Source organism: Malaclemys terrapin, chromosome 11 (assembly GCF_027887155.1).
Source record: "Malaclemys terrapin pileata isolate rMalTer1 chromosome 11, rMalTer1.hap1, whole genome shotgun sequence".
Lineage (NCBI taxonomy): Eukaryota > Metazoa > Chordata > Testudines > Emydidae > Malaclemys > Malaclemys terrapin.
The window spans coordinates 18,465,603-18,707,858 of record NC_071515.1 but is presented as its reverse complement, the minus strand read 5'-3'; the positions used below and the strand labels follow the sequence as shown (position 1 = coordinate 18,707,858).

Below are 242,256 nucleotides of genomic sequence, written 5' to 3'. Positions count from 1 at the left end.
TTCCTGACCCAGACTATCTGACTATCAGATCCCAAGCATGTGAGCAAAAACCAACTAGCCAAGCACCTTAGAGAGAGAATGCTCAGTGCCACCTTAGAGCCCTGGCTTAAGGGTTTTGATGAATCCGGGCCTAATTTGTTAGTGAACCAATGGCCCAGTATCATGAGAGGAGGCACAATTGGAGGTGCTGTCGATGAAATAGAAAACAAAGTATTGACCATGTGGTCATCAAAGGTTCCATTATACTTCTGTAAATGTAGAGGTGCAAACCCTGTATCCTAATTCTGACTTGGGTAATGATATCTGCATACGATATTTGTAAGATATTCAAGGTGGGGACCACCTCTTTACTATGTGCTTGTACTTTGTAGCTAACTCAGTGGGTCCTGATCCTGGTTGGGGCCTTTGGTTTCACAATAGTACAGATAATCATAGCCTTTTAGTTTCAGCTGGATACCGTAGAATTCTTCAGTATCTGTCCCAACTGTTATGGAGAGCTTCTGTATGCTGCTAAACAGCTGTTTCTCTCCTCCACTCCCAGATGTCAAACTTATTTTATGTATATTAATTAAAGTGTCGAGGGGTCCAGTGGTGTGGGGGGGACGAGAAAGTATCCATATAATGTCACTATTATAGAGGCCAGGTGATTTTAAAGCTGTTTCAGTCTTTGTCATTGCATTCCCTTCTGAAGGTGCAGAAAAATGTAATCTGGTCTCCCCTAATTTCCCCCAGAAATAATAAAGGTGTAGTTGATAGTATCATGTGTTACAGCTGGTTAGTTTTCATACTTGCTGTTTCATTTCCATTTAAGAATTAGCACGGGTTGCAATTTAAGATGTTGGGTTTAACCTGTTTGACTAGCATTGGGGCAATAATATTGTACAAATATATTACAGGACCAAATCATGTCCTGGTCAGCTCATCAAGGGGAGCAGAGATGCTGCTTTATCCTCTAGGCCATACACACTAGCAGGTAGTGAGAGCCATACTTGCTCCTGAGCGCACAAACTACAGCCTTGTGGATGTGATACAAAAGCAGGACCCACTTCTTAACACACTCTTGTGTTGTGATGAGGAGAGGCTCTCTGCTTATTTTCTTCACTCTGTAACCTTGGTACCAGTGCAACAGAAGGCAGGAGTTAGCGCATAGGATAGTTAGAGAATCTGTTGACTTAAACAGATTTTGGCTGAACTTTTACTAAGAAGTGTCCGCAAAAAGAACAGGAGTACTTGTGGCACCTTAGAGACTAACAAATTTATTAGAGCATAAGCTTTCGTGGACTACAGCCCACTTCTTCGGAGTCTCTAAGGTGCCACAAGTACTCCTGTTCTTCTTTTTGCGGATACAGACTAACACGGCTGCTACTCTAAGAAGTGTCCAACATCCAAATAAATCCCCATGGTAACCTTTCTGCTCTAGGTCATTTCAACTTCAGCTCTTTCGTGCTCCCAGTGTGTTATTTTACATAACTAAATGTAAATATTAATAATTTTTACTGTCCATGTCATCCTTTCAGCCCCTGCTATGAGAGAAAACTAGCTATTCTGAGGGGCTGTGTCACATTTCTCTGGTTCAGAGTTAAAGATAAAAGTATTAAAGCAATATCTTGCCATCAACAGACTTTGCGGAACATTTAAAGCACTGTAGTTAGAATTTTGCCCTGACTAATCAAGACTAAGTAGTTGCATGCTCCACTGGTGGTGGAAGCCCTTGTTTAAGAGATTAGAATCTAATATCCTAAGTTATGGACACAATTGAACATAGACTTACAAATTTTCTATGACAGATGTTTATGGCTTTTAGATTCACCAGTGTGTCTCCTTTACACCATCATATTTTTCAGTTTGTTCTAGAAAACTGTCATTTTTGAGTTGTTGCAACATACTGTACCTGTTTTATTGAGTGTGAGGTCAGGATAATGTTGCAGCCAAAGTCAGCATATTTTCATACCTTCCATAATGAGTTAATGTTCATACAGTGCTTTGTGGATGTAAAGAATTCTGTAAGTGGTAAGTATGGTTATCAAGAATTATTTTAACATTTCATCTGTTTAACACTCTCAGTTTAGACTTTATTATTCAATGTGCATCACTTATGAAATGCCATAGCAGAAATCCTACTCTCATATACTGCACATCTTTACAAGTGCGGCACATTATTTATCTTGGAGATTCCAAAAGGACAGTATCATGAAGCTCAAAGTTTTTAAATGTATTTATTTATCTGTTTATTTTTGTACTCTCCATTTTTAAAGCCGCCTTAAAAGCTTGAAAAAGATCTCCATTCTTCTTTTTCTATTTAGCATATTCTGCCTTGCAATTTCCCCCTAGTACCTCTCCATTTTTAAATAGAAATTAGCACCTGATGCAAAGGTCAGGTCCAAAATTTCAGGATGAAGGGGTGTCATTTGGATTTACAATTTTGGTTCAGCCCAAGGAGGTATGTAATTTTACATCTATACGTATAGAGTCTATAAGACTGTCCTCTATCAATGTCACCTTTGAGAATAAAGGCCCCACTATCGTGTTTGCAAGGGGCACTCCCTGTCTGTCTAAGATAACTGCTATGTTACAGAGAGAGTCATGCATGCTCTGCTCTTTTGTGAAGGTTACTGTGACCAGGGATCCAGGGGACCACACTGAAGTTAATCTGGGTGAACTGCAAAGAATGGGGCAGACAGTCCCCAAAGCTGGTGGATATTCCAGTACTTAGATTTACTAAGCCAGCACAAAACAGCTTCTATAATATCTTACTGATCACCCAGAAGCCAATGACACAGTTCCCTTAAAGCAACCCAGCCTTAGGCCTCCACCCAAACACCCAAGTCAAATATGATGAGGATTACTGAAAATCTTATTCATCATATAGGAAAGTTCTACCAGTCCCAAAGGATCAGACATATTACCTCCCAGGTTAATGAATATTCCAGATCTTACCCAAATACACGCTTACAGCCAGTTCTTATTAACGAAACTAAAATTTATTAAAAAAGGAAAAGATATAGAGCATTGATTAAAAGATCAGTATACATACAGACATGAGTACAGTTCTTGAGATTCAGATTCATAGTATAGATGGTGAGCTTTGTAGTTCCGAAGAGTTCTTTCAGAATTAGTTAATAGGTTATAGTCCAATGTTTATATTCAGGGTGATTCCAGGTTAGCATTGGAGATCTCAGCCTTATGATTTATGACCAGCATCAAGCAGGTCTGAGATGAAAAGGATCAGGACCCCAGACATTCTTATACAGTTCCAGGTCTTGTTTGACAGCTTGGAGTCCTTGGCGAACAATAGGCAATTATAGGGACTTTGAAATAGACCTATTTCCTAAGCATCACCGGTAATTAGCTATATGGATTAACATAAATCAATTGCCTCTTTTCCACCATTCTCAGGTGATTTGCTATACATTTCAAAGAGAGATGACTACAGTGATATTACTATGTTTACAGTTCATTTAAATGTTAATATTTCCTTTTGATCTCTGAATCAATAGGTATAGTGACAAATAGGAACTGTTTGTTTACATGGCTAACATCTAACACAATACAATTAGTATCACTTCCAATTCTCTAACAATACAGGTTTGCATTTCCGAGTTCTAGCCTATCTAGCATGGAGTGGTCCTAATTACCATTCACATACTTTTCTGATATGTCTCTAATGGTTGACTCCGGGTCATTTATCCTGCAGGATGCTTAACCATTTCTGGCCATGCATCACACTCTGCTCACTCATGAAGGTTTCAGAAGATTGTGAAGCTTCCATACCATCATGTGTGTTGCTGTAATCCCAGGATGTCTTCTTGATAGCTGCCCAGCCCCTTTGCAACTCCACAATGTGGGCAGTGGCTCAAAGCCACTGGTTTCCTTTGTCAAACTGTTTATCCATTTGCTTAAATGTAGAGCTGGTTGGGAAATAGCTTGTTTTTTTTTTAATCCATGGAAAATTTTGATGGAAAAACAGAACACAAATTTTCTCAAAATTTTCCATGGACAAGTTTGATTTTTTTTTTTTTTTTTTTGGTGAAAAAAAACAACCCTGAAATATTTTGGCTGAAAACTGAAATATTTTGCTTTGGAAACGCTACTGTAGTTCTTCATGGGAACTCTTCTATAGGCCAGGCTTCATGGCCAGCCTATATCTCCCATGATGCACCACGACTTCCCCTCATGGTAAGGGGAGGGGATATCATTATGGGAAGCCCATGGCCTTGATGTATCAGGGGAGATGTAGTCCATTTGGGGAGCTTGGCCCACAGGCGAATGGGGACATGACAAACTACAGCTGACATGAGTTACCATTGCAGGATAGCCAAACTGAGAGAGCTGGTTTTCAGGCATTTGGCTTTTGATGAAAAATCAACATTTCTGTATAAAGCAGACACTTGTTCCTGAGCTCCAGAAAACAGAGTTGTAACAACAGCTGTCCTTAATGGTTATCTTATCACTTTAGAACAGACTTTCTGTTTTGGGATGTTCGCCTACAATTAACACAGACCTTGTAAACTGACAGGCATGTTTCAGTTAGCACAGACTCAGCAGGCTGGCTGAGAGACATAGTTCTTTCTAATGGTCAGGCCAAATCCGGGGTCTGTTCTGGAATCGTTCTTTCTCACGTTTTCCCATAACAGAAATTTATTAATTATTAATTATTACTTTAATCCAACAATGCCACTTTTATTAAAGCGCTGGAATTAAACCGCTGTTGCGTGTCCACATTGTGCTCCTTGTGACAGTGGAGCGCATCCACGTTAGCAGCTCTTGCAACAGCAAAGACAGCAGTGCATTGTGGTAGCCATCCCACTGTGCAACTGGCCGCAGGGTGCTTTGGGAAGGGTTTGCAATGCCTCATGGGGCAGGCACAGCGTCATGTGATGCAGGTTTCCCAATCCCATTGTTCCATTGGCATCCTATTACATTGCCAGCTGCTTTTCAACTGAAGTGGAGGTGGGGAGAGTGTGACAGGGAGTGTGTGTGTGTATGGAGGGGGGGAGAGAGTGTGTGTGTTTTGGGGGACAGAGAGTGTGTCAGCATGCTGTCTTGTAAGTTCAGACAGTGGCAGGAAGCAACCAACACACACACACACCCCTCCGCTTCTGCGTTCAACAGCACGAGCATTCCACATTAATGATTTGCTTTATGTCCTGGAGCAGATCAGCATAGCATGCCAGGGCTGTCGGAAACAGAGCTTTGAAAGGGGAGGGGCGCATGTCTCCAGGGCAACTAGCCTAATTCAAAACAATGAGCAGAGCAGTCACTTGAGGGATTATGGGACATTTCCAGAGGCCAATTGATGGCTTTCTGTGCTGTAATGTGTTTACACTGCCAATACAGCGCTGGAGCCTCTGCGCTGTAAGGCTTACAACTCTCATTGAGGTGGGCTTTTTGCAACGCTGCACCTGAGGAGTTTCCATGCACAAAGTTGCTTGGCAGTGTGTACACCGTGGGAGTTACACCGCAGAAAGCTGCTTTACTGCGCAGAAACTTGGCAGTGTAGACAAGGCCAAAGTGTTCATTTGCTGACAGTTGCCTGCTCTAGGGTAGTAAACTGCTGTTGTACCAGGGCTTTGGCTGCGTTACCTTTGTGGGTTTTTTAGACAATTTTGACTTGCCTCATTGCTTGAAATATCTAATTTGCTACAAGCTATAATATATCTATATAGATACACCTTTCTCTTTCTCGGGAGAAGATGGGAGAACAAACAATATTTGACAGATATGTAATTATGTTGGTTAATGCACAACTAGAGGGGCTCATATACTACCCAGATGAGAGTAGTATGAAAACCGATACTGAATACTTTGTAAAATATCTAACATTTCCAGTAATGCTGGACAGGTTAGTTTAGCAAGCTTTCTGTTGCCATGATGATAATTTTTCCAGTTTTCTTCTGCTATATGTCAAAGCTTGATAAATTAATATTTAGAGAAGCTGAAACTGCATGTAATCCTCATTTTTGTTTTACTTATCTGCCCTGATTATCTCTCAGGTGCCATTTTGTTCTCATTTCTTTCCTACCTGAGCTCTGCCGCATGTCTGTATTGTGAGTACAAGTCCTGCCTCTTAGTTTGACAGAGGTAGGATGAAAGTCTGACACTTTCTTCTTTGTAATTACATTAATTTTTCTGAAGTTAGATACAGAAAAGGGCATGTCTACACTTACAGCAGAGCAATCGATCCACTGGAGGTCGATTTATCGCGTCTAGTGAAGACACGATAAATCGACCGCCGAGCGCTCTCCCGTCGACTCCAGTACTCTACCGGAGCGAGAAGCGTAGGCAAAGTCAATGGAGTGGGAGCAGTTGACCTACCGCAGTGAAGACACCGCAGTAAGTAGCTCTAAGAATGTCGACTTCAGCTATGCTATTTTCGTAGCTGAAGTTGCGTAACTTAGACTGACTTAGCTCCTTCCCCCCCTCACAGTGTAGACCAGGCCTAAGAGATAACATTTTCAAAGGTGCCCAATGACCATGGAGTGTAAGCCCCATTGTCTCTGTAACAAGGTGGCTTATCCCTTTAGGAGCCTGGAAGCCTGGGCTAGTGAGCCCTGTTCAGTTAGTCCCACCCTGCCACACCTGTTGTAGCTGTAGGACTTAAAAAGGGAGGAAGCCCAGCAGAGGGGGACCTGAGGGAAAGCTACAGGAGTGGAGCCAGCATCTGTAATGGGTCCTGGAACAAAGGCTAGGCTCCAGGGATGGAGATGAAGAACAGGCAACTGAGAGACAGGACGAAGTGATGGCTGATTTTTCCCAGTCCAGGGGAGACAGGGGAATTGTAACCTGGCTCTGGAATAAGGAAGGCTCTCAGTGGAGGAAAAGGCCTGAGAGCCAGCACGCAGGTAAATGGTAAGAAAGACTAGTTTAAGTAGAGTGTGATTGAAGACCAGGAGGGGCAGAAGACCTTTTTATTATGTTAGCTTGGGACTGTTGTCAAAGATGGTGTTTATTTTGGAGTTGGAGTAGCCTGAAAGGGGATTGAACTCTGAAAGTGATCCAGCTGCAGGGCTGAGCCACGGAGGCCCCCGGGAGAGGGGAAACTGAGGCAGATGTGCTGCAGGGTCACTTGATGCCATGAGGGGGTGACCCCATAATAGTCACCTTTGTACTTAAGCCACCCGTGAAAATGGGCCTTAGGCACCTAAATCACTTAGGCTCATTTGAAAGTTTTACCCAAAATGTCTAATAATTAAGGCTACGTTTTAATCACAGGTATTTTTAGTACAAGTCATGGACAGGTCACAGGCAATAAACAAAAAGCACAATCCCATGACCTGTCCATGACTTGTACTATAAATACTTCTGACTGAACCTTAGGTGCTCTGGGGGCCTCCAGGGTGCTGTTGCTGCTCGGGGGGGGGGGGCGCACTGCTGATCCAGGAGGAGTGGGCAGCCTGGCTGCTCCAGGGGAAGGGGGGGCTGACCGAGGCGCTGCAGCTGCTCTGGGGGGAGGGGGCCGCCCGGTATAGTATTGCCACCCTTACTTCTGCACTTCTGCTGGGGGGTGCTGCCTTCAGAGATGGGTGCCTGGCCAACATCCTTACTCCAGCGCAGAAGTAAGGATGGCAACATTGTGACCTCCCCTAAAATAACCTTGTGACCCCCCCCCCCCACAACTCCCTTTTGGGTCAGGACCCCCAATTTCAGAAACACTGGTCTCCCCTCTGCTTGGCACCCTTTAGAAGAGGCCCACCTAAACACTGAAGATGCAAAGAAAACAACAAGAGAAGGAGACAGTGTTGCCAACCCTAGGCATTCAACAATGTGAATTTTTTAAAAAGAACATAACATAAGAATGGCCGTACCGGGTCAGACCAAAGGTCCATCTAGCCCAGTGTCCTGTCTACTGACAGTGGCCAATGCCAGGTGCCCCAGAGGGAGTGAACCTAACAGGCAATGATCAAGTGATCTCTCTTCTGCCATCCATCTCCATCCTCTGACAAACAGAGGCTAGGGACACCATTCCTTACCCATCCTGGCTAATAGCCATTAATGGACTTAACCACCATGAATTTATCCAGTTCTCTTTTAAACACTGTTATAGTCCTAGCCTTCACAACCTCCTCAGGTAAGGAGTTCCACAAGTTGACTGTGCGCTGTGTGAAGAAGAACTTCTTTTTATTTGTTTTAAACCTGCTGCCTATTAATTTCATTTGGTGACCCCTAGTTCTTGTATTATGGGAATAAGTAAATAACTTTTCCTTATCCACTTTCTCCACATCACTCATGATTTTATATACCTCTATCATATCCCCCTTAGTCTCCTCTTTCCCAAGCTGAAGAGTCCTAGCCCCTTTAATCTCTCCTCATATGGGACCCGTTCCAAACCCCTAATCATTTTAGTTGCCCTTTTCTGAACCTTTTCTAGTGCCAGTGTATCTTTTTTGAGATGAGGAGACCACATCTGTACGCAGTATTCGAGATGTGGGCATACCACTGATTTATATAAGGGCAATAATATATTCTCAGTCTTATTCTCTATCCCCTTTTTAATGATTTCTAACATCCTGTTTGCTTTTTTGACCGCCTTTGCACACTGCGTGGACATCTTCAGAGAACTATCCACGATGACTCTAAGATCTTTTTCCTGACTCGTTGTAGCTAAATTAGCTCCCATCATATTGTATGCATAGTTGGGGTTATTTTTTCCAATGTGCATTACTTTACATTTATCCACATTTAATTTCATTTGCCATTTTGTTGCCCAATCACTTAGTTTTGTGAGATCTTTTTGAAGTTCTTCACAGTCTGCTTTGGTCTTAACTATCTTGAGCAGTTTAGTATCATCTGCAAACTTTGCCACCTCACTGTTTACCCCTTTCTCCAGATCATTTATGAATAAGTTGAATAGGATTGGTCCGAGGACTGACCCTTGGGAAACACCACTAGTTACCCCTCTCCATTTTGAGAATTTACCATTAATTCCTACCCTTTTTTTCTGTCTTTTAACCAGTTCTCAATCCATGAAAGGACCTTCCCTTTTATCCCATGACAGCTTAATTTACGTAAGAGCCTTTAGTGAGGGACCTTGTCAAAGGCTTTCTGGAAATCTAAGTACACTATGTCCACTGGATCCCCCTTGTCCTCATGTTTGTTGACCCCTTCAAAGAAATCTAATAGATTAGTAAGACATGATTTCCCTTTACAGAAACCATGTTGACTATCGCTCAACAGTTTGTTTTTCTATGTGTCTGACAATTTTATTCTTAACTATTGTTTCGATTAATTTGCCTGGTACCAACGTTAGACTTACCGGTCTGTAATTGCCAGGATCACCTCTAGAGCCCTTTTTAAATATTGGTGTTACACTAGCTAACTTCCAGTCATTGGGTACAGAAGCCGATTTAAAGGACAGGTTACAAACCTTAGTTAATAGTTCCGCAACTTCACATTTGAGTTCTTTCAGAACTCTTGGGTGAATGCCATCTGGTCCCGGTGACTTATTAATGTTGAGTTTATCAATTAATTCCGAAACCTCCTCTAGTGACACTTCAATCTGTGACAGTTCCTCAGATTTGTCACCTGCAAAAGCTGGCTCAGGTTTGGGAATCTCCCTAACATCCTCAGCCGTGAAGACTGAAGCAAAGAATCCATTTAGTTTCTCCGCAATGACTTTATCGTCTTTAAGGCTCCTTTTGTATCTCGATCATCAAGGGGCCCCACTGGTTGTTTAGCAGGCTTCCTGCTCCTGATGTACTTCAAAAACATTTTGTTATTACCTTTGGAGTTTTTGGCTAGCCGTTCTTCAAACTCCTCTTTGGCTTTTCTTATTACATTCTTGCACTTAATTTGGCAGTGTTTATGCTCCTTTCTATTTGCCTCACTAGGATTTGACTTCCACTTTTTAAAGGAAGTCTTTTTATCTCTCACTGCTTCTTTTACATGGTTGTTAAGCCATGGTGGCTCTTTTTTAGTTCTTTTACTGTGTTTCTTAATTTGGGGTATACATTGAAGTTGGGCCTCTATTATGGTGTCTTTAAAAAGCGCCCATGCAGCTTGCAGGGATTTCACTTTAGTCACTGTACCTTTTAAGGAATAAATTTAGACTTTCTTTTATTTGCTTTCTGGTTTGTGAGCCGTTAGGATGCACTGCGTTCATGTTTTCAAGCTTTTCTCCTCAACCAGCAGGGCTAGAAACGTGCCTTTTTAAAATGAAAGCTGAGTTTCTTGTACATTTTCTTGATTTCAGGAGGCTGGGGCTTTAGAATAAAAAGACCAAATATCGCAAGACTTCCAGTAAAATCTCAAGAGTTGGCAACACTGATCTCTCACTGTAAGAAGAATATTAGGAAGAAAAGGCAGACTGTTGGATACATTCAATTCATTATCTCTCTAAATTTTCTGGAACAAAATCTAAAACAGATTTAGCTGAACATTAGAATACCTATTGCAGGGTTAGCTAATTTACTAAATATTGCAGGTGCCACCAACCATCAGCTCACGGGTCGCACATATATTCTCCCCCCCCCTCTCGCCCCCAACAAGTTGCAAAATACTGGAACAATACATACAAAGGTCAGTCCATATTTCTGAATGTAAATATCTGCCCTTCTCCAAAACTCTGTATCCTGGAATTAGTTCAGAAATTACATCTTCCAGCAAACACCAAGAAATGGATATGGATGCATCTATGTGAAAATCTAACATACCGCCAGTGTATTCAGGATTGGTGATTAAGTGGTAAAACACAGTTCTGAGGGAGGAAATAACTCTGTCACCTCCAGAATGGCAAAAAATTACATTCAAATGTGGTGTCCCATAGATGCATTGATGCTATTGTGACAGTAAAGCAACAACTATTAGATTATGGCCCCAATCCTGCAATTCATTGTGTGCATGTGAACTGTTGTTTTTGCATGGAGACCCACTGAAGTCAATGGGGCTGTCCAAGAACTCAGCAGTCTTTTCACATGCAATGCATTGCAGGATTAGAGTCTGCATTTGTAACTAGTACACTCAGAATTAATGGTCATGGACAAGACCTTTCCTGTGTCCAGATTAAAGAAAAAGAGGGTGTGTGTGGAGGGGGCAGAAGGGAAATCCCAGAAACAAAAGTGATAAAGCAAAAGACTATTCTTGCAGTCCTTCATCCTCAGATCAGTAATATGTTCATTACATTAATTTAAAGATCTTGCTTTCTGCCTTGGTTTTGTTTGTTCTTTGCATTCTCTTGAAAAATGAGTAACGAATGTAAAAATAGAGAAGAGGAAACATTTTAGATGGACATGAAAGGCTGAACAATGGTGAAAGGGGGGCTTCTAGTAATCTTACAGCAACATGCATTGGACCTAATCCAAAGCTCATTGGAGTCAATGGAAAGATGATTTCAATGGGCTTTGCATCAGACTCAATGATTTTGGAAACCCATGCATCCAGTCTTTGGTAGGGGTGAAGATAAGCCAGTTTGCAACAGCTCATTGAGTGGTACCTTATTTTAAACTACAATCTTGTGCCCCAGAATCCAAGATTTAATTTAAAAAGTTGTCTCTAAGCTTTTATGAATGCAAAGAGTTAACATTGTGAACTGAGCGTAAACTGGTATAATGATGCCTGAGTCTGCAGACGGCCTGAAACAATACCTAAGAGGTGTGTGCCGCTTCTTTAATTCTGAAACAGTTATCATACATAAATGTTGACCATGTTAACTCTTTCAGCACTGAAACAAAGGGATAGCTCTTACAAAGAGCCGTACAATACTCTGCTAAGTGCCATCTTGTAGCATCTCAGATGGATGGAGATCGGTTTGAGGGCAGAGTGCAGGAGAGCTCTCTTTTATTTCCGTCTAGTTCAACCTAGTTGGTTTGATCCAAAGTCAGCTGAAGTCACTGGCAAGACTCCCATTGATTTCAATGGGCTCTGGCTCAGATCCTAAAACAGGATATGGTATGGTATGCTACAGAGGCACTATTTTTACATGTTTCTCTGGTTCTTTAATATGTTAATTACTTTGATAGGCAGTTATTATGGGTATGGAAATGCTGCACATAAACATAAAATATGCCCATTTATATATACATAGACCTATCTATCTATTTCCTACTAAAACATCCCCAAAAGCCAGTTGCACTCAAGAGCTCCACGGCCATTGCCTCCAATGTAGACATTCTGTATTTTCTGTAATTTGAGTGCAGTTTTGTTATGGCTTGCATAACTGGTAGCATAAAATCAAAGGTCACTTCCTCTCTCTCTCTGCTCCGAGCTGGCTTATTAATTCTTTCTATATTCTTAACTGCTGTTTTGACAGCCTTTGTCACAAGACAGATGACCACATCAGATGTGCTGTCAGAGCGCCTACTCATTCCAACCGCAGTGCTGCTTCAAGCAAGCTAACGATAGCCGTGTTTTTGTGATCCATATTTAAAGACCATCTCTTCGTAAACCATATTAGAAAAATTATAGTAGTAGGAAGTGTTCTCTATCAAACATTTCTACAAGCTACCCGGAACTCCAAATTTCCATATTTATAGATTTAATTTTAGAAGTAGTTTGTCTAATGAAATAAGGATATGAAAGCCTATTAAATAATGCATTAAAGATTGAAATATCTTAAAATTATACGGGATGGATTACAGCAGACATAAAACACAATTTTGGTTTTATTTACATATTTTCCCCCCAGGGTTAAGAATGAGGAATATAAGGATACACTAATCAGGTAAAAGAATATACATATTACTACTAATTGGCACTGAAATAATACTTTACTTTTTTTAAATGTTTCCAAACATTTTTAATTAATCCTCAGAACATTTCTGCATTGTAGTTATGGTGGCGAAACTGAGGTTGGGAGGTTAAGGCCAACATTTTCAAAAGTGCCCAGTAATTGTGTGTGCCCCAATGTTTGGCTTTCCAACTCAAGACAGGTAGGCCCTGGTTTTTGGATGGGCTCAGCATCCAGGACTCCATTGAAAGTCAATGGGAGCTCCAAGTGGTCAGCACCTCTGAAAATCAGGCTGTCGGGGCCCCAGTGTTAGTACCCAAATGCATTAGTAGTGGGCATGTTTGAAAATTTGGTCAATAGTGACTTGCCAAGGGCCACAGAGGAGTCAGTGTTAGAGTGTCAGGGAGCATCAGTGATAGAGCTCAGGCATCATGACTCGTTCCTGTGTTCAGATCACTAGCTAACGGCAATCACACCTGATTTCTCCCCTGCCTCCAGCCAGACTTGCACCTGTGTCACCAAATGCAGTTTGGGCCCTAGTTATGTAGAGCCAGATTTCACCCCCCTTGCTCACAAAGAGTAAAAATTAATTCTGTGAGTAGCCCCATTGAAATCAATGGGCCTACTCTGCAAGTAAGGAACTACTCAGCATGAGCAAGGGGTGGCATGGGGCTTATGTATGCACTGTGCTAATGATTTTGAAAATGTTTTCTTTAATAACTAAGAGTCCTGTCTCTCTCATGAATTCTCTCTAACTAAGCGATCTCTTTAAATATAAATGACTCTGTACCACATTTAGTACTATCAGATTATTTTGTTAAATTATTTACCCCTTTTTATCCTCAGCCGGAGAACTTTTATAGAAATGGGAACAGGATCTTACTCCTGGTTATTTTTAACAGGTGCCAGTGTAAAATCTTATCCCTGTGACAGGGCTCGTGAAGCCTCGCAAAGCTGTTGCGCTATGGATTTTAATAGAATCACAGAAATTGGAAATGAGGAAAAAAGTTCTGTGAAGCCTCCAGCTCCACCCACTCTTGGTCCCCGCAGTGTATTTTTGCACGTTACTATTGAAGTCAGTGGAAGTTGAGGGCACTCAGCACCTCTTGATAGGTCCTAATCAGATTGCTGGATCCAGTCCTTAGTCTGTGAACTTTAAACAAGGGGAAAACTGACATTTAGGAAGGTTTAATTTAGCCTCATGCATTTTTTGCTTTGAAGTAAGGCAAACAGGCAACATGTCTTATTATTTGCATTAGGAGCCCCAGTCCAGGATCAGGGCCCCAATTAGTTAGGCACTATGTGCAGATGAAGAATAAGGATGACTGTTCTTACCCTGGATAGCTCATAATTAGAGGTGGTTAGAATTCCTCCAGTGGAACATTTTTATGTTGAGCATGCCAATTTGTCTAAATCAAGAAGTTCCGTGGAGATGTTTCAATTTTGATGAAAATCTGACGGAAAGCAGGCAGGGTAATGATGGAAGCCTGCCTGCCCAGCAGGTTTCTGCTGGAAACCTGCCTGGTTTCCTGCCAGCTCACTTGCCTAACTCCTTAGCAGCCAACCTGGCGGGGTGAGGGAGAGGCAGGAGCCTGTAAACCATGGGAGGGTCAAGCTGCCAGTCTCACAGTTCTAGAGTCCTGAGGCAGCCAGCCAGGTGCACTGCCTCAGAGTTGGGTTCCTCAGGTCTTCCAGCGTTCACAGCTTTGGGGCAGCGTCACAAGGTTCACTCACTATTGGGGCATCTCCCTTTGGCTGCTCTAGGAATTAGCTCTTTCCAGGTCTGACACCCTCTTCTTCCGCTCATCCACACTCCCTGCCGCCTCTCTCTCTCTCTCTCTCTCTCTCTGATTCAAGGGGTTCTCTCTTTGTGACTTAGCCCTCTGGCCAGGTCACTATACAGTCCTCCCCTTCCAGGGTACCAGAGTCCCACTGGATCAGCTGTTTCAGGCAGTTTTCCCTTCTTCCCAGTCTGTGCCACTTCCCCAGTGGCTGATATGGGAAGCTGGGCCCATCCACTTCTTCGGGTTCATAAGGGTTCCTTATGTCCATCAATGGTCTGATTGCTCCCAGACTCTGTTGCTGTTTCCTTAGACTTCTTCCTGCTTCTCTGCTCTTATCTCCTGGCTTCTCCCATCTCTGGGCTTATCAGCCCAAATTCCATCCCCCCAGGGAGTGCCTGCAGACTACCTAACACTGTAGCCCCTTTCTGCTGCCACCTTCCTGGCTTTATACCAGTCCCACCTATTCCTTATCAGCTGGGTTCTATCTTCAGTCAGCCTTTCCATCCCAGTCTCTTCCCCAGTTGCCGCCTATCAGGTTAATTGATCTCACCTAACCTGCTCTGCCTCGTGTGGAGTGGATGCCTCATCACAGGCAGCTAGCAGGCTGACTGCCTCCAAATCTATGGCTGTGGGGCAGCCAGCCAGTGTGACGGTCCGGAAGTCTTGGGGACCCCAAGGCTTCCATGGTCTGCAGCTTTAGGGCAGCTCAGGGGCTGCCCCGGAGTCAGAGCTCCATCCTCTTTTATGGAGAATTTTGAAATTTTTGGTTTTTGTTGCAAATCGGAATGACACTAAATTTTGAAACATCAATCTTCCATGAAACTGAATTTTCTCTGTGGAACTCTAATCACAATCTACATGACGGATAGGACACAACAAAGAGACAAAACAGACAAATAGTGTGGGGAAGGCTTCGATAACACTGCTCTACAGCCAAAATGCTTCTGAAATAAATGTAGTCAAACTTTACTAATTCTGGGTCACTGAGAATGAAAATGATGCTAAAATTGTTGCTTGGCTCTAGTTTTCAAGATATGCTATTGGGTCAGTATATACGACCCTTGACTTGGGAATGGCGGAGGATAAGTGAGTTATAAAGGGAAAGGATCTCAATTTAAACCAGAAATGACTAAAATACATCTTTGACTGGATCTATGAATAAATCTATGACTGGGTTTGGACAGTACTTGCTTTTTAGGCAAAACAATGAATGATGCAATCTGAAGCTGGTGTTGCATCATACATGATATGAATTGCATCATGTTATTCCTAGAAGTCATGGATGATGCAATCATAACGAAGCTTACATCACTCTGCTGAACAAATTGCCCTATATCAGCTCTAGAAATCATACAGTGCCGTGCTCTCTTATTTGTCAGTGTTTGATTTTGCAAAGGGACACATTTCTGTTTAGCCAAAGTGAGCAGAGATGCCTCGTACTTGTGTGAACACTGCAGATAACTTCTGCTATGTTTGTGGTGAAGTGACTTTTGCATCACAAAAGCGCAGTATAACTACTATGGTTAAGAAAGCCTATCACCTTTATTTTGGCTGCAAAATTGGAGCTCAGGACAAGAGGTGGGCCCCACACATATGCTGCAACACTTGTGCAACAAATCTTTGCCAGTGGTTGAACAGGAAAAGGAAATCTATGCCTTTTGCAGTGCCAATGATTTGGAGAGAGCCAACAGATCATACCAGCAATTGTTACTTCTGCATGGTGCCTCCAGTTGGGAAAGGTGTGTCAAAGAAGAAAAAGTGGACTGTGCGTTATCCAAACATTCCATCAGCTATACGCCCAGTACCCCACGGAGAAGGACTGCCAGTTCCTGATGCACCAGAATCATTCTCACTTGAGTCAGACTAGGAAGAGGAAGAGGATGAAACTTCTGGTCCTGAACCATCAATGTCACAGGACCCACATTTTCTCCAATCCTCCTCCTCTGAACCACACCTCATAGCACAAGGTGAACTGAATGACCTTGTTAGGGATTTGGAACTACCCAAGAGTAAGGCAGAGCTGTTGGGCTCCAGACTACAGCAGTGGACTCTCCTGGCAGGTGATATTAGGGTTTCCATGTTCCGTGACCGTCAAAAGGATCTTGTCCCATTCTTCTTCATGGAAGGTGATCTTGTAGCCTGCAACAACATCGATGGTGTGATGGCAGCCCTCAACATCGTTCACGATCCAGATGAGTGGAGACTGTTCATTGATTCATCGAAGATGAGTCTTAAAGCTGTTTTACTGCATAATGGCAATGTTTTGCCATCAATTCCAGTTGGTCATGCAATCCATATGAAGGAAACCTATGACAACATGAAACAACTTTTGAGGTGCATAAACTATGACCAACATCAGTGGCAGCTTTGTGGCGATTTGTAGGTTGTTGCTCTCTTGCTTGGTCTGCAGACTGGATACACAAAGTACTGCTGTTTTCTCTGCGAATGGGATAGTCGTGCAAGAGATTCCCACTACATCAAGAAAGATTGGCCACTCCAACAGTCATTGGAGCCTGGGAGGAAAAGTGTTCAGCATCCACCACTCGTTGAATCAAGGAAGATTTTGTTACCACCCTTACATATCAAGCTGGGTCTGATGAAGAACTTTGTCAAGGCCATTGACAAAACACAAGCAGCTTTCAAGTATCTCCATGGAAAATTTTCAAGGTTAAGTGAAGCTAAGATAAAGGAAGGTGTCTTTGTTGGTCCTCAGATTCGAGATGATGGTCCTTCTTCGAGATGATGCACTTGACCATGCACTGCATGGCAAGGAAAAGACGGCATGGAAAGCCTTCCAGTTAGTGGCAATAAATTTTCTCGGAAACAACAAGGCAGACAAGTACAGGTTGTTGGTGGAAAACCTCCTCAAGGCATACAAAAGCCTTGGTTGCAACATGTCACTAAAGATACATTTTTTGTACTCTCATCTAGTTTTTTTTCTACCGAACTGCGGAGCAGTGAGTGACGAGCACGGCGAGCGATTTCACCAGGACATTGCAACAATGGAGAAACTCTATCAGGGCAAATGGAGCCCATCAATGCTTGCAGACTATTACTGGACAGTGACAAAAGATGCTCCATTTAATGAATACAAGAGACAAGCCAAGAAGCGCCGAGTAGACGCTGAATAGGACTAAACTATGTACATAATAGTTTTTTGCCTTTTGTTTCATAATAAATTTTATTTATATAACCTTTTTGCTGATTTTTAAAGTGTTACATAAACAGGACAGGTGAAATATTATCATGTAAAGCAACCATAAACACATGAAAAGACCTAGCTTTACAATTTATGATTAAAACTACTATCTACACAATATACATAGACATAAAATGTAAAAACTTAAATATCTTAGAAACAGTAGCCAATCAGTTGTTTTAATTGTCATATTTGAATTCAGCACATCAAAATACATAATAAATAGCACATTTTATCTCTGAAGCAGACGACTTCTCAAAAATTGTAGACCAGTGTAACAAAAGGAAGTGAGTTGAGAGGACATGAGCACTTCTCTCTCTCCTGGTGCCCAGCTCTTTTCTCTATCCCACTCTGAAATAGCCATCTGAATTTATTATACAATCCAACTCCTCTTGTCAAGCCAGGCAAGGACTGGATGATTAAGTACATAATTATTCAATCAGCATACGGGGCTGTCATTAAGGTGACATTTGGGATCTTTCATAACTTAAATAACAGTATAATTTTTGTTCCTCTTCTGGGCTCAATATGGCTGAAATTAAAAATTACGTTGTAGTGAAAAATCCCTCTCTCTGTATCTCGTTCTGCTGTGGTATATTTCAACTTCTCCATTTGGTGCTAATCAGAACTGACATTTTTTTTCCTATGGAAAACTAAGATTCACTGGAATGTATCTCTGGATTAAATTAACAGTTTTATGTTGGAAATGCCCATTTTGTAGTTGGTACAGTAGGGTGACTACAACTACTCTTCTAACCTTTTCAGGTTTTACAGGTATATAGAGTGTGTCCATAGGGTGGCAGAGGAGGGGTTAACCTCTTGCCCTAGCTAGAGGAAGAATTACAGCTGCCTGCCTTGAGTGCAGGGATTTGTAGGGCAGAGCCATCTTGGAGAACTATGCCCCACCATGCAATGGATCTGACACAACTGCTATTGAAGTCACTGGAAAGACTCACATTAACTTCAGTGGGAGCTGGATCAGGCCCTAAAGGCAGGCAGAGTCAGAAAAGAAAGATCTCTGGGGAGGATGGAGGGCTGGAGTGGAGTGAAAGTGACTTTTCCCTCTTCTCTGGTACATGGCTGAAATGACCCACACATTACTGATTGTTTGGACTTGGCTGAAGCAAGCCAGTTCATATAACTTTAAATTTTGGCCAATGGCAAGACCTATTATATTTCTGCTTGGCTGTTCAAGGAAAAGGACATCCTTTATATTCATTTTTCAGTTTTATGCTAAAGCACACCACAGAGGTGTGTACATTCTACATAGGCATGTTGTCCATATAACATGTTCTAAGAGTTTTTGGACCTGCTGCTTCTGAAATTAAACAGCAGTAAAGCCCAACCACCATAGCGAGGTTATTCCCAAGGTTGGGGGTAAAAACACAAGAGATTGTAGTTTTATACAGGAGATAAAACTTAATTTCTGCAGTTTACAAGCCATAGAAAAATGTTTTACCACAGACCAGGGTAGTCAATTATTTTTTGTCAAGGTACAAATTTCTTAGTCAAGGTATAGTCAAGGTCCAGACCTCAGAGAAAATAATAATAATAATAATAATAATAAAAAATAATAAATAAATGAAAAGATTTTGGGGTCCATTCAAAAGCATCTGGCGGTCTGGATTTTGCTCACAGTCCACCTACTGACTACCCCTGCCACAGACCATAGTTATATACCCTCACAACCAGCCTTCATTATAAATGTTTCTAGAAGGCAAGGTAATGGACGGTATGTGTGAGGGATTATAAACCAGTGATAGGATTAAATTGGTTGTTTACTGATATTGGAAGACAGAGCGCACTAGCTTATATAATAGCCCAGAGGCTTGGCGCTCTATAATACTGAAGAGTATTTGTAATAAAGCTGACAGTAGAACTCTAGAAATGTATCCACCTCTCTCTCCAAACAGTTTTTCTGAGAGCTCCTAAAAGGTTCAGAAACCTAAATAGCTCTAGTGACATGAGGGCGTCCAAATGCATAACTTGTCCAGAGGAGGCAGAGCTCAGGTGATTCATCCATGGTTGTGGTCCAGAAGGCAAGGCAATCTGGGAGTTCCACTGGTTCAACAGTGGAAATGTTTTAAAGCCTAAACAACAGTTTAATATAGTGGTCCTGAAGCGCTGTTCATTCAGGAGCTGAGATGGTCCAGGAACCAGACATTTCAATGGCAGAAGGTGGAGCTGGAGTCCAAGAGGTTATCAGGAAGCTTCTTCCATCAAGGTCAGGAATACAAATGTGGACAGCATTTTTGGAATGTGGACGATGATTTGTCTCATCCTGTTTTTATGCTGGAGCCATCTGATGCCTGTGAAGGAGAATGGCAAGAGGTTAAGTGAATCAGCATTCTAACATTGGTGTTGCCACATTCTATTGGAATTCCACTGAAATCAAAATGGAAAGTAATGAAATAGCTGGCATGGCACCTATAGAACTGCTTCTTGCCTGATAAATGTGACCTCACTATATGACTGAGTCAAGTGAAAGTAATCAAGAGAATTCAAGTCCTTCCAGAGCTGTTACAAAGAGGAGGGGAACTACAGTTAAGAAGAACCACACCACCCTGGAAATATGGTATTTAAACCACCTTACCCAGAATTGCCTTCAATGTTGGGGAAACATAATTTGGAAGAGAAAAGGGAACTATGTAATTTAAGACACTCTAATGGAGAGACTAGACACTCTCTGGAATAAAGTGACAAACCATCCCAACATTTAGGGTAATCTGGCTACAATAAATATTGTTACTTGTCTTATCAGGATTATATGGAATGATCTGGATGCTTAGGTGATGTCCCTATGATCTGTCTCTCTGTAGCTCACTGAAAAATCCAATCTGGATCTTGGAGGAGCACCCTGAAATCTGTGTAATATTCCCTGATAGAGGAATACAGTTCTTGGGGTATTGTTATGGATGTGCTCCTCTGCAAAAACCATTGACTTTTCCTGAGGGAGGAGTATTGTTCATGAGACTAATGTTAAGATATTGACTGTGATCTCATGTTTGTAATCTTCAAACAGACATAAACTCTCTGTGGGCATGCTCATATCATTACGTAGTCTAACTTAGGAGTTAATTGAACCTCAAATACCTCTATAAAAGACAATGTTCCATATCCCATGATTATAGTACAGAACAGTGGTTCTCAACCTATTTACCATTGTGGGCCGCATCCAATACTACCTGTATGGCCCTGAGGATGTCACATGGGTCTCAACTCTGTGCTGATTGGACTGCAAGCGGCCCGCGGGCCACAGGTTGAGAACCACTGATATAGAAAGATGGCCACATCATTTTTGATACTAAAATGAACGTAAATATGTGAGGGTGATCTTGCTGTGACACAAATCAATACTTCAGTTACTGGAGTTATATTAACTGATCCAGCAGTTTAGATTGTTCCCTATACATATGCATCACACTGAAAGCTGTGAACTGGATCTTGGAGAACAACATTCCCCAAAAGAGGAGTACTGTACTTGGGGTATTCTTCTGGCTGCATTCCCCTGCTAGAACCATGGACTTTCCCTGAAGTAGGAGTATCATCCATGATTCATTTATGGGAGAGCAATGATTAAATCTACATCTCACTTCCCATGAATGTGGTCAGGTCTTTACACAATCTAAATGAGGTCAATTGAACGGCACATATACGTACAACCGCAATACTTCATATGTCTTTATCACATAAAATGCATCTTAGCATTTTAAATTCCAACTTACCATTCTTTGGAGATGTTCTTCTGACAAGGCACTCTTCATGGAGAAGGATATTGGATCAGGAAATGGAGTGCTCCTGAAAAGCCTGAGTCCAGTAATGCACCTAACTTATAGTATGATTTTTATACATTATTTCAGTGTGTGATCGAGTTGCAAGGACTATTGCCTTCCAGGACTATACTGACTGATCTGGCTGGCTTAGTGATGTCCTTATAACCTTTCCATGTGCATCAATTATAAAGCTGCAGGCTAAATAATACAGGATGTCATTCCCTGACAGAGACGTTCTTGTGGTAGTGTTATGGATGCGCTCCCCTGCTACAACTATTGACTTTCCCTTAAACAAGAGTATTATCCATTAGATTAATGTTAGGGTATTAACTCTGATCACATTTTTGTAATGTTCAAACAAATCCAAATTCTCTGTGGACATGGTCATTTTGTTACACGGTCCCAATTAGAAAATAATTAGGCCTCAAATACCTGTATAAACACAAATTTCTACATCTCAGAATTGCACTACAAAAATGTGGTCTTATATTTTAAAATGATGTGAAAATGAATTTTAAAATGTGTGGGAGATCTGGCTGTGACACATCACCGCTTGTGTCACCAGTGCTAAGCTGACTGATCTGTCAGGTTAGGCGGTGGCCCCCTCACCTTTCATCTCATCAGCTGAGAGTTACCCCACTAGTATGCAATATATAATGAGTCTCCTCTGTCTGCCTAACAAACTATTCAGAGAATGAACAGAAAGAGCCTTCCGTGCTTATCACTAACTGTATGTACTATTATTTCCACTAGTCATTGAAATTCATAGGAATTGTAAAACCAGTAAAATGACATACCAGCTAGAAAAAAAATCTATCAAGAAGGGAAGAGAAACATTCATCCAAACTTCTGAACTGTTGAAATTACTTTGTCACCTGTGATCCATCACATCTGTGATATTATGTTCCCATGTGTTAAATCCCCTTCACTTCTGCTTCTCCCACACATCATCCAAACTCAGCTAATGGGAAACTAACAGAGAGGCTCTCAAGACATCCCCTGTTCCTGTGGTTCACAGAGTCTGGGATGTTTTGCTGCTGCTAGACAGCAGCGATTAGCAAAAGTCAATGATATCAGCAGAACTGTTGCATCAACAGGATGGTGATTAACACCGTAGCAAACCTCACAAACAATACAGTTAAGGTTGCCTTTCCACTTGGCTGATATTTTACTTGTGCATCCAAACAGAATCACCCCTTGTGTTAGCTCAGCTTTGCACTATTCTATTTGTGCAAAGCTGCCCTAAATCTGCCTTACCCACCCAAAAAAAGGTAAGGGAGATCCTTGGGTAGCACCAACCTCATGTGGCTGGCCCCCTTCCTCCCTGCTGTCAGGGCAGAGGCTGTGGCTGGGGATTTGTTATTTTTATTTTTGTAAATTTTTCTGCAGAGCACCCTATTTTCTGACCAGCTCTAATAAAAGTACATGGCTTGTATGTAAGTGATAAATACCCTTCACCACTTTCTCTCTTATGTTCTAACCTAAAACCCATTGGAGTCAATGGGAATCTTTCTGACTTCAGTTACTTTAGCATTAGGCCTTTCATCTCTATTCAAACACCAGTCAAGTCAAAGGGATGGCTCATAGCAAACATCCCAAGGTGCAACCTGCTCCTCTGATTTCCCAGGTCTGCAATGTTGCATTGCTGCTAGGCAGTCTCGATTGGTGGAAGCCAATGGCATTAGCGAGTCTGTGACATCAGCAACAGTAGCAATGTGCTCACTACCTAGCTGACATTTAATTGGTGTATGAAGGCCCTCTATCTGAAGAATCCCTGCCCAACAGGACGGACGGCCTTTCCTGGCCCCAGAGGTCTGAGGGAAGAGACCCCACCAGAGGGGAGAGACTGAACCTGGTGGCTGGTCTGTTGCCACCATGCATGGATGGGCTACGAGAGACTGAGAAGCTCTCCTACCCCTCCTCCCATCAGGGAGGCTGGGAGGAATCCTGCTCTAGCAGGGTGTGGACAGTAAACCCAGGGGTATGGGGAAAATCCTGAAGGAAAAGAGGAATATCCCAGCCCATCGCTAAACGGAAGTGCGGGACCCACAGAGGTGGAGAGGAAGCTCTGTCACATGTGGATAAGCAACTGTGCTCCTGTGTTAATACTTCTAGTTTGTTCTGACTGAAAAATATCCTTCTTCATATTCAGATCTCGGCGTATCTAGTTTTGAGGGATTCAAGCCAAAGGAATATCAATTGATACATTTATTTAAAGAAGTTTTTTCTCCCTCAGTCATTTTACATTTTAACTTACATAGATGCAAGACATAAACTGTCAAATAGCAGGCTTGATTCCCCAGCTACAGTTCGAAGGTTTTGCTTACTAGAAGGGCAGCACATTTTCTGCAGCCAGCCTGTGTTTACTTGCTAAGCATAGCCATGATAGACAAAGGCCTGGTCTACACTACGACTTTAATTCGGATTTATCAGCTTTAATTCGAATTAACCCTGTAACCGTCCACACAACGACGCCATTTAATTCGATGTAAAGGGCCCTTTAAATCGATTTCTGTACTCCACCCCAACGAGCGGAGTAGCGCCAAAATCGATTTTAGCAATTCGATGGTATTGGCCTCCGGGAGCTATCCCACAGTGCATCATTGTGACCGCTCTGGACAGCAATCCGAACTCGGATGCACTGGCCAGGTAGACAGGAAAAGCCCCGCGAACATTTGAACTTCATTTCCTGTTTGCCCAGCGTGGAGAGCACAGGTGACCACAGATACCTCATCAGCACAGGTAACCATGCAGGCTGATAATCGAAAAAGAGCACCAGCATGGACCGTGAGGGAGGTACTGGATCTGATCGCTGTATGGGGAGAGGATTCAGTGCTTGCAGAACTTCGTTCTAAAAGACGAAATGCAAAAACTTTTGAAAAAATTTCCAAGGGCATGATGGAGAGAGGCCACAATAGGGACTCTGAGCAGTGCCGCGTGAAGGTCAAGGAGCTCAGACAAGCCTATCAAAAAACAAAGGAGGCAAACGGTCGCTCCGGGTCAGAGCCGCGGACATGCCGCTACTACGCCGAGCTGCATGCAATTCTAGGGGGGGCTGCCACCACTACCCCACCTTTGTTCGTGGATTCTGGGTCGGGCATAGTCTCGACGCCTGAGGATTCTGCCGATGGGGTAGAGGAGGAGGAGGAGGAGGATGAGCTTGCAGAGAGCACACAGCACTCCATTCTCCCCAACAGCCAGGATCTTTTTCTCACCCTGACTGAAGTACCCTCCCAAGCCTCCCAAGCCAGTACCCAAGACTCTGACCCCATGGAAGGGACCTCAGGTGAATTTACCTTTTAAAATATAAAACTTGTTTTAAAAGCAAACGGTTTTTAATGATTACTTTGCCTGACTTTGCATTCGCGGTCAGTTCAGCTACTGGAAAAGTCTGTAGCTACTGGAAAAGTCTGTTAACGTGTCTGGGGATGGAGCGGAAATCCTCCAGGGACATCTCCATGAAGCTCTCCTGGAGGTACTCCGAAAGCCTTGCCAGAAGGTTTCTGGGCAGTGCATCCTTATTCCCTCCTCCATGGTAGGACACTTGACCACGCCATGCTTGCAGCAAGTAATCTGGTATCATTGCCTGACAAAGCCTAGCAGCGTATGGTCCCGGTGTTTGCTGGCATTCAAGCAACATCCGTTCTTTATCTTGTTGTGTAATCCTCAGGAGAGTGATATCACTCCTGGTAACCTGGTTGAAATACGGGAACTTAATTAAGGGGACAGAGGTGGCCGTTCCTACTGGGCTGTTTGCCTGTGGCGGAAAATAAATCCTTCCCTGCAGTTAGCCAAGCGCAGATGGGAAATTGGCCCTGAAGTTTTCCGCGTTTGGCTAGCAGGGTTCTTCCCTGTTACCAGCCACGCGGTGGGGGGAGGGTACCGTGATCATCCCAGAGAATTCATGGCGAGGGGGGGGGGTCGGCGGCGGGGGGGGGGGTAGTTTGGTGCCTGCAGGGATCTTCCCTGATACCAGCCATGCGGTGGGGGGAGGGGTACCGTGATCATCCCAGAGAATTCATGGCGGGGGGGGGGGTTAGTTTGTTTTCTGGTGCTGCTGAATGTTAACAGAAAAACCGCAGCACTCTACTTGCCTGAAGGGGCCCAGACAAGCCCCCCCCACACTGCCCCCCCCCCCAACTGGCTGAGATTGGCCAGGCTTCTGCAGCACTCTACAGGCTATGCTTGGTATGTGGGAAAGGAGGGTGCAGAAGCTGTAAAACAATGGCTTACCATGGCCGCATGCAAGCCGAATTCTGTTGCCCAGACCTGTGATCTCTAGCAGCAAAGCCACAAGCACTCAGCATTAAGAGGCAAAATGCGACCTTGCACAGAAATCACATGTGCTATGTAATGTGAACAGTGTTGGTCACCGTGAAAGAGTATAAGCATTGTTCTGCAAAATGTAGCTTTTAAAACAATTCTCTCTTTTTTCCCCTCCCTACAGCAGCTGCAAATTCCTCAAGCCTCCCTCCTCCATCCCGAAGGTTATCACAGATAAGGCGTCGTAAGAAGAAGACGCGGGAGGACATGTTTTCTGAAATTATGCAATCCAGCAGGAGTGACAGAGCTCATCTGAATGAGTGGAAGGAAACAGTTTCAAAGTATAGGAAAGAAGTCAGTGAACGTGAGGAGAGGAGGGACCAACGTGAGGAGAGGAGGGACCAACGTGAGGAGAGGAGAGACGATCGAGATGAGAGATGGCGGCAGGAAGACCAGAGGATGAAGGATGCAACGCTGGGGCTGCTCCGGCGTCTGGTGGAGGTTCAGGAACGGCTGCTGGAAAATAGACTGCCGCTTCAGCCCCTGTTCCACCCTCCCCCCTCCCCATGTTCCGTATCCTCCTCACCCAGACGTGTAAGAACGCGGGGGGGGAGGCTCCGTACACCTTCCCATTCCACCCCAGTAGACAGCCCAAGCAAAAGGCTGTCATTTTTTTAACCTTTTCTTTGTGGCTTTTTCCTTCCCAGCAATCCTCCTCCCAAATACCACCCGGGTTCCCTCCCTCTTTTTCTAATCTATTAATAAAGAATAAATGATTTTTAAATGATAGTGACTTTATTTGGTTTGAAAGAAAGCTGGGGGAAGGGGCAGGGTGGGTTCCTTACAGAAAATCAGTCAGTAAAGGGGGAGGGTTTTCATGAAGGAGAAACAAACAGATATTTCACACGGTAGCCTGGCCAGCCATGAAACTGGTTTTCAAAGCTTCTCTGATGCACAGCGCTTCATGGTGTGATCTTCTAATCGCCCTGGTGTCTGGCTGCGCGTAATCAGCAGCCAGGCGATTTGCCTCAGCCTCCCACCCCGCCATAAAGGTTTCCCCCTTACTTTCACAGAGATTGTGGAGCACACAGCAAGCAGAAATAACAATGGGGAGATTTCTTTGGCTGAGGTCAGAGCGAGTCAATAATGAACGCCAGCGACCTTTTAAACGGCCAAATGCACATTCTACCACCATTCTGCACTTGCTTAGCCTGTAGTTAAACAGCTCCTGACTCCTGTCCAGGCTGCCTGTGTATGGCTTCATAAGCCATGGCATTAAGGGGTAGGCTGGGTCCCCAAGAATAACTATGGGCATTTCAACATCCCCAACGGTTATTTTCTGGTCCGGAAAGTAAGTCCCTTGCTGCAGCCCTTTAAACAGAGTAGTGTTCCTGAAGACGCGAGCGTCATGAACCCTTCCCGCCCAGCCCGCGTTGATGTTGGTGAAACGTCCCTTGTGATCCACAAGTGCTTGCAGCACCATTGAAAAGTACCCCTTGCGGTTTATGTACTCGGTGGCTTGGTGCTCCGGTGCCAAGATAGGGATATGGGTTCCGTCTATTGCCCCACCACAGTTAGGGAATCCCATTGCAGCAAAACCATCCACTATAGCCTGCACATTTCCCAGAGTCACTAACTTTCGTAGCAGCACCTGAGTGATTGCTTTGGCTACTTGCATCACAGCAGCCCCCACCGTAGATTTGCCCACTCCAAATTGATTCCCGACTGACCGGTAGCTGTCTGGCGTTGCAAGCTTCCACAGGGCTATCGCCACGCGCTTCTCAACTGTGAGGGCTGCTCTCATCTTGGTATTCTGGCATTTCAGGGCAGGGGAAAGCAAGTCACAAAGTTCCATGAAAGTGCCCTTACGCATGCGAAAGTTCCGCAGCCACTGGGAATCGTCCCAGACCTGCAACACTATGCGGTCCCACCAGTCTGTGCTTGTTTCCCTTGCCCAGAATCGGCGTTCCATGGATAGAATCTGCCCCATTAACAACATGATCTCCAAAGCACTGGGGCCTGTGGTTTCACTGAATTCTGTGTCCGTGTCCGTGTCCATGTCCTCATCATGCTTGTCGCTGCGCTGCCACCGCCGCTGCCTCCTCGCCTCGTTTTTCTGGTCCTGGCTGAGCATAAACTCCACAAGAACGCGCGAGGTGTTTGCAATATTCATGAGTGCTGTCTTGACCTCAGCGGGCTCCATGCTTGCCGTGGTATGGAGTCTGCAGTGTTCACCCACCCAGGAAAAAAGGCGCGAAAATGGTTGTCTGCCGTCCGTTGCTTTCATGCAGGGAGGGAGGGAGGGAGGGAGTGAGGCTGTACCCAGAACCACCTGCGACGATGTTTTTTGTCCCATCAGGCACTGGGATCTTAACCCACAATCCCAATGGGCGCAGGAGACTGCGGGAACTATGGGATAGCTATGGAATTGCTACCCACAGTGCAACGGTGCAGAAATCGACGCTAGCCCCGGTACTTGGACGCACACCACCGAATTACTGTGCTAGTGTGGCCGCACTCATTTCGACTTTATACAACCTGTTTCTCAAATCCGAATTATCTAAATTCGGATTAATCCCGTAGTGTAGACATACCCAAAGTGACAAAAGTGTTCCAGATAGCCCAGCTGAGCAGCCTGTTCCTGCTTCTGTTGTACATCTTGTTAGCAAATGACAATCTGGCGAATAATTGGAGTATTTGGAGTCAGTAATATGGTATTTCTGCTCTTGAAGGCATAAATACTTAATGCCTGGCTGTATTTTTTGTTTTACACAATGGGCAACATACAGTAATTTAAAATATTGCTAAAGAATTTTAAAAGCCAATTTATAAAATCCTCTGGCTGTGAATGGTCCATTACTTGCCCATGCCTAATAGAATGCTTTATTCATTACACATGAGTAGGCAGTGAGTTTATTCTGAAATTACAGCCTACCGTGATTTATTTAAAATACCACTTTCTTGGTATCAGAGATGTCTTAGTGATGCTATTTCACCTGGATAGTAATTTCAGTGCAATTAAAAAAAAACTCTGACCTGTTTTCTGTTGGTAGCAGAGATGGTTTCTCCCCCTGCTGAATATTGGTGAGCTCTGCTATTTTTCTCAACCTGCTTAATTCACCCACTCTTCCCCACCAAGATTTCACTGAATCAAGAAAATTTAGATGACTCCTAATTAGTCCACATATTCTGAGCCATAATTTGGGATTATATGACACTCATGAACGGGTTAATTTGTATAAGGCTACCGTTTCCACAGACAGCTAGCAATAATGTCATGCTCTTGGTGTGTGGTTAGAGCTTCTGTTTTTCTGTGTTTATTTAATTCCATTTTCTGGAGCTTATTTTTAGCAATTTTTGAGGTTTATGTAGATGTTCAAAATCTGGAGTTGGGGGGGGGGTTCTCTCTGTATATACAGTAATTAGTGATGTATACCATATACAATAAAAAAGCTAGGAGTAGGCATCATGGTGCTGGTGTATTTTGCAAAGATTTGTTAAAGTTTAAATTATTCATGCTAATACTTCATAGAATACTCTAAATGTTCCACAATATATTTTATGAAAGTAATTAAACTTCAGTAATGTGAAATCTCAGTTCTGCCCTGTATCTGCTGTTAAATCTTTGCAGAGAACAGGGAAAGGCTACTGTTTTTGGATACAAATTATGGTTTGTGTGGGTTAGGTAAATGTCAGCTGGTGAGGTTCTACTGTAGTTTGACATCCTTTCTGGAATTACTGCTTTACAAGCCAGTAGCATGGCTAATCTTCTTCCCTAGAAGTATTACTTGTGTTCTCTTAGGACAGCATTACATGAATTACTTTTAATGGTTATTTTAGATTGGTTGGTGTACTCAATAGTCAACACTTCAATCTTTCATGACCGCAGTCCAGTCCTTCCTGCACTATGACACCATCTGCTGATGTAACATCTTGAATCTTGCTCCCACTTGATTACTGTAGGGCTGTGTTTAGCAATTGTTACTAGTATTTTGACGATTGTTAGAAATGCCTGTTGTCTTGTATTGCACTATCCCACTTAGTGCTGCAATGCCAGTTTTACATTGTCAACTGATATGTCTTCAATTACCACTCCTTAGTGGCCTTTATTACTGAAGTATTGTTGTATGCCCCTTGTGGCAGACAACAAACATTGGAATTGAATATTTAGTGCTTTGCTTTCTTCATTCACAATAAGCAATGATGGTGATCACCATTAGTTTTATATTTGGAATTTGAACAGATTTTTCTTGAACAGCCCTGTTGCCTGATAGATACCAGAATAAAGCAGATAATTCAGTATCTGAACATGTCTCATTTACATTCTATTTGCAGCAGAAGAATTTGTTCCTTCCATCTACCTTCTATGTGATTGACAATGTAGGAAAAAGCTGTCTTGTTTTCTATAAGATGTAATTCTCTGGCTGCCTGGGAAGAAGTATTGGGTGCTTAAATGAAGACTATTTAACCTTTATTGGAAGACAGAGATTTCCCCCTAAAATTCCTATAGGACCCACTCCCGAAGTTCTCACTTAGGCAAAACTCTCATTGAGATCAATGGGTGTGTTGCCTAAGTGAGAACCAAGGACATATAGGAATGGGACAGTTAGGACAATAAGGCCATCGCGGAGAAACTAAAAGAACTCTTTGCATTGGTCTTCATGACTGAGGATGTGAGGGAGAGTCCCAAACGTGAGCCATTCGTTTTAGGTGACAAATCTGAGGAACTGTCCCACATTGAGGTGTCATTAGAGGAGGTTTTGGAACAAATTGATAAACTAAACAGTAATAAGTCACCAGGACCAGATGGTATTCACCCAAGAGTTCTGAAGGAACTCAAATGTGAAATGCAGAACTACTAACTGTAGTCTGTAACCTATCATTTAAATCAGCTTCTGTACCAAATGACTGGAGGATAGCTAATGTGATGCCAATTTTTAAAAAGGGCTCCAGAGGTGATCCCGGCAATTACAGGCCGGTAAGCCTGACTTCAGTACCGAGCAAACTGGTTGAAACAATAGTAAAGAACAAAATTGTCAGACACATAGATGAACATAATTTGTTTGGGATGAGTCAACATGCCTCACCAATCTACTAGAATTCTTTGAGGGGGTCAACAAGCATGTGGACAAGGGGGATCCAGTTGATATAGGGTACTTAGATTTTCAGAAAGCCTTTGACAAGTTCCCTCACCAAAGGTTCTTAAGCAAAGTAAGCTGTCATGGGATAAGAGGGAAGGTCCTCTCATGGATCGGTAACCAGTTAAAAGATAGGAAACAAAGGGTAGGAATAAATGGTTAGTTTTCAGAATGGAGAAAGGTAAATAGTGATGTCCTCCAAGGGTCTGTACTGGGACCAGTCCTATTCAACATATTCATAAATGATCTGGAAAAAGGGGTAAACAGTGAGGTGGCAAAATTTGCAGATGATACAAAACTTCTCAAGATAGTTAAGTCCCAGGTAGATTGTGAAGAGCTACAAAAGGATCTCACAAAACTGGGTGACTGGGCAACAAAATAGCAGATGAAATTCAATGTTGATAAATGCAAAGTAATGCACATTGGAAAACATAATCCCAACTATACATATAAAATGATGGGTTCTAAATTAGCTATTACCACTCAAAGAGATCTTGGAGTCAATGAGGATAGTTCTCTGAAAACATCCACTCAATGTGCAGCGGCAGTCAAAAAAGCAAACAGAATCATTAAGAAAGGGATAGATAATAAGACAGAAAATATCATATTGTCTCTACATAAATCCATGGTACGCCCACAACTTGAATACTGGTGCACTCCACAATATGTGGTCACTCCATCTCAAAAAATATATATTGGAATTGGAAAAGATTCAGAAAAGGGCAACAAAAATGATTAGGAGTATGGAACGGCTTCCTTATGAGGAGAGATTAATAAGACTGGGACTTTTCAGCTTGGAAAAGAGACAACTAAGGGGGGGATGTGATTGAGGTCTATAAAATCATGACTGGTGTGGAGAAAATAAATAAGGAAGTGTTATTTACTCTTTCTCATAACACGAGAACTAGGGGTCACCAAATGAAATTAATAGGCAGCAGGTTTAAAACAAGCAAAAGAAAGTATTTTTTAACACAACGCACAGTCAACATGTGGGACTCTTTACCAGAGGATGTTGTGAAGGCCAAGACTATAACAGGGTTCAAAAAAGAACTAGATAAATTCATGGAGGATAGGTCCATCAATGGCTATTAGCCAGGATGGGCAGGGATGGTGCTCCTAGCCTCTGTTTGCCAGAAGCTGGGAACGGGCAACAGGGGATGAATCACTTGATGATTTCCTGTTCTGTTCATTCCCTCTGGGACACCTGGCATTGGTGACTATTGGAAGACAGGATACTGGGATAGATGGACCTTTGGTCTGATCCAGTATGGTTGTTCTTATGCAGTCTAGAATCTTTCAGGTCAAGTCAGGTAATACATTCACAACATTTTCTTCATCAGATGTTGAAAAATAATTTGATTGTGTTGAATGATTGGATCTTTTCTCTACTATTGAATTTATAGAATAGGACTACCATTTCCTGACTGGGTAAGGTTGGCACCCATAGCCAAGATTCTTATCAATAGTTTTGAGTCTATATGCTTTGATTTCAACCATAGAATGCAGCCATGTCTAGAGCTCTCTCTCACTATGGAGAAATAACTGGAAGAAAAGGTGAGGATTATATCTATCACCCTCATTGAAGATGGGTGTCTGCCTTTTGTAACTTGAGTTTGCTTTCTGAGGTCCAGGAATGTCCCTAGCTAGTGCTGGAGAATCAGATATCTGCAGCATCCAGGGCTGCTTCTATTCATTTGCAACTGCTTGGGAGGCTGCCAATACTTCTGTTGGATGCAGATGTGGCTACCATGATCCATGCCTTTGTTAGCTCAAGATTAGACTATTTCAATGGGTTCTAGTAGGGGCTACACCTAAAAATTGTTCATAGACTGAAGTTGGTACAGAATGCAGCTGCCATCTTGTTAATTGGGGTATCTCACCTCAAGCTCATTATAGAGGGTTGACAACTATCTACTCACACGAAACCGAACACCCCTACCCCTCCTCTGTGGCCCTGCCTCTTCTCTGAGGCCCTACCCCCATTCACTCAATTCCCCCTCCCTCTGTCACTCACTCTTCCCACCCTCACTTGCTCATTTTCACCAGCTGGCTCAGGGGGTTAGGATGCGGGAGGGGGTGAGGGCTCCAGCTGGGGGTGCGGGCTCTGGGGTGGGGCCAGGGATGAGGAGTTTGGGGTGCAGGAGGGGGAGCAGGGCTGGGACCGAGGGGTTTGGAGGGCAGGAGGGGGATCAGGGCAGGGGATTGGGACACGGGGGGGGTGAGGGCTCCAGCTGGGGGTGTGCGCTCTGTGGTGGGGCTGGGGATGAGGGGTTAGGGGTGCAGGAGGGTTCTCCAGGCTGGGACCGAGGGGTTTGGAGGGCAGGAGGGGGATCAGGGCTGGGGCAGGAGGTTGGGGTGCGGGAGGGGGTCAGGGGTGCTGGCTCTGGGTGGCGTTTATCTCAGGCAGCTCCGGAAGCATGTCCCCCCTCTGGCTCCTACGTGTTCGCAGACACTGCCCCAGCCAATGGGAGCTGCGGAGCTGGCACTTGGAGCGGGGGCAGTGTGTGGAGCCCCTTGGTTGTCCCTATGCCTAGGAACTGGAGGGGGAACATGCTGCTGCTTCCGAGAACTGTGCGGAGCCACGGCAGGCAAAGAGCCTGCGTTAGCCCTGCTGGGCCATCGACCGGACTTTTAACGGCCCAGTCAGTGGTGCTGACCAGAGCCGCCAGGGTCCCTTTTTGACTAGGTGTTCCCATCGAAAACCGCTTTTTGAAATGCAGGTTTTGAGCTATACAGTCATAAGTGGCTTAGGACCTGCCTGCTTGAGAAACTACTTCTCTCTGCATAATACAAGTACTGTTGAGATCAGTGGGAGCACTTTTGTGGCACACATCAGGAGCTCAAAAGACCCTTGAGATGCTCGTTTTTCCCCTTGGTCTTAAATAGCCCGAGTCTATTGACCTTTAGGACATGCTGCAAAGCCTATTTTTTTCCTATTTACTCTTAATACACAAAAACCCATAACACACTATACATAACATTTGCTACCTAACCTACTTGTAACATTTGATTTATATTTTAACCATTTATATTATATATAATCAATTATTTGTTTTATACAGTTTACAAACAAACAAAATGTGTTTATAAAAATCAAATTAGTTAAAAAAATTATTCTGCTTTATCCTTATTTTATGTACAGAGAAATTGGGGTGGGCGGGAAAGAAATTAGAATATGATAAAGAACAGAAGCAAACTTCAGAGGAGGGGAAAACAGAAGAGGAGGGAAGGAAGTAGGCAGAGAAGAGGCAGAGGCAAGGGTAGGCCCCTACATTTAATAGGATCATTCAGATACTTCCTGGAAAGCATCCCATATCTCTGAGAATTTTTCTTGGGTATTTCTGTTATGGTATATAAATCTTTCCATGGTGGCCAAGCTTATGATGTCTAGTCTCCAATCTCTAATTGTTGGTTGCTTTTTGGTTTTCTATGTTTATAGCACTAGTTTTTCAGCAATTATTAGTGCTCTGGTGAGCCAGTTTTTCATATTTATCCAGGTTCCAATTAACATCCATTAGGTTTAAAATTACATATTTATCTTATAACAATTTTTTCCTGTAAAATAAAATTGTAACTCTATAATCAAGTTCTTCCCAAAACATATGCGTGTAGGAGCATTCTCGTGGCAGATGGGTTAAATTAGTGCCTACCAAATCACAGTGCCAACATTTGTCTGACTTAATGGCACCTTGTAGCAGGGTGGTTACCCTGCTCCTGCCCTGAAGGGCTTAAAACAGCCGGGGAGAGGGCTGTGGCAGGGAAAAGCTAGGCTGATTGGGGAAGTAGCCACAGCTGGGCTATGCCCCAATCAGGCCCAGCTGGTGCCTATAAAAGGCTGTGAGCCAGAGGCCCAGAGGAGAGTCTCTCTCTGCATTCAGAGAGAGAAGGGCCTGGCTGCAGGGAGCTAGAGACAGGGTACCTGAGTGGAGCAGGGCTGGGGAAAGGCAAAGGAGCCGGGGAGCTCCAGCCTGGAAAGCCCCAGGCTGTGGCCTAGCAGAAGGCCAAGGAGTACTGGGGGTTGCAGAGGGCAGCTCAGGGGTAGGCCAAGGCAGCAGGTCCAAACCCAACCTTGCCAGTGATGACTAGGCTGATACTGCAGTCTGCCCCAGGGTGTGGGGCTAGATGATGACTGGCAGTAGCCTTATACTGAAGCGAGGTGGGAATAGTGGGTTGGGGTTCCCAGGGGAGAGGAGACCCTAAGATTGAGTGGTTACTGCCAGGGGGCAGCACCCCAGGTAAAAGGGCCCTGGGGTCCAGGGCGGGACACGGGGGCCAGAGGACAGGTGGACCACCGGCCTGCAGAGGGCGCTCCGGAGCTGGAACGAGCTAATTCCCAGAAGTCACCAGCAGGAGGTGCCGCCGCGTGAGTCCGCACTCCTCTACACACCTGTTTTGAACAATCAGCAGGGAGGTCTAATGCATCCTCCATATGATTTTCTGATGCATTAACCTTAACTGGTGGGCCAAGAAGCAGTTCAGAACACTGGCCAAAATTTGTTTCCATTGGTTAGCAGAGAATAATTGGCTCAGTTCCTCCTCCATTTCTTTATTAAGAAATCCATGTTTCATTCAAATTTGCTGGCCTTGGGTGCAGGTCTTGGTAATCTGGGTAATATTTGAAGAAATGAAATATGGATTGGTCGGGATAACGCATGTATCGGGGTAAACTCATGAGAGACGGCATGTGTAAATTGGATATATTGCCATTCCTTCTTAGTTTCTAGATTGAACCTTTCTTTTAATACTGTAAAAAGGAAGAAGATATCATTTTCAGTAAATTGGCTGATGGTCAAAATCTCTTTCTTAATTCAGTCCAGCCAAATGATGGAGTTGCCTGCTGTACAGTGTTTGAATTACTGCAGCTAGAGGCTTTGATATGTAGAAGGGGGTGATTTTTAAATTTACTAGACATAGTATGCCAAGTATTTCTGGCTGCCACACTAATTGGTAATTGCTCTTCAGGGAATTGGTAGTAGTCCGGATGCAGCACATTGGGAAGGGGTAAAGAAGCAACCCACTCTGCTTTCATCTGGAGCCAGTCCAGGGCTCTACAGCACAAGGAAATGAGCCGTTGTGCAGCTTGGCTAAGAATTATTGCCTGATGTTGAAGTTTGCAGTTGGTAAATCTGAAACTACCTGCTTTGATGGGAAGCTGTAATCTGTGCGAGGAGATTCTGGGCTTGTTATTGAAGATGCCTGTCTTTATCCTCCTGGCTTTTTTGGAGGATGGGATGTATAAGAATTGACAGTTGTATAGGGGGAGGTATTTCCAGCATTCACCATTGGTTGGCGGGTATATTTTTATTATATATGATGGAAATTAGATTCTAGACTTTTTTTTAATGTATCTACATTGACATAAACACATTGGAGGACCAGATAATAGGACTAATGTGAGCTGACAATCTGGCATAAGGATTCTAGGAGTGCTTGATGGCAAGGAACTGCTTGGCCAAGTGGATTTTGGAGGAAATATTTTGGTAAAATGAATGTCAAGGAAGACCCTATTTATACAGAAAACTATTATAGATTTCACTGTAGACCTAGATAAGGGAGAAATCCCAAGAGCGGGACATTACCTCTGATGCTTTCAGATTTCCTGTCATCCCACCTGGTGTTTTTTTTCTTTTCCACCCGCTGTGTATCGTCATATGCTTAGATTGTGAGCTCTTTAGAGCAGGGACCTTCTGCCTAGCATGATGGGGCACTTTTTGGGGATTCCATGTGCGAAAGCAAGTAAATAATAACACTACTGCTACTACTCAACAATTTGTGTAGTAATGATTTGTAAAATTGCTTATCTTTTCTAAATAAACAGTTATAAGAAAATAACTCCTGGGACAGGGAAAGAGTATTAAGGAAGATGAGAACAAAGGTGAGAAAATCCATATATTCTTGGAACTACATGCAACACACAGACTCAGGCTAGGAGGAGGGAACTAGAAATAAAGAAGGAAGATCAAAAAGAAAAGCAAAAACATCTTTATTATTACCAAAGGAGCAAGTCATTCACCAAAATAAAATATGCCTATTTTGGGATGTTAAAGACTGTTGGGTGAAATATGTGCTGAGAACTTGAAAGCAAAACTTCTCTCTGATATAAACTTAGCTTGAAGGTTTTCTGACTCCTGGAGTCATAGAACAAGTACAAAGAAACAGGTTAATTTTGTGCTACCCCTTTGAAGCTATATTTATCTTAGCAAATGTTCATCATATTGGTAGTTTATTCTGGGAATGCTGGACAGCAGTAGGAGGGGTTAGAAGCACTTAAACTGTAGGTTCCATACGGTTCCTTTTATGGCCAGATCCTCAGCTGCTGTCTTCAGTGAAGCTATGCTAATTTACAACCGTTGAGATCTGGCTCTGTGTCTTCTTAATATATTAAATGTGTCCTATAGATTTATTGCACAATATATTATCCTTTTCTTCCTTTTATACATACTGTTTTTATATCCTTTGTTGCCCCCTCTCCCGCCCCGAACAACCAATCTGTAAAGGGAATGAAATTATGATTTATAGAAGGGTGGAGATAGACATACCTCTTACTCTCAGTGTAGTCAAACACTGCGGGATTTGGATAAATGGCACCATCTGCTATTGTGTATGACACAGTCTACTGCATTATGAGCGTTATTTAAATGACAATCCATTCAAGGAATAGGTTTATGTGACCTTTTTTTTTTTTAATGAACTGTTTGCTCTCAGAAGTATTGGGAGCATAAGCTTTCGTGGGTAAGAACCTCACTTCTTCAGATGCAAGTAATGGAAATCTCCAGACATTTCTGGAGATTTCCATTACTTGCATCTGAAGAAGTGAGGTTCTTACCCACGAAAGCTTATGCTCCCAATACTTCTGTTAGTCTCAAAGGTGCCACAGGACCCTCTGTTGCTTTTTACAGATTCAGACTAACACGGCTACCCCTCTGATGTTTGCTCTCAGTTTGGCTTTTCTGAAAAATGAAATGCAATCCAGCTATCTGATTGGAAAGAGGGAAATGGCACTTGTGACATTTTGGGGATCACCCAGACCAGTAAGATTCTGTCACCACGTGCCTTGTAACGCTGGGTGTCTTAATTCTATGATACTATGGCTCAGAGCTCTGACACTAGTAGTCAGCCTACAAACATAAAGGTCTCAACTCCAACTTCCACCAGCCTAGTTACTCCTTTCAGGGTGACCTCAACAACCTCCTCTGATCCCAAGTTCCCCCAAATCCATCTCCCCAAGCTCTTAACTACCAGACACTTGGACTGTCCCCCTCTGGTTTGTTACCCCTTAAAAAAGGGAAAGGATTTGAAGTGAAAGCTATCCAGAAAATGAAGACCAGCATCAGAGTATGTCTACACAACAATTAAACAGTCCTGCAGCCCAAGTCAGCTAGCATAGGCCAGCTGCATGTTTTCAATTGCAGTGTAGACCTACCCTGTGATGCTGGCCCTCAGTTTCTGGATAGCCTTCACTTCAAACCCTCTTCCTTTTTTAACAATGTTTACAAGTCTCTTGCCCCCTTCCCCCTTAAACTGTGGTAATTCATGGTTACACTAGGGCAAACTCCCTCCTTCCTTAGTTTTCCAAGACTGGGCTTTTCTTTTCAGTTCTAATGTCTTTCTATTAATTTAATGGTCCACCATTGTCTTTCCCTAGGTTGTACAATGCTAGGTGCTTGCAGTTAGTTTTGTGTAAAATGGGAGATGACCCTCCCTGCCTGATTACTTCACTGCATGTTGTGAGGTGATGCTGCTGTTGCATGCTAGTTACAATTACAGTTTTATACATATATAGATATACATGCATACATCTGTAACCATAACCTGTATATATGTCTCCTAATGAGCAAGTTCAAAACATTACAAGCTTTCATAAAAGACCTTACTTGACATAGAGGGTCCTGTGCACCTTTAAGACTAACAGATGTATTGGAGCATAAGCTTTCGTGGGTGAATGCATGCGTCTGATGAAGTCTGTTGCTTTTTACAGATCCAGACTAACACGGCTACCCCTCTGATACTTACTTGACATATATTTCTACACAATAACATTGCATGCAACCATTTGATTCAATTGCTTATTCTCTGGGGCTCAGACCCTGCTCTCTCCTTGGGGTGGTTGGCCCCTGATTATCACAGCAGTTTTCTTTTAGATTCAGCTTCCAAGCACTGCGGAGTCTGGCTGGGTCAACTACAAGGACGAAACAGGGGTCAGTTGAAAACTACCTACCCAATGTGACTGTTTGTCCTTTCAGCAGCACTGTGTGGTCCTCTTCTAACTCTCCATTTCATTTTAGAACAGAAAGTGAGAGATGAATTGATGAACAGTGGGCCACAACTGTTGCTGGGGGCAGCTGGGCACCGAGGGAATAGAACAGGGGAAGAGAGCTATGAAGAGTCCAGGAAATCTAAGAAAAAGTTGAACCCACCAAGTATACTGGCAGGTCCAATAGCAGTATGCTAAATGAAACATACCATATAGTCATCCCGGGTAACGTTGTTTTGTTGCTGATCAGTTAGGGAACATGCTCGTTTAAAGTTGTGCAATGCTCCCTTATAATGTTGTTTGGCAGCCGCCTGCTTTGTCCACTGCTTGCAGGAAGAGCAGCCCGTTGCAGCTAGCTGGTGGGGGCTTGGAACCAGGGTGGACCGGCAGCCTCCCTATCAGCTCCCCGCTCCCCTAAGTTCCCTGTGCGGCAGCCGCCCATCAGGCTATCAATTTCCGGCAGTTCAGCTGTCCCTCCCCCCACTGCCATGTGCTGCTCCTGCCCTCTGCCTTGGATCTGCTCCCAGGAGCCTCCTGCTTGCTGTGGGGGGAGGGGGTTAATGTCAAGGTGTCCCCTTCCCCCCGCTCTTGCCCCCCTTCTCCATACAGGGGGGGGGGACACACAACAGGGCTCAGAATGAAGAGAGCTTGTTGGCTGCAGCTGCTGTCTCAACTTCCTGATCTAATTAAAAAGGCAATGTACTTAGAGTGGTGTCAACGTACTTAAATGGGCAATGCACATCTCTCTCTCTCCCCCACACACAGGGTGTTTGTCTCTGTCTGCCATGCTGTCTCCCCTCCCTCCATTTGTGCTGCCTTGTAGAGTGTGAGGCTACATTAACAACGTGTTAACCCTTTAGGGCTCAGCCAAATGCTAGTTCATAATTTAGCAGTAAGGCATTCCCTGGGAACTAGCCCACCCTCTTCCACCCTCTAACTTTACCACCTCAACCAAGCTTCACAATCATCATTGTTGTGTACAGTATTAAATTGTTTGTTTAAAACTTATACTGTGTGTGTGTGTGTAAGTTTTTTGTCTGGTGAAAAAAATGTCCCTGTAACCTAACCCCCTCATTTACATTAATTCTTATGGGGCAATTGGATTCACTTAACATCGTTTCGCTTAAAGTCGCATTTTTCAGGAACATAACTACAACGTTAAGCAAAGAATTACTGTGCCATAGTTAAGTATCAGAGGGGTAGCCGTGTTAGTCTGAATCTGTAAAAAGCAACAGAGGGTCCTGTGGCACCTTTGAGACTAACAGAAGTACTGGGAGCATAAGCTTTCGTGGGTAAGAACCTCACTTCTTCAGATGCAAGTAATGGAAATCTCCAGAGGCAGGTATATATCAGTATGGAGATAACGAGGTTAGTTCAATCAGGGAGGGTGAGGTGCTCTGCTAGCAGTTGATGTACCATAGTTAGGAAGTTAAGTACAAGAACAAATTACCTAGGGAGGTTGTGGAATCTCCATCATTGGAGGTTTTAAAGAACAGGTTATATAAACACCTGTCCGAGATGATTTAGATAATACTTAGTCCCAGGGCCGGCTCTGGCTTTTTTGCCACCCCAGGCAAAAAAGCCTCCCACCGCTCCCCCCCCCACTGGTGGGGAGCGTGGCAGGGGAGGGCGCCCAGCCCAGCTGCGGGCCCCAATCTCCCTGACCAGCGAGAGTGCCGGGAGGAGGGCAGCGAGCCCGGCTGCGGGCCCACTCTCCCCGGCCGGCTGGAGCGCTGGGAGGAGGGAGGAGAGCCTGGCTGCTGCCCCGCTCTCCCCGGCCGGCCGGAGTGCCGGGAGGAGGGAGGAGAGCCCGGCCAGGGCCCCGCTCTCCTCGACCGGCCGGAGCGCCGGGGGGAGGGCAGCGAGCCCGGTCACGGCCCCGCTCTCAGGCCGGAGCACCGCCCCCCTTCAGGTGCCGCCCCAAGCACATGCTTGGTAGGCTGGTGCCTGGAGCCGGCCCTGCTTAGTCCTGTCTCAGTGCAGAGGATTGGTCTAGATGACCTATCAAGGTCCCTTCCAGTCCTCTAGAATTTCTATGACATCAGACCTTCCAAGAACACTGTTATGCCCTATGGACTACAGATACTAAGGCAGAATCTGAATATTTCCTTTATACACTTGGCCTTTTTGGTGTAAAAAGGATTCTCGGGCAGGCTGGGGAGGTGTCAGAGCAGATGGCGCAAAGGACAGAGCATAAGTTACTCCAGAAATCCAGGCCAGCAGAATACTTGTTGGGGAGCTATTACCCACCAGTGCAAGTTAGAACAGCTCTGAGGCTGCTCTATCTTGCACTAGAACCAGCTCAGAATCTGGCAGTCTCCAAGGTTGGAAGATAGAAAAGTGGTGGGAAAAACTCCCATCATTCTCAGTTGCACCACGTGTTGCTCTGGTGCATCTTGGGGCCTTGCCCAATAATTATAAATTATCTCCACTCTACATGGTCAAATACCTTCTACATAAAGAATAAACGCCCAGCATCAGGGATCTAGCATATGCCAAAAACCGAATAAGTTACAAATATGATATTGTCAATAGTATGTCATCTCAATAGAAACTTGATCTGATCTAAATACATTAATTCAGTTCCCAAAAACTTACTTAAGGTTGACCAGTAGTGCCATGTCTGCTTCCAGAAAGTTGAATGCACCTATATTTAAACCTCTGAAAAACTGCAAGTACAGTGAAGGTACTCACTAGTCCTTCCCTGCAACATTAATTCTGCTCCCTGGAGCTGGCAAGAGAGCTGGGCACCTCACAGGAAGCACAAGAATTCTTCTTTAGGTCACCTCATTGTCACCAGCTCTGCCCTCTTCCTGGCCCCTCCCTATTCCCTGTAGGGCTGGAGGGACCATAAGGAGGGGAAGGAAGGTGATAATCCATGTGCATCCGAAGAAGTGGGCTGTAGTCCACGAAAGCTTATGCTCTAATAAATTTGTTAGTCTCTAAGGTGCCACAAGTACTCCTATTCTTTTTGCGGATACAGACTAACACGGCTGCTGCTCTGAATCCATGTGCTGTGAGGAACACATCTACCATTTGGAGGCAGCAAGGGGGAATGGAGGGAAGCCCTAAACTCCACACTCCACTTCTGCACTAATGAAAGAGGGAACAGGCTTTGCTCAACCCTCTGCAGCACAGAGGGATTTCAGAGGTGTGAAGTGTGGCTTGTTCATTTTAATGAAATGTTCTCAGACGACGACTCAGAATATCCCTGGAGATGAATACATTCTGACACAATAGCTCTGAGAGGGTGAACTGACTCATTCATCTCAATGGGCGTTTTCTTCCTCCCTTTCCTTAAATCCATCCCAGCTCCTGTGGTGGAATACCAATTTTAAGACAATCTTGCTATGCACATGGTTTTTAGAGCAACTTGAATACAGATGCTCCCCGGGTTACACAAACCCGACTTACGGAAAAAGTTCTGTAAGTTCCATAAGCTTTTTTGTTTTGTTTTTTGCGTAATTGTTGGGTATACGTTCCCAACTTATGCAAAATGTGACTTCCGCAAGGCATTCTGGAACGGAACGCTTGCGTAAGTCGGGGAGCATCTGTACTAAAATCAGCTTCTTATTCAGGGGGCCATATCTGAGGAATTCATTGTCCAAGTTACTCCAAATTGACAGCAAGAAGTGTACCCCACTACTGTTGTGGCATATACTACCGAAGATATTCTCACTATGTATGCAGATGTTAGAGCGATTTGAAAGTTTTTAAAAATCATAATGTGGGGGTGGCTGTATATCAGGAACCCCTTCACCAAATGCCCCAAAATTTGTATTACAAACACTATCCCATCCCCTGTCATGACATGCCATTTTTCAAGACAATCTCTTTTGTTGATGTGGATTTTAGATAATTTTTTAAGTTAAAAGAAGCTTATAACATGGGGGCGGAGGAGTTGTATATCAGTAAGTCCTTAACCAAATAATCTCAGATGTTCACTGCAGACTCTACTCTAGCCCCTTTTGTGGCATACCAATTTTCAAAATATGCATGTAGTTGTCTGAGCACTTTGATTATTCACATCAGCTCCTTTATTGGAGGACTGTATCTGTGGAAGCCCTTGAGCAAATTATCCCAATTTTCACCACTAACTCTACCCAGGACCCTAATGTGACACAGCAATATTATGGTGAGGTGGTAGTGCCACCACAGTTAAGCTTGCATCAGGATTTCCATTTTAAAAGGAGTGAAAAAGGTGTACGGAACTTCTGTCTTTTCAGCTGTTGTATAATTTTTAATTGTTTTTTTGTAGTTCACTTTTTCATTGTTTTATAACAGCTTGTGTGGGAGAGAGGGAGAATATCATTTGAGGTTTGCTATGACTGTTCTAAAAAGGGCTGTATGACTAAAAGTTTCTAATAATAATAATAATACTTAGCTTGTAAATAGATCTCAATGCACTTTACAGAGGATGAGGAAGTAAAATTGATTTGGATTCGTGATGTGAAAAGTCATGACAGAAAGACACTATGTAAAAATATCTAAACTTGTATACATTTTAATTTCATAAATGATTTATTTTCTTTCTGTCTGGGAAATAAATCCTTCAGGGTTTCATCATTTTAAGCTCCATTGAATGATGGGCAGAGCTGAGTTTTTTTGGGGGGGGAGGGCAGGAGAGGGGGTGTTGTATGCTGCAAGATGTTAATGGCTGCCATCAAGTGGGTCTTTGCTTTATAGACCATATCAGACCTGGTTAAAACTGATGGTTGTGCTAAACACCGTTTTTCAGACTAAATGGAAACAGCAATTAAGTTCCTTTTGCATAGTTGTGGCTGGAAACAATAGATGCCACTGATCAGAAGCCAAACTGTGTGGTTTGAGGGACTCCATCATTGTACATGCAGGGGCTAGCAGATTGTTTTTAGCTCTCTGTGTGTGTGTGAGATATCATGTATTTAGCTGTGACACTCTGAGTAAGTTTTCCAGACCTGAAGAAGAGCCTGTAAGCTCAAAAGCTGGTCCTCTCTCACCAACAGAAGTTGGTCTAATAAAAGGTATTACCTCACCCACCTTGTCTCTGAGTGTGGAAGAGGCAGAAAGCCAAAAGAGCAAGCAGGGAGTGAGAGAGGCAGTTATTGAGTGTGGCCTTGAGAAAGAGCAGTGTGACAGCTCTTTGGGGGAATGGAACTTGCATGATACTTGGGAACAGTGAACAAAGCTGCCTGCTGTTGGTTGTTCCTGCTGTGTTCAGGGAAACAGGACTTTGTGTATATTCTTTGTAAATAAACAGGATTGCACCAAAATGTATACCTGACTTGTATTATTAATGTCTCCTCTTAAGAGAAACAAGGCCACAACTTTTGGCCTACTGGTTCAGCCAAAGGGGCAACAGCAGTCACTTGATTTTTGAGTGTCTGATGAATCCTTCAGACCTCTTTTTCCAAGGAACTACAGTACTTTGTGGGGTGAACTTGGATTGGTGTGAACTCTTGGTTTATGTAGATTGGATGAATTATTGTAAAAAGTTGAAATTGGTTTTCAATGTTTATTTTTCATGATAATCATAAGTTAGTTTTGACTGGTGACAATATCGTGGAATTACTTTACTCCACCTTATGCCATTTCTTAAAATAGGGCTATCATGGATGCATTTCCTGATGCTCAGAGGAAACAGAATCATTCATAAATACCACACAGGCAATCCAGAAATTTCAGCCCACACATAAGAAACCATTTCTCAATAAACCATTCTGTCCTAATAATTACCTTAAAATATAAAGCATAGAGCAAACTCTCTGCTATTTGCCACAGCTTCTAAGGACTACCACAAAACAAAACAAAAAAGAAAACATTTCTTCAAAAACTGAAAACTTACTTGCACGTTTAGAAAAAGAACTTGTAAGAATTATAACCATACCAATAATAGTTGTTATATAATGTTTTCACAAAATAGCTCTCAAAGTGCTTTACAAAGGAAGGCAAGTGTCATTAGCCCCTTTATACAGATGGGGAAACTGAGGCAGAGAGGTAAAGTTACTTGCTCAAGGTCACATAGCAGGTCAGTGGCAGAACCAGGACTAGAGCCTAGATCTCCTGATCTCAGTCCAGTGCATTATCCACTGAACAAAAGTGCCTCCCTTAAATTTTTGAAGCTATTATATTTTGGAGAAAAACCACTGTCCCATACTGATTTCACCACTAGAATAAACTATTTTAGTTAGCTGAATTAAAAAAAAATATTCCCAATTCATCAGTCCTGCCTGACAAGCTTCATTTTTTCCTCCTAATGCAACTAAAATTTTCATTAGTATCAGGATTAATCTATATCTTCTCTGTTGATCTCAACTTTGGGAATATGATCTGTCTTTTTAAAAACAAACCAAACAAACAACCTTTACCCATTTCTGCTTGATCAGGTGAAAGTTGTGAAATATAAAGGGATTTATAAAAAATTCTTAAAGCATGCTTTTTGTAAAAAGTAAATATATCATGTTAGGTTCCCCTCCAAAGATATTTTGTCACCCCTCTTTGAGTGTCATGTTATGTCCATTAATTTCAGTGTACTGTATAAAGATGAACACTTGACTATTGATCAAATTATGTTCCATCTTCAATGATTTAATTTAACTAATCATTGGCCACATTTTATATATATATATATATATATATATATATATATGTATGTACAGGCTATTTGCTATACTTTGGGTCTAGTCCTGCAGTCCTTTCTCAGCCATGATGCCCATTGATGTTCATGAGTATTTTGACTGGGTAAGGACTGCAGTACCAGGACCTTTATCTGTATTCCAGGACACTGGACGCTTTTCATTCCTAACCAGTTGCTGCATATGTGGCTTTCTTGTCTTCAGTCTTTTCTTGTCTTCAGACAGTATATAATTTTCAAAAAAAGATTAATATATTTCTGCCATGTTCATCCACTGCCAGCTGAAGATATTTTATGCTCTTCTTCTTCTTCCATCCTTCCAGTGTCTGAGTATTTTTAAGGGAAATATTAAACATTCTGTTTCTCCCACTGACTAGCTAGGTAGTCTTATGCAAATTACTTAACTGTCCTGTGCCTCGGTTTCCCGTTCTATAAAATGGAGATGATGATGCTTACTCACTTTTGGAAAGTGCTTTCAGATCCTTGGAGAAAAAATGTTGTTATATTTATTATTCTTCATTAAATTATCCAACCTTTTTAAAGTACATTGCACAAAGCTCTGCAGTCATTGCTCAGACAGTACTTCCACAGACGTATCTTTCTTTGGCTCTGAACTTTCAAGTTGTGCTGCATGTACCTTTGCAATGGCCCAGAGATCCATTGAAGTCAATTAGCTGGGTACATGGGTGCAGTAAACAACTTGATTTGAGGCCTTTCCTGGTATATTTTTTGTGACTGAAGACTAGAGCTGGTCTGAGATGCCAATTCAAAGAAGTGATATGTTTTGCTACTTCTAGTCAATATCCACAGCTCTGCATCAGGACTTAGGGAGCCCAGGAAGCCTGGAAGCCCTCTAGGCTCCCTGGCCCCGGGTAAGCCCCATGGTGGCCATACCCTGAAACTGCAGATCCTGGGAACCCCAGCAGTGGCTCAGTGAAACTGATAGTCTTGTCTTGTCACCACTGCTTATCACAGACAAGAATGTCAATTTCATATTTTGTTTTTGGAAAGGGCATGATCCAGTGTTTCTGCAGATAAAATGTTCAATTCGCCAAGAATTTTTAGCAAATTTGGTTTCATTGCAACGAGGAAAGAACCCAGGTCATGCAAATCTGAAAGTCTGAAACACGAGTTGGCTTGGCTCATGGATTCCCAGGGCAGAAGGGACCATTGTGATCCTCCAGCCTGACCACCTACATAGCATAGGCCAGACAACTTCTCCCTAATAATTCCTAAGTGGTTAGAAGGAACATTTCTGTTTACACCGCAGGATAAGATGGCCCATCGCATTTCATTTAATAAGTAGGAGTTGGAGTCCAATTTGATTCTTAGTCCAGCGTTCAGCCTTTCGCAAAGCAACCAGTAAATCCCTGCTGGGAGCCACTGGCAAGAGGCAGGCGGGCAGAGCTCTGCGGAGCCGAGGCAGAGATGCCCGTTCCTGGGGGAGTGGGGGGGGGGGGGACTGCCCGCCCGTGCAGCAGGGACCGGGGTCGGGGGGATTTGAGGGGCAGGGGCTCGGCGCCCTCTGCGGCGGGGCTGCTGCATCACTCCGCCGCTGCTGCATTTGCACGGAAGAAGCACGCGCCCCGCCCGCCTCGTCAGCCAGCACCAGGGACCACTGTCTCTCTCGCGCGCGCTCTTCCCCATCTCTGCGCCTGAGACCCTCTCGCCTCTTCCCGGTGCGCGCGCGCGCAGCGACAGTTGCAAGCCCGTGGGGAGGGGAGCGGGGCTGGGGCTCGCGCCGCAACACCGCCAGGCGAACGAGTAATTGGGCAGGAAGAGGGGGGGAGGCGCGGGCGCGCGCCGGCGATGGGGAAGAGCGGGGAGGAGCAGGCGCCGTGCGCGCGCTAGCGATGGATGGGTGGGTGGGTGGATAGAGGGGGACGGAGTCGCGCGCGCCCAGTCAGCAGCAGCAGCAGCAGCCCTTAGCAGCCAAGCGGCGAGCAGGGAGCCAGACGAGCTGGTGCCGCGGTGGAAGCTGCAGCTGGGACCTGTGGGGAGGGGGTGCCGCGCCCCCTCCGGACAGCGCCAGAGACACTCCCCCCGGGGCAGTATGAGGGCGGCGGTGCGGCTGTGATCCCCGCCGCAGAGGGGCAGCCCCGTCCCCGGCTCCTTCGCTGCGGCCGCCCCCAGCCCCCGTTAGAGCGGTGCCCCGGGAGCTATGAGCCATGAAGCCTCCTGGCAGCAGCGCCCTGCGGCAGCCCCTCTCCGGCCGCAGCCTCCCCGAAGCCGCCTCCTGCCTGAGGCTCCGGCCGCCCAGCCGCCTCCAACTGCTGCTGGGGCTGCTGCTCCTCTCCGGCCCCGCCTGGCCCCAGCCCTGGGGGGCTGCTGCAGCCACCGGTGGGTAGAGAGCTGCCCTTGGCGCTGGCAGCGCGCCGCCCCCGGCACAGGGGACACGGGGGTGGTTTTGTGTGTGTGTGTGTGTGTGTGTGTGTGTGTAAGAGTTCTGGGTGTGAGAGATCTGTCCATCTGTGTGTGTGTGTGTGTGTGACAGAGACAGGTGTGTGGGTGTGCAAGAGAGATCTGTCCAGCCATCCATTTCACCCACCCCAAGAATCTTCCATGCCAGTCTGTTTTCTGCATTTAATAGTAATTGTCATATCTCCGCATATGACATTGTCATATCGCCAAATATGGGGCGTGTATCTATATTTGTGCATTTTAAAAATACCAAGCAGTAATGGGTTAAACCCCTCTTTAAATCCTGTATTCAGTTCGGGGGGAGGATATGTATAAAATGCTTTGATGAAGCAGAAACAAATAATGTTTGGGAGGGTATTTTGTGATGTTTGTGGGAAGAACATATCTGAAAATACAATATGTTTTTGAAGGTTTGATTTCCTTTGAGCTGCATTTAAATGGAATGCTGGATGCAATTGTTTTCAATATGCCATTATTATTATTACTGCTATTATATTGCTTACCAGATTGATTGATACCAGATACCTTGAAAATGAACAGAAGGGAAATGGGGGTTTGAGCAGGAAAACCCTGGAATGCTGCCTGCTAGAAGTGCTCTTGGCATTCTCAAAGTTACAAGAATAGGGAAAATTGGCCATTATGTAAAGGGAATTGATTAACATTCAGTGCACATAAACTCGGGACTCAAGTTGTCTTAGGAATGTGGGGAGTGTTCCCAGCAGTTTCACAGATGTATGCATGGTCACTACAGCACAGTGTGCCTGTGTGCAGCCAGCGCAGAGAAGTGTAAGGGAGGGCTGCATGTCCATTAAGAGATTTCCCCCAAGATGAAAGGCTTTAAAATACTCAACATCCGAGATTGCATGTGAAAATATACATGAATTTAAATAATACATAATAGCAGAAAAACGTTTAAAGTGTAAAAATGAATCAAACATACTGCATTAATGAGCAGTCTGTTATTTCTGTTTAAGCAAATAATACACTGGAATACAGCAAAACATATCTCTAGCTTCATTTTATGGAAAGAGACACATTCTGCACTTTAGTTTATGGCAGGCTATTTTTCTTCCTCAGCTCTGCATTGGAATGAAACTGCAGGAGTAATAGCAGGAGCACTGGCAGATAAAGAGAATACATTTCTACAGAGTAACAGCAGTAGCAGTAAGAATAACAACCAGAGCAATGAAATCCAGAAAGAAATCACACTGCCTTCAAGACTGGTCTATTATATCAACAGAGACTCTGAAAGCCCTTACCATATCCTGGACACTAGAGCAAGACACCAGCAGAAACACAACAAGGTAGGGACAAAAGAGACAATGTACAGTAGTTTAAAAGTAATAGTATCTGTTGTGGAACTGTATTACTTTAGAATATTTATTTAGCAGGACACCAAGACTTCAGAGGTCATTGCACCACTTTTAGAAGTGAAAGAAAAAACTCACAATTAATCTAGAATATGTTTCCACTTTTAAAAAAAAAATATTGTGGAAATTTAAAGATAGGCCTGAATTGAAATTCTAGATTAATATCACTAATCCTGGTATTCTAGGGAAGTTGTGGCATTGGATCACAATTCAACAATTTTTTGGCCTATAATTCCCATATAGATCACATTGGTTTGACTTAATCTGAATTGTGATACTGTAAGCAGCAAAATACTCTTTAAAATTGTGCTAGACTACTCAAGTGTTTGTGGCCTTTGCCTTGTTTTTAAACATGAGACCATTTAACTCAAAGTGTTGCTAAATGAACTAAATTCTGGTTTCCTGCTAATGCATGCACAGTAACAATAGTAAAAGTTGCCAGTTTTCAAAATCTTTAGTCAGAAACTGAACACTTTTATAATTAAAAACTGAAAAAAAAATGTTACTTTAATATTTACCTTGGGCTGATACAGATTTATAAACCTGAGCTGGTCAGTAGAAATGTGCCTGAATTGATGTGTGATTTAGGAATATGGAATTGGTTTTGTGTAATGATCAGGTCTAGAAGTAAATATCCTCAAAATATCTCTTTCAAACCATTTTATATTACTTGAAAAATGCTTTTCCATTGAAAAAGGATGAAGGAATTTTACTCCTGCCCATGGATTCTGCATTAAAAAGATAACATTTTGGAAGGTGAAGAGGATTTGTGCAAGAAGAGATCAATGTCTTGGTTCTTATCATGAAAAGTTGGATCTGTGTATAGAATACTGCTATGAGACTCTGATGCATTGGTGTTCCTATTGAATTAGATTAGATTTCTACTAAGATCAAACAAATTCACTATGCTTGATGTTATTTAAATAAATGACTATAAATTTGTTAATATTTTGACATGCATTGTATAACATTTTATAAGCTTGTGGTAATTTTGAGCTAATTATAAATAATATCATTTGGGCCTCCTCATTTAAAATTATTCGGAGTCTCTAATTACGGTTTAATGAGGAGGGAGGTGCTTACTAGGTAATTCAGCACAGAAATACAAGATCCTGGCAGGTGCTGATGGATACTCATACGATTTCTAGGAATATTCTAGGGTACTATAGAAAAGTGAGTCCATTGCTGGAATTCTGTTTAGTTAGCCTCATTTTCCTACTATGCTACTTGCAGAAATGACATCACAGTATCTCACAGGACTGAAATGTCACTTTCCAAAGTGTGGACTCATGTGGTTGTGATGTATGGGTGTGTGTGTGGGAGGTTATTGAGAGTGGAGGTAGAGGGAGAGGAAGTTTGAAGTATTTCACAGAATGATAAATGATAGGGAACAATATGGCATGTTTCCCAAAAGGAGTGGTAGCACTAGCACATAGAAAAATATTTCATCTACACATTTCTTTGATGCTGGATTCTGAACAATTTCCAGAGGTATCTACATTTATCCATTTGTCCAGCTCCTCTTTAAGAAAATTATTATATAAACACAATTTAGTAAAGCTCTTTGTATTGTAATTGTTGCCTATCTTTGACTTCATGAACTGCTTTTCTAGATTTCTATGGAAATATATTTCCTTTGTGTAGTTGCTCATTAGAAATTCTTTATTCTCTCTCCTTAATATCTCCCAAATTTACTGATAAGGATGGTCTTGCTCTTTTCTCTTCTGACTTCTTGCAGAAAGGGAAAACTTAAGGAGGAAATTCAGGGTGGTGCAGTGTGGGGAATCAAGTGTTTGCAGGCCTCCAGAAAGATTTGGGGATGTAGGTCTGGGAATAATGTAGATGATCTGAGATTTGTGGGGAAATTTTGCAGGTCTTGGGGCACATCCAGCCGCTTTACCAGTCTCTCCTTGTATTACTTCTCCATGTATTATTATTATTATTTTTTTTAAGGAGTTTCCCTACCTTCCTGTGCCCTAGTCTCCACCTCAGGTTTGTGTAGAACAGTGGTTCTCAAACTGTGGGTCAGGACCCCAAAGTGGGTTGTGACCCCATTTTAATGGGGTCACCAGGGCTGGCATTAGACTTGCTGGGGCCCGGGGCAGAAACTGAAGTCCAAGCCCCACTTCCTTGGGTTGAAGCCAAAGCCCGAGGGCTTCAGTCCTGGGCAGCTGGGCTCAGGCTTTGGCTTCAGCTCTGAGTGGTGGGGCTCAGGTTACAGGCCCCTCACCTGGTGCTAAAGCCTTGGGCTTTGCCCCTCCACCTTGGGTGGTAGGGCTTGGGTGGGCTCAGGCTTCAGTCCCCCCCTCCTGGGGTCATGTAGTAAGTTTTGTTGTCAGAAGGGGGTCATGATGCAATGAAGTTTGAGAATCCCGGGTGTAGAAACTGTTGATGGAGCAGAACTCTGCAGGAGTTAATGCTGATCTTGTTACCATTAATTTCAATGGGTATGCTCAGGGCTGAGTACTGTGTAGAACTCTTGTTTCCACTCAGCTGTGCCCCCTTGACCTGACTAGCCCCACTATGCAATATTCTTATAGAGGAGTCTCTGTAAGCTTGAAGGTCAAGCAGAACATGTCTTGTTGGCTCTCTTCCTTGAGGGTTTTTGCCCTTTTGGAGCTGAACTTCCACTGCTTTGATCCCTTTCACATAGCAAAGGGATTGACTGTGCTTTCACTGGATTCTCCCTTGTGCATTGCATTATGTTTAAATTGCTCAACTGTTCTTCCAAAGTACTGACAGTTCCAGCTGAGCTTATATTTTGGACCTTGTCCCATATCTATCCTCTTCATTTACTCCACCAACAATTCCTCCCTCAACATTTTGTTTCCTCCTCCTGCGTATTTGTATCATGGAGGACAGCATAAAAATGCATAATCTCCCAATCACAGTTTGCCAAGATACTATTCTTATCACATGAAATGAGTGGGTTTTTTTTATCCTTTCCCAAATATTATAATGACAAATAAGCAAGTTATAGGCACTTTTGGATTTCCCACTGCATTCTGTTTTTTATATGTCTGTCTTGTTTTGGAAGGCCTTCTGGTCATGAATTATTGGTAAAGAGGTGATCACATTGTAAGTGATAAACAAATTAATAATTTTCAAAATCAGTCAACAAGAGGTCTATTTTTAGGGTTGATAATTTAGGTGTAAATAACGAGGGGGCAAACATGACATCCTTTTTAAAATGTGCTAGTTAGTTAAGGAAAGAAATGTTTGATATTTTTATGCATTTTAATGAGATGTATGACCCCAAATCTTGTTTTGTGAGCATTGTTTTATTGCATCTTTTATATGTAATTGGTACTGAAATGCCTAGAAATAAAGGGCCTAATCCTGTAAACCCTCTGTGCAGCTGCCATTGAGGTTAATGGGCATGGGAGCTCCCCATATGGTTGGCTGTGGGATTGGGCCTGAATGCCTCCTAAATGCTGAATCACTATGCAAAGCTTATGGAATGTATGAGTGTGTAAAATGAGAGAGGTGTATGTCGGAGGCGAAATAGAGCAATGCAGAAAGGTTTTTAAAATAGCATTTTTTTCTTTTAAACATCTCTTCCTGATGGTAAAGTGTTTACAAGATGATTATTTTGGAAAATATATATGAATTAAAGAGATAGTGTCAAGATAAAAATAATGGGTTGTATTCTCTTCCCAATTATACTGGTGTAACCCAGTTGCAATAATTGGGATCACGTTGGTGTAACTAAGAGGAGAGTTTGGTCCAATATATTTTTGAAGTCCTTACTGGTAACTCTTGTGACAGTACTGATTATTTAAAAACTCTTTCTGCTGTTTTGACTTATATGTCTAGTCAATTTTCATTTTCCAGTTCTTTTCTGTAGTGCTTGGGTTGCGAATGCTGCGGGGGAATGTCTAACAAAAAAGAAAGCTATATAACTGAAATTCAAAGTATTTCATTAAAACATTTCCTATAGATATTAAATTGCGGGGACTTAAATTATCTTTGGGGTCTAAATCATTTGTCAACATCCATTTATATGAAAAACTGTGTTTCATAAATACAAATGTCTTATGAACAACAAAATATACTACAGTATACTAAACATTTATGAATGGATGATTACATAAAACATAGTGAGGGATTGAGTGGCTCATGAAGATTAGTAATGGGATATAGTACAGAGCTTTTAATCTTTATGTCATCAGTACAAATAAGGCCCAGGACATGGTGGCTGTCATTACCTTCTGACACCTGTGCAGTTGTTTTATGTGTAATGAGCTGGTGGTTTCTTTTCATTCTTGTATTTTTGTGTGGTGGATGCATGACCACTGTTATCATGTCATCTGTTACCATTGTAACCTAGTCCCTGATCCAAAGAGTTTACAATCTATTTTAAATGTTTTTACAGTAAATGCACAATCAAGACCTGATCCTGCCTTGGGCCCTTACGTGCTACTGTAATACAAGTAATTAAACAGACAAACAAAAGAAACAACCTGATACATCAAGTCATGACTGAGGCACAGCCACAGTGCAGTATGGAGAATCGTGCACTTCCACTGTGTATGCTGTACATATTCTGTGGCTAGAGGACTTTAGTCTCCACTGCTGCAACCCTGGTTGTGTACGGAAGTGCTATAGCCATTTAAAAATATTTTTAAAAATTGAAAACTTTCCACACTTATTTTTTTTTAAAGTAGCCTTTAGCAGAGCTGATTGTCTTCTCAGGTAAACAAACTATTTGTGTATCTTTTAAATCTGTTTGCCATCTACTGTATATGTTTGCACAAGCATCTTACACTACTTAGGCTTTGTACCCCCCAGTGATTTTTCTGTTTATCATCTCTTCATTGAAAGGCCACCATAATTAGGTCTAAATAGTCTAAATTATCAGTAAGGCCTCCCAATCTTTTTTATCTTCTGATCTTCCACATTTTCCCACTGTCACTATCTTTTTGGCTAGATGAAAGCTTGAATTTCTAAGTTATAGATAGTGCAGCGCTGAATGTTGAATGTATTTTTCCTTCAGCAACAAGTAGAATATTTTAAAACATTTTGGTACCTGAATTCTTTTTTGGCTCCATGGCTGAGAAGCTCACCAGGCTAGCAACCTATTTTATGTTGAAAACTTACCAAATATATAATAGAAGATGTTTTTGGTTGGGATAATAGCACACCTGTACTGCATTATAATGTATTTAGATTCACCTTCACCTTCTGATATTATCCCAGAAAGATGCATGCAAGTGTAATATTTTATAGACATTAAAATATTCCTATTTTATTTGTAAGAAAATAAAATTTTCCTGGGGAGGGAGTATTTAGAATAGGGGTTTAAGAGTCAGTACTTTGGCTTCTATTCCTCCCATGCCACTGACTGACCTTGGGATGCTACATCCTTCAATTTTTTTATCTATAAGTTGAGCATAATTCCTTCTTTACAGGGGTATTATGAAGTTTATTAATGTGGAGTGCTTTGAGATCATAGGGTGAAAGGCAGCATATAAGTTGTTATTTTTGCCCTTATCCTCCTTTTCCCTCCACTGTTATTAATTTATTTGTTGCATCATCTTAAGTGAGGGCAACATAGAGAACCCTTTACTCATTATAGTGAGAAGTCACTCACATGAATAGTTCAGTTGAAGTCAGTAGGATTACTTCTGTATAAGGAGGCGTTTACCATCTGGGTCTTAAATTTATAACTCATTGGGCAGGGATTGTATGTTTGTATAGAACGTGGCATCCTGGGGGCCCTGACTCTAATTAAGTCTTTGGGCACCTTGTCAATACAGATGAACACTAATTCCCCATGCATCACTATTTAAAAATTACAATTAGTAAGAAGATGGTGGGTACAGAAGATAAACTTTTATGTGAAAAGTAAGCAGGAGCAGATGAAACCCTAAGGAAGCAAGTCTTCATGCAAATAAAATGAGTCCCAGTTGAAATAACTCCTCAGAAATCCTCTGGAAGACTGTGATCCTCAGAAGAGGCTGTGTAGTATCTTACGGTGAGACGATACTATGTCTCTGTTTTTACTTACGTAGTCAGGCCTGCTGCTCTTCAGTCCTGATATGTCAATGAAATCTTTCCCTAATTTACCTGCCATTGGATTGAAAATGATCTCGTATATTGTAAACATTATTCAAAACAAAACAAACAAACAAGATTAGGTTGCAGTGGCTTTCAAGAATATGAGGTATGTGTTTTTAAAAAAATATTTTCCAAACAAACCAAAATCCTCAAATATTAGAATTAAGGTTGCCCTTCTCAAACACAGCACCTATCCTGAGTTTTAAAACAGAGTTTTATAACTTGTTTCATACATACGTTACTGCACTAATGAAGGCGCTTTGGATTTTTTTTTAAAATATAAGTGCTCTAATTAATTTCATGATCTATCATGTAAAGTTTGTTTGTACACATGTAAGTTTGTAAGGTTTACATGTATGGCACTTGGCCTGGTTTACATTACAAACTTGTGTCATTATAGCTACGTTGTTCAGGGTTGTGGAAAATCCACACCCCTGAGCGAAGCAGCTATACTGACCGAACTCCTGGTGTTTTGGGCCCCACCCTACAAGAAGGATGTGGAAAAATTGGAAAGAGTCCAGCGGAGGGCAACAAAAATGATTAGGGGGCTGGAGCACATGAGTTATGAGGAGAGGCTGAGGGAACTGGGATTGTTTAGTCTGCAGAAGAGAAGAATGAGGGGGGATTTGATAGCTGCTTTCAACTACCTGAAAGGGGATTCCAAAGAGGATGGAGCTAGACTGTTCTCAGTGGTACCAGATGACAGAACAAGGAGTAATGGTCTCAAGTTGCAGTGGGGGAGGTTTAGGTTGGATATTAGGAAAAACTTTTTCACTAGGAGGGTGGTGAAGCACTGGAATGGGTTACCTAGGGAGGTGGTGGAATCTCCTTCCTTAGAGGTTTTTAAGATCAGGCTTGACAAAGCCCTGGCTGGGATGATTTAGTTGGGATTAGGTCCTGCTTTGAGCAGGGGGTTGGAATAGATGACCTCCTGAGGTCCCTTCCAACCCTGATATTCTGTGATTCTATGATTCTATGTACACTGTGCTATGTTGACGGGAGGGCATCTCCTGTCGACATAGCTACTACCTCTTGGGAAGGTGGAGTACTTAATGCTGATGGGAAGAGCTCTCTTGTTGGCATAGGTAGCACCTTGACTAAGCGCTACAGCAGTGCAGCTGTACTGTTGCAGCACTAAGTGTAGAAAAGCCCTTGCAGAATTGGCTGGCATGTGGTAAAGCCTGATTATGAGAAGTACTGAGCACTCTCAGCGCTTTGCATGATTGGGACCTTAATGATCCTGTGACGTTATACCCCATATTCTTCATAGAAATAGTTATGATATGCATATGGCATAACCAAGATATATTTTATGCAAGATGACTCATGTAAGGTATCATTGGAAAGGTTATGATTTACTGAACCTGATTATCCAATTTGTATGCATGTATCATTTCTGTGTCTAAAGTTAGGAATATTGACTATGTAACAATGACAACTGTGTGTGTATTTGTGAGACACTCAACAGACAACTGGTCATCACAGCTTTCATGGGCTGTTAGGAAGAAACAATAAGACTGAAGATACTAATCTCTCTCCTTCCTGAGAGGCATCCTGGGATGTAGATGTGATTCTACCAGGTCACGTGATAAGATCACCTGATACAAAATACCACCTTGAACACTGCTGGTACTTTTCCTCTGTAGATGGATGGGGATCAAACAAAGGTTTCCCGCCTCAGGAAAATTCTTTTTAAGCCTGGGGGGAGGAGGGGAAAAAAGGGGAGGTTTAATCTATACCAAGGGTCGGCAACTTTTGGCACACAGCCCATCAGGGTAATTCGCTGGCGGGCTTCCCGCAGCTCCCATTGGCTCAACCACGGCTACTGGGAGGTGCGGGGAGCTGTGCCTGCAGACGGTCAACATAAACAAAATGTCTCGCAGCCTGCCAGCAGATTACCCTGATGGGCTTTGTGCCGAAGGTTGCTGACCTCTGATCTAGACTCTCCTACATTGCCTACCCAAGAAGAAGGACTGTTGAAAGTACCTGAGGGGAAAAAGGAACTAACCTGAAGGGAAAGGAGGTGTGAGTCCAGACTGAGACAGGGGTCCAGTCTGTAAGAGGAAATAACTGGAACTCTGAGCTACAGAAACTCTGCATCCTGCCTAATTCAACATTTAGGGTGAGAAATTACATTTTGTAACCTGTTTCTTTAGTGAATCAAGTTTAGTTTGCGTGTTTTGTTTTATTTGCTTAGTAATCTGTTTTGTTCTGTTTTCTATCCCTTATATTCACTTGAAATCTGCCTTTTACAGTTAATAAATTAGTTTTGTTTATTATTAAACCCAGTTTATGCAATTTCTAACGGGGGTGGGGAGGATAAGTTGTGCATATCTCTCTTCACATTGAAGGAGAGGGCAAATTTTTAGGAGTTTGTTCTGTGCAGATCTTTCTGTACAGCACAAGGCAGTATTATTTTGAGTTTATTCCCCAAAAGGGGTGTGCACGTGAGTGCTGGGTGAATCCTCTCACACAGAGCTGACTTCAGTCTGTGTCTGCAGTTGGATGTGGGCCCCCGACCTCACTGTGTGTGTTGCAAGAGGCTGGAGAGCCTAATTCAGCAAAACAGGGAGAGGGAATCCAGGCTGGTGGAGCAGGAGGAGGGGCTCAGTGAAGCCCCAGTACATCAGGTGGCATCCCAAAGGGGGTCTAACCCGTCACAGATCTCCTAGATACTATGTAACTAAACACAGCTTGTAACATTATTTTATGTGTATGTTGACTTCAATGGGACTTAAGCATGTGTTTAAAGTTAAGCGAGTTTGTAAGTACACTGCTGAATTGGGACCTAGGTGCAGCTAGTGAATTCTTGCAAGTTCTGCTTTATGCTGAAAGTGCTGAACTTGCAACCATGATGATATCATTCAGAAAATAAGGCTTTTGTGGCTTCTGTTTGGTGTCACAAGTGCCCAAGAAATCTTCCAAAGGAAAATGAAAGAAATTCTGCAAGGGCTGAAGGGAGTGGAAGTGTATGTGGGTGACATTTTAGTTTAGTCTAAGTTAGAGGAAAATCACATTGTAAGGTTGGAATAAGTTCTGAAGGCAATTGAGGTTACTTACTGGATTAAAATGAAATAGAGGAAAATGTACTAAACAGAAAATTGAGCTACAGTTCTTGGAGCATGTGATTGATTTTATCTGGATCTGCCCTCCAATCCCCCTTTATCAAAGTATAGTTGAAATGCTACCACCTAAAAGAATTCAGAACCTATGCAGTTTCTTGGAATGATATAGCTATTGAGCAAATTCATATCTAGCTTACCCTCAAAAGGCCAAGCTTGTTATGAACTGCTCTGTGAATCTGGGTTAAAGCACAGGAACATGCTTTTAAGGATCTAAATAATTTATTGACCACATCCCTCTACATTTTATGCTGTTTCTAAATCTAGAGCCATTGTGGAAGATGTTGGCAGCTATGGTCTGGATGTGCTGATAGTTCATTTACATGCAAATGATTGGAAACCTGTAGCATATTGTTCTAGATGGCTTTTAGACTCTTGGACCAATATACAAAAATAGGGAGAGAACATCTGATCATAGGCTCACAAAATATTTGCAAGGTCTTGGTATTTGAAAGCTTCAGACAACCGTGGTCCACTGCCTCCAGTAACAAACAGTAAAGGCACAGATAGGGGGCCTCTTACATGCTAGAGATTGCTAGTGCCTTTACACCTATTGTAAAATATGCTCCACGGAAGTTTGTGGTGGTGGCTACACTTTATCAGGGAGTTCTGTTGGTTACCCACATTCTGCAGAAGCTTGCGATTATATAGAATCACATATTGGTACCATTTTGAGTGTCCTGATAGCTTCCTAATAAAAATCAGAACTGATTAAAATAGACACTCATGCTGATTCCTAACTACCCACTGTATCCAGGATTGTAAGATATAGTTCACACAGGTGTTTTTTTTTAAATATCAGGGTCCCACATCTAACCTGTGACTTCCATGCAATGATACAAGAATTCACCAAAGTTGACAGCTTATGGCAATTTTGTTACCCTATAGTCCTTGAAAGATGATTCATGGTGAAGAATACATGAGACATCAGTCTCACAAAATGCCAGGAGCAAGCCAAAGTATCAGTTGTGGTGTCCCAGCATAGGACAGATCTTAACTGTCCTAGACTTAGAGTGGCCAGAAAAACACAATCCAAAGAGCCTCTAATACTCAGGGTTAATTGGTAGTCCTTGGAAAAGAATTGGCACTAAATTTATGTGAAGAAAAGAGACATACCTATCGGATTTTTTTCTGGGTTTGTAAACATTCTTCTTCTCATTAGACCCACAAGTCAGTAGCTCACAGAGACATTAAAAGGCTCTCATTCTTGAATTCCAGAAGAAATAGTTGCTGATGGGAACAGTTTGCCATGAATTCCAAGCTGGTGGGATAAAGTATGACTTTGGAATAAAGTATTCCTTTCAGCACCAAGCAACTACAAGGGAATGGATTAGTAGATTAGTAGTTCAGATTGTCAAGAGAATGTTACAACAAACAATCTTGTATACTAGGTCTTCTGAGTGATTGCTCAGCTGCTTGTGTTTAATTGAAGAGATCATCCCAGCCAGTTTTGGGGCGATATTTTTGTCCTAAGTGTCCCTGCTTAAAAGATGTGAGGCTGAGACACATCCAACCTAAGAGGTCTCAGGCTTTCATTTTTAACTGACTGAGGCCTTGTCTACACTGGCAAGTTTCTGCACAGTAAAGCAGCTTTCTGGGGAGTAACTCCCGAGGTGTACACACTGCCAGGCCACTTAGTGCACAGAAACTGTGCAGTTACAGTGCTGTAAAAAAACCACCCTGGTGAGAGGTGTACAGCTTTTTGTGCCGGGGCTATAGCCCCCGGTGCCAGTGTAGACACCCTGATTGATTACAGTGCTGTGATTGGCCTCCGGGAGATGTCCCACAATGCCTGTTCTCATCTCTCTGGTCATCGGTTTGAACTCTACTGCCCTGCCCTCAGGTGACCAACCGTGAGCCCCACCCCTTAAATTTCTTGGGAATTTTGAAAGTCCCCTTCCTATTTGCTCGGTGATGTGTGCAGTGGTCTCAGTGCATCTTTCCAGGTGACCATGCCTGCTCCACGCACCAGGCGATCCCCCTCTTGGAGCAATGCTGAGGTGCTAGACCTCATCAGCATTTGTGGAGAGGAGGCTGTCCAGTCCCAGCTGCACTCCAACTGTAGGACAGATTTCATGATGCATGGCAGAAAGGGGCCATGACCGGGACACACTGCAGTGCAGGGTCAAAGTGAAGGAGCTGCGGAATGCCTACCACAAGGCGCGGGAGGCAAACTGCCATTCTGGTGCTGCACCCATGAGCTTCCGGCTCTACAAAGAGCTGGACGTGATACTCGGTGGCGACCCCACCTCCACCGCGAAGGTCACTGTGGATACTTCGGTGGTTCATATGCCAGTCGAGAGTGGACCGAGCCAGGCGGAAGAAATCTTGCACGAGGATGTGGAGGGGGACCCAGAGGCAGAGGACGACTCGGAGGTCAGAGATGCATGCAGACAGGAGTTGTTCTCTAACCCGGAGGAGGCTTGCCAGTCGGAGCTTGGCAAAGCACAAACAGGAGAGGAGGCCCTTGGTAAGTGGCTTTGATTTTGGGAATCGCTGAAGTGAGTTGTTGGGGGCAGGAGGATTACAGAAAGCAGGCTTGTGTCTGTATGATTCGGATACCACCACATGCCTAGTCTGAGTGGTGGAGCAGGGTGTTGATTGACTCCCTCACTTCACGGGAATCTGCCTCAGAGAGCTCCACAAAACTCTCATGGAGATACTGGGCAATCCGCTGCCGCAAGTTCTTTGGCAGAGCTGCTTTGTTTCTTGCCCCATTAAGGGTAACTTTCTCGTGCCACTCTGTCATCACTGGGGGTGTGTGGTGGGGGACCATTGCTGCACACAGGCGAGCCGCATAAGGGCCAGGGCTTGGAGAAGACCCTCCCTTGATTCCCTGCTCACCCTCAGCAGTGAGATATCTTCCATAATGAACACAGCCTGTGGAAAATATGGGGACAGTAATGATTATAAGGCCCCCCCTCAGTGCTGGCTCTCCCTGAAGGGCACGTGCCCAGTGTACAGCAGTACGGTTCTGGAACACTGATTTCCCCTACCCCTGCAGTTACTCACCATTTTGGGGGTCTTGTGGCTCATGTATGCTTGCCTGGTGTCAGCCAGTTAGCTACAGGTATTTGAATAGTGGCTGTGTTCTAAATCACTGAATCAGTGGCCTGTGTGTTGCAAACAATACTGCTTCTGTAAAATGTTTTATTTTGGCTTTACAGATATGACCTTGGGAGCCCAGTCTCCCTCTTTGTTATTGCTGGCTGAACAGCTGCACAGAATTAGAAAGCGGCCATGAAGAACTAAAGAGGATTTTTTGCGTGATGTCATGATGCACTCCCCGGCCGAAAAACAAGAATTGAAGGAGTGGCGGGACAGCGAGAAGAGGGACCAAAAGGAGAATGCGGCGCGCTGGAACAAAGCGGCTCTTAAAGGTTATGGAGCGCCAGGCGGACACGCTCCAGGCACTACTAGCACTGCAAACCGAGCAGCTCTGCGCCCGCCCTCCCCTGCGGTCGCTGTTGCAAAACTCTTTCCCATGCGCCCCCCCAGACACCGCCAACACTCTCTTACCAACCTCCTGGCTCCAGTCTGTACCGCTGCATTTCACTCCTGCCCCATCACAATCCAGCGCTGTGGACTCCCAGGACTCACTTCATTCAACGCCCAACCCTCTGCAGTTTAGCCATGCGGAAGTACAGTACCCACTGCACTGTACTCCAAAGACAAGGTTGCATATGATACCTGGACATACACAAATCTTTAACTCCCTTGGGACCCTCCCTTCCCTCATCCCCCAGAGTGCTGAGGTGTTTTTTTGTTTGTCTCTCTCCTCCAGTTGTTGTTTTTTAATAAAATAATTGTTTTGATTTTAAAGCAATCTTTATTCCATTAATTGAAAGCAAACAGAGCCCTGCAAAGCAACAGGCAATTTTCTTAAACCTTCACAGTTCTGCACCAATCACAATCACCTCCTAGCATTACAAGCACTGCACTCCCGAGCATAGCAACAAATATTAGTGACTTTCAGCTTCAAATTGCTGCCTCACTGCATCCCTGATCCTTATGGCCCCATGCTGCGGCCCTCTAATAGCCCTGGTATCTGGCTGTTCAAATTCAGCCTTCAGATGCTGAGCCTCAGCGGTCCAGCCCTGAGTGAAGCTTTCACCTTTCCCTTCACAACTATTGTGGAGCGTACAGCACGCTGCTATAAGCATAGGAATATTGTCATCAGCCAGGTCCAGCCTTCCGTATAGGCAGCACCAGTGGGCTTTTAAATGGCCAAAAGCACACTCAACTATCATTTTGCACTTGCTCAGCCTGTTGTTGAACCGCTCCTTACTGCTGTGAAGGTACCCCATGTATGGCTTCATAAGCCACGGCATTAAGAGGTAGGCAAGGTCTCCCAGGATCACAATGGGCATTTGGACTTCCCCTACAATGATCTTCTGGTCTGGGAAGAAAGTCCCTACTTGCAGCTTCCTGAACAGGCCAGTGTTCTGAAAGATGCGTACACGATGCATCTTTCTGGACCAGCCTGCGTTAATGTCTGTGAAATGCTTACGGTGATCCACAAGCGCCTGGAGAACCATAGAGAAATACCCCTTCTGATTAATGTACTCGATGGGTAGGTGGTCTGGTGCCAGAATTGGAATATGCATCCCATCTATCGCCCCCCTGCAGTTAGGGAAGCCCATTTGTGCAAAGCCATCCATAATGTCACGCACATTGCCCAGAGTCATGTTTTTTTGGAGCAGGCTACGATTAATGGCCCTGCATACTTCCATCAACATGAGTCCAACGGTCGACTGTCCCACTCCGAACTGGTTAGCGACTGATTGGTAGCAGTCTGGAGTAGCCAGCTTCCACAGTACAATCCTCACGCGCTTCTCCAAAGACAGGGCAGCTCTCATTCTCGTGTCCTTGTGTCAGAGGGCTGGGGCGAGCTCATGAATGTGGCTTTCCTCACCCAAAAGTTCTGCAGCCTCTGCTCGTCATTCCAGATGTGCATAGACGATGTGATCCCAGCACTCAGTACTTGTTTCCTGAGCCCAAAAGTGGCATTCCACTGTCATCAGCACCTCCGTGAATGCCACAAACAATCTCGGGTCATAGCTACCACACGTAGCGAGATCAATGTCGAACTCCTCTTGCCTTTGTAGTTTAAGGAATAACTTCACTGCCACTCGTGAAGTGTTAGTGAGAGCAAGCAGAATCTTGGTCAACAGTGCGGCATCCATTCCTGCAGACCGAAGAGGCAGATGCACAGTATACAAACAGTTGAAAGATGGCACCAAATGCGGACGGGGATTGCTGGGATACGAAGCAATGCATCGTGGGGGATTGGGACAGGACCCAGGATGCCCCGCGACCCCCTCTGCCTTCCTTCAACTCTTAACCGCAGAAGAGGAAGAGGTGCTCTGTGGGATAGCTGCCGAGAGTGCACCACTCTGAATACCGCTGCAAGTGCCGCAAGTGTGAACATGCTATTGTGCAGGCTGCTGACAGTGTGAACACACAGAGCGGTTTCCCTTCAGTGCTTTCTGAGTGGCGCTGTAACTCTGCCAGTGTAGACATACCGTGAGTGCAGCCTAAAGTTTACCCAAGCTTAAACTAGGAGACAGTCTTGATAAAACAGTCCTGAGGAAAATTATGGGATGTTAGCTGTTGTCATGGGATGCATCTTTAGCTTCAGTTCCTACATGGTTGAGACTGATCAAGGTATTCAGTACAGAAGAAAACAGTGGCATCTCCAATTGGGTGCAACCTTTGTAGCAATGGTATTCACTCCACAGTCTGTTTGTTCATTGACGTAGGTGGGGGATTGCATTTAAAAACCCCAGACGGGCACCTTTATTTATATATATGACTAAAATAAGACAAAGTTCAGGAGACATGACCAGTTGGAAAGGCTCCATTTTTTGTAGCCTCTGGCTAATAGATATTTGATTTTTTCCTAACCCCCTCTCTCTTTTCTGGCAGGGAGAAGAAACATTTTTCCTGCCCCCTAGTGCAATGTATATCTCAGTGTTCTGGCTGAAGCAGAGATGATGGTGTGTTTCTGTTAATCAGTTCCTCCTCCCAGTTTTTATTCTTGAGTCCTCCTCTCCAGTGAATAGCTTAGTGCCTGCTTCTGCTGCTTGCAGCCTTCCTGTTCTACAGCAGAGTACAATGGGCCTGATTCTTGTCACTGTCACTACTGCCCACATACAGGGTTTTTTGCATATTTGCAGTGAAAACTGACAAGACTCAGCAGCAGAAGAGGCATTGGAGCTGGATGTAGAACAAGGAAGAAAGCAACTGTCCTTAATTCACCCTTGTAAGTTTTTTTTCAAACATAAGAGCTAGAAGTTTAATATTTTTTAAATGAAAAGCTTAGATTCTGCAAACACTGACATTTGTGTGAGAACTTCCTACATGCCTCACAAGTGGACTATTTTTTAAGCTTTATATGTTTCTCTGTTATCACTGCAGCCTGTACTCTCTTATTGAGTCTGAACCACTTCCGTGATCTACCCTAAAGAATTAAGGGGTGTTTTTGCCATAGTATATCGGGTACCCTTTCCTCCTCTGTGAACTGGGGTTCTGAAAATGCTCCTGAATCAAGTTATACTACATGGAAATAGTGACTCTTGTCTAGTTGTCTGCATTTTTTTTTAAAGTACTGTGGAGCAATATAAAGAGTAAGCAGGACATGTGCCTGGGTAAGATAAAAGTGTCTGCTTTCTTTGCTCTGTGGCGCTAACATTCATCAAAATGACAAGGTGGTCTGATAAGAAGTGATTTTCCAACTTGTGCCTGAAGCAGATAATTAGGGTTGTTCCTTCATTGATGGTCTGTATGTTGTAAGTGTGCATGCTTGAGCCAGCTGTGACAGCAATATTGTGTACACTGTTTAGTTATGAAATGCATTAATTGTTAAGAATGGGGAAAGATTATATGTGAACTTAATACTTATAGGACCCGTGTGAATATTAACTCCATCTGGAGATACCAATTAGTATATAGTACATTTAGAATACTAGTTGATGAACATACATACAAAGTACAAACAAAGTCAGAGACAAGGGTGGAGGTGGTACAACAAATGGCATAGATTTCCTACAACATGGAGTTGATAAAAACGTACACCAGCACTATAAAGGAAACTAAGAAAACTTTATTCTTTCTATAGTGGCCAACAAGATATTATCTTACCCACCTTGTCTCTCATATTCTGAGATCAACATGGCTACAACAGCAAGAAAACAGCTATTCATATAAGTTAATACTTAGCGGTTTATGCTTATATTAGCATATAGTTTTAGTGCTAATTTATAAAAGAAACCTGCTCTGTGTTTTTTCTCTACTTTCTGTGGAAATGTGTATCTAGGAAGGATCTGTTCATTTGTTACAGTATAAATCTCTTGAGTGTTGTGTGAATCAGCAGAGAAAGGCATTGGTGCTACACAGGCATGTGCCCCTCGCCTTTCAAAGCTCTGGGAAGTTCTGACAGCTTAGCATGTCGCTCTGGCAGCAAAGATCAAATCAATAACACGGAATCCTGCTCTCTCAGACACTAGGAGCGCAGGGGCAGGTGTGTGTGTGACTGGTGTGCTGTGAAGAGCCAGAGGGAGGCAGGGGCTGATGTTGAGGGCGTCCCCCTCCCTGATCTCAGGACTGGTTGCCTCGATTGCTGTCTGAACTTAAAGAAAAAGCATGCTGACATTCTCACTGTCCCCCAACACAAATTATCTCTCATACAAACTCCCCCCCACTCTCTCACACACTCCCCCAGTGCACACTCTGTCTCTCCCCCACACATACACTCCCTGTCACATATTTCCCCTCTTCCGCCCACACTTCAGTTGAAAATAGGGTTGCCAACTATCTAATCGCACAAACCCAAACACCCTTGCCCTGCCCCTTCCCTGTACCGAGGCCACACTCTTGCCCCGCCCCTTCTGAGGCCACACCCCCACTCACTCCATCTCCTCTCCCCCCTCACTCACTTTCACCAGGCGGGGGCAGGGGGTTGGGGTGCAGGAGGGGGTGCTGGCTCTGGGCTGGAGTTGAGAGGGTTTGGAGTATGAGAGGGGGCTCCAGGCTGGGGCAGGGGGATGGGGTGCAGGAGGGGGTCGGGGTGTGGGAGGGGGCTCAGGGCTGCAGGAGGGGGCTGCGGTGTGGGAGGGCGTTTGGTTGCAGGAGGAGGTTCGGGGTGCGGGCTCTGGGAGGGCGTTTGGCTGCAGGAGGGGGCTGCGGTGTGGGAGGGGGTTCAGGGCTGCAGGAGGAGGTTTGGGGTGTGGGCTCTGGGAGGGAGTTTGGGTGCAGGAGGGGATGGTGCCTAGGAGCCAGAGGGACGTGCCAGTTGCTTCCGGGAACCACGCAGATCCAGGGCAGGTAGGGAGCCTGCCTTAGCCCTGCTGTGCTGCCGACTGGACTTTTAGCAGAGTATTAAGATCTCCCAGATTGGTTTCAGCAGCCACCGGGAGATCGATTCTGATTCTGGGAGGGTTGGAAACCGTAGTTGAAAAGTGGCTGGCAATCTAGTAGGATGCCCATGGAACGATGGGATTGAGAAACCTGCATCATGTGATGCTGTACCTGTCCCATGAGGCATTGCAAATCCTTCCCAAAACACCCTGGAGTCAGTTGCACAGTGGGATAGCTACCCACATTGCACTGCTCTCTGTATTGATGAAAGAGCTGCTAGTATGGATGCACTTTGCCAACACAAGGAGCATAGTGTGACATGCAACAGTGGTTTAATTAAAGCCGTATAACGTTTGTCGACAAAACTCTGTAGTGTAAACCTGACCTAAAAATAGCAGTGTAGCCAGGGATGGCACGGGTGGCAGCTTGAGCTAGCCACCCAAGTACAAACCTGCCTGGATCCCCTGGGTACATACTTGGGCAACTAGCCTCCCCCAGCTACGCTTCTCATAGACTCATAGACTTTAAGGTCAGAAGGGACCATTATGATCATCTAGTCTGACCTCATGCACAACGGAGGCCACAGAATCTCACCCACCCACTCCTGTAACAAACCCCTAACCTACGTCTGAGTTATTCAAGTCCTTAAATCGTGTTTTAAAAACCTCAAGGTGCAGAGAATCCTCCAGCAAGTGACCTGTGCCTCACGCTGCAGAGGAAGGCGAAAAACCTCCAGGGCCTTTGCCAATCTGCCCTGGAGGAAAATTCCTTCCTGACCCCAAATATGGCAATCAGTAAACCCTGAGCATGTCACAGACCATTGGGCATATTTACCTGCTAATAATCAAAGATCAATTAATTGCCAAAATTATGCTATCCCATCATACCATTCCCTCCATAAACTTATCAGGGTTAGTCTTGAAGCCAGATATGTCTTTTGCCCCCACTTCTCAAGCTAGCATGCTAAATATAGCAGAGCTAGTGTGTCTGTCAACCCAAGCGGGGATGCATGCTCCCAACTACAGTATACACATACTCTAAGAGGTTGTAGAGGGGAGGGAAGAGGACTCCTTTCCACCTTTAAGCCTGGTGTATGGGTGTGGAGCAAGTGGCTGCATGGCCACTCCACTGCTACAGCCAATGAACTGTAGTAACAGATGTTGGGCATTACCCAGATAACTAAACACTATGTGCTAGAAGCTTTTCAAACACAGAAAAAATGATGGGCTCAGAGGGTCTCTCAATCTAAGGAAAAATAAAGAGACAGAGGTGAAGGGAAGAGCAATAACAATAGGCTATTTATATATCTTTTGTTACAGATCAAGCTGATTCAGTATAGTTAGTATGGCTGATATAGCTGTTTAAGAGGAATTTAAATGGGGACAGCTCCAGGCCTGAAATGGTTGTGCATTTCCCCAAGGATTTTCTCTGTAGTTTGTCCCTCCAATGCAGAACTGTGTCAGAGCAGTATTTGCGGCATTCTGGATCTGTGGAATTGAGAGAAAGGAGAATTGGCATAGTTCCTGTTGCAGGAGAGATGATCTTTTTACCTAAAAGTCATCTTGTTTAGGTTATTACAGGAATTCCTATTGGCCCCAACTGAGATCAGGGCTCCATTGTGCTGTATGACACGTGCACACACAGCCACATATACACCCTTCCTCAAAGAGTGTATAATCTGAGCAGATAAGACAAAAGGGCAAGAAAAAGAAAGTATTATTATCCCCATTTTATGGATAAGGAACTGAGACACAGGGAGATTAATGGTAACAGTTTAATCTCATAACTGATATTTTTCTTATGGATATATTAAAGAATATGTATTGCTGTTGATTTAAGGAGTGTGGCAGCCTGCAGTTATTTTTACAGTGAATTTCACTGTTTAATGATGAGTCTGAAATTATGACTGGTTCAAAAATTTCAACTCAGATAACTGGAAATTGGGTGATTCATGGTATGTGATAATGCCTTTATTGTGAAAGGACTCTTTTCTTTGAATAATTCTTTAATTTTCTTAGCCCTTTACAATATTATACCTGTTTGTATTTAGGGTACATAAGGATGGAAGACAGATGGCAGTAGAGAAAAGGAGTGGGGTGGAGTGTTTTGTAGGTGAACATCTTCACCAATATTCAGCAAGTCAGGATTACCTACCATAATAAGAACTCTGGTGAAATAAGAGTTCTTTAGAATGTTGTAGCATTCTAAAAACTAATTAACACATAAAAATGAGTGATCTATGAAGTGAAAAATATGGTCAGAAGATGGCTATTAAATATTTTTGGGTTAGTGAGAAATAAATTAATTTTGCAACAGCTTTCTAGATACTAAAGATATACAGGACACCCTATGACTATTACTGGTAGAGAAGGTACTTTCCAATGTAGCACTGTTTTTGAGGTATCTTGTAAAAATGCACTGTTTTGTTTTATTATCGTAGTGACCCAGGTCAATCACCTAATTGCAGTGAAGCAGTGTTACATCACAGCTTTAAATAAGTACCACTTCCTTTCTGAAGATAATAATTACCTTTTAAGGTTGCTAAAATGTTCCAAATTTTTAAGATTTTTGGCCAGTACTGTTGGAATATTTAATATTGTAAATACACTGAAGTTAAATAGTTTTTAAAACAAAGGGATTAAGAGTTCCATAATCATCATTAAATATAGTGAATTATGGTTAAGAACAAAATAAAACCTATAGCTACAGTACTTTAAAAAAATCAGGCTTCACAAAAAATAAGAGACAAAAAGACAACTTTTCATAAGGTACCCCAAAGAAGGAAGATATTTTGGGGGATTTGTCCAATTCAATGAAGGATCAAGCAGAGAGCTTTTCAGAATGGCTGAAAACCTGTTAATATCATAATTCTACAAATGGCAGGGAGGAGAAGGGACAGAAAACCTTTTTTTTTTAATCCATTGATTTAAAATAATGATAAAGAGGGTTTTTAAATGATACACTAATAAATGTATAACTGAACTACTAAAAAGGTATTGAACATGTTTTTACAGTATGCCGTATATGTATTTACATAAATTCTTTTTTAAAAGTAAGTGGTTCTCTGAAAAGTGACTGCAAAAATTCTACTATGTATATGTTCTTATACCACCAACTTCACCATGTTATCTGAGTACTTTCCAGCACTGATTTAAGCAATGTGACTAACATCTGTCACATGGTGTTTACTCTCTCATCATCTCCCGAAGTAGAGAAGCACGTGCCTTGGAGTGTCTACTTTTGGTAGTATTTTTTTTTCTCATTTACATGTTTTTACGTATTTATGTTAGAGATGACAAGGTCAAAGAAGTGCACCTTGCATGTGGAGCAGAAGGTGGTTAGTTTGTGATAGTCCTTAGGGGAATTCATTCTACAGCCTGGGACGAATAGAAAGTTCTATTCTGTACCAGAGGAGCTTTACCCTTATTGTAGAAAGTCCTATTGTGCCAGAGGAGGGTTGTTGTTGATTAGCCTTCAACCCATAATTTTAGGTAGTCTTTTAGATATCTTGGATCCAGGCCATGGAGTGTCTTAAAGACCAAGACATTGACCTTGATTCAAAATCCTATGGGAAGGCAGTGTAGAGAGCAGAAGACAGGTTTAATGTGCTCACAGTAGCCTGTATTGTGGAGGAGATGTGCTGCAATTTTCTGTGCTAGTTGGAATTCCCTAAGCACTGAAAGCTTCAAGCCCAGCTATTTCCATCATATTGTTGCAGTCTGACCAAGAGGTGACAAAGGTGTGAATAACTGAGGACAGGTCATCGTCCACCAAGGTGGGATGGAGTCTCTTAATCAACCGGAGATGATAGAATGTGATACTTGTGGATGCTGCTATGTGAAAGCTTAGTGTCATCAAGGAATCCAAGAGTCCTCCTAATCTATGGACTTCATTGACCAATTGTGTGTGCTTACCTTCAACCAAGGAGACTGTACCATGGCTGCAAATGATCGAAAATACTTTCCACTGCCCCCCAGCATCAGTTCTTGCTTGGCTTCAGTTTCAAGCAGCTGTTCTTCATGGCATCATGGGGTTCCATTTATTGTATCTCACTGAGATGCAAGGTGGAGTCTGCAAGCCTGGCATCTGTGAAAAAGGCAGAGTTCTTTCTGATACAGACTTCATCACTGTCATGAAGATTCTGCAAGCCAAATTTTGACTACTGTTTGACCCGTTGCTGTAATCACAGATTTTTATGCAGTCTGCCATCAGGGTGTGTTCAGAGTCCTATCTATTGACTAGTGTCAAAAATAAGTTTTCACTCCTGTTAGCCTGGTGAAGTCTACACAGCTGAGAGCAAGAGAGTTAGATTCTGTTTCTTCGTGTTCAACATCAGAGCTGTTTGCTAAGCTCCAACCAGTTTACCTCTGTGCAAATCCACTAAAGGCAACATAAACAAGGGCAATACAATCTAGATGGAGCTACTAGAAGGTGGGTGCATAACTGGTTGAAAAGTCATTCCCAGAGAGTAGTTAAGTGGTTCACAGTCAAGCTGGAAGGGCATGTCGAGTGGGGTCCTACAGGAATCAGTTCTGGATCCAGTTCTGTTCAATATATTCATCAGTGGTTTAGATAATGACAGAGCGTACACTTATAAAGTTTGCAGACAATACCAGGTTGGGAGGGGTTGCAAGTGCTTTGGAGGATAAGGTTAAAATTCAAAATGATCTGGACAAATTGGAGAAATCATTTGAAGTAAATGGGATAAAATTCAATAAGAACAAATGTGAAGTACTCCATTTAGGAAGGAACAATCAGTTGCACACATACAAAATGGGAAATGACTGTCTAGGGGCTCATAAAAACAACAAGGAGTCGGTGGCACCTTAAAGACTAACCGATTTATTTGGGCATAAGCTTTCGTGGGTAAAAACTTCACTTCTTCAGATGCATAGAGTGAAAGTTACAGATGCAGGCATTATATACTGACACATGGAGAGCAGGGAGTTACTTCGCAAGTGGAGAACCAGTGTTGACAGGGCCAATTCAATCAGGGTGGATGTAGTCCACTCCCAATAATAGATGTGGAGGTATCAATTCCAGGAGAGGAAAAGCTGCTTCTGTAATGAGCCAGTCCTCGTTTACAGACAACCCCCCAACCTGAAGCAAATACTCACCAGCAACTACACACCACACCACAGAAACACCAACCCAGGAACCAATCCCTGTAGCAAACCTCGTTGCCTACTCTGTCCCCATATCTACTCTGGCGACACCATCAGAGTACCCAACCACATCAGCCACACCATCAAGGGCTCATTCACCTGCACATCTACTAATGTTATATATGCCATCATGTGCCAGCATTGCCCCTCTGCCATGTACATTGGCCAAACCGGACAGTCCCTCCGCAAAAGAATAAATGGACACAAATCGGACATCAGGAATGGTAACATACAAAAGCCAGTAAGTGAACACTTCAATCTCCCTGGTCATTCTATTACAGATTTAAAAGTCACTATCATTGAACAAAAAAACTTCAGAAACAGACTTCAAAGAGAAACAGCAGAACTAAAATTCATTTGCAAATTTAACAACATTAATCTGGACTTGAATAGGGACTGGGAGTGGCTGGCTCATTACAGAAGCAGTTTTTCCTCTCCTGGAATTGACACCTCCTCATCTATTATTGGGAGTGGACTACATCCACCCTGATTGAATTGGCCCTGTCAACACTGGTTCTCCACTTGCTAAGTAACTCCCTGCTCTCCATGTGTCAGTATATAATGCCTGCATCTGTAACTTTCACTCTATGCATCTGAAGAAGTGAGGTTTTTACCCACAAAAGCTTATGCCCAAATAAATCTGTTAGTCTTTAAGGTGCCACCAGACTCCTTGTTGTTTTTGTAGATACAGACTAACACGGCTACCCCCTGATACTAGGGGCTCATAGTGGATCACAAGCTAAATATGAATCAACAGTGTAACACTGCTACCAAAAAAGCAAACATCATTCTGGGGTGTAGTAGCAGGAGTATTGTAAGCAAGACACGAGAACTAATTCTTCCACTCTACTCTATGCTGATTTGGCCTCAACTGGAGTATTGTTCAGTTCTGCACACCACATTTCAGTAGGGTTACCATATTTCAACACTGAAAAAAGAGGACACTCCACGGGGGTCTGGCCCTGCCCCAACTCCACCCCAACCCCGCCCCTTCCCCAAAGCCCCAACTCTGCCCCCTCCTCTGAGCACCCTGCATTCCCCCTCCTCCCTCCCGCTCTGATCTTGGTTGGGGGTTGCTAAGTGCTTCCCTGCTCCCCACTCACCCTGCAGCCTCTGTGACCCCTGCTCCCCACTCACCCTGCACCCCCTGCCCCTGCAGCCTCTGAGACCCCTGCTCCCCACTCACTCTGCAGCCTCTGAGACCCCTGCTCCCCACTCGCCCTGCAGCCCCTGCACCCCCTGCCCCTGCAGCCTCTGCGCCCCCCCGCCTGCCCTGCCCCTGTACCCCCCCGCCCCTGCGGCCTCTGAGACCCCGGCTCCCCACTCGCCCTGCACCCCCCTGCCCCTGCAGCCTCTGAGACCCCTGCTCCCCACTCGCCCTGCAGCCCCTGCACCCCCCTGCCCCTGCAGCCTCTGCGCCCCCCCCGCCTGCCCTGCCCCTGTATCCCCCCGCCCCTGCAGCCTCTGAGACCCCGGCTCCCCACTTGCCCTTCAGCCCCTGCACTTCCCCGCCTGCCCTGCTCCCCCGCTCACCCGGCAGCCTTTGCCTGCTGGGGGCTTCAGACGCTCGGCAGCGCGGGTCCCTGCAGCCCCGGCCGCAGCTTCCTTCCTGCCGCCAAGCACGTTCCCTGGCCTGTCTGTTCCTGCGGGAAACTGCTCCCGCGGCGCCAGGTTCCGAGCTGCGCAGGGCAACGGGGCCACAGGAAGGGTCCCCCAGTGGCCGAGGGGGTCCCCGCCCGTGAGGGAAGCCCGAGCCCCCCCGTTCCGCACCTGAGCATTGTAGCTGGGGAAGCTGAGCTGTGCTACGGACCCGGTGGATCGTGCTGGGCGGACCCTGGCTTATGCCTCCCTATTTCCTAATTGTTCTCAACCTCAGAGGATCGGACAAGAAGCAATGGGCTTAAATTGCAGCAAGTGAATACTAGGAACATATTTTTGAGCTGAATTATTTCCTTGGTTACACTAATTTCCACTGGCTTTAGTTAAAATCAATGGGAGTTAAACTGAAGTCAATGGAGCTACTCACAGTGCATAAAGTTAAACATGTTCATAAGTCTTTGAAGCACCAAGGGCCTTAGTTACTAAAGTCAGCAGAAATGAAACTGAATACACTCAGGGAGTAAATCTCTGGAGCAAATTTTAGTCACTTTTCTTTGTAGAGTCACACTATAGGTTATTTCTCCAATATAGCCAGGAAAATATTCTCCAATTGAAGGTTAGCAGTCAGATTCTCAGCATGGAAGAACTATTTCTCAAAAATCCAGTTTGTCCATGTGGCAATGCGAGGACTCACCGGCACGGCACTTCCTGTTGGTCGTCCTGGGAATTAGCTCTTACAGCTCAGAGCGCCCTCTGCAGGCCACTGTCTCACCTGCCACTGGCCCCCATGTCCCTCCTGGACCCCGGTGACCCTCTACATCAGGGTTCTGCCCCAAGCAGTACCCCACAGTCTGGGTCTCCCCACCCCGGGGAACCCCCAACCCTCTATCCCCACCTTGCCTCCGTGGCTATTGCCAGTCACCATCTAGCTCCCGCTCCCTGGGGCAGACTGCAGTCTATAAACCATTCATCATCGGCAAGGCGGGTTGGACCAGCTGCCCCTGCCTATCTCTGGGCTGCCCCTCTACAGCCCCAGTACCTTTTGTAGGCCTTTAACAAGGCCTGCAGCCTGGGGTTTTACTAGGCTGGAGCTCCCCCGCTCCCTCTGCCCTTCCCCAGCACTTCTCCACCCTAGGTACCCTGCTCAGCTCCCAGGCAGCTAGGCCCTTCTCTCTCAAAAGCTAGAGAGAAAGTCTTCCTTGAGCGCCTCGCTCACAGCCCTTTTATAGGGCCAGCTGTGGCCTGATTGGGGCGTGGTCCAACTGTGGCTACTTCCCCAATCAGCCTAGCCTTTTTAACAGCCGCAGCCCTCTCCAGAGCTGCTTTTAACCTCTGCTCTTCAGGAGTGGGGCAGCTGCCCCACTACAGTCCATTTAAAAAAAAAAAAAAAAAAAGTATTTTAAGATTATATAGCTCAAAAACAGTTTCAGTTTATAAACTACAACTAATTTTTAAAAAAGCCTAATTATCTCTCTTAGATACATGCGTACACACCTTTTTTTCCATCTAAGCATTTATAACAATTTTAGCACGTACACAGCAGTAGTAGAAATGTACAAAAAGCCAGATATACTTACAGACAAATGGGTATACTTCAGAATCATTAGATTCTTAATTTTAAAAAATCCACTTTTTTAATATGGATCAAGAGACCAACTTTTTACAATAGCAGACTCATGAGATTTGCCCAAATAAGAAATGCAACATCTGCCTTTTACATGTTTGGCAAGGCCGGTTACTAAAAATCTGAATTTCTAAAAGCAGCAAACTTAGTGTTAAAATCCATATCTAATGGATATACAGTAGGAGATCTAAAGACACTGTTAATATTGACCAGTTAAATAATGTGTATACTTATGCAAAAAATCTATTCTTTTAAAAATGCCTGGGCCTATCAGATGAATAAACTTGGTAACTTTTAATATATTGGCCTGTAAAGGAAGTAATACAGATTTTAAACTTTTATTAGCTTTTTAAAATTTAAATTACAACAATTCTATGAAATTCATACAACTGAATTACAGTTAAATAATCCTAAAATACTATGATGGCACGGTAAAATAAGTAAATGCATGTATACTACTGAGGTGTGGCACGAACCAGCAAAAGTCGGGTTATCAGAGTTTACACTCACAAAATGTCCTTAATTCATACTATTTTTTTTTCAATACACTGAAAAAACTCATACCGCTTTTTTTCAGTGAGTGAACTGAATTTCAGTGAAACCATAATATTGTTTTTATATAATAATTATGGCTAAAAATCTGTGATTTTTACGAGACCTCTGTGACCTTTTGAAAATTCCAATAATTCAGCCCCGGGCAGTGGGGGCTCGGGCTTTGGATTCAGTCCCGGACAGCAGGGGCTCAGTCTTAGGCTTCAATAAATCCGAGATTTAGAATAATGTATTTACTTATTTCAGTCTGTGAATTTAGGGCATGTAGAGAGAGGAGAGAGAAACTTGGAATCCTGCTGTATACAAGAGACTGCAACATTATTCCCAGAACTGCTCCTGGTGCAATGAATCTCTATCACAATGATTAACAGTATTCTGTCTTACCAGAGCAATGGGGGAGGACTCCTCTCTTCATATAATTTTATTTTGGCGGCAGCAAAAATAGAAAAGAGAATCTGACTCTTCCCTCTTGAGCTAGCTCCACTGCATTTGATTGGTAGCGCTATGCGGCAGGAAAGTTTAGCGTAATATTGCAGCTTTGCAGCTAGAAAGTAGCCTTTGTCGTCATAACAAGCACTTGTGCTGAGGAAGCAAACAGTTTCCTTTTATATCTTTTAAACTACACCTCTACACCGATATAACACTGTCCTCGGGACAGTGTTTTTACCACGTTATAGGTGAAACCACGTTACATCGAACTCGCTTTGATTTGCTGGAGTGCACAGCCCTGCCCCCCCCCCCAGGAATATCCTTTCTTATTTTGATGTATGCGGTCTATGACTTGTTTGTATAAGAGGAAATGAATTTCAAATCACACTTTAGCACTATAAATCACTGGAATGTCAGCGTCCCACAAGATAGGGATTAATGCATTTCTTTAAAAGAGAACAATATCAATAGTGTGTAACATTCTTCAGAAATATTCCCCCTCCCACGAATGAGGCACATTACATAAAATCATAATGGCTGAAACACAAAGTAATAAAACACTTTATGCTAACTTGTTATAAATAATATAAATCAGTTGCCAGGGTGAAATACTATTTTAGTCTTCTCTAATTAGGGTGACCTAGTCGCTGACTCATTGCTGCCACACGTGAATGATGAGATTAGTCTAAACACATAAAAGTAATATGTTTATTTCATCCCAGGGTTGTTCATTATGGTGGTTCCATAGTTCTGATTGAGCTAGGATTTTTGCTTTTGACAGGACCATAAAATCTCTCTGGTGCAGAAGCTGTGAATAGCTGTATATAAATCTTGGTTAGGCATTAACTCTTTACCGTAACACAAGCAATGAAGAATAATTGTGTGTTTGTGCACGCATGTGCATGTATATAATTATTATAGAGGCACCAATCACAAATCCGCGGTTATGGTTGAATTGTATTTTGGCTCTCTGGATTGTATGAAAAATACAGTATATCTTTCTCAACTTTCAGCATTTATTCTTTGAGTGCAGAACGGCTTTTTTGAAAATGTACACGTAAATTTATTAATTTGTTTGGGTTAAAATTCATTATAAACTAGGACTTAAGAAATGTATTGTGAGTCTATTCTTTATCCTGAATGATCTTAACAGTGGAATAACAAGCTCATCAAACTTTCCACATAATCAAAATTAATTTAAATCTTGTGCATAGGCTGCATTTGAAGAATATATATATTCTAATTATTCTAGGTTATTAGTAATTGTATCTAAATGTTATGATTATATTGTTTATGGATAGGCTCAGGTAACTCTTAGTGCGACCATTGTGACTTCATAGATAGCTCAACCAGCTGCCACCCTTTTCCTACAAAAACAAGGAGGAGTCCTTGTGGCACCTTAGAGACTAACACATTTATTTGGGCATAAGCTTTCGTGGGCTAGAACCCACTTCTTCAGATGCATGAAGTGAAAAATACAGGAGCAGGTATAAATACATGAAAGGAAGGGGGTTTCTTTACCAAGCGTGAGGTCGGTCTAACGAGATAAATCAATTAACAGCAGGATACCAAGGGAGAAAAATAACTTTTGAAATGTAAGAGAGTGGCCCATTACAGACTAAACTTAATTTCCCCAATACTAATTTCTCCCTACTGTTACTCACACCTTCTTGTCAACTGTCTGTAATGGGCCACTCTCTTACCACTTCAAAAGTTATTTTTCCTCCCTTGGTATCCTGTTAATTGATTTATCTCGTTAGACTGACTTCCCGCTTGGTAAAGCAACCCCCATCCTTTCATGTATTTATACCTGCTCTTGTATTTTTCTTGTCAATTTCACGGCTCCAGCAGTTTCCTGCTGTGAACCTTGGACCTTGGCTGTGAACCTTGGCTCACAGCTCAGGCTGTCACCCTTGTGTTGGTGGGGGGCTCCAGCTAGAGCCCAGCTGCCTCCCTGGGCTCCCATCCACCCACTCCTAGTGGGCTGCTGCCTGGGCTTCCCTCTGCCCACTGGGAGCCCTGCTTCCTCCCAGCTCCCCACTCCCAGCTGGGCTGCTGCCTGGGCTCCCTGCTCCAAGCCTGGCTGCCAAGCGCTGAGAGCCAGGGCTCCCAGCTCCCAATGGAGAGCCCAGAGCGGTCAGAGAATGGCTGAGTCAATTTCACTGCTGGTTGTCTCTATGCTGTGGGTCTCTGCTTGGGGCTGTCACCCCACGGCAGATCAGGGGCTCCAGCTGTGAGCTCTGCATCGCCGTCAGTGCCCCACAATGCCCCACTTCAGTTGGTGCAAGCGCTCCTGGTGGGAACGTGCTCCACTGATAGAAGAAGGGTAGTGTGGACACCAATTGCCGATTGAATTACTGCGGTGATTGTAGGTTGACCTCAATTAAGTTGACCTAATTTTGTAGTGTAGACAAAGCCGAAAATATCAGTGCTTGAAAAGCTCCTCAAGGCACTGCTGTCTCAGCTCCACTGCACAACAAGGCAGCACTGTTGGGAGAAGTGGGGCAGAAACAGAGGGTCCTTAAAGTGCAAAGACATTCGGATTAAGAGTATTGGTTCTTTTATTTTTTTTAATGTTTTCTCTGTAATATTTTTACTTTAAAAATAAATGTGCTAGCTTAGAAGAGGTTGTGTGGTGACTTAAAACTTTGGACAATTTGCTGGTTATAGCCTTCAGAGAGAAAGGGAAGTGCAGGCACTGGCCTGTCTGGCTTGCTGGGAGTATCATAGTGTAAATCCAGGGAGCTATGCAGTCTTAAAGCTTCCAGGCAGGAGTGAGTGAGATGGGTCTCTGCCTGAGAAAGGTGACAGGTGGGAGCTGGAAGCCTTTAAGTGGGTGCTCTTGAGAAACCATGGAAGGTGAATATAGGTGCAGTTAACCTGAAATTGTGACAAGCTACGTTCCCTCTAAGCTGCGTGGCCATGCAGTTGCCTCTTAAGCCCCACGCAGGGGCTCAGGGCTATGGCAGGGAGAGGCTCCCCTCCCCGTCGGCCCCAGAGCGGACCTGCCTCGGCCGGGGGAGAGGAGCGCTTTCTTGGCCTGGCCCTAGAGCGGACCTGTCTCGGCCCAGCCCTGCCTTGCCAGAGCTGCCACGGACGGGGAGAGGTGCCTCTCCCCAGCCCCAAACTGCTACAGCGAGAGAGGGCTGGGGGAAGTCATCTCTCCCCACCGCAGCCCCTGGGCAGCCTGCACCCCAAACTCCTCATCCCTGGCCCCACCCTAGAGCCCACCTCCCCCACACCCCAAACCTCTGTCCCAGCCCTGAGCCCCCTCCCACACCCCAAGCCCCTCATCCCCAGCCCCACCCCAGAGCCTGCACACTCAGCCAGAGCTCTCATCTCCCCACATCTCAATCCTCTGCCCCAGCCCTGAGCCCTCTCTCACACTCCGAACCCCTCGGCCCTGGCCCCACCCTCACCACATGAAATTTTGTTATGTGCACCAATATGAAGGTGACATGTCACACATCACCTCCATGTTGGTGCACATAACAAAATTAATTCCGCACATGGACGTAAAAAATTAGAGGGAACACTGGACAAGTATCTATGATAATCTTTTATTAAACAAAATTTTGGATAGTCTGTTGTGACCCTGTTTTTCCAGCTAATGTATGAATATGCTGCAGATATTGTTAGTCCCGCTTAGAACAATATTGAGAATTGACTTGATAATTCAGGTTAGAGAATTGAGGACATTCTGTTTTTGGCAGCTAGATCTAATTTGAAGTTAAAGCTGAAATTTAAAGCTCCAGATATGGGACTAGCTATTGAATGAATGTGTTGAGAATTGTTGATCTAGTAACCTCTAGCATGGATACATCCACAGATGCAAAGCCTTGGATCTTAGAGGAAATTATTTTGAAGGAGTCCTGCATACTGTATAATATGAGCTTTGCCATGATTTTGTATTTACATGCTTGCATCACAATGGCCTTAATTATAATTATTCATACTTTTTTAGAATAAGTGAGTGCTATGAGGTGATTGCAATTAGAACACTGTGTATATACTGTAGTAGGGACTTGTTATGCCTTGACTATACTGATCCAAATAATGGCATACAAAAATATGCAGACATTTCTATGGGAATCCTAAATAAGTTATTTTGTACTGTACAATTTACTATAATAAAAAATACAAATCTTGATGACTGATTTGACTTGTTTTAAATATATAGGAAAATTAAAGGTTCTTCTTTTTTCATGTCTACAGGCTGTGCATCTGGCTCAGGCAAGTTTCCAGATTGAGGCCTTCCGCTCCAAATTCATCCTTGACCTCACATTGAATAAGTAAGTGTACGATTGTGGGTTTCCTTGTTTCCTGCTCTTTGTGACTGTCTCTTTGGAAATAGAGCGATTTCTGAAGAAGAGGGCAGTGGGGTAGGGCAGGTGGAATCCTGTGAGCTTTGGAAAACTACCACACCACCCAAATGCATTGATATACTAAAACATTCATGAAAGTTGGAAAGCTTGCCTAAGCTAGGTATTATAAATATAGCTTTCTTTAAGAAAGGATATGTTCCTATTCATCAGTGTTGGAATATATTTGCATGTAAAGAGGAAAAATATAAATATAAATTTAGTTTGGGTCTCAGGAACATAGGTGCCAACTTCCTTTATTCCCAGGGGGTGCTCGACCCCCCGCTCCGCCCCAGAATCCACCCCCACTCCACCCCTTCCACAAAGTCCAAACCCTGCCTCTTCCTGCCACCGCTCTGCCCCAGAATCTGCCCCCCGTTCCCCCCTCCACAGAGTCCAAACCCCGCCTCTTGCTGCCATCGCTCTGCCCCAGGCCCTGCCCCCACTCCACCCCTTGTCCCCGAGCCCTGACCTTTGCCCTGCCCCTTCCTGCCCTCGCTGTGTCCCAGGCTCTGCCCCCACTCCACCCCTTCCTGCAAGCCCCCACCGTCGCCCTGCCTCTTCTCACCCTGCTCTGCCCCTGCCCCGCCTCTTCCCGCTCCCTTCCCCCACCTCTTCCTGCTCCTGGCTCCTCGCCCTGCCCCCCCAGCACCTCCTGCATGCTGCTGAACAGCTGATCCGCGGCAGGTGGGAGGGGCTGGGAGGGAGGAGAGGAGCTGATTGGTGGGTCGGCTGGTGGGTGGGAGGTGTGGGGAAGGGGAGGTGCTGATCCACAGGCCTGCTGGTGGATGCTGAGCACCCACTATTCTTTTCCGGCATCTATGCTCAGGAGCCAAAACATCGTAATTACTGAGGGTCCCAAAACCTCTTAGATATTAATTATGAAAAGTGTCTCAGTACATATACATTACGGCTGTTATCCTTTTCGTTCTTAAGTGCTTTATATACAGTACAAGATTCAGTCCACCACTCAAAAGCAGTCATCTATTGGGCAGAAGGAGGCAATCAGGAAGAAAACTGGCAAGCCATGTGCTGCATAACAGTAGTGGAAGAAATTTCCTGTATCTTTGGTTGCCACTTTGATCTTCCTGTCCTAGATGCATGTTGTCAGGCTACATTTTCTTTAGGAATTACCATTAAAATGGCAGTTTCTGATTGTTACACAGATGCCTGATTCATATCACTGTACTTTACTCTGTTCATCTACAACACTAGCTAAAGCTTAGGTTTGGCTTAAATTGAGAACAGGGACATTTCCTTCTGGGCTGTCTGGAATCCTGGATAGACCAGATATAAATAGTAGTAACTGATAAACAGTTGCAGTTTTCAATTAAGGAATGTATATTCTGAGCCTTAACCAGGTTAATAGTGTTCCATATATCTTCATAAAGGGCCAATTTGAGACAAATGTACTTTAAGTAAGGGATGATACAGGACTTAAAATATCAGTAGCACTAACTAATATTAAATTATGTGGTTTACCAGGATATTTGTAAGTTACTGAATTCAGTTGTTTAAAGACTATTCTTCATTAAGATTAAGATGCCTTTCATCTTGGTACATAAGTGGCCGAAAAATTATGACATATATAAAAAGAACCAGATTTATTTCCTGCACCGATACACTGTGTGCAGGAGAGAAATGAGCAGGAGGAAGTTGTAATTGGCTCTGTGATTCTCAAGCTGCTTTGTCTCTATCTGTGCAATAAAGCTGCTCTAAGGTCCCTAAGGGTATGTCTACACTGCAGCTGGGAGTGTGCCTACCAGCCTAGTTAGACAGACACATCCTAGCTTTGCTGGAGCTTGTGCGATTAAGAAATAACAGTGTGGATGTTGAGGCCTGGGCTAGCTGCCTGAGTACAAGCCTGCTGACCCCCAGGGTCCCCAGTTGGTGGCTAGAACATGCTGTCACCTGTGCTGCAGTGTTCTAGACTATATTTTTAGTGTTCTAGAAGGATCAGAGTTAGTGTGTGTCTGTTTACACTGGCTGGGAGGCATGCTCCCATCTACAGTGTAGAAGTACAGTAAGGGATCAGACACCAGCTGAGTATTGCTATGGGGGAGAAAGTGAAGCAGAGCTCCCCTGTACATTCTCTACTCAGTCATGTTCCTTCCCTTAATATTTATACTGAGGTTGGGGGGCAAGTTGGCTTTACTCCAAATGTGAATTCCCCTTTTCTGAAGGAATTCTCAGTTGGCCAGCTGTGGCTGGATTTTATCTGTTTTGCAAGGCTCAGGTGTTCCAAAGGGGATGGAATTGGAATGAAATTCTAGTCCAAATGCTGCTATTTCTCTGCATTCCCCTGTAACTCAGGGCAATTCTCACAATAATGTTCATACTTTCTCAAGGTGTTTTGATGTATACATTAGCTAATATTTACTATCGTTGTATCATAAATATTGTACTATCAATATTGTATCATTAATAACAAAAATGTCAAATTGTTTTCATATGAACATTTGAAAAATATGTAGACTTTCCAAAGGGCCTAAATATTTTTAGTACACATTAATAATTATATTTAGTTACTATTCAATTAATGTATAATAAATATAGTAAATTATCTGTCTAATTAAAGTTTAATGAAGTATCAATTATTGACAGTTTCTTTAAAGTGCTACCAATTTTAATAACATTTTAATTTGTCTCACTATAGAGAACATGCAATCAAATGGTATGAACGACTATTACTGTTTCTGTCTCTTGTCTGTACTTTGCTATTTCATTGGGCCCCAAATTTGTACCAGAAAAGTATTGTATTGTGGCAAAAGATTGTAGAGATATTTTTTGAACTTAGATTCTGAACAGGAATTTTAAATCTGCTTACTGCACTTTAAATATGATTTAAAAATTCCACACAGGCGCCACGTATAGTAGGACAATGACTTGTTGCTAGCAGTAGTTGTCTTCAACTTGCCTTCCACATGCTGAATGCGTTGGCTGCTATTTTAGTTAACGGAAGATTGTTTTAAATACTGTTACAGAAAGAGAGATAGACAGTGTTCTACCTCATCTCTATTTAAGGGAGGATATGTGGTTCAATGTATAGGGTGCTAGAGTAATTGTAGAAAGATCAGGTTGTATCCTAGCTTTGCCATTGACTGATTGTACATTTACATTAAACTGAGACGCTTATATTTCTTCATCCAGAAGTAGGTCCCAAGTTGTTCTTGTATCCAGAAGGGAAAGCATTTTAGCTCCAACATCCATATTGCCAGGTCTCTCTGTACCTTAGTTTTCCTATCTGTAAATTGGAGATAATAATGCTCACCACCATTGTGAAGGTGTTTTTTTTTTTTTTAAATATCTAGGTGAAATGTACTGTATAAATGTGTATTATTTTTATTTATTTATTTAGACTTTTTGTGATAGTGTTGTAAACAGTCTTGTCTCATCTGTATTAGCAGCCAAGCCTTTTAACCCCTGCTGAATTGGGGGCCATGGCAGTAGCAGGTCACTTTCCTAGCGTACAAGGGATCATATTGTTTGAGTTATATGTGAAAATGACAATATAGGAACCCATTTACGATTGGTGTTTTATTTCATTGGTAGGTAAGACTAGAGGTGTAAAGCAGCTTTCATTAGAGACACAGTTTTTGTCTCATTCTGTTCACTACTTGCACTACCTCTAACATACCTCCCCGAATGTGTCAATATGTTGACATATACTTGCCACTGTATATACTTCTAAAACCAGTGAGACTCCTATAGTGCCAGTGTTTGCCACTGTGTGTACTGATACAGAAGGTGATATCTGAGGAAAAAGAATAGTGGTATAAAAAAAAACCGATTAAATCTGTGATGTGCAAAATTCTGTAAGAACTGCATAAAAAATGCATACGCAGCTTGTGCTGTCCTTGAGCATTTCAGCACATTTTAAAACAAAAATGAATCAGCAGAAATTAGTATTTTTCAATATTGAAGAAGTATTGCTCTCTTCCTGATGTCCAGTTGAGGTCTTACTTTGGTCACTTTGTCAGCAATATTGACATTTTCTTGAGGGGTAAAGATGCAAGTGTATCAAATATTGGGTTTACAGAGCAACAAGCTGTGGCTTTTTAAAATTTGCTAGGTCACTATATTCCCATATCTATTTCGTAGTGCTACTCAGCTCTTCTGCATGAGCTGTTTTGTTTTGAAAGGTGAACTGGAAGGCTTTTTATCTGCCCACAGCTGAATTTAGAGTTAAGTGTTTTCCCCGCAACTAAAGCATTACATGGAATTACATTTGTTAACATACTTTTCAACATTTACACCTTCACCTTTAAAATGTGAAACAATGGCTGAAAAGCATATGAGGACATCAGGAGATGGGGCCAGAGGCTGTGAGGGGCAGGCAGGATGAAGGACCAGAAGAGAGGAAAGAAAGCCTGGAGACATCTAGAGCCTTATGGGAGTTGATTAAGTACTGCAGTGTTTCAGCCACAGGAAGAGATCCCAGTGCATTATGGAATATAGAGTCTGGGCAGGGGAGTAAGAGCTTATACAGGAGGATAGTTGGAGGAAGGACAGTGAACTACCACTCACATGAGGCACCTCAGTGACTCAGGTGACTAGACAGATTCATGTTGACCTAAAATAAAATGTTTCGATTTAGGGCTGTCAAAACAAAAAGTTTTGGTAGTTTGACTTTTTGTCCTGAATTGGGACAAAAGCTAATGTCAAAATATCAGTATTCCCTGCAGGCCAGAAATTCCGGTTTTAGATTAGCTCCATGTACCAGTTTGCCTTTGTATCCAGAATACAAGTAAATGCTATGGGACTAGATCATCAGCTGGTGTAAATCAACATATTAGTAGCAAGCTCCCTCTCTTTTGACTGTGCACTAGAAACTAATAATATATTGGCTTCCTAACTGCACTGGAGCAATATTGATTTATATCAGCTAAGGCTTTGTACCCTAATTTGGTATAATAAAAAGTAACTAGCAACCGAGATAAAATAAAGTAGGTAACCACAAAATTTAGACTAACTAGCAACCAAAACCAAATAAACTGGTAACTGGAGTATCACGGGTATATAAATAACGCTATCTGTATTGCCACATTAGCAATTATATCTAAGCATCTAACTCTCTATACACAGACACTGCTGCATGCTGCACAAGTTTGTTTTAAGTTGACGGGGGCGGGCGAAGGAGGAGGTAAATGTTTTTTTGTTATGATTTACAGTGAATTCATTTTTGTATTGTTAAGTGAGAATAGAGAAAGCGAATTCTCAGTTGGGAGGAAAGAGTCTTTGTTAAAATAGATGTCTATCAGCATTGGGTAATATAGTAGAATTTAATTTCAATTTAGTCATAATTTAATAAATAATTTAGAGCACTTGTAAAAATAACACTGAGTATTGTTTGAATAAATCTTAATTAGGGTGAAGCATAATATGGGGAAAGCATTGGCCAAGAAATTGCTGCTTCTCTAAAGTGCGTAGAACTCTGTCACCAACCAAATGAAAATAGTGGTAAGAAATGTTAATATTAATGCAAGGCCTAGTAAACCATATGGACTAATCTCTCTTCAAGCTGAGAGTCGGGATATTAATGGTTGAGAGTGTGGAAGACCTAAGATCCAAGAATTGTTGCCACAATCACAGCAAGTAATAGATACTATTTTATTATCAAGAAAAGTTTCAGAGTGGTAGCCGTGTTAGTCTGTATTAGCAAAAAGAACGAGGAGTACTTGTGGCACCTTAGAGACTAACAAATTTATTTTAGCATAAGCTTTCGTGGGCTAAACCCACTTCATCGGATGCATGCATGTATTTTCCACTGCATGCATCCAATGAAGTGGGTTTTAGCCCTCGAAAGCTTATGCTCAAATAATTGTGTTAGTCTCTAAGGTGCCACAAGTATTCCTGTTCTTTTTATTATCAAGAAAAAAATTGATTGCTTTATAAGTGATGTAAATTCCACAAGAACAAGTCGTAGTCTGAACATCCTTGGAATTCATACTTAAAGTAAACTCAGCTTTCCATGAGTCCAAGAAGAGAGCTTGCCATTTGTCCATCCCACTCCAGTGCATGAGGAGACTGATGATGGATGACGGAAGGGCTGTTAAATCAGTTTGAAGGAAACAAAGCACGTCAGACAATTGGTAATCTTTTCCATCCAAGATGTAGAGACAATTCAAGTTTCAGATTTGACCAGAGCATAATTGCTTCTGTGTATTGCACAAGATCAGTGGCAAGCCCCTTTCTAAAGGAATTAAAAATCAGTTCACTGTGATGGGGCAGTTCCTGTTGATGTATATGCTTTCCACAGCATCATCTAGTCTTCATATCTTTACAAGGTACATAAGTTGCACTTGACTTCATTTTCATATTCAGCATTTAAGAGGAGGGTCCTACATGGTTGTTGAAGGTTGACAAGAAAATAAAGAAAAAGAGGTAGTGTTCCTTATTATTATGCTGCTTGTTTATTTATTCATGTCCATGTTACAAGGATTGGTGAAAGAATTAGGCTAAAATTGTGCAAAAATGGTGACAACTTTTTTCCCCACAAAATTTCACCTAAAACGGTGGTGACTTTATTTTGCTTAACCTATGCCCCTCAAAATTTGCTTTTTTGTGAAATTAGACAAAATGACTAATTTAAAATATAAAACATAAAAAATTCACTTTTTCTTAAAATGGATCCATAATTTCCCCCTTGGAAATGGCTGTTTCTTGGAATAGGGCCATTTTTGAATGATACATTTGCAAAATGGTTCAATTTTATGCTCATAATGAAATATAAAAACTTATTTCAAGAAGTCTTCCTTTTCCTGGAGAATATTTTGCCCTTGTATACTTTAGATGTGAAGGGAACATTTGCTGCTGCTTCGAGGAGTGTCCCTGTGGGTGCTCCACTTTAGGTGTCTTGGCTCCCTGCGCTTGTAATCGGAGATTTGTAGTAGCAGTGCTCCGGTTGGCCACGCACGTGCGGCAGCTGTCTTGCGCCGTTCTGGGCGGCTACTTAGCATGCACAGCCAACAGTCCCTCAGTTCCTTCTCTACTGCCTTTGGCTTGAGTCAGAGCGACAGCAGCGCCCCTGTCTGTTTCGAAATTGCTTATATTCCCACTTTTATTTATCCCCTTTGTTTCCGTCCTTATTTACCCACTAAAAAAACCCCCCAACCTACCCCACTTTATTTTGTTAGCTTCCCCCCGCAACCGGCGGGTATCTGCAGTGGTGACTGAACTACGAACCTCCACAGGCATGCCTGGTTCCCCCGGCTTTAAACGTTGCCTGACCTGCAGACTTTCAGTTCCTGTATTGGATGGTCACACTCAGTGCATCCGCTGTCTCGGGGAAACCTATGTACCACAGAAGTGTCCACACTGCAAGAAATTATCTGCCAGGACACTGAAAGCCAGGGACCTCTAACTAAAATGATTAATGATGGAGAAATCCCTCAGGCCAGCCTCCCACTCAGAGTCCAGGACTCCTCCTGGCTAACAATTTCCAGCAGCAGCCTCAGAAAAGGGCTCCACCCAAACCATGTCTAAGGACCCTACACCTAAGAAGGTGACCAAACATCGGTCACAGTTATCGCCTCAGAGATCCCCATAAAAAGAAGTGGTCTCCTGGCAACAAATGTGTTCCGGTACCGATGGCACCGAGAACCTCGGACCAAGAGGCACAGGGAACGGTCTGGTACCAAGACGTTCTGAGTAGCCAAGACACCGACACGGCCAGGCTCTCACTCAGGTGCATGAGTCAAAGCTAAGCTCCCTAGCTCTGCACCAATAGTGCCCGAAGAATGCCTCAGCACCTGCTAGTGTAATGGCGCCACCTGCTGCATATACACGGCCTAACAAGACCTTGGCACCGTCAGAGCATACTACGCTGTCATCCACAGCACTGAGCGGAAGAGGGAGAGGAGCAGGTAGAGGCTCCTGAAGGTGATACACTGCCACCCACCCATATTTTATCTTCGTCCCCGGATGAAATAATTATGCCACCGCCTCCCACCACAGGAGATGACTTCAAGTCCTTCCAGGACTTATTCAAACGAGTTGTAGAATCCCTGGACATCTCTTTAGCAGAGTTGCCACAGACCCAGCACAAACTTACTGACATCTTCCAGGCATCCCCATCAGCAAAGATAGCTCTGCCCATCAACGCTGCTATAATGGATCCTGCAAAGATAATACGGCAGACACCTCTTACTGCCTCACCCTCCTGTAAACACTCGAACAGAAAATATGTACCATCGAAAGGGCTGAGTTCTTATTTACTCACCCGGCTCCAAATTCACCGGTCGTAGAGGCAGTAAACCAAAGGGGAAAACAGTACCAGTCAAAAACCACTTCTTATGACAACGACTGGAAAAGGCTTGACTTCTTTGGATGCGAAGCCTATTCCTTGGCCTCACTGCAATTTCGCATAGCAAACTACTCCGCTCTGTTGGCGAAATACACTTACATCTTGTTTAGTAAAATGACATCCTTTATTGAACAAATGCCAGAGGAAGCAAAGGAACAATACAAAGCCAATGTTGCAGAGGGCCAAATGTTGCCAAAACAGCCCTGCGGGCCTCCCTCGATTCCACTGACAGGGCAGCTCATTCTATCGCCATGTCCATGGTCATGTGTCGAGCATCATGGCTCCACCTCTCTGGATTCCCTAGCGAAGTACAAGCCACAGTTGAGGACCTGCCCTTTGAGTGTCAAAAACTATTTGTTAAGGGCACTGATGTATCTCTTCATACCTTAAAGACTTGCGAACAACCTTGAAGACAGGGCGGTGCTCGATCATACCCTCTCTGCTTCAAAGCACTACACCTATGGCAATGGTGCATATCCAACAAGATAGACATTTCTGCAACTTACCTGCCAGGTAGCTGAGCAGACACTTCTCCCAAACCACGAGTGGGAGATGGACTACCCAACCCTCATGACCATATTCAACCAATGGGGGAATCCCTACTATAGATTTATTCTCAACGGCTCACAGGCATTCTCAATGCCTCAGTATTGCTCCCAAGTGGAGCTTGGTCGCCGCTTCCTGGGCGATGCCCTCCTTACAAAATGGGAAGCACCACTAATGTACGCGTTCCCCCCGATTCCTCTATTGAGCCGGGTGCTACACAAAATCAGACAGGACACGGCCAGGGTCATACTTATTGCACCCACATGGCCCAGGCAAACGTGGTTCCCATACCTGAGACAGATGGTGGTGAAACCCCCTCAAACCCTTTCGCTACTTCCTTACCTCCTGACACAGGATCCCGGCCATGTCAGTCACCCCAACCTAGAGGGAGGACATGTTCATCGAGATAATGAACGTCTCAGGAACAGCTGACACAGAGCTCAGAGCCTGGAGGAATTCACTGTCTGAGAAGTTAGCCATGGATATGGAGAGCAGGAAAGCATCCGAGGAGCATGAGCATGCGATGCAGGATGAGATGCTTTGCATTATGAGGGACCAATCCGACACGTTGAGGCATCTGGTTGAGCTGCAGGAACAGAAACAGGAGGCTAGAGTCCCTCTGCAGCCTCTGCTGAACAGCCAGCAAGCATCGCCCAGCTCACAACCTGTCTCCCCCAAACGTTCAATGGGGGCGTGGGGGGAAAAGTCCATTATCCCTTGCACTCAACTCAGGGGGAGGTTACAAGGAGCAGAAGGCACCCATTCACAGACCTTCGATGGAAATGTGGCCTTTGGCTTGTCATTAAAGAGTGATACTTTAACAGAGCAGAAAATGACTTAAGTATTGTTTTTAGTTAATATCGTCTCCTTTTGTACTAAGAGTAATTGGCACGAGTGGGATAAAAAAAATCCCATTTGTGATGAAGAACCATCATAATTAACCTGTGCCTGCCTCAGCTAGGTATATTCCATATCCCACAATAATCTGTTATGTAGCATTTCTCTCTCTCTCTCTCTTCTTGTTAAAGCATTCAATGTTACATGTTTTCAGATTAGTATCATTTTCTTAAATTATATAAATAAAAAGGAGTTTGACTTTTCTTCTTACTTGAATAAAGTAGTAAATGCTATTCTGTATTTGTGTGCAATCTGTGATCTCTAGAGTATGCTTATCTAGTTTTCCTATGTATGTTGTCAGGAACAGATTACAGCCGAGTTTTCTCTTAGTATTTTTTTCATCCAGCATTGAAGGACTTCTCTGTTGTTACTCTGCAGTTCAAGAATAGTGCTCTTCATTAATTTGTATTGTATTGTGCTAGCAGAACCATATGAGTAGACTTAATTTTCTATTTTAAGCTAGTGGGATGGATGTAAGAAGCTAAACCAGAAGTTATCAAAAACATTTAAGTAAAAATATCTGTCCTCTTTGAACATTTTATTGATGAGGTGAGAGTGTTGTCATTGTTGTGCTGCACCACTAGCCTTTGCCTGACATAGACATGGCATTGGCTGACAGTCTGGCACCAGCATCTAAAAATGAAATGACCCGTGTGCTATGAGCTCAGATCAAACTGGAATCAGTGCCGAAAGGATCTTTCCAAGCTGGAATTGGTCTGGGAAAACACATGGTCTGGGAAAACAGCACAGAATCTTTTATTCTAACTACCTAAAAGTGTTTTAAAAACTACAACACTTGCACTCTCTTTAAAAGAACTGTTTAGGTTAGAATGTGGTTTTAAACAAACTTTGGTCATGAGGAGATTCCTACCCCCTCACCTATCTCTGATAAACAAGGCTCTGAGATGATGAGGACCAGATGGTCCTCTTAGGTCTGAACATTTGATGCTGTGAGAAGGTTATTGTCTTGGTCCTAATGGGCATTACTTCCCAGATGGTTCCAAAGCTGTGCTGGGGGTGTTTTCTACCAGCATGAATATGCAAAGGTAGCACTCTAGAATAATTTCAGTTAGTGATTAAATAGCCTTTCTTTCCATAGCATTTGCAGTATTCTTTCAAAATGTTCTTAAAATTTGTGACTTCAAAACAACATATTCCAGAAGAACAGTTTTTGACTTGCTTCCACCTATTTGTTCAACATATTTGCTAAGCAGCATTATGAGAAGTATAAAATAGATTGATGACAGTGATTTGGGGCATTGGTCATATCATCACAGACAACTGACAGAAATTGCTTTAGTAAATGTCTCTTACCCTGGCAACACATTATTAGAATAGCTTAAGAAGAGATTCTCTTCACAAACATAAAGATATTGATATAATCTCAGTAGATTTTAAGTTTGCTTTCAGATAAGAATGTACAATTGGGTTATCCAGAGCATTGAGGTACACATCAGCAGATGCCAATACTTCTATCATATTGGAAACATTTTCTACCACTTTTTTGATACATTGTTTATTTGCCAAATTCTTGACCAGAGGCTACCTGGGTTATCACCTCAGAAAAGACTACTGTTTTCTTTGGGAGAGTCAAGCCCCCCTTTTTTCCCTAAGCACCTGTCTCTCTCTTCCCACCCCCCTTCTTTCCTTCCCTCACCTGGCCCCCATCTTCCTTTCACTGCTCTTAGTAGTCCTTTCTGTAAGCTTAGACAGAGAGAGTCTAAGAGCAGTCTCCCAGGGCCCTACCAGCTGCCTGCACTATCATTCCTGTCTTGCTGAGATTGATTGCTTGATCATCACATTCATATATCTTTTCTCAGCACAGTAAACGGAAAAAATGGTGCAAAGTGTGCCTTTCACATTTTTCACTGAGGTTTTGTTTTTTGTAGCAAATTCTGAAACTGGTGATGAATGTGAAAACAATATACCGTTAGCTCTGGTGTCTGAATCAATGTTTTAATGCTGTGGAAAATTTAAAGGGTTACTGTTGACCTTACACACGCTTAAAACATGAACGATTCAGTTTTCCCTCTAATTTTAATGAGTTGCTTTATTGAGCATATGAGTAAGTTATTTCAGATACTGTGTCTGTATATGCGACTGCTAAGCAGCAAGAACTTTTCATATTTTGAAAGACTAGAAGATCTTTCTGCAAGGTGAGCTTTCTCAGATTTCACTTTGGCAGAACTTCTTTTCCTTAGTCAGTTTTATGGGGCGTTTGAACTGAACAAAATGTACTGTAAAGACGATAGCTAGTAATCAAGTGCCCTCATATTATATGATACAAAGTAAAGAAGTCTGAGTTAGATACATTATTATTAACATTATTGCTAATATTTGAAATAAAATATTAGTAATGTGGTGTGGCTTTATGTGTGACTGAAATTCAGATCCACTCAGAAATACGGTGCTCTGAAGTTGATTATCTTTTTTTAAATTAATTTGCATGTTTTTGCCCATAATTTATTTTTGTGGCTGGCATTGTACTTGGTCTCTGCTATAAGGTTGGGTTTCAGAGGTTTGAGTTTGGTGAAGATGGAAAAAATACCCTAATGTTTTGGAAACTATATAACCGTGTTTCTTGGAACAAGGCTACAGCAAAAACAGCTTGAAATTTGGATGGACACAATTCTCATTGGTTTGAAGAAAATTAATTTTGATTTAACAAAGTTATAATCATTAGAAAATTGGATACTGAACATCTGCAGTACAAACCTTCTATATGTACATAAGTTCACAATACATTTTTACAGATACAGGCCTTGATCCTGCAAAGACTTTGTGCCTATTGACTTGTCGTGCTCAAGTCTTTGCAGGATTGGAGCTATAGTCAGGTGTACATCTGTAGGTACAAAGTCTTATAAGATTTGCTGGTTTTGCATAAGGGTGAAATGGAGTGGATGTTTTTTTAAAAAATATGCTCTAGTTCATCCACAGCTATTGGACATGAAGCAGGAATTAATTCAGAAGGTCCTGTGTTATACAGGAGATCAGACAAGTGATCACAGTGGTTTCTTCTGGCCTTAAAAATCTATGAAATGCACTCCTGTGCCAAGGGCTGGCACGAGTCCTGTGCTATATACCACTAAGTTCTGCTTAAGTTTGCATAGTCTTTTTGTGCTAGACCTCCTCACAGGATGAATTTAACTCAAGGTGAATAGTAGTAGAGAAAAGAACTTTCAAATTCTGCTGACAAAGCCAGCAAACAGTAATCTGATTACCTCCAGATTTTATAATTTATTCCTCTTTCTACCTCCCCCCACCCCCCGAAAAAACATAGGAAATGTGAATGGAAAAATAAATAGAAACCTACTGGTAATTCTGCAAGATTAAGAATTCAAAAGTCAGGAAGTGTCAAAATTGGTCTTTTTTCAAATATACACGGAATGTATTCCCCTTTGTTGTTAATGTATCCTGTAAAATATATAGGATGTGCAAACTGGCTATGTTAATATTATTGTAGCAAGATTCATTTTATAACTTTTTACTTTTGAGTTTTTAATATAACTAATGCTGGGGCTTGGTTTTTTTACACATTTAATAAGTACATGTTCAGAGTGCGGTGTGTGCACTTGCGTATGTATGTATGTCACTTCAGGGAGTCTCAGCTTTAGATAATAGAATTCCATATCTGGTGTAGTTCATGAGTCCAGTTCTACAAGCCCTCTGCAAAACTTTCATTTACTTCAGTGGGAGTTCCACATGCAAAGGGCTAAATGCTCCCTATATTTATCCAGACTAATTAGACCGGACAATTATTTTCCTTTGCCTTTGGTAGGGTTTATAACTGTGATGTGGTGGTGTAAAGAAGCTTGCTTCTCAATTACTGAGTCCAGCCAATAATTAAAAAAAAATAAAGAAAGGAAAACAACAGTCTTATTTAAGAGATTGTATGAATTGTAATAGAATTTGAGTATTTATCTACCTTCCCTTAATGATTCATTTCCATAATTGCTTTGGTATCTTTGTTTCAGTTTTAACAGTAATGTTTGATGTTGTTATATATACATTATAACTCTAATGCTAAGTATGGGAGCAAACTTAATTTATGCCTTGATTATGCAAATATTTATGCATGTATTTAACTTTTATGCTCTGTGAATGACTACTTTTTAGGGAGATTTATCCATATGAAAAATTTGAGAAAGAATCCAAAGATGAGCAAGATTCTAATAAAAAAAAATTCCAATGGGAGTTATTTTGTATGACTTCTAACGTAAACATTGTATGACCAATTTTTGTTCAGCCATGCATAAAAACTGACAGTTTTCAGGCCAAATGAATTTTCCTAATCAAAATTAGAGAGTTAAAAATAGGGCTTATAATAGAACTTGTAACTAAACTTTGGAGCCATGACCATAGTGCCAACTGTAGGTATGTCTGAGTATATATAAAATACAATATTTACAGATAACCTTCTGGTAAACTGAGGATTGTTATGATATCATTTTGTAGGCTTTTGAAAATCTATTGCTTGGGCTGCCTGTACCTGCCTTTCAAGGCCTAATTTACTTGGGCTGTGAGGACTTATTTTTCAGACTGGAGAAAATTGTGTGTCAGAGAACTAATACCCCACCCACGCAAATCTTACCTTCCTCACAATTTATAGGAGTGGCTCTGAATTCATCTTGCCAAATCTGACACATTTTGGATTTAGAGTCAGAGCATCAGAAAGAGGCTGGACACCTCGGAGATACTGCAAAAATAATACCAGAGTCAGCCTCATAAGTAGGCTTTGGTGTTGCTAGGGCATCTGAGGAAAATGTGAATATGTTTCCAGTACAGCAAGGCTCCTAATACATTCTCGTAAGTAAAATTATTCTAAATATTCCATCTGGGGTTACTAATGGAGGGAATTTGATGGTATTGATTTCCTCCAGAGTTGTTAAGATGGCTTCTTATCATATTGGCAAAGAAAGTGGGCATAATTTTTCAGGAATAGGAAATCAGCTTAGGGCTACTACCAAAGTAAATTATGGGGACGGTCTCAGAATCTGGTGTGGTCACTGACAACAGGGTCAAGTCAATTTTTTTTTCTCTCACAAATAAAAATACTCTATTAACCTTAATGAAATAAAGATAATAGAAAAAGAAAATTAAAAGAGTAGACACAGCATCCATTTCTATTGTTCATTTTTCTCTTCTTCCACTAGTGAAGAGGTGTAACTGTTAAATCTGGAAGAATGAGTCTAATCTGCAAAACCAGGGAAGACTATAGGGAGTGTGACCTAGTGGTTAGAGCACTGGACTGGGAATCAGGGTTCTATTCCTGACTTTGCCACTGGACTTCTGGGTGATCTTGGGCAAATCACTTCACCTCTCTCTGTCTCAGTTTCCCCATCTATAAAATGGGGAAAGCCATACTTACCTCTTTTGTAAAGTGCTCTCAGATCTACTGCTGAAAACTGCTATATAAGAGCTTAGTATTATTCAACATGTCTAATAAATAGGGCTGTCAAGCGATTAAAAAAATTAATCGCGATTAATCGCGTGATTTAAAAAAAACCATTTATTTAAATATTTTTGGATGTTTTCTACATTTTCAAATATATTGATTTCAGTTACAACACAGAATACAAAGAGTACAGTGCTCAGTTTATATTTATTTTTATTACAAATATTTGCACTGTAAAAAACAAAAGAAATAGTATTTTTCAATTCCCCCATTGCAAGGATTGTAGTGCAAGCTCTTTATCATGAAAGTTGAATTTACAAAGGTAGAATTATGTAAAAAACACCTGCATTCAAAAATAAAACAATGTAAAACTTTAGCGCCTACAAGTTCACGGAGTCTTACTTCTTGTTCAGCCAATCGCTCAGACAAACAAGTTTGTTTACATTTGCAGGAGATAATGCTGCCTGCTTCTTGTTTACAGTATCATCTGAAAGTGAGAACAGACGTTCACATGGCACTGTTGTAGCCAGCGTCACAAGATATTTATGTGCCAGATGCTCTAAAGATTCATATGTCCCTTTATGCTTCAGTGACCATTCCAGAGGACATGCGTCCATGCCGATGACAAGTTCTGCTCGACAACAATCCAAAGCAGTGCGGACCAACACATGTTCATTTTCATCATCTGAGCCAGATGACACCAGCAGAAGGTTGCTTTTCTTTTTTGGTGGTTTGAGTTCTGTAGTTTCCCCATCGGAATATTGCTCTTTTAAGACATCTGAAAACATGCTCCTCATCTTGTCCCTCTCAGATTTTGGAAGGCACTTCAGATTCATAAACCTTGGGTTGAGTGCCATAGCTATCTTTAGAAATCTCTTATTGGTACCTTTTTTGCGTTTTGTCAAAGTGTTCTTAAAACAAACAACATGTGCTGGGTCATTTTCCGAGACTGGTATAACATGAAATATATGGCAGAATGCAGGTAAAACAGAGCAGGAGACATACAATTCTTCCCCAAAGAGTTCAATCACAAATTTAATTAATGCATTATTTTTTTAATGAGCATCATCAGTATGGAAGCATGTCCTCTGGAATGGTGGCTAAAGCATGAAGGGGAATATGAATGTTTAGCATATCTGGCATGTAAATACCTTGAAATGCTGGCTACAAAAGTGCCATGCGAATGCCTGTTCTCACTTTCAGAGGACCTGGAACAAGACTTTATATCACGGGAAGTAGAGGCCAGACTTACAAAGACCAAAAACACAGCCCCAGGAAAAGATGGCATTCGCTACAACTTCCTGAAAAAACGAGACCCCGGTTGCTAGTTTCAACTAATGCAAACAGTTCCGCTGTACTCCCAACTCCCGGAAGAACTCCATGACGGTGCTTGTCTACAAGAAAGGCGAGCGAGACGACCCCAACAACTGGAGACCCATCTCTCTTTGTTCCACCATGTACAAACTGTATGCCAGCTGCCTCACGGCTAGGATCACAGACTGGTTGGTGAACGGAGGAGTCGTCAGCTCCATCCAGAAAGGCTTCATGTCATGCGAAGGCTGCTACGAACACACTTTGTCCTTCAGACTGCCATCCACACGGTCAGGAAAGCACGGAGGCAACGTGCCATAGCATGGCTTGACCTGGCTAATGCTTTTGGATCGATGCCCCACCAGCACATTTTTGTTATGCTGCGAGAGTTTGGGATACCTGAAAACTTTCTCCAACTGGTCTGGGAACTGTATGAAGTTTGCACCACCACTATCTGCTCCATGGACGGAGAGACGCCCGGAATTCCTATCCATAGCGGCGTGAAGCAAGGCTGCCTCCTGAGCCCCAACATTTTCAACTTAGCCATGGAGCTGCTCATTTGAGCGATCTCCAGCAGTCTAGGTGGTTTCAATCTATACGACAACAGAATGAATATCCTGGCCTACGCAGATGATCTGGTCCTGATTGCAGACAACCCTGAGAGTCTCCAACAGATGCTTGACATCACCAGCCAGGCTGCCAACTGGATGGGACTCTGCTTCAATGCCAGGAAGCGCGCATCCCTTTATATCGATGGCAGTAGAAGTGACTCAGTCCAGGAGACGCCATTTCAGATCCAGGGTGAACCCATGATCTTCCTCGAGAACGGGCAAGTGTACCAACATCTCAGCATGCCCATGGGTATCCGCGTCCAGCAGACACCTGAGGATACCATTGTGGAGATCCTACGAGGTGTGGCCAGAATTGACCAGAAGATCAATGCCTTGAACACCTTCCTGATCCCCCATATCTCATTCGTCCTGAGGGGATCTGCCGTGGTGAAGGTGGTACTTAGCAAGGCAGACAACACCATCCAGCAGTGGATGTTTCCCCAGCAATGAACTGGTGTACATCTCACACAGACAGGGCGGCGCCAACGTCCCTCGAATGGGTGATCTGTGCGAAGTTGCCATGATCACTCACGCCTTCTGACATGCCTGGATGCCACGGTGAGGAACATCGTGGAGAGTGCTCTGAAGGGTGCCGTCAAGAAGTGAATCGCCAGAACCCCCTCCAACCAAGATGTCGCCACCTACTTTGCTTTGCTCTTGACTCGTGCCTGCAACGCAGCGCAACAACTGGAGAAACTTATCGGCTGCCACTGGACGTGGTGCAAGGAACGCCAGGAGCTGGGAGTCCTGGTGCAACAGGTGAAGAATACAGATCACACTATTATCACTCCGAGAGCTAGAACAATGCTGGAGAGGACCCTGAAGGAGGCAATCCGCTGCCAATAGGTGGAAAACCTGAAATGGAAGCCGGACCAGGGCAAGGCATACAAGGTGACGTGCAAGTGGGACGCCAGCAACCACTTCCTCCCCAGGGGTAACTTCACCTGATTTGCAGACTGGAGGTTCATCCACAGGGCCCAGCTTATCTGCGTCCCACTGAATGGAGCCGTCCACAATGGGAATCAGGGCAAGTGATGCAGGAAGTGAGGCTATGCCAACGAGACGCTACCCCACATCCTCTGTAGCTGCAAGCCCCATTCAAGAGCTTGGCAGCTGCGACACATGCCATCCAAGATCGACTGGTCAGAGCCATCCTGCCACCCATGGGGAAGGTTGCCGTAAACTCCGCCATCCTTGGAACCGACAGGCAATTGCGACCAGAAATCGTTATCACTAACAAGGACCGGAAGAAGATTGTCATGGTGGACTTCACAGTGCCCTTTGAGAACAGGACCCCAGCCTTCCACGATGCCCAAGCTCAAAAGGTGGATAAATACGCCCCTGTGGCCGAAACATTGAGAGCTAAGGGTTACCAGGTTCAGACGCACACACTGATCATCGAAGCCTTGGGCGCATGGGACCCCAGTAACGAGCAAGTGCTGAGAGAATGCGAAATTGGTCAATGCTATGCTTGGCTGATGTGGCAACTGATGGTGTCGGATGCCATCAGATGGTCGAGGGACATCTACATAGAATACATCACCGGACATCGGCAATACCAGAAGGGATGAGCTGGAGTGCCGATGAGAAGCGCAGTCAGGAAAGTAACTGAAATACTTTTCTTATGGGTTGTATTTTCTAAATGGACAACCTACCCTAAATTCTCAATTACTGAGGGACAATCTCCATTCATTGATATATTTTGCTTTCCACAACCAAATCTCTGTACAACTTTTCATGAGTGATGTATCCGAGTATTCGGATTCTAATATCTAAACTGTATTGTTAAATCTGTTCACCTAAATTTGGGTTATTGCTGATTATGTACTTTATGTATCATATTACTTTTCAAAACAATCTTTGTATTTGTGTATAATCTAAGCACTATACCCAGATGTACAGACTCTTTTCTCAATCTGTGTATTATATAATTTTTTTAACATTAGCTTTAATAGAATTTTTATATCTGGCATGTAAATACCTTGCAATTCCAGCTACAAAAGTGCCAGGTGAACGCCTGTTCTCACTTTCAGGTGTCATTGTAAATAATAAGCGAGGAGCATTATGTCCCTACATGTAAACGAACTTGTTTGTCTTCGCGATTGGCTGAACAAGAAGTAGGACTGAGTGGACTTATAGGCTCTAAAGTTTTATATTGCTTTGGTTTTGAGTGCAGTGATATAACAAAAAAAAAATCTACATTTGTAAGTTGCACTTTCATGATAGAGATTGTACTACAGTACTTGTATGAGGTGAATTGAAAAATACTATTTCTTTATCATTTTCAGAGTGCAAATATTAGTAATAAAAATAATAATATAAAGTGAGCACTGTACACTTCATATTCTGTGTTGTAATTGAAATCAATATATTTGAAAACGTAGAAAAAACATCTCAAAATATTTCACTTGGTATTCTATTGCTTAACAGTGCGATTAAGACTGCGATTAACTAAAAAAAATTAATTGTGATTAATCGCGAGTTAACTGTGATTAATTGACAGCCATGCTAATAAATAATAATAATAGGATTGAGAACATGTTGGGAATTCAGTCAAACCTGGAAGAGGAAAAGAAACAAAAATTAAAGGTTTCTTTTCTCTTTGTAAATATAAACATCTTATTTAATCTTTGGTAAATAGTATTCAATGGGAACATATTAAGAAAGGCTAATGCCTTCAGACATTGATGACATTTAATAAAATGCAAATAGATAAATCAGAATTGTCCACAATTTCAAAAGTGCATACATATGGTATAGCTAGGCATGACAGATTTTATTTTTATTTTTTTCCCAATTTTGACCATTAATATTGTTTTTTTTTTAATTAACAACTATTTCAGTTTTTACAGTTCTAAGAAATTAAGGGGGAAGGTTGGGGTCAGGGCAGACCTGATAGTGGGGCTGTAAGGGGCTCTGTGCGGGGCCAAGGGGCCAAGAAACCCAGGTGCAAGGTCCAGGGGCGGCTGTGCTCCTGGTCACATGGAGCAGATACTCCTGGTCATGGGAGGAGAGCAAGCCCTGGCTGTGGGGCAGGCCACCCTGCTACTGACCAGGTTTGCCGAGGGATATCGCTTCACACCTGGCTGGTGAGTGAGTGAGTGAGCAGAGCTGCAGTGGGCTCCCTGTGCTGCCAGAGGGCTGGTGACACTGGAACCCTGCAGGCGCAAGGTGTGGAGCAAGGCTGTGGTCCTGATGGGGCAGAGCAGAGACCCCTGGCCAGGACTGCAAGGAGCAGCATGAGTCCCTAGCTTATGGGGAGGCCACACCACTGCTAAATGGCTCTCTCCTTGGGCAGGAGCCATTCAGCAGTGGGGTGGCCCCTCCATCGTTGTCTTCACAGTGTTGGCAGGGGGAATCTCTGCTCTGCCCTGCAAGCACCACAGCCTTCCCCACACCTTGTGCCTGCAGGGATCTAGTGTCACTGGCCCGGTGATCATGCAGGGAGCTCTCTGCAGCTCTACTGTCACAGCCCCGCTCAGATAGTCCCATGATAGGGGGGCTGCAGAGGGCTCTCTGTGCTGCCACAGGGCCAGTGGCACCTGAATCGTGCTAGATGCTGGAGGGAGGCTCCTTCACACCAGCTGTTACTGATGTATATATTTTTTCGTTGATTTCAGCATGTCAGCTGAAATCAGTGCTTACTGACATCTGTCAATTTAAATCGAATCCTGCCAAGCCTAATTGTAGACCTGGCTAAAGATAAGGTGATTCCCATGCAGAGAATTTTTTTCCATCTGCTAAAGATCCAGCAGACAGAAGAGTAGAGGAATAATTAAGATGCAATTTTGAGGCAGCTACAGTATCTCTTAAAACGTCAGTTTTGTCACTTACTTTTCCACAGCAGTTCTGTGAGATTGAGGCACTTCTTGTCGCAAAAAATGAAAGCTCAAGATTCATTATTATAAAATATCTCTGACAGTTTAATTTTTTCAGATGCTTTTGATTAGCTCCTTTGATTAACTGAGATATTCTTCAGGGTCCATGGCCTCCCAGTCCTGCCACAAGGAGATGGTGGAAGCTATGGCAAACTGACATCCACATTAAAGAGATGCTGAGGAACCATTCAAGCATTCTGAAGAGCCATTCAAGCTGCCACTTTGAATGTGACTGCTGACATAACTGAGAAGTATGCTTCTTCCTTCTCAAAAAATGGAAATCGAGGACAAATAAAGGATGAATTTCTTCATGGCCCTACTCCCCAAACTGTTCCAGAGGAGAAACTGGTTTTTAAACAGAGATCACACAGGAGGTAGAAAAGAATCTGGCAATGCATCCTCATTCATGAAAGTCAAACATGATTCTCTGACTCCCTCTCAGTACCTCCTCTCAAATGGGGGAAGATTATCAGGATTTATTCAAGAGTGGCTAGAACATTATCCACAAAAATACTATAAAGGATTTTATCAGATTGTGAGATTCTCCGTAGAATTGATGTACATATCTCCTTTCATTTTCGTTCAGGTACTAAGGAAGAAGTTATTTCTCATCTTTATTCTGGTAACCTATAATTGGGGGGGGGGAGGGGAAGGTGCTGTGGGTGGGGGAGAGCTTTTTTGTGGTTTGGAATTAGAAAGAATCAGAGCAGTACTAGATCTTAAGGGATTTTAAATGGATGTAGCATTTATGCAGGCTTCTATAGGGAAGCATCATTCATATGAACAGTAATAATACTAATAATACTAAGGGACTTCACAGATCTAGTAAAAGTTATCTGGAGATTTCAGTTAATCCCTGTCTCCAGTAATTTCTTACGTTTGCTTTTTTTAAACCCACAGTTTTAATACAAAACACCACCATTTGGCCTATAAACAACTTGCATAGAATATATGAAAATAATACTCATGTTGATTATTGTTTGAGAACACAAGGAATTTGTCTGCAGTACTATTCCTGGATGATATTCTTGTCAGAGTAGCTTCAAAGGCAGCAACCAAAATTGAGATGACTATAAATACATAGTGGAAGCATAGTTCAGTAATAAACTTCAAGAAGAACAATCTAATTTCAGCCAAGTTTATACCTGGGTATAGTTGGGATTGATAATAATAGACTAGGCTACAGAGAGTCTTTCTGCTTCAGAACTTTTTTTTTTTTTAAGCTATAGAAGTTAATCAGATCAGGACTGAGTAACTCAGGGCTGTTCTAAATTACACCCAGTTTAAATAGCCACCAAAGGGACATTCCACAGCTGTAAGTACCAGAGTACATCATCACTTTGGCAACGTCCCATGGCCTGGCAGGCCCCACCACATCACTTATGCTAGAGCTGGGAGGGATTGGTTAGGACTGGCTACACATCTCCACACCCAGGAATTTAGCCATACTTAGGAGAACCCCCACGTAGCCATTTAAGTCAGTTATAAGGGTGGCTGGTGTTGCCAGAGTGGCACAAAATGTTTATATTGGGATCAGGATCTGGTTCTGGCTCCCTCCACTTAAAGCTCTATTATCAAAATTTGATAGCAGGGTCTCATTACTTACTTCACTTTTTAGTGTGATATATTGGTGAAGCTCCTGTTGTCAAGTCAACAAAACATATTTTGTGATGAATTATCCTTGGTTCTAACTAGGGATGTAAATACTGTTAAAAAAGTTAAGAGTTTAAATGATTAAAAATGTTGTTTAAACGGCTAACTGTTTAAGTGGCTGGGGCCCATCTGGCTGGGCCCACTCCAGCTGAGCACCATGGCTGAACCCACTCCAGCCGGCGTGGGGGTTAACTGTTAAGTCAATTAACCGGTAAGACTATGCTTACCAGTTAACCTTTTACATCCCTGGTTCGAACTGTTTTTTGTTTGCTTACTTAGTAATTCACAAAATTTAAGCAATTCACAACCGGCTGCCCTGTCGTTAGTGTTGAGTTTGAAACATGTACAAAATACACAAGCAATCAGTTGATTTATTAGTTCCTAAGATAAACATAATTTAAAGAATATGAAACACAAATAAGTCACAGATATTGCCTGTCTTGTTACTGGCTCCATCTTTAGTTTCTTCAAATTAGTTTTGCTTATTGTTTATAAGGCAAAGTCTTGTGATTTAATAAAATATGGTAGAAAGAAGATGTAGTGAGGCAAGATAGCACAAGTCAGAACAAGACTCAGAAATCAAACTGGACAAGTCCAAGGAATATGGAAAAGTTCAGGGCAATTAAACTCTTCCTCACTCTCGTTACTTCATTCATCCAATCTGAATTTGGATTGCAGTTTGGTTTGGGTACAAGACATCACATTAATGTTCTCTCTTCTGTTCTGGAATCAGTCTACATACATCTCCTGAATTGTTGCCAAATGTGGTTGTGACCAGAGTGATTCTTACAATTAAGGTGGCAAAAAGTTCTAACTCCCTGATTTCACGTATTCATAATTTTCCCAACCTTTTTACTTTTCAGTGAAATTTTTCCTGCTTGATTTTGAAGCATAATTTATTTTTGAAACTTTGAGCAAAATCCTTTCAGCCATATTGGAATTATGAAAGGATTTTTTTTAAAAACGTTTTTCTGAATTAAAAAAAAAATCCTGACAATTTTCATTCTGATAGGATAAATAAAAATGATTAACTTTGAAATGTCACACTTACTAGGTAAATTCATGGTGTGTACTTTGCTTTGTTCTTTTTAAATTAGTTGTCAAACAGTCTATCTGTGCCAGTACCACTTTTAACAATGTAGATTTGATGGGAGAGGCTGCAAAGTTATGCCTCAGCACCGTGGGACATCCTTCATCCTGATCAATGTATTGGTATAATCAATCCATGTTAAAGTTTGGTGCTTTAACACGTTGATTTGGTGGTGCTTAGCACCTTGAGTGAGGCAAGGTTGGTCTGCCATAGGAGATACTCCACAATTCCAGACACTTGGTCAGTTTTGCCCTTGGCTTCAGGGAACAACTGCAAGAGGTGTCCAGTTTCATGTTGGGCCCACATGTTCTGGAGGAGGAATGCAGAGGGGGACAAGAACAGGAGAAGAGGAGGTGGAGAGAGTAGATTGGGATAAGGTTAGAAGCTGCCTGTAGGAGGAGACTGGCTTGGCAAGAAGACTGGGACCCCAGAGTGGAAACAGAGCTGGCGGGGAGGGTGAGACAGAGATCTGATGAAGAGCGGTGAGGGTATGGGATGAGGAGACTGGGACCAGGAGTCTGAGGAGGAAGTCTCAGACTAGGAAGAGTGTGGGTGGATGGAGAGACTGAGATGAAATGAGAAGGCTGGTGGAAGGTTTGGGGCTCACTGGTCAGGGCGACTCGGATGAAGAGTTTATGGAGGGAAAGTAGGACTGGGAGGTAGGGTAGTGGGGAAGACTGGGACTCAGATGGGCAGTAAGACTGACTGTGATGAAGAGTCCAGAGAAATGGAGACTGGGACTGTCTACATGAATAGGCTGGAAGTAGGAGTTGGTTGGGGGCTGGGGGAAGACAGGACTGAGGCAGGGACAGGCTGGAGGGAATGAGCGTAGAAGGGATCAGGCTTGAGGGGAATGGGCAAAAGGGTCTGTAACCATTTAGATTATACTCCCCATAGAGACAGTAATGAATCAAAGAATCTTCAGTCTCAACATTTGTGTTATCAGCAAATATCTGTGAAATCCCCAGCAAAGCATGTGTCTTTTCCCCTCTGGTGGCTGCTCCACATAGAGGATGTTGTCAGTTACTCCATTAGTTCAAGTGACAGAAGTCTGTGTGGTGGCTTTGAAGGTTACAACCATGATGATGGCCTATCTGGGTGTCAATGCCACATGATATAATTTGTTTTTTCAGTTTGTTATTCTAAAACCCAAGGAAATTGTGCATGTGTTTATACACACATACGCGCCTCCATTAAAAAGAATAGTTTTAAAGTTGAAGAAAATGCCAGAACTATGGTCGCCTGTGGAGCGTTAACGTGGCTCCCTTAAGGCTGCTTGAGCGACCTCAATTCAGACATTTTCTACCTTTTGAGTACTTGACTTTGCAACCTTAACATTCTTTTTATGTAGTTTTTTTTCTGTGTAATTACTAATTACATTGTGCAATCTTAATATATGCATATGGATTCAATATGACTCTGTGGGTGTGTGGCCTGATCCTTTGTTTCCTTATGCAAAATTTTCACTTTGTATCATTCTGTTTTACCATTTGAGTTATGTAGTGAGAAAAAGGGTTCAGAGAAATTATTAAACCCACTTTGTTAGTGGTGCTCAGGTCAGTTTGATCTGAAGCAGCAGCAGCATAGCAGGTAAAGGTAGGATGCCAGCGGGAGTCGGTGGCATTTATAAGTTCAACAGTTAGACCAAGCAGACCCTCGCCACAAAGTCCAATTACATCTACAAATATGAGATATAAAATTAGTCCGGAAGCAGTACTCCAAAATGATATGGAAAAGTTTTCTTTTGAAGATTAAAGACTCCTGGCGGGATTTTCAAAAATGGCTAATGGAGTCAGATACTCAACGTCCATTGAAAGTCAGTGAGAACTGGATGCCTAATACCCTCAGACATTTTTGAAAATCCCATCCTATATGGTCATTGCTATACACCATGCAGATGAAGTTAATGTATCCTGTAGAGATAACATTATAATTATTTTTTAAAGAAATTTCTGTGTGCTAAGGTAAGAGACTGTCCTTCTTAATAACAGAAATTCATAGATTTTACATTGGGATCAGCTTCAACTATTGTTAAGCAGTAAATGTGTAACACAATTGTAATATTGCAGTGTACTTTTTAATTGATAAACCTCTGCATACAGAAGCTTTAAGTCTCAGGTGCAAGAGTCAGAGTTGTTTTATGTATTTATATTGGATTTCAGGCTAGTCAAATTAATTGCATATATTCATAATGTTTATGAAATGCCAATATTACTTCTGTAACACAGACTCTTATCCAGAATTGAAATTGTGCAGGTATGTTTACGTTTGGCTTAGAGTTGGATAAGCCAGGGAAAGTACTCTTGGCAATCCAACTACTACTGAAAAAGCTTTTTATTATACCGTGTGTAAGCCTCAGCGCGATTGATGTTTAACACTTTTAAATTAGACTGAATTTGCTCTCTGTCCAGGAAGCTAAATAAATGAATATTCCAGAATGGCTTTCCTAAAAGTGGGTTACACTTGCACCAGTGGACCAGTTCTCAAACTTCCAATGACAGGAGCAAATATTGACTAGTCTGGTCTTTGTTTAACTAGATTATTTTTGTAGTGTCCCATATCTTTGTGATGATCCTGATTCAGTAAATTAGTATACAGGCAACAGGCAATACTGAGGAAGCTCTGATGCTAGAACAAGTGATGCAACCAGAGCCTATTTTGCCACTATTGAAATTCACACAGCCTGGTGTTAATGAATCCTTGGTAACCTTGATTCTTCCAGCCTTTATATAGGCTCAAAAGCCTACAACACATAAATGTTACAGAGGATAAGTTTTTGTGGATCAGGTACTGTATAGAAAATAGTGGATAAGGTCACCCCTTTTTACTTTGGAAACTGCTGAGGGTCTCACAACTATAAAGGTACTTGGAACGAGATTCCCCTGAAAGTAGAGCAGCAGTGCCCGTTCACCCTCCGCTGGAGTAATTGATGAGGGAGGGTAGACAGCACTTGCATACTACCCTGGCTATTGCTAAGACAATTGACATAAAATATATTCTACTTAGAGTACCAATGGCTATTCCTCTCAGTCTCCTTTTGAAAATCTGGTCATGAAGGTAGCAATGGCTGGAGCCAACACTATCTGTGACTCAGATGCTGCAATGACCTTGGATTCTGGATTTACCAGTCTGCTGGTTGTCAGCTTCCTTTGGGATCTATTTTCTGTGGGCAAGTAACAGTTTGACCTGTGGAAGATGGAGAATTGCACATAAAGAAATGTGATGAACTCAAAAGTTAAGCAGTGGGGAAGTGGAAATCACCAGAGAATACATTGTAGATGACTCCTCTAATTGTAGTATCATGAGACTTGATTCTGAAAGGTATACATGGGTGTGATAATCAATCCTAAATGTGGAGGTTCAGCAGAAATTCAATGATGTGCTTTTAGATGAAGAGAATTTATTTTGGAAAGAGATGGATTTTTGCCTTCACTCCAGAAAGATGCCTTTGTCTCTTTGTGGAGCTTTTTACCAGTTGAAAAGCCAGAACATGTCCACAACCTGAGGGTACTTTAAATGGCAGGATGATAGTATCTTAACTGGGCGGCCACCTTTCACTGACTCCTTGCAGCAACTCAACTGAACACAGATGCTGCTGCTGCTCTTAAATTTGTAGAATGTTAGAGACTAAAATCATTACAACCTACAAATCATTACATGCAAATGTTATGTTCCTCAAAGTTTACTGGGATCAGACTATTTCATGTAACCCTGGAGAAAGCCAAAAGAAACCTAACAACTCCAACATTTGTTAAGCCATCAGTATGACATCTACTGAGATGGAGGCTCTGCTCAGATCTAGATTCATGAGATGCGTCTTACAATTCTCACCTGAATGCCAGATGTCCATATCAGACAAGCGGATCTTGGACATAACGCATGGTTGTTACCTGAAGCCAAACCCAGCACCTTCATCTAGTCTCTTATTTCCACCAGTCTGTAAAAAACAACAGATGATTCTTCAAAACATAGCTTGTTTTCTCAGCATAGGGGCCTAGAACTACTTTCCAAACAAAAGAGGTTCTCAAGGCTTTGCTCCATAATTTTCAATGTGCAGAAGAAAATCGGAAGAGCCTAAGCCATTCTTGACTTACAGCCATTCAAACGCTTCATCAGAAAATCAAAGCACAAAATAGATACTCCTGAACTCCACCCAAGCTGTAGTGTCCTTGGGAGTCTTGGCAGACGCTATCCTGCACTTGCTGATAATGCAGTGCCATAGTCAGCTTCTGAACTTGGTTCATGGAGATGATCACATGCTTAATAGCCCTCAGTCAGTGACTTAATGGGCGCTAGTCAGCCTAGAGGAACTTGGATTCATTGTAAATGTAAAGAGTTGTTTAAATCTGGTCCAAAAACATTGCACATTAAGATGTTAAAATATATACATCCCAGGTTGGAGTTTCTCCAACAGAGTGTCATAGCTGGGTTGTGGTCAGAGGCAAAGTCCACAGTCATGAAACAGGAGTTGAGAGTCAGGCTGGGTCAGGATACAAAGAGGTCAGAGGCAGGAGACAAACTGGAGATCAGAACCACAAATCAGATGCCAGAAATCAAGCCAGGTCAGGATGCAAGGAAGTCAAGCCAGGGGAGCAGGAGCAGGGTGGATCCCAGTGGTTTGGACAGCTTCCTGTTCCTGCTGCTGGCTTACGTAAGGCCAGTGGACCAGTCTGCTGCTCTGGGACTCTGCTAATAGGACCTCAGGGATGGAGTTTCAAAATGAGGCCAGGCTTCATGGGTTCTGGATAAACAGTAGTCAGCAGGCCACCAAGTGGAGGGTTGGAGCATGGCTGCTTCTGAGGACCTGGATTCGAGGCCCCATGGCTCATGACAGCACCCCTCCCCTAGGGGCGTCCTCTGGGCCTAGGTTTCTCAGGGTGCTTCTATGGATGAGGATGGGAGCATGAATATTCTCAGCTGGCTTGCATGTGCATTCCTCTGTGCCATAACCTTCCCAGTTGATCAGGTACCACAATTTACCCTGCTTGACCTTAGAATCGAGAACTTCATGGACAATGTATTCTTCCTGACCTGTGGAGGTGGTGATTGGGCTCTCTGGAACAATGTGTTCTCAGTGTAGGGTTTTAGGAGTGAGACATGGAATATGGGTTGGACTGTAAGGGATTAAGGGAGCTAGAGCTTGAAGGTGATCGGGTTGATTTGTTGCCGAATCTGGCGAGGGCCAAGGAACTGGTGGTCTAGTTTCCAAGAGGGTCTGTCTGTACAGAGGTGTTCTGTAGAAAGCCAGACCTTTTGTCCTACAGACTAGACAGGGCCTTGTTGCCTATCATTGTCTGCATGCTTTTTGTAGTCCTTCTTTGCCTTCTCAGGGTGTCCTTTCACCTCTTCTTGGATGTGTGTATAGGTCAAAGGCTGATGGATTAGGGAAGGAGGTCGGTAATTGTGGATGAAATTGAGGGTGGTGCCTATAGTTGACAAAGAAGGGGCTGTGGCCTGTGGATGCGTGGTCTGCATTATTATATGAGAACTTGGCATGTGATAATACTGATAAGACCAGTCATCCTGGTGATGGTTAGTGTAGCATCATAAGTATTGCTCTGGCATCTGGTTGATTCATTCCATTTGGCAATTCAACTGAGGGTGGTAGACAGAGGACAGGTGCATGTAGACAATTAATAGGCACAGAGCCTTGTGCCTGAAGCAGGTAGTGAACTAGGGATCCCAATCAGAGATGACTAGGGCCCTACCAAATTCACGGTTCATTTTGGTAAATTTCACAGTCCTAGGATTTTAAAAAATTTACATTTCATGTTTTCAGATATTTAAATCTGAAATTTCACTGTGTTATAACTGTGGGGGTCCTGACCCAAAGGGAGATCGTGGGGGTATGTGTATCGCAAGGCAATTGGAGGCGGTCAGGGTATTGCCATCCTTACTTCTGCGCTTCTGCTAGTGGCGAGTCTGCCTTCAGAGTTGGGCTCGCAGCCAGCAGCCGTGAAACTTCCTGCAGCTGGAGGAGTTCCCAGAGGTGGGTCTAATCTGGCCCCGGGAGCGGCCTGTGTAGGGGAAAAGAAAGCCCTGTCCCTCCCCAGCCTCTAGCGGCTAGAGCCCAGCGGACAGAAGGAGCCCCCAGCTGGGGTGCCCCAGCCCATTCTGTCCCCAGCTCCAGGCTCAGCACTTGGGGGCTAAAGGAGCCTGGGGCTGGCTGTGCAGGGGGGCGTTATCACAGCACCCCCCGACCACAGCGCTTTGGGCGGTTGCCCATCCATAAGGCCAGCCATGCCCCCACAAAAGTGATGACCCCCCCAATACCATGCCACCCTCGCTTCTGCGCTGCTGCTGGTGGTGGCACTGCCTTTAGAGCTGTGCATCTGGCCAGAAATCACTGCTCTCCAGCTGCCCGCTCTGTGCTGCCTTCAGAAGTAAGGGTGTCAATACTGCGGCCCTCCTACAATAGCCAGATTTCATGAGGGAGACCAGATTTCATTGTTCATGATGTGTTTTTTCATGGTAGGGCCCTAGAGATGAAATGATCCGGGAGGCCATGAAGATAGACTGCTTTGTTTATCCGGAGCCGAGCAGTTTTCCCAGTGGAGGGGAATCCCATGCAAGGGAATGAAGTGAGCGATTTTCTAAAAGCAATCCACTACTGTCAGGATGGTTGTGAAATCACTGGATTTTGGTAGTTTCACCAGAAAATCAAAGGAAATGGCCTCCCAGGACCGAGAAAGTGTTTCCTTAGGGTTTCTGGAATGGGATCTTGGTGTGAGCACACACCTGGCAGAAAACAACAACAGTTTCTATTGTGGGGCACATAAGATGGTTGATATCGACTGAAGAAAGCCCTGGGCTGGGCTATGGCCTTCCAGCAGAGTCAATCTAAAATATCTCCTGTCAGTAGGCTGATTACTAAGGTCACCTTGAACTGGTCAGAGGTATAAATCAGGAACAGAATGTGGCATTGGTTCATGAAGCCTCAGAACCACCAGCAGTTCCCATCGAACCTTTCAGGCAAGGGTTTCTCAGGCTCCTGTTCAGGGCAGGGCACTACAGGTGGTGGTTGTTGCAGCACAGTATTCTCAGCACTAAGCTGCTTCACTTGCTCCTGCTGCTGCTGGTTTCCCCCATCAGCTGTGCAGCTTGGGCCTGCAGTGATTGATTATCTGTCTAGAGGTGGAGGGCCCATTCGAATGATCCACAGAAGGATCCTCTGGGTCCTGGGTAAGCAGTAGTCAGGCCAAGTGAAGGATTGGAGCATGGCTGCTCCTGTGAACCCTGCGGACTTGGGTTCAAGGCCTGTGGATCATGACACAGAGAAGACAATCAACAAGATTCGCACTTGAATCAACCAAAGCTTCAGGAGCACTTCCCATTAGGCTGGCTTTCCAAATGGCAAGTCTCATAGTCTAGTGCACAGGATTACTTCCTGAGATCAGTTTACATATGAGGAAACTGATGAGGTTTATGCTCCAGGTCTAGAATTACTCTCCAAATGTAATGAATGGGAGGGTTTGGGTTCCCAACAGTTTGATATTCCATTAAATGGTAGTTCTAGAAATCCAGTCTGACTGTAAAGACAGAATTCATTATTCCAAATAAAAAAATCACCAAAATGGATGTGATCAGGAACACCTTATAGCTGAGGGAACTTGGTACAGCTCAGATAGGAAACACGTACATTTCTTAGCATTGAGGACAGCCCTTCTGGCCTTTCACAGTACAGTAGAACCTCAGAGTTACGACCACCTCAGGAATGGTGGTTGTTCATAACTCTGAAATGTTCATAACTCTGAACAAAACGTTATGGTTGTTCTTTGAAATGTTTACAACTGAACATTGACTTAATGCAGTTTTGAAACTTTACTTTGCAGAAGAAAAATGCTGCTCCCCCCTTTTTTTTAGTAGTTTATGTTTAACCGTATATTGTATTTGGTTAATTTTTTGTTTGTTTGTTTTTGTCTCTGCTGCTGCCTAATTGCGTACTTCTAGTTCCAAATGAGGTGTGTGGTTGACTGGTCAGTTCGTAACTCTGTTGTTTGTAACTCTGAGGTTCTACTGTAGGATATGAAGCATTTACATTCTATTCATGGCACTAAAGGAGGATGAGTCTTTCAGGATTAGGAATCATGTCTTGATCTTTCTTGGATGGGGCCTGAATCATGTGATTCAGGCATATACTGCTCTTCCTGTTGAGCTCTAGCATTCAATAGATCCATGCTTTTCTTTGTAACAAAATCTGCTTCATAGTCATCACCACCTCTGCTAGTAGAATATGTGAAGAACAGTACTCTGTGTATTACATGATGAAAAGATAATACTCCCTGGCTTAATAGTCAAGGTCCTTTCATACTTGCCAAGAATGTGTCTTCCCTTCATGTTATCCAGGTCCAAAACATCTGAAATGGACACATTCTTTGGTAGAGAAAATCTGCAGAGTTGCAGTTTGGGCCTCATTTATTATGTTTCTGAGACACTACAAACTGAATTTATATGCCTTTGCATATGTATCCTGTGCGAAGAGAGTGCTCTGGCCAGTAGGCCCAGATGATGACCAGATTCTGCATTCCAGTGAGCTGTGCTTAGGAGAGGCAGGTGGAGTAAGGGGCACCTTTTGGTCTTCCTCTATATTTGGATCAAGTACCTGCCTCACCCTGACGTAACTGAGAGTAGTAATTAAACTTCCTATCTAAATTCTGTCCTCATTTGGCAGCAGTGACAGAGCCCATAGATCAACGTTCAAGGCAGAATGTGGAATGAGACTGGTCAGTGCTATAACAGCAAGCATTTGAAAGAAAGCAAAAACTTATTACAGATGCCCTAAGTTAAAATACTACCAGTTTAGAGAACAAATGACACTACAATGTGATACATCCAAGAAGGGACTGAGGGTAGCTCTGTTGCAGAAGCTGCTGATTGCATACACCAGTAGAGTTTTGGTAGAAACTGAACAAGGGTACATCAAATTAGAAAAAGAATTATTGGTTGCGGTGTTGGGGTAGAGTGATTCTACCAATATGGTCATCCTGTAAAATAGTACAATCAGATCACAAACTGCTAGAGACAGTTATGTTGAAGCCTCTCCATAGTGATTCAAAAAGGTTGCAGTGCATATTGCTGTCCCTCCAACACTAGTAAGATACACTACTCAGATACTATCTAGGCTGTTTGCCTGTGTTGGCTGGCACAGTGAGGCGGGAACATGTGCCAGGCATTGGGGAGATGCTAGCACTGGGAGACAGTGCAAGATGATCAGGATGCTGTCCATCAATATGATGCACTGTTTCACATAATTTGCATAACTGAGCATGTGAGAAGTGTCATAAACATATGTTTAAGTGCTTTACTTTATCAGGGCCAAAGTGCCCAAAGTCTTGTTGGATTGAGCTCTAGCTCATTGTGGTTGGGGCATTGAAATGGTCCCAGATATGTAGAGACCGAGACAAAGACTAGTGGGGATAGGAGAATACCCATTTATGGTTCCCTGCTTATCTGGTGGGCAGTGGCAGCAGGCAATCTGGGAACACCAGGACCAATGCCACTCCCACTCCCCCAAACACTACATGAAGCAGAAGCCCCTCTTTCCATGAGTGGAGCCAGCCCTCTGGCACCCAAATGCTGAGTCTTCAGCTGTTGGAGTAGCCAGTATGTTTCCACTATACCCACGATCCCCTCTAGTATTAGGGCTGTGGGTTTTTTTTTTTTTCCTCATCTCTTTGACAGAATGGGGACTTTTGCAGAGGGAGAAGGAGTTTTCAGGCAAGGAAGTGTGGGAAGGATAAAGGGTGAGATTGAGTTGAGTTGAGTCCTGCCAAGATAGTAGAGGCTTTGAAAAGAAATGTTAAAAGTGTTACTAAAATAGTTTGAGTTTGTAGATGAATGTCGAGTAAAGAACTAATATAATAGATAGGAAGAGGGATGATTACGGTTAATAGATAATCAATAATATGTTTTTTCTCTCTATAGACTTCAAGCTCTTGGGACAGGCACTGTGTCTGTTTGTTACTTTGATATGAATAATAAATATAATACTTATTTGAAAACAATAATGAAACTAACCATACATTGGTCAGTTAGATCCAGTGGAAACAAAACGCATAGAGTCAATTTTATATTCATTTTAATTACTGTATACATTAAAAGCAAATTAAATCATACTAATGTAAGACTAACATACTGGAAATTCAGTCAATGAGTGAAATTCCCCAAAGTCTAAAGTCTTTCTTGCCTCAAAATGCAACAGCAAGCCATTTTCTGGAGACAGCTTTCTTGATTCTTTTAATTTACTAGGTTAGAAAAAAATGATTCAAAGATTTCAGCTAAAATGATAAAATTATAGTGATTACATCTACATTTTTTGTTTCTGTTTTTAAGAAATACCATACAAAATCTTTCTTTTTTGTTTTTTTTTTACAGTGATTTGTTATCCTCTGATTATGTGGAGATTCACTATGAAGATGGAAAACCACAATTTTCTAAGGTACTATATATATATTAAATAAGAGAGACTTATTCTCCCCTCCCCCCATACAATGATAATGCAGTAAAACACAAACTTTCTGTGTTGTTTACAATATTTATCAAATACCAAAAGGCATTTACCACATATATCAAGGAATTGTGATCTCGTCTAGTTGATGAAGATTCTTCAGCAGATGACAGGAGAAAAATTGTAATATGTGTGGGCAATTAGCTGCAAATGAAAGTGCCAAAGATGAAAGCTACAGTTTCTAAAGTATCATTTTTTCAATTGCTCCCACACTAGAGGACACAATCACTAAATTCTTCATTAAACATTTACTTCGCATAAACATAACACTTTGCATAAAGTGCAAGGCTAAGTTATAATGGGAAGTCAGTAAACACACTTGCAATGGCTTTTCTTTGCAAGAGTTTTTATAAAACCATGAATCAGAAAAAAAAAATACTGAGTGAAATTCACCCCTCTTCAGAATGTCAGCAGAAAGCCTATGCACCACTTAAGTTCTCAAATTAGAGCTAAAGTAGAATTTAAGCAGTGCATAGGCTTTGGACAGAGATAAATTTTGCCCCTGAGAGAGAGGATTTCATGACCTAGTCCTTTGAGGAGACAGGGGAACAAAAATAAGTATGTTTTTGTTTGATTTAGATAGCACAAGGGATGATTACTATATTACTGGGATGTAGAATAGCAGAGAGAAAGGACGGATATAAAATAAATGTTAAGGCAAGAATGTCTTTAAGTTAACTGAGCTCTTAGACTTTTAAAATCGCTATAAATGCCAGAGTATAGTAGAAGTTGCAAGTCACTATTCATTAGGGTTACCATACTTAACAAATAAAAAAAGAGGACCCTCCACGGGGTCCTGGCCCCTCCCATTTCCCCACCCACAGCCCCGCCCCAACCCCGCCCTAACTCCACCCCCTCCTCCCTCCCACTCCCAGCCACGCGGAAAGGGCTGCCCGAGCGCGACCGGCTTCACGGTTTGCGGGGCAGCCCCCAGACCCTGCACCCCCGGCCGGCGCTTCCCCAGTGCAGCTGGAGCCTAGGAGGGGAAGCGCCCAGCCGGGGGCGCAGGGTCTGGAGGCTGCCCGGCAAACCGTGAAGCCGGTAGCGCTTGGGCTTCAGGCAGCCCCCTTGCCTCCGGACCCTGCGCCCCCAGCCGGGCACTTCCCCTCCCGGGCTCTAGCGGCGCAGGGTCCGGAGGCATGGGAGCTGCCCGAAGCTGGTAGCGCTCGGGCAGCCCGGCTCTTAAACAGAGCCGAAGAGTCAGGGGAGGAGCAGAGCCGCCGCGGCCGGAGGCTCTGCTCCTCCCCTGACTCTTCGGCTCTGTTTAAGAGCCGGGCTGCCCGAGCGGTACCGGCTTCGGGCAGCCCCCTTGCCTCCGGACCCCAGCCGCCGGCCGGGCACTTCCCCTCCCGGGCTCCGGCGGTGCAGGGTCTGGAGGTATGGGGGCTGCCCGAAGCCGGTAGCGCTCGGCTCTTAAACAGAGCCAAAGAGTCGGGGAGGAGCAGAGCCGCCGCGGCCGGAGGCTCTGCTCCTCCCCTGACTCTTCGGCTCTGTTTAAGAGCCGAGCTGCCCCAGCGCTACCGGCTTCGGGCAGCCCCCTTGCCTCCGGACCCTGCGCCGCCGGAGCCCAGGAGGGGAAGTGCCCGGCCGGCGGCTGGGGTCCGGAGGCAAGGGGGCTGCCTGAAGCCCATAGCGCTCGGGCAGCTCGGCTCTTCAACAGAGCCAAAGAGTCAGGGGAGGAGCAGAGCCGCCGCGGGAGGGGAAGTGCCTGGCCGGCATTTTCCCGGACATGTTCGGCTTTTTGGCAGTTCCTCCCGGACGGGGGTTTGAGTGCTGAAAAGCCGGACATGTCCGGGAAAAAACGGACGTATGGTAACCCTATATTCATGAAACTTGTCTCTGTTCAGAGGGCCAGAAGGATAGCACAACATGTGAATCTTACTTTTACGCCCTCAAAACCAGGGTGAATTTCACCCTTTGTGTGGTTGCTATTTGTCCAGTTGCTGTATGTCCATTTGCTTAATCTGATCTCCTCATTGGGGATCTTAAGTAGAGTTCAAATATAGTAGCTTTTATTCTCATGTATCAATTTATACCCTGTTCGTTGGAAAAAATAATTTCGTGCAGTATATCAAGGGAATTGCTTAGGTTTGTTAAGACATTACTCAGGAGAGCAGGCAAAAATGCTAAAGGAAGCAAGAAAACAATCCCTTCTGGCTCTTACACAGACTCGAGCAACTGTCAGCTGCAGAACCAGCAATGAGCACTGCGGTTGCTGAATCATGAGACTAACTGGAGGATTATATTAGAACTTTAGACTCAGCAAATAGGCCACCTTTGCATGCTGCAGTAATTAGATCCAAACTTTCTGAAGGATATTTTCTGAGTTGATTGACTTAGAAACACTAATAGTGCTCTTGAGGTCACATGGTCCACAAGAGGCATAATTAACAAAAGTAAAGAAAATATACTTCTTTAGGGATTTTTTAATCTGCTCAGTCTTATTTAGATATATTTGACGAATGGCAAACTGTTTATTTCTCGTTGAATATAGAGAAGTGAAATCTCGATGAAACCATCTCTTTCTAGAACTACAGTATATAGCTTTATTATAGGGGTGAAAATAACCAGGACCAAATTGTGATCTCCTCACTCCGATGAGTAATCTTATTACATTTCTTGGAACTACTTGTGTTAGTAAAATAATCACAATTTAGCTCTTAGGAAGAACTGTTTAAATTAGGGTTACCATATTTCCACAAGCAAAAAAGAGGACACCGCTCTAGCCCCGCCCCTGCCCTGCCCCCATCCACTCCCTCCCACTTCCCATTCCCTGATTGCCCCCCTCAGAACCTCCAACCCCCCCCCCCGCTCTTTGTTCCCTGACTGCCCCCTCCTGGAGCCGGGGCCAGCGCTGCTGGGGCCTGAGCCGCCCGAGCCGGGTCGGTGCTGCTGGGGCCCGAGCTGGGCCGTCCCGAGCCGGGGGTGCTCGGCCAGCACCGGGGGCGCTGCACTGGGGCCGGAACTGGGGCCGCCACCCTGGGGCCTGAGCCGCCGGGCGCCGCTCGGCCCGGGCCGGAGAGAGCTGCTCGGCCAGGGCCTCGCCTCCCCAGAGCTCTCCTCCTCGCGTTTCCCCCTCTCCCCCCGCCCCAGCTTACCTACTGCTGCCTCCCGCTTGCCCCTGCTTCTTTTCAGACTTCCCGCGAGGATCTGATTCGCGGGAAGCAGGGGAGGGGGAGGAGCAGGTGGGTGGAGCGTTCACGGGAGGGGAGGAGGGGGAAAACAGCTGTGGGGCCGGACAACATGGTAAGGCTGCAGGGGATGGGGGGAGCCGGGAAGGGGCTTTGGGTGCCCAGTGGCGCTTGGCCGCCACTTTTCTGTCTATAAATAGCTGACCGGGGCGGGAAATCCCGGACCTTTTTAGTTTTTTAAAAATCCCCCCCGGATGGCTGTTTATAGACCGAAAAGCCGGACATGTCCGGGGAAATCCGGACATATGGTAGCCCTATTTAAATAAGCCTAGTTCCATAAATTCGAGAATATAGGCCAGTGCATAACGCATATATGGGTAACTGTCGTGTAACAATGGTTATTTACTTAATTTTATTAGAATACATTAACTTAATTGTGCACAGTAAAGGTTGTGCTATACTTGTTCCAGATTCTGAACAGAACATTTCATAAAATAAACAAGATACAAATTGCTGTTGCTGTTTACAGTTCACTAAAAAGTATTATATGCCTGGTGATTCCTTAGGGTACATGGTACGTTAGAACAATTGGAAGAAGCAGTGTGACTGCACTGTATTTACACTTTTCTCAATAAAACTATTGCAAGCACTTTTTTTTCACTTTTTTTATTTTAGCTAAGATTGTTATTGACAGATATTAAAGGCCAGGTTCTTAACGATGTAGATCAGCATGAATCCATTGCCTTTAGTGGAACTACATTGACATGCACTAGCTGAGGATCTGGCATTGAAAGCTTCTAAATTCTTCAGCACTTTCTCTTACATGTTCACTCTCTTTAAATATTTAAATTGAGACTAATGTTTTCAATGTAAGTATATAAGGCCTGAATGGTTTCTAGGTTTGCTCTTGCTGCCAGCCTTCTAATAATAAAAATTAAGTGCACTGTACTTGTTTACTGAATTGAACTATTCACATGAAATTAAATTCTGCCACCCTTATTCACAATGAACAGTCTCTTAAGCCTCTAGCAGTCCCATCAAAAAATGACTCGCGTGGCTCACTGTAATTTAGGGATTAGTAATTTTGCTATTCAGTAATATGGATAGAATTAGATTTTAAGCCTATCAGACTATAGATAAGGGATATAGATTTTGTTCTAGTAATGTGTTGGTATTTTTGTAGTTGCCTAAAGTATAGAATCCATAGGGTACTCTAAAGGTTTTAATTTTTCTTTTCAAAGACTTGACTACTTACAGTCAAAATTAAATATTTATTAATACCACAGTGCTGCTGTACTTTCACAGCATACAGAAATTAAATAGAAAGGATTTGGGCCAAGGAAGAAGACCATTTATATATTGTCACGGAGACTGTGTTTTTTTAACACCAAAGAATATTTTGACAACATTTCTGTCATTTATTTCTATCTCTGTTGCTGGCTCCCATATTTCCCTCTTGCTTATTATGTCATTCTGCTTCTAGTGGGGTTTCTTTTTGTCCCCTGAGTTTATTTGATATTCTCCAACAATAAAAGGTCTTAATTTCCAGCCAAGATTACTCAATTTTATCTTGCCTTTATTCAGGCCCTGCAAATTTGGGAAGAAACTTCTTACATCCTCCCCATTAATGGGCACCCAAATTAAGGGCAAGCACAATCTGTCCACATATTTTATACGTTATGCCATGGAAGAGGCCTGGGTCCAGTCTTTGAAGAGTGACAGTAGAAGTGCCTCATTTCCAGAGCACCATTCTGTGCATGGAATGAGGCAGTGGAAATAGTAGTATGTATTAGTGTAGTTAAAACTGTGTACTAATTGGAGCTGATCAGGAAGCGCTAAAAAAAAATTTCAGAAATTTTCTGATGGGGAAAAAAGTTCTGTTTATGTGAGAGGAAGTAGATGGTGGCAAAATAGGTGATGGAGACTGTGCACATGTTCATCAATGAAATTGAAGAAATAGTGCTGTTTGGCCATGATTATGGCAGAGCTGAAGGAGAACAGAACAAATTTGTTGTGGATGAAGCTCATATAGTCATTTCTTGTCTTGCTTCTTGCTTCCCCTCATGTGTGAAGGTTAACTATTTACTCTGTAAGTTCTCTGAGGCATTGACTTTGCATTCATATCTGTCTATGAAGTGCCCAACATACTTGTGTCTCTTTACTAATATATTTTATTTAAGGTCTGGGTTTTGTCTCAGTATGGTTTACTGATATGTACAAATATCATCTTCTTAGTCAAATGATCTGCTCCTTGTTTGTTTTACAATCACATCTTTTAATATGTCAAAATCAAGTTTTTACTTGTGTTTACCTCAGTTTGCATAGTAGAGACAATACAGTTCTGAGTTTCTGAGCTGGATTTTCTTCCTTAGTCATGCATCAACAACCATATTGTTTAATTAAAGTTCCCATTATATAAAGTTTCATTCTTGAAGACTTTTTAACAAGACAACGTTAAATTTGACTTTCAGATTCCAGGCAGAGCTTATGTGGGTTACTGTTTAAAAAAAAAAAAAAAAGGACTTGTAATTTCAACAGTTTTGATCTGGCCATCACTGAGAAATCATAAATATGGACCCCCATAATACCACATCTAAAGAATAATTTTTGAAAGGGAAATTGCTCTTTAAGGAAACAAAATAATTAATGGCATTGTGAGTTAAGTAAGGAAAGACCAACCTTTGCTATGGCTGGAAGCCATATATAAATAAGTAATGTACTTTTGTCTAGGCACAGTATATTTTCCCCCTTATTAGTGATGAGGAGACTCAGTGATTGTTAATGTAACGGACTCTTTCCTCTAAATTTCTTCACTTGGTGTGTAGGATCCATTTTTCAGTTAGAATTAAATGATAATTAAATGTATTTATTTTTTTCTTTAACATCTTTAGGGTGGAGAGCACTGTTACTATCATGGAAACATCAGAGGTGTCCAAAACTCCAAAGCTGCCCTTTCAACATGTAATGGACTTAAGTGAGTGCAAATCTTCATTCCTCCAAAGAGACTATATTAACTGCTTGCTACTCTTGGATTCCTGTCCTTGGGTCTCATCTCTTGGCACGAGACAGACTGAAATTCTCCAAGCTTTCAAAGATTTTTGGCATCCTGAGGTACAGGCAGACCAGTCTTGTTTCAAGAATAGTGGCTAGTATCTCAGTGACTCCTCTAGAGTATTCTCTGTGAACGCCTTGCTGACCGTGCTCAGCTAAGGAGTTTCTCATTGGCATTGCAGTTTTTTAAACTGCTTATATCCTCTGCCCTGTCTATGGATTTTAGCTTTTGGTTGATGGCTTCTCTGTATCTTCTGATTTTTTTTTCTATTCCCTTTAGTTCTTCAGTGTTCTGCAGTTTCTTCCTCAAGACAGGTTCAGGACTGGAATAGTAGAAATGTTCTGTGTCAGGAGTGAGGTGCATTGGCAAGACAAAGTTGGGAAGCTTGTACAGTACAGACCTACCTTCTGTATACTTGGCTTTAACCACTGCTATTAATTAATTTTTTAAGCACCAGGGATACTAGAAATTTTTGGTGCTGTCTAGCAAAACCCTTGCAGATGGTAAATACCTAGAAATAAATTAATCAAGGTGGCTGATTAAAACAAATAAGAGATCAGAAATATGAACAAAAATCAGACTTCAGCTCTTCACATTACTACAACGGTTCTCAAACTGTGGGTTGGGACTCCAAAGTGGGTCGTAACCCCATTTTAATGGGGTTGCCAGGGCTGGCGTTGGACTTGTTGGGCCTGGGACTGAAGCCAAAGTCAGAGCCCTACCACCCAGGGCTGAAGCCAAAGCCCAAGGGCTTCATCGCTTGGTAGTGGGGCTGAAGCCCTCAAGCTTTGGTCCCCCTACCCCAGGTAGTGGGGCTTGGGCTTTGGCCCCCCTGCCCGAGGCCGTGGGGCTTGGGCTTTGGTCCCCCTTTATGGGGTCGTGCAGTAATTTTTGTTGTCATAAAGGGGTGGCGGTGCAATGAAGTTTGAGAAACCCTGCATTACTATGATTCCAGTACAGTCATACCAGGAATTATAATTTTGAAAAATCAGTCTTTTGATTATTATTTTTGATGTAAGTAAATAATGTAAGATAGTATATGCTCAGTAGCTCTTTGTTGATTATGTGTATATAACTCAGCTGTGTTTGTTGTCTTCTGCATATTAATTGGTGTTTTAGGACGACCAAGATCAGATCTTGACTCTTTCCATTGTTGTGTCAAGTATTCCATTACCAAGGATCCTGTCTAGCACAAAATTGATTTTGCAGATGTGCATCACTACTATATTTTGCCAGTTACCACTGGAATTTTTTATGATGGCTTGTTCACTAGTTTTAAATAGTACAATTGGATTTATTTGACCAAAGACCATTTGTTGGATTAAAATTATTCCTTAGTACTTGTATTGGTCCTAAATCTCTTCCTTTTTCTTTCTAATGTTCCAGTGGCATGTTTGAAGATAGCACCTATGTGTACTTCATAGAACCAATGGATCTGACCCACAGTGCAGTAAGTTTATACTGATTTGTAATTTTTTTGGTTTTGTTTGTTACAGGGATGCCTAAATGTCAGTATGTTTCTCACAAGTAACTTGCAAATCTGAATTATTAAAGATTTATTTTAATTCCATGTTTTAACTTGAATTTTCTAATCTTAAATTCACTTTAGATTTGGGAACAGGCAATTCATGTTGGTGGCTTCTAAGGGCTTATTCCCATGGTGAATGATTTGTAGACTATAAAAGTGTTTACCAATTTCTTCTACTGTCTGAGCTAGTGAATTTGATCCTTTCACTGACTTGGTGAAAACCTATGTTTTGGAGCTGAGGTCAGGCACTCCATACAGAGTGCCGCAGCTGGGTAGTTATCACAGAGGATTGTAGTGCCTGTATGTAATGGCTCTGATACAAATAGATGAATAAATTGGATCAGGGTTTAGGAATATATTTACCCAAATATCTTATTCACACTCTGAACCTGTTCTACTTAACTTGTGGCTCTCTTTAAGTATAGTATGTTTGTACTGTTACTCCTGAAGGCATTGATGTAAACAGAGCTGACTATACTCCAAAGGCTAGTTTACAAATTTCAGCACAATAGACGAGGAATTTTTCTCCTGTGGGATACTTCTGCACTTGCATTTGATTTCCAAGAGACATTTTGGGGTTTTGGGATCCAAGAGACATCAAGATGAGGATTTTCAGGCTTTGTATCTTGCCTGGCACCTCATCAGTGCATGATAAATTACACAAAGTACTGTAATTCTAACTGGTTTCTTTTAAAACCTCTCTTGGTAACAGTAAACATGACAACAGAGTCCCGCAAAGGAACTGCAAGATTGTTAGTCTTTGTGTGATAAGTAAAGATGCTTCAGGTAATGTTAATCCTAGTTAGAATGATAGTGTGACGAGTTGGGTCACAGAAACCCCGTTGGGACTGCCACTTGATGTGCTGGGACTACCTCTGAGCCCGTTTTCCCTGCCAGCTTGGGACTTCAGTACCCTGTCTTGCTGAGCCAGACATGTTAGGCTGCTGCAAACACAGACCCAGGTCTGAACCACGTCCCCCAGAAGCTGCAGATTAATTGAAAACAGCTTAAGAAGTGTTCTTGTCTCCAACACCCAGACACCCAGCTCCCAGTGGGATCCAAACCCCAAATAAATCCATTTTACTCTGTATAAAGCTTATACAGGGTAAACTCATAAATTGTTCACCCTCTATAACACTGATAGAGAGAGATGCACAGCTGTTTGCTCCCCCAGGTATTAGTCACTAACTCTGGGTTCAATAATAAGCAAAAGTGATTTTATTAAGAATAACAAGTAGAATTTAAGTGGTTCCAAGTAATAACAGACAGAACAAAGTACCTTACCAAGCAAAATAAAACAAAAACATGCAAGTCTAAGCCTAATACATTAAGAAACTGATTACAGATAAAATCTCACCCTCAGAGATGTTTCAATAAGTTTCTTTCACAGACTGGACTCCTTCCTAGTCTGGGCCCAATCCTTTCCTCTGGTACAGTCCTTGTTCCAGCTCAGGTGGTAACTAGGAGATTTCTCATGACTGCAGCCTCCTTTGTTCTGTTCCACCCCTTTATATAGCTTTGGCACAAGACGGGAATCTTTTGTCTCTCTGGGTCCCCACCCCACTGTCTAAATGGAAAAGCCCCAGGTTTAAGATGGATTCCAGTACCAGGTGACATGGTCACATGTCCTGTGAGACTCCAAGCCTTCATTCTTCCTGGCCTGACTCACAGGAAGGCTTGCAAGTAAACAGAGCCATTTACAACCAGTTGTCCTAGTTGATGGGAACCATCAAGATTCCAAACCACCATTAATGGCCCACACTTTGCATAATTACAATAGGACCTCAGAGTTATATTTCATATTTCTAGTTTCAGATACAAGAATGATACATTTATACAAATAGGATGATCACACTCAGTAGATTATAAGCTTTGTAATGATACCTTACAGGAGACCTTTTGCACGAAGCATATTCCAGTTACATTATAGTCACACTCATTAGCATATTTCATAAAATCATATGGAGTGCAAGGTCACAGATAGTCCATTGGAAAATAATTTAGGAACCATTCAGTGTGGCAGCTGGAGCAAGGCTCCTTGTTACAAAGCTACATACTGTACTTAAATGTAACCTATATATGACACTGGCTATTGGTTGAAAACTAGGGTGACCAGACAGCAAGTGTGAAAAATCGGGACAGGGAGTGGGGGGTAATAGGAGCTTATACAAGAAAAAGCCCCAAATGTCGGGACTGTTCCTATAAGATCGGGACATCTGGTCACCCTATTGAAAACTGACCATATGTTCACCATTATGGATCTGGTAACCCCTCCTTAATTAGGAGACAGACAATTGGGAGATTATTCTCCTAGGACAGTAGAATTTCACTCTTCATGCTGACACTGTAGTACAGAGCTTGAGGCAATGGAAAGAAATAATTAGGGTTATTTTTAGACTTTGTACAATCACTGTAATTTATGGAAGATTTTAAAATATCTCCTCTGCCACCTCTGTGTGTCCAGGTGGAAGTTTTAAATAGCATAGAGGATAGTTTTGGACAAGAGTATTGTTCTCAATAAAACTACTTTCTTCTATTAACCAAAATAAAATGTCTATAGGGAGATTTTCAGAGCCATAAATGGCAGTGAGGCACCCAACTTGAAAGTCAGTGCAAGTTAGGCACCTGATCTCCCGCTTTGTGCATAATACCTGAGATAGATGTCCACACTAGTTATCTGATTGCGAGCGTTGCTTTCATTGTTTGGTTGGTTAAGTCCTTTCGGATACCTTAGGAATGGAAGGCAGTATATGAAACTAAGTTGTATTTACTGTACATGTGCAGTTTGAATTTTTGAATATTTTACTTCCATGTTTTACACAAATCTCTCAGGAGTTGCACAAAAATAGCATTCTGTCTTTTCAAAAGCATTATTTGACAAGATCAGGTGATGGAATGACAAGGGAGAGGAGACAGAGATCCATGGGGCACATATCAAACTGTGATACTTTGAAATTTATCATTTTAAAAGGAGAAAACTTCAATATATTTATTCTTTTTTGTCCTATATATAGATTTACGGCACTATGCATTAATTATGTTGAAAGAGACATAAATCTTACTGTTCTTTCTGTTGAGTTTCAATACAATTAAGTAGCTTGTCTTTGTGATTTATAATAGGCATATCTTTATTTTTGAGCAGGTGCAGTAAGACTGTATCTAGGTATATGTATGTATGCAGAGAGTAGAATTTGGATTCTTAAGATAATACTTCATACTCTATTAATGTCTTCTCTCTGAGGGTCTCAAAGATATTTATAATCAATGAATTAATCCTTATGACACCTTTGTAATATAGGTGATAAATAAATATTGTCCATGTTTTAGATTAGGAAAAGTGACCAGCCAAGTGATTCACCACACAGCCAGTCAGTAGATGAGGCAGAATTAGAAATAAAGAGGCAAGAAGCCTACCACCAATCCTAATGAGAGACTTGTCTCACCTCCTCTGGCCCTGGAGAAAGATACAGCATTGTTAATCAGGAGCTTGTAACCTGCTCTATTGTTACCCGGGGTTCTTTCAACCCAAAGTCTCCCTGTACACTATGAGAGAGTTCTCCAAATAAGGCCTTCTACAATTGAAGAGTACATCATACTGAATTGTGCAGGCTTTCATGTTTGGATTAATATTCTAAGAATGTAATGAGTAGAAGTTATCCTGGTAAAGTATACATAGCACCAATTTAAAGATATTACATTTATGTCAGTGGATATTACTATTTCCTTTTAGGGAAAAGAACAAATAAGATGTCAATCTACTGTAATAAGTGCATCTTTCTTTTCATTTGGCTTTGCTAATAAGTTGAAAATGTTTTTATACATTTTTTTTTTAAGAAAAGCACAGGCAGGCCACACATCATCCAGAGGACTTTAGGAACACAAACCTCGAAGCAAATGAAGAATGTTGGTATGTATTGGTTACATTATGTTTTCAGTAACAAAAATAATTTTAGTTGTAATGTAAATAGTTTGAGGTTCAGGTTAATGGCGCCTATGTTAAACTGCTGAACTTTTAGAAGAATAAGAAAAAAGATGACCATTATCAAGTTGACTTCTGTATACCAAGTTTATTATCATCACATTGAATTTCAGAAATGTTAAAATTGAACTGAAATATTTTCACCTATCAAGACCTGTGTTTAGGTTCTTCTGGCAGAGAATAGCTGTTGGTTTCATCACTAATACTTTAATCAGCTGATATTTTTTGGATGCTAGTGATTGTCATCAACACATGAAAGAGAAAAAGCAAAACTGTATGGTCAGGTCTTAGTCTCTTTATGTCCCTTTTTAGTGCATGTTTAATTGTAATTTTAAATCTATTCACATACTTTGTTATTGATATGGGATCCTTAAAAGTTATGAATTTTAGAGAATGCTTTGCAATTCACCTTCAAATATTTGTGAATTAGGTATTCTTAGTCCATTTCCCGCTGGATAAGTGTCCACATCACAATGATTTCTAAAATGTTTTATTGAATGTTCTTAGGATTTCACTAAACTTTTTAACTTTTGAAATTTTCCAGCTTTAATTTAGATATAGAGATATATTAATTAATCTCACTGTAAAGAGTTTCCATTCTTACAAGGATTTAAACTGCATGTTCTCCTACATAAATGCTAAATTATGTAAGTTCTGTTAATTTTATTTTCTTCAGAGACCGAATCTAGTTCTGAGTGGTCTTTCCTGTCTGAGTTACGGTGGCTCAGGAAAAGGAGAAGAAAGAGGGCTGTGAGTGTAAGTGTGACACTAAGTTTAGACCTCTGCAGTGCTGCATAAACTTCCAAATTCTTTAATTATAAGTGAGCATTGGTTCTTAGCAAACAAAATCCTTTGGACGCTTGAAACAAAGTTTAAAATATCTCTTTCATATTTTTATAATACAGTACTGTTTTCCACCAAATGATGCCATTATATTTGAACCTGAATCTACAGAATAAAATAGATATAGTTTATATGATGACAGCAATACCATGTACAGTTTGAACAGAAATTTGATAGTGAAAGTGTGATTAAAATTTCAATGATCATTAAGGTCTGATACTATTGTGGACAGAGAACACCCCTGGAGGAAGTCTGACTACTGTAGAGATGTCCTCTCCTATGGTCACATGGCTCATGAAGTAGCATAGCCAAAGCCAAAAGTAACAAATTTGTGATCCAAAATTGGGTTGTTTAGGAAAAAAAAATATGGACAGTTCTCACAGTCTGCAATACATAGAATCATAGAATCATAGAATATCAGAGTTGGAAGGGACCTCAAGAGGTCATCTAGTCCAACCCCCTGCTCAAAGCAGGACCAATTCCCAGCTAAATCATCCCAGCCAGGGCTCTGTCAAGCCGGGCCTTAAAAACCTCCAAGGAAGGAGACTCCACCACCTCCCTAGGTAACGCATTCCAGTGTTTCACCACCCTCCTAGTGAAATAGTTTTTCCTGATATCCAACCTGGACCTCCCCCACTGCAACTTGAGACCATTGCTCCTTGTTCTGTCATCTGCCACCACTGAGAACAGCCGAGCTCCATCCTCTTTGGAACCCCCCTTCAGGTAGTTGAAGGCTGCTATCAAATCCCCCCTCATTCTTCTCTTCTGGAGACTAAACAATCCCAGTTCTCTCAGCCTCTCCTCATAAGTCATGTGCTCCAGACCCCTAATCATTTTTGTTGCCCTCCGCTGGACTCTTTCCAATTTTTCCACATCCTTCTTGTAGTGTGGGGACCAAAACTGGACACAGTATTCCAGATGAGGCCTCACCAATGTCGAATAAAGGGGAACGATCACGTTCCTCGATCTGCTGGCAATGCCCCTACTTATACAGCCCAAAATGCCGTTAGCCTTCTTGGCAACAAGAGCACACTGTTGACTCATATCCAGCTTCATATCCACTGTGACCCCTAGGTCCTTTTCAGCAGAACTGCTACCTAGCCATTCGGTCCCTAGTCACATTATAACTAGTTTAGATTCATCAGTTTGGACTTCATTTTGTTTACATACATGTGCTTGTGGCTTGTTTTAGCTTTCATTAATATTAATTTGTACCCATTTGTCTATTTGAGATCAGCTTTCTCCTGGGATCATACAGCACAATGGGTGGGGTTTCAAACCCTACCTATTTTTAAAAAATCACTTTTTTCCTAGATCTAGTAAATATCGCAATGGAACAAGGGGTATGTTGTTTTCTGGGTCTTTCTAAACGCTAAGTTCTATGGAAACAATAGCCTTTTCTGAAAACATTGGACAAAGAGGTTTGGATCTGAATTTATTCTAAATGAAATGGTCCAGAGCCTCAGCTGATGTAAATCCATGTAACTCCATTGAAGTTAATGGAGCTATGCCGATTTACACTAGTTGAAGAGCTTTCTCAATTCTGGCAAACTTATTCACTTCGAGTAACATTTATGTGAGTAGTCCCGTTGAAGCCAGTGCGGGATACAAACTTGGCTCTCCCACTGCTACCAGATACCTAGGCCAGCTGCAGAGTTATTTTTAAAAATTACCATCACACTGTCATTTCTCACAATGTATTTTTAAATCCAACAGGCATCTCGTGGTATATTTGAAGAGATGAAATATCTGGAGCTCATGATTGTCAATGACCATAAAATGGTAAGGATATAGATTCAGTGGCAATCTTCCTTGTAATCTGATTCAGAAGGTGGTCCATACCTGACTGTCTAAGTTTCTATATCTGAGTTCCTCACTCTCTGGCACAGATTTTTGGGTGTGGAGATAGGATCTATACCCCTCCGTGGTAGCAAGATAAGGTAGCTATGTCCAATGGGGAAAATAAATTACATCCTTTTAAGGGGTGTAGAAATTTACTTCTCACCGCAGAGCAAGACAGGAATAGGGTGACACAGTTCTGAGGAGTGTGTCTGAGGTACTGTACCCCCGGGGCTACCCCTTGCTAGTGCTAAGCTGAAAGACACAGTGTGGCCCATAGTAGTTAATAATACCGAGCATTTTAGACAGCACTTTGAATACTTAAAGTACTTTACAAACATTACCAAATTAATATATATTATTTATATTAGTGTTTTAATATGTATTATTAGTGTTGTATATATAGGTGTGTGTGTGTGTGTATATATATATAGATAAGATGTATGTTAACATATATTTAACTGTTAAGTGGCAGTACTGTTAGAATTTAAAAATTAAATTCCATCTTTTAAGGATTAAAGAAACAGGCTGAGACTGGTAGGACACAATTTAGAGTAAAAAGCTTTGCTATTTGGGCAGTAAGATATGCATGTGAAGCTATCTCTCTCTTTTTTTTTTTTTTCTTCTTCCTGGTAAATCCATGCTTATAAATAGGCAGGGTAGTGAAATAAACAATAAATCTTGCCATTGGATTAAGCAAAATGTGTTACATTTACAAAGAATTCTGCTCTGATTTCTTCTTTTCCTTGAGGAGATATTAAAGAAACTAGATCAGCTGACATTTGCTATTTAAATGTTACTGCTTTCATTAATTGTGCCAAGTAAGATAGGGTTATCAAAATGTCAGCACCCTGCCTGTTCAGCAGATTAAATCAGAAAGGCGGCGCCTGGGGAGTAGTATAGAAGTACTAGGCCTCTCAACAGATGTTGTGGGGTGTCCAGGGAAATTCCCCAAATCTCAGGTTACCCAATGGTTGAATAGACCATGCCCCCGACTACCACATGGGGCCACAAAATCTACCCATCTACTCCCCACACCAGCACATTATGAAGTAGAATTCCTGTAGCCTCAAGACTATGGAGTTTTCCCCTTAACTTTGGCCCTGCTGCATGTTGTTCAGTAGGTGGGCTTGATTTGCGCCTCAGCATTATGTAAAATGTAGATGTTTAGAAGGGAACAAGTGTGCAGATTTTTTTACAAGAATGTATTGAAAATTTCTGTTGACCTGGTTTACAAGCTCAAATTATTTATCCAGTTTATTTTTTTAGTGTTACACGTCTACTGTATATGTGCCTGTAGGTACATATCTTTTCAAGCACTTTAGTTTCAGAAGAAATTAGGTTTAAGTGTTATTTTTTAAAATAATTGGATAATAGCTCAATAATACAAGACAGGGACATTGAAGTGCCACCTGTTGGTAGCAAGAGCCTAACCAAAATATTTGAGTGCCAAAGAAATGCGCTTAGGTCTAGAACGTGGACTAAGAGTACAAGTATTCTGCCAATCTCTCTCGCTCTCTCTGTACCTTGTCTCGTTCTTTTTGTCCAGTCTCCCAATTTAACACAAATATTAGAATGTCAGAATTGTCTCCTACCAGATGTTTCTTAATTCTTTAGATGCATTACAAACTCTTGTTTTTTGACTAGAAAAATATATTTAAGATAGTAAAGACGTGCACTAGATCTAAAGGGAAAATTTCACTCTCTGAAACACACTGCAGAATTTTTTGTTTGTAGAGTAGATTGTAGAAGTAGCTCTAAAAGAAGCATTTGTGAATGTACAATATTTACCCTTTAAATTTGAAGGGCTAGAATATGTAACCCTTACATTGGCGAACACTTAATCCATGTGAGTAATTTCCTTGATGCCGATTCATAGATTCTTTACTATATTCTTAGATTTTCAGGCCAGAAGGAAGTGTTGCAATCATCTTGTCTGACATCCTGAATAATAAGAACATAAGAATGACTATACTGGGTCAGACCACTTGTCCATCTAGCCCATTATCCTGTTTCCGACAGAGGCCAGTGCTAGATGCTTCAGAGGGAATGAACAGAACAAGGCAGTTATCAAGTGATCCCTTGTCATCCAGTCCAGCTTCTCGCATTCAGAGGTTTAGGGACACCCAGAGCATAGGATAGTAAACCTGACCATCTTGGCCAATAGCCATTGGTGGACCTATCCTCCATGAGATTATCTAATTCTTTTTTTTAATCAATTTATACTTTTGGCCTTTGCTACATTTCTTGGCAACAAGTTCCACAGGTTTATTGTATAGTTGTTTTAAACCTGCTGCCTGTTAATTTCATTGGGTGACCTCTGGTTTGTCTGTTTATGTAAATAACACTTATTCATTTTCTCCACACCATTCATGATTTTATGCACATCTATCATATCCCCCCTTAGTCGTCTCTTTTCTAAGATGAACAGTCCCAATCTTTTTAAGCACTTCACATAGAAACTGTTGCTTACCGAATCATTTTTGTAGTCCTTCTCTGTACCTGTTGCAATTCTAATATATCTTTTTGAGTTAGGGAAGCCAGAACTGCATGCAGTAATCAAGGTGTGGGTGTATCCCGGATTTATCTATTGGCATTCTATTTTCTGTCTTCTTATCTATCCCTTTCCTTACATTTGTTTTGCTTGTTTGACTGCAGCTGGACATTGAGCAGATATTTTCAGAGAACTATCCATGATGACTCCAAGATCTGTTTCTTGAGTGGTAACAAGTAATTTAGACCCCATCATTTTGCATATATAGTTTGGATTATTTTTTCAAATGTGCATTACTTTGCACTTATCAACATTGATTTTCATCTACCATTTTGTTGCCCAGTCACTCAGTTTAGTGAGCTCCTTTTGTAATTCTTTAAAGTTAGTTTTGGACTTAACTATTTTGTATAATTTTGTATCATCTGCAGATTTTGTCATCTCACTGTTTACCCCATTTTCCAGAGGCACAGAGGCTGATTTAAGCAATAGGTTACGTAACTCAGTAAGTAGTTCTGCAGTTCCATATTTGAGTTCCTTTAGAACTCTTGGATGAATACCATCTGGTCCTGGGGACCTATTTATCAATTTGTTCTAAAATGTCCTCTATTGACACCTCAGTCTGGGACAATTCCTCATATCTGTCACCTAAAAAGAATGGCGCAGATGTGGGGATCTCCCTCACATCCTATGGAGTGAAGACTGATTCAAAGAATTGATTTAGCTTCTCCGCAATGGCTTTGTCTTCCTTGGGTGCTCCTTCAGCCTCTTGATCATCTAGTGGTCCCACTGATTGTTTGGCAGTGTTCCTACTTCTGATGGACTTAAAAAAAATTGTTGCTATCGGTTTTTGTGTCTTTTACTATTTGCTCTTCAAATTCTTTTTTGGCCTGCCTAATTATATGTTTACACTTGACTTGCCAGAGTTTATTCTCCTTTCTATTTTCCTCAAAATGATATGGCTTCCTGTTTTGAGAGGATTCTTTTTTGGCTCTAATCCATTCTTTCCCTCTGTTGCTTAGCCATGGTGGCACTTTTTTAGTCCTCTTGCTGTTATTTTAATAATGGTGTTTTTTAATAATGCGGGCCATAGGACTTCCCCGAATTAATTCCTTAAGTCCAATAGCTGTGCTTGAACTAGAGCATATCTCTTAGAATCCAATCCTGATTTAAAAATTGGCAGTAAAGGAGCATCCTCCACAATCTTTGTTAAGTTTGTGCCTTGTTTCTCATCTGAATTTGTCTACCTTCAGTTTCCAGCCATTAGAACTTGTTATACACCTTTGCTAGATTAAGAACTCTCCCTTATCAAATTTCTGCTCCTCACAAAGGTACTTACGGACTGTGATCAAGTCAACCCTTTATCTTCTCTTTGATAAGTTAAATAGAATGAGTTCTTTGAATCTCTCATTCTAAGGAATGTTTTCCAATCCTTTATATCATTCTTGTTGCTCTTCTCTGAACCTTCTCCTATTTTTCAACATCCTTCATGAAGTGTGGACACCAGAACTGGACACAGTATTTCAGTATTGGTTGCGGCAGTGCCAGATACAGAAGTAATATAACTTCTCTGCTCTTAGTTGATATTTCCCTGTTTATACATCCAAGGATCTCATTAGCCCCTTTAGCCATTGCTTTGTACTAGGAGTTCATGTTCAGCTAATTATCCATCATGACCCGTAAGCCTTTTTTTCAGAGTTGTTGCTTCCCAGGATAGAATTCACTATTCTTCTTTGAGTGCTTGCTCATGTCAATTCCATTTTAGGTGTGTGCGCATGCTCACATGCACAGTTGTTGGAGATTTATGCCTTAGCGGTATCTGTAGGGCCGGCCGGCTGTGGCACTCTCTGGAGTGCCGCGCTCATGCGGCGGTATATCAGGCACCGCCAGCCCTACGCCCTCTCAGTTCCTTCTTACCTCCCGTGATGGTTGATTGGAGTACCTCACCTTGCTTTGCAAGAGCACTAGCGGTTTCTTCATAGCCTTTCGCATAGACTTCGTTCTACTGATTTTTGTATGTAGTTCCTAGTAGTTAGTTGATAGTGTTAAGTTAGTTAGTAGAGTCCCTTTTGGGACTTTGCTCTGAGAGGCTTAAAGTTGTGTTCGGCATGTAGCAGGCTCATGCTAATCAGTGATCCACCTGGCAGTTGTCTCAAGTGCCTGGGGGAAAGCCACAGGAAAGACAGGTGTCGCATCTGCAAAAACTTTTGCCTTCGGACCCGGTGTTGACCCAAAGGTGAGGGCTTGGATACACTCAATGAAGCCACACCAGGTGCATAAGTATAACCAGTTTTATTGCCAAAGTATAATAAGCTTCCCAGCCTTAACGCGTTACTAAATATGTGCTTTTCAGCAAGCAAGCAAGCAAGAATCAATGCTTACGCCCCTTCTGCTATGGACAGTCCCGGACCCTCCAGCCTTGTCCTTGAGGACTCGTAGCAGGCACTGCTCCAGTGTGGGGAATTCCTGGGCACCCATAAGGCCAGGGTCCACAGGTGAGACTGTTCATCTAAAGCAATTTGCAAAGCCATTTTTAATCATCACCTCCTTCTAAGGGGAGGGGGCATATTCACCCACAAACAGGCTCTGGCAGGAAACACTGCTGTTTTCTATTCCCACACTTCACAGTCTTGGGCCTCACTTATCTCTTCACTTGTTTATCCAAGTGGGTGCAGCCAAGTGGGTGCAAGCCAGCCTGTCCAGTCAAAGCCTGTTCACTTCTAGCTCCCCTCGAACCATGCAGTAACAACAGCCCAAGGTAACTTGCGGTCAGCCCCAACACCCAGAAGGAGCGAGATATTCGCTTGAGGGTCCTCCTGATGGAGGCTGCCCTTTTCCCCATGTCTGAGCCCTCCACCACAGAATCTACGCAGAGTACATCGGCCTCGGTGCGCAGCACATCACCGGCCTCAGCCCAGCGCTGCTCCCTTTCACCGGTGCCAAGGAAGCGGCAGAAGATGCAGAGTCCTTTGGCACCGAAGGACAGAGGGGCCACGGGCAAAGGACCTGTATGAAGCCATGCGCCCACTTTGGGGCTTCCCGGGGTGCTGCTGAGGTCAGACCTCCCAGTCTAGCTTGGGACCTGCCCCCCATTCCAGGCAGCGACAGGGGCTCCCAGCCTATCGTGGGGCCTTCAGTGCCTGAACTGGTCCCAGCCGCTAGACAGCAAAGCCGACCGGCTCTGCATGTGCCACGCCAGATGACCAAAACGGCTCCGCCCCCAACACCGAAGCGTAAGCCCACCGGGATGCATCATAAGCCTGGCAGAACTCCCCTGGTCGCCAGACCACAGATGCAGGTCCCTATCACCACAACCTCGGACTCCTTTTAGCCATTGCCAGGACAGCTCTCCAACGAGATCTCCACCTAGTAGGCGTGGGACTTCGGATTTGAGGCGCCGTTCCCTATGCCAACGGTACCAGCAATCCTCTGGCTGCAGGTTTCTGAGGTGGCAGTCACCTTCTCCCAGGCAGTCTCCCAGGCGTCGGTTGCTGTCCTGGAGGGGTCATTCAGGATCTCGGCACCGCTCTTGTTCACCCCAGTACCGTTCCTCGGGCAGGCGGCGCTACTCACCGTCATCCTGCCACTCGCTCACCAGGCCTCAACGGCCCCACCATGGTCATCAGAGGGACAATGATCAGGGTTGGACTGTGACTTCAGCCTGTCGCCAAAAAGGGGCAACTCCCACCAATGAGGAGACCGAGGCAGCACCAGTAGTGATACTGGTGCAACAGGGACAGTGGCCCCCAGTGGTGGTACTGGATCCCATGGTGGGGAGGTGCTGGTGATGCCGGTCCAATACTCCCAGTCCTCCCTGGCTGCATCGGGCAAGCTAGCCGTGGCACTGCCAACACCACAGTCAGAAGGCAGAGGCAGCGCAGTGCACCGCACCCGGGCACCGAAGGAACCCTCCCCCGCGAAAGAAGGGGACGACACTCTCATACAGGCGGTAAAATCTTTGTCGTCATCCCTGGATGAGGCAGTCACCAGGCCACCCCATCCTAGCAGTCCCCCGGACTATTTTAAGGTGCACCAGACCCTCCTTAAATGGGTGGTGGAGAACCTTGGTCTGCAAATTGAGGAGCTCGCTGAGGAGGTTGACAACTTCTTCAACGTCATCTCGGTCACCACCCCAGCACAGGTTGCATTGCCCGTCCACCCGAGGGTCCTGAAGATAGCCAAATCATTGTGGCAATCTCCCTCCTCTATTCTGCTGATTTTCAAGAAAGCGGAAAAGAAATATTACATCCCCGAAGAGGGCTTTGAATATCTGTATACTCATCCCCCGGCAGCATCACTGGTCATGTCCACAGTGAACGAGAGGGACAGGTAGGGACAGATTAGCGGGACACTGAAAAATAAAGACACTAAGAGGCTGGACTTGTTTAGCCAAAAGGCTTATTCAATGGCCAGCTTGCAGTTCCTAGTGTCTAATCACCAGGCCCTGCTGAGACATTATAAGTTCAACCTGTGGGACTCCTTCAATAAGTTCACGAAGGCCCTTCCGCAGGACAGTGCCCAAGAGTTCACTGTGTTAGTGAGCGAAGGCACAGCGGTGGCCAGGGAGTCCTCCAGGCATGGGACGCGATAGTCTCGGCAGCCAGGGTGATCGAGTCAGCAGTGGCCATGAAACGCAGCTCGTGGTTGCAGGCCTCGGGGCTGTCCCCACAGATGCAGGCCACAATCCAGGACCTCCCCGTTGAGGGTTCAGGGCTCTTTTTTGAGCTAACTGACTTGAAGCTCCATGGGCTTAAGGACTCCTGAGCCACCCTCCACTTCTTGGGCATGCATGCCCCTCAGCAGTCCACGAAGCTGTTCTATGGTCCGCCACCACCTCCTTCGCCACAGTCCAGTTCTTCCAGATCAGGCTCTTACAGGAAGAAGGAGAAGGACAGGGGGCCTAAGAGACAGTATCTATCATCTTCCCATCCAGCGGTGCAGCCCGACCCTCCCAAAAATCAGGGAGGCCAGAAGCAGTCGTTTTGAGGGTACGCCCAAGGACGGTGGCCCAGCCAATGTACTGGATCCATCCCCCTCCTTCTTCAAACGCCTCTGCCCTTTCCAGTTGGCCTGGTCCCACATCATATCGGACCACTGGGTACTCAGTACCATTTCTTCGGGTTACACCCTGCAATTTATAGCTGACCATCCCTCCCACCCCACTTCCCCGTTCCTCTTCAGGGATCCTTCTCATGAGCAACTTCTCATTCAGGAGGTCGAAAACCTCCTGCATCTGGGGGCAGTGGAAGAGGTTCCTCGGAACATGGAAGGCAGAGGATTCTACTCCCGCTACTTCCTAATTCTGAAGGCAAAAAGGGGCCTAAGACCTATCCTGGACCTGTGTCGCCTCAACATGTCTCTCAAGAAGTTGAAGTTCTTCTTCGAGGAGTGTCTCTGTGGGTGCTCTACTTTAGGTGTCTGTACTTGTAATCAGAGATTTGTAGTAGCAGTGCCCTGGTTGGCCGCGCACGTGTGGCAGCCACCACTCTGGGCAGCTACTTAGTGTGCGCAGCCAACAGTCCCTCAGTTCCTTCTCTATCCCCTTGGCTTGAGTCAGAGCGACAGCAGCACCCCTGTCTATTTAGTAAATTGTTTATATTCCCACTTTTATTTATCCCCTTTCTTGTTTTTCTTCCAGTTCCATCCTTATTTACCCACTAAAAAACAAGAACCCCAAACCAACCAAACAAAAAACAATAACACTTTATTTCGTTAGCTTCCTCCCGCCACTGGTGGATTTCCACAACAGTGAGTGAACTACGACCGTTTTCTATAGATCTGAACCTCCTCAGGCATGCCTGTTTCCCCCAGCTTTTAACATTGCCTGACCAACAGGCTATCAGTTCCTGTATTGGATGGTCATGGTCAGTGCATCCGCTGTCTTGGGGAAAGCCATGTACCACAGAAGTGTCTACTCTGCAAGAAATTATCTGCCAGGACACTGAAAGCCAGGGACCTCCAACTAAAATGATTAATGATGGAGAAATCCCTCAGGCCAGACTCTGATCCAGAGTCCAGGACTGCTCTTGGCCAGCGGTCTCCAGCAGCAGCCTCAGACAAGGGGTCCACCCAAACTGTGTCTAAGGACCCTGCACCTAAGAAGGCGGCCAAACATCAGTCACAGTCATCACCACAGAAATCCCTCTAAAAAGAAGCGGTGTCCTGGCGAAAAATGTGCCCTGATACCGATGGCACCGAGAACCTCGGACCGAGAGGCACCAAGAACATCCGGTACCGAGACATCCTGAGGAGCTAAGGCACCGAAGCAACCAGGCTTTCGCTCAGGTGCATGAGCTAAAGCTAAGCTCCCTTGTTCAGCACCCACAGTGCTGAAGAATGCCTCAGCACCGACTAGAGTGTAATGGCGCCACCTGTTGCATATACACAGCTTAACAAGACCTCGGCACTGTCAGAGCATACTATGCTGTCATCCACGGCACAGAGCTTCACAGTACCGCCATAGGCGCTGACTCCATGGGTGCTCCGGGGCTGGAGCACCCACAGGCAGCCAAGCTTGCCGACCAGCTCACGTCCGCTCCACCTCCTCCCCTGAGCGCCTGTGTCCCTGCTTCTCCCCCTAGCTCCCAGCGCTTGCCGCCGTGAAACAGCTGGAGGGAGAGAGGGGAGGGGGGAGAACAGGGCATGCTCTGGAAAGAGGCGGGGCTGGGGTGGGGATTTGGGGAAGGGGTTGGAATGGGTCGGAGCAGGGGCGGGAGGGGGCAAGGCCTGGGGCGAGCACCCACCGGTGCCAGGAAAACTTGGCGCCTATGGGGGGTACCACAACTCTTCACCAAACAGGAGGACCTGGCAATCACGTCCACGCCAGGAACCCCTCTTTTTGGCACTGACGGCACCCCAGTCAGTTGAGGACCGAACCGAATAGGATTTGCACCCTCACTATCCAGTGATGAGGACGAAAAGCCTTTACACCCCTCGTCATTCCTCTCCAAAACTGGGACCCCCTCGCCATACTGGGACCCATGGGCAATCTACAGAGCCCAGAATCTTAAACCCCCCAACCTACCAGCGTCATGGGCCACCCAGTCCCCTGTACCCACGAACCCACCACCACCGGAGGCGCAGGAGGAAGAGGGAGAGGAGCAGAAAGAGGCTTCTGAAGGTGATACGTTGCCACCCACCTATATTTTGTCCTCGTCCCCAGACGAAACAATTATTCCACCACCTCCCACCACAGGAAATGACTTCAGGTCCTTCCAGGACTTATTCAAAAGAGTTGCAGAATCCCTGGACATCTCTTTAGCAGAGTTGCCAGAGACCCAGCACAAACTTACTGACATCTTGCAGGCATCCCCATCAGCAAAGATAGCTCTGCCCATCAATGCTGCTATAATGGATCCTGCAAAGATAATACGGCAGACACCTCTTGCTGCTTCACCCTCCTGTAAACACTCGGACAGAAAATATTATGTACCAGTGAAAGGGCTGAGTTCGTATTTACTCACCCGGCTCCAAATTCACTGGTCATAGAGGCATTAAACCAAAGGGGAAAACAGCACCAGTCAAAAACCACCCCTTACGACAACGACTGGAAAAGGCTTGACCACTTTGGACGCGAAGCCTATTTCCATACATTCACCAGGGCCTGCCTACAGCTCCTTGGGCATATGGCTGCTACAACTTATGTAGTCTAAAATGCCAGACTGCATATGAGATGCGTACGGGCCTGGCTTTGCACCTGCTATATACCACACAAGCATTCTCTCCACAAACAGCTCACTATGCCCCGCAGAGTGAAGGATTCCCTCAAGTGATGGATGCAACCACAAAACATCTGCTTGGGGGTCCCATTTCAACAAAAAGCTCCCACTATGACAATCACCACAGATGCTTCCCTTGTGGGATGGAGAGCCCACCTGGACAACACCATCCAGGGACACTGGTCCCCAGCGGAAACCAATCTACATATAAATATTCTAGAGCTCTGAGCAGTCAGAAAAGCATGCGAACACTTCCTTCTGCTTATCCACAACAGTACCATTGATGTCCTCACGGGCAACACAGCCTGCACGTTTTATATAAACCGACAGGGCGGAGCTCAATCATACCCTCTCTGCATCGAGGCACTACACCTATGGCAATGGTGCATATCGAACAAGATAGACATTTCTGCAGCTTTCCTGCCAGGACTTCAGAATACCATGGCAGACCACTGAGAGACACTTCTCACAAACCCATGAGTGGGAGATGGACTACCCAACCCTCATGACCATATTCAACCAGTGGGGGTTCCCTACTATAGATTTATTTGCAATGGCTCTCAATAAGAAATGACTTCAGTATTGCTCCCTAGCGGGGCTCGGTCACCACTCCCTGGGCGATGCCCTCCTTACAAAATGGGAAGCACCACTAATGTACGCGTTCCCCCTGATTCCTCTGTTGAGCCGGGTGCTACACAGAATCAGACAGAACAAGGCCCAGGTCATATTTATTGCACACATGGAACTCGTGGTTCCCATACCTGTGACAGATGGCGGTGAAACCCCCTCAAACCCTTCTGCTACTTTCTCACCTCCTGACACAAGACACTGGCCATGTCAGTCATCCCAACCTAGCGGTTCACTGCCTCAAGGCCTGGTTACTCCATGGCTAATGGACCTGGATCAGGATTACTCTGAGGAGGTTAAAGACATTCTCTTGAATAGTCGCAAACCAAGCACACGCAAAACATATGCTCATAAGTGGGTACATTTCTGCTCCTGGTGTGAGGTTCACCATATGTCTCCTCATTTTGCCCCTCTATCCAGAGTCCTGGACTACATACTAGGCCTTAATAGCTCCAATAGCTCCATAAAGGTACACTTAGCAGCGATCACCTCACTAAACGATAAGGTAGATGGAACCACGATCTTTGCTCATCCATCAACTAAACAGTTTTTAAAGGGCTTGACCAACATCTACCCTCCCCTAAAACACCCTACTCCGATATGGGACCTTAACCTCATGCTACGCACCTGCATGGGGAAACCATTCAAACCCCTTGCGACTTGCTCATTGCTACATTTATCAATGAAGGTCTCCTTCCTTATCGCGATCACTTCAGCAAGAAGAGTAAGGGAGCTAGAGGCCCTAATGGCACACCTGCCGCATACCACATTCCATAAAGACAAAGTGTTCCTAAGAGCCCACCCTAAATTTATACCTAAAGAGGCCTCCTCATTTCATTTAAAGCAACCCATTTACTTACCTGTGTTTTTTCCGAAACTGCAAGCTGAAAACAGGGAGGCATCCCTTCACACTCTTGACATCCGTAGAGCTCTGGCCTTCTACCTAGAAAAAACAAAGACATTTAGAAAATCGTCATGTCTCTTTCTATAAGTCACAGAGTGATCAAAGGGTGAGGCCATCTCTAAACAAAGACTATCTAAGTGGATTTCTGGTTATAGCCACCTGTGCTATCATCAGAGCAACATCCCAGCTCCAGTTGGGGTTCGTACGCACTCCACCAGAGCGCTATCCATGTCAGTAGCGTTTCTCAATAATGTACCCATCATAGACATTTGCAGGGCAGCTACATGGGCCTCGGCCCACACGTTTATCAAAAACTATGCTCTGGAACAACATTACTCTGCCGACACTCAGTTCGGATTCTCGGTGCTATCCACCATTAACAAAGATACTCTGAAGCCCCGTCTTCCATCGAGGGGTACTACTCTATAGTCACCTGAAGTGGAGCACCCACAGGGACAGTCCTTGAAGAAGAAGAGACGGTTACTCACCTGGTGCAGTAACTGAGGTTCTTTGAGATGGTTGTCCCTGTGGGTGCTCCACTACCCTTCCTCCTTCCCTCTACTTTGGAGTTTCACACTGACTCTCTGGGGTAGAGAAGGAACCGAGGGATGGTTGGCTGCATACGCTAAGTAGCTGCCTGCCGCGGCCAACCAGGGCACTGCTACTGCAAATCTCCGATTACAAGTGCAGAGCGCCAAGACACTTAAAGTGGAGCACCCACAGGGACAACCATCTCGAAGAACATCAGTTACTGCACAAGGGGGGTAACCTTCTCTTTCTCATGGTCTCCCTGGCTTCCATCATTCCCTTCCTGGATCTGGGAGACTGGTATGCCTCCCTCGATTTAAAGGACGCATACTTCCATATTTCCATTTTCCCGGGGCACCGGCACTTCGGCCCCTTCATGTTCGGCCCCTTCATGTTCGGCCGCTTCATGTTCGGCCGTGGTCGGGGGCTCGAATGTACGCCTTCCTTTGAGTGCCATTGCTGCCCAGGGTCCTCATGAAAACAGGGTGAAGGTCATCCTCATAGCGCTGGCACGGCTGTGCCAACAGTGGTTCAGCAGTGTTGCCTCTCAGTGGCGACCCCGTTCCAGCTGCCGCTCGGGGTGGACTTGTTTTCCCAGAACCATGGCATTCTTCTGCACCCGAACCCGAACCTGGCCACGCTGCATCTGACGGCTTGGCTGCTGTGTGGCTAAATGTGCAGATGCACCAGTGTTGGGCCGAGGTTCAGCGAGTCTTGTTGGGAAGTAGAAAGCCCTCCATCAGAGTGAGCTACATGATCAAGTGGAAGCAGTTCATCTGCTGGATTGCGGATAAAGGTGTCTGCCGTGAGCGAACTTCATTGCAGCTCATTCTAGACTACCTCCTGCATCTCAAGGTCCAGGGCATGTCCCTCTCATCAATCAAGGTCCATTTTGCAGCTATCTCAGCCTTCCACCCGCCGTTCGAGGGCAGGTCAGTTTTCGCTTAGGATATCACAGCCAGATTCCTTAAGGGCCTGGAGAGCCTCTACCCACATGTTAGGCATCCTGTACCTCCATGGGACTTGAATCTGGTACTGTCGTGGCTCATGGGTCCCCCCTTCGAGCCTCTGGCTTCTTGCTCCCTCCTTCTCCTTTCCTGGAAGGTTGCGTTCCTGGTAGTGGTGACGTCGGCCTGCTGGATATCTGAGATTTGTGCCCTCAACTCAGAACCAGTGTTCATTCTAATTTTTCCCACACATGTGCGGAATGAATTTTGTTATGTGCACCAATATGGAGGTGTGGTGTGACACATCACCTCCATATTGGTGTACATAATAAAATTAATGCGGCAGGGGTGGGGTTGAGGGGTTCGGAGTGTGGGAAGGGGCTCAGGGCTGGGGCAGAGGGTTGAGGTGCAGGAGGGGGTGAGGGCTCTGGCTGGGGATGCGGGCTCTGAGATGGGGCTGGGGATGAGGGGTTTTGGGTGCAGGAGGGGGCTGGAGCAGGGGGTTGGAGTGTGGGGGGAGTGAGGGCTCGGCCTGGGGATGAGGGGTTTGGGGTGCAGGCTGCCCTGGGGCTACGGTGGGGAGAGAGGACTCCCCACAGCTTTCTCTCCCAGCAGCAGCAGCAGCACCTGGTCTTGGGGGGGGGGGAGGGGGAGGGAAGAGGTGGCTCTCCCCACCGTGGTAGCTCCTGGGCTGGGGCCACAGAATAGGCGCCTCTTCCCCATCCGCGGCAGGTCTGGGGCTGGGCTGGGTTGGGTTGGGGACCCTCTCCCCCCATCCGCAGCAGGTCCGGCGGGGGACTGGGCTGGGTTGGGGCTAGGGGAGGGTCACCTCTCCCCCCATCTGTGGCAGGTCTGAGGGGAATGGACTGGGGTCGCGGGAGGGGCGCCTCTCCCCCGGCTGCGGCAGGTCTGCCTGCAGTGCGAGCTGCCAGTGACGGAGTCGCCGCTTTCGTCTCCCTGCGGAAGCCGGAAGCGGCGGACCGTCCCTCACCGGTGGCCCGGAGGAGCGGCAGCAGCTATTGGCTCCTTTCTGCCCCACCCCCTATTATTTGTGTCATTTGCAAACTTTACCAGGAGTACTTTGTTTTCTTCCAGGTTGCTGATAAAAATTTTAAATAGCATAGGGCCGAGAACTGATCCCGTTAGAAACATATGCGCTTGATGATGATTCCCTGTTTACAATTATGTTTTGAGACCTATCAGCCAGTTTTTAATATATTTAATGTGTGCCATGTTAATTTAGTATCTTTTTAGTTTCTTAATCAAAATGTCATGTAGTACCAAGTCAGATGTCCTGCAGAAGTGTAAATAGAGTAACTCCTCACTTAACATTGTAGTTATGTTCCTGAAAAATGCGACTTTAAGCGAAACAATGTTAAGCGAATCCAATTTCCCCATAAGAATTAATGTAAATATGGGGGGGTTAGGTTCCAGGGAAATCTATTTCACCAGACAAAAAACTATATCTTTTTAATATATACACACACACACACACACACACACACACACACACACACACACACACACAGAGTATAAGTTTTAAACAAACAGTTTACTGTACACAGCAATACTGTACACAGCAATGATGATTGTGAAGCTTGGTTGAGGTGGTGGAGTCAGAGGGTGGGATATAGCCCAGGGAATGCCTTACTGCTAAATGATGAACTAGCAATCGACTGAGCCCTCAAGGGTTAACACATTGTTGTGAATGTAGCCTCACACTCTACAAGGCAGCATGAATGGAGGGAGGGGAGACAGCATGCCAGACAGAGACAGAGACACACACCCTGTGTGTGGGGGAGAGAGAGAGATGCGCATTGCCCCTTTGAGTACACTGACACCACTCTATGTACATTGCCTTTAAAAAGATCAGGAAGTTCAGACAGCAGCTGCGACCAGCAAGCTCTCTCCATCCTGAGCCCTGTCTTGTCCCCATCCTGCTCTATATGGAGAAGGGGTAAGCAGGGAGCAGGAGTAGGGGGGAGGGAGGCACCCTGACATTAGCCTCTCTCTTCCCCCCTCCCCTGCACAGCAAGCAGGAGGCTCCTGGGAGCAGCTCCAAGGCAGAGGGCAGGAGCAGCACATGGCAGTGGGGGGAGGGACAGCTGGGCAGTGGCTGCTGCACAGGGAACTTAAGGGAGCGGGGAGCTGATAGGGAGGCTGCCGGTCCACCCTGGTTCCAAGCCTCCACCAGCGAGCTGCAACAGGCTGCTCTTCCTGCAAGCAGTGGACAAAGCAGGCAGCTGCCAAACGACATTAGAAGGGAGCATTGCACAGCTTTAACCAAGCATGTTCCCTAATTGATCAGCAACAAAACAAAGTTACCCAGGACAACTTTTAAGTGAGGAGTTACTGTATATTTCATCAACACTATTACCTTTATTAGTCAAAGTTGAAATCTTATTTAAAAAAAAAAAAGAAGTTAGTTTTGACAAGATCTATTTTCTTTAAATCCGTTTTGATTGGCATTATTTATATTACCCTCTTTTAAGTCTTTATTTATCAAGCTCCATATTAGCTATTCCATTATTTTGTCCAGGATCAAAGTCAGTCTGACAGGCTTGTAATGACCTGGGTTGTGCCATTTACCCTTTTAAAATATTGGCACAACATTAGCTTTCTTCCAGTCCCCTGGAACTTCCACAGTGTTCCAAGACTTATTACAAATCAACATTAATGGTCTAGAGAGCTCCTCTGTCAACTCTTGGATGCAAGTTATCTGGACTTGCTAATTTTAAGAATGTTTGAGGTTAGTAGCTGTTTTTTAGCATCCTCCTGAATCACTTTTGAAATGGAAGGTATTCATCATCATAGGATAAAAATACATTATCTGTATTTTGAAAAAAGCTAAATGAACAGAAGTATGTATTGAACACTTCTGCCAATTTTGCTGCGTCTATCTAGTAGTTGACCAGTACCATCGTTAGGGTTCCTTTTGTTCTAGAAATACATAAAAAAAACCTACAGCTTATTGTCCGTAACTCTGCTGGCCATAGATTTCTCCTTGTGTCCTTTTGCTTCTCTTACCAATTTTCTACAGCTCTAGCTTCTAATTCATATTAATTATTTTTTCCATTTCTATGTTTTTTTTATTTGTGACTGCTGCTTTCACTTCATTGCTAAGCAAGGTTTTTGTTTGTTTGTTTGTTTTAAATACCAGTATAGCCTTCTTTCTCAATTGTGGAATTGTTGGTTTTTTGGAGCATCTAGTAAAATATTCTTAAACATTTCCTAATCATTGTTCAGATTTTTCTTTTTAAGTTATTTCTTCCGGCTGATTCAGCTTATAATTGTTTTCAACTTAGAGAAATTGGCCTTTTAAAAGCACCAAGTATCCATATGACTGGTTTGGCGTATATTCTGTTTGCACATAACAGATGTAATCAAGCCTTCAGCACTTGGACCTACACGGCTACTAATTTTTTAGATCTGTGATTAATTCCTCTTTATCTGTCAAGATAAGGTCTTATATATAATTCCATTTTGTTAGAAGTGACACTTTTTGAATTAGGAAATTGTCATCTATAATATTTAAAAATTCCAAAGGATGTTTTACTACTGGCAGCATGAGAAGTCCAGAACATGTCACTCAGATTGAATCCCCCATATTAACACATTTTATTCCTTACACATTATAAGATAGATTCTTAAGGGAGCCAGTCATACCGTTCTTTAGTGTGATTTGGTGAACTGTAGCAGACACCAGCTAGTATCCCATCTTGTGCTTAGTTGTTAGAACATCGATCCATAAGCATTCAAAATCGTTTGCTTCTGAGTCATCGGTGACTCAGAAACAGGTAATGCCATTTTTTATATGAAATTGTCAAATTAGGCTACTTGTAAGTGTTCACCAATGTGAGTAAGGGTTGTACTACCCAGAACTTATAAGCATATACTTATGAGTTTTGCTTACCAGTAGAGGGCAGATTTCTCCTGCAGTAAGATTTTACTTTGAAAAAATCCTCTTACACAGTGTTGCTGACATTGAAATGTATCAAGTATTGATAATTGTTTAATGTTTTAACTCGCTTTTCATATTTTCTTAAAACTTTCACTCATTGTAACAATGAAGACCCAAGTAAATGCATTATTTCCATTCTTTATTTTTAGACAGTTATATTCATCTTAGTTTCTATTTCTGGAACTTCTCTGGTATTTTATACTGTCAGTATAGCTCTCTGTTTTCAAATATTTTAATGAAGAATGAAACACAAGAATACTGTTTTCACTTTCCACTTCCAGAAAATTGTTTCAACTTGTTAAGGATAAAATATATACTAGTACCAAAGGGTTCCCTAAGGAAAAACCTCAAAATCTACTTTAATGGTGTTGGTGTATACCATTTAAGCCCCATGTTGGTGCTGCATGAGGTGATTTGCTAAAAGAGCAATTGCACAGGTAGGGTCCCCTGCCAACCCTATGTGGTGTGGGAAGTGGGGATCCCAGCACTGGCTGTGCATAGGCCACTGAGGAAGGTGGTGTTCAAGTAGGCCACAGGAGGGAGCCATGGGATCAGTGAATACACAAATCAAATGGCTTATCACCTTGTGCAAGTGGAGTGGATGGGCTGTAGCTGCTTTTTGAGTCAAGGCTGATAGGGTGAAATCCACCATCTCTATGCATTTCATATGTATTTAACTGAATGACTTGCATGAGACAAAAATAGCATCGGTGTGAATGAAAAGAAAAATTAGTATACAGTTTACCAATTTAATGTGATGTAGCAGCTTTGAGAGATTATTTCTATAATGTTTAGTTTGACAGGTAAAGTAACTGGCTGTTTAGATAAAACTATTAAATAGTTGTAATTTTTAAATTTCCTTCTGTAAGGGGCTCCAGGCATATCTGTTAGAGTCCAGGGAGTCTTCATTTTACTCGCCCTGATTCGGAATGGTATTTAAGCATGAGCCTGACTTTAAGCATGTGAGTACTAACTCAGTTGCTTAGAGTTTGGCACACGAACCTTCTTGTCTCACATCAAGTCTACTATGCTTTAGAATGAGGGTAGATAAGACCTTTTGAGGAACCTCATAATATGACTCTTTAGTAGCAAGACCTGTTGCTAGTAAGCAGGATTGGCTGAAATTGGTGAGAACTTTTTCATGGAAAACTTTTAGCTAGTTTGTTTTTTGCAGATTTTGAGTTCATTGTCCATGACATTTTGAAGACACAAATTTTCCTTTTTTGCAGATCATATTGTGAAATACAATTGTAACTTTACAATTTTGTTGAGTCTCAATCATCTTTGGCAAGTTTGACTTGTTGGCAGAGGGGATTGATAGACAATATACAGAAAGTCACATGAACATTTATTATAATACACAAAAAACTTCAGAAACAGTTAAGTCTGCTACACATGCAACATATATCCACAAAAAGAAAGAAAATGAAAAGTTAAGCCATCTAACAATACCTAGTCTCTATTTCTCTACCCTCAAACACTCACTCACCATTATCTTAACACAGATAAAGCACTGCAAGCTTAACTCTGTCCCCTTTTCACCCTTCTACGCATATCCGACCCTAGTAGTTGTGGATGTTTGGTGCGGTAGTAGGATATATTGTGAAAGGATAGGTTGGTAAAGGGTTGTATGTAAAATGATAATTAGAGGGTGGCATCTTCTTGGTGTCAGAGTTCAGGTTGTGGGGCACTGTCAGTGGTGAATGGTAGTTAAATGGTTTAAACGTGACAATTAGGGGCCAGTTCTGAGCTCTCATTTATAAGTTTGAGCTCTAGAAAAACTCACGTTAGCCCCAATTATGTCTTTTTAAAAATTTGACTATTTAAACTCTTAAAGTTTTAAGAGGCTGTTTTATGGCTGAACAGTTTTTACTAAAATATTTTGTATGTGTACATGTTAAATGTTATTGAGCCTGGCACAGGCTTTCATTTAATTCCACAGAAGCATAGACTTTAGGAGGCATGCTGTGATCTGGAAAGACCATTTTTTGTGATTCCTCCCTTAGCATGTGTTAAGATTATTCATTTTCCACATTTGCTGAAACAAATCTAACTCCAGTAATTATTCAAGTTCTAATTTCTTTTTAATTTTTTCTTTTAGTTCAAAAAACATCGTTCTTCCCAGGCGTACACAAACAACTTTGCAAAATCTGTGGTAAACCTTGTAGATGCAGTAAGTATCATTATGGTTCCTGAAAACTATTATCACCGAGTTGATTATTTAAGTCATTATATGGAAAGTTGGCTTTACAGACATTAGGATGAAAATAAATGAAATCAGCACTTGTTAAATGGTTGAAAAAATAATTTTACAGTTTTACTGCAGAGGATTGACTTGGGCTGCTATGTAGAAAGGTTCCTATTTGTAAGAAACCACAGATTTATTCTTGGTATTTTCTCAAAGCTTGCAGCTGCCACAAATTTGCCCTCTGGGGGAACTCAGAACTGTGAAGGAGCTTTCCACGAGTCACTGTTGAATAATTAGATTATCTATCTATATATCTCAAAGCTTGATTAAATCTATCTCTATCTAAGGCTAGGTCTACACGGAGGGGGGGGGAAATCGATTTAAGGTATGCAAATTCAGCTACGCGAATAGCGTAGCTGAATTTGACGTATCCTATTCGACTTACCCCGCTCTGAGGATGGCGGCAAATCGACCGCCGCGGCTCCCCCGTCGACGGCGCTTACTCCTCCTGACAAGGTGGGAGTACGCGCGTTGATTCGGGGATCGATTTATCCATCTAGATGAGACGCGATAAATCGATCCCCGAGAGATCGATTTCTACCCGCCGATCCGGGCGGGTAGTGTAGTCTAGCCATAATATATAAAATCCTGCAGTGCTCCTAACTGCCACAAGTAGGCAATGCTGTGAGCACAGCTCATAGAAAATACAAATATCTGATAGGGGTATAACAGAAGCGTGTGAATAAGTATTTTCATTTCAGTAATATAAAAAGCCTCTTGTGAAGGAACATTTTTATAAGTGAGAGGGATGGAGAACATTTAACAGAATTCACAGCATGCCTAGTACATATACATGTGATAAGAAATGAACTGGTTTTGTATGAAACATATTTTATAAACTGAAAACAAAACTGGAGATAAAACATATGCTTTCTCTCTCCCAGTTATACATATAACTACCGCACACAGTTTTGGGGTTATGTGGCATACTGAAGGAAGAATAGATCTCTGTGTGTTGATTTGACAGCTTCTTAAAGGAAAACATTCTCACATGTCTGAATAGTATCAGTGTTTTCCCCTTAAAAGCTCATATTTAGATATATTTGGCCATGTTTTCCCCTTGTAGTTGCCTGTAATGGAAACCAGCAGGAACCATGAAAGTACTCAGAAACTAATCCAGTTTCAGCTATCAGTTTTGAAGCAACACGACTTTTTGTATCTTGTGAGTAAATTCAGGAAAAGGAAACACATCCAGACTTAATAAGCTGTCTGCTTCAGCACAAAGGGGAAGGGCTGAGAATCATCAGCCCCATCTTGCAGTAGCCAGTGTGGAAGTGCACCAGCACTGCTACTGCAGGACATTAGCAGGAATAGTAGCCAGTAGTCATTACTAAGGCTATGATTTATTTTGTCATGGGTATTTTTAGTAAAAGTCATGGACAGGTCGCAGGCAATAAGGAGCTACGGCTCAGCAAGATGGGGCCAGTGGCACCAGGTGCTGGGGGCTGCTGAGCAGCAAATGCTCTGTCTGCCTGCCTCTGGGACCACTGCTGGGGAGGGGGTGGGGAGGCCGCTACTTGGAGGAGGGCAGTGGCACCAGCTGCTGGGGGCAGCCCCAGGACTTAGGGCCTGAGCAGCTGGCCCTGGGGTCAGCCACACTGGGGGGAACCAGACGTGTCTAAGTGAAATATTTGCAACTTTTTAAAATTTGGAGATAGAAAATAAATATGTACTTCCCATCACTGTGTGAGTAGGCTTGAGATGCTTGTGACGGGGTGCAGTCTGGGAGCCCACTGTGCCTCTCTAAGACACACAGCTGGACTGGCCCTGCTCACAATGCTTGGGGACACAGCCAGCCTCACCCAGGCCCTGTTATCACCCAACACGACAGCAGGTGGCGCCACTCACACAAATCTGAGTGCAACCAGCAGACACCAGCCAATTTCCCAGCTCCCCAGGAACGTACCCTCCACCCTGACCCCCCCCCCCCCCCCCGGAGTATAAATCCAACATTGTACCGTCTTACACTGCACAGAGATTTGTACAAAGTAAGCTCATAAAGTTTGCCCCTCCCTCAATGTGGAGAGGAAACGCAACAGCCCCTGCCCCTTGAGTTAAGATTTCCAAGCACTTCACTCCAATCTTACTGGTTTAGATAAAGCATAAAACAAGTTTATTAACTACAAAAGATCGATTTTAAGTGATTGAGTGATAGCAAAAAAGATCAAAGCAGATTACCTAGCAAATAAACAAAAATGCAAACTAAGCTTAATATACTAGAAGGATAGGATTTGAATTAACAATCTCTCACCCTGGCTGATGACACAAGCAGGCTTGTAGATTCTCAAGGCACAAGCTGCACTTGCTTTGCAGCTTGGGATCCCCACCCCCCGTTCCAAGTCCTTTTCTTTTGGAGCTTCGCTTAGGTGTTCGGTTGTGGGGGAGTGAAGAACAACCAGTGATTTCACTCCCTGCCTTATATAGCTTTTTCAGATGGCGGGAACCTTTTGTTTCAAACTTGGTTCCCAGACCAGTTTGTGGGAAAATACAGGAGTCCAGAGACATGTGGTCTGGTTACATCCCTTGCAGAGTCATAGCAGCCATTACTTATAGGCTGTCTGGCTCTCAGGAAGGCTAAGTTATTCCACGGCCCATTGTCTTTGTTGATCAACTATTAGCACTGTCTGGCTTCTTCATTGTTGTACCTGAAAGGCTGGCTGTGGGTGTTTTCCAAAGTAAGCCCACTTGAAATACAGATCCATAGTCAATATTTATGACTTCAGATACAAAAATGATACATGAATGCAAATAGGATAATCATATTCAGCAAATCAGAACTTTTCCAATGACACCTTTCTTGACCCATCTTGTACAAAGTGCATCATAATTATGTCATAATCATACAACTGTGAAGAATATGGGGTGCAATGTAACAATGCTAATGCAGAAAATGTGCAGCAAAACTATTGCAATTTCAGCTCCATTGTAAATTTGTTGTTATGTATGCCAGAACTATGAGACGGCGAATTTGTTACACATCAGCACTAGATAATGTAGCAGAGCTAGTGCATTCTAGTATCATTGACTATGTAGTATGTCTCGTTGCTGTGCTATCTAACACCTCTAAGCTTTCTTAGGGTACATCTGAACAACAGCTGAGAGGTGTAATTCCCAGTTCAGGTAGACTTACATACACTAGCTCAGGGATCGGCAACTTTTGGCCCACAACTTTTTGGCAGTGGTCTCTGCAGTATGATTTCTAGTGGGAATTGCCTCCATCCATCCAGAGAAGGAATCTACTATCACTAATAAATACTGATTCCCCCTTTGGGTCTTAGGCAATTTATCAATATAATTGTCACGGAGTCCCCGGGCGATGCTCTGGAACTGCTCCCCACAAAGCCAGTCAGGACTTTGGGGAGTCTCCTCTCTGTTGGAGCAGACTGTCTTCAGGGCAAGAAGCTCACACGGTTTCACCTTCCTGGGTCTGACCTTAGAGCATTCAGCATATGCCCCTCCGTGCGCTTCCCACAGCGAGTCCGCCCAGACGGGGTTCTGGGGAAGCCAGAGGGTCCTGCACGCACCCCCACTTCGCAGTCAGACGTGACTCTTAGCCAGCCAGTAAAACAGAGGTTTATTAGATGACAGGAACACGGTCTAAAACAGAGCTTGTAGGTACGGAAAACAGGATCCCTCAGCCGGGTCCATTCTGGGGCCCAGCGAGCCAGACAACCCCGTCTGCACTCACTCCCTGTCCCCAGCCAGCTCCAAACTGAAACTTCCTCCAGCCCCTATTTTCTGGCCTTTGTCTCTTTCCTGGGCCAGGAGGTCACCTGATCTCTTTGTTCACCTTCAGCTATTCCCTTGCAGGGGGGAAGGGCCCCAGCCATTTGTTGCCAGAATACAGTGTGTCGGCCATTTATGCACACTGGAGACTTAAGAAATGCATAGGGGAAACTGAGGCACTCACACAGTATTCAGAGGAAACATTAAGAACAGTCCCACTTTGTCACAATAATCAACTTGTATTCTATTCCATGGCTGCACAATTCTTTGGTGCAACAAGGGTCCCAATTTCAGTGGTCTATTCCAGTCTGCTGCACACCTTTTGCAGTTTTTAACAAAGTTTTCTATGCCCTTTTGCACCTTAGGCCATATTCCAATTTGTTTTACCTTAAAGAGAGTATTCTCTATACCTTCGTGGGCCATGGAGTGACACAGGTTAATAATCTCTTCTCTTTGAAGTTTGTCAGGTGCCCACTTTACCTCTTCTATTTTTTTATTCACCGCATAGCCACCTTGTATATTCCCGTTTCCCAATCTTTCCTCACGTTTAACCTCCGGTTTTATGGCTTGAGCTCTAGTAACTACCATAACTCCCAAAGGTTCCTTTGCTGCTAATTTAGCTAAAGCCTCCGCTTCATCATTTCAATATTTTTCATTCCCTTCTTGCTTTTGATGACCCTTAATATGTCTTGCTCTTAATTTTCCTGGGTGTTTTTTCAACCAATCATAGATAGATTTCCAGTTCTCCTTTTGGACCAAATTTTTCCCCTCAGCTGTTTCCCAATGATTCTTTTTCCAAATCCCAATCCAGTATAACAGTCCTTGTACCATGAAGTCTGAATCCATAAAGACATAAAGACAGTCTGCAACATTATTTTTCTGTTTAAGCAGATCACTAAGAGTTCTGACCTCTGCTCCCTGAGCTGAAGTCATACCCTCAGAACCAGAAGTAGTTTCCCCATCAAGTTGTACAGCAGTATATCCCGTATATTGCCTAGAATTCTCATGGTATGAATTACCATCCGTAAACCAAACCTCTTTTTCTCCGAGGCTTAACACGTCATCTGCTGGGGGTGCTTCTTCAACTAACTTTGGTTCGGTTTCTGGAAGTGGGCATTCATGCTCCTCTCCATCCATCAGGAGGGCATATGGTAACATCCTTGCTTGTTTGTTATTAAGTAACATCTCTGCTAGTTAACATCAAGGTCCATTGGGCCATCCTGGCATTCGATACTCATTTCCCCTGCAGTTTCCCTGATAAAATATACTTCAGGGGAGAGTGAGGTGTTTGTATTGATAATAGGGGCTGTGCCAGTAGTCAAAGCAAAAGCTTCAATTGCCCACACAGCAGCTAAACATTCTTTCACAGATCCCAAACTGCTGCTCTGTATGGGGTTAATCTTCTAGACTCGTATGCCATTGGTATAAACTTAGTGTCAATTTCCTGCATTAATACTGCCGCTAAACTCTGTTGGGTTGCTGCCAACTTAATCACAAATGACTTGTTTATCTCTGGGAATTTCAATGCTGGAGCTTGCATCAAGGCTTGTTTTAAATGACAGAAAGCTTTTTCTTGTTCAGGCCCCCACTCCCATTCGACTTTCTTTTTTAGTAAACGTCACAAGGGTCCAGTTATAATCGCAAAATTCCAGATGTGTTTCCTTAAACAGTTAAACCCTCCTAACATCACCCTCAATGCATGAGAATCCTCTGCCTTGGTAAATTCATTAATGATTTTACCTTTTGTTGATCTACCTGAATTCCTTGTTCCCCTAGGATCACCCCCAAATAATTCACTCTCCTCTGCACTAGTTGGGCTCTCTTTATTAGCCTTGAAAGCGGTTTCCTGGATGAGTCTCAACACTTCTTTAGTCTGCTCAGTCACCTCCTCTTCTGTGTCCCCCCACACTAATATGTCATTCTCCCGATCCTCTTTGGATAATTGATCCAGCAATAACACCACTTGTTGGTGTGCAATAGCCAGAGCACAGTGTAGGCCCTGGGGAATTCTTTTAAATAAATACTGTTGTACCTTAAAAGTAAACACAAAGTGGGCCCCAGAATTGGGACGCAATGGGATGGCAAAAAAACAATTTGCCAAATCTATGACAGAGAACCATTTAGGGGCCTTGTAGCAGCGTGGACTCACCCCTGCGGTGCCTCCTGCTGGTTGTCCTTAGGAATTAGCTCTCCCAGCCTTGGAGCGCCCTCTCCCGGTGGTGTCCCATCCGTCGTATCGCCCTCGGTTGGCGTGTGGACCCGCGTTGCTCCCAACTTGGCGGCGTCCTCTTCAGGCCACCGCCCTCTGGCAGTCCCTTAGTCCATCCTCGCCCCCTTCCGGGGGCAGGTCAATCAGCTGTCTCTTTGTGCCCCGGCCAATGTGGGCAACTGCACCCCCAAAGTCACACCCCTCTTGGCAGGGTGTTGGTGCAGCCCAAGACAGCCACTCCCGTTGGCTGGGTGTAAGGCAAGGGGGAAGGGGGGACCCAGGCCCGCCCACTACTCTGGGTCCCAACTCAGGGACCCTCTAGTGGCAGCTGTCCTGCCCTCCTCTCTCCCTCCGTCTGTCCACATCCCTGAGTTGCTTCCCCTTCAGCCCCTCGCACCAGCTAGGCACTTCCCCTCAGGGCCTGCAGCCTGGCAGACACCAGGCTGGAATTCCCTTCTGCTCCCTCGGGCCTGCCCAGCACTGCGCTGTCCCAGGTGCTAGTCTTCCAGCCCTGGAGACAGACGTTCTCCTATCAAAGGCCTGGGACAGACTGCGTGCTCCCTCTCTGAGCAGCCTTTTTATAGGGCTGAGCCTGGCCCTGATTGGCTCCCAATAAGCCCTCTTCAGCTGCCCCACTACAGGCTTCCTGTATTCTTTCCATCACTTGAGGTAGATCTGCTGCTATTGGTGCCATACTGGGAGTAGCTTTATTAATATGTCTAAAATCCACTGTCAATCTCCAATCTCCTGAGGCTTTTAATATGGGCCAAAGTGGGCTATTTGTATGAGGAATTCCCCTTTTCAATCACTACCTGTTGCTCTAATGATTCAATTATTTTCTCAATTCCTGCCTCTGCTTGCACAGGATATTTATATTGTCTCTGTGGTGGCACTTTGTCCCCCACGATTTTAATACATGCTTCGATTTTTAACACATTCTGCTTTATTCTTAACTCATACATTGGGAAACTCCTTTACCCACACATCCTGTTGATCCAGTATAATCTCCTCCACTGCTTCTGCAGCACATATTCTTGGAATGTACCCTGCTGTCAGGATGCTTTCCGTCCAGCTGGGCACACACCACAGAACTCCATAGATAAATCCAAAACTAACCGATTCCTCTTCAAAAAAGGAGTCCCCAATATTACTGGCTCAGCCGCCTGATCTATCTGAAGCATTTGTTCTTTACTACAAAAATCCCCCACTCTCTCTCTGGGTATAGCTATTTCTACTGAATGTTACATTTTTCCTGTCACTCCTTCCCCAATAAAGGAGGCTGCTGTAATGATCTCTGACACATATCGAGATAAATCACAACTTCTACTTACAATATTAACACCAGCTCCACTATCCAATAGGGCATCTTTGGGTCCATTATCTCCCACAATGACAGTTGTCCTAGGCCTCCCATTTGAATCCCATCTTAATCTAGTTACCATCTCCCACTAGGGTGACCAGATCACCAAAGACAAATATCGGGGGGAGGGTGACGTGGGGGGGGGGGCATGGCGGGGGGCGGGGCCAAAAAAAAAAAAAACCTTCCTCCGCAAGCGCTGGAGGGAGGCCCGGGAGACTCAGGGGAAGCGCGGGGCCGGGGTGAGTGACAGCCCGGCCTGGCCCCGAGTGCAGGCAGGACTCAGTCGGGCGGTAGGGCGAGGAGGGGGGCGGCCCGCGGGGCCAGGCGGTGGCTGTTCTCACCCCCGGGCAGCGGGACTCGGGAGCAGCCGCTGCTGCAGCTCCCACTGCCGCGGGGAAGGAAGCCGCCATGGCGCTCCGCGGCTGCGGCTCTGGCGCCCCCGAACCTCCCGAGCCGGGGCCTGCTGCAGGGACCCAGCAGCGCGTACGCTGGGCCCAGCCCCTGGCCAGTCGCGTCTGGGCTGCTGCCCAGCTGGTGCTATCCCGCGGCGGCCCCAGAGTGGGGGCAGCAGGCCCCAGCCCCCCCGTCCTGCTCGGGTCCCGCAGGGGAACAAACGGGGCTGGGTTGCCGATGCCTCCACCCCGGGGCCGCCCGCGGGATTGCACCAGCTGGGCAGAGCCCAGACGCGACTGGCCAGGGGCTGGGCCCAGCGTACGCGCTGCTGGGTCCCCGCAGCAGGCCCCGGCTCGGGGAGTTCGGGGGCACCAGAGCCGCAGCCGCGGAGCGCCATGGCCGCTTCCTCCCCCCGCGGCAGTGGGAGCTGCAGCAGCGGCTGCTCCCGAGTCCCGCTGCCCGGGGGTGAGAACAGACACCGCCTGGCCCCGCGGGCCGCCCCCCTCCTCGCCCTACCGCCCGACTGAGTCCTGCCTGCAAGGGACCAGGCCGGACTCTTACTCACCCTGGCCCCGCGCTTCCCCTGAGTCTCCCGGGCCTCCCTCCAGCGCTTGCGGAGGGGGGAGGAATGGTGAGCCCGGGGAAGAGGCGGGGATTCGGGGAGGGAGCCAATCGGGGGAGGAGGGGGCGGAGTCGGGGCGGGGGGGGGGGGTGCGAGCACTTCCGGGCTCTAGGCTCCGGGGCATTTCCTTGTTTGTCCGGTTGTCCCGACCGCATGTCGGTCGGGACGCGGGACAAACAAGGAAATATCGGGACGGTCCCGATAAAATCGGGACGTCTGGTCACCCTATCTCCCACTCCTGAGGACCCTTGGGGAGCAACTTGTGATCAGGGCTTCTCTATTGAGCAGGTTTCTCTGAACCCTCAGCTTGCATAGCTGCAACCTTTTTCTGCTCCTTAAACATTTTTTCTTCCATCCTTTGCAGTTCTTGATCAATTCATCAGCACGTCTCCCATTCCACTTATCCATATCTACTCCCCTCAATTTCAAATACCTCCAAGCGATATTCCAAATCACATCTACTCCCTTCTGGAGCTCATTTTGATTATTCCACCCTCTACCTCCTTGGGGTGGGGTGTTTTGTCCTCTATTGCGGTTTCTTCCTCTCTCACAGTATCCTGATCTATAAGCACTCTCATTTGAATATGTTATTGCTTCAACAAAAGGTACTCTAGGTTTCAATTCTTCTATCTGGCTTCCCCCTGTCATCATTTGTTGGCATACTATCCAGTGCTCCAGTGAATCCATAACAGTTAACCTCTCATCCTGGGCGGCTTGGTTCACCAAATTAGTAGACATCTCTAATACTTTTCTGTCCAATCCTTCAAACACATAATTCCAAAATTCCCTTCGATTCAAATCAACTGCCATCAAAGAATCGATTCTGACATGTCTGGTGACCTCCGCCCTGGGATTAGTCACCGGTTGTATTTCTCCAGTCAGTAATCCCAATGTTATTCTTCTTAACAGGTAATCCCTTGTGAATCTCCAGGCTTCATGTAATCTGCACTGGTTAACACCTTCATGGGTCTTTGACGTCTCTCTTTTCCTAACAGCATAATAAATCGTGGTATCAGTTGGTGTGCTTCTGGCTGCCTGTCCAAAGCATTTTTCACTTGATCTACTTCCTGTCTAATCTCTCCAGTAGTAGCTGCCCTGATTAACCTATAAGATTCACTCATATTTAAATTCTCTGTTCCTCCTAATCCTGCCCACTGTACTAGCCATGTAGCTAAATTTTTCATATTCACTGGGCCTAATGACTTTACCATCACCTGAAGTCTGATGAACTTGCACAAATTATTCGTGTCTCCTCTGACTGTATCTCCCCCCCTGCATCCTTAATGGTTGATCTCCATTCTATCACTGCTTCAGACTTTTCTGGCTTAGGCTCTCCCGGACAGTTTCTTATTTCTTCCCTCAACTCAGTATAAAGCCCATCTCGAGGTTGGTCAAATTCCCTTTTCTCTTGACCCCCTCTCAGATCCTCTCCATACCAAATATCATTGGAATCCAAATCTATCTCTTTTTGACACACAGCCACAACTTGCAGCTCCTGTATTTTCACTTGCTATTTCAATGCTGCTATAGTTTTCTGGCACCAACTATGAGAAACGCTTGCGATCTCCTCTTCCTTTTCCTTAGTCAAATCTCGAATTAACTATTTCATTCCTATCACTTGATGGCCTAATTTATCTTTGTCTGCTTTAATCTTTTCCCAATCCATCATTCCGTTCTCCAATTCCCTGTTTTGTTTCCCCATTTGTTCTAATTGAGTTTGCATTATCTGTGCCTGCCTCACTTCCCGTTCCAAATTTTCCTGTCAAGTTTTAAAATTCTCTTGTAATGTTTGTAACTCTGCACAGACTTCCCCCTTACATGCAATTGCCTTTTTTACAGCTTGCCACAACAGCCCGATACCATGCTATTTGCTTTTTACTGGCATTAGGTTTGTACAGTCGTACATAATTCTCAAACATGTTTTCTAAGATATCAAATATTACATCTGGTTCCACTGCACCTTCCATCCAAGGGCATGTCCCAAATGCAATAATCTCCTTCTCTAACAGAAGGGATTTTAACTTTAGTCCACTGGGTTGCCTCTTCCACCCCTTTACTTCTCTTCTTAAACAGTGTTTTAAACATTATTACAATAACACCACGTGGTATCTCCCCACATGTTTTTTTTCTCACACATTTCTCACAAATAAGGAGTCACCTTTATTAGTCTTAAATAAGGACTCCCCCAGCACTGTAAGAACCCGTCTCGAAATCCGGCACTTCTTAATATCTCTCCCCCCTCCCCATTCTCCACCGCATGTTAGACCCGCAGTAGAGGTCTCCGTACGGGATGGGGAGCAGGCAGATACTGGACACAGTAGTGGTATATAATACTCTAAATGCTCTTTATTGATTACAAAACAAACCCTACTCACTACACATTCACACCCCAAACATACTATACAGAGTCCAAAGGTCAGAATGGTCCCGATGGCCAGTCAAGATTCCTTCCGATCAGAAGATGTGGGGAGCCAGCAAAAACCACTTCTACATCCACATGGGACTCTGGATCAATAAACAACTCCAATTTGCAGAAATTATAGGCAACCATTTATAATCCATTCCGTCGCTTCATCAGTTCTTTGCCTTGTTTACTAGGCCTTCTACCCACACAATTACAAAGAGACAATCCTGGGCGGGCTGCCATGAGCCAAGGTGTGCCATTTCCTCCAATTCTTACACAATTTTATATCAGTCTAGCTGGCGTTGTTTCTTTTTCTGCTGATTTTCCGTATTTTTCTCAGAACATAACAAGAGCAGGTTTTTGCACTATTTGTTTTTGCACAAATAGTTCTAATAGTCCTTGACCTTAAGTTCTTGCTTCTGTTGCCAACTTGCAATGCACATATTCATGTCAAGCACGTGTCATTCATACCAGGCCTCAATGACCTATAACATATTACCTGGATATATGAATCACAATGTAGATTGATAAATATATATATCCCAACACATTCAGCTATAATTTATGTACAGTAAAGAAATGTGATGAATCATACTTGTGGCATATATGTTAGGATTGTTTTGTGCACTTTATATTTCCTCTTGTATTTTTCCCACCAGTTAATTCAGATCTTTGAGGTTGGTAAATAAAGCTATGAATACAATTGTTAGCAAGACTCTGAGTCAGACTCTTCTTTCCTTGAAACTCCACTGAAATCAGTGGTATTGTGTGGTGCAGTTCAGTCAAGTATAGCGTGGAGGAAATACCACCTAATCTTTTTCTTTAATTGTTTAATATATTGTACATAAAATGTCATGAAGTACATTGCATAGTTTTTAAGTGAATACAAATATAATGCATAAAAATATTGAAGTGCTTGGAATGTTTTTCAGTAATAACGTGAAACAGCCTATAGTTTCAGAGAGAGTCCTATCAGAGCAATCTTTTGAAAATAGGGACTATTTCTGCATTATTATATTACACATCCCCAAACAAGAGGTACAGAAAGATTAAATATACAGTAGTGACTAGATAGGAAAACAAAGGACAGAGGCAAATACAGTTCAACCCAAGAAAATCTCAGAATTCCTTCCAGGTTAACATTGTAGCTAGCTCTGTGCCTATGTGAGAGTTATTTGTGAAGGATGTTGGCCCCAACAGAGATACCCCTTTTTTAGCCTGACTCCAGCCCACCCTGGGGATAGCCATATGTGCCAGCTTGTATAGGATGGTACAGAGATTCTTTTTTCAGCATGCAGGCATGCATAGACATCCTTGTGTAACCACTTGCTCTGTGACTCCTCCACTAAACCCTAATACTGGTCTTAAGTGATACGGAGGAAGGACGTTTTGCTGGCCCTGTGCACCATAGATGAATGTCATCCTCTGATGTCAAGGACTGAGCGCCTACTGGCATTGTTAGATTCCCCAAACACAGGGATAATTAGGACCAGCGTTCCTCCATCCTCTTCCACACTGGGCAGTAGAATTAAGCTGACGTAGGGAAAGCTCATTCTGCATCATGCTAAAGGTTGCTGCAGCCCTTGCACTGGCATTGACTCCCCCTAGCTTTCATAGGAATTCTGGTAAATCAGCTAGAATGCCTCTGGGAACTCCTGCTGATGAAGAACCCTTCCAAAACATCCCTGTCACCTCAATATGGGCTCTGATTGAGCAAGCAGGGTATGACTAGCTTAAATATGTCTAAAATATATTGTACTATAATAAATTTTCAGTAGGATGAGTTCTAAAAAGACACAGATTCTATATTTTCTTAAAATTTTCTGGTCTTTTTTTCTCCTTGGTATTTTTACAGTGCTTGATAGAACTAATTTGATCTCTCATCACTTTCTGTTTTTATAAATTCTCTTGGTTTTCTCCCTTTTTGCTTGTAGTTAATTTCAGAATAATGATTTTTCAGTCTGGGAAGTCAGTGAATGTATCTTAAGAAATATTTTGACCAAATTCTGCAGTAAACAATGCTATTGTGTCCTTATTTTGGCTGCCAGTGGCCATGCACACACTCCCACCCTTACAGATTAGCACTGATCAATGCAGGAATAATTTGCACAGTGGGTTTTAGCAAGAGTGCACACCGACTGCTGGGTGCATAAACATTCAGACTCTGTCCACTTTTTTCCTTTCATGAAGGGCCTGTAGTGTGGTGTCTCCATTTATTTTAAAAGGAACCTGAAATGTAGCAGAAAGTTTCCTCCTTGCATTCCCCCTATGGATCCAGGGGGCATGGCTGTGTTTCTTGCTGAAGTGTTACTGGTTACTGGCACTTTGAGAGTATCAGGTCCTTACATGTCCCCTCTCCACCTACTCACAATATCTGTCTGCTTCAGGAAGTAGAGTAACTCCCAGCCATCAAACATCAACTAAGATTTTATTCATCTGGCCTTATTGGATTTCCATAATCTCATGATCTTGCTTTTGGCAATCAATAAATCACCCTCTCACAAACAATGGATTACACATACTCTCAACTTGACTCCTTTAGAAAGAACACATTATCACAAGACTTTTCTTGATATCTAATCCTTCTTTCAAATCTTTTCTGGATAAAATTAAACTTGTCTGGTTGATCTCTCCTGTCCCTGTGCTCACTGCCTGTTTTCCAACCTGTGTGTTGCCTGCTGACTCCTTTTAGGCATAAACTGGCTGATGTTCTAATAAAAGGGCTAATGTGATTGTTGATTTATTCAGTGGATGCACCCATCATATTTCAGTAGGCAGGCTAGTTATACATTATATTGGACATTCTAGTCATAATTTGATAAAAAAAATTAAAAAGTGTATTTGTAAAAAAATATGGTGACTCTTGGAGATGCTCTTTAGTAACTGTTGTATGCCACATGAATTAAAAATTAATTGCTTAAAACATTGCTGATTCTATCTGGGTAGGGAGTCCTCTTCATGTGTCACCTTGGCCATGCTTTCTAATTGCAGACAAACAAAGACGAATGAGGAATATAAGGTCCTTTGCAAACCTGCAAGTCTTGCATATGTTATAGAAAACCTAGTACATTAAACTCTGAATTATATAGAACGTTTATTCTATCACGGAAATAACCCTTTGTGACCAAAGATTACTTATATCTTAAAGTTATGTTAATAAATGTTTAGGGCCTGATTCTCATTTGTACTTAAACCCATTTACCCTGCTCTGATAGGACAAGGTGTGGGTGTAAATAGGGTTTATACCACGCTCGCAGTGCGAAGAGGAATTAAAGTGGGAGTGAAGTGGTCTTAGTGTAAATGAGAATCAAACTGTATATGTGAATTATAAAGTTTTTGTAGAACTGTTTTGGAGAAAACAGTACTTGAGATCAATCAGTGTATCTTCAGGAAATTTGTATGGGGAAATGTAAGATATTCCTGTGTAGTGATCAGTTACTTGATCAGACACGAGAAACAGTAAAGGGGAAAAATAGGAGGTCAAAATTGGAATTTGGAAACTGGATTTTGTCCTCTAGAATAGTAAACTGAATAAAATAAGCTTAGCAGATTATAGATTTTTAGGCATATCAGCTAACTATTTCCCCATGTTTCCCTCTTTCTTTATCCTCCTTGTCCTTCTGCTGACTCTGACTGGCTAACTGTGCACGTCTGACCCAGTGTTCTACTCCTATGTCTGTCCTGTCTCTGTCCCCAGATATACAAGGAACAGCTGAACACCAGGGTGGTTTTGGTTGCTGTGGAAACCTGGACAGACAGGGATCGTATTAATATTCGCCCTGACCCTCTGCAGATGCTTCATGACTTCTCCAAATATCGACAGTACTACATCAAACAACATACTGATGCTGTACACCTGCTCTCGTATGTACTATTAGATGATGGTTTAATCCATTAGTTTTTACGCATGTAGAATGTATGCTTGTCTGCCAACCTACCTCTCTCTCTCTTCTTCTCTGCCTGCACATCAACCAACCTTTGACTATATTTGCCAGTTTCTGGTATTTTAATCTAGTAATAGTCCTGTCCACAGTGTGCAACAAGCTATATTACAGGCATACCAACGTGTATTATGAAATTTTGAAGCCTATACAACTATTATTCACTTGTAAATAGAGCCCAGACATATCTTTAATGAGCCATATCTTTAATGAGATCTGATTAGATCTTTGATTAGAGTAGATGTTTGATTTTATAGTTTGCTATCTTAAAAAAAAAGTACTTGTATATGCAGCTTATTTATCAGGGAACAGAGCCTGCTAGTCTCCTGAATGTTTTTCTATTGATGACCATGTGATAGTTTTGATATTGTATATTAGATTATCTTACATAGAGGTTCCCATGGTGGGGCCAGCAGACCTCAAAGACATTCTTGAGGGTCCGGGATGGTGCTGCTATACTCCTATGGCTGAACTCAGTGCAGCTACAGGATTGAGTAAACATGACTATTAGCGTGCCCTTGAGGAGGTTTGGGACGTCAGCCAGCTCTGCAATAAGTAAGTAGCAGGAGAGGGCAGAACTGAGGGTGTCCTCTACAGGAATGTTCCAGTGCCATATTTTACTCACCCCTATGGCCGCACTGAAATCAATCATGGGAACTCATGGAGTTGCACATGCTTAAACCAGAAATGAATTTGGCCTGAGAAGCTATGCATTTTGGGGCAAATCCTACCTACATGTCTGTGGGCACAGAGAGGCCTCTGGCAAGAAAACTAAAATGTTTTTGCTGCACATATCTGGGGGTGGGGGAAAGTAGGTTTGCAGGGGGGGTGTCATAGGGTTGCACATTCATTATGCAGTTCAGAACCTAGCTATGCAGGGGCTCTCTGGTACAACAGTCTGTAGGGGACAGGGTATGGGATCTGTCCATATGCAGGTCCTCAATTTTATCCTCATCAGTTGAAGGCAAATGCTAGGGGTGCAGAAGCTATTCCAGCCAGTAGCTTCCAATGGGTTTTTCTGCCACTCTACAGTCTGGGCAGGGATGGTGTGAATTCTTCCTCCTTACTCACTGTTCTCCCTAGCATCCAGCCGAGATAATTGGTCTGGTTGGTGGTGTGTAGATTTACCCCTTTATTTTTAGTTTTACATTGACTGTGGAACCATTACATTTGTTGCAAGTATGGACATAGATGTAACCAAAGGCTTTTAAGGATTTTCCCTATGCACAGCTCTTGTATACTTAATTTTTGTGCCAAGGAGGGAATTTTTCACTTGACCAGAGCTCTACTAGGGCCCAGTCCTGCAACAATTGTACATCCTATCTTCTTTGACTTAAATGGGAGTTAGAGTTGCCAACTTGGTAATATTTAAAAAATGGACAGTCCAGCAGGAGTGCTGGAACCTCTCCTGACCCGCCCTGCCCCTGCCTGTCCTTTCCCCTCGAGGCCCTGCCCCGTCCACTCCTTCCCCTCGAGGCCCCGCCCCATCCTCTTCTCTTTCTCCCTTCCCCCATCACTCGCTGCATTTCCCCTCCCCCCCAGGTCAGAAGGGACTAACCTGCGGGGCTGAGAGCTGCAGCCGCCTGACGCAGGTAGGAGGCGGCCCTGGCTGAGTAGGGGCTGGCACGGATGATGACCCAGTGCCTCCCCCACCTGCAGAAACTGGATTTTGTGTGTCCGGTCAGTAGATCTGACTGGACACTCATGTCCCCTTTTCGACCAGACTTTTCGGTCGAAAACCGGGCACCTGGCCACCCTTAATGGGAGTGTTGTGTGTGCAAGGACTACAGGATTGTGGCTTTTTTATTCATGTGAAAAAAATCTTGCTGGTAGTGGTTCTATACCATGATTTCTATTGTTTTTTTGTGTTGATTTACTGTATTCACTGCAACAAGGCGGACACTAATCTGTTTTTCATCTATGACATAATTATTCATAACAATCTCCTATTTATTAAGCATTTTCGTGTGCATTTTTTATAATTAGAGGCTGTGCAGCTCAGTTTCAAGAGTTTTATCTTAAGGATAGAATTACTCTTGTAATATTTATCATCGTAGTTCAATGTCCCACCTTTGCTTCAATGATTTTTCTCTTCCTTATAAAATGATTTGAGAGTTGCCAATTTTGGTTGGATGTATTCCTGGAGGTTTCATCACATGACATAATCTTTAATTAAAGATTAATCTTTAATTCCTGGTGACTCCAGGACAATCCTGGAGGGTTGACAACCCTACTTACAACATTTACAGTGATACGAAAAACAACGTAATGGAACATTCAGCCAGAGCTATTAGAGTTTCACAGTTTCCATAACTCTGCCTCCTTCTATTTATGAATTACAACAGAATCTTCATGGAATGATTTTGTAAGATTTGTAATTGTACAAAATGTTATTTACATGGACTTATAAAAGAAATTGCATCCTTTCTAAATATTATACCGTCACTTGCTGAATTAATATATTGTATCTTTTAATTCTGTGTGGTCATGAAATAGACACTTGAAATTGTAAAGTATTGTACACAAAAGAGGGTTGGGTTAGGGGTCCTGTGAGACTCTCGTCTGAATTTACTGACACATGTGCAATTGAACTTCCAAATTACATTCATCTGTGTTTATATAATATCCCTTAAAAGACAATTAAATGTGAAATATAATAGAAAAACTGATGGTAGCAGTGTAATTGGAATTGAAGGATGAGGTTCCATAGGAGATGAAATGGCTGCAGTCTGGTGCACAGAAGATACCATGTTTTTCAGATTCATTTTTCCTTTTGAAGTCTATCCAAGAACGAACTAGGCCTGGCCTTAGCTTGTGACTTCTGATAAGATCCCAACTCATGGCAGTGTGGCAGCAGGCTGCTTGATTTTTTTTTTTTTTTTTTTTACTGTTGAAGTCAATTGAGCAAGATAACAGGAAAATAAATAATGCCCAGGTCTCTAATATAGTATTGTAGAGCATTACCATTATGCTTCAAGTCAAGGCATCAAGTTCTATACTGTATATAAAATCATTCAAAATAAAGCTTATTTACAAATAAATCCATTATGAATAGTTATTGTTATTAGACAGTCAGCAAACCTGGAAAATGAAGTATATTCAAAGGGTCATCTGTCCAAGTACTAATCCAATTCATAGATGCTTAATGTTACAAAATTTAACATTCCTGTTTGGATTAGCAAGATCTAGTACATCTAGCATCCAGTGTTGTAACAGTAACTTATTTTGACTAAGGTTCTCAAGATTCCACAATCTGGCTGCTGCAAGATCGTCTCCAAAACGTAGAAATGTGCTCCAGAATCTAGCCTTCTAATCTTAGGGTCGTGGTTATGCCAGGGGTGGGGAAGAGAAGGAAAGGTCCAGCAATGGATACTATGGCTTTATTTGGTGGTGGTGTTGAGGAGAGACTCGCTCGTTCCTCATCTAAATTGATTATTGTGTGGGTGAAGTTTTCCAGGCCATTGGGTCCCTTTCACTTGTCACTGTTTGTAGAGCTGTCAGTTGGGTAGCTGTCTTCAGGTTGCACAACCCTTTCTGTTGCATCCTAGCTTCCTTTCAGTCATTTGGAGAAGAAATCTGTTGAGACATCAGCGAAGGACTGTGCATAACGTTCCTCAGAACCCAAATACCATAAGGTCCTGGCCTTCAGAGTTCCTCCTCTGTGGATGGAATGTCATTGTTTTGGGTTTTTTTTAACAAGAACTCAGGGCAAGAAATTCCCCTCCAGGAGAAGAATAATTTTTGAAGCTCAGGGCCCCTTGGAGGTGTGGATCCATTATTATCCATAATAGTTGTAAGATTCTTTATAAAATCATACAGTTTATTTCTATGGGGCATTAGCCACTCTACAAAAAACAATCTATTTAGAGAATGTCATTACATGGTACAGTAGCATTTGTTATGTAGCAAAAAACTGATTACATGAGGCAGATGTAGGCCTAGATTAAAAATGGCAGAATACATCTACAGGAAAAGTACTGAATTCTATAAAATTTTTAAATAGGTTGAAATAAAATGAGTCAAGGTAAAATATAATGAATTAGTATCATGATTTTAGTTTAAGAACATCACAATGGAGATGTGCTAAACTGATTACATATATTTTACTGTAGAAATTCCTTCTTGACAACTTACAATAAACTGGAACATTTTCACAGTTTTTGTCTTCTCATGAAAATGGCATCATTTTTTCTTTTAAGAACATCTGATATATTTGCACTTTCTGATTTTTGTTTGCAGGTTGAGGTTTTGTTATACGCTGGAGAATTACAATAAGAACCAAAACTTGAGTTTAGCCAAATCAAGGCCAAATAAATCACGACCCGGCTTTGCACTCATTTTACAGTCATCACTCTCAGTGACTTCCGTGACACTTTTGTCTGAGTCAAGGGATCAAATTCATAATTGATGCATACAGTGATGTAACTTAGAACCTGTTATGCTAACTTAGGCCTCCGCTCCTCTTGCACTCAGACTCCCTTACCTATAACTTAAGTAGAATAGATGTAATTAAGTCACATGGAATCTATGTGGGGCTAAATCTACAAAATAAGTGTCTCCTTGTTGCAAGTTTCATCTAGTTCAGTCTTTTGATGTGTTCCATTTTAAAAGTGAATCAGTTACCATTGAGAATTTGTCTCTAAATGAATAGATATTAAATGAATACCAATGCGCACAACATATATTGTTATGTGGGAATTTGATCTTTTAGATGACTGAATGGGTGTCCTATTCAAGTTTACTGCATTAAATTTCCCATTCAACATCCTATGCATATTTTATTTAATTTTATTTATTTAATTAATGAATTTATTTATGTTCTTAAGGAATGTGACATTCCACTACAAGAGGAGCAGCTTGAGTTACTTTGGAGGGGTTTGTTCTGTGACCAGAGGAGTTGGAGTGAATGAGGTAACTCTTTCTATTAAAATGTTTTAAATGTACAATTTCCTCCTTATGAATTCACCAATCCTTATATTTGGCACTTGGTTTTAGCCTCTGACAATACTACCAAAAACGCAACAACGCTGTTGAAAATCCATTGTAATGACATGGATCTAGTTACGCTGCCCAAAACCTTTGCCCTCTACATAAATTCTTCTCTTAGTTAGCCAGTGGAACCCCATTGACGATGGTGGGGTTCCACCAGCATAACTGGGAGGAGAATTTGGCCCAATATATATATCATGCTAATTAGTTTGCTTTGAAAAATGTGTATTTTCATTGTGAAAGGTACTGAATGGACCAGATTGATTGCTTGTTAAAGGCAGGTACCAGCTTCTCTGACCTTTGTTTCTTTGGTGTATGCATGCAGTCACACATGGGTTTGATAAAATTACTGTATAGGGTACTGAATTAGTAGTAAACCAGAATGAAATGTTGCAATATAATTTGCAATAACTAACTATGTACTATCTTTACTGTTATCCTCTCCTCTAAAAACAGTATGCCCTCCCATTGGCTATGGCACAGGAATTATCACAAAGTTTGGCTCAGAACCTGGGAATACAGTGGGAGCCAGCAACCAGAAAACCGAGTATGTACTGTCATTATGCATTGACTTTCTTCTGTCCTCCTCTTTTGCCGAACATACAAGCTTTTTGTAAAGTGTGTGGTTACATACAAATGTACATCAACATAACTATAAATAACATACAGCAATTGCTTTTGTTATACGCTGGAGAATTACAATAAGAACCAAAACTTGAGTTTAGCCAAATCAAGGCCAAATAAATCACGACCTGGCTTTGCACTCATTTTACAGTCATCACTCTCAGTGACTTCCGTGACACTTTTGTCTGAGTCAAGGGATCAAATTCATAATTGATGCGTACAGTGATGTAACTTAGAACCTGTTATGCTAACTTAGGCCTCCGCTCCTCTTGCACTCAGACTCCCTTACCTATAACTTAAGTAGAATAGATGTAATTAAGTCACATGGAATCTATGTGCAAAGGAGTCTAACTTAAACTCCGAAAAGGTGCAGGAAAATATAAATTAATGTTGGACGATGGTAGTTTAACTCGCATCTTTTTTACATCTGCTCCACAGCAGGTGAATTAGCCCAACTTAAACACTATAGCACATGAGTAGAGTGGGTGTAAGTACTTCTAGGGGAGCCTGATCCAAAGCCCATTGACTTCCATTTTCCATTTGGAGTTTTTCCATTGACTTCAGTGGGCTTTGGATTTGGTTCTGAGTATTTAACTTTCATCACCTTATGTATCACTTCTGAATTTGACCCACGGAGTCCAGGATGAGGCCCCAATTTTGAGTATCTCAGACATGCTTGTCCAAGTTTCTCTCATCAAAATATTTGTCAAAGCAGTATTCCTTTCACTATTATGTGGTCACGATTAATTAGCAGTTACCATACCATGTATCTGAGGCTACATCTACACTACAGGGGGGGGTCGATTTAAGATACGCAAATTCAGCTACGCGAATAGCGTAGCTGAATTCAACGTATCGCAGCCGACTTACCCCGCTGTAGGGACGGCAGCAAAATCGACCTCTGTGGCTTCCCGTCGATGGCGCTTACTCCCACCTCCGCTGGTAGAGTAAGAGTGTCGATTCGGGGATCAATTGTCGCGTCCCATTGGGACGCGATAAATCGATCCCCGAGAGGTTGATTTCTACCCGCCGATTCGGGCGGGTAGTGTAGACCCAGGCTGAGATACAGCATTATTTCCTTTTACTTAGCACAGTTATTTCCTATTCTATCTCCAGTACTGTTGTGTGATAATTATTGATATATGTTGTTTAGTGGAGATGTCATCAAATCCTTCAAAAAGCAGTAGAATCTAGTCAGGAGCAACTTTCCTCTCATTGTTGGGGTGGGTTAGTACTCTTTCCTTTAAAAAAAAATAATCAAGAAATTGTATCCTTGTTTTAGGTATGTCTTGCAGAGAGTAGCAAGTCTCAACATCATTTTTGAAAGTGATGGTAGAAATGCAAACATTAGTAGCATTACCCAGCAGATAGATACAATAGCCTAACAATGGAAAACTGACCAAGGTGTGAATAATATGGCTAGAAAAGAAGCAAATTCTACCAAATGACATGTGGTTATTCTGTGTTCAGAAATACTGAATGTTTGCAGAGGTATCCAGAATACAGTATTTCTTTTTAACAGATTCTTGTTCACACTATATAATTCTTGCCTGCAGATTGTAAGACATTTTTACTTTAAAAATACAGGAGTAATGTTAATCAATTAACAAATAAGTCATTGTTGACTTAGATGATGTAGCTAGTATAAACTCCTTTCATTCAGCCACTTTCTGCTCTATATGCAATGAACATAAGTTGATTGATAGATTGGGATGTTGTTAATAATAATTCAAAGCAGATGGAACAAAAATCATATGGACAAGGACATTCCAGTTTTAAGGCTAGATTCTGTTATGATAAACAGCCATCTGACCACCATATATATTAATTAAAACCTTCTTTTTATAAAAAGTTTTATTTTTGCTGCCAGTGTATTTATAACAAATTTCCTTCTTTCTTTTGTATGTTTGGTTTTGTCTGAGAAGAATGTGACTGCATAGAATCCTGGGGTGGCTGCATCATGGAGGAAACAGGGTATGCTGTAATAATCAGTAACTGAGGGCTTTGGAGATGAGATCAGAGTGCACATTGTGACATAAGTATTTATTTGTTGAGCATTATAAACCTGTTTCAGCACTAGATGAAAAACTAGTACATTAGCAAACATTTGTGCTGAACAACTCAAACATACAAAAATTAAGGAAGATAATATTGACTTGTAACATGGGATGTTTTGATTCTAGCTTATATTTTTAGAGTGGAGTTCATGGGGGAGCTCATAGGTGTTTCAGCTCAGACTTCACTTGCTCAGTTTCCCTATAAGAGAAGAGACACCAAATCTCTAGCTATGTGAGAACAGGCAGATATTACAGCACTAACACCTGCTGTGTAGAATGACAAAATGGAAGGGAACAAAGACTGAATGTTGCAAAACCAGATTTCATAGCTGAGCTACTTCAACCCAAACTTTCTGAAGAGAAAAAATCTGAGAATTTGTACTGACTGTTTTGGTATGTCCAGTTTGTATTAGTTTTCCAGACAGTAGTTAAAATTACCTTCATATATCTCTTGCATACCAAAAGGATGCCAACATTTTTGTAAACATTTTAAACTGTATATAGGAACCACTGCACCCACTACTGAAGTGCAGTCACTTTTGGGATGGAACAAAATAGGTATTTAACAGAACACAATAATACTACACAATAGTTTAGGATAAGTAGTAAGAAAATAACTGCAGTGGGAATTTAGGTAAGCAGAATGTATAATCCAAACTGGAGTTTTGCCAGGATGCCATTGCTAATATCTGTACTATAATAGGGTGGTCTGTCCCTTTAAGGGCCAGCGGCCTGGGGCCAGTCATCCCTGTTCACTAATCAGATGCAGCTGAAAATGGAACAGGAGTTTCCTATAAATTGCTGCAGGAAACGGGGTTGATAGAGAAAGGGGCTAACTACAGAGAGAAGCTGCAGTCTCCTGCAGTAGTTGCTAGGGAAGGGATACTCTAGATGTAGATGGGAAGTCCTGGGAGTTGTAGCTAGGTAGAAAGCCCCAGCTGGAAGATTAGTTTGTTGTTTGGATAAATGAAGCCAGGATGTAAGGGCTAAAGACTGATTTGGGCATGGCTGATAATTCCCAGACTGGCGAAGAAAGCTAGATTACAGGGACACTGTTGCATCCTTGCTATGAATTCATATAGTAAAGAGAGAAATGTAATTTAAAAAAAATACAAAACTGTTAAAATGCTTGATTTTTTTTTTGTTTTGTTTTTCAAAACATGAAGGACTCCCACTGAACTGCTGTTATTGCTCTGACTGTTGCATACCTCTCTTGTAGCAAAAAACATTTAGAGCAGCTCAAAGGAGGGTTATAATTTTCATCTCTAGTAACTGGGTTCAGTGAGGTATTTACTCAATTGGTTCTTTGTCATTTTAGGGTTTACCACTCCAGAAAATTTTCAAGATGCAGCATTGCAGAATACAAAGAATTTTTACTCAGAGGGGGAGGTGCCTGTCTTTTCAACAGGCCAACAAAGGTAATTTCACGTAGAGGATGAAGCCACTGCCAGGACATCTGTTGACTATCAGACACTACAGTGAAGATTAAATGGTTTCACTGAACCTTCTTTTCCCTTAAAGGCTTTATTCAAATTCCATTGGGCTATTACAGATTTTTCTGGATTTTAGTTGTAGCTTTATGGATCTTCTTCCTCATCAGCAGTCATTTCTATTAATAAGGATTATTCTTCTTCGAGTGCTTGCTCATGTCGATTCCATTCTAGGTGTGTGTGTGCGTGCACAGTTGTCAGAGATTTTTGCCTTAGCGGTATCTGTAGGTTGGCTGTAGCGCCTCCTTGAGTGCCGCGTTCATGAGTTGGTATATTAGGCACTGCCGACCCTATGCCCTCTCAGTTTCTTCTTACAGCCCATGATGGTTGGTCAGAGTGCCTTGTCTTACATCGCAAGAGCAATAGCGGTTCTTACAGTCCGTTGTTCTGTCTCCTTTGTTGTTAGTTGATAGGTACTTAGCTAGACCTTTACGTTAAGTGTTAGAGTAGGAGTTTAGGAGTTAGAGTCCTGGCTGGGACTTCGCCTCAGAGCGGGGCATGCCCTATTCCCCAGCCTTTAAGCCATGTTCATCATGCAGCTGACCGATGCCCATTAGTGACCCCACACGAATGCTGTTTAAAGTGTTTGGGGGAGTCCCACAGAAAGGATAAGTGCAGGATCTGCAAAATGTTTGCCATCAAACTCAGTAGGAGCAGGATATCTGTTTGAGGGCTCTCCTCACGGAGGCTGCGCTTCATCTTACCTGGGAGCCCTCTCGACCTGACTCCACGCTCGGTGTCGGCATGCAGTGCACTACCGGCAACGGAATCCATTGGGATCCCTGGTCATATCCACTGTCAACGAAAGGGCCAGGCAGGGCCAGGCGAGTGGCACACCGAAAAATAAAGATACCAAGAGGCTGGACTTGTTTGGCAGGAAAATTTATTCGACAGCGAGCCTGCAATTTTGGGTGTCTAACCATCAGGCCGTGCTAGACAGGTACAACTTCAACCTGTGGGACTCCATCAGCAAGTTCAAGGAGGGCCTCCCACAGGACCAAGCCCAGGAATTTGCTGCCTTGGTGGAAGAGGGCAAAGAGGTGCCCTCCAGATGACCTGGGACGCTACGGACTTGGTGGCCAGGGTAGTCGCTTCTGCGTTGGTCATGAGGTGCAGCTCCTAATTACAGTCCTCTGGACTGTCCCAGGAGATGCAGACTACCCTTCAGGACCTCCTGTTTTAGGGAACAGGGCTCTTTTCTGAGTCTACACACCACTCTGCAGGCTAGAAAGCTGTTCTGTCCCCCTCTGCCTCCATCAAGGTCCTGGGGTGTCGGTCCAGCTCCTACAGGAAGAAGGACAGAGACAAAGAATTTAAACGGCATCACCCTTCGTCTTCCCATTCCTCTATCCAGCCTGGTTCTTCCAGAGGCCAAGGAAGCCAGAAATGGACGTTTTAAGGATGCGCCTGAGGATGGCACCCCAGTCACTTCCCAGGATCCACCCCCTGCTATTTCCTCAATTGCCTGCGCCCCTTCTGATTGGCCTGGTCGCAGCTGACCTCAGACCATTGGGTGCTCAACATAATATCTTCAGGCTACACCCTGCAGTTCATGGCCGTCCCCCCCCCTTCCCCGTCCCTTTTCAGGATAAAGGTATTTGGCCCGAGCAGGCCTCACTGTGGTTGATCCTGGATTACCTTCTGCATCTCAAACTCCAAGGCCTGTCCCTTTCACTATCAAGGTCCATTGGCCACTATTTCGGCCTTCTGTCTGCTGCTCGAAGGTGGGTAGGTTTTTGCCCAGGACATGACTGCCAGGTTCCTCAAGGGCCTCGAGTGCCTCTACCCGCATGTCAGGGTCCCTGTTCTGCCATGGGACCTGAATCTTGTGCTGTGACTGCTCACGGGACCCCCCTTCAAGCCTCTGGATTCCTGCTTTTTCCTTCTCCTGTTCTGGAAGGTCGCGTTCCTAGTTGCGATAACATCTGCCTGCTGGGTCTCCGAGATTAGTGAACTTACCTCAGAACTGCCCTATATGGTCGTCTATAAAGACAAGGAACAGTTGCAGCCACACCCAGCTTTCCTGCCCCAGGTGATCTCGCAGTTTCATACAGGCCAGGACATTTACTTACCTGTCTTTTTTTCCAAGCCGCATAAGTCAGAGGAGAAGCTTAGATTGCATTCTGTAGACGTCAGGAGGACGCCAGCCTTCTACAGTGAAAGGACCAAGCCGTTCCGCAAGTTGATGCAATTTTTCGTCATGGTGGCCAACAGGATGAAAGACTGTCCAGTGTCTGCTCAAAGAATTTCTTCTTGGATCACTGCCTGCATATGCTGCTGTTACGATCAGGCAAAGGTGCCACCTCCAGCGATCGTAACCTCCCATTCAACCAGGATGCAAGATTCCTTGGCAGCTTTCCTAGCCCACATGCCTACCCAGGACATTTGTAGGGCGGCCACCTGGTTGTCCGTCCACACGTTCACGACCCTTATGCCCTTATCCAGCAGGCCCGATGCTGGCTTCGGTAGAGCAGTACTGCAAGTCACTAGGCTATGAACTCCGAGCCCACCTACGAGGATACTGCTTGTGAGTCACCTAGAATGGAATTGACATGAGTAAGCACTTGAAGAAGAAAAAACGATTACCTACCTTTTTGTAACTGTTCTTCGAGATGTGTTGCTCATGTCCATTCCACTACCCGCCCTCCTACCCCTCTGTCGGAGTTGCCGGCAAGAAAGAACTGAGAGGGCATAGGGTAGGCAGCAAAAATATCTGACGACTGTCCACATGGGCGTGCACACACCTGGAATGGAATGGACATGAGCAACACAGCTCGAAGAACAACAGTTACAAAAAGGTAGGTAACCATTTTTTAAGGAAAGTTAAAACTTGTCTTCAGTGAATTCTTCATGCTCAGATAATAATTGAGGCCCTCATAAGTAGATAGTTGTGACCATTTGGAGCCTCATTCAACATTAGTGCCCTATCCTTTTAAGCCAAAAATAGTGTAAAACAAACCTAGGTGGAGACACAAGAGTAGTTAGTGCTCCATCTCAGTCAATCCTCTGTGCCTGGAGCTATTCGGAAGGGTGCCCATTATTGCAATATGAACTGGACAGAAATCAATAACTTGCTTCACATAGGCCATTAACAACTTTTGGTCGCTACCAACCTGGATTGGGTTTGAATTGGCAACACAGAGGTATAAAGCTCTATAGTCTTCTTCGAATGCTGTTTATTCCACATGTGGGTATATGCATGCGCTCCATGTGCCTGAGACTGGAGATTTGTAGCAAGTAGTGTCTATTGGTCCGCACCCATGCACTTGCTCTCCTCGTGCTCCAAACCGAAGGCATAAAGGGCAGTGTGGACTGACACCTCTCCAATTCCTTCTTACCACCACATGGCCTGAGTTGTAATTCTCTCTGTCAGCTACGATCTTTCTCTATTTTCAACATCTGTAAATATATTTTGTAAATAGCTTTTAGTAAGTTTGGACTTTAGTGTTGTTTTTTTTAAAGCTAGTATAGTTAGTCCTTCTTTGCTGGGAGAACTAAACTATGCTAAAAATCTCAATATTTAAGAAGGGTATCTGCTGACCCCATTCCTTGTCCATCAGTGATGAACACCAGTGCTGCCTTTACTACTTGGGAGAGGCTCACATTGCCACCAAATTCAGCATCTGCCACTTCTTCTGTCTTCAAACCCATGAGGGATGAGAGCTTCATCTGTGGAAGCACCTCAGGGAGAATGCCATGTAACTCCAGTCAGATCCAGACTGGGGAGAACCCCCTGTACAGCAGCCTCAGACTGCAAGCATTGTTCCCTGACCACAAGTTCCAGAGTAGAGGCCAAAACTGTTGAGCCCAAAAACTCTCTCTTCAGAGTAGGGGACATGACCATAAGTGTAAGGACAGATCCCCATCCAGATCTACCTCTAAGAAGTATCTCTTCCTGCCTCAGTCCAAGATGGGTGAATGCTCACCCTAAAGAATTATGTCTGCATAAATCTTCCATCCAAGAAGGAGGAGCGCAAAGGAAGAAGTATCTGACTGTACTGGCTTTGGTTCCATAGGCCAAAAGATCAGCACCTCCCGGCGCCGTCTGGGAGCTTCACAATGGACCCCTATTACATAGTTACAGCACACGCCTAGTAGGATCCTCTGAATACCAGACCATTATACAAGCCGGATCCATCAGTCCCCCCACCTCATGGGCTCCTCAAATTCCAGGAAGGACTGAAACTTTTACCTCTCCAGAGGATATTTTTGCTCTGCCGTATCCAGAGTCTCCTCCTCTATCAGGCCCAGTCCTCCTTAGAGACATTTCAGCACCAGAAGAATCCACCTTGAGAAAAAGGATTCTCCCCTACTGCATCCACAAGTTGGAGCATTCCTCCACCAGTATCACTGGAACTTCTGAGAGAACAGGAACCTACCTTTTCGTCATATGAATCTGATCGTCCAGATGAGTCCCTGTCCTCTCCTCGGCCCTCTAGGGGGACACAACCAGAAAGAACCCATAGGAGGTATTGCCCTCCTCCTCCTCATTACAAATACCCAGGGGACCATTGGTATCCTATCTATCCTATCCCTTGGAGGCCCCCCAATTGGTCAAACCTTCCTATTGGTCTTACTGAGCCCCATGGGATCCATACAATAGATGTCCTGGATCTGTGCAACAATTGCACCAACGCTCTTCTCCCAGCTGTTACCAACCGGCTCCATCGGAGTTTGTTGAGGACGAAATCGGTCCTACCAGGTGTGTCATCCTCCATATCCAATGAGGCAATTACCTTATTATCCCCTTCTCAGCCTGATGTACTTCCTGTGGTCCAGGAACTGTTACAGAGGGTGGTAGCCGAGCTCCAGATACCTCTTGAGGAGGCCTAGAACGCACAACATGGAAACATCATTCTATTGTTGGCACATATCCCTCTCCTGGACAGGTTGAGGGCCCATTCTACAAGAGAGCATGAACGGCTTCAATGGTATCTCTTTGAGAAGTACCAATACTGGATGTTTGTAAGGCGTCTACTTGGAGCCTATCCACACCTTTAATGAAACATTATGCCCTAGTCTAGACTATTTAAGCAGATGCAGCTTTGTATACAGCAGCATTACAGACATCTATACCAACTGCATTCTCGCACCTTCCTCCTGTCTGAATACTGCTTACCAATCTCCCACATGTGGAATACATGTAGGGACCAGCACTCGAAGAAATGGAGGTTACTTACCTGTAACTGGAGGTTCTTGGAGAGGTGTGGTCCCTCTCCGTATTCCACTACCTGACCTCCTTCCTTCTGTGTTGGAGCCCATCTTATTCCAGATAAGAGAAGGCATCGCTCCACACTGCCCTTTATCCCCTCAGTTTGGAGCACGAGGAGAGCAACTTCACATACGTAGACCAACAGACACTATTTTCTACAAATCTCCAGTCTCGGGTGCATGGAGCACGCATGTACCAATGTGTGGAATACAGATAGGGACCACACATTTCAAAGTTCCAGTTACAGATAAGTAACCTCCATTTGTATTATCAATCTTCTTAACCATCCAGTCTCCTTTTGCCCTTTTACAACTCAACAAAGTTAAAAAAAATTCTGATAGACAACAGTAGTTTACGACCCTGTTAAACCCAAAGTAGGGTAAAAACAATCCATATTTCCTTTATAAAACTAACTGAGACTGTGGTCTGGCATTTTACCAAGTTGTCAGCCTTGGAGATTTTAATCCCAAATAAGACTAAATGCTATCTATCTCATTGTGTATACTTTACTATATCTTCTCCCTGACCTCCATTAATTGAAAAGATTTGATTTTATCGTTGCATAGACATTGGCCTTTCCCAAGTTACAGAAAAAACAACAACCTAAAACCTTTATATTTTACATCTTTAGTAGCCTTTGCATATAGAAGACTGTAAAATTGAGTGAATGTGAAGACCCAAAAAAAAGCACAATGTCATGATGATTGTGATCATAGTAAGATTATGGTTGACTAATGTATGAACATGAATAAATCTTCAGTTGACTGAAGATGGAGACCAAAATCCCTCTTACTTGAATGAAAATGTTCCCCAGAGAATGGCTGAAGCACATTTGTGGAGATGATTGTATAATGGAAAACTGATTTTCAGGTTCAGAGCAAGAGCAGGAGAACTTGCTGCCAGTACAGCAATATTGATGACTTGTAGGGGAAAAAATGATGTTTTAATTTTCATATCTTTACAGAGAAGAAAAATTATTCTAAATCATGCTTACATTTTATTAGTGAAGGACTGTGTGTAAGGCAGTTCAGTGTTTATTCAGCCTCTAATGCCCGAAACTATAGCCCCTTTCAGTTAGCTAAACAGTTTCTGTAAAAGAGAAAAATGTGTTTTAATCTTTCATCAGAGCAATATTTTAAAATTGTCCATCTGTTTTTCCCCAAAAAAGTATCCGAAGAAGAGTTCAGTGAAATGTCATGTTGTGTTTGTTACATTTAGCAAAACAACAGGCAAACAGGTACCTGGATGTACCTTGGACATTCAGTAGCATTCTAGTGATTGATATATCCCTGTTAACGTCAAATCTCTTGTTATTGTCATGTTTTTTTATAATATAACTATTACAAAATGTCAAAAGTAGGATATGCTTTTGAAAAATAATTACTTTATAAAATGGCAGAGCTGTAAAAAATCATCATAGCTTCTGCTTACAAAAATTACTATGTTTTGAGAGCTAGCGGGGCAATTATGTCTTGTACAGGTTTAATGAAGTGACTTTACTGCACTCAAAGGATGGAGATCTATTTTAGAGGTCAACAAAAAATCATTGAGAAATGAAAAATTGGACAAGAGGAATTTTAAAGTGACCTTGAATGACTAAGTTGATTCATATGACTCCTGAATCACTGACATTTGTAGAACTCAGCAGTAAGGAACCTGCAGATGTGTTGTTGTCTTGCATCTACCAGTGGGTGTTGCAATAGATGTAACAGTGAAGGGGGGTTTAAAAGATGGAAATGGGGAAAAATTAGGAACTGACAAATGAACCAATTAAATATAATTGTTTACAAATAAGTTACACAAAATGTAAATCAAAACTGTTAATGACCATTGTGGAGGCTCAGTGGGTAGTGGAATGAACTGCCCCTCAGGAGATTGGAATCTAAGACCATCCTCAGGATACTAGTATCCTCAGTGAGGGGAGGCTGAATGGTGTTTTAATTTGGTGTGGTGGGCACATTATTAAAACACAGGCTCAAATATCTGCTGTTGCTTACCACTGAAACAGAAAACAAAATATAACTTCCATAATTACAGAAGAGCTGATTTCTCTATTGTTTTTTAATCATGAGACTTTTTCTGTTTGCAGAATGAAGAGTAAATAGCCAGTGTAAATTACTATTTCTTTGGATCCTGGGAATAGCTATTTAGCAATATTTATTCATATTGATTTGGCTCATCATATGTTAACTGGTGAATAACACACACAGAACATCCTTTGCTTGTGGGGTGTTTCTTGCTTGCTATTTTCCTATTCATGAGTAAAATCAATAAACTGTAATAGACCCCATCTTTCACTAGGGTTGCCAACTTTCTAATTGCACAAAACCAAACACCCTTGCCCCGCCACCCTTCCCTGCCCCAGCCCCAAGGTCCTGCCCCCTGCCATGCCCCTTCTCTGAGGCTCCGCCCCTGCTCACTTCATCCCCCACCCTCTGGTGCTCGCTCATTTTCACTGGACTGGGACAGGGGGTTGGGGTGCAGGACGGGATGAGGGTGTTGGCTGCGGGTGTGTGAGGGGGCTCTGGGCTGAGGCAGGGGGTTGGGGGGTGGGAGGGGGTATGGGCTCTGGGGTGGGGGGGTGGGCTATGGGGTCGGGCCAAAAATTAGGGGTTCAGGGTGTGGGAGGGGGAACTAGGCTGGGGCAGGGGGTTGGAGTGCGGGGAGGGGGGTGAAGGCTGAGGCTGTGGGCTCTGGGGTGAGGCTGTGAATGAGGGATTTGGGATGCAGGAGGGGGCTCCAGGCTGGGGCCGAGGGGTTCAGATTACGGGAGGGGGTTCCGAGCTGAGGCAGGTTGTTGAGGTGCAGGAGGAGTTTGGGGTGTGGGTTCCAGGAGGGAGTTTGGGTGCGGGAGTGGGCTCGGGGCTGGGGCAGGGGATTGGGGTGTGGGAGGGGTTTTGGGGTGGGGGCTCCAGGCAGCACTCACCTCAGGCGGCTCCCCACAAGTGGCAACATGTTCCTCAGCTCTTAGGCAGAGGCGCCGCCAGGCGGCCTCAGTCTGCAGGCACCACCCCGCAGCTCCCATTGGCTGAGAACTGTGGCCAATGGGAGCTGCAGAGCTGGCGCTCGGGGTGGGGGCAGCGTACTGAGTCCCCATGGCCGCCCCTATGCATAGGATCCAGAGGGACATGTCATCGCTTCTTGGGAGCCACGCGGAGCCAGGTGGGGAGCCTGCCAGCCCCGCACCAACTGGACTTTTAACGGCCTGACTGGAGCTGCCAGGGTCCTTTTTCGACCAGGCAGTCCAGTTGAAAACCGGACACCTGGCAACCCTATCTTCCATGCTTCTCTTCATTGGCAAATATAATGTCTAGGTGTGTCACAACCCTGATCAAACTTTCCCTTCTGGATACTCACCAGGCTGCTGTGTTGGGTCATATAACTGGATATCTGTGCTTTTAAGATTTCCTGAGACTAAGAGTCCAGACACTACCTATGGTTCTGAATTTCTAGGCTCACTCTTAGGATGCAGATCTTCCATCCAGCACCATCTTCTGGCTAAACTGAGACCCTGCAGTCCAACTGCCTATGTTCTGAGACTAGTTTTGGTTACCCCAGACTCCCCATTTGCAGATGCTCACCCTTTCCAAGACTGCCAGCCTTGTGGGCACTCTGGTTACAGTTTACCTCTTCAGGAACATATGATAATTGAAGCAGACAGTCACAGACTTTGTAAAGGAGATTTCTAAAAACAATTAGTCTTTCCTTAAACAGCACAAGTGAGACAAGAATCTAGACACAATAAGAAACACCTGCATGTGAAACTTTGCCTCAGTTTCCTAACCACTCTGAGGTATCCAGGATCCCCTATCTAAACATGGGTTCTCCTTTGAAACACAGTCTCTTCTGCCTCTGTAGCCAGCTTCCTTCAGCCTGGGCTGGTCCCATAGTCAAAAAGGTCCCCTTTCCTATGAAAGCATGTCCTTTTCTTCTTTCCTACCCCAAGCGTTTTTAGTTTCTGTGAGGCCCTATGTTTCTGTGTTATTAAATGCTAGTACTAGAACCTGGTTTCTTTGTTTACCATGCTGGAGAAATTCCACTGCTCCAAACCATAGCACTCTGCAGAGAAAACCAATTTTCTCCAACTTATCTAGGATACAGTTACTCCTCTATTATGTTTGGGCAAGCTCTACTGAAGGGGTGATAACAATTATTCTAGTTAAGAGACAGACATGCAGGTACCATTCCTTTCTCTTTAACACACGGGGGATGAGGCAAGGACACAGTACAGATCATCATAAGGCTTAAACACACAGTGACTTCATAATATCATAAGTAAGGCTATGATTTGGTCACGGAGGTTGTGGAAGTAACAGAATCCATGACTTCCGCAGACCTCCATGACTTTAGCCTGCAGTAGCTGGGGTACCCGCACCTCCCAGAGTGGCAGGGGCCTCGGAGCTCCCTAGTCTCCGTGGGCATGGGGGTCCCGCTCAACTACCCATCCCTGCGGGTGGCGGGGGATACCCAGCAGCTCCTCAGCAGCTGTTGCGAGCAGGGGAACCCCCCCCCCCCGGAGCTTCCCAGACCCCGCCGCTGGCAGGGGACCCCTGAAGCTTCCCAGCCACCACCGGCAGGGGACCCCCGGCAGCTCCCCGGCCACCACCACCAGCGGCGGGGGAACCCCCAGAGCTCCCCAGCTGCCATGGGCGGATCCCCCAGAGCTCCCCAGTTCTCGCGGGCAGTGGGAGATCCCCAGCAGCTCCCCAGCCTGGGGGGAGGGGAGAATCTCTCAGAGCTCCCCAGTGCCCAGGCAGCAGGGAATCTCTCGCAGCCACCACAGGCAAGGTCCCTTCTAGCTCCCAGCCACAGCAGGGCGGGGTGCTGGACTCTTTCCCTCCCCATTTTGTCATGGTTATTTTTAGTAAAAGTTAGGGAAAGGTCACGGCTTCCATGAATTTTTGTTTATTGCCCATGACCTGTCCCTTACTTTTACTAAAAATAACCAAAAATCATAGCCTTAATCATAAGTTGTACATAGACAGATTCCCCAAATTGTCATAAGGTGCTTGTATAGATCCCCCAAAATTATATTACATATATTTCCCATAAGGAATAATTACAATGATGGGAATATATAGGATTGGAAGGAGGTAATACTGTTCCACCATAGCACAGTACTGTCTGCATATTTTCCTTTTACTGATTTTATTTCTTTGGGCCAGATTGTTCACAGCAGCTCCCCAACTAATGCAGGAAAGGATACAAGTAGCCCACACACCTTGCACTCCTGAACAATTGGCTGGCTAGCTGCACAAGGGGCTGCATTGCTACCTGCAACTCCCTGAGGAGTAGCTCTGGGTGTTCTGTCTCTGGAGTGGTGTCTTAGAAGCACTGTGATGAGGGTTTGGTCCTTAAAGGCATAGCTGAGTCAGTTGCTAGCTTCCATCATTTTTCACAATGGTTTTATTCTTTGTGTGTCTCTCAGTTGTTTGAAACTCCCGAATGTGGAAATGGATATGTAGAAGCAGGAGAAGAATGCGATTGTGGTTTCCGAATGGTAAGTTTAAAATGTTCTTATGCACTGTTCCTGCAGCCCCTTCTCGCATTAATGTATTGAGCAAAAGTTATATGGATGTTAAAATGGGAAAAGAAAGAATTTTGTGTTGAATTTACGCTGCCTGTCTTGTGGGACAACTTTGATCAGAGAATTGTATTAGTCAACTTTCTGTAAAAGAGGGAGAATATTTTCCCTAATGAGAAAATATTTGTTTCTGCTACACTGTGTTATGCTCAATCTTACAAATACAGAAGAAACCTGTTGCCTTTCCTATATTCCCACTGCACTGCACCCCACCCCACACTTGGCTCAGAAAAGTGCCTCTTAAAGATGGTGTGGAACTGACTGAACCTTGTGAGCAGTGGGGACCATGATGATGGGGCCTGGGTAAAACAGCATTACACCATGTATAAGTGCATAAAGAGAGAGGAGCAAGAAGCTGGGGCAGGGCAGAGTGGCATGCAGCTCCAGACAGAAGAGAGAACTCCTCCTCCTTGCCTCTAATCTGCCCTTGTTCTGGGTGTGGGCGTGGATATGGAGGGATTTTGGCTGTGGCCCTGAGATGGAGAAATGATGAAAGAGAGGGAAAGGAAGGGAGTTATATGAAGATCAAGCTGACCTAGAATAAAGGGGTTGGTTGGGTTCCCACTTGAGCTTGCTAATTATACTTCAAGGGTCTCTGTTCATTCCTGCTTGTAGTGAACTGTCTCTCTTGGTGCTTCAGGAACAGAACATGTTTCCAAAGCTTTTTCATCTGGGGCTGCACACATGCACCCTTTATGTGTACTGAATGTTCAGTGCCTAAGACTATATTAGGTAGTGCAGCCTCAGTTCCTTCTCTTCCACTCCAAAGTGCATTCAGGGAGCCTTTAGCTTTATCCAAGTCTGCACCTGCAGACCTTTATTTAGGCTCCTTTAGTTCTTATGTAAATAATGGTATATATAGTTAGTTCTTTTAGGGGTTTTCCCGAGTGAGTGCAAACTGCCTCAATGGCTTACATTGGCACGGAGTCCATGCTGGAACCTCATCCTCAGACAGGTTTGAGAAGATCTGCATTGTCTCTCTTGCTAGCCCCAAATCCAATATTTGGTTGCTGCTATAGAATTCTTTACACTGGTCTCCCTGCTAGTTTGATGTTTAAATAGCATAAAGGATTCTTTCATCTGGTTTATTTTCTAGTCCAGGCGTCGGCAACCTTTCACAAGTGGTGTGCCGAGTCTTCATTTATTCATTTATTTTCACTCTAATTTAAGGTTTCACTTGCCAGTAATACATTTTAACGTTTTTAGAAGGTCTTTTTATATAAGCCTATAATATATAACTAAACTATTGTTGTATGTAAAGTAAATAAGGTTTCAAAATATTTAAGAAGCTTCATTTAAAATTAAATTAAAATGCAGAGCCCCCCCCGGACTGGTAGCCAGAACCTGGGCAGTGTGAGTGCCACTGAAAATCAGCTTGCGTGCCTACCCTTGTTCTAGTCAGTACAGGATTGAATCATTTTCCTGATCATGATATACAGGATGGTGTGTTTGGATGGTTGAGAAGATTCATAGATCACTTGATGTATTTTCTTTAGGAATGCTATGAAAACTGCTGTAAAAAGTGCTCTCTCTCTAATGGAGCTCACTGTAGCGATGGACCCTGCTGTAACACATCCTGTCTTGTGAGTCTTATTATAGCATTTTTTTCTATTGACTCTCAGTCTTCCCTAGAACTAACGTCTAACCTGATATAGCTCAAATACTGGGGTACAATGGGGGAAAATAGGCCACATATACTGAGTCCAAATGTTTTTAAGGAACATAACATGATTACTGACCTTCAGACAATATGGCAGTAGATGGAATTATGTGTACGTTGCTATTGTTGATGCACACAATGTTATACCATACATCTGGATTTGATTAATTCCACCACCACGACATACATGACCAATCTTGAGAGTTAAAGATTTTTATCTAAATTTTCAAAATATTGTGCTGGTTTGGGTCACAAAACTTTCATTGACTTTGATATGGTTCATATCTCTGAAACCTTGATCAGTACTTTGAAAATGTTATTGAGATTAATGTTAAAACCAGATTACATTTATTTATCTATTTACTTATATGGTTGAAAATAAATGCATTGTGGATAGAGCGACTTTTAAGCTGCTTGGTGTTTTGAGTGCAATGATCTAATAGTATGTAAAGTTGTAATGTGCACATCTCCTTTTCTTCAGCATGAAATAGCAAGTAACTGAATTTATACTTTTGGTAGCATTACTTGTCATCCAGCTGAAACCTCTGGAAGCCACACAGTACAGTATGATACATACTAATAGTTGCTACAAAAGTGCAGGCTTTCTTCTGTGATGTAGTTTGCCAATAGCAGGTATTGAAGAGCATACTAAGCAGCCTCTCACTTGATTTTTCATTTTTAAATATTGTGATTTGTGGTCCAAAATTCTGGATTGCAAGTACTTTAGAAAAAAATAATTTAGATGCTGGTCTCATTGTGATAATATTGGGCCACACTCTGGTATCCTGTTGTTTCATACACAGGACTTCAAATGAAGTCAGTGGGAGTCGTGTGCGTAGCTTATGGCAGGATATGGTGAATTATTAGTATATCTGGGAAATGTTATTAGAGACAGAGCAAACATGAGAATTCCTAAAGGATGTGGCTCAAACTGTTCCATGAGAACTAGAAGAGTTAGGTCTCTGAACATCACAGGAATATAACCTGCCTTTTGACTTGGGGCAGTTGATGCCATTTCTCAGATAACTATCTAAATGTAATTAAAAGACACAGGATGAGACTGGGTTGAGATACAGCATCTTTGTTGGTAAATATTAACAATATTTTTTTTTACTGTCTCATGCTGCCGGACTTTGTTTTAGCCCCATTAAATTAAACATACACCTAATCTGTATAATGTAGAAGTAGATGTGCTGTTGATAAACCAATGGATAGGTGGGTTGGTTGTTTTGTTTAAAGTCTCAATATTTTCTTGGCAGAAATAAATCTTTATAGTTTTTCCCTTACGCGTAGTGTGTTAATGGTATGAAAAATATTTCTAGCAGAGATGTATCACTGAAGAATACTTTTCAGATTACTGATGTCCACCACTTTCAGTTGAACCAGAAGCTAGCAGTGGGTTTTTTGCTGTTCCTAGATAATTCAGCATTCACTGAAGTGTGTGTGTGTGTGTGTATACACATATGTATGTACACAAGTATTACAAAATGTAGGTTCCTGAGTTAATCATACACTATTTCTGTACTGAAGGCTTCCTCTGGATATGTTTTGTTCTCTCTATTATTGTGTGGGATGTTGATACTGAGACTCATTTGAAAATTGAGAAGTATGGCTTTGAAACATGAGGACTATTTCTAAACAAGAGTCTGGAATATGCCGTTATATAATCTCAGTCCTAACGAATGTTTGTTGTTTTCTAGTTTTTCCCACGAGGCTATGACTGTCGCTATGCAGTGAATGAGTGTGATATTACAGAGTACTGTACTGGCGACTCTGGTCAGGTATGTATACCTAAGCTCTCTGCATACTCTATTCAATTTTGTAATCTTTTTATCCCAATTAAATATATTGAGTAACAAGCTGATACTACATTTGCTCAAAATGACCAGTTCCCTCATTAGTTGTAAATATTAAAAATGTATTTTGTTTGAAGAATATTTGAAGGTGTTTGTTCAAGTGATTAGCAAATGGCTGTTCTCAATTATTTAATAAGTATAAACTCTGTTACAAAAGGAGAAAGGAAAACTCATAAAACAATGCGAAGAATGAATGACACAAACTCCAGCAAAATATCTAAAACTGATAAACAGGTTATTGGCAATAAGCACTTATTACAGATGCACAGTGTAGGTATGCACGTGTTAGCAGAAAGCAAAGCAATTGTTTAAGGAAAGCAAAAGGAAAGAAAGCAATTATAGTAGAAAATAAGGAAAGGAAAATAAAATCCGTTTATGTGCTGTGCTGAATGATTTGTTTCAGAACATAACTTATCAAAAGAAATAATGGCAGAGAGACTGTCTGCCTTTACTCAAACCCCATTGGCATTCCCTGGAGTTTAGTGAGGGCACAACTTAGCAAAAGTATCAAAGAAAAGTTATGCATGTAAAGCTATATTTCATTCTACCCACAATGGAGCCTTGACATTTCATATATTGACTCATCTCCTTAATTTCCATTAGATATATGCAATAAGAGTACAATTTAACATGGTATTTCAAGGGTTATCAGGCAATTAAAGCCATTAGCTGTTCATACCAGTATAATCAATATGCTATTTATGATTTTGGTCTGGGTTACTTAAACTGTACATGATTCAAAGGGAATCCTAGACACTTTGGCTATAGCAGTCTTGGCTGAAAACAAAAGAAAAGACGGAACTTTTATTCTTTACTGATTAAATGTATTTATCTTAAGAGCAAGCATTACAATTTCTGTTTAACAAAGAGCCAGAATTTCTCTGTAGTGGAGAATGAAAGCTGTCCTATCCTAGAGCACTTGTAGAGATGTAGATAGAACAGTGTGCTCAATTTCTTCTCCCTCTCTCCCCCCACACACACTTCCAGTGAGCACCAAAAAAATAACAGAATAATGCCCTAGGCATCTAACATTTACACTGGCTCCCAAAACACTTTGGGTAAGATTATATCTGGTCCTGCAGAATGCACAAGTGGAAAGGCATTGTAGGCCAGTCAGATCCTTGCAGTTCCCTGAATACAAAGACTGCACAAGATTAATGCTGTCAACAGTGGCATCTCCAGAGTCTGTGGGGAGGGACATACATCCCCATCTATCCCTCAGAGCTAATGAGTGCAGAGTGGAGCTGAAATTCCAGCTGCCTCTTATCAGGTGGAAGAGATTAGTTTCAAAGAAAGGGTAGGGGAAAGAGTTTTGATCAGAGACTCTTTGGTTCATGAGAGAACTCCCTCCCCCATGTTTGTTTCTCTCCCCCTTTATATAGACTCTGCGTCCTCACCATCTCCACCATGTTGTCTCTTTCTCCCATCCCATCCTGCACTGTTTCCTTGCTGGTGCTTCACTTGTTTAACAAAAATAGCAGTATGAAAGTAACTAATCTCCTCCTCTCTGACAACTAGCCTTTTTAGTTGCATTTACAGTCTGCTTCTTCTACCAGTAGTATTAGAGCAAGCAACAACAAAAAACCAGCTCGAGAGTAGGTGGTTGGTGTTTAGATACTAAGGAAATGGGTGTTAGAGAAAAACCTTAAATCCACCTTCCTATCTTCACTTAAGAGGACATAGCCGGAATATCATGATGTTCTTTGGCACTCCAAATGTGTGCACCAAACAAAGAAGGATCCAAATCCAATTTAAAATAATTTTAGATCCAGTTCTACCACACACGCTCACTTTGAATAGTATCTTACTCTGCGAGTAGGTCCATTGTTTCTAGTGGACATACTTGCACAGTAACTCGTCTTCATCTTCCTTGATCTATCAGCTGCCATTAATGCCAGCCAAACTCTTCTTGAAATATGGTCGTCTGTTGGCTTTCATGACTGTCCTCACATGGTTCTCCCACTGACTGTTGGATGGGTCCTCCTTCTCCCTCTCTCACCCTCTTTCTGTGGGGAGACCCTCTGGTTTGCATCCTTGGCAGGGCCGGCTCCAGGCACCAACGAAGGAAGCAGGTGCTTGGGGCGGCCAATGGAGAGGGGCGGCACGTCCGGGTCTTTGGCGGCAATTTGGCGGCGGGTCCCTCAGTCCCTCTCGGAGAGAAGGACTTGCCGCCGAAGAATGAAGCGGCACAGTTAAGCTGCCGCCAAAGTGCCGCCGATCACATTTCCCCCCCTCTCTTTTTTTTTCTCTTCGCTGCTTGGGGCGGCAAAAAAGCTGGAGACGGCCCTGATCCTTGGCCCCCTCCTCTTCTCCCTATCCACCCTATCTCTGGGCAAATTTATCTGTAAACATGGCTTTGACTACCGTCTTTATGGTGATGACTCAGAAGTCTGCCTCTCTACTCTGGACCTCTTGCCCTACAATTAGACTAAAATCTTGGCCTGGCTTTCTCGTTGTGGGTGTCCAGTTATCAGCTGAAACTTAACATGGCCAAAACAGAGCTTTTAACTTTTCCGTGAAGCCCTTTCCTGCCCTTCCCTTTCTCTGTCATTGTGGACTTTCACCTTGTCTCTTGGTTTCATTTTTCATTTGGGCCTCTTTCTCATTTGGCCCTGTTGCCTGCGGCCTCAAGTTAATTCAACATGCTATTCCTAAGATCATCTTCCTGGCTTGTCACTTGGACTACATTACCACCCTTTTTAAGTCCCACTATTGGCTCCCCCTCTTCCATCACATCTAATGTAAATTTCTTATCCTAACTTTCCACTGTTTATCCCCGCCCTATCTATCCAGGCCACTATCTTACTGCAAGGTCAACTCCTGTCTTCTCTTTGCCAGTGATTTCAGCCTTGATCGCCCTCTTGTCTGCTTTTCCCACAAGCACCTTTGCGCTTTCTTCCATGCCACCGCCTTGCATGGAAAAAGCTCCCAGTCAAAATCCTTAATCACCACGTTATCCTTCTTCAAGCCCCTTCTCAAAGCTCACCTCTGCCAAAATGTATAAAGCAAACTGCCATCTGGCAGTTGTGATTATTGCTAATATATGGCTAAGATTTGTGCACACGTTGCTGGTCTGCACATGAAAATTAACCCAGAATAAGACAGGAAGTGAATTTAAAGTGGATTAACACTTCCAAAGCTTTAGAGTGGATTAAGCTAATTTGGAATAAGGCATTCTTATTTCAGAATAAGAGTGTCCACACATCGAGTTAGTCAGGAATAGTTACCTCAGAGTAATTTCTCATGTAGATAAGCCCTAAATCTGTATTAAAACATCCAGTTATTTTTTGTTACCCCATTCTCCTCCCAGCCTGCTTGTTTGTCTCATCCATCTGTTATGCCTGTCTCTCAGACTAAGCTCTGCAGGGTAGAGACTGTTAATTTATATATTTTTGTATGATGACTTACTCAATGGGGCCCTGTCGTGGTTGAGGCCAGGGGTGGCCAACCTGAGCCTGAGAAGGAGCCAGAATTTACTAATGTACATTGCCAAAGACCCACAGTAGTACGTCAGCAGCCCCCCATCAGCTCCCGCCCCCCTGCTTCCAGTGCCTCCTACCCACTGGCAACTCCACGATCAGCACCTTCCCTTCCCTCCCCGCACCTCCCAATCAGCTGTTTCATGGCGTGCAGGAGGCTCTGGGGGGGAGGTGGGAGGAGCGAGGGCACGGCAGGCTCAGGGGAAGGGGCGAGAAGGGTGGAGTGGGGGTAGGGCCTGTGGCAGAGCCAGGGGTTGAGCAGTGAGCCCCCCCCGGCACATTGGAACGTTGGCGCCTGTAGCTCCAGTCCCGGAGTCGGTGCCTATACAAGGAGCCGCATATTAACTTCTGAAGAGCCGCATGTGGCTCCGGAGCCACAGGTTGGCCACTCCTGATGTAGGCACTACCACAATATATATATTAAACAATAGTACTAACGAAGTAAGATGCTATTTAATATGAGTCAGTGTGGCAGAATTGTGACCTACATTTATGGGCAGCTGGTGTGAATGAAAAAAATAACCAAGTAACATGAGAAAAAGGAGAGCCCTGGAAAATTAATCTAACAGCATAAACAGACTGATGGCCAAAAATAAAGCTCAAGCAAGAAGAACACTGTCACAGTCCAACTAAGAAAGTATGTGCATTTAGTAGCAGAAATGTTTTAAAAGCCTGCACATTTTAGAAAAGTTAAGTAAAAAAGGCAAATGTGAACGATTAAACCAATATGAGAAGTAGAAGGAAAATGACATTTTTAAAAATGGACTCCCAAATTTTTCACCCCAGTCACTGAATAAATAGATAAATCATTAAAAGAGGTTAGTCAAAATGTAGCCTCTGAGAAAAGTTAAATATGGACAAAACCGAAGCTTTGTTTCTGAAGAAAGTTATAAGCCATTCGGTTTGTGATGTTTGGAAGACATTGCTGAGTGTGCCTACAAATATTTAAATGGATAATGTCACCCTCTTTATGCCCCAGTATCTCACCTATTTTAAAATTGTTCTCCTTCAAGTGATCGTCCTTATGCCCGTCCCAGTGATGGTATGTATACACCTCATGTGAGGAAGATCAGAGCGCATGTCGGTGGAATGTGCATATAGACAGTCACTCAACAGAGAAAGGAAAGTTAATTACTGTATACAGTAACTGGAGTTCTTTGAGATGTTTGTCCATATGCATGTTCCACAACCTACCCTTCCAGCTTCTCTGCATCAGAGTCCTCTTATATAGGATTCTGCAGTCAGAAGGAACCAAATGGCAGTGGGCGTGCTTTGCCCTATTATGCTCTTGCAGAAAAGCATGAGGACTGCAGAGCACACGTGCGCCCTATGCATACTGCTAGCCCCAAAGACTCGGATCTACTTCATGAGCTGCATGCATAGCATCAGTGAAATGTGCATATGGACAACACATCTCGAATAACTCCCGTTACTGTACACAGTAATTAACTTTACTTTTAAACTAGTAAAAAATGTTCTCTGCACCAGAAAAAAATGTTGTGCTATTTTTAACAGATCCACCATTCTGTTATCAAAAACATTAAAGAGGAAAAGCTATTTGCCCTTAGTTTTTAATTGATTATATAAAATTACTGTAACGTGTACTTTTTGTGGACACTTGTTGCTCTGTAGCAGCTATATCTAACAAATACGTGCGTACAAAAACATGAACTGCATGACAGTTTAGTGCGTAGCCATTTCTGTTGATGTCTCCAACAATGTCATAAAATCAGTATACATACAGAAAAACCAAAATAGGCAGTTAGATTAGGGCTCGTTGTCTAGTGACAATGCACAATCACTGCCAATTGGCAGATCCCAGGAGCTGGTCCCAGTAAGGGTTCAGGGCGCTGTGAAAGTAGTATGCTTACTATTTATTTATTTTTTAAGTCATTCTATCTCTGTCCCTTTGTTTCTTGTTCTACAGTTCCACCATTCACGGGACATCCCTGTGAAGCAGGTTTTCTAGTATGTATTAATGATAGGCAAGTTTTCACTGTTTTGATATCAGAACACACAGCTCTAAGAACTGGAAGTGGCTGGTTATCATATAATTCATATATATATGTAACTGTGTGACTGTTTATGAACTTACCACAGAAATATATGTAGTTAGCTAAAGCTGCGTTAGTATTTGGTTGGTGTAAAAGTTAATGAAACCATCAATTAATCTTAAATTATTTCTATATCACTTTTTATCTACATTGTGCAGTATTTCCATTTTTTTTTTGTGTTCATCACTATTGCTGAGCATAACCATGGGAAATTGTTCTTTGTGTGATCTACAGATTGGTGGCATCACTCGTCAGCCAGGATCTTGTACAGCTAAATTCACACACTTCTACCACAGCCGAGTTTATCCTGTGCAGGGTTCTGTACAGGTTCTAAGAGTTGGGCATGTGCCCTCTCGAATCTGGGGCCACTAAGAGCCAGTTAGATCCCTGTAGCTGGTTAGAACAACCCTAAGGGCTGCCCTAACTGGTGCCCAGCTGCTCAAGGACTTTCTGGACTTTGTGGCAGCTCAGGAATAACTGAGGTACGGGACTGCCCTAGTCACACCCCTCTCACTTGTCAGATGACCAGGAATGCTCCCCCACCCAATCAGTGGCTCTTGCAGGGGAGAGGAAGGTATAAGTCTGATGTAGTTAGTTGTGTACCTGTCTAGAGGGGCTCCTGTATCAGGAACAATCCATTAGGGGCCCTGCAACTGCTTTGCAGTCCCTTTGTGACAACATGATTTCTTTAAATGTGTTTTGTAAAGTGTGGGTAGATATAGATATATTTAGATATATTATACTATACAATTTAATCGGTTTATACACATACCTTAATAAAGGACCAGATAAAACAGAACTGTTACAGGTTATGTTAACAAGGTAATGTTTTGGCGAGGATTGGTAAAGTGACCTGCTACATGTCTATCTACCTACCCAGCTAGCACTTTTACTCTGTAAAGTCGTTTTCCTTAAGTTCTTGACTATATTTGGAATTTCTACTGTTTATTGTGGAACAGACTACCAATGGAATTACTTTCATTCAAAGTTTATTCGGAGATTCCTAAATGTGTGCCTGGTTCTTTCTTTGTTTCATTCTATTCCCTCTTGGTTTGAGTTTCACTGTCAAATAGCATTGTGATATTTCTTAAATGGCTGTGTGATGTGACTTGTGTAACCTTTGTCTTCCTTCCTCCCTGTTTCCATCTATTATTTGTTATCTCATGTCTATAGGTAGTATGTGAACTCTTTGATGCATTTACTGTATCATTTTAATTAGTCTGTGAAACATCTACCACATTTTGGATACTATATAAACATAATAAACCTTCTCCATTCTTTTTTTCCTTTGAATCTTATATGCCACAATCATATATCCTATTAGCTTATTTTCTAATAAATATAAACCTAATTTTTCCGACTTCTTATACAGTAGTTATAACCCTTGGGACCCTTTAGCACTCAGGATGACATCTTCTGTTGCACAGTTCCTCTGCATGTATTTTATGCCAACTATTTGTTTTTAAATAATTTGTTAAACATTTATTTATTGTCCTACAATTCCAAATGTTATAATTTGATCAAGAATTTTTATCTTTTGATGGTCAGTGCCCACCAAATCTTCATAAACAAGATGGATATGTTTGTGATTCTAATCAGGTATGTAATGCTTTTAAACCTTTGCAAATCAATGAATAATGAATCCAGTGTAAATTTTCATTTCTTAACTCACTTTTCTTCCTTATTTTTTCATAAACGCTGTGTCTCAGTTTATTCATCCTAAGGGTTTGTCAAACATCATGCAGACAAACAGAGCACCTATTAAATTTAAGCATATCATCCATCCCTCTCTCCCTGCAGTTCTTCAATGTTTTGTTCAGCCTTCCGGTGGGCCATTGTATAGACATAGGGACTGATCTAGTCTCTCACTTTCTTGGTTAAAGTTGAGGCATATTGCATGTAGCGATGTAAAGAAACTTGCACTGATGTTGCCTGTGCTGTCTGTGCTCTGTTTTTAACATTGAGAATTTCAGTTTAAGTACAGTCAGTTTGGCCCTTTTCAGATCACCTTAAAAAAATTCAGCTTTCTCCTCTGATTTTATTTCTGGCCAGCAGGCAGTTTGCAGAAAATAGAAATACAAGCTTGGTGAGGCTCAGTGGGCACCCAAATGTACAGGTGTATATTTTTATATAATTCTGCAATGATTTACTGGTGTTAGTTCCATTGAAGTTAATAGAAATGAAGGGCCAGTTCTTTCATTAGTTTGCATCTTATGCAGGCCTTTACACTTTGCAAAGTGGATTTATAATGCTGCCGCTAGTGTGGGTGAGTGGAAAATCTGATTGGGCAGCATTTTCAACTCACTGTGACTAGTTTAAATGACAACATGAAATGCAGTAGAGAATCAGGCCCCCAGTGTATAAATGTGCTTTCCACTCCTCCCTCCCCCTTCCCACAAGCACACTAAGAGGAGAGTTTATATCCCAATGTATAAAATATAATAATGAAAATGAAAGAGAACTTGTAAAGACAGCTAAAGGACAACATTTGATTGTAATATGTTTGGTTTCCCTTCACTAATTTGTTGTGTTTTTGTTTAGGGACGTTGCTATAATGGAGAATGCAAGACAAGAGACAATCAGTGCAAATACATTTGGGGAATTAGTAGGTTGACGTTGCCTACCTTAAACATATTTTATTCATATGTATTTTTTAGTTTGTATTATTAGTATTTCCACCTACTGTACTTTTCTCCTTCAGTTAAAAGTTTCCACCGTAGAGCAGAGAAAAAATGTCTGTTGAGATAATGTGGGTGACTTGTGATGTCATTTGGTATTTGGGTCTGTGATATGTTGGAGCCGTGGGAGTCAGGTGGTTATAACTTGCTGTGCTCGTAGATATAGGTAAGGTGAGCAGCATATACTACAGCTAACCCAGGCTGAAACTCACCAGAAAATATAAAATTAAATTCTACAAGCACGTTAGGTCAATATCTTTGGATAAATATATTTTTGTCTTCAGAATATTTCTTAATATACCTTAATATAAATGTGTGTTTTTAAAAACTAAATCACACAGATAACTATCAATTCCCTCATCTTCAGGGGAGACATGCACTGGATAATGATTTTGAGCATAAGACAGTAGAACTGAACTACCAGTATGTCCCAGTCTGTTGTACTCATGCCATTGGGATGTTTATGTATGCCAGATTCATCCCAACTTAAGTGATTGTGGGGTGTGTGTGGTCTGTGAGAGAGAAAAGAATGTTCCTACCCATTGTGGAGTTAGGAGATTTCCATCTTTTACTATCTGTCACAAGCAACAAAAGCTATAGTGCATTTAATACAGAGAAAGATGGGGACAGTAGTTTTAGTGGACTCCTGGTACCTTTCCCTTAGCTCAGTGGCAGTACAGTACATTTTTTTCTCTACTAAGGTTATATTTTAATTGAAATTATTTAGATTGTTTTTTCTATATAAGTGCCTATGCTGTAACTGATGCATTGTATTTAGTTGTTACTTTCTCTGTCATTCTAAATAATGGAGACACTTTTTTTTTTTCATGAAAGAAAGCCTAAAGGGCTTGTTAATGAGTCATTTTATATTAACTCCATGAGTCTGGAAGGATGTTTATTGGTCCACCCCCAAGCACAGAAAAGTCACATCACAGACCAAATTCTGAGAACATCTTTTCAGGCTCTGCCTTTGTTCTCTTTCTACTTTCCTCTCTTTCAACAATTTCCCATTATTGTTTGCTCTGCCTCCTCACGGCCGGCTTGCTGCTCCTGCCTTTTTAGGGAGGTGAGACTCTGGAAAGGTTTATTCTTAGCGCAAGCATACTAATGTGTGGAAACCCAAAAAGCCTAAAGAAAAGAAAGGTGGAACATGTTCTAGATTGAATGTGGCTCTTCTAGCCAATCCTACTTTATTAGGAAAGTTAGGACTTCTCTGCTTACACTGAAAAACCGCGAGTTAATCTGTTTTATGCTGTTCTCACTTACTTGGTTTTGTATCTGTTTAACTCCATTACTCCTGATTTACACTGGTGTGAGTGAGAGGAGAATCAGACCCCTTAATTCTTTCCCTGGATACATCGAGAGGCAAACATCTGGTGCTATAGAGAGATAATCTGATTCTACTCTCACACTAGTATAAATCAGGAATAAAAGCAGGGAAAACAGTTAAATTGCACCGCTGTAATACTGATGTATGTGTGAACAAAGTTAGACCCCCAGAATATTCAAGTGAAGAAGATATACACTTAGGTAGATGTTGCTTAGACAAATCACCGAGAGAGAGTCTCCAGACTGATATTCAGCTCAGATATTGGAATGAGTATAAGGTGGGAAATATTTTCCCTTTTCAGCTGCCTGATAGAATTCTGTCTTTTCTTCTCTCTCCTTCCCCTTCTCGTTGTGTAAACAAAATCTACTCCATAAATTAAAACACAGGATGAAATTTCAAAGTCCTGTGTTTATATTTTCTTGTGGCAGTTCTTTACATATTTTACATTAATTTTATGAAGAGAATACTTGCTGCTGTCAACGTAAAGTACATTCTTTTTTCCCTTTTTCATCAACAGAGGCTACAGGGTCTGACAAATTCTGTTATGAGAAGCTTAATACCGAAGGCACAAAAAAAGGAAACTGTGGAAAGGATGGAGACCAATGGATTCAGTGCAGTAAACAGTAAGTTTAGTTTTGTAGAAACTGTCTAAATATTTTGGGTGAAATTGGCCTAATATTTTTCAGATTTTTAATGAACTTTTTCAGCAGTTTGTTTTGCATGGTTTTGAATCCTCTGTTTTTTCTTACAAATTTTCAGAATTCCAAAATATTTCACAGATTGGTTTGCAGAATTCCCAGATGGCTCAAAAATTCACATTTTTGGAATTTCTCACATCTAGATTTTTGTGCAGATGTACTGGCAATTTGGACTTCTGGAGAGAAGTTAAAGGATATAGCAGCACAGTGTCACACATTTGTAATGTACATGCACACAAGGTCAGGCAGGGATGTAAGTGGCCAGAGATATGAATGTTGGTTCCACCTCCAGACGTGGCCCAGGAATCTCTGCTAGATCCTGTGATCTCAGGATAATTCCACCCCGTAGCCGGGGGCGGGAAGGAAGAGGGGAAATGGCAGTGATAGCTTGGTAGTAGTCTGATCTCACTGAGTGAGATCAAGATCTTCCATCATGTTGGACCTCCTCATATACAATATGACCAAATATTTGGAAGACACTAGTAGGCCATGGACAACAGTGAGCTCTGACTGATCTGTGGAAGACAGAGGCTCATTCTACCAATTTGCATCTAGAGATGTCCCATAGCTGGTGTCATATGTCATAAGTAGCCATAGTGCCCACGGGATAGAGGCAGTTGATGCAGTACTAAACTCTTCCTCTGGCTCAACTACTGGTCCTGGCAGTGTAAGCTCCTCCTCTTTACCTCTCCCTATTGTCTTGGGCATTTGTTGAACTTCCAAGCAGGGAGCTAGTTGAGAGAGGATATAACTAGAGGTAAAAGACTTATTTGATTTAGCTCTTTTTTTCCAGTTCAGGAATCATTCAGGAGAACTTCAATGTTTATTAATTTATTTACTATTTGTAATTTAATTGATTAAGTGAACAAATTTTGACCTACGCATGGTTTGTGAACTTGTTCACTACAACTATTTGCTATGTGTCACATGATCTATCTGCTCCTTGGTTGGATGACTGAAACTTTAAAAGTAGGAGAATAATGAATGGTGAATACCCTTGTTAATGTGTGAATGAATAGTCATGTGAAGAACAACCATTCCCCCCAAAGTTCATATTTAAAAAAACACACCTAAAACATATGCATGAATGTTTGAAAATAGTTAATAAAAAGGAGCACAAACCTAGTCAGATGAACAGCCACTTGGAATGCACACAGATATTCACATTTTTTTGCAGTATTCATCCAGCTATATGTGCGACTTCAATGCAAAATTTGGACAGTCCATGCAAGGGAAGCCAGTTTGAGGCTAATAGTCTATTGTGATTTGTTATACAGTGGCAGCAGATAAGCCAGTCTCTTTCCCAAGAATGTAGTGCACCCTGAACATTACTGATTCTTATAATCATTATAATTGTACTGTGATGACCTGGGGAATAAAATAAAATACAAAATAAGCAAACTGCATCAATATAGAGTAACCAAATTACCTGAAAAAGCACAATGTAATGTAGTCCAGCATAACAAAACTATGCATAGTTTGTGCACCTGTGTGCCCCTTTTAATATTATATTCAAGTATTTTTGTGGAAATAGATTTTTGTTCAGATAAACGTGGGGAAATGCTGCTATTCATAATTAACCAATTGGTAGAATTTTGTTTCTGTTTTTACAATTAACAACATCTGCTGATTATGACTAGCTTCTGCCATCCTTATTCCTCTCAAGCAGTACCTTACTTAGAGTAGTACCACCAAAGTCTGTGGTACTACTCACTGAGTAAGTTATTACTTTATGTGACCAGCAGTGGCAAAAGCTGGTCTTAAGTTATTTATTGCAGTAATATTGTTGGTTCCGTGCCTTCATTGCTTTTGACACAACAGTTTGTATCTTATAAATATTGTTAGTAGGACTCTATTTGGTAACTTTGTCTTTGTTTTTCTTTCGCAGTGATGTGTTCTGTGGCTTTTTGCTCTGCACTAATCTTACTCGAGTTCCACGAATTGGTCATCTTCAGGGAGAAATTACCCCAACCTCTTTTTACCACCAGGGGCGTGTAGTGGAGTGCAGGTAAAAGACTACACAGCGTACACGAATGGTTTTTCTATCCGTAACCGAAGTGAATGGATTAAAAGCTGGCTAACTGATAAGTCTGAACATTTAATTATTAAGAAGGCATCATCAAAGGTGCATGTCTCTAGTGGGTCCCACAGGGTTTGGTTCTTGGCCATATGCTATTTAACAATTTTTATTAATGATCTGGAAGAAAAAATAAAGCCGTCACTGATCAAGTTTGCAGATGACACAAAAATTGGGAGAAGGGTAAATAAAGAAGAGGACAGGATACTGATACAGAGTGATCTGGAGCATTTGGTAAGCTGGGCACAAGCAGTATGAGTTTTAATTTGGCTATATGTACACATTGAGGGACAAAGAACGTAGGCCATATTTACACGATGGTGGACTATCCTGAGGATCAATGATTCTGAAAAAGATTTGGGGGTTGTGGGGGATAATCAGCTGAACACAACCTCCCAGTGTGATGCTGTGGCCAAAAGAGCTAATGCAATCCTTGGATGCATAAATAGGGGAATCTCAAATAGAAGCGGAAAGATTATTTTACCTCTCTGTTTGGTGTGGATGGAATACTGTGTCCTGGTCTGGTGTCTACAATTCAAGAAGGGTATTGATAAATTGGAGAAGAGTCAAAGAGGAGACACAAAAATGATTAAAAGTTTGGAAAACATGTCTTTATAGTGATAGATTGAGGTCCTTGAGTCTATTTCCCTTAACAAAGAGAAGGTTAAAGTATGACCTGATCAGTTTTCAGGTACTTACAGGGGGAACAAATATTTAATAATGGCTCTTCAATCTAGTAGAGAAAGGTATAGCATGATCCAGCGTCTGGAAACTGAAGCTAAACAAATTCAGACTGGAAATAAGGTGTAAATTTTTGTCAGTGAGGGTGATTAATCACTGGACCAATTTACCAAGGATCATGAAGGGTTCTCTGTCACAGACAATTTTAAAATCAAGATTGGATGTTTTTCTAAACGATATGCTCTAGGAATTACTTTGGGGAAGTTTTATGGCTGAGGGCTGGTCTACACTGAAAAGTTACATCAGCATAGCTACGTCTCTCAGGGGTGTAAAAAATCCACAGCCTTGAGATATGTAGGTAAATTGACCCTAGCCCCCAGTGCAGACAGCGTTATGTCAACAGAATAATTATATAGCAACAGAAGAGCTGGCTTACTTAGAGCAACAGGAGAACCTCTCCCATTGCTGTAGTCTCTACAATGAAGTGCTACCACAGCGCTGCAGCTGTGCTGCTGCAGTGTCTTAAGTGTAGACATAGCCTGTGCTATCCAGGAAGTCACGCTAGATAATCACAATGGTCCCTTCTGAAATAGGAATTTAGGAAGCTATGAAAAAGATAAAGATAAAAAATTTCAACAGCTAAATTTAAAGTTATTAAAGGTAAAAATCACTATTTTAAATGGTATGTCTCCTTTTATTAAAAATCACTGATATTCTCCGTTTAAGGGTTGAAAAGCATGTGGATTCACAGGTTACCTTCTTGAGACTGGTATCAAACCTTACTGTTCAGCATCACATTGCTCTTCCCTGAAGTTTAAGAATTATAATCCAGAAGAGTGAAAGATCCATGTATAAGACTTCCTGGTTTTGAGCAGTACTATCTCAGCAAGAGGAATTTTGTTTTATATGAATGATTGTGGTAGGAGGAGATCTTTCGTTATCATTTAATTGGTCAGAGGACAGGCACATGTTTTTATTGTCTTGCATGCAGATTACTGGATGGGTGCTTTTAAAAAAATAAATAAAATTTGATTATTAAGTATAGTAAAAGTAACAAAGAATACTCTCTCGTATATATACAATCATTCTCCACCATATTTACTCCCTGTTCCTATTTGAGATTAGAGTTTAAGAATGAAACATTTCTCATAAAATATGCATAAATATATATACATTAACTAGTAATATTTTCTAGAAATATCATTCTATGATATGAAAAAAAGAAAGATGTTCTGTCAGTTATAGACATATAAACTAAGAGCAAATTAAAATTGCATGTCAATACCTAGAATTCTTCTCCATGTTATAGCTATTTCATGTCAGTACTACTGTGAGAATTGTGTGATTAATAGAAAAATTTTGGTGTGAATTTGTGCATACCATATTCTTTCCTATAGTGTGCTGTGGAGTGAAGAAGTTATAGCACTTTTAACATCCCTACCTTTATTGTGTTTTAATATCTTTAAAAGGCTCTAGCCATAATATTAATAGTATTTTAAAACTTTTTCTCTTAGCGGTGCTCATGTGCTTTTAGATGACGATACAGATTTAGGATATGTGGAAGATGGAGCTCCATGTGGCCCTCACATGATGTGTGTAGACAGGAAGTGCCTACCAATTCAGTCCTTGAACATAAGCAGCTGCCCTATTGGTTCTAATGGAAAAGTCTGTTCAGATCATGGGGTAAGTCCATATCCGCGGGATAGCAGATAAGCTCTGTCCATACTTCCACTATAAACAGGGCCTAATGTACAGTGTTGTGCACTGTACCTAAAATCTTCAGTAAAATGACCTGATTTCCTGAATACACAAGTGTTGGATTTTGTGACATACTTTAATTCTATGACAGCGTGAGAGGCATAGATAACATGAGAAAATAAGGTTTTTAAATTGTGTAACACAATTCACTGTAGTTTTCATGTTAATATTTAGAGAGGGATTTTCAAAAGCACTTCTAGTGGCCTGTGCTCCCACTGAAGTCAATAGTAAACTCCAGTACTATAATAACCTCTCTAATGTTTCACCACACATTTCAAACCTTTGAATAATTTCAGTTTGCCACAGAATTTAGTACTAATGCTGCAGAAATTCAGGGTTCTTGCCCTAAAACTTAGAACCAGTATGACATAGCCAGTGTTCTGTGCTGCTTGAAGAGACTGTGAAAGCCCTACTTTACCATCTGGATGCAAGGTCTTTAGAATGGTGGAAGCAGAAATAAGTGGGACAAGGGCATGGGACCTGTGTAGGAGTGGAGCAGATCGGAAAGCACCAGCAAAAGGGAATAGAAATAGACGTTCAGTGGTGCTCCAGAAAGGCTACTGGAGAAAAGTAGACCACACTGAGCAAGTTCATCTTTCAGGACGGATCATGTTTCACTTTGAATGTATGGGGAAACAAATGAGCAGTATTCAGGATTGTGTCATGATCTGAAGCCTGGTTAACTCCTTTTGGTAAGGTGTCTATACCTCCTTGAAATTGGATTAAGATCCATTGGTGCAAATAACTTTGCTTGTCTATGTCAGGGATTGCACCTGTGCAGCAACACTGATAGCTTGCCACCGCAGGCAATAGCCAAGGAAAATCTCCCATGTAGACAAGACCTGAAAATGGCACCTTCTTACTTGTGCTTCTTGTGTGCATTCACTCATACTTGCTGATTTTGTGATTCAAATTTTAAACTACTGGGCCTCACCTCCTTTAGCAACACTGTTTTCTTTATTCTCCACAGATTCTTTTTACATGCAGTATACTTCCTCTGAACATAAACCTATATCCCTCTGTTCCAGTTTATTAACCTTAATTTGATAGAATTTAATAGGATACCTCTTATCGCCTCAGACTCTCCCAGATAAATAATCCCAATATTGTGTCATATGTGAGCCTTCCAGTTCCATTTATTGTCTCCATTGCATCGTGCTGGTCAGGAAGCTCCAAAGGTAGTAACCAGCGCTCGATACATTAACAACTCATTTTCCTAGGGCTGTTAATATGTACTCTTAATACAGAACATCAGGCTATTTAATCCTCTTAGCCTCGCTGCTACATTGTACTCTGGACTGAAAATATGAATGTTGGCCCCCTGCATATGCAGATTGTCTTATTCTGCCTAATTAAAGAAGTCATTACTGTTTAAACCGGGGTTCCCGAACTTCTTTCTTGGAGGTCCATCTGTGCTGCTGCAGTAGGCACTGCAGCCCATTAACACATCTTGAGGGAAATTGTTAATTTTAATTACATACACTAGAACTGTAAATAACGTGCACGTTTTCTTTTCATTTTAATGTAAACAGTTGTAATGATAGAAATTCCTAGCAATATTCACTCAAAGAAATGCATCAAGATCTTTGAAACCAAACACTTTTAAGAAAATGACACTTTTTAAAAAAAATGTTGAGTGAAATGTGGTGTTCAAACAAGGAAAACACAATGTATAAATGTACAGTGTATAAAACTGAATAAGCAACACAACAATGTTAACAAAATTGTTAACATGTGTTATTTGTTGATTTTAAAACAAAATAGTTGTCCAACTTTAAACACTGTGTTTTCAAATTTTTTAGTATATCATCTGAATTTCTGTGCTGTGTAAGTAAAGACCCCCCTACTCTCAACTAATTAGAAAAGAATCAAATATTGTAATTAAAAATATAAAATAACAGTTTATAATATAACACACTGAGGCAATGGGTACTCATCCAATCCAGTAAAGGAGAATCCAAACATCAAGAACGTGTCTTCATATCTTCTTACCACTTTCCTTATTTTTTTTTCTTTGGCTGGCTCGTTTTGTGTAGATGTAGATGGTCTGGGATGCTCATTATGTTCTCCACCAGTGCACCCTCTCGTTTTCAAAAAATAAAATCGATCCATGTCAGATTAAAATACTGCTTGCCATTTTTTATAGTTGTAAATGGCAGTGTTTGTACATTGCTCGATTACCTTGCAGCAAAACACACCATTGTATGTGCGAGAATTAAACTTGCATACAGCACTGCAGCTTATTTTTTTTAAATAATTTTTTTTCTATACTCTGTCCAACATATACAGCTCAAAACATTACATTGATATAGTTTTTACTTAGATTACACGAGTCACTTGGAGTTAAAGATGTACTAAGACTGAGCTTGACAGGAGAATGCAGTCATGCCGGTAGACCACCCAGCACTGTGTCAAGGTGGGCTGAGGCCACATTTTGGAACCCCTGGTTTAAACTATACTTAGTTTTGACACTATTTCCACCCTAGCACATCAGTTTACACTGAGGGATGTTATGCTTCATAGTCCACCTCTGAGTCTATTTGACTAAGTTATCAAGTGTCTTAACTACTGATCAAACACTTTGTTTTTCTGGCTAGTTGTGCTTCCCCCACTCCCACTTTTTTTTTTTTTTTTTAACGGAGAGCAGGGCCAACAAGGGATAAGATAGACTGCTATAATTTTTACAGATATGTACCGTAGAGGACTAGACTCTATATTAGGAAATTGTTTTCTTATTATGGGGAAGATTCATATGGGAAGAGAATCCGTAAAGGGAGACAGACTGAAAGGAGGGTGAATTGGGTTCAGAATGAAGGAGAAAGAGAGAGAGAGGCACAGAGAACGCGGGCAATATAGGAGTTAAGAGAGGGATCCAGACATTCTCTTGACGACTTTGAATTTTTTTCCACATTCCTATTGTGCCTTTGCTAATTCGAATTTTCGGTTCAGTAAACCTTTCTTACAAGTAAGATTAAAGTTATCTTTATCCTTCTTGATAAGCTTCTTTAGTGAACATTAGAGGATGCAGAATGAGATAAAGGTATAAATAAAAATTACATGGCTTATTTACTTTTGATTGTCAGCATTGTACCGTCTGTCAACTTGGTTAAGCATTATCTATAGACTATGTAATCTATAGTTTTTATACATTATGTACCAGTTGATTAGGTACCTCTATTGATGACTAACTGCCCTTCTAATCTTGATCAAAATTTCATTCTTTCTATCTTTATCTGCTTTTCCACCACACCTTCCTTCAGTCACTTTCCTCAGCAACTTACTCCATCTCTAATTTCTTTTTACCATCGTCCATTTACAGCCATCATCCACTATTGATTAGTATTTTAAATGTTATGGGTTTGGTAGAAGTTCATATTTATTACAAGTGTAATGTAATTTTTGGTGGGTTTAAGAACACATTTTCACAGAGATATCCTTCTAAGTGCAGTCTTAAAATGAAGCCCTGGCCTATTCTGCTGGAGGATAGACTGACACCACCAGCCTGGAAGAATGAAGAAGAAACTGTCAGTTGAAAATCAGAATTCCCTCTCTCTCTTACATTGGAACAAGCTGCCTAAGGAAGTATGAGGCCCAAAGTTTGAAAGTGGTTCTGATTACAATGATCAGTTTAGAAATGGATACATATAACAAGTAACTTAATTTGTGTCCCCCTTTCACAGCTTCATGAAAAGAGCAAATTAGTAAGGGCTAGACTGTGGCTTCACCAAATGCCTCATCCACCCAGACCCAAGATCTCTGTTGCCCATGAATAAAAACAAGGGTTCTTAGAGCTCCTGATACCTCTGCACTGACGAGAGTCTACGGGACAGTTGAGCTCTAATGGAGTCTTCTACTCTTGGCATGCTATCTTCTGAGTGTATCTACCTGGGAAATTAAATAAAACTAAGAACTTGATATACCTGTGTCTTGGGGTTTACAGCTCACCACTGTGGCGCCTCCTTGTGGCCGTATCTCAGGATTACCTCTTGGCCAGTCTGATGCCTCCTCCTTTGGTTGCCTACCCTGTGTCCCTCCATCTTTCCTCTTGACTTGATTGCTCCCCCTTTGTAACTCAGGGTGCTCCCTCTTCATGGCTTGTCCTTCTGGCCAAGTCACTATAGTTTTTCCCTTCCAGGGTATCAAAGGATCTGTGTATGAACTCTCTCAGGCAGTCCTCCAATTCACTGCCCAGACTGTGCCACTTCCTTACTGGCTGAGAGGGGAACCCAGGCCTGCCCAGTACTCCAGGTTCCAAGGACCTTCGAATCAGCAGTGAAGGTCTGAACCATCCCAAACCTTGTAACCATTTTCCCTGAACCTTTTCCTACTTTACCTCTTTCAGGCTTCCTTCTCCTACACCTCTCTGGGTATGCCCTTTTCTCAGGGCCTGGATTCCCAGGGCTGCTTCTCTCCTAAGTTTTTCTCCTTCTCCTTTTTAAGCCCAGGACCAACTGGAGGCTTGCACATGGCAGCCCCCTTCTGCCCTCAATGCTTGGCCTTATACCAGCCCCACCTGTTGCTGCTCTTCAGCTTTCCTTGCTCATCAAGCCTAACTCTCCCTATGTGTGACCTCTTAACACCTTCTGAGCCACATTAATGTTTTCCGGGCTAGTATGGGGTGAACATTCCATCCTAACCTGTTATGCACTGGATAAGGTTATTGAGTTCTTGAACATTCTAAACAATCATTCTTGTTATGGTATGTGTTTTGGTAAATTTTATCCTGTGTATCTTGTAACTTATTTCTACCATATGCTGAATAACCTTAATCAAAAGTGTTTCAAAAACAGTTATTTTCATTTTCTTTTCTAGGTGTGTAGTAATGAAGCCACTTGCATTTGTAATTTCTCCTGGGCAGGAACAGACTGCAGTATTGATGACCCTATTAGGGATACTCCCAACAAGAAGGATGAAGGACCTAAGGGTTTGTGTGATTTCAGTTGCAATACTTAGTACACGTTTAGATTAGGCTTCTCTATTAGCACCAGTAGAATTAACATGTGGGAAAGGAAGGTATAACCCTATCATTCAGAATCAAACCCTTGAGAATATTAAAACTATGCCTCTCCGAGAAGATATATGCATGTTAGTTTGAAGACTGTTTGTGAATATACTTTGACTTTTATAATTCCAGATCCCTTTTCTAGAAAGATATGAACCCAGACATTTCGGTTCATCCCAATTTCCCCCTTTATTCTGTCCTTTAATAGCCATCTTCATAATTAAAACCTACATTTACTAGACTTCTACATTTATGGCCATATGGTGAGTTTATTATTTATCCTTTAGTAGAGATTTTCCAGTTGCTGATGTTCCTTGACTGTTCCAAGCTGTTCCTGAGAGCTAGGACATAATGAAGGGGGAAATGAAGCCTCCCTTGTACAAAAATTTCTTTTACAGTTATCTTGACTGTAAAGGGGGCTTCATCTCATTGTGGACCTGGAAGAGTGCTTAGAAAGCTTGGCCTCCTAAGCATCAGATTTCAATGGGAAAGAAAATAAAATATGTTAGGAACTGTTATTTTCTCATACTATTATTACTGTCTTCTGCTTTTGCATGTTTAATAGATGCCTCATTGACTGTATAAGAAGTAGAAAAACCTAGAGGAACTATTAGGGAAATACTCTTCAGAAATACTTTTCACATGGAAAGGTATGCACTTGAAATTGTGGCTCCCCACCTCCTCCAAAACCCAAATCGCTACATTGGCAAGAAATACAGCAAAATTGTACAGTCCATTCAATATCTTAACTGTCTGTGGAAAACCAAAGAGGAATGGGTATTCTCTTTCTTAGGGAACCTTTAGAGGTGCATCCTTCCCCACCACCAACCACCATAGGGCTGTCCAGTTTCTACCTCACCTAGCATAGCTCCCTGCCCTCTCTGCTCCCCTAGAGCCTTCCTGACTTTGTGAAGAGCCATCTGCAAGGACTTAGTAAGGGGAGTCTTCCTTTCTGTGCAGAAGGGTGAGATGCAGCTCCTGTTGTAGCGTTTAAGAGTACTGTAATACTTGTCTTGCAGATGCATTAGATAAGAAATAATAAAAAGAAGCCCCTGTTTAATTTATAAGCAAGTCTACTAAAGACAAGTCGAGAAGTTCATCTGGTCACCTAGATCAAATTCCTATACTACAAACTTTATTTTTTACTTTCAAAATGGAAAAGCCATTCTAGAAATTGACATGCCAACTCTGAGACATTCTGGGAAAATCTCTTCGTGGATAGATACCACCAATGATATTGATGAATAAGATTGTATCAGCAAATACAGACAAATAGATTACTATAATGCAATACGATGGCTATATTGAAAAAATAAACTTGATATATTTTGTTTTCTTTTTAGTTTATTTTGATACAAGAATGGATCATAAGGAGAATTGACACTTTTTTTTAAATTTGTGGCAATATTAGTTTATTGGAAGTTGAATCCCCAAGAGACTTATGACAGGGAATTGGACGTTGACTACTTTCTCCAGTTTATTTTGGTGTGTTAATAGAGAAATCCAATTGGGAAAAGGTATCAGGAAGTATAAAGAAATAGTTTTCTGCAATGATATAAAACTCTAAAGTACTTGAGCACTTCCTATTAAGATTTTCTTTTTATTACTAAAATTACATAACTCACATGTCAGCATACAAACAACAGACATGAACTAAAATACTTTCTATATTTCTTTAGCACAAAATGTGAGTTCCATAACATTGCAGAAGCAGGAAACTCAATTTTCTCAAGATTCAGATAACACAGATTCAATTGTGAGAACATCACAGCTAGATTAACTCCAGTGTCACAAAATGTCATCTAGTATGACCACAGGTTTAAAAAACATGCTAGGATTATTGCACTCTGACTCACAAAATCAATGCAGGGAAAAATACATGAAATAAGAGCCTTTACAAATCTGATGATAGACACCTCAGTGGAATTCATCTCAAACCTTCCATTTTTACTTTTTTGGTTGCAAATACTACACTTCAATATATCAGTGTTGTTGGAGGTTAACTTCTCTTAGAGTGGGATGTAGTGATCTCTCTTGCCCATTTCTCTTGTCCTTCAAATGTAACTTACGGTACTTCCAGAAGGCACAGAAGTCTGGAAAAACAGCTCCAAAGTATTATATTAATTTTTCTACAATGTAAGAAGGCATGGGTTCACTTAATTTGGAATTTATCCAAGGAGTTAGAGGTATTGGTTCCTCCAAATTCTGACACCTGACAGTTCAGATATCTGGAGGGGTTGAGAGAGAGATTTCTAACCTTAACTCTGATGCTTGTTCAAGAATTTTTTTTTTTTAAAAAGTTAAGTCTAAAAATCCTCTACAGCTTCAATATCTTAAACAAATGTTAACAGCACCTTTCCACCTACTCCCTGGCTTACACCATTTATGGACAAAGAGATTGACCGCTTTCTTAGTGCTTGTCTACACGAACAATTAGACCGTGGCAAGCTGGGGGTATGAATCTGCCCCACACTACCCTGCCATGGTCTAACTGCCCGTGTGCACTCATCCTGCTGAGACACATTAACTGTTCGTTAATGCACTTTGAGCAGTCTAGAGCAGCATATAGTCATGCTCCAGCTTACCATGGTCTAATTCTTCAGGTAGACAAGCTCTTAGGAGTATATTCTTATGATGATGAAGGCAGTTATATGTGTAATGTCCTTTCCATTAAAATGAGACTATTCCTTTGGAATAGATACCCTCTTAGTTAAGGGAAAAACAAAACGTAGATTAATTTGAATGCTCATACTGGTTTATATTGACAAGGACTACACTGAAGGAAGAGTTGCAGTAACAGTCAGTCATTCTCTTTCTCCAGTTTTGTTAAATTCTTCAATGTTAATTTTTTCTGACTTTAGTTTTCTACCATGTTCTCTAGTGCTGAAGCATACCCTTAAGAGCAGATAATTTTTGGGGGGAAGGTTACCAACACTTTCTTCTGAGATGTGAAAATTCATATAATTAACAGTTTTTCACACCATAAATCCCTACATTTTTCTTATTATGATTGGTATTATGTATAGCTAACATATTGCTTGCTTTTTCTTTATTCTGTTATGATAATTGATGATTGATTGCTGTTCTTGTTGCACTTCTGTTTTTCTTTTCAGACCTTTACATCATCTATCAGTTGCTTTTTCCTCTTTACTATATTTAAGGATTTAAAAAAATCAGTGGTCATTTATTATTTTGGAATTAATTCATATTGATTTTATGAGCTAGTCTAAACTCAGAAACCTACTGTATCCTGTCGTGGCAGACCAAGAATATAGTATTGCAGGACGGTAGCAATTTTTGGAAGTGAAGGAAACTTGGAGCTACTGACAATAGTGGATCCTATTCTTGAAGTCAGTGGGACTCTTGCACACACAGGCGTCTTTCTGTGCAGATTCATTTGCAAGATTGGACTTTGGCTTGATCTAACTGTATTATACTTGAACCATAACTTTAAGTATATGAAATAGGCTGAAGTGTGAGACTGTATTACTTGTAAAATCTCTGATCATTAAAGCTAGAATAATAGGTAATCATTAGATTCCCAGAGACTCATGCCTGTGTGAGTTCAGTGAGTCAGCTACAGTCTACTACTATTGAATTTAATCTTTTAGAATATGGGACGTATACAGGCAATTTTTCTTCTCTCAGAGGAGAGTTCTTCTCTGTGTCTGAAAAATAAATCCCTGTGTAGTAAGAGAGCATCAGTAAGTAGAAAATACTGAAATCCCAAATCATTGCCTAAAAAGCACTTTTTATTATAAATGACTCCTCTTATAACTGCTGTTACATGTGTCTAAAATATACAATTTTAAATTCATCCCTCTCACCAAAAAAAAAAAAAAATAAATCAGTCCAGCTTAGGAAAGCTTTGCTGTTTAAATAATACAGATACTCTCATCCATTAATAATATATCTGTTTGGAAAAAAAATATCCCTCAACAAAAAATTTCAAACAAAAACAGTTTTCATTTGGATTTGACTTACAATTTCATTTTCAATTCAGTTTAAAAATTGATTTTTGTTTTTCCCCCTGTCTCCTCTTTTTCTCATTGACTACAATAGAATAAATGACATGTAGGGGCTTTGTTTGTCTGTTTTCCCCCCTACTTTGTTTTCCTTTTCCACTATATAAATTTATAAACTTCTCCAACTTCTAAAAAGTAAGAGTGGCAAAAGGAAAAATGGAACACTGTAACTTTGAAGAAATTTTGAAAAGTTAGAGTTAATTTTATTTTCCTTTTGCTACTCTGTAACTTTTCAGAACATCTCCAATTTTGGAAAAGTTATAGAGTGGATAAAAGGAAAAAAGTGGTGATGGTAGGAGAACCAACAAAACGTTGGATGAGGTACTAGCCTGAAACCCAAGAGACCCGGGTTCAGTTCTCTTCTCTGCCACAGATTTCCTGTATGGTGTTGGTCAGATTACCTAATCTCTCTGTGCCTCCATTTCCTTTCTGTAAAATGAAGATAACTCTTCCCTACCTCACAGATAAATACATTAAAGATTGTAAGGCAATCAGATACTGTGGTAGTAGGAGAGTCATAGATAGTTTAGGGGATCTTAGAGAAAGAGAGACAAAACCCCATTATATTGGAATGACCAAGGCCTCCTGCAGTAAAACCCACAGGAGAGAGACAGAAGGCCCAGGAAACTCCTCAAAATTCACCTCACAAATTTTATCTTGAATTCTTCCATCAAGGAGAGGGGTTTGTGGGTGGGCTGCATAAGAGGCAGAAGATATGGCCTCCAAGCACCTCAGCTCCTGGGGAGCCATAGGGAAAGGAGAATGAAACGTTAGTTTGTGCCAGCCTATGTGGTGATGGCTAGTTCTTTGCCATGTAAATATTTTATGAGAAAAGTGCAGGTACAGAATGGGAGCTAACGTTTGGAGCAGCATTAATCCCTGCCCAAATATCTACCAGGCTCAGAGAAGAGCAATACCATGGAGTGGGGTGCACTGTTCCCTCCATCCCCACTCCTAGGACTCCAATACTATTAATTTGGAGTGCAGGGCTTACACAAAATTGGAAAATCCTCAGGGAGACAAGCCAGCAACAAGCCAAGAAGCTCTAGGTATGATAATATCATATACTTTTGAGTTCTGTCATCCTTGCTGTGAGAAATACCAGCACCAAATAAATAACCCCCACTCCACTGCCCCTAATTTCTCATTTACATTTTATGGTTACCCAAAGGAATCAAGGTTAAAAAATTTATACTAGGTGCATTATATCTCAGTTGTGTAAGTTTGCTTTGAACTGAAATTTGGCAAGCATATTCTTTGCCTTAGAGACAATGTTGTTAATTTTTTTTCCAGAATAGTTACATATTAACTTTTAAAAACAGCAGAAGTTGGCTTGCTTTAGAAGAATTTTCTCTGCTTGAATAAATTAAAAAATAGCTTGTTCTTTAGAAGAACTGATTTTGGTAAACAATTAATCCAGAATCAAGAGGTCTACTTATAGAGTAAGGTCTTGCTCAGTATGAGTACAGATGGAAGAATCAGGCTTACGTGTTTTTCTGCAGGAAAAAAACTCTGCCAAGATATCCTAATTCCTTTGAAGTAGTTAGGTTTTTACTTTGCATTCCAATACGCATTTTGGAAAAAAATGTGTAATTCAGTGTTATTTTGATCAGTTGGGTAAAATTGTCCCATTCAAGAATTCTTTTGAATACCCTGACGTGTTATTTCTCTCTTCAACCTTTGTTTGGCGGGTGCAGGGTGAGTGTGATGGGGGAGAGAGAGCAAGAAATTCAAACCTAACTGTGCTAAGAATTAAACCTTTAGAGCAGGGGTTGCCAAAATATTGACCCGTGGGCCAGATCCCGCCCATCTAACATTTCTGTCCAGCCTGCCATGACTAACATTTCTGTCCGGCCTCCTCCGCTCCCTCGCAATCTCTGAGTCCGGGCCGCTAAAAGTCCCGCGGCGCCGCAGGATGCTCAGGCAGGCTGCCTGCCTGCCGTGGCCCCACACTGCTCCCAGAAGCAGACGGCTGCTGCTGGCACGTCTCTGCGTGCCCCTGGCGGGGTTGGGGGAGAGGTGGCTCTGCTCCTGCCCCCAGCACCTTCCTCACAGCTCCCATTGGCCAGAAACATGGAGACCCGCTGCCCCACGCTCCCCAAGGGGCGTGCAGAGATGTGTGTGAGACGTGCAGGAACGGCGTGGGGCTATGGCAGGCAGGCAGCCTGCCTGAGCCCTGCTGTGCCGCCGGCCGGGAGCCACCTGAGGTAAGCGCCTCCCAGCCAGAGCCTGCACCTTGCACCCTCTCCCACACTCCAATCCCCTGCCCCAGCCCGGAGCCCCCTCCTGCACCCAAACTCCCTCCCAGAGCCCACACCCCTCACCCTCTCCTGCATCCCAACACTCTGCACCAGCCCAGAGCTCCCTCCTGCACCCAAATTCCCTCCCAGACCCCGCACCTCCTCCATTAATATAGTAGAAATGTGTGTCCCGCGACGACTTACCAAAATTTGTGGAGTGGCCCCCCTGCGAAAATTATTGCCCACCCCGATTTAGAGGGACTCTATAAACAGGATTCTCCACTGCCTTTCCCTCTGTGTAATCCTTTACACCTATTTTAAATGGGTATAAAACACTACCATACAGATTTGGTGATATTTTACACCTCATTTGAAGTCACTTTGCACTGGTTTAAATGACTCCACAGAGGACAAGGCAGTGGAAAATCTGGCCTGTTGTATCTACAGCAGTGCTTTTTAACCATTTTTTCATTTGTTGGCCCTTAAAAAATTTCGAATGAAGGTGTGGACACCTTTGGACATCTGAAAACCACTGAAAAAGGAGTTCATTGCAGTTAGTAGGTGTTTACATTTTGGGGAGTACTTCAGTCTTTTGTAAGCAACTCTGTACAGTGTAGTAAGTTGACATGATCATCTTTAACTGTTCAGTTTAATGACCTGGATACAGTATGTTTCTGGTGATAGATGAAAGTTTTCTTATTGGTGATCAAATTGTATCTGTTTACATTTTAAATAAATTGTAGGTTTTTGTTACATAAGCTGAGGATATTCTATTTTAAATAAAAATTTGATGTAATCACAGGTTATGAAACCTTACTTAGTTTCAAAATTTACAGTAAAACTTATTAAAGTAATGTTTGTAAGCATTCAAATAAAGCCAAATATAGCCTCAACTACTTCCATATGTTAAAAGTTATAGTATTTGTTTAGAGAGATTTATTGGGAGGTTTGAACTGTTTCACAATCAATGGATTACAAAGTAAAATATCCCTCTGAGGTGCTATTTTATTTTTCATTTCAGACATATACAGTATGTGATCATTTCCTTAAAAATCTTCCCTTTTCCCTCCGCACAGTGAGCATGGCCACTAACAGGCTAATAGGTGCAGTGGCAGGGACCATTCTGGCTCTGGGGGTGATTTTTGGAGGCACAGGGTGGGGAATAGAGTAAGCATTTTTCTTAGTTTAAGAGTTTTATGTTTGGTGCCTAGTGTGTGAGGTACGCACCTGAGCCCTCTGTGTACTATCCCATTAGCTTTGTGTCATGTGGTGACCGTATTCGTCATGTGATTTGAACGTGTCCGTGTCATGTGATTTGCTCATGCAGTGTTGAACCCTCTCCTGTCTGGGACAATGTGGGGCATAAAACAATAAGTTTGTGAATTTTTACATCATCACAATTAATACAATTAAATGTCTAAATGTTTCATTGCTCCAAATTATAAAAAGAATGAAAAAATAGTAATTTGAAGATTGTGATTATCTATTTTTGCAAAATGTAATCTAACAGACCAAGATGGACCATTTGATATAATTCACTTTTTTTTTATTTCAATGAATGGGGCATTCATTCTAACAGTGGGTCATAAAATTCAGTTAAGAAAAAGAAAAAAACTCAGTTGAAATTATAGTATATATATAGACAGCTTTCCAACAAAGTTTCTGAATGTTCTGTTGGTAGGATTTTCAGTTACCTCAAGGCAGTACATTATATAAAGTTTGAGCAACAAATATTGTATTGTCTTTTATGATTTTGGGAAGTTGAAATCTGAGGTATCAGCACATTAATTACCTCTAAGTTTTAACAATGGGGTATTTACACAATGTATATGGTTATGATAATCCTGGAGTAAATTCCTTTAATTCTGCATTCATGGAATACACTGCAAACCATGGAATAAACTGCCATTATTTTGGTCTTTTGACCTTTTTCATATGCATTCTGCCCACTAATTTAACTCCACACAGACTTCATCTAAGATTTCAATCCCATCAAAGTGTTTCCCCTACAGGAATAATGTGTGTTATGTAATTACAGACTGTATCAGAATGAATATATACAAGAAAAGTGAATTAAGTTTGCCCGGCAACCTGAATTCTGGCATTTCTTAACTTCTGAGTGCTTGACTCTGCAACCTTAACATTTTTTTAACATAGTTTTTTGTTTAACAATTTTATAAAACAAACTGTGGAATCATATTGATCACCAGTTAGTGTCCTCAGCAAGATCTGGTTTATTAGATACACAATACTGATGTCTGTCACTTGAGCTAATAGAAGTAGAAGGTTGTTATCCCCTATCTGGACCACCCACTAGAGTGGGATGAGACACACATTTTGCCAGTGGGTTTCACTGCTATTTAGTGACAGCAAAAGACTGTAGAGATGCAGGAATCCAGGGTTCAATTCCAGCCTCTGAAGGTGCATGAGCTTTTATGATTACAAACCATTCTGCCCTTGCATCCCCAGCCTCTCTGACATTTCTGCTCCTATCCACCCCTACATCCCAGCTCCTGCTCCACTTCCATTCTGCTTCTAATCAAACCCTGTTCCTGCTTCCCATCACTCTGCTCAAGCCCCAGCTCCTCCCGACCTCTGCTCCAGCCCACAACCACTCACCCTGGCTCCTTCTCCTTCTCCTCTGCTCCCAACCTCACCCTCTGCCCTTGTCAACCCTCCTTCCAGTCTCTCTCTTCCTATCCATCCCTCCTTTCTTGGCTCCCCATATCTCCATTCCTTCCCACTATCTGGTTCATGCAGCACCCTCTGCTTTTGCAGCAGACAGCTTAGCTTCCTCCTTCTTGTTGTGTAGGGGCCAGGAAAAGAAGCATTGAAAGCACAAGAGAGATGGTTTTCCTGCTCCCTGTTCCTCTGCCTAGTGCCACAGTGGCCCCTGGCTGCTCACAGCAACAATTGCAGGGGAAGTCCCGCTGAGCCCCTGAAGTCCAGGGCTTGAACATGCAGAATTTAGCTGCCAAACTTTAAACAATTCTCTTCAGAGCATGTGCAAACTGATATTTTTCAGAGGCACATCTCTGACACCAGGGAAATTCCACTTCCAAATATGAAGCCGCCCTCCAAGTACGGAGGTGCTAGAGCTTTTCAATTAAATGATTGAAGGAATTTTTTTAACATGAACACAACATAGTATTTTCCCATAATCTCATTCTCAGAAATAACAGAACTGTTTTATCTGAAACTTTCCAAAAAAATTCAGCGTGAGAGAGGCATTGAAAATTTTAGTGTGAACATTTACATTTGGCAAAATTATAAGCAACTGAAAACAGGATCTTATAATGAAAAATTTCAGGCAACCTTAACTAAAGGCAGCCTATAATAGAATCATAGAAAATTAGGATTGGAAGAGACCTCAGGAGGTCATCTAGTCCAACCCCCCCGTCTCAAAGCAGGAGCAACCTCCAACTAAATCATCCCAGCCAGGGCTTTGTCCTAATATCCAGCTTAGACCTCCCGCACTGCAACTTGAGACCATTGCTCCTTGTTCTGTCATCTGCCACCATTGAGAACAGCCTAGCTCCATCCTCTTTGGAACCGCCCTTCAGTTAATTGAAGGCTGCTATCAAATCTCCCCTCACTCTTCTCTTCTGCAGACTAAATAAGACCAGTTCCATCAGCCTCTTCTCATAAGTCATGTGCCCCAGCCCCCTGGTCATTTTTGCTGCCCTCCTCTGGACTCTCTCCAATTTGTCCACATCTTTCTGTAGTGGGGAGCCCAAAACTGGATGCAATGTGGCAAATGTTGCCTCACCTGTGCCAAATTGAGGGGACTAATCACTTCCCTCGATCTGCTGGCAATGCTCCTACCAATGCAGTCCAATATGCCGTTAGCCTTCTTGGCAACAAGGGCACAGTGCTGACTCATATCCAGCTTCTCGTCCACTGTAATCCCCAGGTCCTTTTCTGCAGAACTGCTGCTCAGCCAGTCAGTCCCCAGCCTGTACCAGTGCATGGGATTCTTCTGTCCTAAGTGCAGGATTCTGCACTTGTCCTTGTTGAACCTTATCAGATTTCCTTTAGCCCAATCCTCCAATTTGTCCAGGTCACCCGGGACCCTATCCCTACCCTCCAGCTTATCTACCTCTCTCCCCAGCTGAATGTCATCTGTGAACTTGCTGAGGGTGCAATCCATCCCATCATCCAAATCATTAAAGAAGATGTTGAACAAAACCAGGCCTAGAACAGACCCCTGGGGCATTCCCCTTGATACTGGCTGCCAACTAGACATCGAGCCGTTGATCACTATCCATTGAGCCCAACGATCTAGCCAGCTTTCTATCCACCTTATAGTCCATTCATCCAATCCATACTTTTTTAACTTGCTGGCAAGAATACTGTGGGAGATGGTATCAAAAGCTTTGCTTAAGTCAAGATATATCACATCCACCGCATTCCCCATATCAACAGAGCCAGTTATCTCATCATAGAAGGCAATTAGGTTGGTCAGGCATGACTTGCCCTTGGTGAATCCATGTTGACTTTCCTGATCACCTTCCTCTCCTCCAAGTGCTTCAAAATGGATTCCTTGAGGACCTGCTCCATGATTTTTCCAGGGACTAAGGTGAGGCTGACCTATCTGTAGTTCCCCAGATTCTCCTCCTTCCCTTTTTTAAAGATGGGCACTATATATGTGCCTTTTTCCAATCGTCCGGGACGTCCCCCGATCACCATGAGTTTTCAAAGATAATGGCCAATGGCTCTGCAGTCGCATCAGCTAACTCCCTCAGCACCCTCGGGTGCATTAGATCTGGCCCCATGGACTTGTGCATGTCCAGCTTTTCTATATAGTCCTTGAGCTGTTCTTTCACCACTGAGGACTGCTCACCTCCTCCCCATACTGTGCTGCCCAGTTCAGCAGTCTGGGAGCTGACCTTGTCTGTGAAGACCGAGGCAAAAAAAGCATTGAGTAGTTCAACTTTTTCCACATCATCTGTCACTAGGTTGCCTCCCCCATTCAGTAAGGGTCCCACACTTTCCCTGACCACCTTCTTGTTGCTAGATTGGCCTAATCTAGAACTGTAATTAATATTCTCAGTAATAGATCTACAGGACATTAATTTTAGTTGGTCTCTTCAATAGGATCATCCCGGTGATGGGGATATAGAGCTTGATCCAAAGCCCTTTGAAGTCAGTGGGATTCTTTCCATTCATAAAAAGTACCTATAGACTGCATGGTGGCAAATACATGGAGTTGGCAGATCAACAGTAGTAATAGATCTGAAAGAATTCATCCACCACAACTTTTATTTCTCTCCACCAGGCAGAATAGAAAATGCCTCCAAAATACCATAGTTAATAAAATCTCTTACTTTACATTTGCATTTTATTCCATGTTAATCCAGTGACTATAGAAATTATATGGCTGAAATCTATTAGCTGTTGTTTCCTCCATAAATGGTACTTTTTATCATTCATTAAAGTAATGAACAAACATCTAGTGGTCTTTAGATTAGCAGCTAAATCATGGCATATTGATAAAAATATAAATTTCCTATGTATTTATTTATTTGATAAAATGTAATATGTATTTTTAAAAAAAACAACAAAGTAAACATTAAAATATAAAAATGCCCAATTTTCGTGGTATTTAAAATGATCTTACAAAATATGCTCAATGTATTGTAACATATTCTTTAAAAATTGTTTTCCAGTCCCTGATCTTTTTATAAATTTCCAAACTGGTACTAGTGACCTGGAGAATTCTCTGGTAAAGAAATTCATCTTTACCTTTTTTTGTTATTGTTCTGTGTTTGTACAGCGCCTAGCATACTGTTTGTCCTGGTCTGTGACTGGGGCTCCTAGGCACTATGGAATTATTATTATAATTCTTTACACAGAAGGAATCACACGATATGTCTCTCCATTGAAGACTCAAGTGAAATCCTGGACCCACTGAAGTCAATGGCAAAATTCCCATTGAATTCCATGAAGCAGGATTTCACACTGAGTGTAGTCATTTTCAGTTTCTTTGTTTGGTAGATTTAGCAAAAAGAGGAATTAATCTGTATGAATGGTAATTGTCACTCCTAATCTATTGACTAGCAGTATTTACTTCGATTCCACAGGAAAAAGAGTAGTTTTAGCCAGAATCTTTTTAACGAGGGTCTCAACTATCTACTGCTATGTTATTTTACCATTTTTAAAGCTGTTGGCCCAAGTGCTTAGTTTTCAAATTATTTTCTGTGCTAAAAGAAAAGATGCCCTTCGATAGTTATGACACTTACAGTTGGGTCAGTCCCCAAATAGGTGATTTGTATCAGGACTTTCTGGTATTCACCACAGTTATAGTAACTTTAAAGGGTTTTCCATATTTTCTAAATCTAATTTTCATTTAATTGTCTAATCTTATTTAAATCCATCAGCTTGGTGGTGAATTTATTCACAGTAACAGTAATGCCATTGCTTTCTTTCCTTAAGTCCAAGCCTACTGTTGAATCGTTAACACGTACTTGAAACATTTTATCAAACATATAATAAACACATGGAAAATTATTTTTTCTGTACAAGTAGACATATTTCAAATATCCTGAAATGGATATTCTGGACTTCTGTTTCCAAATTACAAATATGTCACTATCAGATAAATGTACTACTGCAATATTTCTGTGGAAAAGTGACTTCCTGAGGCCAGGCCAAAAAATAATTTCTGTGGATTTTCCAAAGCTTCTGAAACGTTGTGTAAATCAGTTACTTGTTGTGTTTGCAAAACCTCTAAAATAGTATGCTTGCATTGAATCCAAATCCATCTACCAAACAAAAAAAAAGATAGAAGTTGTGTTTTGGGTCAGGCAAAGATAATAGATGAAAAATCATAAAGTTGCTAGTACTTGAGGAAAAATCTCTTAATTGGAAATAGAATGCCCATGTGCCAGCATTTGTTTATCTTCCAACATGCTCAATGTTATTGATCTGTAGCCAACTCTGACTATGAAAGGTAAGTTCAGTAAGATGCATTTTCCATTAGTAGAAAATGTACATTTGATTATTGTTGTTACGTTTGTGCACTGCTCGTATCTGTTAAGTTAGATTCTTATTAATATCCCTGAATACTTGGTATTGTCTAGATAGGAAGTATTTTAAAAAGGGAATATATTCATTAATTTTAGACTGCTTTCATATAATTTTTGGGGCCATAGTCTGCCCCCCTCATCTGTGGTGAGTACCCATAAGTAATTCCATTGGAAGTAAATGAGACTATTACAAGACTAAGGCACTACTCGACATAAGTAAGAATTGCAGGATCTGAGCCATTGTTTTTAAGGATGACAAGAAAATAATTTTTATAAACTCTGTATGTTAATTCAGAATGATAAATCACGAATGATCTGCAGCATGGTATGTATCCTGTTTAATCCCAAAATCATGCATTGACACGAGCTAGTAAAACATATGCTGTATACAGAATGATTCTTTCTTTGCACTGTATGTTGCAAATAAAAGCTGGTGAGCTTGCTTTTTATTCAGTCTGATGTGATATCTAAAATAAAACCCAAGGAAACAACTGACTTATGTAATGTATTGTTCAAAAACAGATCACTGTGATGAATTTTAAAATGTAGGGTTGTGTTTGGGACTGCGCAGTGTTATAAGGTATCTGTGACACTGAACTAGCCTCTGAGCTCCTTCAGCTATTCCAGCTACCCCTCTCTGCTTTTCTTCTCCCATCTTTTCTTGATGCTCCTCTTTTCCTCCCTGTATCTCTCTGACAGTATTCCAAACACCTCGTCATACCAAAACCAGAGCTGTGCTACTTAGAATAGCAAAATGGCCTTTGCAGTGGGGGAGCTCTCACTTTGGATTTTTTTTTTTCATTAGTAATATTTTTGAAAAGCTAATAATGGGCATTTAAATATTTATGTTCAATTATAAGGTATGTGATATGCAGAAGAATTGTTGTATTAGGTTTTACTTTGCCTTGGACTTAGAGACAGTAGATTTACATCAGAGCGTGCCTGAGAGCGGAGAATATTGTGGTCTGGAATTAATTTGGGCAAACAAACATCATAGTCAGATCTATTTTGTATTTTCTTTTCCTCCTCCTCCCCATGCAAATAAAGCACTTATGTAAGAAATTCATAATTGATCCTACAGTGCTTTCTTGCCTTTTTAGAGAAAATTACACCAAATGGATTTTATGTCACCTTTTTTTTCTTCTTTTTCCCTGCCCCACTTTATTGTTCAGTGGCTGCTTGAGGATGATGAAGAGATGCATTAATGTTTGGAATGCTTCAGTGGGAATGCAGCTTTTATTTCAATTACAGATCTTTACTATTTTTGATTTGAATCATACCCTTTTACTCCATCACCCTTTCTGCTGAACTCTCTGTAGTTAGTAAACTTAAGGTTGACATAACCATAGGGACTATAAGGTGCTGTGTGCCTTCTAAGAAGTGCTGAACACTATCAGATCAAATTGAAATAAGTGGGAGCTGAGGGTACTCAGCACCTTACAAGATCAGAGCTATATGAAAAGCAGAATTGATGGACTTTGGGGTTTTTCATTTGCCTTGGGAGTGAAATAAGTAGGCATGAAGCACAACATTCGTGTTTTATTACCCCTTGGATCCTATTTTAAAAAATTTTTAAGACTTTATTTAATTTTACAAATATCTGAATTTTCTGAACTGATGGTTCATGTACTATGTGTTTATTGGAGTAGTTAAGCCAGAGAATGAAGTGAATGTGACAGGGTTGTTAATTTCTGAGATAGGTAAATATCTAGTATTAGAAAGGAGGCATAGCACAGTGAGAAATGTTACAATAGCTTTGTTTATTCATACTATTAATGAAAAGCAAGTGGGGCCCTTTGAAAATGTTTAGCGACATCTTGTAGGTTATTTGTTTTCCTAAATTGCTTGATTACGTTTCCCTTGTCATGAATGAAGTGGTTGGTTCTTATGTCTTTCTTCCCGTAATCCTTTATCGCAGGTCCTAGTGCCACCAATCTTATAATAGGTTCCATCGCTGGTGCCATCCTGGTAGCAGCTATTGTCCTTGGGGGGACAGGATGGGGCTTTAAGTAAGCAATGCCGCATGTCTTCTCTTCAGTGGCTATGGCATTTCTATTTTCTGCTTACATCACTAAGTTTTGAGTTCCTGCTACAAGACTCAAAGTGAAAAATACTGCTTCAAATAGTTACACTTGCACTGAAAAAGAGGAGAAATGTAAAAAAACACAGATGTCACCAGGGTGCAAAGTTGGAGAACAGTAGTATACGTGGATTAACCTTCATGAGATTATAGAAAACAACTCCAAAAGTGAAAAACGAAATACTTTTCTTCTCATGAAGAAGGTCTAGCCATCTCCCTATATCAATATTATTTTGGCATGCTTCGCCGAGAGCGAAACATAGTGGTAGGAAATCTAACGGTACATTTTGAAAAATACATGAACACTGAAGTTGTGCACAGCAATACTTGAAAACTGATACAAGGCTGCTCTGTGTCTAACCAAGATATGAAGTATGCTATAGAATTTGTTCTGAGTTTTTTGACAAAATGTCTTTCTGTCAAAAATGCTGATTCATTGAAACAGAAACCTTTCATGGGAAATGGGCAGTTTCAAGAAATTTCCAATTTTGAAAACATTTTGAGGAGGATGTTTGACATTTTCAAAATGAAAAGTTCTATTTAGAAATTTAAATTAATTTATAGTTTAAAAAAGATAGAAAACAAAACATTTCAAAATTATTGAAACAAAAGTTTTAATTAACTCAAACTGATTTTTTTTTCAGATTATCAGTTCATGAAAATTTTCAAAGATTTTGACTTTTGTCCATGATTTACAAAATCTCAGAATTTTTCTGAGACAAGAAAACTGATTCCTGCCCAGCTCTAGTATATTAACATTGATTGACATGAAACATATATTGAGCAAAGTTCATTCCAGGTGTAACTTCCATTAACCAAAATGGAGTTATATTTTGATGAATTGGACTATTATATGCTTTTCCTTGTAATGTCAATGACACACATCCTGTCCATATCAAACTAGCACACTAGGTCTAAGTTTGGAACTAGTGTAAATCAGCAAAGCTCCACTGACTTCTGTGGAGTTGATTTACACCAACTGAGGATCTGGCCCCAGATGTTTAGCACCACCAAAGGTGGTGATAACACTCACCAATCTTGCAGTCAGAGAAGACAACTAAGATTGTGGCTGCTTTTTTGTGCATCCATGAATGGCAACAACAACTGACCCTTAATTGTGGGCTTGATTGAAGATTACTTAAAATGTACAAATTAAAAAAACACCTGTTTAAGATCTTAAATCTTTGACAATGGGTAGTCGTAAAAATTACACGTGTATTTAGAAACACAATGTTTAGAAAATAATTTCCTTTCTTGCATACTACCCAACACCAGATTTCAGGATTCTAAAAATCTCCTGCAAAAGCCCATTACATCAAATCATCTAAAGCTTTGTAAGAAATACAGCTGTGTACTGTTTTCAGTGTTCTCTTCTAGGAGAAATAAAACCTTGTCCTCAAATCTTGGTAGGTTAAAAAAAATCTGTTTCCTTTTAAAACCTATTAATTTGTCATGTTAATGCTACACATTCACATTCCATTGGGGCAAGTCTTGTCTCCATCTCTATGGGTGCAAAGGGCTCTTTTTAAGCATTGTGGTTGTGAGGATTGTAGAGTCCAGTTCCATGGGAGCAGTTTATGTACGTTGGACAGGGTAAGGCTGGATGATAGCCAGGCTAGAGTCCGAAAAGGCTACTCCTACTCCAGTTTACTATTTGGCAGAGGCAAAATGGAAGCAACCTGGATGATGAATACATCCCAACTTTTGCCATTGTACACAAATGCTCAGCCAGGTTATTCCAGCTGGGAACATGATGCAAGCAATAATCACTGAAGTTCTTAAATATTTTTTTGTATTTATTGCTTTTATATTTTTTAAAAACCACTTCAGATCAGTTATAATAAGAATCAGAAATCTAGGTTAAATATCATTGCTTTGCATGCTCAAATAGTACAAGGGAGGTGATATCCAATCTGTGTAAAAAAATATTATTTTCCTAATCTCTCATTCAGTTTCCTCAGGAGTAGTATACGAAACCCACTAGAATTAAGGTGGTATGATAGCTGCTCAAAACTAAATGAAATTAAAAAGGAAGAAAAGGATAATTAAAATAGGGTTACCATATTTAAAAAATAAAAAAAGAGGACACTCCACGGGTCCCTGGCCCCGCCCCTTTCCCACCCCCAGCCCCGCCCCAACTCTGCTCCTTCCCCAAAGTCCCCGCCCTAACTCCCCCTCCTCCCTCCCAGCCACGCGAAAAGGGCTGCCCAAGTGCTACCGGCTTCACGGTTTGCCGGGCAGCCCCCAGACCTTGTGCCCCCGGCCAGCGCTTCCCCAGCGCAGCTGGAGCCCAGGAGGGGAAGCGCCCAGCTGGGGGGCTCAGGGTCTGGAGGCTGCCCGGCAAACCGTGAAGCTGGTAGCGCTCGGGCTTCGGGCAGCCCCCATGCCTCCGGACCCTGCGTCCCCGGCCGGGCACTTCCCCTCCCAGGCTCCGGCTGCTGTGCTCCTCCCCTGACTCTTCGGCTCTGTTTAAGAGCCAAGCTGCCCCAGCGCTACCGGCTTCGGGCAGCCCCCTTGCCTCTGGACCCTGCGCCGCCGGAGCAGAGCAGCTGGAGCCCGGGAGAGGAAGTGCCCGGCCGGCGGCTAGGGTCCGGAGGCAAGGGGGCTGCCCGAAGCCAGTAGCGCTTGGGCAGCTCGGCTCTTAAACAGAGCCGAAGAGTCAGGGGAGGAGCAGAGCAGCCGCGGGAGGGGAAGTGCCCGGCCGGTATTTTCCCGGACATGTTTGGCTTTTTGGCAATTCCCCCCAGACGGGGGTTTGATTACCAAAAAGCTGGACATGTCCGGGAAAAACCAGACGTATGGTAACCCTAGTTAAAAATACTTGATTCAGTCCATGCTTTACACATGAGCAAAAAAGACTCCCACTTGCCTGTTCATAATTCTTTTTTTACCAAACTGCCAATATATTAGAGTTTAAAAACAAAATTCTGCCCTCATTGTTTCTTGTGCTCCCTATTAATGTCAATAGCTTTGGATAAGTGTGAGGGCAGAATCTGGCCCCAAATTAATGTCTTCCTTGTAAGATAGTCTTAATGATGACCTGTATTTGTTCATCACATTTTCTCACAAAACCACTTCTGACATTGAGAGTTCCACACATTTAAAGATGGAAGAATGTGACTCTTTGTTACTTATGACATTCAATGCATGGGTTAAAAGCAGAACAATAGTTGAGGTATGTATTTTGGAGTATACAGCTACTGATCTGATTTACAGCCCTTTGCATGCAGACTCGCCATTGAAGTAATTGGGGCTTCTGCAAGCAGAGAGACTGCAAGATTGCTTATAATGTATAAAGGCCTAGTCTGTGAAACATTAATTACTGTTCACAATCTTTTGTTGCATATTGTGTTATGTTGGTGTACTTTGCATCTTATATAGCACAGGTTCTATTAGATGCAAAAGTATAAAAGAAAAGAAGTCATAAAAATTACACGTGTAAGAAGCTGTCTGCATTAACATAGCATATACCTTATATAGAAATATGTAATTTAGAGAACTTATTTTAATTATAGTGTTGTTAATTCTGTTTAGGAACTTTAGCCAAATTCTGCACTCCTTCATTGAGCAAATGTTCAATGAAGGACTGCAGAATTTGTACCTTTATAAGCCTACACATACAAGTAATGTTAAGTCTGGCCTTCCCTCCACTTGTGGACTATTTTCCTGGGAATTAACACAGTGGGAGTAACATGATTGAATGACAGTATATGCCTCTAGGTCTGTATTTGGCCATTAGACACGTGCCACTCCCAGTGAAGTAAATGGGAGCCATATACATATATCCATGTGCAGATGTTTGTGCTCAGCCCTAAAAATATATATTTTGGGATGCATCTCCAGTAAAAAATTGTTTAAAATGTTGTGTTCCAGGGCATATCCTTTTAAATGCAGACCTACAAACTCCTTTAAAGATTGATCTTGTGATACTGTGTGATAGTGGCTTCTGGATACTAGTATGGTAAACCTGGATTCAGGAAAGCATCCTTGAGCATATGCTTAACATGCTTGCTTAAAGCAGTTAAGTGCAGTCCTGAATGGGGTGAAGTTAAGTTCACACTTAAGTGCATTCCTGAATCAGGGCTTTAAATTGTCCAATTCTGGCTTAAGTCAAACAATATCAATTGTTTTTCTTGGTATTGTCAACATTTTTTTTTTTTTTTGTCCAGCACAAAACTAACCTGCTCCCCATCACTTAAATCACCGATACAAATGTTCCACTTTGCATCCTGCATGTCTTTCTGTCATACAAAAATATAAAAGTATTTGGTATCCCTGTATGAGTAAGCTCTCGTATTGAAAATATCAGTTCAATATTTTAAAAAGAGCAAGATATGAATATTTATTCTGTAGCAGAACCTCAAATACAATAGCCTGGCCTAGCTCACAGCTTGAAGTGCATGTTTTTGGGGGGGAAACTGAAAAGGCTTTTTCACTTGTATGTGGAAGAAGATTAGCACAATATAGGGCCTCTCACTCTTTGCTTCCAGATTTTTTTGTAGGATGTCCAAGACTAATAGAATGGGTTTTAATTTTCCTTTTAAGCAAGTGATGTTTCAGTCTTTAGTAATGTGAGAAGAAGTAGCCAATATTTTACAAACTAGGAGATGTGATTTTTGTTCCACAGGTTATCAGGTGTTCACATGCACATACGGTACTGTGGTGTCAAGTCCAAATCAAACGTAAGCTGCAATTAAGCAAATTTTGTTCATGCACTTAGTGGGTCAGTTTGGTATAAATTAGCAAAACAAAGTTTTTCTTTAAAGAAATAAACAAACTAGGATTTATGTTTAGACATTTTCTGGAAATATATGGATAAAAATAGGAAAGAAAAGATGTTGTGATCAAGTCTCAGTAAAATGTTCAGTGCACATAGATCTTAAGGAACATATTTAGTGAATTTGAGTTAAATGCTGCTAGTGAGCACCCTGTTAGAAACTATATTTTGTTTGACAGAAGACCTTGCTTAATATTTTGACAAAGTTGTAATTGTTTTTTGTACTACTGTAGTGTTTAGGGTCCCCTCTCATGGGTCAGGGCTGCACTGTTCTAGGCACTCTGCAAACACATAACCTGCATTGATGGTGAAGTTAACATAATCGCAGCAGGTCCATGGAGCGCCCTTCAAACCATTACAATGCTTCATTAAGGACTAAAGTGGAAGCCGAATGAGGGGTTAGTTAATGTGGGCAGTCTTGTGTGGGCCCTCTGAATTTCACATTTAGGCCTAGTTTCCAGTTCTTTTTAATATAGAATTACTTGACAGTAGTGAATGTATAAGTGTGTAGTTTTGGTACAGTAACGAATTCAGTTGCTTTTTTCAATGCTGGCTTGATAGTTTGTTACATTTTGAAAGGGGATACTTGGTAAATAAATAACAATATTAAGTAGTAGTACTGGTAAGGGCTAAATTAAAAAGATATGTGGGAAGTTCCTTTTGAAACTGCATAATAGTCCTCAGAATGTGGAATAGACTAGTAGGGGAGGTGCTGTGGCGGGTAAAAATGTATAGGCACAGTATTATTCCCAGTAATATCTGCTAAAAACAGAGCTTTCCTGCCAAGTTACTAAGGTTACTAGGTGGGCCAAATATTTACCCAATCCTTAAACTTCTGCATAAAGGCAGCTTTAGGAATTCAAATTGAGCCAAATCCTGTATCCGGTAGATGCTAGAAAGTCAAAAATGATCAGAAATGCTGTTTCTGTTGTGGTGTAGGGCAATACAGTAGAGAGGCTGTGCAGTGAGATTCTGAAACCTTGTGTATGCTTCATATAGGAACTACATACCAGCTCTCTGGTTTGTCAGTAACATCTATTTTTCTTTCCACTCTGCATTTCCTTGCAAAGTGTGTGCAGTGGGTCCATGAGCAGCATGAATCCACCTGCTCAAAATCAAATAACATGCTATGTCTACTACTATTCCTCATGCCAACAGATGGCAACAGGCTAACTAAGCAGGTGCCCTAGACTCTGTCACTGTTTTGAGGCTGATGATCCCATCCCCCAACTTTATTTTAATTTTCAGTTTCAGATAGCAACAGCCCGGTTACTGTGGGTTTGCTCACTTTTTCAAGATCTGGTATGGGGAAACTTTACAGAAACATTACTGATTTGAAGGGACTGTGCAGTCATTGGAGTAACCCTTAATTTTTTTTGGCAAGACTTTGTGTTTCTGTGAACATGGAGGAAGGCACTGACTTACAAGAACACAATAAACTGCAATAGCAACACTAGTAGTTAGCTGCTACTAAAATAGGCAGTGTGTTTGTGCATTAGTTGCTGTGTTCTTCTCAAAACAGTTATAAGCAAAGAGGAGAAAAAATAGGATACATCAAAACTATAATAAAAGACTGGGGTAGCAATGGCTTTATTTTGTATATTTATTTTTGCAAAGAATGAACTATGCCGTCAAAAGGTTTAAAAGCAACTATCCTAAATGGAATGTAGGTGATTATTACTTTGCACTGTGGCTTGTTATAGTTATGCTATGAGTATTTTATTTTTAACAGAAGTAATAGTTGTGTTTTTTTTATATTCAGAGCTAATGGAGGCTGAACTTTTATTACTGTGAATTATTGAAGCTGGAATTAAATGTAAAAAAAAAAAAAAAAGTTAATTCTCTGTTAGAGTTCCATGGCTAAAACGGCACCAAAAACAACAGGCAATGCAGAAGTTAAGATGGTGGCCTCAGCATCATTCTCTGTAGCGTGACCCTTCCCCCAAGGGCTCATCTCCTCTTCCTCATGTTGGTGTTTACTGCACTAGTGAAGGCACCCACACTGTTCTTCCTTCTCCTCTGGCCAATGAGCATGTGTGGACCTGGATCCTTGAAGAAGGGCCACTGCTTGTATGTGCTGGAGGAGGAAATATGGAGCCCTAAACAGCAGCCTCTTGTGGAGTGGAAGGGAAGTGGTCTTAGTGCTTCTGCCTTTTGCTGCTGAGGAAGATTGAGCAGAAGGGGCCAAGAGGGAGTCCAACGGAGCAGCCGTTGCTAGCAGACAGGGAGCACATCTGTCTCCCTGAAGCAGCAGTGAAGCCAGGTGAAGTTCCTGTTAGGGTCTGTCTATACAGCATTTGGATCGAGCCTCCCAGCCCCGGTCGACAGACTCAGGGCTTGTGCTAGTCCTTTAAAATGCTGGCAATGCAGCTATTTTTAAAGTTGCCACTCAGATTGGATCTCGGGCTCCGAAGCCTAGGAAAGGGGGTCAACCCTGACTGGGAGGCTCACTCCAAAATGCTGTGTAGAGATACCCCTATTGGCCAGAGAGGGGTGGCTGCTTTCAGTATCTCAGAACAGCTATTCCAAGAGGCAGGTGAGCCAACCACCAGTGAAAGACCACACACCTGTCAATCCTAGCCAGGCCTGTCTCCCACCTCCTCAAGATAGGGCCCAGAATATCTACTCTCCTGTGGTAGGCCAAATTCTGCACTCACATGCACAAATTTGTGTTTTCTTCAGTGGAATCCATATGCATTCATTTGGGGGAAGAATGTGACTGAGTTTGTGTTTAGTTCTGGGGAACTTAACATTTAACAAAGCATTGCTAAAACTAACAATCTTCCAACATTTCCATTTGAAACCTCTGTTTTAAGTATTTTACAACTCAGCTATAAAAATGGTTTGCACTTCGATATACATCTTTTCTGCTAATAATTTGTTTTATTATCGGAAGCTGTTTCACATTTTTGAAGTTACAAAAATATAGCACAGTAGTCTTAGATGTAATTGGATGTTAATGGCACCTTTAGTCCATTATATGAACTGAGCTTTATATATAAAGGGCTAACACATGCTTTGAAGCCACAGGCTGCAACTGGGGCGAGTGCAAAGCCGCACTGCCACATTGGCGCTCCTGAGGCTTCCTGGGACAAAGCACAGCCTCTGCAATTCCCTTTAAGAGAATGTGGCATGTGCCTCTCCACCCTGACCGCACATAAGGCCTATTCTGCTGAGTAATATGTGGGAGGAGCATGACTCTTTTGGGGAGTCTAGGTTCCTGTGTGCGTTAACCCAATTGTCCTTGTGTGCTCTGACTGCAAGGATTGCACTTGGTGTATGGGTGAGGGAAACAATTATACAGCCAGGTGGGGATCTTGATATAGCAGGGTAGAGGGCTTAGTTGACTTCTCACCAGTGTTTACCAGGAAGGTTTATATAATATGGCTTTTTTTTAGCAATGCTTGGAGCTTAGCTATAATGGAGGATTAGCAGAATAGTATAGGAAATTCATTATGATGAATTGCTACACTTTACTTGGCCCATGAATAAATGGGGATCCTTCAGTAGTAATATTGTTAGTTCCCTTACTTCTAGTTATGACTTTTTTGGGGAGAAAACCGAGATTTGTTCATCCGTTTGCAGTTTTTTACATGGACTAGTATCTTCATCTCAACATATAATGTGTTGTGAGTAGAGATGGGGTTTTTAGTGGTTAGAACATGTGACTCTGTCAGGAGGCCTGAATTCTGCTCTCAGTTCTGCCACTGGCTTATTGTATAACCTTGGGTGAGATAATGCTATCCAACTTAGTTAAGCAGTTTGAGATATTCAGATAAGTATTACGTAAGAGCAAGGTGTTGTTATTTCTTAGCAAAAAATTAATATGCAAAAGTGACTTACTGAACAGCAAGCATAGTGTATTTCAAAAACAGTTTTGTGTGCTCATTTTGAATGTCACATTTAGATCCCTACACCCTTCATTTTCAGGCATGACAACTTTGTCAGACTCTGATATTGTGGAGAAAACAGTTGTTAGTAATGATTGACCAGAGGAAACATAACATTTTGATGTAACATATTAAGAAAATACTGAAAAAGAAGAAAGGCATTAGCTGAGTTAATTTTTTACCTTTGGAAGAATGTATTTTCATTTAATGAACTGTAGGGCATGATCAAAATAGATTTGTGGCTTTGAAATAGACCCTAAAAGACATTTGATATGATGTGGGCTGTGGTACAGTTCCATAAGAATTTGGCAGTTGTTCCAAAGAACGGCCATCACTGCTCAGAGACAGTACTAGCAGGACTGTGCTGCTCAGGAGTACTACTCTAGCAAGGGGTCAGTTGGAAAGACCTGGAGGGTTATATTGGAAGGCTAGCAAAACATGTTCCCACTGTAACGTCGTACTAAATGTCACATAGCCCACTCATCAATTTAATAGAAAAACTTCAGGCAACACATTTGACTTTAAGTATAGGCTTTTAGTGGTTTGTTCCCTTAAAAATAACAGGAATGCAAACATTCAATGGACGGTTAAATCATCTGAATTTTTCACACATATTAGTGATCTGATTTTTCAGATTTGTTTTAAAGGTAAATAACTGTTGGTTAGTGGAGTTTGAATTTCAGTATGCTGTGTAATAAAAAATAGATAGTCATTTAAAGCACTGCTTTTCATACACCATAGAGAGAAACTGACAGAGAGAGTAAGTCCAGACAAGTTTTGATTCAGATTTAAATAGTCAATATTATTCAGACTTCCTACTATACTATTCTACATCTGACTAAATCTACTCAGAGGATATGAATGCTACAGAGATTGTTGGGTTGATATATCTAAATAGTGCAGTCAGTTTGAGTCACAGTGAAGATTAGTACAACACTTTTCTATAAAAAGGGAAACAATGAAATTTTAAAAGCCTATAACTCTTACGCTGCATGTCTTAATAACAAATACTCAAGCAGGCACTGGCACAAGATCAAAGGCTGCCAGGTCCTCTGAAAGACCTGTCCTGGATAACTTTTCTTTTTGCACTGATTCCTAAGTCACCTGTACAACTTAGGAAAGGCTTGCTTTCAGCTTAAACACTACAGCAATGGTGGTATTGGGAGAGCACAGTCAAAAAGGAAATTTTGGGCTTTGTGTATTTAATTTTTAATTCCTGTTCTATGTCTTTTGCATGACAATTTGGTGGCGGTAGTGGTGCACATGCCCAATGTTCAGACTAAATGCATGAGCCCCTTGCTTGATGCCCCACATAAAGCCAGATTATGGGGAGGTTGCACCCAACTTGTGCTGTTGCCTTGTAATGTCTTGCTGTTTATTGATATAGGGTATCAATATCGTAGGAGACTGGACATTAGTATAAAAGCTAAATTGTAATGGCATAATTAAAAGTCTCTGTCCATTCTCCTTCGACTGCAGTGTCTCAGTATCTGCTATATTTTGTACCTTATTGGAGATTCAAAGTGCTTTGTCCATAGTATGGTAAAAGCTCACAGAGACACTAAGATAGCTTGGTCAACTATAAAATTATCTGTGGATTCAGTGTAGCCACTCAAAGATGGATACCTGAGGGGGCATGGTCACCTTATTTGTGGAAGATCCATGTTTTGGAGATTAATGAGTATCTGTTATAAACAGCCAGATGCCTTTTTGCATTTTAAGAGTGATTTTGTATATGAAATGTGACTGTTTTGAGTGGTTCCAAATGATGTACAAATGCTGTCCTGGTTTAATGTATAGATACGTCAGACAGTCTGAAAGACTTTCCATCTAAATAGGATTGACTGCCACTTGCAGTACTGAAAAAAAAAAAAAGTTAATTATATACACTGTCTAGATTTAACACATGCAATTTTAAACTTCATAGCAACAGCAGGAATTGATACTGTAATACAGTGTGTCCAAACCCTCTCAAAGTCAAATCATTACAGTTACTTCACTGTAAGGTTAGTTTGTGAGACTACCTCAAAGTGAGCTTATTACTTTACTATGGTGTTAGCACTGCTTCTCTCCCATTATGCCTAACTAATGTTTTATGTTTTTCTTCCTCATTTCATCTCCTTTTGACGCACATTGGAAGAAATGTCAAAAAGAGAAGGTACGATCCAAATCAGCAAGGTCCTATCTGAAGAAACTTAACTGGAAAAGCTTCTTCTTGCACTACTGGATTCTGGGTGTAAAGTCTTTGCTGTCACTGTGCAGAAACTCAATCAATAAAGAAGAACATTAGAAATGGTAATGACTAAAGTTGAGTTGCTGGGGATGGAGTGAAGGAACACTGTCTTTTTTGGAGATAAGTTCAAATACTCCCTTCCTTTCATCTTTCTCTTAAAAAAAAAAAAAAGACAGTGATGGACAACTGTTTATTTTTTTGTTTTGTTTTTTCAACGAAAGAAAGAAGGGGGCAAACCAACCAAGTGCAATAAGAGAACTGTTTCAAAATAGTAAAATAGAAGATTTTTTTCCCTAGCCTGCTGGCACTCTAACTTGAGTTCGCATGACTTTTTTTTTCATATTAAATGACAAACTCCAGTGGCATGAGCAGCTAATTTTGGAAAGGGTAAATTGCATGGCATATATACAACAAACAAACAAGCTAGCAAGCCGACCCACGCAAGATCTGCACCCAAATCTATACAGAGAAGAAAACAACAAAACACAGAACGCAGAGGTGGTGATAGGCTCTTCTTATGAAATCTTCTTCCACCAGTGCAGTGCATTCTTTCTCTCTGGAGAGAAAGTTCCCTATTCTGTGGATTCCTTGCCCCTGTTCTTTTACCTCCTGGACTAAAATTCCTTTGGGCATGGGAACTATTGTTTTTGAGCAGTGATAATGTATAGTTCTTCTATAGAAAGAAAAATGTATATATGGAAATAAGAGATTGACATATCATTTTCACAGATCTTTAGTGAAGGATTTCCTTAGAAAGATTCTATTCTCTATGTAAATCTATTTTTGGTGGTTTAATTTTGCTCCCCTTTTAATCTTTCTAGCATGTTGTATAGCGGGTGTTCTGGGCTTGCTCAAAAAAGGCAGATGTAGCATGCAGATCCAGGGAGTTCTGGCACCAAACAGGTGTGATCTAAAGTTTGTATGCTTGAAACCAAAAAACAAACCATATTAAAATGTGTAAATGCATATGTATTTAATAAGTCTCTTTTGAATTACGTTTTTGGCTGTCATGCAGATTTTCTGTATATAATGTAAGAAAATTGACACCATCTCAAATTAATCACGAAAGTGCCAAGTTCATAGCTTTTTAATTTTCACAACTATTTTCCTCTGTCTAGCTTTTTCAAGTGAAAGGAAAACAAGCTTAAGTAAGCCTTAAAATATTCACAAAATGCTGAAAGCTTGAAACAGGCTACGGCTTTCCCGTTTAGTCTCCATTTTCCCACCCATTCTCCTCTCTCCCTTCCTGGCAGGCTTGCAAAGATGATCCAAACATCCAAGTCACTCTGAGTTTCCCTCTTTAGTACCTATCACCTTTCAAAGTACAATCTGGATAGCTACTATTTCTGCTATGGATGGTTAGTATCACTCTTAGGGTTTGTTCAGATTTCACTTCCGAGGGTTGGCACATTAATGCTATTACTTGTATGTTCACACATGGGGCACAGTCCAGTCCACTGACAAAGTGGAAGGGCTCCCATTAACTTAAACAGGCATTGGACTTGGGCCTTGGTGAACTGAGCAAATAAAAGCTTTAGAGCCTGTTCATAATTCTCCTTACTCTGAATTACACTGGAATTACCTCTTTTTGATATTAGTATAAATGAGAGGGAGTTAGTCCTATAACTCAAACTCCATTTAGGTCTTATATTTCATTTTCCTGACTTTCATTTTCCTTGTTCAAATCTTGAGTCAGTTTCTGGATTTAGCTTTAAAATTAACTGATGGAAATACTAGGAAAAAATTAGTGTTGCAATTAGTATAATTTTTTTTTTTGCTTTGTTCAATAAAACATTTTTGCCTCCAAACATATTTCAAACTCTGACAATATCCAATCTGAAAGAGAAGTCTTTCCCATGAAAACTATATTGTTTTGCAGTCAAGATGGTTATTTGTCAAATGATGTTTTAGATAACGTGATTTTGTTAAATCTACCACTGTTATTGCATTATGAGTAAGAGGTAGTCTGTGTTGATATAGATCTACTCCATATTGTGATAACAGGGCTATTTACAGCATTATTTCAACATTATCCGACTTCAGAGCAAGAGTTTTGGTTGTATTAATGTTCAATGACAATGAATACTTGTAATTTTGAGGGGAACTCAAAGTACTTGTGTTGTAATATTGCCCACTGGTACTATGTTGCTTATTTCCACTTTGCTACTGCGTATGGAAGGTATAATTACTCTCTGGCAGGTACTAAACTGCACATTTTGGTTCTACTGCAGAATCAATGTGGTAACTACAGTAGAAATGCCACTGTGGTTACAAAATCAATTAGGTGTCTAATGTAACTACCTGTATAATAAAACTTTGATGATAAGCATTTCACAAATAACATTGTAAATGTGCGATGTGATGTTTTTAATCAGACCACAGTGGTCCCCAAATATTATGTACATATGGTAAGTGTTGGTGTAACTTTTTGTTACACCAGCAGTTTCATAGGAAATATGATTTCTTGACTGAATTTACGCTCCACTGTTTAGCTGTGTGCGTGTATGTGTAAAACACACAAGCATTATGCTCTGTATGTACAGGATGTAAATGACATCACATAACTCACAAAAGTGGATTCTAATCAATCTTTTCTGTGGTACTAGGGTTATGTAGTCTTAACCATTTAGCTAGATATTGTTGATTTTCTAAGCCATTCGTTTGCCACATTTAGTAGAGTACACATGCTACTTACGTTAATTTATCTTAACAAGTGTCAGAATTTAATATTAATAGAGTAAACGTTAAGCAATGACGATTCCCCATTTCACCCACTATATTTTTGCTCCATTATATGATTCATCTTGACAAGAAAATGTCTGGTAACTATACAGCTCTTACTGGTATGCTGCATGATCCCACTGAATTGACCTAATCCTTTTATAAGAGAGCTCTGTGAGGCAAATTAAATATACTGTAGGTGCATGTTAAAAAATAAATTACATAGAACTAGAGTTTTATAAAGTTTTCTTTACTATGCAAAGATGGGTATTGCACAAACAAAATTTAAAGACAAATGTCTGAGGAACTTTACAAAATAATACTTGAATTTATTTTTGTTTGAAAGCCTATCAACCATGTTTTATATTCATTGTTGCTTCCACTATTAATCTTCCTTTTTAAAATGATTTGTAAATATTTTTTAAGTGCACAATATGATGTTATGAGCCAGTTTTTGTTTGGAGTTAATGCTCATTCATATCTTGTTGGCTGCTGATGAATGGAAATTTAATAGTCATTGTTCTGCAACTCTTAGTAAAATCGCATTAAAAACATCATGAACATGGAATGTTGTAGCTTTGTTTTGATCATTTTTCTTCTTTATTATGTATGCTTATTTTATTAAATTCCCATGTTCAGAATGTCACCAAGCTTGCAGGAACAATCAGAAGCCTCAATAAGAATCTCTGATGATAGATTCTGACCAAGATTCATCCAACCTCAAAGGCTGAAAGATTCTTTCTAATTATTAGTTTCAGGTGAGATCTTTTCTTTTAAAATGTACAGACTTTCCCCATCAGAAGAAAAAACTGGGGGAGTGGGATCAGCAGAGATGCCAGTTCTAATCTCCGGCCCGGTGAGCTAAAACCGGGTTTTACACTTGTTCTGAGTCCTACACTTGTTCCCCCTGTGGAACTCCCATTTACATCAGTGGGAGTTACAATGCTTCTGCATTCTCAGTTAGTTTAAAAATAAGATATCATCCTGACTTATTTTGCTACCAAGTCTTTAATACAGAGCCAGATCTAAATGAGGCATTGATGTATGTGTAAAGAGGGATAAAATGTTGGTCTGTTGTATATGAAAATTTACAATATTTTTGCTTTCAAGGAATGAAATCTTATGTAAGTACCATAAAAGCCAACATAATAAATTAGTGAATATGAATGAATTTCTGTCCTTGTTTATACAAGTGCAACTCCAGTGTAATCAGTGGAGTTGCATGCTTACAATAGAGTGACAGTTGGCCCTCTTATTGATATAATAATATAACAGCAAAGGAAATATTAGATGTATGACAGTAGTGTCAGAAGCTGAATGTCCTTACTAATTTCTTCAGTCCTTCATGGGAGAAGAGCATGGTTTTGTCTTAATGCTTCACAAATTATGTAAATCAAATTTCTCATGCGAATAGTATATGGGTAAAATTCCCAAAGCTGTGGAAAGTGACAAAGAAGCCTAAGTCCCATTGAAAGTCAATAGTTTTCCACGTGTATGTAGAAGTCAGTGGAACAGAAGAGCCATTCCTGGGGGAATTCTGCACCACTGCACATGCGCAAAATTCCTGTGCTGTGCAGAATTCCACCCTCCCCCCACCGACCTCCCGCAGAAAATACATTCTGCTGGAAAGATGCTGTGGTTACGCCTTTTGCTAACAAGGGACCGCTGTCATGCTAGAACAGAGATCAGTTGCTCCTGAATCAGCCCAAGCTGCAGATAGGGAACAGAAGAGACTGTCTTCCTCACAGCACCATGCCTGTGAGGTGAGGTCAGGAGACACAGGATATGGAGAGGACTGCTGGAGGGGGGACACTGGGGTGGGGGCTGAATGGGAGTGGGTGTAGGGACACCTGGGGACATGGGGGGTGCAGACATCTGGGGATGGGGATGAGGGGGCTGAGTAGGGGTAAAGGAACACATGGGAATGGGGAAGGGGTGAAGGGACACATGGGGGAAAGCAGGGTGCCCGAGTGAGGGTACAGGGATACATGGGGATGGGAGGGAGGGGTGGCTGAGTGGGGTGCAAGGAAACAAGGGATTTTGGGGTGCAGTGACAGATGTGCCTGACTGAATGAGAGAGGCTAGGGGTCAGTCAGGGTCTACATGGTGAAGACTCCCTAACAATCCCTCCCCTCCCAAAAAAAACCCCAAAACTTGTTCTTTACTTCTCCCACCCACACCCAACAACCTCCCAGGTTCAAACCCAAGCTCCTTCCCAGCAATTGCTTCTGTCTCCCTCAGCTCCTCTGTTACCCGTGACTCCCCCAAGCCTTTGCACTGCTTTTGAGGGGTGCAGGAAACACATTTCTGTATTGTAGGTTAAATTAATCAGAGTTCTGTATTAATATGCCTAGTAAAGAGTCTTTGTCAAAAAGCATTTCCTGAATCTTTTGTTGCCTGTATTGTTACAGACAGGGCCATCCCTAGGGGGGTGCAGGGCCCGGGGCGGAAGTGACAAATTCGTCTCTTCCAGGACCAACCGTGCCGGCCAATCACACCAGCCCATGGGGCCCCCCAAAGTGTGGGACCTGGAGCGGTCGCCCTGATTGAAACTGGTGTGATTATATTGAGTTATGTTGACAAAAAATATGCAGAATTTTTAAATTTTTGGCACAGAATTCCCCCAGGAGTAGGGAGCCTAAAACTCATTGATTTTTCAAAGGGACTCAATCTTCTGTCACTTTATGCACTTTTGAAAATATTATCCCACATCTGTAAATCAGACTGACTGGGAACTTTTGGACTGGACCAGTCTACCATTCTTTTTGTATCCCAGTCAGATGGCCATAAATCTGTGACGATGTGAAAGGAGGATCATTGGAGCTACACTGATAGACATCAACTGAGGATCTAGCCCGCAGTTTTTAAAGCCTTCTAAGTAGGTAGTCAAAATTATCACTAAGTACAAAGGTACTTTAAAATACAATAATGGGCCAAATTCAGAATTAGTTGAGGTTCAAGGGTAAAGTTTTCAAAAATGTCCCTGTTACATAAAAGCTCTTGAAGATTTTATCCAGTTTTTTTCACAAACTTGGGCTTTGGATCGTGACTAGTATGACTTAATTAAGGAAGATTGATTCCTTGATAACACTTGTAGTGCTGCCATATCTGAGTTATGATTAAACTTCACTGTAAAAAACACTTGCCAGCTGATGAGGGTTTTTAAACTTCCTTTTCTTGATTTTTAGATTTAACATTTCCATTTCTTTGCAAAGGCTTGTAGCACTATGTAGTAATTATTAAAAAAAAATCATTCAAACCTAACAAATATCTGTAAAACTATATATATATCAATGTCAACTTAAACATAGCTGATGCATAGAAATGAAAATGATATAAGGAAAATATCTATCGTTTACTTTTCTTTATTATTTTACCATGAACTAGATGTTAAAATGGACAACTTGACAAATCAGTACTCTAAGAAATGACGAGTACTGATTGAATTTATGGAAGCTATATATTTACCTTTACATCTTTGGTTATTTTGTACTCTAAGATCTGCAACTGGAATTTTGAAGACAAGAAAACTCTGATTGCAAAAAACATGAACAGCAAGGTGCCAAGGCGAAGGGTAGCTCAGGTCAGAATTTATGGGAAGATATAATGGATCTCTTAAAACCTACAATATCTAATTTCTGATTAGTCACTCTATATTTCACCAAGGGGAGCAGAATATAGCTCTGTGTTCTTAGTTTTGTAATGCATTGACTACATCCTTTTCTCTTTTGTTTTCTTCTCCCAATACCATATGTTAACTGTTCTTGAATCTGCCCCCATGCTAACATTGAAATCTAACAAACTTACTAGTTGTGCTGATATTTAAAGTCTCTACTTATATTGCCATTTGAACTCCTACTTCTTCAGTATAGAAAGGTCAGCCCTGCAAACTCACTAGTTCAGATTTAGCAGCAGTTGGTAGTCTCTACTAAAACTACTCAATAACCTAAATGTATAAAGTTAGACCTATGGTATGTGGCCATAATGGCAGTATTTAGATTCAAACCTGCTTTATGAGACACAAGAAACAATGGCATGCTAGTGCTGTATTTCAAACTTGCACCATTATAACCACAGATACATTCATGAGATCTACCTGAGGCATTTGCTGTAAAAGTTAACTACTATTTTAAAAAGTCATATACAAATAAGAAATAACCCACTTGGATAAGCAGCCAGTAATTAATGAATTTGGAGCAATAAGACTTGAATGAATGATATGGGTGACATATGATCATTCCTCTTACATTACATCAGAGCTAGACCTAGATCAGAGCAGATCTAGATCAAAGCTAGCTCAGGTATGTCTATGGGAGGGAGATCCAATCACACCTTCTGATTGCATAGTAGACATGCCCTTAGAACCACATACTCAAGCAGATGGGGCCTTACCTAAAACCCATAGAAGTCAATGGGCTTTAGATCAGGCCCAAGATGTACATCCATTTTGATATTCGTTCTATTAGCAACTGTATATCACTGTGGTAACCTAATAATACCACAATACTATAATATGTAGGGCCTCCCTGATTTAGTGCCAAAATGTTTCTCTGGTGATGTTTCTCTAAAAAGTGACAAATACTAATTTTCTGACTTAAGTGTTTGGATACTGTAGGCTGTTTTAAATTAAATTCTTTGCTCTGGGACTTGGATTCCATATTTTGATTGGTATAACATGCTGCTTTATTTGAAGGTACTAGGTGTGGTTGGCACCAGAATTTGGCTGGGAATGTGGGTAAGTTTTGTAACAAATAGCCTTCTTAATCTGTTCATAAGTTAATTTTTATCTTCTCACCCTTCTTTGTCCAACATCGCTCTTCCTTTCTGCTTTGGCCCCATTGTCTACATGCCTGATTCTGTAATAGTCATTGGTAAAGACACATTGTGTCTGTTTCAGCTTGTGTAATGACTGCTCTGATCCATCATTAGCATTGTCCCTATGATCAACTGATTAGGGTGGGGAGCCCTTTATCTGATGCACAAAGCCCCTATAAGTAATTCCTGTAGGATTGACAGATTTCATCTGGATCTTTGGAGCAGGAATCAGTCTGCTTATGGTGTACAGCACTGTAGCACACTTTGTATAAATAGTATTTTGAGGGGAAGCAGGGCTGGGGGAATTACTGTTTCTTGATGCTGCTGATTGACTTTCACCTGAGGCTCCAAGTAAAGAGTCATAGCCTTGGTGGACCAAAAGCTGTGCGCCTTTGATCCCTCAAATAAGAGCAACCCTGCTTAGGTCAAAGAACTATCTCACACTTTCCACCCATTGGGTCTACCTGCCAGCCATCAGAACCTAAAGGGGGATGGGGAGGAACCTAGATCAGGATCCTGTTGTTCTCCGAGGTCAGGGATTTGCTGAAGATTATGGTGTGGACAGAATCAAGAATATCAAAACTTGCAGCAGTCAGTCAAGCTATTGGCAGGAACTTCATTATTGTATGGATTGCGTGTGTGTGTTGTAAAATTATAGCATGTACTGGGAAATGGGGACTAGTGTCATTGGAAAGATTGTTTCCTTTAGATTTGCAGTAGGACATATTAGCTCATATGTATGACTTTGACTGCTTGAGTTGGCCCAGAATCAGTCCTAGACTTAAGAAGTCTGGTAATGCATCACTGGAAAAGTAATTATCCAGAGATTTGGTCTATGGCCTTGATGTCAAAAAGCTGTATTTCATTTATACTCTGTTATTGTAGCTGTGTTGGTCCCAAGCTATTAGAGAGATCATGTGGGTGAGGTAATCTCCACAACGTCAGTTGGTGAGAGAGACAAAGCTCTTTGTATAAGCTCTTTGTGTAAGCTCAAAAGTTTGTATCTCTGATCAACAGAAGTTGGTCCAATAAAAGATTTCACTCACCTTGTCTCCCAAATTTCAAATATCCAACGTAACTTATTTACACTGAATAAATCCATTCCTTGGAAAATAATCTTCACTAATCATAGGATCATAGGACTGCAAGGGACCTCGAGAGGTCATCTAGTCCAGTCCGCTGCACTCATGGCAGGACTAAGTATTATCTAGACCATCCCTGACAGGTGTTTGTCCAACCTGCTCTTAAAAATCTCCAATGATGGAGATTCCACAACCTCCCTAGGCAATTTATTCCTGTGCTTAACCACCCCGATAGGAAGTTTTTCCTAATGTCCAACCTTAAACCTCCCTTGCTGCAATTTAAGCCCATTGCTTCTTGTCCTATCCTCAGAAGTTAAGAAGAACAATTTTTCTCCATCTTCCTTGTAACAACCTTTTATGTACTTGAAAACTGTTATCATGTCTCCTCTCAGTCTTCTCTTTTCCAGACTAAACAAACCCAATTTTTTCAATCTTCTCTCATAGGTCATGTTTTCTAATGACCTTTAATCATATATAGGCAGAGATTGTTTTACCCTAACTTCACATTCATAATTAACATATGAGGATTCCTCCATCCCACCCTAAAATGAAACACTGGAGATGAGATATTGATTTTTCTATCATTATCAGTTAATATATATAGTGGTTAGAGCTGGGGACTGGGAATCTGAACCTCCAAATTCTATTCCCAGCTTTTTCACCGATTTACAATGTGATTGAGTCAATCAAATAGACTTTGTGCTTCAGTTAACTCATCAATAAGTGGGGATCATAGTACTTCCCTA

General features: G+C 42.4%; 1 protein-coding gene across 6 annotated transcripts; it reads left to right on the top strand.

The window, feature by feature from the left end:
* The first annotated feature begins 47,757 nt into the window (after positions 1 to 47,757).
* Positions 47,758 to 236,181, top strand: ADAM23 (ADAM metallopeptidase domain 23). Of its 6 annotated transcripts, XM_054044552.1 has the most exons (27): positions 47,758 to 48,025; positions 49,184 to 49,410; positions 80,601 to 80,677; positions 114,807 to 114,870; positions 120,962 to 121,044; positions 122,509 to 122,572; positions 126,485 to 126,557; positions 127,306 to 127,385; positions 129,189 to 129,254; positions 148,589 to 148,660; positions 163,147 to 163,313; positions 168,217 to 168,301; positions 168,836 to 168,926; positions 170,929 to 170,977; positions 172,379 to 172,478; positions 183,191 to 183,262; positions 184,843 to 184,929; positions 186,707 to 186,787; positions 193,944 to 193,994; positions 194,937 to 195,000; positions 196,921 to 197,026; positions 198,990 to 199,109; positions 201,374 to 201,542; positions 206,430 to 206,541; positions 221,831 to 221,921; positions 226,620 to 226,674; positions 232,800 to 236,181. In XM_054044552.1, exons 1-27 carry the CDS (start codon positions 47,854 to 47,856, stop codon positions 232,947 to 232,949), a joined length of 2,628 nt encoding a protein of 875 aa, XP_053900527.1. In that variant the 5' UTR covers positions 47,758 to 47,853; the 3' UTR covers positions 232,950 to 236,181. The 6 variants fall into 6 exon arrangements, 5 of the variants coding, with proteins under 5 accessions (XP_053900527.1, XP_053900523.1, XP_053900524.1 ...); XR_008446698.1 differs by lacking the exons at positions 221,831 to 221,921; positions 226,620 to 226,674 and adding an exon at positions 207,185 to 207,269 and having other exon boundaries at positions 232,800 to 232,844; XM_054044548.1 differs by lacking the exon at positions 226,620 to 226,674 and having other exon boundaries at positions 232,800 to 232,942.
* The last annotated feature ends 6,075 nt before the right edge of the window (positions 236,182 to 242,256 follow it).

Bases quoted from the DNA above. Each gene is read 5' to 3' on its own strand.
- ADAM23 (XM_054044552.1), top strand. From the start codon at position 47,854: ATGAAGCCTCCTGGCAGCAGCGCCCTGCGGCAGCCCCTCTCCGGCCGC. The intron at 122,573-126,484 runs GTAAGTTTATAC...TTTTTTTTTAAG, and splicing joins TGGATCTGACCCACAGTGCA to AAAAGCACAGGCAGGCCACA. The intron at 127,386-129,188 runs GTAAGTGTGACA...TAAATCCAACAG, and splicing joins GAAGAAAGAGGGCTGTGAGT to GCATCTCGTGGTATATTTGA.